The sequence below is a fragment of the Schistocerca nitens genome, chromosome 6 (assembly GCF_023898315.1).
Source record: "Schistocerca nitens isolate TAMUIC-IGC-003100 chromosome 6, iqSchNite1.1, whole genome shotgun sequence".
Taxonomy (NCBI): domain Eukaryota; kingdom Metazoa; phylum Arthropoda; class Insecta; order Orthoptera; family Acrididae; genus Schistocerca; species Schistocerca nitens.
In genome coordinates this window covers 153,147,682-153,436,039 of record NC_064619.1, presented here as the reverse complement: position 1 = coordinate 153,436,039, position 288,358 = coordinate 153,147,682, and the positions used below count along the sequence as shown (strand labels likewise).

Sequence of the window (288,358 nt, the reverse complement as noted above, 5' to 3'; positions counted from 1 at the left end):
TTTTATTCATTTGGGTGGAAATCTCTTGTTAACTAAGTTTTCAACAAGATAACGCGTTACTTCTCTCAGGAGATGACATCACGTCATGGGTGCTAATCATCAACAATCTAGTGCTTATTTCAGCAGGTGCTTCAATCATATTATGTCAAGGGTGTGTTTGTTTGAACAAACAAATGAATATCTTTCACTTCCTAAACGCATGTTGGGGCACTGTACCCAAATGGTAGCAGTGTCGATTTCCATGCTCCCTTGTACCATCTTTACTTCATCAATAAATTACTTTGTAAGAAGTAGGGTGAACAACAATGAAACCTGCATTCATCTGGGTGAACTCTTAAATGTGCAACATGTACATGGGGTGCTAACTACTATTCTTCATTTACTTGGGTGAAACTTAATAACTTAATTACTTCTATTGTACCACAAAATCTGCCTCGCTTACTGCTCTACAGCAAGAAGGTAGCGCACTTCTCAACTTCAGGGGCGCATTCAACTCTTCTCTATTGGGTATTTTATATAACTTGGGTGCTTCACTCTCTTCTAAACATACCAGTCTGGCTCTGGGCACGAACATGGCGCATAATAGGATTCCGGAATCGCTAACTCATAAAATCGTGTATCACGACTGAAGGGGAATCTTATCTAATGGGAGTGTAGCTGTAGAGCAAAATATCTAAAATACAGAGCTGTGGTGGGCCTTTACGTACTGGAGTCATAAATATAAAATACAAGTGCATATTATGCAACACCAATGGCATACATTATAAAAATGCATGCATGAAATAACATATATGATATAGCAAGGGCGTTGTGCACAGCAAAATGACTATGAAATGCTTAAACCTAACATAAAACCATAAGGGGACAAAAACACAAGTTACTGGGTATCAATTACTAATAAGCTAACAACTGGCAACTCATAGTTGGTCGGACATCGCTCAACACTTCTAATCATACAGAACACACATAACACTGAGCCTCTGATATGTATCTGGGTGAGGAAGAAGAGGTTAGGTCTCTTATTGTTGGAGATGCATGTATGGTAAGCGGTTTTAGGGTGCTGCCAAAACTGAGTGGTAAAACAATTTATCAAACCCGGTACATGGTGAAGCAGGTAGCGTTATAAAACTAGTGAGAGACACAGGTGGATGTGCTGCAATGGAGGCAGGTTTCAAGTTAACGCTGAGGTTGTGGAGCAGCGGCACAGTGAGTGTAGCACTGAGATAGCGGAACACGTAAGTGTTGTTTGTTGACACTATAATGAATGAAAACATTAACCTCATACGAGAATGTACTCCTTACACATTCTGTCAAGCTTTTGAATCAGTTTATGTTGTATAATTCTTCACAAATTTAGATTCAGCATCATTCTGAATTTTATATTATTATTATTATTTTGTGCCAGCTGCAATTTACCTTCTTTTATTTTTTTATTCACAAGATAAATAAATTAAATTGTAGCTACTTTGGAATAAAAGATGTCTCTTTCCAAATTTATAAACCTCAACATATAGAATTTATTAATTCTGATAACTGATGATTTTGACATAGACTGGTATCCTCTTTAACAAAAGAAATTAAATTTTGTAATGAAGTTAAACATATTACATTTTCTATTTGATAGATTAACGTACTGTACGCTTAAGATTGCAGTCACATCTTAGTTCTTCACATGTTCTGATTCTTATTAGCAGCTGAGCAGAAATGAAAATGTATTTCATTACTATATTTCATTTTTTACAGGTTGAAGTACCATGCAATATGCCACTTAATACATTTATTTTAGTTGATGGCACTAGCAGTGAAGTAAAAGCATTTCCATTGTTGCATGAGACTGATACAAGATCTGAACTCTACAAACTATCTGCTGATGAACCAACTAGCCAGCAGTTACCACATAATCTTATGGCTTATATAAGATGCCAGTGCTCAGATTTCCTTGTGCCTTTTTTCCCTTTGCCATATGCAAATGATTCATTTCATCCAGAAGCTTCAAATGGAGAAAATTTTCAGGAAGATATTCCTGCTATAACATACAGAATCATAGATTTCATCAAACTACAAGCTGGATTGCAAGAAACTTCAGGCATTCGAAGAAAGAAGCAGAGGTAAAGCACACAATTCATTGCTCATAATGTACTGTACTTTAGAGTTATTGGTACTTTTTAAAAAATTAGAGACATAGTTTATAAATGTGCTGCTAAAAGTGATATAACCTCTTAAAAAACATGACCAAGTGAAACTCAGCTAAAACCAACACAGAACTGTTAAACTTGGACAGCAGTGTTACCATGTGAAACTGAATGTTCCTCTATCAAAATCTGAACAAAAGAGAAAAGTCATAGAAAACAGGTCACTCAAAAAGATGGAAAAATAAGCCATAACTTTGATCGAATTTCTTTGTGGAGAGTAATTATTTTTAGTGTCAGTGTCTGGTGCCTAGTGAGGGCATCTAAATACCACCACATCTCAGTTTTCAGTTCTTGTTTTCATGTCTTTTAGTTCACGTTCTTAATAGTACAGCTTTGCACTGGGAATAATGTTTCTCATGACTACATTCTCTTTTAATCTTTTAATATTTTCTTGCCACTTCAGAGTAGAGTACAAGCTTCATATTTCTACAGTAATCTCCACCATTTTTATCAGGAACAACTGACTGCCACAACTGTTTCTTTGTTGGCATCACATAATGAATAATCAGCCTACAGTTGGTTGACATATGTCATCTTGCTGCAGGAGGCTGTTTCAGTGTCAGTGATGATTACTGCACTCATTGGAACATAAAATGCTCATTGAATTTGTATGTGGTCTCTTTGTTTAGAGAGCCCACTTCCATACTCTATTCACATTATAGCTGTTGCCCCAGTTGTACCTTCTCACATTTACTCTCTCTCTGTGTTCTGTAGCTGCTGATTTTTCTATATCACATATTTCTATGTGCTCTCAGTGTTCAGCATAACATTCAGAAACTATACAGAATGACTGAGTGATATAATTTCTTCTGCACATACAGAATGACTGATTGATATAATTTCTTCTGCACTGACAAAGGTTGTTACAAATTCCAGGGACCCTGAGGCCAAGTCTGTTTTCATTTGGAACAGTATCTCTCTTATTTTCATGGGCTATCTGTGGCTCTCGATGTAGAGAGCACACTTCCATGCATTATTCAGATTATAGCAGTTGTCCCAGTTGTAATTATTTTTGTACCTTCTGATGATCACTTGCTCCCTGTGCTCAGCAGCTGCTGATTTTTCTGTATCTTAACTTTCTGTGTGCTCTCAGTGTTCAGCATAACATTCAGAAACTGTACAGAATGATTGATTGATATAATTTCTTGTGCACTGACAAAGGTTATTACAAATACCAGGGACCCTAAGGCCAAGACTGTCTTTCATTTGGCACAACATCTCTCTTATTTTCATGGGTGGAAAATGGTGTTATGCCATGGTTAGGTAGTTTGCACATCATAGACTTGAGTGCCATTACTTAAATTTGTCTGCCTTTGTACAGTGCAGAAGTACATGTGCCTGTGCCTGCTTAGAAGCTTGCACTTTTGCTTGTTTGGAAGAATCTCTATTGTTTATAGTTAATATTTTCAGTGGTGTAGCTTTGCTCCACCTGCAGAAACTAAATCATTTAGTTCGACCTCTTGTTACAATTGTATCCCTGTTGGCATCAGTTCATCCCTAGTGCTTCAGTTCTCACTTTTCTATTATTAGATAACTGTATTTGGTAAAAGATGGATGGGGGACAGTGCTATAATGCTTACTGTGTGTTTATGCAGGAGAAATTGGGCACTGTCTGGAACAGCTATAAAAGCTGCATTGGTTATGGTCGTGAATCTACAAACAGAAAACACATGTCAGTACTGGCTGCATGGCTGCCCCCTTGTACCTTAGCAACTGATACAATTTTTGCCCATTGATGATGATGTATCTGAGCCAACAAGTCATGCCTCTACTGTTGGTCTAATTGATGTTCTTCTGAAAAAACCAAACAAGTGCAAGAAGAGTGTGTGCTGCTGATCATTGGGAGCTCCAGTATTAAGTGTTTAATAGACTTTCCAGGAAACAGCTTGCAGCCAAGGAAGTCAAGTTAGTTTGACTTCTCACTCAGTAATGTTGATATCATTCACATAGTACCAAAAACATTCCAGGACATTTTTATTTTTATTTCTATTGCTGTTGATCAAGTCACTGCCCATCAACAAATTAGTGACATCATTGTTAATTTGTACTGTTTTATTTCCAGTAAGTTCATTTCACTTATTTTTGATCTTATTACACTTGAACTTCAGACGTATTTTCCTATTTAGATCTTCTATTAGCTGTAGACATTTATCTGCACTAGAGGCAAACAGTAGAGTGTCTTTAGCAAAATGCAGGTGAGTCAGATAGGTTCTGTTAGCACATATTCTTTCTTCCATATTCTGTTTTGCAGCTTAAGGATCTGAAAATTTCCTTGGTGGCTGCTCAGAATAGTTTTGATGATAAAGCATTTCCTTGCATGATTGCCATCTCTTAATTTTTTGTTATGCTGATGAAGTTTAATGGAAACTGTAGCACTGACATAGGTATACTTCTGTAAACTAACATAGTTGGATCAGTGCCTGTTTCCTCTAGTAGTAGTAGCAGTAGTAGTAGCAGCAGTAATTTTATACATACATGAATCACTTGTACAGTCATATTGGACTTATTGTGCATTACAGTCTTAAGAACAAGAAACATAATTCACATAAACCCCAGCACTCCTATAAAGGTATTTTTATACTTGCAGCTCCACTTTTTATGGAACACGTTGTCAGTCATGGCCTTACAGTAAGAAGCATAAGAAGCAACATGTTGGTTTGAAACTTCCTGGTAGTTTTAAACTATTTGCTGAACCAGGGCTCAAACCTAGGACCTTTGCATTTCATGGGCAAGTACTAACAAATTGAGCTATCCAAGAATGACTCACAATCCTCACTCTCAACTCTAGTTCTGTCACTTTTGATCTTCACAGAAGTTTTCCTGGATACTTTGTATGGTTAGCACTTCTCGGAGAAGAGAGTTGTCAGAAGAAGGAAGTTGGAAGGTAGAAGAAATGAAGCTGTGAAGTTGGGTGTGGATTGTACTTACATTCGTCAGGTGATGAGCACTTACCCACAGAAGGCACATTCAAGTCTCAGCCCAACACACATTTTTAATCTGTCAGGAATTTCAAATCAGTGCACACACTGCATTGAGTGAAACTTCATTTAGATTCCTACATTTTTAATTAATTTGTGGAAACCACAAAAAACCTATAACAGAATGGTAGGATGGAGAAAACAGCCTCCCTCCTCTTAAATATAAGGTCAGTCTGATTAAAACATTGCAACTTCATTTGATTTATCCCTAACATACAGCACTGTTTTATTTGGCCAGGAAGAGGATAATCTATTGGTATTATCCATTGCATAGTTTTGGTGTGAAGTTTCCCAAAAACAAAGAAATAGTAGTGTGAAATGACAAAAGTATTTTATTGTTATTTTCTTGTATTGCATTTTTTTTTCTCCAAACCCTGCTCCATGTTCCCTAAGATATCATTCAATGTATGTAATCCATCACTGTATTCAGTGTATTGCTGAACATGTACTTTTCAACTGCCTTTTTAAATAAGTTTGTTTTAGTATTTTCTTTAATGTCTTTATGCAGTTCATTGCATAATTTTTTTCCTTGGTAGAAATACTGTTTTCAATTTGACATTCATTCTTTCTTTGGAAATGTAAATGAGTCTAGATATTGGTCCATGGGCGTATACAGATATGTTTGTGCTGTAATTATCAAAGTTATTTTTATGTGCATTTTTGATTAGGTAATATACTCAGATGGTGTGATAAGTATTTCCATTGTTTGAGCAGATCTTAACAGTATGCTGGATTGCTATTTTTGGTTAAATTTCTTATGACCATTTGCTATAGTTTAAAGATTGTGTTCATTATTTGTTTCCAAGGGAAAAAAATCCATTGCAAAAAACTGAGTGAATTTATGGATCGTATGTAACTAAAATGCAGTTGCTGTAACACACTGTAGACAGGACTATAAGGTCATAACATAATGATGTCATTCTGTTTGCATGACCCTTATTGTAAACTTGTTTAAGGGTTTCATATCATTTTCGGCATGGAATTCAGTTGTTTTTCAGTGACTGTAGTGCTATCATTGACAAAGAGAAATTTTTCCCCATGAGCTGTTTGTGGGCCATTTAGAGGAATCCTTTTTAGCTATCCAGAATCCCAAACTTCTCACTTGGCTCAGATCCATTTACGGTATCTTTTTGATCTGAACTGAGGATGAGGATTCCCCATCCACATTTCTACATAACCTCAAAGCTTTCTCACCCATTTGCTTCACTTTCTCCTCCTCAGCCCAACAAGCCACCTTCCTCAAGATTGACCTCCACATCATGGATGGCTCCATGAGCATCCCTGTCCTCATCAAACCTACCAGGTGCCAACAGTACCATCATTTTGATAGCTGCCACCCATTCCATACCAAGAAGTTTCTTCCATACAGGCTAGCCACCCATAGTTGTTGCATCTGTAGTGATGAGCAGCCCTCTCCAAATATGCCAAGAGTCTCACTGAGGCCTTTGCAGACTAAAGTTACCCTCCCAACCTTGTTCAGAAACACATTTCCCATGCTTTGTTTACCAGTCATCTACCACCTCCCACATACCCACTGTCTGGCCACAAAGGAGCACTCCTTCTCATGATTCACTACTACCAGGGCTGAAGCAACTGAATCACATTCTCTGCCAAGATAATAACTACCTCTTGTCATTCCCTGAAATGATGAATATCTGAATATCTTAAGCACTATCCTCTCCACCCCTCCCACTTTGGTATTGCATTGCCTACCGAGCCTAAGCAATATCCTTGTCAATCTCTACTCCTACCCTGCTCCTCACCAATTATCCCATGACTCACATCCCTGTAAAAGACCTATATCAAACAATGGAAAATCTACACTATAATAATGACAATACTATGAAAAGGATAGATCACTGCTCACAATATAGAGGAGATGATGTGCTTATCTGTGACTCAATATCTCCTCTAATATTAACTAGCAATCTGTCCTTTCATAAACGACCTATATGCATGACCTGTCCCACACATCCTCCCCCTACCATATACTCTAGCCCTGTCAGACATTTCCTACCCCACAAAAGGTAGGGCCACCTGTGAAAGCAGCTGTGTAGTATATTAAGTTAGCTGTAACCACTGGACAGCTTCTATGTGGGCATGACCACTAATAAGTTGTCTGTCTACAAGGATGGCCACTGTCAAACTGTGACTGAGTGACAGCTGGACCATCCAGTTGCTGAGTGGACTGCACAACATGGTAGGCTTGACTTCAACCACTGCTTCACTGACCAGGTGAATACATATTGGTATATTGGAATACATATTATCTATATCAAATTAGAGGAGGGTGGCTGTGTCTGGAAGTTGTATGTCTTTTATGTGCTGAGTCAATTGTGTGGTGTTTCTTATAGTCCTGTTTTCTTGTAATTTGTAGTTTTTGATAAGATCTTGCAAGTGGGTAAGAGGGAGCAGTTCTATAATTCAAAATAGCTCTGATGGGAAGATCTTTATTTTGTAGCTTCCCTCTCTGGACTTATTTCATCCTTCTATTTCTCTTTTCTTCTTTCCATCTCATCTTCTAATCTTACCCTATTATTTCTCATTCTTTGTCTGACCAGTCAGCAACTTCATCTTCACACTGATTCGTTTTATACTGTTGTCATATGTTTCTGTTTGATGTGACTACTCACATTTGACAAGAATGAAAGAATAAAATGAAAAAAATGGTGTAATGTTAATAAGATTGACTATTTCTTAAAAATCCACAGCTTCATTACTATAGATTATTATTATTCTTTCATGTCTCAGATGTTATGTCTGGTTAAAAATGGAAAATGACGCGGACCTTGATCAAGCGTGACTTCCTTTTAACTGTACGGTATATGTTACATTGCATTTAGGAACTTTCGGGTAGTTGAACATGTATCATAATTACAGATTTCTGTAGTTGTATATATATGTTGGGATGTAGCTGTATTGCATTGATGTACTGGTGGATATTGTGTGGTATGCCTCCTGTAGTTGATAGTATAATTGGTATGATGTCAACTTTATCCTGATGCCACGTGTCTTTGACTTCCTCATCCAGTTGGATGTATTTTTCAATTTTTTCTCCTGTTTTCTTCTGTATATTTGTTGTATTGGGTATAGATATTTCGATTAGTTGTGTTAATTTCTTCTTTTGATTGGTGAGTATGATGTCAGGTTTGTTATGTGGTGTTGTTTTATCTGTTATAATGGTTCTGTTCCAGTATAATTTGTATTCATCATTCTCCAGTACATTTAGTGGTGCAAATGTGTATGTGGGAACGTGTTGTTTTATCAGTTTATGTTGTATAGCAAGTTGTTGATGTATTATTTTTGCTACATTGTCATGTCTTCTGGGGTATTCTGTATTTGCTAGTATCGTACATCCGCTTGTGATGTGATCTACTGTTTCTATTTGTTGTTTGCAAAGTCTGCATTTATCTGTTGTGGTATTAGGATCTTCAATAATATGCTTGCTGTAATATCTGGTGTTTATTGTTTGATTCTATATTGCAATCATGAATCCTTCCGTCTCACTGTATACAGGGTTATTACATATGACTGAAGCGATTTCACAGCTCTACAATAACTTTATTATTTGAGATATTTTCACAATGCTTTGCGCACACATACAAAAACTCAAAAAGTTTTTTTAGGCATTCACAAATGTTCGATACGTGCCCCTTTAGTGATTCGGCAGACATCAAGCCGATAATCAAGTTCATCCCACACTCGGCGCAGCATGTCCCCATCAATGAGTTCGAAAGCATCGTTAATGCGAGCTCGCAGTTCTGGCACGTTTCTTGGTAGAGGAGGTTTAAACACTGAATCTTTCACATAACCCCACAGAAAGAAATCGCATGGGGTTACGTCGGGAGAGCGTGGAGGCCATGACATGAATTGCTGATCTTGATCTCCACCACGACCGATCCATCGGTTTTCCAATCTCCTGTTTAAGAAATGCCGAACATCATGATGGAAGTGCGGTGGAGCACCATACTGTTGAAAGATGAAGTCGGCGCTGTCAGTCTCCAGTTGTGGCATGAGCCAATTTTCCAGCATGTCCAGATACACGTGTCCTGTAACGTTTTTTTCGCAGAAGAAAAAGGGGCCGTACACTTTAAACCGTGAGATTGCACAAAACACGTTAACTTTTGGTGAATTGCGAATTTGCTGCATGAATGCGTGAGGATTCTCTACCGCCCAGATTCGCACATTGTGTCTGTTCACTTCACCATTAAGAAAAAATGTTGCTTCATCACTGAAAACTAGTTTCGCACTGAACGCATCCTCTTCCATGAGCTGTTGCAACCATGCCGAAAATTCAAAGCGTTTGACTTTGTCATCGGGTATCAGGGCTTGTAGCAATTGTAAACGGTAAGGCTTCTGCTTTAGCCTTTTCCGTAAGATTTTCCAAACTGTCGGCTGTGGTACGTTTAGCTCCCTGCTTGCTTTATTCGTCGACTTCCGCGGGCTACGCGTGAAACTTGCCCGCACGCGTTCAACCGTTTCTTCGCTCACTGCAGGCTGACCCATTGATTTCCCCTTACAGAGGCATCCAGAGGCTTTAAACTGCGCATATCATCACTGAATGGAATTAGCAGTTGGTGGATTTTTGTTGAACTTCGTCCTGAAGTGTCGTTGCACTGTTATGACTCACTGATGTGAGTTCATTTCAAGCACGACATACGCTTTCTCGGCTCCTGTCGCCATTTTGTCTCACTGCGCTCTCGAACACTCTGGCGGCAGAAACCTGAAGTGCGGCTTCAGCCGAACAAAACTTTATGAGTTTTTCTACGTATCTGTAGTGTGTCGTGACCATATGTCAATGAATGGAGCTACAGTGAATTTATGAAATCGCTTCAATCATTTGTAATAGCCCTGTATATTGCCTTTTCTTAGCCATGTGTTGGATGCGTCTTGATCGATGTGTGGCTGTGTTAGATGATATGAGTGCTTGCCATGTAGTGTTTTATTTTCTCAATTTACTTTCTTCATATCTGTTGATATTATGTGATCTAAAGGGTTGTAGAAGTGGTTATGATATTGCAATGGTGTAGCCGATGTATTTATATGAGTGATTGATTTGTGTATTTTTCTAGTTTCTGCTCGTTCTATAAAGAATTTTCTTAAATTGTCTACCTGCCCGTAATGTAGGTTTTTTATGTCGATAAATCCCCTTCCTCTTTCCTTTCTGCTTAATGTGAATCTTTCTGTTGCTGAATGTATGTGATGTAGTCTGTATTTGTGCCATTGTGATCGTGTAAGTGTATTGAGTGCTTCTAGGTCTGTGTTACTCCATTTCACTACTCCAAATGAGTAGGTCAATATTGGTATAGCATAGGTACTTATAGCTTTTGTCTTGTTTCTTGCTGTCAATTCTGTTTTCAGTATTTTTGTTAGTCTTTGTCTATATTTTTCTTTTAGTTCTTCTTTAATATTTGTATTATCTATTCCTATTTTTTGTCTGTATCCTAGATATTTATAGGCATCTGTTTTTTCCATCGCTCCTATGCAGTCGCTGTGGTTATCCAAAATGTAATTTTCTTGTTTAGTGTGTTTTCCCTTGACTATGCTATTTTTCTTACATTTGTCTGTTCCAAATCTGTTTATATCATTGCTGAATACTTCTGTTATCTTTAGTAATTGTTTGAGTTGTTGAGTTGTTCCTGCCAGTAGTTTTAGATCATCCATGTATAGCAAATGTGTGATTTTGTGTTGGTATGTTCCAGTAATATTGTATCCATAATTTGTATTATTTAGCACATTGGATAGTGGGTTCAGATCAAGGCAGAACCAAAAAGGGCTTAATGAGTCTCCTTGGTATATTCCATGCTTAATCTGTATTGGCTATGATGTGATATTATTTGCATTTGTTTGGATATTAAGTGTGGTTTTCCAATTTTTCATTACTACGTTTAGGAACTGTATCAATTTAGGATCTGCATTGTATATTTCCAATATTTGTAGTAACCATGAGTGGGGTACACTATCAAAAGCTTTTTGGTAATCAATGTATGCGTAGTGTAGCGACCTTTGTTTAGTTGTAGCTTGATATGTCACGTTTGCATTTATTATCAGTTGCTCTTTACATCCTCTTGCTCCTTTGCAACAGCCTCTTTGTTCTTCATTTATAATTTTGTTCTGTGTTGTATGTGTCATTAATTTCTGTGTAATGACTGAAGTTAATATTTTGTATATTGTTGGTAGGCATGTTATGGGGCGATGTTTTGCTGGGTTTGCTGCGTCTGCTTGATCTTTAGGTTTCAGATAAGTTATTCCATGTGTGAGTGTATCAGGGAATGTGTATGGGTCTGCAATGTAACTGTTAAATAATTTAGTTAGATGTGAATGTGTTGAGGTGAACCTCTTTAGCCAGAAATTTGCTATTTTATCTTTTCCAGGGGCTTTCCAATTGTGCGTAGAATTAATTGCTTGGGTGACTTCATGTTGCAAAATTATCACTTCAGGCATCTGTGGTACCATCTTGTATGTGTCTGTTTCTGCTTGTATCCACCATGCATGCCTGTTACGTTGTACCGGGTTTGACCATATGTTGCTCCAGAAGTGTTCCATGTCTGTTATGTTTGGTGGGTTGTCTATTTTAACGTGTGTGTTATCTATTGTCTGGTAAAATTTCTTTGGGTTTGTGTTGAATGTTTGGTTTTGTTTCCTTCTATTTTCACTTTTTTTGTATCTTCTAAGTCGTTTGGCCAATGCTTGTAATTTCTGCTTCGTTTCATCTAATTGCTCTATCGCTTCTTGTTGTGAGATTTTACCTAACCTTTTTCGTTTTTTGTCTGACATTTCATTTCTTATAAATTGTGTTGGCTGTCCGATGTCTTTTCTCAGTTTTGCTATTCTGATCTGTAGCCTGTGTTGCCATGCTGGTTTTGTGGGTTTCTTCTGGGTGTTGGTTGGTTCTGATCTCTGCCTAGTGTGTATATTTAGTGTAGTGAGTGCTCCTATATAAACCAGTAGTTGTAACTCTTCCATAGTTGTATTTTCATTTATTTTGTTGTGTATGATTGTGTTGATAGTTGTTATTGTTGTTTCAACTTGTGGGTTATTTGGTGGTCTATGCAAGAATGGTCTAATGTCTGTATTTGTGTCTTTGTATTCTATATATGTCAGCTGAAATTTTTCTTCTATATCTAACATGTGTGTCACTTCGTGTTCTATTTGTGCTTGTTCTGGTGGCTGTCTTAAGATTTCGTTTTCCTCTGATTGTTTAATTGATGCGTGTTGTTCTTTGTTTGTTTGCTCTGGGATGTTTGAGTCCATTACTGTATTTTCTTCTTCTTCTGATTGCACATTATTTTGTTCCAGTATTTGTTGTGCTTGTTGTTTGATGTTTTCTAATTGTGACTGGGGTATCCTGTTATTTTTGACTATTACACGGATCTGATCAGCTAGTCGTCGTTCTGTTAAAAATTTTAATTCTGGGTATCTGGTAGTAAATGTTGTGTATACTTGTGATCTGTATCCAGTTGTGTTGGTTCCTAAGTTTGTTGCTTGGTTATAACAGAACATGAGGTGTCTGTTCAGTTCATCTGACCATCTCATCCTCTGTCTTTGTTTTCCTTCTAGAGTGGCTGCAGGAAGCATATCCTGCAAAACACCTCTATTTGGATTCAAATCATTTTCCATTTGGCTAGCAGTGTTGTTACCATTGTGGACGGGCATAGGATTCAAGCGTCGTCCCCGACCATGACAGCGCTTGTCCGAGGCTTCATTAGTTCTGTCCTGAACCAACTAATCACACTAAAAGGGGGGTTAGCCCTATTAGTGGTTTGTTCTTTTCGTCATCTTTTACGACTGGCAGAACATACCACAGGCCTATTCTTTTCCCGTGCCTTATTATTATTATTATTATTAATAGCTGGGGACCTGGCTTCAGTCATGGTTTTGATGTTAGATTGTGTGGTAGTTGGATTAAAAGGATAAGCTTTAATGCATAAGAGGTAGAAAAAAAATTATTCAAAACATGTTCTATCTATTTACAATATTTGTTAAAGTATAAGAGTTAAAAAAATTATTGAAAACATAATGTAACTATTCACAATACTTGTTTATAAATAACAATTTTCGTTTTGTTATGTGGGGTATATATGTACAATTTTTTGGAATTTCCTCCTCAAGAGCAACTCACATATAGCTGACTGTGCGAGAAGGAGGAGTCTTTGAGGCTGATGCTGCAATATTTCAAAGTTTATCATTGCTCTTTTTAATTATAAAATTGTAGGCTAATTTGATGGGAAAATGCATTCTTTTAAACTGAAATGACAGTTCAGTAGAGATCAGTGGTATTCTGGGGATAAATAGCATGTGTCCTTTGCTCTTTCCAGTCACAAGTTCGGTTTAGATGATGTTATTCAAAAAGGTTTTTGATGACCATCCTTGTTCATTACATAGTTTTGACATTGTGCATTTGTCCCAGATGATAATTTTAGCTTTCTTCAGAAGTTCACCCCATCCAGATGCTCTTGAGATTTTACACACTGGAAATTGTTCTTCAGCTATATTGATTGGTAATTGTATGATGGAATGGGCAGCTCATCATTCTTCCATAAGTGTGGCTGCAGTACCGGATGATGCCAGTGCAAGTGTAATGTGTTGTTTAGCATGTATTTCTGCCAGCAATAGATTTATTAAAAACGTTCTCTCAGTGCTGCCTGATGTGTCCAAGTAAATAATTCTGCCAGTGTTGTTGTCAGTTCAGTCTATGATAACATTGTAAATTTCCTTTTGATTGTCATTGAGGAGTGGTTTGTTGTGAGCAATGTATTGAAGTAGTTCATTGTTGTAGCTTTTTTTCCTTTGTAATTTCAAAATTTAACACACTGATAGCATCCTTTCATGGTGCTTGCATCCTATGTCATACTAAGGTCTGGTTTTTTATTGTTAAACATTTATCTTCTAAGCTTATAAGTGTTTCATTGAAGATGTTGTTGTTGAATCTGATGGGCAGTGCAGGATGAGCTTGTCAGATTAGGTACAATATGTCATCACTCATACTCTCTTTGAAGGAGTCCAGTACCTGTTTAAGATTTGACGGTTTACATGTTGTTAGAATTACGGTGAATAAGTCTCTCATTTTTTCAGCTGAGCTGTGAGTGAACCTTCTTGTAGTATTAATTCCCAGTAGTAGTAGTTTTCCAGTAGTCCTAAGTGTTGGCATGCTTCTCTGTGTCTCTGTTATAGGTAAACATCAACAGTTTTGAAATCAGCGAAACTTGTTGGTTCCTATATTTCTTGTATTTGTGCATGTGTCTCAGACTTCCTGTGCATGATGCGGGTAAGATTACTAATGGTCACATGTCATCAGTGTTTCTGTGTAGTCGTTCACTTCTTCAATTGCACAGTTATGTCACAATTTCAATGGTGACTATGTGTATCTGAGGTGCATTAACTGTTGTTTGTGTTCTCCAGGTGGGCTGTACATATTGGACTACTTTTCATCTCAATCCAATGATATTTGTGCATCATTGATAAATTTCTGTTTCTTCATTTCCGATGAAACATACTTGCAGAAATTTATAGTCTTTGCTGATTAGTGATAATAATCATCCCATGTTGTGACAGATTTGTCCTTGGATGGAAAAAATGTAATGGATTTCATCTCTGTTAGTGTTGATCCAAGCAACTACAAAAGAAGTCATTTGAAAGCAAGAGTTGTACATTTTTATATTTTGAAGAAAGTATTTTGATTCTGGAGTTTACCTGGTCATGTAACGTAAAAATTCCTGTGGAGGTGCTTCCAGTTGTGATAACCAAATTTTTCCATTCATGCAGTTGAATCCTGGTGTTTTCTACAAAAATTTTTGTGTTGCAAAATTGGCAGATATTATCCATCTTCCCAAGTGTTCCTGACTATTCTTGAACATTCCAGAACATCCTGGTGTAACGTTCTCCTCGGATCATTAACACTTAACTTAAATTTCGTTTGCCTGGGATTCACTGATGATTGAAAACAAAAGTTTCAAGCTTCACAAAATTGATTGTCAATCAGACTACTCACTCCACACATTAGTAAAACAATGACTGTCTCACTTTCTTGCAATATCACTGTGTTGCTTTATATAGAATTTTAACAATAAATTTCAAAATAACCCATTATTAATATTGTACAATTTTGATGTTACAATTAAAATTTACAAAACGTAAAGAAACTGATGTTACAGCCAAATAAGGTATAAAATACAGTATCAAATGACAAATCAAATACATGCTATACAGGGTATAACTACAATAATTGGCCAATCACTACTGTAGGAAGGTCAAATTTACTACACAGTTTACATTTTCAAATTATTCCTCAAATAATGTCACTCAATAGTCATATTACATACAGAAAACTTATATTATAGAGAATGGATAGAATTTTTAGTAAAAGATAAATTCATTACAGGATTATAGATGAGTAAAAGATGAAGCATCCGAAAACGAAAAGAAGGAAATAGAATGCTACATAGCTCAGAGACCTAGTACTCGCCTCGCACTTGACACAAAGATGTGGTGTTCTCCTGAGGACATTTACATCATCTTATTATTTGACACTTACTCCAAATGGTTTGATAAAAAATGGTTCGTGAGGTTTTAGATTAAGTCTACATTCATAGTTTTTCACTTTCCCAGGTTTCTCACTAAATGCATCTTTGTACTCCCACAACAAACTACCTAATTGATCTGTCTGTTCTTTCTCTAGACTCCCAGCTTCCTTTAGTTTGGTGGCCACTAATTCAGCATACTTGTCTTTGCTGCATTCTTCATCTTCATACAACAAATCATCCTCAATCTCTCTCAAGTCCAAGTCATTTATACCATTTTTGCCTGCACAATTTCTCTGACTTGTCTGTATTTTACTTAGAGCAACAGCTGACGATTTCTTGATGTCATGTTCCTATTTTACACACTGTCTATTTTCCCTGGAACTGATCTCACAGTAAGCCTGCTGATTGATTATACCTTCTCAGTTGGAATGCAATTCTTCACAAATAATCTTGATGACCCTTTTTATTCTGTCATTGTCACTATAACCCTTGTAAGTATCCCATAAACTTTCCAGCATCACATCTAAATCATAATGGCTGCCCACATGTTCCTTATCTGATGATACCTTCCCAGTTTCTGTTGGACCGATCTAGTTCTCATATTGTTCACAAATACTACTGACATCATCTTCTTCACCATTAATTAAATCTTCTTTTATCTCCATATACAACATGCCGTCTAATTCTTCCTCCCATTCATCATTACTACTGACACTTTCATTATCAATTACTGCACATGACGTGCTATCATCTACAATACTAGACACTTCTACAAAATGGTTCAAATGGTTCTGAGCACGATGTGACTTAACATCTTAGGTCATCAGTCCCCTAGAACTTAGAACTACTTAAACCTAACTAACCTAAGGACATCACACACATCCATGCCCGAGGCAGGATTTGAACCTGCGACCGTAGCAGTCGCATGGTTCCGGACTGAGCGCCTAGAACCGCGAGACCACCGCAGCCAGCACACTTCTACAACATCTTTACAATGATCATCAGAATTGTTGACAAGTACACTAGTACAAGTATCATCCCTTAAGTGCTTAACTGGGATAGATTCTTCCTCCATTAATTTACTTAATCCAACTCAACAAGATTATTATCAGAACCAACATTTTCTTTGCAAACTTCCTTCCCACACTGATTATATAGAACTGAGATGGTTTCCTCCTCTAACAGAACCTCTTCAACATTCTTACAGATGATACTACTTCTATCTTCAACACTTCCATTCATACTTTTCCAGAATTTACTGTCAAACTGTAATTTGCTAATCTGATGTACTCTTCTTACATTAGTTCTGTCATTTCCACTCCAGTATCTTTGATTACTCGGTCTTATATCTCTACTTTCAATGTCTCTAGGCCAGTGGTGTTTAACCTGATTTTGGTACTTATTTCTTGCCCCAAACTGACAGGCTCCCAATGAGGTGTCTGTCAGTTTAAATTGCCTCGTCTTGATAGGTGATTATCTAATTGTCTGTTACTATTCTCCCAAGGTCTCTCCCTATTGTCATCTCCTCTGTTTCCGTTCCCATTCCTATGGTTGATCCATCTATTATCACTTCTATTGTAACTACTAAAATTATTCTAATTTTCATTATCACTCCTGCCTTGATTCCTGCTCTTGATTCCACCCCCCAGATGGTTTATTGCTAAATCTCTCATTATTTAACCTCTCATTTCTCTCAAAAGCTGTATCCAACTTATCTACATATCTCAAGAACTAATCTACAGATAATAGAGAAGGAAAGTTGCTACTCACCATATAGTGGAGATGCTGAGTCGCGATAGGCACAATAAAAAGATTCACACAATTCAAGCTTTCGGCCATTAAGGCCTTTGTCAGCAGTAGACACACATACACACATGCACACGCATATACACACACTCCCATAAACACAACTTGCACACACGTCTGCAGTCTCAGAGAGCTGAGAACACACTGGTCTCAGCTTTATATGATTACATACATAAAATGTACAAATAAAGCCTCAAATTCTGGAAATTGAAAAGTTGTGTGATGTAAACTATTGGAGGGTTAATTAGAAATATAATTACAAAGAATATTAATTACTGAGGAGGACATAAAAATGGACAACAAATGAAAATACATCACTTGGTAATAACTTTTAACTATTTCTCAAGATAATGAGGTTTTCTGTGTTAACTCATGCAATTATGGTAACTAGAGGCATTAGTTATTTATGCCAACATTTCCACAGCCTTGTAACATTTGTTGCTATATATTTATTACTTCAGTTTCTCAATTAGATATTTGATTTAGCATTTGTACATAAGTTTGTTAATGGCAATAATCTATTGACAATTACAACAATATGCGTCCTTCCAGAATATTCTATATGTTTTCACAAAAACATTCAGTGTTTTAGCAAATTGGATAGGTTGGTACCTCTAAAGATACACATATGAGGGGTGTTTGAAAAGTCCGTGCAAAAATAAAAACTACTTACGTGTTGGGGGTAAACCTTTTTAATTTTTCAACATAGTTTCCTTTTAGACTTATACACTTTGTACAGTGCTGTTCTAATTTGTTGATCCCTTCCAAATAATAGGAATTGTCCAAGTCTGCAAAATAGCTATTAGTAGCTGCAGTCACCTCCTTGTTTTAATAAAATCTTTGTCCCAACAGCCAGTTCTTCAAATTGGGGAACAAATAGTAGTCCAAGCGAGCCAAGTCTGGCAAATAGGGGGGGATGTGAAACGAGTTGGAGCCCTATTTCCGATAATTTTGCGACCACAACTGCTGAGGTGTGTGCCGGTGCATTGTCATGATGGAAAAGGACTTTTTTGCGGTCTAATTACCGGCGTTTTTTTTGCACCTGGTTTTCAAATGGTCCAATAACAATGAATAATATGTACCTGTAGTTTTACTCTTTTCCAGATAGTCAATGAGGATTATCCCTTCCGAATCCCAAAAGGTAGTCACCATAACCTTTCTGGCCGAAGGAATGGTCTTCACCTTTTTTGGTGCTGATTCTCCCTTGGTAAACCATTGTTTAGATTGTTGTTTGGTCTCAGGAGTATAGTAGTGTATCCATGTTTCATCCAAAGTGACAAATGATGCTTAAAGTCCTGAAGATTCTTCCTGAACAGCTGCAAACCATCCTTGAAACACTTCATACGATTCCTTTTTTGGTCAAGCATGAGCAATCACAGAACCCATCTTGTGGATAGCTTTCACTTGTCCAAATGTTTATGCAAAATATTATGTACCCATTCATTTGAGATGCCCAACAGCACTAGCAATCTCATGCACCTTAACTCTTCTGTCATTCATCACCATATCATGGATTTTATCAATGATTTCTGAAGTCATAAGCTCCACAGGGTGTCCAGAACATTCAGCATCTCTTGTGCCCATATGGCCACTCTGAAAATTTTGAAACCACTTATAAACTGTTCTACTCGAAGGTGCAGAGTCACCGTAATGTTTATCAAGCTTCTGTTTAGTCTCCTGAGGCATTTTGCCTTTCATAAAGTAATGTTTAATCACCACATTAAATTATTTTTCATCTATTTTTTGACAATCACTCGACTTCCTTGATTCACACAAATGCCAAACACAAAGAAAGAGACCAATATGGCTGAAACTTGGTGTGCATTCTTTCCAAAGATGCCACTAACTAAACATGCCCTCGATACACACCGGTGGTGCCATCTCTTGGACTTTGCACCGACTTTTCAAACACCCCACATACAAGGTCTTAGGAAGCACGGTATCGTCTGATAACTACTCGGAAGCATATAAAAAAAAGGTGGTATCAGACACTTCATAGAGGGCTATCACAGCATATAACTCCCTTAATTGTACCGCAATATGTTTCTGAGTTTTAGTAGCATGCACATTGTACACTTACTTTTATAATATATATTGATTATTATTCATCGTCAGCAATTTCTGTCACTTAATGATGTGGCCTCTTTGCGTTGGCATTTAACAAAGCATCCCAGTAAGATCTTCCATTTCTTCTGATCCTGAGCTTCCCATTGCCAATTGAATCCCACTGTCTTCCTACATCTCTGTCCCATATGTCTGGTGGTCTACCTCCCGGTCTTTTTTTGGTAAATTGAGCTCCAGTCTAGGACTTGCTTATACCATCTACCATCTTTTGATTATTATTATTATTATTATTATTATTATTCTTTATTTTCTCAGACGTTATGTCTGGTCAAAAATGGAAAGTGACATGGACCTTGATCAAGCGTGACTTCCTTTTAACTGTATGGTATATGTTACATTGCATTTAGGAATTTTCGGGTAATTGAACATGTATCAATAATTACAGATTTCTGTAGTTGTATATATAAGTTTGGATGTAGCTGTATTGCATTGATGTACTGGTGCATATTGTGTGGTATGACTCCTGTAGTTGATAGTATAATTGGTATAATGTCAACTTTATCCTGATGCCACATGTCCTTGACTTCCTCAGCCAGTTGGATGTATTTTTCAATTTTTTTTCTCCTGTTTTCTTCTGTATATTTGTTGTATTGGGTATGGATATTTCGATTAGTTGTGTTAATTTCTTCTTTTGATTGGTGAGTATGATGTCAGGTTTGTTATGTGGTGTTTTATCTGTTATAATGGTTCTGTTCCAGTATAATTTGTATTCATCATTCTCCAGTACATTTAGTGGTGCAAATGTGTATGTGGGAACGTGTTGTTTTATCAGTTTATGTTGTATAGCAAGTTGTTGATGTATTATTTTTGCTACATTGTCATGTCTTCTGGGGTATTCTGTATTTTCTAATATTGTACATCCACTTGTGATGTCATCTACTGTTTCTATTTGTTGTTTGCAAAGTCTGCATTTATCTGTTGTGGTATTGGGATCTTTAATAATATGCTTGCTGTAATATCTGGTGTTTATTGTTTGATCCTGCATTGCAATCACGAATCCTTCCGTCTGTATATATTGCCTTTTCTTAGCCATGTGTTGGATGCGTCTTGATCGATGTGTGGCTGTGTTAGATGATACGGGTGCTTGCCACGTAGTGTTTTCTTTTTCCAATTTACTTTCTTCGTATCTGTTGATGTTATGTGATCTAAAGGGTTGTAGAAGTGGTTATGAAATTGCAGTGGTGTAGCCGATGTATTTATATGAGTGATTGCTTTGTGTATTTTGCTAGCTTCTGCTCGTTCTATAAAGAATTTTCTTAGATTGTCAACCTGTCCATAATGTAAGTTTTTTATGTCGATTAATCCCCTTCCTCCTTCCTTTCTGCTTAATGTGAATCTTTCTGTTGCTGAATGTATGTGATGTATTCTATATTTGTGGCATTGTGATCGTGTAAGTGTATTGAGTGCTTCTAGGTCTGTGTTACTCCATTTCACTACTCAAAATGAGTAGGTCAATAATGGTATAGCATAGGTACTTATAGCTTTTGTCTTGTTTCTTGCTGTCAATTCTGTTTTCAGTATTTTTGTTAGTCTTTGTCTATATTTTTCTTTTAGTTCTTCTTTAATATTTGTATTATCTGTTCCTATTTTTTGTCTGTATCCTAGATATTTATAGGCATCTGTTTTTTCCATCGCTTCTATGCAGTCGCTTTGGTTATCCAATATGTAATCTTCCTGTTTAGTGTATTTTCCCTTGACTATGCTATTTTTCTTACATTTGTCTGTTCCAAAAGCCATATTTATATCACTGCTGAATACTTCTGTTATCTTTAGTAATTGGTTGAGTTGTTACTGCCAGTAGTTTTAGATCATCCATGTATAGCAAATGTGTGATTTTGTGTTGGTATGTTCCAGTAATATTGTATCCATAATTTGTATTATTTAGCATGTTGGATAGTGGGTTCAGAGCAAGGCAAAACCAGAAAGGACTTAATGAATCTCCTTGGTATATTCCACGCTTAATCTGTATTGACTGTGATGTGATATTATTTGAATTTGTTTGGATATTAAGTGTGGTTTTCCAATTTTTCATTACTATGTTTAGGAACTGTATCAATTTAGGATCTACTTTGTATATTTCCAATATTTGTAGTAACCATGAGTGGGGTACACTATCAAAAGCTTTTTGGTAATCAATGTATGCATAGTGTAGCGACGTTCGTTTGGTTTTAGCTTGATATGTCACCTCTGCATCTATTATCAGTTGCTCTTTACATCCTCTTGTTCCTTTGCAACAGACTTTTTGTTCTTCATTTATAATTTTGTTCTGTGTCGTATGTGTCATTAATTTCTGTGTAATGACTGAAGTTACTATTTTGTATATTGTTGGTAGGCATGTTATGGGGCGATGTTTTGCTGGGTTTGCTGCGTCTGCTTGATCTTTAGGTTTCAGATAAGTTATTCCATGTGTGAGTGTATCAGGGAATGTGTATGGGTCTGCAATGTAACTGTTAAATAATTTAGTTAGATGTGAATGTGTTGAGGTGAACCTCTTTAGCCAGAAATTTGCTATTTTATCTTTTCCAGGGGCTTTCCAATTGTGCGTAGAATTAATTGCTTGGGTGACTTCATGTTGCAAAATTATCACTTCAGGCATCTGTGGTACCATCTTGTATGTGTCTGTTTCTGCTTGTATCCACCATGCATGCCTGTTACGTTGTACCGGGTTTGACCATATGTTGCTCCAGAAGTGTTGCATGTCTGTTATGTTTGGTGGATTGTCTATTTTAATGTGTGTGTTATCTATTGTCTGGTAAAATTTCTTTGGGTTTGTGTTGAATGTTTGGTTTTGTTTCCATCTATTTTCACTTTTTTTGTATCTTCTAAGTCGTTTGGCCAATGCTTGTAATTTCTGCTTCATTTCATCTAATTGCTCTATCGCTTCTTGTTGTGAGATTTTACTTAACCTTTTTCGTTTTTTGTCTGACATTTCATTTCTTATAAATTGTGTTGGCTGTCCGATGTCTTTTCTCAGTTTTGCTATTCTGATCTGTAGCCTGTGTTGCCATGCTGGTTTTGTGGGTTTCTTCTGGGTGTTGGTTGGTTCTGATCTCTGCCTAGTGTGTATATTTAGTGTAGTGAGTGCTCCTATATAAACCAGTAGTTGTAACTCTTCCATAGTTGTATTTTCATTTATTTTGTTGTGTATGATTATGTTGATAGTTGTTATTGTTGTTTCGACTTGTGGGTTATTTGGTGGTCTATGCAAGAATGGTCTAATGTCTATATTTGTGTCTTTGTATTCTATATATGTCAGCTGAAATTTTTCTTCTATATCTAACATGTGTGTCACTTCATGTTCTATTTGTGCTTGTTCTGGTGGCTGTCTTAAGATTTCGTTTTCCTCTGATTGTTTAATTGATGCGTGTTGTTCTTTGTTTGTTTGCTCTGGGATGTTTGAGTCCATTACTGTATTTTCTTCTTCTTCTGATTGCACATTATTTTGTTCCAGTATTTGTTGTGCTTGTTGTTTGATGTTTTCTAATTCTGACTGGGGTATCCTGTTATTTTTGACTATTACATGGATCTGATCAGCTAGTCGTCGTTCTGTTAAAAATTTTAATTCTGGGTATCTGGTAGTAAATGTTGTGTATACTTGTGATCTGTATCCAGTTGTGTTGGTTCCTAAGTTTGTTGCTTGGTTATAACAGAACATGAGGTGTCTGTTCAATTCATCTGACCATCTCATCCTCTGTCTTTGTTTTCCTTCTAGAGTGGCTGCAGGAAGCATATCCTGCAAAACACCTCTATTTGGATTTAAATCATTTTCCGTGTGGCTAACAATGTTGTTACCATTGTGGACGAGCATAGGGTTCAAGCGTCGTCCCCGACCATGACAGCACTTGTCCGAGGCTTCATTAGTTCTGTCCTGAACCAACTAATCACACTAAAAGGGGGGTTAGCCCTATTAGTGGTTTGTTCTTTTCGTCGCCTTTTACGACTGGCAGAACATACTGGAGGCCTATTCTTGATTATTATTATTATTATTATTATTATTATTGTTTCCTTTCTCAGACATTATTATTATTATTATTATTATTATTATTAAACTATATTGCTTCACCCTCTAAGAAGGACATGGAACCATTACTTAGCACTGGCTTTCTTGTTATTCTCATCTGCCCAAAACTTCCTAATCCTTTCACTTTGGAGCCCTCTACTTTCTTGTATCCATGCATTTTTACATTTCAATAGCCTTCCTGTTGGGTACCTGGGTATAACATTATGTGTATTGATTTTCTGCCTGTATGTAGTCCACATAGTTGCCAGTGGGTCAATACCTGTCTCTGTGAGATCACTTTGGGTGTCTACTAGCCAGCATTTTTTTGGATTGTTGGGTTCCACTGACAGTGTGGAAGATCTTCTTGGTAGAGCAAAATTTGTCCATTTGTGCTACGTGCCCTTAGAATTTCATGTCTTTTCCATGCAAGCGAGATGAATTGCTCAATCAGTGAATACAGTGCTGCTGAGCTTTTGCACATCCAAATACCATCGTGAATTCTGGGTCTAAATATTATGTCTCAGTATGTGTCATTCTATCTTCTCAATGTCTTTGACATTTGTAGTTATCGATGACATCTCCATTGCATAAAGTGTTTCTGTAAGAATGACAGTGTGATAGTGACAAAGTTTGGGTTTGGTGGACAATGGTTTCTTGTTGTACATATTCCAGGTAATTGTGTAGGCTTTATGCAGTTTTTCTGCACGTATTTTGTTAGGTACTCTTTCATTGCTAGTGTTTTCAATAATTTAACCTAGATACTTTAAGTGTTTAACTTCTGTGATGATACTATATGAGGTTCCAAGTGAAGCCAGGTTTGAGTGCTTGGAGTCTATGTGTTGTATTTTTCCGTAAAAGATTTAGAGTCTGGTCATGATGGTGATCTCACAAAGCTTCTCGGTGGGGTGAGTAGCTGTGTCAGGAATGTGTGTAACATTGCTAGGTCATCAGCAAAAGCAAGGCACTTAATGTATATTCATTTATTTTTCGTTCCCAAACGTATTTCAGGCTCTTCTTTCTCCTAAGTTTTGATGATCTTATCAAGTACTGGGTTGAGTAGGAGTGAGAGCAGTCTATCACCCTGTCTTACTCCAGTTGTAATTTGAAAAGTTTCAGAGATTTTGCCCATGAGTTTTACTTTAGAGAATATGTCTGTCAAAGTGTGTTCAGTTTACATAGTTGTTTTACTATCTACACTATATTCATGAAGTATATTAAACAGATTGATGTAGTCAATCAAGTCATAGGATTTTTTGAAATCTTTGAAAGTGTCAACTGTGTAGTTTGACAGTCAGTGTTACAGTATCATCTTAAGGTTCCAGATCTGTTCCATACATGACTGGTTGGTGGATATTTGCCTGGTATTCACCTATCAAAATTTCTATTTGTTGCTCAAGTCTAGTAAATAGGACATGTGGGAAACTGTGTAAGTAATTAGTGTAAGTGAAATACCTTGATAATTGTTTGGGTCCACCTCATCCCCCTTGTTGTGTAGTGGGTGGATCAAAACATTTTTCTAGTCTGCTAGTACAATGCTGTTTTCCTGTACATTGACAATGATGACTTGTAGTCTGTCATTCAAGAGTTCACCTCCAATCTTGAGCATTTCTGTGATTATACCATCTTTCCTTGGCACTTTATTGTTTTTGAGGTGATGTTTCACATTTCCTCGTGTGTAGGTGGAACAGTTTTGATTTGGTGCAGTTAAAGGAAATTTGGATCCATCTGCAGGTGATTCACAGTTGCTTCAGCACAAACTTTTTCACATGCTCATTGTCCTGGTACCTCTTCCCGCACAATGCCTCCTTCAGTGCACCAAACAAATGGAAATCACTAGGTGTTAAATCAGGACTGTAAGGGGGATGAGGCAGTACTTCCCAGGCCATTTTGTCAATGTTTTCATAGATTAGATGAGCAATATGAGGACGTGTGTTGTCTTGCTGGAGAATCACACCTCCCCTCTGAGATCCATGATGTCTCTCTCATGGCTGGCTTCATCTTGTTTAAAAGCATATCCAAGTAGTATTTGCTGTTCATTGTACACTGTTCTTCAAGATAATCACAAAAACTGGAGCTTCAGCATCCCAAAACATGGTCAACATGACTTTTCATGCTGATGCTTGGGTTCTGAATTTTTTCTTTACAGGCATGTGGTGTGCTTCCACTCCATGCTTTGTCTTTTTGATTCTGGCTCATAATAGTGAACCCAAGTTTCATCACAAGTTAAAATTTTGTTGAGGAAGTGCTCACCTCCTCTTCCATAACTTCCCTTTACCTCTGTGCACTTCCCATATTGTCAATAACTGATTATTTTTGTTATGAATATAATAGAGGGAAACATTCCACACGGGAAAAATATATCTAAAAACAAAGATGATGTGACTTACCATATGAAAGAACTGGCAGGTCGATAGATACACAAACAAACACATACATACACACAAAATTCAAGCTTTCGCAAACAATGGTTGCTTCGTCAGGAAAGAGGGAAGGAGAGGGAAAGATGAAAGGATGTGGGTTTTAAGGGAGAGGGTAAGGAGTCATTCCAATCTCGGGAGCAGAAAGACTTACCTTAGGGGGAAAAAAGGGCAGGTATACACTTGCACACACACACATATCCATCCGCACATACACAGACACAAGCCTGCTTGTGTCTGTGTATGTACTGGTACTGGCAGAAGTAAAGCTGTGAGTACCGGGCGTGAGTCGTGCTTCGGTAGCTCAGTTGGTAGAGCACTTGCCCGTGAAAGGCAAACGTCCCGAGTTCGAGTCTCGGTCGGGCACACAGTTTTAATCTGCCAGTAAGTTTCATATCAGCGCACACTCCACTGCAGAGTGAAAATCTCATTCTGGAAACATCCCCCAGGCTGTGGCTAAGCCATGTCTCCGCAATATCCTTTCTTTCAGGAGTGCTAGTTCTGCAAGGTTCGCAGGAGAGCTTCTGTAAAGTTTGGAAGGTAGGAGACGAGGTACTGGCAGAAGTAAAGCTGTGAGTACCGGGCGTGAGTCGTGCTTCGGTAGCTCAGTTGGTAGAGCACTTGCCCGCGAAATGCAAAGGTCCCGAGTTCGAGTCTCGGTTGGGCACACAGTTTTAATCTGCCAGGAAGTTTCATATCAGCGCACACTCCGCTGCAGAGTGAAAATCTCATTCTGTATTCTGTAATAGATTTTCAAAATGCATTTTTATTGTGTATTTTAAATCACGTGGAAACTTTTTTAAAGGATTTCATCTTGCTTTCAGCTTTAAAAACTTTGTAGAAGCTGTAGACCCATATTGACTTACTTACTTGACTTAATTACTTTGGCCCCTATGGGGGCATAGGGCATCCAGGAGAACTCGCCATCCATCTTTGTCTTTGGCTATTTGCCTCAATTCTGCCCAGGTCTTGCCAACTCTTTTTGCTTACCCTTCAACTGTCCTCTTCCATGTGCCCCTTGGTCTCTTCCTTGTTCCCTGGGGATTCCATTCCAATTCTTTTTTCTCCATGGCTCCATCTGGTTTTCTCAAGGTGTGCCCCAACCAACCCCACTTTCTCTCTCGTATCTGGTCTTCTATAGGTATCTGATTTGTTATTTTCCTGAGCTCCTCATTACATATTTTTTTCTGGCCACCAGATATTCATGATGTGTCCAAGACATCTATTTATGAAGCTTTGTAACTGGAATGTTATCTTTTTATCCAGTTTCCAGCTTTCACTGGCATACCGAAGGACAGCCTTCACATTTGTATTAAAAACACAGATTTTTGTTTTGTACATGATATTTCTATTTTTCCACATTGGATACAATTGTATGGAGGCAGTATTTGCCTTTTTAATGTGGTTTTTCACGTCATCTCCAGCTCCACCATCTTCCGTCACTATACCACCCAGATACAGGAATGAGTTGACAGTCTCCACCCGCTGCTCACCTATTAACAGCGGCATCTCCATGTTCCCTGAATTTACTCTCATTTCCTTTCTTTTGCCTGTATTTATCTTGAGGCCAGCAGTCTCTGCTTCTTCTTTCAGCAAGTTTAATTTAGCTTGCATATCAGTCAGCCTTTGAGCTAATAAAACTATGTCACCTGCAAAATCCAAATCCTCCAGACGTTCTTGGATCCCCCACTGGATTCCTCGTCTCCTGCCTGCTGTGACTCTTCTCATGACAGAGTCTAGAACAAGTAGAAAAAGTGTTAGTGATAAAATGCAACCCTGCCAGACCCCAGTTGTTACTTTTATGGGCTCTGTCATATTTCCCTTGTGGAGTACGCAACATCTGTAGCCATCATATAGATCTTTTATGATGTTTAAGCTCTGCTGTGGTATGCCATACTTCCGCAACACCTGCCAGAACACTTTGTGTTTCACGGAATCGAAGGCCTTTTGAAAATCAATGAATGCCAGGTACATGGTTGCTTGGAATTCTTTGCTTTGCTCTAAAATGATCCTAAGAGTGTTAACAAGATCAACACAACTGTGTTGTGCCCTAAAACCGGCCTGTTCTTTATGCAGTTGCTTTTCAAGGGATTCTTTAATTCTGTTTAAAATAATTCTGGTGAGGACCTTACTGGGCACTGACAACAATGTAATATCATGCCAGTTGTTACAGTCTGACAAATTTCCCTTTTTTGGGAGCTTTACCACCAAACCATTTTTCCACTCCTTTGGAGATTTCTCTTCAAGCCAAATATGCTTCGGCAAAGGATGTAGCATTTTAACGGTACTTTCAATATTGGCTTTTAAGAGCACCAGTGCTAAGTTGTCTAGGCCTGGAGCCTTTGCATTTTTTAGTATTTTCAAGGCAATGCTAATTTTGTCCATTGTGGGCACTGCAAATTTATATCTTGATCTTCTTTGGCTTCCTCTGGAAAATCTCTTACCTGTTCCTCTTGGCTGTCTTCACAATTTAACAGTTCCTTGAAGTGCTCCTCCCATCTCTGTAGCTGTGCCTGTTGAGTTGCAAGCATCACCCCATCCTTGTTCTTAACTGGTCCTTCATGCCTGAAGTTCTTCATTGACAACCGTTTGGTAATATTGTAGACCTCTTTCATATTTCCCTTTTTTGCTGCCTCTTCTGCTAATTTTGCTCGCTCATCTATCCATTTCCTTTTATCTCGACATAGCCATATTTTCACTTTTTTGTTCGCCTCTGCGTATTCTTTATGCACTCCGCTCTTCTGCGCTCTTGTCTTACAAAAATTTAACTTAAGTTTTAGTTCTTTCCTGTGCTGATTTCATTCCATGTAGCATAGGAGATCCATTCCTTCCTTTGATGTGCCTTAAATCCTAAGATTTTTTCTCCCACATCTAAATAACTGTCTTTGATTTTTTGCCAACATGTTTCAATTCCCTCTTCCATAAAGTTTTCTTCAGAGAGGACCAGGAATCTGTTTTGTAGTTCAAGGGCAAATGTTTCTTTGATCTGTTGGTCTTTTAACCTTGCCACATCTATTTTCTTGCACATGTGATTGAGCTTGGTTCTATTTGCCACTATATTCAGTCTGAATTCCGCCAAAACTAGGTGGTGGTCACTTCCAACGTCTGCTCCTCTTCTATTTCTGACATCTAACAGAGAGTGTCAGAACTTGTGGCTTATGACTATGTGGTCTATTTGATTTTCAGTAATGTGGTCTGGAGAAACCCATGTTATGGCAGTTACGATGTGGAAACAGTGTGTCTCCAATGACTAGATCATGTTCAGCGCACGTGTCTATCAACAGTTCACCATTTACATTTCTGATCCCCACGCCATGCACGCCCATGATATGTTCAAGCCCTTCATTTTCTGAACCAACTTTTGCGTTCAAGTCACCCATTAAAATTTTTATGTGCTTAGAATTTGTTTGTCTAAGGACTCCGTTAAGCTCTGTATAAAATGCATCTTTTAATTCTCCTTTAGCTATTTCAGTAGGTGCGTAGCATTGAATTACAGTGACATATCGCACGTTTGTTTTAAAGTGTTCGGTTATTATCCGTTCTGAGACTGGTTTCCACTCCAGTAAGGTCTTCTTGCTGCTTTTAGATAGTAAGAGCCCTACACCATTCCTATGCATAGCGTCCTCACCTGTCTGACATGCATACAGCAACACTCCACCATTTTGTGTTTGGAATTCCCCAGATTCTGGCCACCTTATTTCACTTAGTCCTAATATATCTAGTCGATAGTTCTCCATCTCTTTTTCGACCTGTCTTAGCCTCCCTGCCTCTCTCAACGTCCTAACATTCCAAAAACCAATACGGGTTTTCCTTTTCAGGCCAAATGTAGACCCATATTACAAGAAAACAATCCGGCAACTTGTTGAAAAATTTTACTCCCACATAGCACATATCTTTGTAACACAAACTTGCATTAGCAGGGATTAAATCTAAGTTTCCTGTCATTCCAGGCTGCTTTGCTTCTTTCTCTTCATAGCATGTTATAGTGTCATTACATTGATTTAAAGACTTTCTCAATATCTATAAAACCCAAAACAGCAGTTATTCATACCCTTTGCCCCATTCTATAATTTTGTTAGTGGCTCATTGATTGCACTGCATCTGCAGCTAATGCCAGTTTGCTACTGAAATCCAAGATTTTCTGATATGCAATAGGCAATAATTTTAATGTATATCATGTAAATCACTGTGTGAAGCCTAATAAATTTATTTTTTCCCCTCCTTTCAATTGAGGTTGAATAATTCAGCATTGATTCAATCTGGGAATCATCTTCCTCCAAAGCTGTTTTACAAACAATTTAGCAATTTCCTCTCTATTGCTTTGCCGTTTCTGTTGAAACATGATTATTTCCTATCACATTTATTTTTCTTACATCTCAACTAACTGTATACATCACTTCTGGCACTTCATCCAGAACTCCATTGTTATCTGAGTTTCTGTTTCATCTCATTAACATTATAAACAATTAAAGAAAGCTTCAGTTTTCTCTTCACTTTTAGTTACTAGAAAATGGTATAGTCAGTTTTTTACATGCTTGTAAGTGGTTGGTAACAGTTTATTTATTGCCTGTGTTTAGTAGTGCTTTTTCAGTTCTCTTTTGTGTATTTATCTTGCTAGTATGAATATAGTTTTATCTGGCTTTAAAGCATAGTTTCATATAATAAGTATCACAGCTATACAACTAAACTAAATTAGTTGCTAGTGATAGCCTGTAGTATTTCAGTCCCATAACTGAGTGTGGACAAGGGCCCACTAGCATTAACTGAGATCGCTGATGTAGCACTTGCCAACACCTCTGCCCAAGTTGGTTCAGCCTCACCTGAGGGTGAATGGCAAACAATGATGGGCATGTGATTCTCTTTGCAGAAGATGGAAGTGGTCATTTGGTGCTCCAGTGTTAGGCAAGTGATGGAGCCCATCAAAGACTGGCATAACTAGGAGGAAGGCCAGTGTCTGTTCAGTATGTTTGCCAAGGAGTTTTATAGAAGTTGCGAAGAAGATTCTGCTGGTTGCTAGTGGGGCATCTTGACTCAGCTGGCTCAGCTGGCACAGCTGGCTGTAAATTCTGGCACATTTTGGCATGAGTGGCATCTGGTACTTGAGTTCAGAGGCCATTCATAGTTCCTACAGATGACTGGCTGAACTGGTGAAGACAGTTAGCTTCACATGCAGGGTGGAAGCTGTACTAGCATTTTGCAATGTTCATCCCAGAACAAGCAACAGGGCTTAAACTGGAGGTTCAAATGATTATATGATCATTTTGGATACAGACTGTTTGACATTCACTACAGGTGGAGAGTAATATGACTTCCCTTAACATACAGCCATACGCAAAACATAGTCAATTGTTATGAGAGGTTCAGAGGTTGGGACAGTGAGTATTTCATGAACATATTACTTTTTTTAGTGAGTCTAAATGCCTACACAGGCCCAAAAAAAGAAAAAAAATTCTTAGTTTTGAGAGGATAGAGGATTATTCATTAAAATGTTGACATATGAGGTGTTTTCAAATAGTAAATACTGTTATATCATAAAAAATATATTATTGTTGTGATCTTTGGTCTGAACCCTGGTTTGATGCAGCACTCCATGGTAAGCTATCCTGTTCAAGTTTCTTCATCTCTGCAAGACCTACTGTAACTTACAACTATTTGAACTTGTTTACATCCTCCATCCCATTACAGATAGGCCCTCTCATAATGGGGTCTGAGTGAACTGCCCTTCCTTTCTAATCTTCCCCAACACATCCCTCTCTCTTCCCTGAGGAAGGATCTAACAGTTCCAAAAGCTAGGATTATGTCATCACTTTTACTTTTGAATGTATGACTCTCCATCCAAGATGACATGTTGCTTTCTCGCTACCAAAAAATCCTCAATCCAGCCACAAATTTCACTTGATACCCCATATGATCATACTTTTGACAATATCTGTGGCTATAGGTGTGGTACTGAGTCAAATGCTTTTTGGAAATCAAGAAATACAGCACCTACCTGATTACCTTGAACCAAAGCTTTCATTATGTCATGTGAGAAAAGTGCAAGTTAGGCTTCACGCAATCAATGTTTATGAAATCCAAGCTGGTTGGCATTGAGGAGTCATTCTGTTCAAAATACCTCTTTGAGCTCAGAATACATTCCAAGATTCTACAACAAATTGAGTCAAGGATACTGGATGGTAATTTTGTGGATCACTTCTACTAGCGTTCTAGTAGACGGATGTGATATATGGCTTTTTCCAAGAACAGGCCACAGTTTTTTGTTTGAAGGATCTGTGGTAGATTATAGTTAGAAGATGGGACAACTCAGCCACAAATTCAGTAGAGAATATGAAGATTCCTTCGGGCCCTGGAGCTTTGTTCAGTTTTAACCATTTCAACTGTTTCTCAACACCACCGACACTAATACTTATTTCATTCATGTTTTCAATGATACAAGGACTAAATTAGGGCAATTCTCCTGGGTTTTCCTTTGTAAAGGAACATTTGAAAATGGAGTTAAGCATTTCAGCTTTTGCTTTGCTGCCCTCAATTTCAGTTCCTATCTCATTCACTAGGGACTGGACACTAACTTTGGTATCACAAATAGCCATTACATATGACCTTAATTTCTTTGGATTTTGTGAAATATCATTTGACAATATTCTGCTATGGTAGTCGTTGAGGGCCTCATGCATTGCTCTCTTGACTGCCAAATGCGTTTCATTTGTCATCTCTCTATCTCTAGCCCTATGTTTCATTTTACACCTATTGTGCAGTAATCTCTGTTTCTTTAGAAGTTTCTTTACACTGACTGTATTCCATGGAGGTTCCCTCCCATTATGAACTGTTCTATTGGGTACATATCTATGCAATGTGTGGTCAACTATTCTTTTAAACTTGAGCTGGAGTTCCTCTACATGCCCCTGCACTGTGCTGAAGCTTCAAGTGCCTACTGATTTTTTATCTGGTTTACTGAACATGCAGGGTGTTTCAGAAGTGATGGTCAATAATCCACACATGGAGGCTAAAAGTAGCTAAAAACTCCAATGAACATGAGTCCACAAATCAGTGATTGTCAAAATACATAACATTTTCTGTTGCGGTTCATCAGTGCCTAGGAACACATGGAATCTCTAAATGTTAAAGCAGGTGTTCAAAATATTGTCCATGCATCTGAATGCAACACTGAACTCATCTCTGAAATGAGTTGTGATTCCTCTAAGGCAGTCCTAGGGAATTCTGTAAATGCTGAACGGCTGCTTCAATCCACAAGCATAATTCCTCAAGGGAGCTGACCTCGGTAGCATAGACCATGTTTTTGACATGATCCCACACCCAGAAATCCATGGGATTTAAATCTAGAGTCTGTGGAGGCCATATCACATGACCTCTCCTCTACCTATTCAATGTTGGCTATACATCTGAGTTAGAAGCTAGTGCACTCGTAAATGAAAATGTGCTGGAGCACCATCATGCATGAACCACATGTTCAAGTGGGACATCATCATGTACATCTGGAAGTACAGTCCACAGAAACCGCATTTACTATCGTCCAGTTAGTTTCTGTGATAGGAAATGTGGTCCAGCTATGTAGTCTCTGAGGGTCCTGCACAGATATTCAATGAATAACATTGCTGATGTCGTGATATGTGTGTGGCATTAGAATTGACATTGACCCAAATGTGACGGTTATGGTAGTTACAAATACTGTCATCGGTAAATCCAGCCTCACCCGTGTACAAAATACTGCTTTCAAACAGGGGATTCAGGGTACACTGTTGTTGCACCCATTGCCAGAAATTCTCTCTGGGAGGGAAGTCTGCATTGTTGACTGCTACTTGGATTCTGTGAATAATCACTTGTCATTATTCTGCTATAGTAGTCCTTGAGGGCCTCACACATTGCTCTCTTCATATCCAAATGCGTTTTATTCATCATCTCTCTGTCTCTAGCCCTATGCTTCATTTTACACCTATTATGCAGTACTTGTTGTTGTTGTTGTGGTCTTCAGTCCTAAGACTGGTTTGATGCAGCTCTCCATGCTACTCTATCCTGTGCAAGCTTCTTCATCTCCCAGTACCTACTGCAACCTACATCCTTCTGAGTCTGCTTAGTGTATTGATCTCTTGGTCTCCCTCTACGATTTTTACCCTCCACGCTGCCCTCCAATGCTAAATTTGTGATCCCTTGATGCCTCAAAACATGTCCTACCAACCGATCCCTTCTTCTAGTCAAGTTGTGCCACAAACTCCTCTTCTCCCCAATCCTATTCAATACCTCCTCATTAGTTACGTGATCTACCCACCTTATCTTCAGCATTCTTCTGTAGCACCACATTTCGAAAGCTTCTATTCTCTTCTTGTCCAAACTGGTTATCGTCCATGTTTCACTTCCATACATGGCTACACTCCATACAAATACTTTCAGAAACGACTTCCTGACACTTAAATCTATACTCGATGTTAACAAATTTCTCTTCTTCAGAAACGATTTCCTTGCCATTGCCAGTCTACATTTTATATCCTCTCTACTTCGACCATCATCAGTTATTTTACTCCCTAAATAGCAAAACTCCTTTACTACTTTAAGTGTCTCATTTCCTAATCTAATCCCCTCAGCATCACCCAATTTAATTTGACTACATTCCATTATTCTCGTTTTGCTTTTGTTGATGTTCATCTTATATCCTCCTTTCAAGACACTGTCCATTCCGTTCAACTGCTCTTCCAAGTCCTTTGCTGTCTCTGACAGAATTACAATGTCATCGGCGAACCTCAAAGTTTTTACTTCTTCTCCATGAATTTTAATACCTACTCCGAATTTTTCTTTTATTTCCTTTACTGCTTGCTCAATATACAGATTGAATAACATCGGGCAGAGGCTACAACCGTGTCTCACTCCTTTCCCAACCACTGCTTCCCTTTCATGCCCCTCGACTCTTATAACTGCCATTTGGTTTCTGTACAAATTGTAAATAGCCTTTCGCTCCTTGTATTTTACCCCTGCCACCTTCAGAATTTGAAAGAGAGTATTCCAGTTAACATTGTCAAAAGCTTTCTCTAAGTCTACAAATGCTAGAAATGTAGGTTTGCCTTTTCTTAATCTTTCTTCTAAGATAAGTCGTAAGGTTAGTATTGCCTCACGTGTTCCAACATTTCTACGGAATCCAAACTGATTTTCCCTGAGGTCTGCTTCTACCAGTTTTTCCATTCTTCTGTAAAGAATTCGCGTTAGTATTTTGCAGTTGTGACTTATTAAACTGATAGTTCGGTAATTTTCACATCTGTCAACACCTGCTTTCTTTGGGATTGGAATTATTATATTCTTCTTGAAGTCTGTGGGTATTTCGCCTGTCTCATACATCTTGCTCACCAGATGGTAGAGTTTTGTCATGACTGGTTCTCCCAAGGCCATCAGTAGTTCTAATGAAATGTTGTCTACTCCTGGGGCCTTGTTTCGACTCAGGTCTTTCAGTGCTCTGTCAAACTCATCACGCAGTATCTTATCTCCCATTTCATCTTCATCTACATCCTCTTCCATTTCCATAATATTGTCCTCAAGTACATCGCCCTTGTATAAACCCTCTATATACTGCTTCCACCTTTCTGCCTTCCCTTCTTTGCTTAGAACTGGGTTGCCATCTGAGCTCTTGATGATATTCATACAAGTGGTTCTCTTTTCTCCAAAGGTCTCTTTAATTTTCCTGTAGGCAGTATCTATCTTACCCCTAGTGAGACAAGCCTCTACATCCTTACATTTGTCCTCTAGCCATCCCTGCTTAGCCATTTTGCACTTCCTGTTGATCTCATTTTTGAGACGTTTGTATTCCTTTTTGCCTGCTTCATTTACTGCATTTTTATATTTTCTCCTTTCATCAATTAAATTCAATATTTCTTCTGTTACCCAAGGATTTCTATTAGCCCTCGTCTTTTTACCTACTTGATCCTCTGCTGCCTTCACTACTTCATCCCTCAGAGCTACCCATTCTTCTTCTACTGTATTTCTTTCCCCCATTCCTGTCAATTGTTCCCTTATGCTCTCCCTGAAACTCTCTACAACTTCTGGTTCTTTCAGTTTATCCAGGTCCCATCTCCTTAAATTCCCACCTTTTTGCAGTTTCTTCGTTTCAATCTGCAGTTCATAACCAATAGATTGTAGTCAGAATCCACATCTGCCCCTGGAAATGCCTTACAATTTAAAACCTGGTTCCTAAATCTCTGTCTTACCATTATATAATCTATCTGATACCTTTTAGTATCTCCAGGATTCTTCCAGGTATACAACCTTCTTTTATGATTCTTGAACCAAGTGTTAATGCAGTATTTACTGATGTAAAATCCACCACTCACTGGTATGACTCAGGTCATATTCTTGGATAGCAATCCTCCTTGCTGAAGTACTCAGACATTCATGTACAATGCATAACAACCTTTCCCCAACACTTGGTGTTATGGATCTGGGTCAACCTTCTCACACACAGTGTGCAAATCTCCTAGTTTCTCTAAGGTACTGATATAACCAGCAAAATGTATGCCTGTCAGGCTGCCTGCAGAGAGGAAAAGCTTCTTCATACAATAATGCAACTTCAAGGACACTGCCATTCCCTTTGCCACACATTAAGTTCTTGTCACCATGGTCTCTGCTGGTGTAACCTCTGCCCAAGGTGCATTAATGTTCATAACTGATTGAGAGGTCAGTATGGCACAGCACATGGAGAGGGAAAGAGAAGTAGCTACGCATGTGTAAACAAACAGATAGCCAATCCCAAACCTTGAAATGCCAACGTAAATATTGTGGTGCCCAGAGATACCACAATATTTACTCAAATTAATATGATACTTCAGCAACAGTTGATTTGTAGATCCACGTTTATTGGAGCTGCTTAGATACTTTTGCCTGTACTTTCCAAGTGTGAATTATTGACCATGACTTCCAAAACGCGCTGTATATATCTTTCTGCTTGATTTTGCTGTCCTTTGTACTTTGGTAACATTGTTGCCACAACCGTGTTATGATCACTGATACCAGTTTTGATGTGGACATCCTCAAAGAGGTTAGGTCTATTTGTTGCTGTTAGATCCAATACATTTCCATCTTGAATGGGGTTCATAACTATCTGTTCTAGGTAGTTTTCAGAGAAGGCATACAATAACGTTTCACAGGATGTCTTATGTCATGAAATGAGATCCATTGTCTCTGAAATTTTGCCCACCACACCTAGAATAGCTTTTTGTCACCCTCCTAATCTCTGCAATATTTTTGTCAGACCCTATGCTACTTCTGCACCCATCTCCCTACCCTTTGGCTCCTACCTCTGTGATCATCCCCACTGCAAGACTTGCTCATGCACCCTCCTACCAACACCTATACCAGCCCTGTAACTGGAAAAACATATAATATCAAAGGGAGAACCATCTATGAAATGACATGTGTCATGACTGCCACCAAATTATCAATTAGGATGAACGGCCATAGGCAAAAGGTGTATCCCAGCAACCCGCAGTATCCTATTGCAGAGCATGCTCTACAACATGACAATCACAAACATGGTGCCCATTTCACCACACACGCCATCTGGGTTCTTCCCCCAGATACCAGTTTCTCAGAACTCAGCAGGTGGGAACTAGCACTGCAACATATCCTTGGTTCTCGCCACCGGCATTAATTTACACTAATTTCTTCTCTCTCAGCATTTCTTCACAGTAACTACTCTTCTCTTCACACTGTTTTAGGTTTCTACATCTTTCATTGTCTTACTTGTCTATTTTTCAGCGTCCCCCTCCCACCTGTATTATGTACAATGCACTTAGGTTTTCACTCTTATTAACTAATGCACCATGTTTAAGCAATAATCTCTGTCTTGTGTATTACCCTTTCTTGCATCCGTAAGCTCTCAGGTTTTCAAATCGCATCCAATATAGTCCCAACAGTCAGTCTTTCCTTCTCATCCTGTGCAATAAGTCTCCCCTGACCCACAGTTTTGGGCGACTTTCCCAAAATCTACCTCTTTTCCTAGACCTCTTTAGTCCTTGTCCTTCTCCCTTCTTCCTTCCCCTTCAGCCCTTCTGCCTGAAGAAGGAGCCACTGGCTCCAAAAGCTTGACTAGTTATAACCTTTTATCTGTGTGTTCAACGAGCAGATTTTTTTTACCTATCCTATTAAATTTTTTTAGGAAAAATTGACCGTTTTCATTGTTATAATTTATTGCTAGACACTCAGATCCTTTTTACATGTTTTCCAGTCTAAATTCTTAGCTTCATTTCAATCCATTAACTTAACAGAATCCATTTTTGCTCTGTCTTAATTTTTATTATATTTTAGTTTTTAGCATTATGATTGTAAATTCTGAATTATGCTATTTGGGTTTTTACAATGTTCAGATTCAGCTCATTCAGCTGGAATCACGTTGCTTGGCTACTGAGTGTTTTATAACTTGGTCATGAAACTTTTTCTATGAAGGTTTTCATTCATAGAGATTTATTAGCTTTATATAAAACCAGCATATGTTAACATCAAATGAAAACAGAATTAGTCCTACTACATAATTTTTGGAGAAACTTTGTTATTTATTGTCTCCTCTGTTGACACAGCCACCATATTGACTGTCGCAGTTTCATCCAATTCATTAGTATGCCTACCACTCTAGAGTATGTATTTGCATTATCCACTTTTCTAAAGTACTGTTCTACAACAGGTAGATTCCTGTATTTCTCAGCTGTAACTGATCTTAAAACTGTGCTTAATTTTTGCAGGAAACACCGTTCCATACATTCAAAACAGGCATCAGAGGGCAGCACAGCGACATTGTTGATACTGCTCTCTGAGCTGTTCAATGAAGTTGAAGAAGAATATTCCACAAAAGACTGTCCATGTAAAAGAAAAAGATTAGTATGATAAAGAAAACTTCAGACAAGTAGTCTTTACTGATTTTTCCATTTGTGGTTTATTAACAAATTAAAAGAACAACAGAAATTAAAATTGTGCATGTTTTAACTTTTCTGTACATCAAACACAGCTTTATTTTGCCCAGCAGAAGTTCTGTTGGGTGAACTGAAATTGAAGTTTTTACTAAAAACTGTCTTTGTAACTGACTTAACTAATATTTTAAGTAACATATGGAGTGAGCATGATATGTCAAACTTAAATTATTTGCAAATGAGCTGTGAAACAGTAGTACATCTGTTCAGCTATCATTTTGACATTTGTCAGTTTGACATTTGTTGTGTTTAATACTCCTTTAAAGTCCTTTGTAGATTAATTACATATTTTTTATACTTATTCAGCATGACACACAAGAGCAAGGCAATATGAACAACTCTGCTGAATAAATGTAATTATTCATTTAACAACATCTACCTTAATAGCTGGATAATATTAAAGGGTCATTTATGAATGTTAAGAGGGCCTGCAAATCCATTGCCAAACCTTGTTTGGCTTCAGTGAAACTTTATTGATGCCACACAGATGGTCATTCTGACCAACAGCTTTATGTAGTTAAGACTCAATTGATGAAAATGACATTAGTGCCATAAAATTTGTCTTGGAAAAATTTCTTCTATTCTTTGTACAGAATCCTTTACCAAAGTCAAACTGAGAGGAATTAAACAAGCTATACTGTGGAAAATAACTAATTGCATTTCTGTAGTCTCAAAAGCTTTTGAAAAGACTGCGAGGAAGGAAATTTTATCATCTCCATTTTCATAGATGGTTATCACTACTGCATATTTAATTTGTATTGAGTATTGGTGAATTAATAAGAGAAGTCGTGGATGTCACATCAAGTTAGCATGAGATTTTAATATTGTACTAGCAACACCATCATAGAACTTTCTATAATTCTTCTTTGGAATAGTAGTTTCAAAAACTATGTCAGCTAGTGGTAGCGACGGCTCTACAAGAGTAAATTTAGGCCATCTGTATGGTTGCTTATTAGCAGGTGTAATGTTTGTTGCCACCATGGGTAATCATTGAATGTGACGGCCAACAGTTTCAAAGTTTCATCATTTCTTCAACAACTTTTACCTGGAAAGTCAATTTCATTTTTAAATTTTCTTTTGTGCTATTAGTTTATATAGGATTAATGGTCGTAAGTAATGGCATAATAAGAGAATTGAAGCAAGGAAAATATACAATATGTAGATGATATTTTATAAAATTAATGAAGTTCTGTCTTTATTTTAGTTTTAAGTGTCATAATGAGAACAGTTTTGTTTCTGCACTAACAAGATTCCTTCAGCAAATTGTAAGGTGAATGGAAAATGAAAGAAGTGTCAGAATATATGAAAAATCATATTTAGGATCCAAAGTAATCAGGTAATGTGTGCAGTCAGCAGCAATTTGTGTGGCAGCAGTAGTAAAGATTAGATTCAGTTTTTGTTCCATATACCCAAAAAATGAGATGATTCTCATGGGTGTGGAACATGTCAGAAAGTATAACATAAAACATTGGAATATAATACTTACTACCCTGATCATTTGTCAGGAGATTGTCAAAATACACTGTAGTAAACTGGAACAGCTAATATTTATAGAATTAACACACTATCAAAATGAATCATTGTCATCCACTATTAATAAATTTATCATACACAAAATATCTAATCTTGACTGTTGTGACCAAGTGCTGTCAAAACTGAAATCTAACAGACATTTTTAACTTAAGCTGGCGTAACAGTCTCTGTTCAGATAGTCATCTATAGAGTAGGAGGAGTTGTCTATCAAAAAGTCTTTCAAACTCTGTTTAAACCGGCCTTTATCTGAAACCAAGTTTTTAATGGTTGCTGGCAATTTATTGAAAATGTGTGTTACTGAATATTGAACCCCTTTATGGACCCAGGTAAGTAATTTTAGGTTTTTACGTAGATTGTTCTCATTCCCAGTATTGATACTATGTATTGAACTATTTGTTGGAAACAGAGATATATTACTTGCACCAAATTTCATTAAGGAATAAATATACTGAGAAGCAGGGGTTAGCATACAAAGTTCTTTGAACAGGTTTGTACATGATGTTATTGAATTTATGCCACAAATGGTTCTTATTACATGCTCTTGCACCCTAAAAACTTTTGCTTGGTTTGATGAGTTAACCCAGAATTTGATCCCATATGATGTAGTAGAATGAAAGTAAGCAAAGTACGCAAGTTTTTTTTTATATCTATACCTCCTACATCCAACACCATTCTCACTGCAAATACAGATTTGTTTAAGCACTTCAGCAATTCTGTGGTATACCCTTCCCAACTGAATTTATTATTGAATTGATATACTGGAATACTTGGATTTTAAGGATTTTATGATGGATGCTACTTCTGTGGGAAACATGAGTGTCATTTCCTGGTATCAGATACACCATTGCACTGTTGCCGAATGTGATAACCTCAAGCTGTCAGTAACAGAAATGAAGTACTTGTTTAAGAGGTTTGCTACATGACGTGCATTTGTTACCAAAGTCTCATTTATTTTTAGAGCTATCTGTTCCTCTTCCTTTTTGGCCCCACTTGTCTCTGTCTTCACTATATCCCATACGGTTTTTATTTTGTTGCCTGATGTTATTATCTTTTTCTCATAATAAAGCTGCTTCAATTTCTGGATTACTTGCTTCAATATTTTGCGGTATTCTTTGTAATGCATTACAATTCTGACATCAGAGCTGTTCCTAGATAGATACAGTCTCCTTTTTGTCCCACATGATGTCTTTGTATCTTGTGTAAGCCACATGTTTACTTTTTGACTTCTGTGTGATTTGAATTACCTTTAGGGGAAAACAATTTTCAAAAGAGGAAGTAACTTTATTAATGAATGCATTGTATTTTCCATTTGAGTCAGAAGTATTGTAAACATCTATCCAGTTCATGTCTCTGAGCAATTTCCCGAATTTCTCAGTTTTTGACTTATTATTAGTCATGCAGGACTTGTTAAAGACCTTCTCTCCTTCTTCCGGGACCGATGACCGTTACAGTCTGGTCCCTTTAATCCCACAAACCAACCTTCTTCCGGTCCCTACAGTGGAAACACTTTCATCAACAACCCTACCAATCAGACTCAACTAATGAACAATGCTGAATCCTGCCTAACTCAGTACACTGCTCCATCAAACTGTGATTCACCCCCACTGTCCCCAAATCACCCCCTGTTAACATTCCAGAATTTCTTAACCTTGAACCTTGCCCCACCATCATTCCCAAAGTCCCTCAACATGCAAACTAACCTTACATCTGCAGAAAGAAACACAATCCACCATCCAAAAACTGATCCCAACTTTATAATCCTACTTACAGACAAAGGCTCCACCACTGTTGTTTTGAACTTCAAGGATTATCTGACAGAAGGACTTTGCCAGCTGTCAAATACATCCACCTACAAACATTGCCACAGTGACCCCATTCCAGAAATCCAGCAGTATCTCCAGTCACTCTTCAAATCCTTAGACCCGTCCTAGAACCTCTCCGCAGAGTCCATCTCTCTACTCACCCATACCATTCCCCGCACTCCTACCTTCTACAAGTTTCCTAAAGTCCATAAATCCTACCACCCAGGACACCCCAATGTGACCAGTTACTGGTCCCCCACTGAGAGAATTTCCGCTCTTGTAGACCAACACCTTCAGCCTATTACCAAGAACTTTCACTCCTATATAAAAGATACCAACCATTTCCTCCACTGACTCTCCACAGTTCCTGTCAGTTTACCACACAGTGCCCTGCTCATCACTATTGGTGCCACCTCCCATTACACTAAAACCCCTAATGCCCATGGCCTTACCATTATTGAACACTGTGGTGTTTCTTTATGTATTGGTTTTTATACATTATGAAAAGTTGAAGTTAATGTTATTGTGTCTGCTTCACAATTGAAAAATAATTTGCGTCAGTGACTCAGTTGTGGGCCTCTTGCAGTTAATTTGCCCGACATGGTGTTTTTATATTAAAAGATACCACCAACAAACAAAATTCCAGATATATGACTGTATTTGTTGTTAAAACTGATTTTTGTAAATTATTTTTACTTTGGTGAAAATGCAAGGCTAAGCAGCTTCTCGCAATTTCGTTAAGTGGGGCTCAAAATAATTTACTGAACTCAGGTTACTCAAATATGATTCAATATTGGAAATATTGATTAATTTTATTGTTGCAGAGGAAGAACCTCTAATCAAGAGAAATCTTCTACATTTACATTTATTTTTATTTGTCAGGATTAGTAAATATTAAGATATTTATTGCGACTCTGGGCCATTATTTAGAGCAACAGCACTGACAGCATCAGTGTTTCCTTATAAAATTTGCATAAAGACAATTTTGCCGCTTCATGAATATAGGAGCTGGTACATATAAGATTTTACTACACTTAAGTAATATTTGATTATACTTGTAAATTATATATTGCAGCAATCAGTTGTCATACTTAAATTTTATTGTGCAAATCTAGATTTTGGATAGAAGCTAGCCATTCTCAATGCTAAGAATACAGTAAGTATATAGTCAGATGATGTCATAAAAAGTTACAAGTAATAACTCATACCCTTGACACTTCATCACAGACAGGAGCACCTGCGATAGTGTACTCATACCACTATTATTTTATTTTAAAAATTCCACTGTCAAAAGATGAACAGAATTAGGAAATGGCAACAATAAGGCACATTGCAAAAGTAAATAACTATCCACATGACTTTGTAGGTACTATATGTAAGAACATAGCTAATAAATACAAAAATAGGATGATGCTTTACAATAATAATAAGGCTTCTAAAGAACATATTGTTTTTACCGTACTACAGAAAAATCAGCACTAGGATTGCAACTATGCTTATAAAGTACAATATGATAGTGTCTTTTGGCACCAAAAATAACTTAGGGTGTATTTTGCAACACTCTGTAGGCATAAAAAACATGTTTCATGGTTCTGGAGTTTATGAAATTGATTGCCCAGACTGTAGGGCCTGTTACGTTGGCCAAACATGAAGGAGGCTGGAAATCAGGTTTGGGGAACACGTGACATTGGGAAGAAAAGATACCATGGAGAAATCGAGTATGTCTGCACATTTACTTACAACAAAACACAATGTGCTGACTTTGACATCCAATGTGAGGCTGCTGCATAAGTTTGAGAAGGGCAGGTTCCTCGACCTCTGAGAAGAGCTCGAGATCTTCTGCCATCACAAAAATACCGACACAACGTGCTTAATGATCAGGTTGTTACGAAAAATGCACATTTCTGGGAATTGTTCGAAGATTTGTTGCTGGGACACAGTGTAGGGTTTGACCCAGGAGGAACGAGGTAACACCTGCTGTCTTGCCAATATGTAGCAGCCATTTGCATAGTACTGTACGAGTATGATGATTATAATTCTGAACCAACAGAACTACTTCCATGATACGTTAGAACAGATGCATATACAGTATTATTTACAGTAATTCAGCATATTCGTTGATTTGCATTTACAAGGAAAATCGGTTTTAAGGGATAATGAGGTTAGTACCCTCTATATCTATAGCAGAATAGCCAAATTGCACCAATCATGCATCTGACAGACATTTGGTGCCATCTATGAACTATTTAGTAAATATGACGAACAATATACTTATTATGTTTTAATAAAGGGAGATGATACACTACTGGCCATTAAAATTGCTACACCACGAAGATGACATGTAACAGACGCGAAATTTAACCGACGGGAAGAAGATGCAGTAATATGCAAATGATTAGCCTTTCAGAGCATTCACGCAACTTTGGCGCTGGTGGCAACACCTACAACGTGCTGACATGAGAAAAGTTTCCAACCGATTTCTCATACACAAACGGCAGTTGACCGGCGTTGCCTGGTGAAACATTGTTATGATGACTCATGTAAGGAGGAGGAATGCGTACCATCATGTTTCTGACTTTGATAAAGATCAGATTGTAGCCTATCACGATTGTGGTTTATCGTATCGCGACATTGCTGCTCACGTTGGACAAGATCCACTGACTGTTAGCAGAATATGGAATCAGTGGGTTCAGGAGGGTAAAACGGAACGCCGTGCTGGACCACAGCGGCCTCAAATTGCTAGCAGTCAAGATGACAGGCATCTTATCCGCATCGCTGCAATGGATCACGCAGCCATGTCTCGATCCCTGAGTAAACAGATGGGGACGTTTGCAAGACAACAACCATCTGCACAAACAGTTCGAAGATGTTTGCAGCAGCATGGACTATCAGCTCGGAGACCATGGCTGCAGTTACCCTTGACACTTCATCACAGACAGGAGCACCCGCGATAGTGTACTCAATGACGAATCTGGGTGCACGAATGGCAAAACGTCATTTTTTCGGATGAATCCTGGTTCTGTTTACAGCATCATGATGGTCACATCTGTGTTTGGCGACATCGCAGTGAACGCACACTGGAAGCATGTATTCGTCATCACCATACTGGCGTATCACACGGCGTGATGGTATGGGGTGCCATTGGTTACACGTCTCAGTCACCTCTTGTTCGCATTGACGGAACTTTGAACAGTGGACCTTACATTTCAGATGTGTTACGACCCGTGGCTCTACCCTTCATTCGATCCCTGCAAAACCCCACATTTCAGCAGGATAATGCACGACTGCATGTTGCAGGTCCTGTACAGACCTTTCTGGATACAGAAAATGTTCGACTGCTGCCCTGGCCAGAACATTCTCCAGGTCTCTCACCAACTGAAAACGTCTGGTCAATGGTGGACGAGCAACTGGCTCGTCACAATATGCCAGTCACTACTCTCGATAAACTGTGGTATCGTGTCGAAGCTGCATGGGCAACTGTACCTGTACACGTCATCCAAGCTCTGTTTGACTCAATGCCCAGGTGTATCAAAGCCGTTATTACGGCCAGAGGTGGTGGTTCTGGGTACTGATTTCTCATGATCTATGTACCCAAATTGCATGAAAATGTAATCACATGTCAGTTCTAGTATAATATATTTGCCCAATGAATATCCATTTATCATCTGCATTTCTTCTTGGTGCAGCAATTTTAATGGCCAGTAGTGTATATAAAGATAAAAATATTATTAAAGCCATATTAACTAATAGGTTGTATACAGCATGTGTCTTCTTGTGTCTTACAAATTTTTTAAAAAATTTTAAACAGTTTTACCCATCTGACATAATTTAGATGTCTTAATAATAACAACAGACTCACAAGGAGTGAACACGGAAATTTTATTACTTGCCGGCAAATATGAAATAAGTCAAACTACAATGTAAAGAATTTTACTTATGTTTCATTTTATGTAATTCTGATGCAAATATGAAGTGCTTTACTTCCCTTGAATTTTATATATGTAGTTCATGTAGATGGCATCATGTAACCAACCGATGTGTTCTCCATACAGCCTGCCTTCTGCAAACAGTAGTATTCAATAAACTGTGGGTGAAGCCTGATCAACAGGAAATTACATCCACTGAGCATAAACGATAGTGGTATGGTATATACAAACCATAGAGTTAAGCCATTACTTGTAACTTTTTATGACATCATCTGACTATGTACTACTTGTATTCTTAGCATTCTAGATCTGCATAGTAAAATTTAAAAGGATGACTGATTGCTGCAGTCTATAATTTACAAGTCAATATAACAGTCGCTGAGAGCAACCACTTTCTGAATGGAAGGTGACCTGATGAATACTTGATTATATTTAAGATTAATGTAACAGAAAACTTACACATTTTCATGCCCTGTCAAAAAATGTAATTACATTCACAGATTATATCAGTTGATTACAGAGTCTTTGTTATTTTTCTGAGATACTATTTATGTTTCGTTACAATGTCAGTTTTTGAATGTTTGCAAAGTTATTCAATATTATTGTTATTCAATATTATTTTTATCAAGTTATGTGGCGTATCGCCACAACACTACCTTTCCCAATGCCCAACAGATTCCTAACCAACAACCTTCTTCCTAGTTGCCAAGACCAATTGTATCCTCGCTCACAATTACTTATCCTCTGAAGCCATTACCTACAAACAAATCTGAGGTATGGCTATGGCCAACCGCATGGCACCATTCTAGGCCAATCTATTCATGGGCCATCTAGAGGAATCCTTCCTATACACCCAGAATCCTAAACCCCTTACCTGGTTTACATTCACTGATGACATCTTTGCGATGTGGGATGAGGGTGAGGACACCCTTTTCACATTTCTCCAGAACACAATAACTTCTCCCCCATTTCTTTCACCTGGTCCTACTCATCCCAACAGGCCAACTTCCTAGATGTTGACCTCCACCTCAAAGATGGTTACATCAGTACCTCCATCCATATCAAACATACTGAACACCAACAATACCTCCACTTGAACAGCTGCCACCCATTCCATACCGAGAAGTCACTTCCATACAGCCTAGCCAACCTTGGCCATCGCATCTGCAGTGACAAGCAGTCTCTCTCGAAATATACTAAGGTCTCAATGAAGCCTTCACAGACCATAATTATCCTCCCAACCTTCTACAAAAACAAATCTCCCGTGCCTTATCTTTCCAGTCTCCCACCACCTCCCGAACTCCCACCATCCGACCACAGAGGAACATTCCCCTTGTAACTCAGTACCACCCAGAACTGGAGCAACTGAATTACATTCTCCATCAGGGCTTCGACTACCTCTCATTGTGCCCCGAAATGAGAAATGTCCTGTGCACTTTCTTCCCACCCCTCCCACAGTGATATTCCACTTGCCACCAAATCTACACAATATACTCGTCCATCCCTACACAACCCCTACTTCCAATTCCTTACCTCATGGCTCACATGTCTGTAATAAACCTATATGCAAGACCTGTCCCATACATCCTCCTACCACCACCTACTGCAGTCCAATCATAAACATCACCTATGCCATGAAAGACAGGGCTACCTTTGAAATCAATCATGTGATCTACAAACTAAGCTGCAACCTGCTGTGCTACATTCTGTGTGGGCATGACAACTGACAAACTGTGGCCAAGAAACAAGTGGTCCACCCGGTTACTGAGCACACTGGCAAATGTGACATCCTTCATTTCAATGACTGCTTCACAGCCTGTGCCATATGGATCCTTCCCACCAGCAGCAGCTTTTCTGAACTGCCCAGATGGAAACTTTCGATGAAGTATATCCTACATTCCTGTAACCCTCCTGTCCTCAGTCTTTTAGTCATTATCCTTGTCCATCCAGTCTCCCTGTTCCCATTATTTTGTGACAGTCTTTTTGTGACTATTTGTGACTCAGTATCTCTGCACATAGCAGACCACAGATTGAGGAAAGTGGTGTGGGAAAATCATTGATGGCAATTATGAAAAAGAATGGTCAAGTACTGATCCCTGTGGTACCTCTGTGTCTATTGTTTTCATTAGAGAATGTCTATTTCTCACGGAAACATAGTTTTTTTTGGCTCAAGTATGAAGCAATTATTTATACAGGTGTAGTTTGTACTCCATTAAAATTCAAGTTTTTCAAGCAATATTTTGAAAGGGATACAATCAAAGACTTTACGTAGGTCACATGAAACCAGTGAGGCTTTATCCCTATTTTCAAAAGCAGTGGATATCTGGTTTACAATGTCAAGAACTCCTGAAGTATTTCTTTCCTCATCTGTATACAAGCTGTTTGTTCGAAAGGTCTTTTTTTTTTTTTCTTCTCAAAATAATCATTTACTTGATTGTATCTCAGAGTTTTAAATATCTTGGAAATTATAGAAACTATTGACACTGATTGATAATTTTGGGGGATATTTTTGTCTCCTCTTTAAAAATTGGTATAACCATTGAAGTTTTTAATGATGAAGGGAAAATTCTGAACAGAAGAAATTTGTTAAAAATGAATTATTCACAGATAAAATGAATAGTTTTCTTGATAATCGAATTGAATAGCTAGTAATTATTCATAGTTTTAAAGTTGGAAAACTATTTTACAGCTTTTATTACATAAATAGCTGTGATTTTCCACTGAAAAGATTGTTTCACTGGCAGCTGCGTGTACTTCCTATTGTGGTTAGGGGAGTGTTCTCATGTGATAATCAGCCAAGCTACTTTGCACTTGTTTGGTGCAGTCTCTATAAACCCTTTAAACACTCATTTTTCCTCATTAAGGAGCTCAGTATTATAAAAAAAATTATACTTCACATACTTCCTACAACGCGTATCAGCCTACTGAGTGTCACACTCAGTTTTTTTACACATATTTCACAATAATATTTGTTCCCTAATGTTTTCAAGCTGTTTAGTATACCAGTTTATTAACTTTGTTTTAGGCTTACATTTAAACATATTTTTTCTTAGTGGTGAACAAGTGTATCACAGTTCAATATATTTGCTAAATAATCTGTCAAACACAGTTTCAACAATAGTTTGTCCAATCTGAGTTTCATACAGAAAGTCCCATTTTATATAACTTAGTCTATTGGCAACTAAGTTAACAAATTCATCTTTCTGACCTCTCATTCATGGTCAGAGAAACATCCACCTGCATGACTAACAGTAAAAATCTCACTAGAGAAGTTAATAATATTATCTAAGCAGGCTTCTCTATAAATGGCACTTTTATTTGTATGGAATAACTTAAGATATTGAAAAATATTCTTGATACTCGTTTGTTAGAGTTTGACATTTGTATATTGATGTCACCACACAAAACACTCAAAATTTTTCAAGAATACATCTACCACTCCATTCAGAGATCTATAGACACTTAAAACTTTCATATTCTTGTCTATCAGCTTTATGCAGCTTAACTCACATTCTACTTCAGAACAAAACTGGCTAAAATCAACTTTTGTGAATTTCAGACTATCTTTGAGAAAAATTACAATTCCATTTTTTTTCTCCCTTTTGAACACATAATGTTGGCCACAACAAACCCTTGGGAACAAAAATATCTATTTCAGATTCAGTTAACCAGAGCTTTGGTAAATAATCAGCATCCACTTTTTCCTTCCACAGTAGTGTTCCTAATGCTACACAATCTGAATTGTAGCATCGAGTTATTTATGTCTGTCAATACTTGGGCTTATTGAGCCTGATATTTCTTTCTTTGGAGAAAAGGGGCATTTCTTATAAAGATAATGACACTGATCATTTTAGGCTGATTGATGTAACTTACATGTGAACTGGATCTCATCTCATTCTTCCCCAATACCCTAAAAATCCTCATCCTGTATTGTGGCTCTTCTTAGTCTCAGTTACATTCTTGGTTGCTTACTTCTGTTGTTCCAGCGATAATTTTTCTATATTAGTTCTGGGTCTGAGGAACATTTTCTGAATACTGTTTGGTGTTCATTCTTCTATGGACCTTTTTGAGTTTAGACTGCTTTCTGCTGATGATTTTAGAAGACTCACTTGCTCTTTGATAGATGCATTTTGTGTACACTCTTTCTTTGATTGATGGCTGTCAGTGGTGAAGTGCCCTCTTTATAATATTAGCATTAATTGCTTGTTGCAGCTTGTAAAAGTTGCTTCAGTTATAAATCTAAAAAAAAAAACACTACGTATGCAGTGTTTAAAAACAAGGAGAAGGTTGTAGACATGGATTTAGAGGTTGATGGAACAAGGCTGGAAGAAGTAGAATGTGCTAGATTCTTAGGTATTCTTGTGGATAATGAACTGAAATTGGAAAAAAAACATTAATAATGTCTGTAAGAAACTGAGCTCTGTCATATTCTTAATGATGTAACGATCACAGTATTCAGACAAGAACCTTCTGTGTACAGTGTATCATGGACTTTTTGAACCACACTTACGGTTTGGAGTGATTGTGTGGAGAAACTCAAACAAATGAGAAAATGAATGTTCACATAACAAAATAAAGCAATTAGGACCATTTTAAGAAGAAAGACCTCTGAAATGTGCAGAAACTGTTTCAAGAAGTTAGGTATCTTAACTTTTTCATCATTGTATGTATGAGGACTGGATTACAAATGCTAGTGTACACACTCACAATACAAGAAGGAAGAATTAAGTACGGAGCATACCCCACCAACTGGCAGTACTAGAAAAAGGACCCCAGTACTCTGGTATCAGACTACTAAGAAGTCTGTCTAAAAACCTGCAAGATAGTGTAGTTGACAATGACTTTCCAAAGAAACTTAAAGACTATCTCATTGAAAAAGAGTTTTACAGTGTTGCAGAATACTTATGCCATTAAATTTGTATATACATTATCAATTATGTAAAAATGTAAGCTAAAGGGGTAGAAAAGTAAGTGATAATGAATGTTACTACTTTGACATGTCTTATATTACACGTACATTTACTGTACACAATGTAATCTTACAGGATAAAATTCAGTTCAACAATTCATTTCAGTTCAGTAATTATGGTCCTTGCTTTCAACCATGTTTTCATCTCACTTCATTTTCTTGCTATTCCATTAGCAACTGGCAATTACTTACTTGCTGCTTTGTTTTTGCCTGTGGTGTTTAGTTGCCCTACAGGCAGGGACTATTTTGGTTGCCATGAGCTATTTTCATAGGCAGTTGAAGTGCAGTTCATGCTTTGTATGGAATCTTCATCCTAAACTGCTTATGTCTACAATTTGTACTTTTAAGGAAGTCTTACACATTTTTTATTTGCAGGTCTGTGCTGCACATTTCAGTGTTAACACATGACCATGGTTGTAGAATGTTTATGATTATCACATTTGTTTTAGGTTTTTGAGATGCATGTATATAGCTGTGACAAGCATACATGATTGGCATGACTGGTTTCTGTACGTCATTTTAACCCCCTATCAACACAATAACACTGTTCAAATTTAAACTGCTTGCTTCTGAGGAATAGTGTTTTATTCGTCTCATAACATACAATTTCTAATCATATGATTAGTGTACAGGAGACATCAAAAAATGGATAACACAACTTAGGCCTAATTGGTACAAAGAATTTTAACATTAATATAAACTTTTATTTTTATTTCCTCCCTTTTGTGAAGGACAGCTACATTTACACACAAGACTATATGTAAATTTATCCTCCTCAAATGCTCAGTTCATCCTTCAACTCCTCAACAGTGTAATAGCAGCATTTGACAAGTATATCATACAGCTTCGTTTTCAGTGTCTCTAGGTTCATACTCAGAACATTCTTTCCTTTTAGCTTGTTATGAATTTTCATTGCCATATACTGAGGAGACTGCGCATATAGGTCCAAGCGATGAGTGGGAAGCATAAAATTGTCTTTGTTTCTCATGTTATACGTGTGATTGAAACAGTTTTTCTCGAATAACTTTAAATTGCTGTGTAGAAAGATGATAATATCATAGAGGTATAACTTGTTTTTCAAATATTGGGCGACATGATATGTCCTTGGATGGGCAGTACACGTTTCTTATTATTCTTTTCTGTAACTTTAGTATGCGCAATATATTGCTTGAATTTCCCCAAAAAATAATACCATACCTTACAACTGATTGAAAGTAGCTGTGGTATGCAATTTTCCTTGTATTCATGTCTGTTGCATCAGCTAATATTTGCATAGCAAATGCAAAGCTACATAATTTGTTTAACAGGTAGTCAACATGTTTATTCCAATTTAAATTTTTATCTAGGTTTAACCCTAAAAACTTCACAGAATCCTCTTCTTCCATATCCTGATTTTTATGAGTTATTTTAATTTCTTGGGGCTTTGACTGTTTTGTTCTAAATTGGACCATGTGGGTTTTGGGGATGTTCAGTCTTAATCCATTCATTCAGTTGGAACCATGTTTCTAGTTTGTTCGTTGTGTTTATTATGTAGAGAGGGATGTTTTCTGGCTCCTGGTTTTCAATTAATACAAAAAATGGTTCAAATGGCTCTGAGCACTATGGGACTGAACTTCTAAGGTCATCAGTCCCCTAGAACTTAGAACTACTTAAACCTAACTAACCTAAGGACATCACACACATCCATGCCCGAGGCAGGATTCGAACCAGCGTCCATAGCGGTCGCGCGGCTCCAGACTGTAGCGCCTAGAACCGCTCAGTCACTTCAGCCAGCCCAGTTAATACAGATGTGTCATCTGCAAATAAATACGATGGAGCATTTATATTGTTCAGTAAATCATTAACATATAACAAAAACAAAATAGGTCCTACAATCGAGCCTTGAGGACACTGTGGGTTACTGTATTCCATTTTCAATAGTAATTTGCTGCATTTGATGAGACAATCACTCTTTGTTTCCTATTTGATAAGCATGAAGTAAGCCAATTTAGAACATTACCCTTGATCCCATACTTGTCAAGCTTATAGATGAGCAGTGCACGATTTACAGAGTCAAAGGCTTTTGTGAGATCACAAAAGATTCCTGCAACTTTATTAGGTTGTCTAATGACGTGCTGATCTTGTCGATAAACTTGTTAATTGCATCAGTAGTACTTTTGCCACACTGGAAACCAAATTGATTTTCCGTAATAATATATTTCTCCATAAAATTTCGAAACTGCATAGCAGCAGCATTTTAAAAGATTTTTGGTAAGACTGGAAGGAAGATAGGGTGATAATTCCCCATATCCTTTCTTGACCCTTTTTTGGGTAACAGTTTTACTTCTGTGTACTTCAGCACCTCTGAGAAGCTTCCTTGTTCAAAGGATTGGTTTATTATTTTAGATAGTGGGTATCCTATTATTTTACACACAAATTTTAAGACTTTTGCTGGTATTCCATCCCAACCTGCAGAACTTTTGTTGTATAGTTTTATTTAAGTTTTTCTGCAGCTATTGTTGAAACTGTTTTGAACTGTGTGAGGCATTCAGAATTATGATTTAGTCCAAAGGGACATACATTGTTCTCATAATCTGCAACATTAACCTCTGGTTTCACTACATTAATGAAGAACTCATTGACGCATTCTGAAATTTTAGCTGGATTTACAGTGATCTCATCTTCAAGTTTAATTATACTACTTCCATGTCTAGAGGCTTTGACACCTAATTTGTGTTTTACAACTGACCACACTGCCTTTGATTTATTCTCATGTTTTAAGATTAATTTATTATTTGTCATTTGCTTTGCTGCTTTGACAACTTTCTTAAATGTACTTTTGTATCATTTAACATATTCAATAAATTCAATTTTTTAAAATGCCTTAGTTCCTTATGTAGCTACCTTTTCTTAGCACTAGAGAGTTTTATACCTTTAGTGATCCATTTTCATTTTGTCATTTTATTTTAATAAGTTTTTTGTGGAAACATTTCATTGAAACACTTAGAATACCCCTTAGAAATGCTTGAAAATTAGCTGTGCATGAAATATTTGTATCAAAGTGCCATTCTGTCTCCTTCAGCTTATCGTGGAATAGAGTCAAAGTTTCTTGATTGAAGATCCTTTTTACATAAGCTTTTTTACATGGGACTTCTCTACCTGCTCCGGGTAGCTCAGTGAATAATGCTGAATGATCAGAAATTCCTAGATCTAGACCAAATTTATATCCATCTTCAAGTACATCATTCGTTAAAATATTGTCAAGGCATGTAGCTGAGTGATGGTTCAAATGGTTCTGAGCACCATGGGACTTAACATCTGTGGTCATCAGTCTCCTAGAACTTAGAACTACTTAAACCCAACTAACCTAAGGACATCACACACATCCATGCCCGAGGCAGGATTCGAACCTGCGACCGTAGCAGTTGCGCGGTTCCGGACTGCGCGCCTAGAACTGCTAGACCACCGCGGCCGGCAGCTGACTGAGCATTTTCTCTTGTAGATTCAGAAAAATTTAATTTGAAGCCATATTTTTTAACTAAGTCTGTAAATTCTGATACCTCACATGCGTCATTCAACACACTGAGGTTGAAATCAGCAGCAACTACAATTTTTCACCTCTTTTCTTTACTGAGGTTTTCTAACAAAGTCTGAAATTTACGTAGGAAATGCTCAGTTGTCACCTTCCCTGGGATTCTATAAATTAATGTTAAATGTTGTTATAAGCCCTTTAACTCAACACAGCAACCCCCAAAAATACACTCTTCATTAAAACAATTGAAGTCACATCTTACATGGTAATCTAAATCAGAATGAACGAGTATGCATGAACCTCCTCATGACATTTTTATCCTACAATAGCTGGTAGCTACCTTGAAGTTTTCAATTTTATTGAAGATTTTTATGGTATCACTACTAACCCAGTGTTCATTTAAACAAATTACTTTAACATTTAGAAATTCAGATAAACTTTTAGCTCATCTAACTTAGAGCTGTCACATTAGTATTCAGCACTTAAACCATTTATATTACAATGCATTATATAGTTACTACCAAGATCATCAATTTTATTTTTTAAAGACCTAATATTTAATAATGAGCCATCCTCGCAAAAGGGTAGGTCTGGATTCTTCTGTAGCAGCCCATCAGCTTGCTCACTTGGCTTGTACATTTCTTTTGTCACTTTGATACTGTGTACTTACATCCATAGTTACATTCCTGATGGCACTGGATCTGGATGGTGCTAAAGTGATTTCCCTGGTGCCAGCCATTTAAAAAAAAAAAAATCACTGTTCTTCTCTGGAGCTTTCCTTGTTCTGAAAGGCACACGTACAGCAGCTTGTTTGTCTTCCAGTATTTTTGTAGCTTGCAAAATTTGTGCTTCCATTTCTTTTTGGCTTGAACCATTTCGTAATCTGAGTTTGTTTCCCAGCTTGAATGTTATACTTTCTGGCCTATTGGTTTTAATCATTTCGTGATTTGACACTGATTGATGGCTACATTCTTCGCTGCATGAAAAGAACGCTTTGTTATTTACGATCGATTTCTACTTGTCCTGAGTACTTCATTGCACCGCAAAATAAGAGTAAAAAATTTTTTCGTAAGTACCTCCTTTCCTAATGCATTCAAATGAAGACCGTGAAATGTACGGAGCCTTCGCGCCAAACTGTTTATGTCAATAACGTCTGCATTTACGAAGTGGGTACATATTTCACTGAAACTTGTTGGCGGCATTAAGTTCACTGTTTACACACGAGCACCTCGGTAAATCGTGACGATGCGGGATATTTACGAGTACATTCGTGTGAAATAAATTATTGGGGCATTTTCTCAATTTTGTGCTGGCCTTGAACGACTCATTTCTGTACACGTCATTTGATCCTCCCAGCAATACAACAAAGTCATCCTCACAGACACTAGTTACTTCACGTAATTTTGTAACGTTTTTCAGTTCACTTAATGGATCCCCAGGCTACACGAAACCGTTTGCCCTGTAATTGTATTTTTCCGTTAGCCCTGCGGCTATTCCACGGCCGTAGCTATCGCCTAACACACATATTTTTCCGTATTTTACAATGTTAGCAGTCTGAAGTTCATCGAGCAACGGTTTGTTTTCTTTTTGTGGTTCATTTCGTAACTTTTCGACTACGGCTGGAGTGTTCATTGAATCTTCAGTAGTGAATACTCCCACAAGGTCGTTATACGTTCTAGTTTGACAGTTTTTTTTTGCATTAAAGTTTCACTGTTTATACACATTGAAGTTTCACCGTTGGTTTGAGAATGTACTTTCCGAGTGCAGTTTTCTCCCGTCATTGTTTGCCACTTGTTTGCAGAGGTAGAGTGTTCTTGCTTCTTCAGCGACTCACGTTTTTCCGCATGAAGTTTCTTCATGTCCAGCTTTAAAGCACCGATTATAATTTGTAAACTAGATATTCGTTCGTTTAGCTTCGAGATCTCGTCGTTACAATTTACACACGTATTCTTTTAACTAACGAAATTTACCTTTTTTCGCGGAGATACACAAATTACTTTTACACTCGCCGCCATCTTCGTCATCTTCAATATTTCAGCTGGTGTGGCACCAGGTTTAATAAAGCTGAAGGCGTTTACACTAGAGTTTCTTCTAATGGTTTGGTTATACCATTGTGGCGGAACCGGTTTATAGTATTTCGTGACTCAGGTAGATCAAAAAATATATAAAACCAATTACCTATTGTCAGCGTAACAATTCGTTTGATCTCAAAAATGATTATCCCGGCTAATATTTGTCACTCTGCTAAAGAAATCTCCACTTGACGTTGTGTAGAAATGTTGTCTATCACGTTTTACACAACTGTTACTTAATATGGAAGCACCTTTCTCTAGGAAACGGAACATTTAGTCACAAAAAACTACCCGCACGCAACACTGACTTATGACTCCTGTTAAAATATTTCATGTAAAGCGTCCGAAATAATTAGGCTTCATACATCACCAAGTAAGAAATTGATGTTATGAAAAGTGCTGTGAGCACTATTTTTAAAGGCTTAATATGACCACCGGTTAACATTTATTTCCATTCATTTATATCTAACAACATTTATGTTTGTTAAAATTCTCGATTCAAAACTGCCGCGGAGATATTTTTGCTAAGATGGCGGCGGACAGACGATAGTCAATTTGTCTATTGTTGTCTATTTTATATCAAGGAAATATATTTAGATAAAACTCTTTAAGCCTTTTATCTCTATTCTTTAACATTTAAAATCATTTTCAATGATAAATACCGTCATTTTTTATGCCAGCTACTAGTGAACTCTGCTGTGAGTTACTATCGCTAACGGCTGCGCTCCTTATTGCGGAGCTGAAAATTAACACTTAAAAACATTAATTAGATTGGATTACTATTGAAATAAATACAAATCCACATCTAGACAATAGCTACCCTATTTTTCAAACAACAACAACAACAACATATAGTTACAGGTTTTTTCTTTACAGACCTCGCACATCTCTCGTCCGAACAGTTCTTCGGTTAGCACAGGAAGAACAAGTGAACCACAATTGTCACAGATAACAAAAAAGATTATAACTGTCGTTTTCTATTAATGTAGTTCTCTATAATAGTTTTAATTCACCCAGAAAATAAATTACAGAAATAATGAAATAATTATAGACATTTTTACACGATACTGTATTTATACGTAGTATCGATAATATTTGTTGAAGTTTGTACACTTAGTTCATTACTTCATTTCAACATCTTGTGGCTAGAACATAGTGTCGTGGATATTACACGATGTCCAAGACTGTCACCCAGAATAGTCACTGCCCCCCCCCCCCTTCATTCCCGAATTTACTGGTATTTAATGCCATTCTTTTCATTTTCGAGTTTGTTTTGTCACTATAAACATTTAGTTTATTTGATCGCAGGCTGATACAGTTGACTATATGAATGTTTCCTGTTTTATTCTTTGCTTATAGTTATTTTTCTCATCTTTGTATTCTTTTTCAATGGTCATGTTTCGAGTGTTTACATACGGAAAACTCATCAGTGAGCACAAAGAACGAGTTATTAACTCTCTGAAAACTGAAGTACACAATTTAAAATCGGAAACAGCACCAATGAAACTACTAAATAGTGAGCTGATGTGACATGAAAAAAGAAATTATGAAAAATGTGAAAATGAAAAACAATCTCAAAAGCTGTAACAGATTTGTAAACGAACGTAACAGTGAAAACTCACGAATGGACTACACCCAGTTTACAGAATCTTCTAGCTGAGATATATGTGTAGAAGATGAAAGTGAAACTCAAAAAACCTCCTTCCAATGCAGAAATAATGTGGTAAGCAAACTTAGCGGTGAAAACTTGCAAAATGATGATATCCAGTTTACTGAATCATTAAGTCCCACGGTTTGTGATGGTCATATTGAAACTGAAAAATCTATCAAAAGCAGGAAGGTGTTTTAAGCAATCTTACATCTACATTTATACTCCGCAAGCCACCAAACGGCGTGTGGCGGATGGCACTTTACGTGCCACTGTCACTACCTCCCTTTCCTGTTCCAGTCGCGTATGGTTCGCGGGAAGAACGACTGCCGGAAAGCCTCCGTGCGCGCTCGAATCTCTCTAATTTTACATTCGTGATCTCCTCGGGAGGTATAAGTAGGGGGGAAGCAATAGATTCGATACCTCATCCAGAAACGCATCCTCTCGAAACCTGGACAGCAAGCTACACCGCGATGCAGAGCGCCTCTTTTAGAGAGTGCCACTTGACTTTGCTAAACATCTCCGTTATGCTATCACGCTTTCCAAATAACCCTGTGACGAAACGCGCCTTAACAGTGAAATGATACCCATTTTTCTGAACCTTTAATAGCCACTGTTTGTGAAGAAGTGCAAAGTGAAAACACATATCCAAGAAACAAATATCACTGGAACAACGTCACATACAGATTAAAAAAAAAATAAAAAAAAAAAGAATTAGTCATCACAGTACTCAAAAGTAAAATCAAGAAGACTTTCTTATTATAGGTGACTGGCTACTAAAAAGTAGTTTATGTGCCAAATTTAAGACTGTACGTTCGCCTTGGTATCAAGATCCATCAATTAAATAATCTCTTTATCAATCTGTAATAATCTAGGAGCAATATTTATTGATCCAAATAAGTTTTTAAGCACAAATGTCTGTGGAAACATAGTACTCAAACAGGTTATGCTTCAATACGTTCACTAAGATGATTATAACATATGCAACATTATGAATAATAAGGGACACTAATAAGCAGAAGAGGGGATGATCATGCACAAATGTACCTGAAGAAAGCAATATTTCTTTCCTACATTATAATGTAGAGGGATTAGGTAATAAGATAGTGGTCAAAACAATCTTACAGATATTACCCGCCACATACTAGTTGTCAGTGAACACCAAAAATCTCCAGATAAGTGACTTGTTTAAATTCCAAAATTATTCATTAACTGATTTTTACCGTCTTTCTAACCATAAAGGTGGAGGAGTGGCTATCTACCTGAAAACAAATAACTTAGTAGAATCTTATGAAGATATCACTTGGGTAAAAAGATTATTCCCCTGATTTGCACTGTAAAATTGTAGCAATTAAGTTAAAATTTCCATTTGGTGATCTATACAATGCTAAGATAAAGTTTACAACAGACAAGAATTTTGAGTTATTTCTTAATTCCTTTGATACAGTATTATGTAAATTAATGTCCTAGCAAGAACATATAAATGTTGTATCATTAGGGGATATTAATGTCAACATGTCACAAGATTCCCAAGAAAGCAAACACTTCGAAGACTGTATCCATTTTTATGGTGCAAAAGATCTGTTGGGAGGCATACCCACTAGAATGAGTCCAACTAGTATAAGCTCTATAGACCATGTTATTACTAATTGTGAAAATATTGCCACAGCTGCTGTTGTAAATGGTCACATCTCTGACCATCTAAGCCAACTACTACAAACAATATGAGTACCAGTTTCGCAAGCAAGTCAAAAGATTGAAGGCTGAAAAGATTAACTCGAAGATACAAAACTCAGTTTGTATCTCCAATATGCGCTGGTCAATAGTAAATGAAATAAGAGACAAAACAAAACTAAAAGGTAACATAAGCATACAGATATCTAATAACAATATTGATGTCACCAATCCTCAAAAGATGAGTAAAATTTTTAATTACTATTTCATAGATATCTTCGAATCTGACTTTGGTACCACAGATAAAGTACCTGTTGAAAGTCTTGCCGAGGACAATTCTGAACCACATCAACTCCATGAACTTTATATCAAGGATATTTTGTAGCTCATCAGAGAATGTAAAATCAAAAAAATCCGTTGGCTGGGATGAAATTTCACATCTCTGACCATCTAGGCCAAATATTAGTGCTAAAGGGAGATCCTTGTCTAGCATATCCTTTGGTGCAACTAATAGTCTCTTAAAATGAGGTGTGTTCCCTGACAAATTAGCCATTGTTAAACCTCTCTACAAGAAAGGTGATAACTAGTAGAAAATTACAGACCACTCACTTTAACTTCCATTTTTATCAAGTTAATTGAAAAAATAATTCTGAAATACATGTTAGAGCATTACAATAGGCACAACATCCTGGGAGATTTCCAGCATGGTTTCAGAAGTGGTCATAGCACCATGACTGCAGCACTTCAGTTTATGCCGAAAGCTCTTGACAAAATTGAAGGAATGCAAGTAGTTTAAGTTTTCTTAGTCTTATCAGAGGGTTTTGATAGGGTTTATCATAAGGTAGTTTGGTCAAAACTGGCCAGAGATAGCATAAGTGGAAAACTATTGCACCTCATCATATTTAAAAAACAGAAGACAGTGTACCTCAAGCTCACACAATAATGGAGAAATATTAAAAAGTTATACATCAAGTATCAGGAACATTAAATTTGGTGTGCCTCAGGGACCAATAATTGGCCCCTTTCTTTTTATATGTTAAGTTAATGACTTCCCAAAAATAGTAAAAAGTGATGCCTTCATCACAATGTATGCAGATGACACTTCAGGCCTTTGTTGGGGAAATGATGTTCTTAATCTTGGCATAGGCGTAAAAAAATTTGTAGATATTGCAAAGGAAAAGTTTGAAAATAACAATCCAAAGATCAACCTACAAAACACAAATATAATCCCCGTCAATGCTGGTGATTTGCATAGTTTTATTGGGTTTATTGATTCTCAAGATAGTAATATTTAAGGGAAAACTGCAGTGACTAAATTCCTAGGTATATGCATATATAGCATACTACTATGGACAAAAACTGGCAATGTATGTGCAAGGCTATCATCTAGCCTATGTGTTTTAAGAAGACTAGCTCCATACACCAATATCCAAACAATGAGGATGATTTATTTTAGTTTAATACATCCATTTCTAGCATATGGCCTTTCATTGTGCTGCGGGGCTTCCGAAACTCATGTAGACCGACTATTTGAACTCTAGAAAAGAGCCTTGAGAGTATTACGCAAAAAAGATGCTAGAACATCATGTAAGGGATTGTTTATAGATTTTGAAATTCAGACTATCTATTCTATGTACATGTTTTAAACAATAGTATAACTGTAGAAGATAACAGACATGTTGTAATGCAGAAATTCATGATCGCAATACTAAACAAGTACAAAATTTCCATATGATAAACAGAAGACCGAAGAAAAAAAAAAAAACCAGCAAACAGTCCATATACTAATGTAGCAAATACTTCAACGCACTGCCAAATAAACTGAAGGTAGTAACTGGAAAGACATTCAAAAAAGTCTAAAATTGTGGCTCATTGAGCAGTGTTGCTATAGCCTACTGTAGAAACTAAAATCTGAAGTATTATTATGTCAAATAATTTGGACTACATTCTTAAGTTCCTATTATAAAGTAAATTTAGATTGTATACTGTTTTATTGTACTACCAGTTGCTATACATGTAATTACATGTTTCACGCAAATAAATTACAAAATTCCTCCTTTATCCACATACATATCCAGAATGTTGCACTTCTCACTGGTGCCACATAATCCAAATTAGGCCTCATTCTTTCATGTATGTGAAAAGTCTCGTCAGTGCTTTGACTCTTTATTTGTACATTTTAATAGTTGTTCTTGTTCACTTACTTATTAGCCTTCATTTATACTCCTATGTAGTGAACCTATGACATCACCCTTAAAATCAACACTTATTTTCAGGTCAGTGATTTCATCAATTAACTGATGATTTAGGTTATGCAGTCTTTCTTCACAGGCTTTTTGTCTAATTGAGAGTCACATTTTGTGCATACCTGTGTTTTCTGTTTTTGTTCAGTATCCACACAACTAAATGTGTCACTTTGCACTTAAAACACAAAATTCTTTCCTTCAACATTTTCCACATGAACAAATGTTTTCTTTCAGAACACACAAGTAATTGTGGCAATAACTTCAGCAAGAAATGAAATACGAGTTGTTATTTTCAAATATTGACTTTCATTACACGAAGTGTTACAGTTGATCTACCATTTGTGGACTGCAGTTTCTTGTACTCAATTCTATGTTGTATGTGCACAGACAGAATTGTAACAGTTCTTTTATTAAGGTGGTTATTCAACAGTATGTTAGTTTTATGGCAGCACAGGGTGTCATTAGCCCAGTAAAGGGCCCTACACAAGCACCAACAGCTTTCTCTCAGCTGTTTTTGTGCCTTGTTACCTCTAAAACAACCGAGGCAAAAATCCCATGTTTTAGTGTAAAACTATACAGGATCTTATAGAAAGTAAACTCAGCAAACTTATGATAAACAAATCACAAACAAGAGGGTAGTAGTGTAATTGCTGAGTTCAGTGTTTGACAAGTGAAACTTTCAGCATTATCTCACAGTAATGTGGCAGGCTTGCCAACTGTTGGTATATAACTGTTCACTATTTATTCAATAATAAGACCTGCTGCAATAGACTTTGTAACATAATTTGTGAAAATGTCATAGTGCTACCACATACTTAACTACTCCTTTAGCCAATGGTGAAGATCTGCAATGTCAACTGCAATAACTTCGAGTGGTTTTCTTGGTATTTAGGGTGTAATGTATCACAGCATTTATTTATGGGCTTTGCCTTTTGACACAAAAGGCATGTTTTTACAAGTGCTGTATGTCTTCTCATGTTTGGAAAATATCAATAAGCTGCTGTTATTGAGAAACTTAGATGTGCCATAGTGATCCCATGCACTGTATGTGTACCAGATAAGGCATACTCACATGCAACTGGAATACAAATGGCTAGTATGTGAGGTTAAGTATCCTGTCTATAAATAGAACAACATCCTTTAATTTGTAATGTTATTTTAGCTTATCGGTAAGATATAGGGTAATGTAAGGACCTCAACTTTATTTTTGTAAAAATAAAGACCAATGTGCCAAGTGCAGATACAATAATGTGGAAGATGATAAACTCAATGCCTGATAATCACAATAAACCTCAAGTTCTTTCCATAAATATAATATTTAAAATTTTAAAATGCGCATCTTACTGCTTGAGTTTCCAACTCTGGTTGATGAGGTGCATTCACACTCCAAAACTTTACAACTTACAAAACCAAAAAAACAAGTATCTATTTCCATATTCTTCACTTGCTTGAAATAAACGGGCTCCTACACCACAAAATGATGCATCAGTCACCAAGCAAAAATCTTTGGACATGTCTGGATGGTATAGAACATTCAAGTTAATTAAATCATCTTTTGTAACATCAAAGTCTTGCTTGCAGGTGCTGGTCCACTCCCACATGGCATTTGTCTTCAATAGATGCAATAGAAGAGTACTATTCAAAATCTGATTTGACAAAAGTCAAAACAATTAATTTAACCTGAAAAATGCTTTAAGCTATTTTGTACTGTGATAAGGGAAATCCATAACTGCATCACTTTTGTCATGTCTGATATGATACCTGAAAGATGAAATTATGTTCCAAAGAAACTTAGTTTTGTCACTCACAAATTTCAATTTTTTTCAGGGTTACAGTCAGCCCTGCTTCATAAAATTTCTGTAAATTATTCCAGCAAATTGACTTGTTCTTCCCAGGTACACATGGCTATAAATATAACATCAATATGTAATTTTACACTTTACTAGTTCAGACCCTGATGCAGTGTCTAAGGCTGTTATGAACATGCCTGGATTCCCAGACCAAATGTTAGTACATAACACTGGTAACTTCTTCATTTGAATGTAAAGGCAGTATACTTTCTATATTTCTTACTGAGACTTACCTGCCAATAGGAACATCTTAAATTTAGTGAGATATTTAACTCCATGGACCTCCTGTAATTTTTTTATCCAAGTTTTCAGGTCAGTTTCTTACAGGAAAACTACAGTAAGATGATGTGGAAGGTTCAATAGTTTTCCTTCCCAGCATTTGTTTTATCTCTTTGGTGACTGCTACCATCTTGGCCCAAAGGATGGAAGCCGTGTTGTAAAATAGAGCTTGTGAGGACAAACTTCCATTTCATACTGGTACATGTTAATACCAGGCTTGTTTGCAAATACATGTATATACTTCAGAAAAACATCTATTAATTCTGTTTGTTGCAGTGTAGTAACAATGAACTCCACGGTGGTGCCTTTCACCAGATTTTCAGTACTTCTACCTGACCACTGGGTGAGAGTGCTACTGATGTACAGTGTGTCTGTCTTAATTAGTCTTACCCTTGAAGTCTGGCATTATTTACCATGATCTTATTTTGTTTTTATTAAATCTATTACAACATTTTGGCTACACATGTTTGAAAAACATTTACCTGATAAGAAATTAATTATTGCATCCTCCTCTCATAGAAATTCAATGCCAAGAATGTTGTTTGGTCTTATTTTGCTTTAGAGCACAGGAAACAACTGGGGTCATAAGTGCCCAAGTCAAAACTATAGACCATGAAGACAGAGGAGTTAAAAAATGACTAGACATCAGCCCCAATTGACATAATAGATGCAGTTAAAACCAGGCACTTTAAGAAAGGGCTAAAAGAAACACCATACAGAAATAGAGGTCCAAAACTAAAAATTAAATGGCCTTCGCCATATTGCTTTGGCAGATAAAAAGTAAAATGCAGTTGACAGCCCATGCATTATTTGCTAAAATGGCTGATAACTCCAACAGCAAATCCAAACACGAATGTAAACAGTTAAAAGTGGGCATTCCATCATCAGGAAGTGGTGGAGAGTTAAAACTTGGGCACAGTATGTACAAGGTGGGTGGGTGAGCGAGTGCGGGGTGCGGCATAGTGCCACTTATCAAATGATTATGGCTAAAATGCAGTGCCCACTATGCAACCTAATTAATATCTTCTCCCAGTGGGAGGGCTGAGAGGAGACCATCCAAGCTGCTGGGAGAGGCTTAATAAGCTGGAGCTTTTTTCCGTGAAGGGATCACCATTGGTGATGCCAAAGGAACACCACCTTGTGACAGACAGCAACACAGATATCATCTGAGGAATATAGGAACTCGTGGGCTGAGGTACAAGGACTGCAGCCTTGGCAGCAGCATCAGCAGCCTTGTTTCCTGGCAGATCGACATGACCAGGAACCCACAGAAACATCACAATGTCTCCACCAAGAGTGAGCAGGTGACAGTTTTCCTGGACCCACTGCACTAAGGGATGGGTGCTTTACAGTGCTCAGACTTTGAAGGGCACTGAGTGAGTGAGCAGAGGACACAAGTGAAAAGGCTGTGTCACAGGATGTACTCTGTGGCCTGATACAGGGTGAAGATCTCACTAAATACTGAGCAGTGTGCCAGAAGCCAATATCGAAAGACATGGGTGCCAATGATGAAGGCACACCTGACCCCATGGCCAGTCAGAGCCATCAGTGTATATAAAGGTACTATCACAAAGTTCCATGTGTAAGTCAAGAAACTGAAGGCAATAGACAGAGGCTGGAGTAATGTCCTTAGGAAGCGAATGAAGGCCAAGGTGAACATGGGCTGCTTCATTAAGCCAAGGTGGTGAAGGATTCACACTCACAGGGAAATTTGCAGGTAGTGTGAAGTTAAGCTGCTGTACCAAGTGCCGAAAGCAAATTCCAGGAGGCAACAGAGGTGAGGGATGCATCCCATACTGGTGATCAAAGGAATCATAAAAGGAGGAATAGAATGGGTGGCCATGCATGGCACACAAACAGCTTGCATACCTGCTGAGGAGAAAGTCACAGCGGTAAGGCAGTGGTAGTTCAGCAGCTTCAGCATACGGACTCTTAACCAGGCTAGTGTAAAAGGCGCCAGTGGCCGAACAGATGCCATGGTGGTGGATGGTGTTGAGACAGCGTAAGAAGGATGGATGTGCAGACACAAACAAGGCACCCATAGTAGAGTTCCAAACGGACAAGGGATTGGTACAGACAGAGGAGGGTGGTTCGATCGGCACCACAGGAAGTAACATTGAGGACATGTAGGACATCGAGGAACTGCATATAGCGGTCTGCCAGGTAAGACACATGACAGGACCAAGAGTGTTTCCTATCTAGCATAGGCCACAGGAATTTTGTAGTTTCAATGAATGGAAAGGCAACAGGCCCAAGGTGTAAAGATGGTGGGGGAAACCATTTGTGCCACCAGTAATTCATGCAGACTGTTTTGTCAGTGGAAAAACAAAAGCCATTGTCAATGTTCCAGGAGTAAAGACAATCAAGAGATCGCTGAAGATGCTGCTCAGTGAGACAGGTCTCTGGAGAACCGCAATAGATGGCAAAATAGTCAACAAAAAGTGAGCCAGTGACACCCGGCAGGAGATAGGCCATTATAGGGTTAATGGCAATAGCAAAGAGGGCAACACTCAGCACGGAAACCTGAGGCATACTATTTTCCTGGATAAAGGTGTCTGACAAGGCACGCACCTTGAAAACCTGGTCTTTTAAAAATTAGCTAAGGAAACAGGGTAGGCGGACCTGGAAGCCCTATATGTAAAGAGTACGGAGGACACCAGTTCTCCAATAGGTGTCTTAGGCCTTCTCCAAATCGAGAAACATGGCCACAGTCTGGGATTTCTGCAGAAAACCATTCATGATATGGGTGGACAAAGTAATAAGATGGTCAACTACAGAGCACTGGACTCTGAATTCACACTGTGCATTAGTCAGTAAACTGCGAGACTCAAGCCATCATACCAACCAGGCATGACTCATACGTTCCATCACCTTACAAAAGCAGCTGGTAAGAAAGATGGGCTGGTAGCTAGAGGGAAGGTTTCTGTCCTTACCGGGCTGAAGGTATGGGTATGATGGTGACTTCACACCAGCATTCAGGGAATGTGCCCTCTGCCCAGATGTGGTTATACGTGTTTAGCAGAAAGTGCTTGCCTGCAAGAGAAAGGTGCTGCAACATCTGAATGTGGATGGCATCTGGTCCTGGGGTGGAGGATCGGGATGAACTCTGAGCCTGATATAGCTCCCTCATAGTAAAGGCAGCATTGTAGCACTCACAATTTGGAGAAGATAAGGGTATCGCCTGAGCCGCCTCTGCTCATTTCCGGTGGAGGAAGGCAGGGTAATAGTGGGAAGAGCTCTAAACTTCCACAAAATGGTGGCGCTAGGTGTTGGAGGTGGCAATAGGGTTCGTGATGACATTGTCTGCTACTGTATCTCGGTCCCAGAGAGCCGTTTGAGGTTGGCCCACACAACAGAGGAACTGTGAAAAAAACTAGTCAATGAAAACCAGCTAGCTCTTTTGCTATCCCGAAGAACACGATGACACTTTGCACACATCTGTTTATAATAAATGCACTTGGCCATCATAGGGTGGCAGTTAAAAACGTGGAGAGCCCATCTCCATTTGCGAATTGCATCACGCCATGCCTCAGTCCACCAAGGGACTGGGACACAACATGGTAAAGAGGAAGTGTGAGGAATGGAATGTTTTGCAGCAGTAAGGAAAATGTTGGTAAGATATTCCACTTTGTCACCACAACTGGGGAAATTTTGTTCTTCGAAGGTTGCTATGGAGGGGAAAAACTGCCAGTCAGCCTTAGTAAGGTGTCATTTGGGTGTGTACATGGATGGGGTAGGAGTCAGCAAACGGAAAGCACATGGGAAATGGTTGCTCCAGTAGGTGTCAGAAAGAATGGACCACTCAAGATGACGGGCAAGCTGTGAATTGCAGAATGGTAGGTCCAAATGGGAATAGCTGTGTGAGGGGTCTGAAAGGAAAGTGGATGCTCCAGTGTCAATACAGAAGAGGTTAAGTTGGTTAAGAAGGTCAGCCAAGAGGGCACCTCTCTGACAGGTCTTGGGAGATGCTACCTTGACACTGAGTGATTTCACAATCTCTAAGCTGAACTGGATGTCGTATGCCTGCGTGACCATGTCCTTCATGGAGCGAGAGGTAACTAGGACAGAACTATAGGTGCCAGATGGAGGAATGCAGGGCTTTTGACTAGCCAGTAACTTGCAAGCAACTTGGTAAGACATTTTCCTTTACCCAGATCCCTCTGACAGCCCACTTATCAAGATACATGGGGCAATTCCAAGTGGTGGTGGCATGGCCACCATTGTTGTTGATACAGCATGGAAAAGGAGGAAGACAATTGCCCTCGGGCACATCCCTACCACAGGTTACACATTTGGCTGGGTGTTTGCAAGACCTGCTAGTGTGGTTGAAATGATGACACTGGTAGCAGAGCATCAGGTTCAGAATGTATGGCCGGACTGTGATAATTTCATAGCCTACATTGATCTTTTACACAAGCACCACTCTATCAAAGGTGAGAAATAGACTGTGGGTGGGCACTAAGGAGGAATCTACCTTAGTCATTACACAATGGACAGCAATGACTCTTTGATCAGAGAGATAATGATTTTGGCCTCCGTTAGACCATCGAGCAGCCTGGTGTAAATTACACCATGTGAAGAATTCAAAGTTATATGGGCCTTGAACAGGGTAGCCGCAGAGAAGCGAGGCAACAAGCAGTTTTTGTGCTTGAGAATGAGAAGTGATCTCCAAAAGCAAAGTATCATTCTGTAAACGAGAGCAGGATTTCACAGGGCTGGTAATTGCATCAACATCTTTCTCAATAATACATGGATTTACTGTGGCAAAGGACTGACCATCTTCAGTATATAAGACCATGAGGAACTGCGGTGCAGCAGGAAGGGTCTTTGAATCATTAGCCTCATTACATTTATGTTTCGTAGACATTGAGAGGAAAGATAGTTGACTCATTGTGATAAAGTCCCCACGATTGCCAGCATCTTCAATGGTGTGCTCCTTCCAACTGGGGGCCTCCCTTCACAAGGGGGCACACCCGCCTTAGGTGATTGTTCACACCTCAGGTCACACCTCCTGAACACCACCTGAACACCTAACACAGGGACCAATTGGCAGTTTGGGAAAGTTACAGCTCAGGCAATCATCCCTCCCTGAAGAGGAACCTCAAATGCCAAAGCGGAGGACAAGAGAATATACTAGAGGAGGAGGGAAACAGAAAAAGGAAACAGGGGTAAAAAACAAAGGTGAGACTGATCTTATTTCAGCAACGGACAATGCAGAACATTCCCAATAACACCCCAGACCTGTTTCCCAAGGGAGGGGCAAAGAATAACAAGAGGACAGACATGCAGCACGGAAGGGAAAAAATTCTGCAAAGGCTGGGGCCCCATGGTAGCCAAGCATGAACCCACCGAAGAGTGGCAAGCCCGCTGGGGAAATGGCAAGAATGTGTTCTACTATCAGTCCATTTGTGTAACTTAGCATCCAGCACAGAAAGGGTTTCTGATCATTTTCAGGTGCATCAACTGATTTGTCCAGATCAAGTGGCAGTTTAGACCAATACACTAAGAACATCCCAATTAGATATGAACTCACTACAGTACCTAGTTTTATTTAGGTATTTTTCAAAGTTCTTACAGAGTCTACTTTGTCTGTTACTAAAGGGTCTCAGGTTAAAGCCTTTCTGGAGTCTTTCCTGGATGCACCAAGACCACTACTTAGCTAAACACACTACCTTGTTGCTTGTAATCTTGACAATTCTCTGTTATTTCTGTGGCTTAAAGGAAGGCTTCACCCTGTATTAAACCTATGATTAAGTGAATTCTTCGTTGGTCAGCCTATGACCTCACTAGTACACCCTTTAAAAAAATTTATGAAAACAATGCATTGGCGACTTTTCTTATCTGGAGTAAAAACTTTGAACTGTGTTTTTGACAGACTTTCATGCAACTGGACACATGACAATTGAGGTGGTGTCCTCATCCCAAATGGTGCAGTGCTGGGTGACATGCCTGTACTATTGTTCCCCTGTGACAATACCTCGTTAACCATCTGTTGAACACAACATAGCTTCCGAACAGACTCCAACTTTTAATTGTGTGTCAGAAAATATTCCCATTGTGTTGGGGTAGACCTTGTTATGCACCTTTCAATGCAGTGACTGTTACATTTTATTTTGAGTAAATTCACCTATTGTTTGCCAAAATAAATCTCTTCCATTACACAATTTCTTAGTAGTCATGTTCAAAGTCACGGCTGGAAGGAGAGAATCTTGGTGATGGTGGACAATGAGAATATTAAGTATAATGTGACAAAATGTTTTGCATTTAATAAAAAGGAAAAAATGATGAGACTGTGTCAAGAAATTTAGAGTATAAGATTTGACTTGTGTAGAATGCATGTCTGCAAATAATGATGTGCCGATGGCATCTAATTCGACATGTCACCCAACCAGTCACTTCCTAATACTTAAAAACGAAAACAGAAAAGTTCTAGATTTATCAGTATTAACAGGACCAATATTGAATTACTATAAAATAAACCACATGAATGCATATGAATACCACACCACCACTACCACCACCATTATCATTATTATCAATAGCATAAATAACAAGAAAATGTGTACTTACATGAAAGTAGACAGAAGAAGAAACATGATATCCAGGAGGCCGTGTGTGTGTGTGTGTGTGTGTGTGTGTGTGTGTGTGTGTGTGTGTGTGTGTCTGGTATATTTTAAATTGAATAACAAAAATCATAGCAGTGATGGCTATGGAGTAATACATATGCTACATACAATTTTATCTTTGAAGCATAAAAACACATTAATTTATTACAAAACTAATATCAACAATTTGCCTACATTTGAATTGACTTAGATCTGACATAATGCACTCTCAGCTACAAACAACACTATTTTTACCACAACTGACACTTGGTGTGTATTGACAACATTGCAAAGGTGCTGTTGATGGTCAAATACAACAGCACAACCTGCAGGCTTGGCTAGCACCTGTGTTTATGTTCAAGTATGTATTTCTCGTAGTGTTTCCATATTTTTGTCCAAACCCGTATGTACAGATAAGTGACAAAATGTTTTATGTTTGTACTTGGTCTAATTTATATGTAATCAAATCTACATGCTAACACTATCCAGCACACATCTGCCTTAAAAAACTTCCACATATGGTATCATATCTTGTTAACTACTACATGGCATTTTAAACTTTGTACATTTGTGTTGGATTAAAAGTGTAGAAAATTTCAAAGAAATCCACAAGTAGTAAAGTGAAGTGGGATCCAAAATGTACCTGAGAACTGTCATCACAATATAGGTCCACCTTTAAACACATTTCCAACAGTCTTTGTCTTGTGTTTGATAGAACACACTAAGACAATTGTTCTGACATAGGATTTACAGTAATTCTGGTCAACATTGATTATATAGGTCAAGAAAAGTACTGCTTACCTTAGGCCTTTGCCAAATTATATGGCTTTCTGCCTATTCTAGAACACACTTCATGTTTTCTGCAGGTAAGGAACTACTGGAACAAATCTCCAGAAATAATCCATTTCGAATGAGATTTATTCTAAACTTTTAACTGAAAGTTAATGAAGGAGCTGTGTTTGGCATGGAATTATGTCTTGTTTGTCCTGATTCTTTGTCCTTCAAGCATGGTTACCATAACTATCTAGTTTTATTGTATTGTATTGTATTGTATTGTATTTCGTATTGTATTGTACCTGTACTTCCAGGCAACAAGGAATTTAATTGATGTTCCTATCCTGAATTGTCCCAGGGAAATTTATTGACCATATAAGATTAAAAATATGGTAAAGTACTGTTTCTTTTTTGGAGGGAATTCATCAGCTACAACAGTGATAGAAAAATACTCAGATGAACTTTTATTCATAAAGGGGAGTGGGTGGGAATTCAAATATCAATCAAGCTTTCGATTTTTTCCTTCAACTGGGTCACTAATATGGATTACCATTAGCCTATCCCCTACACCCAAGACTACTTATAACAAACAGCATAGTATGAAGTCACTGATTATATGCCACTATATTCTATCAACAGAAAATTCTTCTTTGTATTTGGCCTCCTACAGACACTAGGAGTTTTTATACAACAGATGGTAAAATTCAGAAGATTAACTTTTGTTATAAATTTTAAATGAACATAGTAGCAAGATAATTATTAATACAAATGAGGAACCTCATCAGTACAACAATTTTTATTTGACCATCACATATAACTGGTATTTTTTATATAAATAAAGTTACTAATCATATGAAAATAGACATCACTGAACTCTCTTTATATACATTAGGAAACAAGGCATTCCATTAGTAACAGTCTTATCACATTGTTATACAATGTTATTTAGTACTAGTAATGACAGTATCCTATAGAGTTGTAAATTACTCTCCAAACTGTGTCTTGTGTAAATGGTACCTACACAGTAGGCAAGAAACTGGAGGATATTCACATAATATCTCATTATACATGACCATAAGCTTCTAATAATGCCTCACCATGATGAGTGATTACATAATCATGGTAATACATCATAATACATAATGGCTGCCCAAGTATTAGTGATGCCCAAACAATTATGTTACTCCACCTTGGACCAAATGTCTTTTCAACACTGCGACTGAGCATTGACAGTGGTACCTGAAAGAGAAAATAAGAGGATGAAGAAGAAATTATATATTAAGCTATAATAAGAACATGAACTAAAATTAGCCCATATTATCATTCCTTCTTATTGCTTGCTTTTACATCATTAATCTTTGTACTTCCTTAAGACTTTTGTACTCAATAGCAGGAACTAGCATTGTTTTTAAGAACCTTGACTTTTGTGCACTTGTCTGACCTTCATTATGCTTTAAGTTATCAATTTTCAAGCATTATTTTAGTTGCAACTACCATAAACTGGTCTGGTGCTTCTGTTCTACACAGTTGTATGTTTAAAAGGTAGGGGATGGGGGTGGGGGGAGGGGATGGGGGTGGGGGGAGGGGATGGGGGTGGGGGGAGGGGATGGGGGTGGGGGGAGGGGATGGGGGTGGGGGGAGGGGATGGGGGTGGGGGAGGGGGGGAGGGGGCGCGAGGGACCAAACTGCGAGGTTATCGGTCCTTTGTTCCCAGTAAAAAAATTACACAACGGGAAGAAGAAAAGAAAGGAGACATACAGCACAATAACAAGAGAAAGGAAGAACCAGAAGAATGAAAAAAGGACAACCAACACTATTATGGACAAAAAACAGGAAAAGAAAACCATACAGAGAAGCAAGAAACAGTAGAAGAGGTAAAAACAAGAGAACAGATGACCGTGGCTGTTAAACCAAGAGAATAAAAAGGAAAAGCCAGTCACTCTGCTACACATTAAAATATCCACCATAGAAGTATTACAGTGGAGAACACAAAGACAAAGGACATGCTGTGAAACTTATATAGAATGATAAAACCCATTGTCACACATAAAACTTAAAACTAAACTAGCTGATGAGGCATTGTCAGATAAAATTAATGGCAACCAGTCCGGTAACTGAAGAGTCTGTCGCAAGGTAGCCAAAGAAGGACAGCTCACCAAGATATGGGCCACTGTAAGCTGGGTGCCACATTGACGCTGAGGTGGGTCATCATGGCAAAGGATGTAGGTGTGTGTCACCCAAGCGTGGCCAGTGCAGAGCCAGCAGAGAACCACGGAGTCCCTGTGACATGCCTACATGGAGGACTGCCACACATTCATACTCTCCTTAATGGCAAGCAGTTTGTTGTGCATGCTGAGGTTATGCCATTTTGTCTCCCAGAGCAGCAAAACTTTGTGGCATAATACTGAATGCAGGTCAGTTGCAGAGAAGCTGATCTCCATAAGCAGTTTCCACATAGGCTGTTTGGCCAGCCTGTTGGAAAGTTCATTGCCTGGGATTCCAATGTGACCTGGGGTCCAGACCAACACCACTGAACGACTAGACTGTTTCAGGGCATAGATGGACTCCTGGATGGTCTCTATCAAAGGATGACGAGGGTAGCACTGGTTGAGAGCTTGTAGGCTGCTCAAGGAGTCAGTACATAGAAGAAATGCCTCCACAGGGCATGAATGGATGTACTCAAGAGCATGAGATGTAGCCACCAGCTCAGCAATAAAAACACTGTAGCCATCACTCAAGGAATGCTGTTCAATATGTAATCCATGGACATACATGAAGCAGACATGTGCATCAGCCATCAAGCTGTCGGTGTAAACCACTTTCTGGCCTCAGTACTTGTCAAGTATCGAGAGGAAGTGGCAGCAGAGAGCCATGGGGTTAACTGAGTCTTTAGGACCATGTGAAAGGTCCAGGATAAGCTGCAGCCTAGGTGTGCACCATGGACGTGTACATGAATGGACCTCAAGTACAGGTGGTAAAGGCAAAGATTCCAGTTCATAAAGAAGGGATCGGACACGAACTGCAATTGGAATCCCTGACCTGGGTCGCCGATGTGGGAGACGGACTGCCGTGGGTGGGAAAAAGAGACAGTGATTCAGATGTGCAGGAGAATTATGAACATGTGCTATGTAACTGGTCAGTAGTTGTGCACGCCCAACCTGCAATGGAGGCACTCCGGCTTCCACAAGGACGCTGGTCACCAGACTCATCCTAAAAGCTCCTGTCGCTAGGTGAACGCCACAGTGGTGCACTGGGTTGAGTAAACACAATGCTGAGGGCGCCACCAAACCATAAACCAGACTCCCATAGTCAAGGTAGGATTTAACAAGGTCTCTGTAGAACTATAGCAGCGTAGAGGGATCTGCACCCCAGTTGGTGTTGCTCAGGCAGCTGAGGGTATTGACGTGCTGCCAGCACTTCCACTTACGCTGATGAAGGCAAGGAAATCAAGTCAATCGGGCATCGAAAACCAGTCCTAAGAATCGATATGTCTCCACTACGGTGAGTGGATTGTCATTAGGGTAAAGTTCTGGTTCCGGATGAACGGTACATTCCCGACAAAAGTGCGTAACACACGATTTTGCAGCTGAAAACTGGAAACTGTGGGTTAGAGCCCATGAATGCGCCTTATGGATGGCTCCCTATAGGCACTGCTCGGCAACACTAGTACTGGTGGAGCCGTATGACATGCAGAAGTCGTCTGCATACAGAGAAGGTGAGACAGATGGCCCTGCAGCTGCTGCTAGACTATTAATGGCCACTAAAAAGAGGCAGACACTCAATACAGAGCCTTGCGGGACTCCATTCTCCTGGAAATGGTGAGGGGGAGGGGGAGGGGGGGGGGCTATGGGAGGCACCAACTTTGACACTGATTGTAGGAAGCAACAGGAAATTCTGGATGAAAGTCAGGAGCAGGCCTCTGAGACGCCACTCATACAATGTGGCAAGGATATGTTGTCGCCAGGTCATGTCATGTCATATGCTTTTCGTAAATAAAAAAAAGACAGCAACCATGTGTTGGAATCTAAAAGCCTGTTTGGATGGCAGACTAGGAACACAAGTTTATCAGTGATAGAGTGACCCTGTTGGAAGCTGCCCTGACATGGAGTCTGTAGGCAACGTGACTCCAGGACCCAACCCAACCGCTGACACACCATACATTCCAGCAGTGTACAAAGAAGATTGGTGAGTAATAACAAATGAAAAGCACCAGTTTGCTTTTGTTCTACAATATTATTTTTATTGCAATAAAAATAAACTGGTGCTTTTCATTTATTATTATAATGATGTTCTACCAAGAACTGACGGAAGATTCTGTTAATAAGATTGGTGAGGCTGATGAGCCAATAGCTATCCTCATCAAGAAGTTTTTACCAGGTTTGAGCATTGGAAGGATGGTGCTCTCCTGCCATTGCGATGAAAAGAAGCCATCGCAACAGAGCCGGTTGAAGATGACAAGGAGATGTTGTATTCAGATGAGAGATGTTTCATCATCTGACTATGGATCTGATCTGGTCCAGGAGCTGTGTTGGGGCAATGTGAAAGGACACTGAGGGGTTCACATTCCGTAAATGGGGTCTATAGGATTCACTGTGGCATGTAGAAAATGAGATAACTTTCTCTTCCAGCTGCTGTTTTAGAGTTCAAAAGGCTGGGGGGTAATTCTCCAACACAGAGGCTCAAGCATAGTGCTTAGCAAAGAGCTCAGCAGTCACGTTTGTGTCAGTACATAACTCGCCATTTATGGTAACACCAGGGACAGCTGTTGGGGCCTAGTACTTGAAAAGAGGTTTGATCTTTGCCCAGACTTAGGAAGGTGATGTGTGGCACCCAATGGTGGAGACGTATCTCTCCAAATACTACTCCTGTTTGATAAGGTAGCGAACACGGGCACGGAGCCATTTAAAGGCTATGAGGTGCTCCAGTGAAGGATGCTGCTTATGCCGCTGTGGAATTTGCCAACGCTCCTTAATTGTTTCAGCAACTTCCGGCGACCACCAAGGTACTGCCTTACACCTTGCGCACTCTAAAGAGCGAGGGCTCATGTTTTCTGCCACAGAAACAATTGTTTTAGTCACCTGCACAACCATCACATCAAGGTTCCCATATGGGGGAGATTCACTGGTGACTGCAGAGGTGAAAGTTTCCCAGTCTGCCTTGTTTAAAGCCCATCTGGGCAGGCATTCATGTGCCTTACACTGGGGCAGTGACAGGAAGATGGGGAACTGGTCACTACCACACAGGTTGTCATGTGCTCCCCAGTGGATAGATGGGAGAAGTCCTGGGCTGCAAATTGATAAATCAATGGCCGAGTAACTACCTCAAGCCACACTGAAATGTGTGGCAACCCCAGTATTTAAGAGGCAGGGCAGAGTTTGAACTGAGGCAGTAAAGTTTCGACATCTCTGCCTCGCCCAGTAAGCATGGTGCCACCCGATAAGGGGTTATGGGCATTAAAATCTCCCAAAAGTAGGGAAGGTTTAGGGAGTTTATCGATCAGTGCTGTTAATACACTCAGAGATACTACATCATCTGGAGGAAGATATACATTGCAGACAGTTATTTCCCGTGTCATCCTTATTCTGACAGCCACAGCTTCAAGAGGTGTTTGAAGGGGCACAGGTTCACTACAGACCGAGTTTAGGACATAAACACAAACTTCACTTGACACTCAATTCCAGTAGTTACGTTTCCTGTAGTGTCCCTTATAGCCACGGAGGGCAGGGGTCTGCACTGCTGGGAACCAGGCATGCAGAAAGCAGGTGTAAAGCTTAGCAGTTGCCATAGCCCAGCCAGGCAGTGGAAAAAACAGCTGCAATTCCATTGCAGGATGACCTTGTGAGACTGGGAAGGCATTGAACACTCAATGAGGCAGTTTATGCCTCAGGGTCACCTGCTGCCACCGACGTTTTGCCTGAGCAGTCTATATCCACTTTGTGTGAGGGTCCGGTGAAATCTAGGTCCTCAGCAAATGCCAAAATCTCCACCTCATCCACAGACAGAGAGCTAGTAGGTAGTGGAGGTGGTGTGGGTGCCACCGCAATTCCCCTGGTCTTGGGGACCATCTTTTTAGATTTTTCTCACTGTCCCTTGGATTTCCCTGGCTGGGAGGACTTCACTGATACAGTTTCCAGGAATGAGGATGAGTGTGAAGCCCTGCGACCAGCTGCTTTTGGGTTCTTCAGCCACTGGTGTGTGTCATCTTTCCTACTAGCAGAAACCTGGGAAGGGAGTGACCCAAGGGACCCCTTTCAACCAAGAGCAGCCACAGGAGTTTTATGCTTCTCCAGCTTAGAAGTGGGGACGAACATCCCAGATGGTTGGGGGCATGTTGCTCCTCAAGTAGGTGGTGCAGGAGCAACAGGTAGGGAAGTGCTCCCACCATCAAGGGGGCAGGTGTAGTCTTCTGAGTCAGAGATGACTGGGGTTGGTGGAGCTGATGGGGCTAGAACTGTTGTAGCAGTGGCATAAGATGTTGTCATGCAGACAGGATGTAGGTGTTCGAATTTCCTATTGGCCTCAGTGTAGGTCAATTGGTCCAGGGTCTTTTACTCCATGATCTTCCTTCCTTTCTTTCTTTCTTTCTTTCTGGAGAATCCTGCAGTCTGGCAAGCAAGGTGAATGGTGCCCTCCACAGTTGACACAGATGGGAGGCATGGCACATGGAAAATTGGGATGTGATGGGTATCCGTAATCTCTACATGTGATGCTGGAAGTACAGCGGGAAGACATATGACCAAATTTCCAACATTTAAATCACTGCATTTGGGAAGGGATATAGGGTTTTACATCATGTTTGTAGACCATCACCTTGTCCTTCTAGGGTAATGTATTACCTCAAATGCAAAGATGAAGGCAGTGGTGGCAACCTCATTATCCCTCAGACCCCAATGGACACACTGACCAATATTTACACCTCACCATTCTAAATAGGCATGCAGCTGAGCATTGGACTGCAAAAGAAAGTCCCTGTGAAATATGATACCCTGGACCAAATTTAAGCTCTTATGGGGTGTGATGGTTACAGAAACATCCCCAGCTTGTCACAAGTGAGTAATGCCTGTGACTGGGCAGAGGATGCTGTTTTGATCAAGACTGACCCTGATCTCATTTTGGGCAAGCCTTCCACTTCCCCAAACTTGTCCTCTGAATGCTCAACAAAAAACTGAACCTTCATTGGCATAAAAGACTCCCCATCAGCTGTCTAAGATACAAGGTACCAGAGTGAATAAGAGCCACCACCATCCTTAGTCTGACATTCCTCCTATGGTGTGGCCATGGAGGGGAACAATTTGGGGTTGTACTTCTGTGCATTGAACTGAGCCTGTGAATGCTTAGAGACTAATGGTGTTTGACTATCAGCAAGAGACGATGTACTACGCTTCATCGCGTGTCATCCACCCTGATGCCATCCACTCCAACCAGGGGCCTTCCCCACAGGCGCCACCCAGTTGCAGGATGGCCATTGCCAGGAGTCCAGATGCCCCAGGGGGACGGGCATCTGCCCCTTGGCATACGTGGGGAGTTAATGTCGCAGGTATCGGCAGAGCAATCCCTGTGGGGTCAGGGGGGCTACAACCAAAAGGGTACATGGTGGCCCCACTGTGCAGGATATCAGGTGCAACCAAGTAAACAAGTCCATTATCATCTTCAGTGTAGAAAATGATACTGCACAGTTGATGGAAAAATATGCACCCAGGAGGGCGATGTTGCCCAGCAGTTGGAGAATGAGCAGAAGTGCAGATCCACGTCGATGAAGGCTGCGATAGGACTTGGCGCATGATGGACACGATGCACCATGTAAGGTGCCCTTACCCAATTGGCTCGCTCTTTAGGAAAATTTTGAAAAATGGAGGTCCAACTCTACAGGGGACCATCACAAAGGCCAGAATGTGAGACTCTCCTTTTAGTCACCTCTTATGACAGGCAGGAATACCTTGGGCCTATTCTAACCCCCAGACCCGTTGGGGGTTCCAAACAGTCCTTTATTTGTTAGTTGTAAGAAATTTAATGATTTGCCTAAAACATAGAATAACAAAAAGAAAATGTCATTTGTGAGAGGTTTTTTGAAAGAGGATTCTTATGGATGGGCAGTTCAGGTAACTGATAGTTGTAATTTGTGGCAGGGCTTTGAGAAAGAATTTTGAATATTGGTCCAAAGAGTGAGTTTTGCAGAGGAGAGAGATTTGACTCTAAGAAGGGTACTGTGAAAGGTTCCTGTCAGCTTTGGATAAACAAACTGAAATATTTGGGCAAAGAGGTAGGTACTGAATCAATAATTATGGGTTTAAGAACTAAGTTGTCTCAGAAAGTTAGAGAATTGCTTGTACCTGCCTCTAGTGGTAATATTAGTGATTTCTTGAATTATGTTGATAGAGTGGAGAGGGTGAAACCCTCAGTGGAAGATCATAGGAGAAATTTTGATGACAATGATCAGCCGGGGAGAGAATTTTAGGTCAATATGATGCACAGCACTAATTACAGCAGGAATTCAAGGAATGGTTGGGTGGAGGATAGCCAGTATGGGCACAAAAATGTTAGGAGAAATTTAAGTAAAAGAAATGGAGGAGATGATTTTAATTCTGAACCAAACCATTTACACTAGATAATGCTCCAGTTTTGGCTCGCAGTAGAACAGTTAGTGATGAAGAGCCACTTGTATATAAATGTGCTGTAATCAAAGGTAAGGGCAATGTAAATGAGAGTAGTAAGATTAGCAGAATTACTAATTCTAGTGAGAGGTTGAATGATGGCGTGGGTAGCAGTGTTTATCCAATAAAATGAGAGGAGGAATTTACTGTAATGTGCACTGAACTAGAAGTAAAACCTACCAGCACATAGGGGGTTCAACATTCTGTGTTGAATTCATTATGTGGCAATAATGCTTACTCCAGCTATCCGTCTTTTATATGTTTCCTGAGGTAGTAAAACTCTATCTTATCAGTAATTTATAAATGAATCAGAATTATTCTATCCTTGACTTTCATGTAATTTTGTACAGTAGGATGCTTTATTATAGGAATATTTTAGAAAACGTTTCTCCAATATTATTTATGTATATTATGTTGTGTTAGGTATAAGAAATGGAATCTTAAGAGGATGGAAGAAAATAACAGACAGTGATACCATGGTTGAAGAATTTCTGTCGGACAATGAGAAAAGGTAAACTGAAAATGAAAGGTGTCAGCATATGTGGATGATAATTACCATTGAAGTAATCAGCTCATGTGTGAAATTAGTATAATTTGGTGAAATTAGTTTAATTTTGTGCAGCAGCAGAGACAATGTGCAGTACAAACTATAATACTAGAGCTTAGTATTAATTGTGGTCAGTGCAGTCAATATATTGAGATAACTATCTACCCATAGAAGCGTGTCATGGTACAGCCTTTTCTAATATTAAGGAATTACAACTTTAAACCTAGTTGCCTGGAGTAATGTGTGTGGAAAGAATAAGCAAGATTTGTATGTACACCCTTCTGGCTAGAATATCAAGCAATTTGATGGGATACAGTGAAATAATAGTTTTTCTGAGGGATAATTTTGTCTGATGGGAAATGAGAGTTAGGTTTGCCTTAGCATAAAGACCTGTTACTGTGGAGTGTATTTCAGAAGAGTCAATTTTGCATTAGATAAGCAGAGCAGGTATTTAGTTATTGAATAATGAAACAATAATGAAATAATAAACTAATGAATGAAGTTCGCTTCTTAATGGTTAGGGAGCCTGTCTCTACAGTAGGAATATTTTTTGAGAGTGCACTCCACTAGTTAACGAGTTACGAAATTTAAGTAAAATAATGGAGCTGAGAGGCATGCTTGAGTAATAAAGGTAACTCGATACAAATGGATGTGATGTAACTATCTTGATGATCTATTTTTGAACTAGGCTACATTGGGTACTGAGTATATTGTGCAATTCATGACACTGCAGCTGGGAATGAGAAGGTAACAGAAATAGAAATATTGTAGTGATCTCCAAGACACAATGCTGCATCATTGGGTCTATAGGTTATCTGAAATACTTAAATATGTTTGTATTTTGAGGAATTACAAGCTGAAAGTGGTAATGCTGGGATGAAGAAAAGTAATTTTCCTGATTAACTGATAACTGTGGTGCTAAACTGATGCGAATATTTTGACAGGTCAGTTATTTGGTAACAGTTTGTGATTTTGTGAGGACTTAGTCTTCTGATTGAAGAGTAGTGCTCAGCATGGGACAATGATTTGGTATAACTTCCATACCTTTAATTTTGATTTCAGTAGCAATTAAGTTATATGATGGCGACTATTTTTTTCATAATGTAATGATTAGTAAATCTATGCTACTGCACATCTTGAATTTTTGCTATTTTTCAAATGGGAAAGAAACAAAATTCTTTCACGTTTAACTAGTTTCAGACAGTTATGACTTAGAGTAATGTTTTGTAGTGTAATGTGCACTCAATTTTAAATTTTTACTAGTCATTTCCTTTTGTACTATAGTCAATTTTAGTGCTAATTATTGTAATGTTATGATAACTATGTAATGTACCTGTTTATGATTAATGATTATCATCTGCCATTAGTAAAACATTTTTTTAGACTTACTTATAAGTAAAAGTAGGTGTACTAAAGTAGGGTACTTTGATTTTTTCATGTACTGTGGCAAAGGAGAACAACCTTCAAGGGAACTGGTAGCAATGCATTTACTTACTGCCACTTGGACCTGTTGATGGTGTGGTCAACTTTGTTAGAAAATAAGTAAAAGCTCATTAAAAGAGTGGAAGTGCTTGTGAAAAACACTAAACATTGAGCAAGTGAAATTTTCTGTCTATTGCAACTCACGAGGATTTGTTATTTTAAGCAAGATAGGAATTTTATCAAATGATATGTATCTTTAATGTATTCTTCACTTACCCAAAAAGGACATCACTTATGATGAAGAGGCAAAATTTTGTTGAAAGCATTAACTTGTGGATATTTTATGTAAATCTACAATACACTGCATGTAATTATTTTGGGATTTTCACATGGCCAGTTCACGTAAGTTAGAATTTGAAAAAGAAAACTATGTATTGTAGTTTTGTTAAGATCTCTTATGTAATATTTTAGTGTGTGTGGATTTTAAACCCAATTTCTGGGGTCACTTGTGGTCATTGACTTGTCCAGTTAGCTATTTGCAATATCTATCTGGTCAATCCAATGAGGGGGTGATGTGACGAAGCAAGTAGGAGTATTTTTACTTCCTCCCCCCCTCCCCCCCCCCCCTCTTTTTGCTATCTGCCTCCTTAAACTCGTTTTTTTCACTTTTGAATAATTGTCATTAACATACATGAATATAATCTGGATTTCCATAAAAGAGAAAGGTTGGCCCTCAGTTTTAAATAACTTAACACCAGATCTGATTTTGTGCTTAGTTTTATGTATGTAATTGATTTATTTATTTCTACTATTACTAGATAGTATCTTTCATTATAGGGCAAAAAACGATAATTTTTTGTAACAAATTATATTGTTGATGTATAAACAAATATGAAGTCTGTACTAATTGTAAACATTTGGAAAAAAATTAATAGTTTTCTTGAAGGATCTATTTGGCTCTATTCGAAAAAATGTCAGCAAAGCCAGCCCTTAATTCCAAAGTAATTAACAGTTTTGTCAAAAGTATTGTTTGCGTAACTATGTATGTTAATTTCGTAATTTAAACAAGTAATTCGGCGTAACTCTTCTTGTGGAAGAAACTGTTAAAAAGAACAAAGATTTCAATGTATTCAGTTAATTTAAGGAGTTAAGTTTTAATTGTAATTTCTGAAAATTAAATTTTGAACAATGTGTAGTTCCAGAACCTATTATTGTGGTGATATGTAAGGGCCCGATTTTTGGTCACGAGACCGTCAGTCGACGGCCATGTTTCAGACGAGGAACCTGTGTTGGTTAGAATGACAACAATGCATCAACTTAACAGTGAAGTAAGTGTTACACAAATAGACTGTGTTAAAGCAATGACAGTGTCTGTTCCATATGTATCTGATTATTCCGAAAGAACTGTGAATTACATGGTTATGTTTTTACTATTAATGAGGCTTATGGGTAGTTAGAACAATAGTACACAGCCATAACTGTGTATTATTGGGAGGTTGTGAAAAGTGAAAGTAAAAGACTGAAACACAATTGTGCATTGTCGGCTACATCATTTACAGTAGACAGTACTGTACACCCAACACCTATTTTTTCAGCCAGTGCATCAACAGAAGACAACAAATGAAGAAATGAAGTAATCCAACTGCTAAAATTTCAAGATGCAAGGTAGAACTTGAGCGACTGTGACATAGGGAGGAGCCAAAGAATACTTTCTGCAGCAGTACTGCCACATGCTGTACAGGTCATCAGTTTGTGTCCCACTTTTTGCAGTAGTTTATGATTTGACATGTCTGTTTTCTGGAAGGTTGAGACACACTTTCACAATATTTTAATTCACTATAACATTATATGTATGCACAAACAAAAGCACTCACTACCGAGGCGCACACACACACACAGTGTATACTTTGTATACATTACATAAACGTGCTTCTGTTGATGTTCCTGCTCTCTTAATTGGCACCTTATTGAATTTTTATCTGACTATAAAACAGAATGCTCAATCTTGAAAATTCACCAGTTATGATTCCTTTGAATTATCTTTTTTTGGTAACTTCTCACCTGAAGTCTTTTTCACATACTGTGGTATAATATGACAAGTTTCTTACCTGCCCCATCATTCCCATGAAAGCCCAAGTCTTGAATGTTCGTAATGGTACACTCACTAAGTACTCATGGAAGAAAGCACTTACAAAGAATACCATCACGCTTGCTACTGTCCTTCCATAACCCATCTCAACCAGTGGTAAATACAAGTGCCTGTAAAACAAAATTAACAACAACAACAACAACAAACACACAAAATAAATCATTTTACAGTCCTTTAATCTTTACTTTGTTATATAAGACAGTATCTTAAGTAAAGCTTTAAGTGAGCAAGTTAACAGCAGTCTTGTACTTTTGTACTATGTTCAGAAAATCTTACAAAATCCTTGCTTTTGTCTTTTGTCCATGGACCTCAACCTTCGCTTATCATACCAGCACTGTGAAGCTGTGAAAAGCATCTAATTTTCACATTACTGTGTAATAACAAAGCTTACCTTACAGCCCAGCGATGCACAGGCATGTTCCATGTTCTCCAGAATATATCTATGTTATTTGCATTCCACCAATCACAGTAAAAATTTCTGTCAGCGAAGTGCAGGAGTTCACCCACCAAATTTAAGAATGAATGAAATAATAAATAAAAGCCGATCAGCCACAGTAAATGGTTTGGTATCTGAAAAGATTGAGAGAAAAAAAATAAAGGTAAGTTATGAAATATTTCAGTCATGGTATATAAAAGCATCAATATGAGCAAAATTACTTACAGCAAGTTTTAGGAGACGTTCAGTTGCCTTTGCTACATCCATATTCTGTAAAGATATTGAGACTTAAATAGACCACAAACACACAACAAAATTAAAGTTTTGTTGCTCTATTTCTCAAATTTTTTGTACATGGGGGGAGCAGGATTTCTAATATACTCACTGAAAATGGTATGAGTGAATTTTTGACAGATGGTATGATCCACTGCTGACACAATGACATCATTACTTGGAAACCAACTAGAACTTCCAATATCCTCTTCAACAAAAACCTGGAACAAGCAATGTGAAGTTTTGCTCATTTTTCAGTGTCCTCCTAGATTATTAGACTACAGAAATTGTCACTTGTATTCACAAATCTCTAACAAAAACCTTAGGAAACGAAAAGGAGAACTCACGCCCACGTGCACCACTTTCATGCAGGAAATTATGAAGTGGGTCAACCATTCACAAATTGTTCATCAATATTGGAGACAATGAGTCCTGAAGTCTATACTTAGCATGGAGAACCAAAAGGAGAGGGCATTTTACCAAGGTATGAGCCAATATCTTTAAGGCTGCACAATCACAATGTGGACGTGGCTCATTACACACAACTGGATTAACCTGGTATGACTGATGCAGAGATGACTTAAGACTGTGGATTCCTTCGAGCAGAAGGAAGAGTGTCATGACACAGTCTCCCTGATTGTGCAAAGTATGTTAAATAGTGCAGTAGCCCACCAGATGACATTCCATTTCTGAGTGAGCAGAAATCTCATGTTCACCTGCAAACCTTCAGATAGGATCAGCAAAGCTGACAGGGAGCAAGTAACTGCTCTGCTAGACAAACTTTGGCTGGTTTGTTCTCCAGGACACCCACATTACATGGGACCCAGAGAAAAGAACTGTAGGCAGCACAAAGGAAGGTCAGCAAGGTGGTCATGAATAGTAGAGACCACAGTGCGGCAAGAACAGCAACACTCAATAGCCCAGAGACTGCTCATTGGGACAGTATGATTTAGAATATGATCAACGGAAGGAAGTTAAATAAAACACAGGGCTGTGCTAAAAGCTGTCACCTCTGCTGTAAATATAGTACATGATCCCAGCAGTGAATGGCAGCCCATACTATTAGAAAATTTAGAAGTGTATCCTGTCTGATCCATAGTTGTAGAGCTGTCAGTAAAAGATACTATAGCACCCTGGAACTGTTTAAGAATTGGATGTAATAGATGCCAAAGTAGTCTGCATGACACTTTAGCTTTAGGGTCTTGGAAGATATCAGTCCCAATCCACAGTCTGGACACCATAAAAGAGGGAGTGTATGAGAAAGCAGAGTGCATGAGAAAACATCTTAGCAGATGGAAGCAAGGCAAATTACAACTGGTAATCCCACCAAAGTGCAGTTATCATCACAATGACACCCCTCATATGAAAAGGGAAAGGGATACATGAGCTGATCAGGGAGTTGTTGAATGGCAATTGCATAGGAGACCAAGAATTGGTACTGTCCAATTTTAACAGAGAAGATCCGCAATTTGCAACGGGGCTATCTACGAGACCAGTCCAGAAGGTACCAATGGCCACATGCATGCCACAATTGTGGACCAAGTCTAACAGTTTCAGAGCTGAAAGAGCTACTGAATCAACCCTGGCAACTATAGGCCAGCTGGGACAAAAGAGGAGCCCAGTAAATACAGGTAACAGTAGCATTATCTGCACCTCGAGATTATGCACAAGGAAGCTTAGAGTGTTAATACAGCTAGCCTTCAGGTGATAAATATGTGGAGACCCTGTCAGCTTTTTATCAGAAAGGAGCCCCAAGAAATGGGACTGTGCTACAACATCCAGGTACTGGATACTAAAGTAGAGTTCTGGATCAGGATATACCTTGGTGTGATGGCAGAAATATATGACCCTTGCATCTGTAAGATAATTGGAAATCATGGGAAAGAGCCCATGCAGATGCCTGCCTAATACAATTTGAGCAACGGCTACAGAGTGGGATCTGTACCAAATGGAAAAAAATTTACGACATACAAGACATGTCATCAGTGGCCCAGCAGCGGTCACTGGCCCACTGATTGTGATGAGTGATTCTCAACACACAGCCCTGTGGGACACCCTTTTCTTGGACCTGTGGGAAGCTGAACAAAGTGCAGGTTGGCTGATTGGTTTAAAAGCGGGGGAGGGGGAGGGGGGGGGGGCAGGGACCAAACTGCTAGGTCATCAGTCCCTTGTTCTGAATAAAACAATACCACAAGGGTGAGAATAAAACAAATGAGACTTACAACACAAAACTGAAAGAAAGGAAAAAACCACAAGAACAATGGAAGGGCAACAAACACTTAAAGGGACAAAAGGGGACAAGAAAACCACAGAGACACAAACAGATAGAAGAAATTAAAATGAGAAAGCAGATTACCATGACTGGCTGACCACAAGAATAGAAAGGAGAAGCTAGCCACAAGCAGCACATTAAAACCTCCTTCCTAGAAGTACTAGGGTGAAGGACACATGTTAAAACTTACATAGAAGTATAAAACCCACTCTCACAGTTAAAACTAAATCAGCCTATGAGGTGTTGTCGGATAAAATTAGCAGCATCAAGTGGGGTAACCGAAGATTTTGTCGCAGGGCAGTCAAAGTAGGACAGTGCATCAGAATATAGGCCACTGTCAACTGGGCACTGCACCGACACAGATAAGTCTTCACAGTGCAGGAGGTAGCCATGGGCTGCCCAAGCATGGTCAATGTGGAGCATATGGAGAACCACAGAGTCCCTGTGAAACGCTTACATGGAAGACTTCCACACATTCATAGTCTCCTTAATGATAAGCAGTTCATTGTATGTACTGTTATGCCATTCCATCTCCCAAGGTTGAAAAACCTTGTGGCATAATATTGAACATATGTCAGTTTCAGACATGCTCATCTCCAGAAGCAGTTTTTGTGTCACCTGTTTGGCCAGCCTGTCAGCTAGTTCATTTCCTGGGATTCCAACATGTCCTGGGGTCCAGACAAACACCACTGAATGATTGGACCATTCCAGGGCATAGATGGACTCCTGGATGGTCACTACCAAAGGATGGTGAAGTAGCACTGGCAATATCTTGTAGGCAGCTCAAGGAGTCAGTGCACAGAAGAAATGACTCACCTGGGCATGAGCAGATGTGCTCTAGGCATGAGAAATGGCCACCAGCTCTGGGGTGGAAACACTGCAGCCATCTGGCAAGTAGGGATGTTCAATATTTCCTCCACAATCATACATGAAGCCTACGTGACCATCAGCCATAAAGCTGTCAGTGTACACTACTTCATGCCCTGATACATGTTGAGGACCGAGAGAAAATAAGAACGAAGAGCTGCAGGGTTAACTGAGTCCTGAGGGCCATGTGAAAGGTCCAGGCAAAGCTCCAGCCTCTGTTTACACCATGGAGGTGTGTGTGTATGTGTATGGACCTAGAGGAGAGGCTGTAAAGGAAAGGACTCCAGTTCAGATAGAAGGGACAGGATGCGAACTGCAGTCATGAGCTCTGACCTGGGTTGCTGATGCGTGAGATGAACCACTATGGTTGAGAAAAGGAGACTGTAATTAAGATGCTCAGGAGAGCTACAAATGTGTGCACTGTAACTGACCAGCAGTTGTGCACGTCTGATCTCCAACGGAGGGACTACAGCCTCCATCAGTACACTGTTCACTGGACTCAACCTAAAAGCTCTCGTCACTAGTTTAACTCCGCAGTGGTGCACTGGGTCGAGTAAATGCAACACTGAGGGTGCCGCTGAACCATAAATCACACTCCCATAGTCAAGGCTGGATTGAACAAGGGCTCTGTAGAGCTGCAGCAGCATGGAGTGATATGCACCCCAGTTTTTGGTGTTGCTCAGGCAGCAGAGGGCATTGAGGTGCTGCCAACACTTCCGCTTAAGCTGACAAAGGTGAGGAAGTCAAGTCAATCAGGCATAGAAAACGAGTCCCAAGAATCGTTATGTCTCCACTACAGTTAGTGGATCATCATTAAAATAAAGTTCTGGTTCCGGATGAATGGTACGAGCTGACAGAAGTGCATGACATGACTTTGAGGCTGAAAACTGGAAGCCGTGGGCTAGAGCCCATTCACTGTGCCTTGAGGATGGCTCCCAGTAGGCACCACTAAGCAATACCAGTACTGCAGGAGCAGTACAAAACACTTAAATCATCTGCATATGGAGAAGGTGCTGTGGCCACTAAAAATAGAGACACACTCAATGCAGAGCCCTGTGGGACCCCTTTCCCCTGGATTGGATGGCACTATGGGAGGCACCAACTTTGACAATGAAAGTATGGAGAGACAGGAAATTTTGGATAAAAAATTGGGAGCGGGGCCCGGGAGACCCACTCATAAAACATGGCAGGTATATGATGTTGCCAGGTCGTGTCTAAGCTTTTCGTGAATCAAAAGAGACAGCAACCAGGTGTTGGGATCCGGAAAAGTCTGTTCAGATGGCAGACTTAAGGGACACAAGATTATCAGTGGTAGAGCGACCCTGGTGGAAACATCCCTGGCATGCAGCCAGCAGGCCATGTAACTCCAGGACCCAACCCAACCGCTGACACACCACACATTCTAGCAGCTTACAAAGAACATTGGTGAGGCTGATGGGCCAATAGCTACCCACATCAAGCTGGTTTTTACCAAGTTTGAGCACTGGAATGATGGTGCTCTCCCACCATTGTGATGGAAAGATGCCGTTGCACCAGGTCCAGTTGAAGATGACAAGGAGATGTTCCTTGTAGTCAGGCAACAGATGTTTAATCATCTGACTGTGTATCCGATCTGGTCCAGGAGCTGTGTTGGGGCAAAGTGCAAGGGTGCTGAGGAGCTCTCACTCTGCAAATGGGGCGTTATAAGGCTCACTGTGATGTGTAGTGAACTAGAGGACCTTCCCTTCCATCCACCATTTGAGGTTGCGAATGAATGGGGGCTAATTTGGTGACACCGATGCTCTGGCATAATGCTTGGAAATCTCATTTGCATTGATAGGTAACGCAAATTGATGTTAATGCCAGGGACACCTGTTGGGGTCTGGTACCGAAAAACAGGTCTGATCTTCATCCAGACTTGGGGAGGTGATTAATGGCACCTAATGGTTGAGATATCTCTCCAAACAGTCCTGTTTCCATCTTTTTGTAAGCTGGAAAACACGGGCATTGAGCCATTTCAAATCTATTAGGTGCTTCAGGGAAGGGTGCCACATATGTAGCTGTAGAGACCATCTACGGTCTTTAATTGCCTGAACAATTTCCAGCAAACACCAAGGCACCTCAATGAACACAGGATCGCGTTTACCACCACAGAAACAATCTTTTGAGTGACCTGCTCAACCACCACATTGATGGTACCATGTGGGCGAGATTCAGTGGTGACAGTAGAGGTGAAAGCTCCTCATTATCTTGTTTAAAGCCCATCTGGGCAGGCGTCCATGGGCATGTTGCTGGGGGAGTGACAGGAAGATGGGGAAGTGGTTACTACCACGTAAGGCACTGTGGGCTCTCCAGTGGACAGATGGGAGAAGCCCTGAGCTGCAAAGTGATAAATCAATGGCCGATAAACTACCATGAGCCACAATGAAATGTATTGGGGCCCAGTATTTACAAGGCAGAGGTTGAGCTGAGACAGTAAAGTTTCAACATCTCTACCTTGGCCAGTATGCATGGTGCCACCCCAAAAGGGGTTATAGGTGTTAAAATATCCCAAAAGTAGGAAAGGTTTAGTGAGTTGTTGAATCGGTGCAGCCAAGACCAGGGGTGAGACACCATCTGGAGGAAGATAAATGTTGCAGGCAGTTATTTCCTGCATTGTCCTTATCCTGGCAGCAACAGTTCAAGAGGAGTTTGAAGGGATACAGGTTCACTACATACCAAGTTCAGGACAGATGCAAACTCCGCCTGACACACTATTATATTCACTATGGTTCTTGTAATATCCCCTATAGCTGTGGAGGACAGGGGTCTGCATTGTTGGGAACCATGTTTCCTGGAGGGTAATGCAGGAAGCAGGTGTAAAGTTTAACAGTTGCCATAGCTCAGACAGGTGATTGAAAACACCGCAGCAATTACACTGGAGGTCAATGTTATCTTAAGGCAGGGAAGGCATGAAACACTCAATGAGGCAGTTCACACCCAAGGGTCACTTGCTGCCACTGACAGTTCCTGAGCAGTCTATATCCATTGTGTTTGAGGGTTTGGCAAGGTCTAGGTCCTCAGCGGATGCCAGAATCTCCACCTCATCCTCAGACACAGATGCAGACACAGACGTTGTAGGTTATGGTGGTGTGGGTGGTGCCACAATTTCCTTGTTCAGGGTGGGGGGGGGGGGAGGGGGTCTTTTTGGATTTCTCTAGCTGCTCTTTTGATTTCTCTGGCTGGGAAGGCTTCTTTGATTCTGTCTCCAGGACTGAGGAGGTTCATGAAGCCCTATGACCAGTTACCTGTGGTTTGCCACTGGTATGAACCTGGGAAGGGAGTGACCCAAGGCACCCCTTCCTAGTGGGAGCAGCCACAGCTGTCTCACACTTCTCCAGCTTAGAAGTATGGACTGATGTCCCCAATAGTTGGGTGAGGGGGGTGTTACTCCCAAAGTAGGTGGTGCAGGAGCAACAGGGGTAGAAGTGCCCCACACCATCAAGAGGGCAGGTGGAGTCTTACGGCACTGGGAGCCAATTGTAAGTAGTGGAACAGATGGGGCTGGAACAGTAGTTATAGCGGCAGTATAAGATTACGTCATGCACACGGGATGGAGCCTTTCAAATTTCCTCTTAACCTCTATGTAGGTCAGTCAGTCCAGGATCTTTAATTCCATAATTTTCCTTTCTTTTTGTAGAATCCTGCAGTATGTTGAGCAAGGCAAATGGTGCTTTCTGCTGTTGACACAGATAGGAGGTGGGGCACATTGAGTATTGGGATGTGAAGGACGTCCACAATCCCAATAGGTGATGCTCTAAGTACAGCAGGAAGACATATGCCTGAACTTTCAGCACTTAAAGCACCACATCAGGGGAGGGATACATGGCTTTACATCATGGCGGTAGACCATCACCTTGACCACCTTGGGTGATGTGTCACCCTCGAAGGCGAAGATGAAGGCACCGGTGGCAACATGATTATCCCTCCGACCCCAGTGGACATGCCAGACGAAATGAACTCCTCACTGTTCTAAATTGGCGTGCAGCTCATCAGACTGCAAAAGAAAGTCCCTGTAAAATATGATACCCTAGACCATATTTAAGCTCTTGTGGGTGTGATGGTATCAGAAACAACCCCAGCTTGTCAAAGGTGAGTAGTGCCTGTGACTGGGCAGAGAATGCTGTTTTGATCAAGACTGACTCAGATCACATTTTGGATGATCCCTCCACCTCCCAAAACTTGTCCTCTAAATACTCAACAAAAACTGTGGCTTCATTGACATGAAGGATTCCCATCAGCTCTCTAACATAAAAGGTACCGGAGTGAATAAACTTCGCTGCCATCCTTAGCCTGGCGTTCCTCCCATGGTGTGGTCAGGGAGGGGATCGATTTGGGATCACATTTCTGCACATTAAATTGCACACTTGAACACTTAGAGACTGTTGGTGGTTGACCACCAGCAGGAGATGACATACTACGCTTCATGGCGTGTCATCCGCCCTCATGCCGCCCACTCTGACCGGGGTCCCTCCCCACGGGTGTCACCCAGCCTCAGCAAGGGCCACCTGGCAGGATGACCCTTAACATAGACAAATGTAATGTATTGCAAATACATAGAAAGAAGGATCCTTTATTGTATGATTATATGATAGCGGAACAAACAATGGCAGCAGTTACTTCTGTAAAATACCTGGGAGTATGCATATGGAACGATTTGAAATGGAATGATCTTGTAAAATTAATTGGTAAGGCAGGTGCCAGGTTGAGATTCATTGGGCGAGTCCTTAGAAAATTTAGTCCATCAACAAATGAGGTGGCTTACAAAACACTTGTTCGACCTATACTTGAGTATTGCTCATCAGTGTGGGATCCGTACCAGGTCGGGTGGGGGTGGAGGAGATAGAGAAGATCCAAAGAAGAGCAGCACATTTCGTCACAGGGTTATTTGGTAAGCGTGATAGCATTACAGAGATGTTTAGCAAACTCTAGTGGCAGATTCTGCAAGAGAAGCGCTCTGCATCGCGGTGTAGCTTGCTGGCCAGGTTTCGAGAGGGTGCGTTTCTGGATGAGGTATCTAATATATTGCTTCCCCCTACTTATACCTCCTGAGGAGATCACGAATGTAAAATTAGAGAGTGATTCGAGCATGCGCAGAGGCTTTCCAGGAGTCTTTCTTCCCACGAACCATACGCGACTGGAACAGGAAAGGGAGGTAATGACAGTGGCACGTAAAGCGTCCTCCACCACACACCATTGGGTGGCTTGTCGAGTATAAATGTAGATGTAGATGTCCATTGCCAGGAGTCCCAATGCCCCAGGGAGACTGTCATTTACTCCTTGGCATACGTGGGGTGTTAACAGTGCAGACATCAGCAGAGTGATCCCTGTGTAATCGTCAGGGGGCTACAGCCAACAGGGTACTTGGCAGCCCCACCACAATGGACTGGTTACCGTGCTGAATATCAGATGCAAACAATCAAACAAGTCGATTACCATCATTGGTGCAGAAAATGATACTGCACGACGGATGGAGGAAAAAACACCCAGGAGGGTGACCTCACCCAGCAGCTGGATAATGAGCAGAAGCGCAGGTCCACATCGACAAATTATGGGGTGGGGGGTGGGGACAAAGTGCAAACTAACCTGGAACAACTGGTGGGATAAAAACTGATGAATAAAAAAAAATCTGTAGTCAGCTCAGAAGCCCGAATTATGGAGGGTAACTATAATGTGATAAAGCAGTACCTTTCACCTTATGCAGATCAAAAAGAGACTGCAGTAAGGTACTTGACTTTAGAGTGAGCCTGTCAGATTGCTGCTTCAAACCTAAGCAGACCGGTGGTTGTGGATCATCCATCTCAGGAACCACACTGATGGAGGCATGAAAAACCTCGAGAGTTCAGAAACTAGCAGAATCTGTTGGCAACCATCCTTTCAAGCAGGTTACAGAGTACAATCGTCAGGCTAATCAGATGGTAAGTGTCAACAGATATAGGCCTCTGGCCTGGATTAAGGATTACGACTACTATGCCATCTTGCCATTTTGAGGCAAAGGCACCTTGCAGCCAAATACAGTTGCAGATCCTAAGGACATGTTGCCTTTGGGGAACGTTCAGGTGTCTGATCATCTGACTGAATTTAATAAGGACCTGGGGCTGTGTTGTGTGATTAGGCAAGAACCTGAAGTAGTAGTGAATCAGTCGAGTTCTTCATAGGATTCAGTTTGGTGGGCAGTGAAACATAAGAGGATCTCTTCAACTTGTCATTCTGCAATAGAAAGGTAGTAGGATAGGAAGAGGACACCGATGCTGTTGCAAAGTAGGTTACCTGGCGTTCTGCAAGAACTGTTGAATTGATACAAGACGCAGAACAGCTTCTGATCATAGACCATGGTGCTTAGCCCTTCCAGCATTCCTTCTTACTGTGTGATTACATAATGAGCCTTAGCACACAGTAGCTTAAAAGTGATAAGATGGGTTTGCAAAGGATGATGATAGAATAATTGTAGGGCTCGACAGGTAGCACTGAAGTGGATACGAGAACCATCATTGGGGAAGCACATATCATGATCTGTGAGAAGCTGATCAATGAGAAGCCCTATTAGGTGAAGTCATGCACATTTAAGACCCTCTTTAGGAAAAAATGGGGGAAGGGGGGGGGGGGAACATGTTTGATTGATGATGTCAATTCAACATACATAAGTCACCTGCAGGTAAGCAAACATTGCAAATGTTAATCACTGAGGTCATTGGCACCCACACTGCTATTGCCGCCAATGAAATTTGAAGGGGAAGCCATTTACTGATGACATCTGTACAAATCAATGTACAAACCCCTCCAGATACCCTCTTGAGACCAACACAGTTCTGACAGGGGGCACAGTAAGCATGGAGCATTGGAGAGTGGTCATCAGTGAATTGTGTTTCTTGAAGAGCAATGCAAACCACTGAAGAAGAGGAAATAAAGTGTTATAGTTCTGGCAGGTTAAAGTAGTACCCATTTTATTTACACTGAATGATCACATGACTAGTGGCCAGATCAGTCATGAATGGGTCAGGAGGACTGATCACACTACAAGATCACTGCCTGTCACCAATGAGAATGAGACCACATCTACAAACATCTGTTCAGAACCCAACTGCGTGAAACAGTTTGACACTCACAGGGGCAGCAGAGAAGGCTTGTCCCAGTTGTTATTACAGTTATTTTCCCACATAACCTCTGATGGGCAAGGTTTGTTCAAAGGGCTCTCTGCATTGAGCATTGGGACAGAACAAGATTGGTTGGTTGGTTGGTTGGTTGGTTGGTTGGTTGGTTTAGGGAGTAAAGGGACCAGACTGTAGTGTCATCAGTCCCTTTTTCCACATTCAAACAGGTCTCAGGTTAAAAGCATTCCCAGAAGGAGTCGGGAAAAGTAAAAAGCATTAAACTAGCTTTGAACCACACTGAAAGACAAAACGAAAGTTGCTAACAAAAAGGGGAATATTTACACGAAAAGGAAACAGTAGTGGAAAGCATTAAAATAATATAGCAGATGGCCTGGGCTGGCTGGCTGCAAAAATAAAAAGGATGAGCCAGCCACTCTGCAGTGCACTGAAACCTCCAACCTAAATGACAAGGCTAGAGGCACACAGACAGAGGGGAAAAAAAAAATCAACACCAATGTGAACAAGAAGCAAAGAAAGAGTGAGGAAGAGTTAAAATGGAGGGAGGGTGGAGGCCTGGGAAAGAAGGCCTGATGTCCACCCTTAGATTGAGTTATAAAAACCCCACCCTCACGAATGAAACTTGCAATATCAACCATTGAGGCATTTTCTCACAACACCATTGGCAATGTGGTGGGAAGGTTAAAAGTCCACTGCAGAGTAGAGCCATGTGGAAACCACAGCAACACCATGAAGGGTCCTCACGACGGAGGAGGTGCCATGAGTTAACCAAAGATGGCCGATGCAGAGCCAACGAAGGACAACAGAGTGGCTGTGAGTGGTTCGCATGGATGACAGCCACACATTTGTTGTCTCCTTGATAACACGTAGTTTATTTAGTGTACTGAGTAAGCACCATTAAGTATCCCAGATTGTGAAAACTTTACGGTGAAGGAGCGATGAGAGATCAGTCTCTGGCAGGCCAATATCCAGAGTTGGTTAGCTGATAGCCCGTTGGCCAGCCTGTCATTAAGGCATTGCCTGGGATCCCGACATGCCCTGGGGTCCAAATGAAGGACACTGAATGTCCACTGTATCTGAGGACATGAAGTGACTCCTAGATAGTCATTACCAAAGGACAGTGAGGGAAGCACTGGTCGAGGGCTTGTAGGCTGATTAAGGAGTCACTACAGATGACAAAGGACTGACCTGTGCAGGAGCAGATAGGCTCAAGAGTACTAGAGATTATTTCCAACTCTGCAGTGAAAACACTGCAGCCATCCTGAAAGGAGCACTGTTCAGTATGGCCAAAGTGAGCATAAGCGAAGCCAATGTGACCATCGAGCCATTGGTGCAGACTATTTCTGAGCCCTCGAACTGGCTGAGAATAGATAAAAATTACTGGCAGTGGGCCTCAGGTGGAACTGAGCTTTCCGAGTCTTGCAATTCATCCAGATGAAGCTTTAGTCAAGGCATGGACCATGGAAAAATACGTGAATGGACCCTCTGGAATGCTCATTGAGGGAAACTGTCAAGTGCAATTAGAAGTGACTGGACATGGACTGCAATTAGAATCACTGATCTGGGCCAGCATTGTGGGGGATGGATCACCATGTTAGAGAAGGAGATGGTAATTTAGATGGTGAGGGGAACTATGACGTGGGCAGCTGCTGTCGCCTAATCCGCAATGGAGGAACGCCAGCTTCTATGAGGAGGCTGTACACTGGGCTGGTTTGGAGAGCTCCTGTCCTAAGTCAGAAGTCACAGTGGTGTGTAGGGTCCAGCAATTTCATCACTGAGGGTGATGCTGAACCATAAATCAGGCTCCAATAGTCGATAAGGGGCTGCACAAGGGCTTTTTACAGCTGCAGCATTCTAGGGCAATCAGCATCCCGGTTGGTGTGGCTCAGGCATTGAATAATATTAACACGCTGCCAGCACTTTTCCTTATGCTGGCAAAGATAGGGAAGCCAAGTTAAGCAGGAGTCAAAGAACAGTCCCAAAAAGCAGTAAGTCTCCAATACATTATATAGTTGGTCATCGAAGTAAAGTTCCGGATGGGCATAGACAGTACGACAATGACATAAGTGCATGATTTAAGTCTTGGCAGGTGAAAATTGATAGCCATGATTGAGGGCACCATGACTGCACTTTTTATGTGGCTTTCTGCAGTCGATGTTCAGCCACACCAATAGATGAGAAGCAGAAGAAAATACAAAAATCATCAGCATATAGGAGGGGAGATACGGAGAATCTCACTGCTAGTGCAAACCATAAATGGCAATTAAAAAGAGGGGGATACTCAGGACAGAGCCCTGTGGGTTCCCATTTGCCTGGATATGGGACAGACTCTGGGAAGCACTGACCCAAACTCAAAGTGCCGAGTGACAGGAAGTTCCGTATAAAAATTGGATGTGGATCCCAGAGGCCCCACTCATGCAGAGTATCAAGGATGTGGTGTAGCCAAGTTGCATTGTATGCTTTCATCAGGTCAAAAAACATGGCAATACGGTGTTGTCACCAGGAAAAGGCCAATTGGATGGTAGACTCCACGTGGATCAAGTTGTCAGTGGTGGATTGCCCTTGGCAGAAACTGACCCGGGACAGAGCCAGATGCCCCCTAGACTGAAGGAGCCGACACAACCGCTGGGTGACAACATGTTTGAGCAGCCCGCACAGAATGTTGATGAGGCTGATAGGCTGGTAGCTACCCACATCTGGCTCATTTTTACCAGGCTTTAGCACTGGAACAATGATACTTACCGCCACTAACAGAAATTCACCAGTGTTCCAGATGCAGTTCAAGACAGCAAGTTGGCAGTGCTGGTAATCTGCTAACAGATGTTTAATCATTAGGAAATGGATGTGGTCTGGTTCAGGGGACATGTCAGGACAGTCGGTAAGGGCACTAAACTACTCCCATTCTCTGAATGGAGCATTATATGGCTCAGGGTGGCATGTAGCAAACAATAGATGATGTGTTCCACCCACTGTTTGAGAAGATGAAAGGCACAGCTGTAATTCTCAGCCACAGAGGTGTGAGCATAGTGCTCAGCCAGACTCTCTACGATTATGACTGAATTGGCGGATACAATTCTAAGTGTGGAAATTCCAGGGACACCTGCAGGGGTCCAATAACTGAAGGTATCTGAGCTTGGTCCAAACCTGGTAAGGAAAGGTTCATGTTCCAGTGTTGGAGATTTATCTTACCCAACATTCCTGCTACCATCATTTGATGAGTTGGTGGACCCAGGGACAGAGCTGTTTGAAGGAAGTGAGGTGCACCAGGGTTGAGTGATGCTTATGTCATTGGAGAGCCCACCTATGGCATCTAATGGCCACAGTGAATTCTAAATGCCATTAAGGCATTTACTTTCACCAGGGGCAACCTGAGGAACAAGGGGTTGCTGATTCAGCTGCGGCAACAACGGTAGTGGTGATCGTCTGGATCACCTCATCGATGGGTCCATGCAACAGAGATTCAACAGGGGTAACAGAGGTGAAAGCATCCCAGTTAGCCTTGGGAAGAGCCCATCTGGGCATGCATCCAGGTGAGGAACATTGGGTGGAAAGTGATCACTACCTCACAAGTTGTCATGATCTCTACAGTGGATAGACAGGAGAAGGCCAAGACTGCAAATAGAGATAACAATGGCCAAGCATGTGCTGTGTGTCACACTGCAATGAGTGGTGGTACCTGTATTGAGGAGGCAAAGGTTGGGTTGAGTTGAGTTAGTATATCCTTGACATCTTTCCCACGGCCAGTAATCTTCGTTCAGCTCCACAACAGGTTATGGGCATTAAAGTCACCCATAAGCAGAAAAGGGGAGGGGAGTTGGAAAATTAGTGCAGCCAATATGTGGTGCAGCATTTCAATATTTGGAGGAAAGTAGATTTTACAGATGGTAATTTTTTGTGTTGCCCTCACCCTGACAGCTACAGCTTGTGAAGGGATTTGAAGAGGCACAAGTTCGCTACAGACAGAGTTAAGGATATAGATACAGACCCCACTTGACAGTCTGTCACAGGCAGTACAGTTTTTGCAGTACAACCAATAGTCACAAAGAGTGGGGGTCCACACTGCAGGAAACCAGGTTTCCTGAAGGGCAACACAAAAAGCAGGTGTAACACTTGAAAGTTGTCATAACTCAGCCAGGTGGGAGAAACAACAACCACAGTCCCACTGGAGGGTGATGCTGTCTGTCGTCTGGAAGGGGATGAAGGGATCAAGGAGGCAGATTATGTCTCAGTGTCACCTGCCACCACCAGTTGAGTATTTGTCTCCATTTCCATTGTGGCTGAGAAGTCAGCAAGAGTCAGGTCCTCAAGGGATGCTAAAATCCCAACTCATCCTCTGATCCAGACCTGATAGGGATTGTGCGATGGATCACCCGCTTTTTTTTTCCTTCCTTCATCCGTCTCCTCCGTGTCTATGTACTGCATTGCTTTACTGGTTGAAAAATTGTAGGGTGGAAGTCAAACATGGACTGCTTTAAATGATGTAGCTGACAGGTCCACATTTCTGTCTCTCAGATTTTAGTTTCACTATTCACAATCCCACAATAATACAGTTTTATGGCCAGTGCACTATTGTATAACTTTTGATAAGCCTCATTAATAGTTTGCAGGCAAACATCCACACACTGCTAAAGTAGTTTACTAATGAACATCTACGAGCAGTAAAAACCTAACCACACAGTTCACAAGTGTTACGGAATATTGCAGTACATATTGAACAGACACTCATTGTTTTAACACATGGCCTAATTGTGTTACACTTATTTCACAGTTAATTTGATGCATTGTTGTTCTAATGAACACAAGTTCTTGTCTGAGAAACTGCCACGGACTGACCGTCTCAGGACCAAAAAACAGGCCCTTATATATCCTCACAATAATAGGTGCGAATAAGTTCGAAGTTAAATTCACAGAAATTACAATTAAATCTTAACTCATTAAACTAACTGAATACATAGAAAAATTTGTTCCTTTTAACAGTTTCTTCTACTACAAGGGTTAGGCTGAATTATTTGTTTCAATGATGAAATTAACAAATATTACATAATACTTTTGACAAAACTTAATTACTTTGGAATTAAGGGCTGGCTTCTTAACATGTTTTTGAATAGAGTCAAATAAACACTTAAAGAATGCTATTGTTTTGTCTCCCAAATGTTTATAATTAGCACAGAATTTATATTTGTTTATAAGTCAAAAATAGAATTTAAGTTAAGAAACAATACTGATTTCACCCTATAATAAAAGATACTAACTAGGAATACTCAAAATAGATTAGAAAATCAGTTACATACACAAAATAAGCACAAAATTAGATCTGGTGTTATCTTCTTTAAAAGTGGGGGCCAGTCTCTCTCTTTTATGGAAATGCAGATTATACTCAAGTATGTTAATAGTAATTAGTCAAAAATGAAAAAACGAATTTAAGGAGGCAGATGGCAAAACAAGAGGGGAAGTAAAACTATCCCAGCTTGCTTTATCACAAGTGGTGGTATGGGGACCACTGGAGTTTCCTGTTTCTTAGCAGACTATTACTTCACCTGCTTGCTCTCTCACTTCTCTTTAGGGGCAGGCTGGGAGGACTTCTCTGAAGTGGCTTCAGGTATGGAGGAAGACCATGAAGCCTTTCATCCAGCAGCTTGTAGCTCCTTCAGCCACTGGTGAGTGTCCACCATGTCATTGGTGGAGACATTCGAAGAAATAGTGCCCAAGGACCCCTTCCATGCAATAGGAGCCAGGGGAGGCTGTTGATTCTCCAGCTGGGGGAGGGGTGGGGGGTTATTGCTCCCAATTTAGGTGCTTTGGTGACAATATGCCAACAAGTACTAAGGGGACGGATGTATTCAGGCTGCCCTGAGGGCCCACTGTATGAGGCAAAGATGCAAGTGAGGGTGACGTCAATGTAGCTGCAGCATACGGAGTTGTCGAGCCAATGGGATGCAACTTTTCGTATTTCAGTTTAGCCTTGCAGTAAAACAGCCTGTCTAGGGTCTTTTACACTTTAATTTTCCACTTCTTTTGGAGTACGATGGTGTCCGGTGAGCAGGGGGGAGTGGTGCTCTCCACAGTTGCTCTCCACATGTGGCACATAGGGTATTCAGATGCAGTTTATATCTGCAATCTCTACATGTGGCATGGAAGTGCACCGGGAAGACATGTGCTCTAATTTCCAGCATTTAAAGCACCACATGGGGGGAGGGGCAATTGGTTTGATGTCACAGACGTATACCATCACCTTGACCTTTTCAGGTAATGAGTCACTCTTAAATGCCAAGATGAAGGCACTGGTGGCAACCCTATTATTTTTAGGCCCCTTATAGACATGCTGGTCAAAGTGAAGGCCAAATCATTCTAAATTGGCACATAGCACATTGTCAGACTGCAGCAGGAGGTCACGATCAAAAATAATTCCCTGCACCATGTTGAGGCTGTTATGGGGATTGACTGAAATAGGAATATCACCCAGCTTGTCACAGGCAAGTAATGCCTAGGTCTGGGCTGGGGATGCCCTCTGAATAAGGACCGACCTATTGTGCATTTTGGACAATGCTGTCACTTATCCAAACAGATCCTCCAGATGTTCAACAAAAAATAGGCTTCATATCCAGAAAGGAGTCCCCATCAGTTCTGCTGCACACTAAATAACAAGACGAATACAACTTCTTTCCATAGCTCTGCTTTCCTCCTATGGGGTAGCTAGGGAAGGGGGGACAACTTGGGGTCATATGTCACAGCGATGAATTCTACCTTCCCTGTCTTAGAGACATCTGGGACCATTCGGTCCCCAGAAAAAGATGACTGTACAGTTCATTGCATGTCATCTACCCTGATGGCTCTTCCCACAGGCACCACCCACCCACAGCAAAGGCCACCTGGCACAATAGCCATTGCTGGGAGTCCCAATGCCCCAGGATGTTGGGCAACTACTCCTTGGCATATGTGGGGGGAGGTTGCAGCTCAGGCATCAGTAGTGTGATCCCTGTGTTGTCAGGCAGCTACAACCAAGATGGTACCTTACAGCCCTCCATGATGGACTGGCTACTGTACTGGATATTGGGTGCAGAGAAATCCAATGTTGTCATGGGAGCAAAAGAAGGTAGTGGCCAACAGAAGAGGACAATGTACCCTGGAAGGTGTCCTCACCCATATAGCTGCACTGTGGGCGAAGTGGCAGAGCCACAACAATAAGAGGTGCAGAAGATCAAAAATGGCTCTGAGCACTATGGGACTTAACTTCTGAGGTCATCAGTCCCCTATAACTTAGAACTATGTAAACCTAACTAACCTAAGGACATCACACACATCCATGCCTGAGGCAGGATTCGAACCTGTGACCGCAACGGTCACGCGGTTCCAGACTGTAGTGCCTAGAACCGCTCGGCCACCCCGGCTGGCTGCAGAAGATCAAATCGCACTATGGATATCTCGTGCATCATATAAGGTGTCCTTCCCCAAATGGCCTGTACTTTGGAAAAATTAGGAAAGATGGAGGTCAAACATGGAAAGCGAACCACAACTTAGTAAGGTTGGAGAGTCCTTTTAGTTATCACCTATGACAGGCAGGAATACTTCAGGCCTGTTACAATCCCCAGGCCTGCAGGGGGTGGAGGGGGGGGGGGGTGGAGCTCAAGAGTGGATGGCCCTGGATCTCCATAGGCTGTGATTCTTTCAGCCATTGTCTGGCACCAGGCCTCTGGTCCACGGGTTGCCAGGGAGAGGGATCCTGAGGGGTCATTGGTTGACACTGAATGTGAATGCTTCTGTGGCTGGGTGTGGGAAGCGGTCCCTGAAGAACATACTACATTAACCATTGGAGGGGGAGGGAGGGGGCAGCAGTCAGAGGTACAGCTTGGTGTAAGTAGAGGTGGGTGTGGGTTGGGGGGACTGATTGTTGTGATGTAATTGACTGTCATATCCACAGCCTGTAGGCATTCATATTTCTTGCAGCCTCAGTATATGAAACACACTCAATAGATTTGTATTCATGGATGACCTGTTCTTTCTTTAAACCTGGGCAAACTGGTGATTGTGAGGGGTGGTGATCCACACAGTTGACATGCAAAAGGTCAATGTTCACAAGGACTAGTTTGGTGGAGTGATCGTCCACAGCTGCCGCATTTTGATTCTACTGTGAAGCAGGGTGATGTGTGCCGAAAGCATGAACATTTGAGGCACCTCGTATGATGGGGGACATGGTTTCACATCATACCTGTACACCATGACCTTAACTTTCTCTCTGAGGACATTCCCTTCACAGATTAAGATAAATGCACCTGTATCTGCACGATTATCCTTGGTCCCTTTTTGTACACATCTGATAAAGTTTATTCATCACCACTGAAGATTAGTCCAGAGCTCCTCTCTTTGGAACTCAAGATCTCTGTGGAAGATGTTCCCTTGGATGATGTTCAAAGTTGTGTGTGGAGGGCAATGGTCACAGGTATGTCACAGATAATCACTTATCTGAAGAATTGTAGATTGGGCTACGGAGGAATAACAAACCATTTCGTATTTTTCCTAGAAACTCAACTGACCCAAATTTGTTTTCAAAAGGAAATAAGGGTTTCATTGCAGTATAAGGATCCCCATCAGTCCAAGTTCATGCCTAGTATTGGGTAAAATTGTGACTAAGCAAGCTGGGATAATTTTACTTCCCCCTCTTGTTTTGCCATCTACCTACTTAACTTCATTTTTTTTTTTAATTTTAACTAATTACCATTGACATTCATGAATATAATCTGCATTTCCATAAAAGAGAAAGGTTGGCACTCAGTTTTAAAGAAAATAACACCAAATTTAATTTTGTGCTTAGTTTTATGTATGTAATTGATTTTGTAATTTATTTTGACTATTCCTCGTTAGTATCTTTTGTTACGGGGTGAAATCAGTAATTGTTTCTTAACTTAAATTCTATTGTCAACGAATAAGCAAATATAAATTCTGTACTAGTTATAAACATTTGGAGGAACAACTAATAGTATTCTTGAAGTATTTATTTGTCTATATTCTAAAACATGTTAGGAAAGCCAGACCTTAATTAATTCAAAAGTAATAAACAGTTTTCTCAAAAGCATTGTTTATGTAACTATATTTGTTAATTTCATGATTTAAACAAATAATTCAGCTTAACCCTTATAGTGGAAGAAACTGTTAAACACAGAATTTTTTGATGTATTCAGTTAATCTAATGAGTTAAGTTTAAATTGTAATTTCTGTAAATTAAACTTTGAACAGTGTGTAGTTTCAGCACCAATTATTATGATTATATGTAGGGGCCCAATTTTTGGTCATGAGACACTCATTCCACAGCCAAGTTTCAGATGAGGAACCAGTGTTGGTTAGAATGACAACAATGCGTCAACTTAGCAGTTAAATAATTGTTACACCAATAGGCCATATGTTAAAGCAATGACAGTGTTTGTTCCATATGTACCTGATTATTCTGAAAGAACTGAATTATGTGATTATGTTTTTGCTGCTCATAGGTGTTCAACAGTAAACTATTGTAGCAGTATGTGGAGGTTCACTTGGAAACTATTGGTTGGTTGGTTTGATGTTTAAAAGGACCAAACTACATGGTCATTGGTTCCTTGTTCCATCAAACAAAGTCCATGGGATAAAACGGAAAACATACAGGACAAACCATATGGGTTCAAGATGGACAAAAAACACGAAATTGAACACACTAGAGAAAACAGATGACAAGGAAAGCACAGAGACAAGAAACAGACAGAAGAGCTTAAAACAGTAGAGTAGATGTCTGGGGCTGGCTGATCACAAGGATAAAAAAGGATGAGCCAGCCACTCTGCAACACATTAAAACCTCTAACCTGAAAGTACTAGGGTAGAAAGGACAGGGAGACAAAGGACAGGAATGAAAACTTAAATGGAAGAATAAAAACCAGCGTCATGTAGAAAATTTAAAACCAAGTTAGCCATGGAGGTGTCGCCTCCTAAAATCGAAGGAAGGGAGTCAGGGAGATTAAAATTCACTCTTAGAGTGGCAAGATGTGCACAGTCCACCAGAAGGTGGGCCACTGTCAAACGTGAACTGCAGCAACAACATGGTGAGGACTCACGCCGGAGAAGATAGCCATGCATCAGCCAAGTGAGGCCAATGTGAAGGTGGCAGAGGACCACAGAGCCCTGCGAGAAGCCCACAGAGAAGACATCCAATTATTTGTGCTCTCCTTGATGGAGCAGAGGTTATTGGGTGTAGCCAAGCCACACAATTCAGCATCTCAAATACGAAGAACTTTGTGGCATAGCACCGATCGGAAGTCAGGTTCGGGTATTCCAATCTCCAGAAGCAGCTTACGAGTGGCCTGTTTGGCCAGTCTGTCAACGAGCTCATTTCCTGGGATTCCAACATGTCCCAAGGTCCATACAAAGACTACTGATTGATCAGATCTTTCGAGGGCACAAACTGACTCCTGGATAAAAGCTACGAGAGGGTGGTGTCTGTAGCACTGATCAATGGCCTGTAACCCACTCAGCGAATCACTGCATAATATGTAATATGTAGGACACGCCAGGGCAGAAACAAATATGTTGAAGGGCACGAGAGATGGCCACCAGCTCGGCAGCGAAGACACTGTAGCCATCTGGCACAGAGCGCTGTTCGATATGGGCCGAGTGAGCATAGGCAAAGCCTATGCGACATTCATCCAGTGAGCTGTCAGTATATATGACTTCAGAACCCTGGGACTCATCAAGGATTGAGTAGAAGCGACTGCTGAGTGCCTGAGGAGGAACAGAGTCGTTATGAAAACGCGATACGTCCAGCCGTAGTTTCGGCCGAAGAATACACCATGGAGGTATGTGTGTTTGGACCCACATGGGATGCTGCAAAGGAGAGGACTCTAGTTCCAACAGTAGGGAATGGATACACACAGCGATCATGATCCCTGACTGAAGTCTGCCATTCTGGGAGATGAACCACAGTGTTTGGGAACAAAAGACTAATTCGGATGCTGAGGAGAGCTATGGACATGCGCTGCATAGTGGGCGAACAGTTGGCAGCACCTGATGTGCAATGGAGGGACTCCAGCCTCCACTAGTAGACTGGCCACTGGACTCGTTCGAAAAGCGCCCATTGCTAGACAGACCCCACAGTGGTGCACAGGATCAAGCAGCTTCAGTGCTGAGGGCACTGACGAGCCATACACTACACTCCCATAGTCAAGTCGTGATTGAACTAGGGCTGTGTAGAGCTGCAACAATGTAGAGCGATCTGTCCCCCAAGTGGTGTTGCTCAGGCAGCAGAGGGCGTTAAGATGCTGCCAGCACTGCCGCTTAAGCTGTCGAATGTTGGGGAGCCATGTTCGTCGGGCGTCGAAAACCAGTCCTAAAAAGCGATACGTTTCGACTACCCATAGTAGATGGCCATCAAGAAAAAGGGCAGGGTCGCCAACAGAAGTGAAAAATGCAGGTCTTGTTGGCAGAGAAGTGAAACCCATGGTCAAGAGCCCATGAGTGCGCTTTCTGAATGGCTCCCTGTAGTCGGCATTCAGCAACACCAATGGTTGAGGAACTGAAATAAAGGGAGAAATTGTCAGCGTACAAGGAGGGAGACACTGATGGCCCCACAGCTGCTGCTAGGCCAATCATAGCGACCAAAAACAGGGGAACACTCAATACAGAGCCCTGCAGGACCCCATTCTCTTGGATATGGGAGGAGCTAAAGAAGCCTCCTACTTGAACACAGAAGGTATGTAGGGAGAGAAAGTTCCATATAAAAATCGCCACGGATGCCCCACTCGTGCAGTATGGCAAGGATGTGGTGGTGCCAGGTCGTGTCGTAGGCCTTCTGTAAACCAAAAAACACAGCGAACAGATGTTGGTGCCTGGAAAATGCCATGCAGACAGCAGACTCAAGGCACACCAAATTATCTGTCGTTGAGCAGCCTTGGTGGAAACCACCCTGGGAGGGAGCCAGAAGGCCCCAAGACTTCAGGAGCCAACACAACCTCCAGCTCACCATTCGTTCAAATAGTTTGCAGACCATGTTGGTGAGGCTAATGGGGCAGTAGCTATCGACATCCAGTGGGTTCTTGCCAAGTTTCAAAACAGGGATTACGATGCTTTCCCACCATTGCAACAGAAACTCACCCGCAAACCAGATAAGGTTGTAAGAGTCTAGGAAGCATCACTGGCAGTCCACTGAGAGGTTTTTGAGCATCTGACAGTGGATGCAATCGGGCCCGGGAGCCATATCAGGACAAGCCGCTAGAGCACTTTGGAATTCCCACTCACTGAATGGAACATTGTATGATTCAGGGTGGCATGTGTGAAATGAAAGGTTCTGACGTTCCAACCGCTCTTTCAGGGAGCAGAAGGCCAGCGGGTAATTTGCAGAAGCGGAATTCTGAGCAAAATGCTCCACTACGTGGTTTGCAAGTGTGGCTGAGTCAGTACAGACCACTCCATTCAGAAAAGGCACAGGTACACTGACGGGGGTCCGATACCCATAAATTTGCCTGATCTTGGCCTAAACCTGCAATGGAGAGGTACAGAGGCCAATGGTGGAGACATACCTTTCCCTGCACTCCTGCTTGCATCGGCGAATGAGATGGCGGGCTAACGCACGGAGCCGTTTAAACGTTATGAGGTGTTCCAATGAGGGATGCTGCTTGTGACATTGGAGGGCCCGCCTGCAATCTTTAATCACCTCCGCGATCGCTGGCGACCAACAAGGCACAGTCCGCCACCGAGGGGACCCAGAAGAACAGGGAATGGCAGATTCTGTGGCAGTAACGATGCTGGTGGTGACCGAGTGAACCACCACATCAATGGCGTCATCGGAAAGAGGCTCAGTAGTGGCAATGGAGGTGAACAAGTCCCAGTCAGCCTTATTCACAGCCCGTCTACAGGGGTTACCAGAAGAGTGACGCTGTGGCAGTGACAAAAAGATCGGCAAATGGTCACTACCACACAAGACGTCGTGCACACTGCATTGGACAGATGGTAATATGCTAGGGCTGCAGATCGAAAGGTTGATGGCTGAGTACATGCCATGTGCCACAATGAAATGTGTGAAGGTATCATCATTTAAAAGGGAAAGGTTGAGTTGTGCCAACACTTGCTCAACAATGCTGCCTCAGCCATTTGCCACTGATCCACCCCACAGAGGATTATGGGCATTTAAGTCACCCAGTAACAGAAAAGGTGGCAGCAATTGGGCTATCAGCACAGCCAGGACATGCTGCAGGACATCACCATCTGGGGGAAGATGGAGACTGCAGACAGTAACAGCCTGAGGCGTCCACACCCAAACAGCGACTGCCTCTAAAGGTGTTTGTAGAGGGACACTCTCGCTGTAAAGGGTGTGAAGGACGTAGATGCAGACGCCACCAGATACCCTCTCATAAGCTGCCTGGTTCCTATAATAATAACCCCAATAGCCATGGAGGGCAGGGTTTTGCATCACTGGAAACCAAGTTTCCTGAAGAGCAATGCAGCGGAAAGGGTGAAGGCTGAGAAGGTGTTGGAGCTCAGCAAGATGGTGGAAGAAACCGGTAGAGTTCCACTGGAGGATGACATTGTCCATGACTGAGAAAGGCGTGAAGAGACTGAGGAGACAGATTATGCCGCTATGTCACCTGCCACCACCAATTGAGTACCCGTGCGAGCGACATCCATTGCACCCAAGGGACCGGCAAGATCTAGGTCCTCAGTGGATGCCATAATCTCTACCTCGTCCTCAGATGCTGAGCTTGTAGGGAGTGGTGGGAATGGTGTCACCCCAAGGGCTGGATTCTCAGGTGCCTTCTTCTTTGTCTGTTTTTCTTGCTGTGCCTTCAGTGGTTCTGGCTGGGAGGGCTTCACTGGGTCAGTCTCAGGGATGGACTAGGACCGTGAGGCCCTACGAGCAGCTACCTGTGGTTGCTTCAGCCACTCAGCCACTGGCGGGTGTCCTTTTCCACAGGTCAGAACCTGGAAGGGAGGGGCCCAAGGGACCCCTTCCTGGCGAGAGTAGCTGCAGAAGTCTTACGCTTCTCCGGCTGGGAAGTGGGAACTGATGATGGAGTTTGACGGATCAGAGAGCCAGCTGTACACGACGACATGGGAGACGGGAGAACCGTTGTCACAGTGGTGGCATAGGTGGAAGTCATTGGCACAGGATGTAGCCTCTCATATTTCTGCTTAGCCTTAGTGTAGGTCAGGCAGTCCAGGGTCTTATATTCCATTATCTTTCATTCTTTCTGGAAAATCTTACAGTCCAGCAAGCAAGGGGAATGGTGTTCCCCGCAGTTAACACAGATGGGAGGTGGGGCACACGGAGTATTGGGATGCGAAGGATGTCCACAATCTCGACACATGATGCTGGAAGTACATGGGGATGACATATGCCCAAACTTCCAGCATTTAAAACACCGCATCAGGTGAGGGATATATGGCTTCACATCACAGCGGTAAACCATCACCTTGACCTTTTCAGGTAAGGCGTCACCCTCACAGGCCAAGATGAAGGCACTGGCGGCTACCTGATTATCCCTCAGACCCCGATGGATGTGCCGGATGAAGTGAACACCTTGTTATTCTAGGATGGTGTGCAGTTCATTGTCTGACTGCAAAAGAAGATCCCTGTGGAATATAATACCCTGGACCATGTTTAAACTCTTATGGGGCATGATGGTAACTGAAACATCCCCAATTTGTCACAAGTGATTAACCTCTGTGACTGGGCAGAGGATGCTGTTTTGATCAAAACCGACCCAGAGCGCATTTTGGACAAGCCCTGCACCTCCTCAAACTTGTCCTCTAAATGCTCCACAAAAAACCGAGGCTTCATTGACATAAATCATTCGCCATCAACTTGAGTACAGATGAGGTACCGGGGTGAATGAACTTCACTACCTTCTTTAGCCATGCGTTCCTCCCATGGAGTGGCCAGGGAGGGAAATGATCTCAGGTTGTATTTCTTGCCATTGAGGTTAGACCTCGATCGCTTAGAGACTGCTGGTGGAGGCCCACCAGCGTGAGATGATGTACCACACTTCATTGTGGGTCATCCACCCTGATGCCACCCACTCTGACCAGGGGCTCTCCCCACGGGTGCCACCCAGCCACAGCAAATATAACCTGGCAGGATGGCCTTTGCCGGGAGCCCCGATGCCCCATGGAGATAAGCATCTACTCCTTGGCATACATGGGGAGGTAGCAGCTCAGGCATCAGCAGTGCAATCCCTGTGTAGTCAGGGGGCCACCACCATAAGGGTACATGATGACCCCACCGTAACGGGCTGGCTACCATGCTGGATGTCTGATGTCTAATATCCATTTATATTGTGAGGGTGAAGATGGAAGTGCACAGTGGAGGGAATGTATGCTACCCATAACACACTGCAGCTGATTTGGCCGGAAGCTCGGTGTAAGTCCAACTCCATGACAATATCGAGTGTGCCAGATCTTAGGGCAAGATGGATTTATGATACAACACATAAGGCGTCCTTCCACAGATGGTACACACTAACAGAAAATTTTGAAGAGAGCAGTCAAACCCCTTAGGGGACCATCACATTAAGGCCGAAACATTGGAGACTCCTTTTCATCACCTCTTACGACAGGCAGGAATACCGAGGGCCTATTCTTACCCCCGGACCCGCATGGGGATGGAAACTATTAATAAGGCTTATTGAAAGTTAAACAATAGTGCACTGGCCACATTAAATGTGGATATGGGGGGTTTTGAAAAGTGAAATTAAAGTACTGTGAAATGCAACTGAGCATTTGTTGGCTACATCGTTTAAAGTAGTCCATGTTTGACTTCCACACCCCATTTTTCAGCCAGTATGTCAACCCCGAGGACAACAAACGAAGAAAGTAAAGCAGGTGGAACCACTACAAAATTTTTCACACCCAGACATTTCTTGTTTCTCTTTTCTCTCTACATTATAATGATCTTTCCCAACTGAAGAGATTGCGGTGGCCTTTCAGCCACCAGCAGAAGAAAGATTAATTCACTTTATGTGCAAATCTTTCACCATGGTACTGCACTCACAAAATGAGGGCTCTCCCCACAGGCACCACCCAGCCACACTAATAGTTACCTGGCCAGCAAGCCATTTCTCAGAAATTCCTTTGGCTTGCGTGTGTGTGGAGTTTCCAGCTTGGGCACCAACAGTGCAAGCCCTGTGTAGTAGTTGGGGGCTACCACCACACAAGTACCTTATGACAAGTACCTTATGACCATGCTGCTTATGACCATGCTGCCTGCCACCACTCTGCCCTCCACCCTCCACAATGGAATGGCTAATGTGCTCAGTTTTGGGCACAGTACCTTTACAAGAGAAGAAGGGTGCAAAGAATGAAAGGACCAAAAACGAGGAATCTACGCTACACTGGGTGACCTTTTCTGCACAATCTGTATATCTGTAAAATTAGGAAAAGAGTATTAAGTCAAACCCAACAAGGGGGCCCTATAGTTAAGATTAAAAAGTTGTAGGATGACAGAAAGAAAACAAGTGTCCAAGATAATGCACAGATCCAAGCACAATCAGCACCAGGGAGACCTTCCCATGGAAGGGGTGAAAGGAAAAAAAAAGTAGAGACTTGCAGCTTGGAAAGGGAAGTAGCTTTCCAAGGGCTGGAGCTCTGGTGTGTGAGGGGAGTCCCACAACTACAAAGAGATGGCTGGGGGGAGGGGGGGGGGGGCTCATTGCAAAGTAAAAGAAGAGTCAACCTAGTATGGCCAATATGAAGATTGCAGAGTCCCACTGGGAGAGGCAGAGGGAAGAATGCCCCATGGTAGAGGTCTCCTTGATTGTAAAAAGTTTATTAGAGAGTGGAGTAGCCTGTAAGAGCTGGCCCACAATTGAGCAAAAAAAAAAGAGATTTGATGTAAAGCCTCAAATTTGCCCCTGGAGGGGTCATGGAGAGTGGGTGGTGGGACACCTACACGTTCATTCCAATGTGAACAAAACACTGATTTTCGATTTGATGACAATTAGCTCTAGCTGCACCTGCTCTTCATATTACAAAAAAGCCCAATCCTAAGTGGAATAGAAATTGTGATTGTACAAGTATGACATCATATTACACCTGGTAGTGCATGGGTCATTACCACCCCACCAAAATGTAAGAGACTAACATTAGAAAGTGCTCTCTTTTATGAAGATATTCATCAATGCTGTGAGTATTTAAACTTTTTTTTCAGACTGTCTGAGTGAAGTAGGTTATGGAAGTTTAATTAGGATTTTGAGAAGTGCTAGACAATGTGAATTTTATTTTACAGTCTTGTGTCAAGCCTCACTCAACAAGATTTTTTGTAGCTCTCAATGCTCCATTCACATATCTGACTGTTCTAGTCATCAATGCTGCATAGCACTGATATCCAGGGAAGCCTGTGTAACTGTAGCAGTTCTGTTGGGGGGGGGGGGGGTTACCTTCAAGTTAGTAAGTGTGAAATGGCTAGTACTTCGCATGCAGTCCTTTCTGAGGAAGGATTGTAGAGTTTTTAAAGGAATGTCTAAGAAAATGGGCAGTGACAATGATTAAAATGTCAATGATTTTGGTGACAGTGATTCATTTGTAAACAATTCAAGTGATGGAAATAGTCCACCCTAAAGAGTTAAAAAAAAACTTCACACAATGGGAAAGTTTTGTATTGTAATGTTTATGTAACTATATTTGAATGAAATTACACTTTGTTTTATTGTAGATCTTAATTGTTGATCAGCTGCCTCATTTTTCCATGAAGAGATTTGTGCAATTCTCTTTTCTGAACTCACTGCTCAGGCAGCAGTGACTTAAATAGGAGCATACAGAGATGCCAGAGTCTACATTACACAGTGCAAATGGTTAATATCATAGGAAATTTTGACTTAAGTGAAATTAAATAAGGGAAACCATATCACTGGAAGTAAATCTAGATGCATTATATATAGTTTTCAGTTCACTAAACTGAAAATAAAAAAGTAACTTATGTTAACTGAACAGATCTGAATCTCCTCCATTCTGATCATGAAATTTTACTTTTTGCCTCTGGTGTCAGTAAACAGGAACAGATTAAAGAACTTGGAAAGGGCAAGTGTGAAAATATACTTTAAAAGGATAATGTGTGGCCATAACATGAAAAGCGCAAGTTAACAATGAACAGTTACAATCATTTGATCATTTTTGTATTTGGGGTTAACTAATGATAGTGACTGAATGGACATACAACAAAATGATCAAAGCAAATGCTCTGCAGATGTTTTGGTGAACTAAATAAATTTCTTGAAAGTAAATTGTGGTTTGTCTGGAAAGGATAGTAAACTATCAGTTTACCAGTCATCAGTTTGTGGTGGTCGGACACAAACTTCTAATACAAAACCATTGAAAGGCAGAGTTATTCAGTGAACAATGAAGACTTACTTCTTAATTTATTTATTCATGTTGAGAATTCTTAGAAGAGACTAGAATGACCTAATGAATCAATCATCAAACTGAAATGGAAGACATGATTATGACAAATCAAAGTTACATGGAGTTGTATACGGGTGACTGAAAGAGAAATACTAAGGATGTTGTTTGTTTGATTTCAGTAGTAAGAAGATTGAGATGACAGAAGGAATGCAGATGACATTAGGAAATATGTAAAAGGATTCTGGAGAAACATAGCTAAAGAACATAAAGAGAAAAGTTTAGAAGAGATCTTTTCAGCAGAGGATGCTTAACAGCTGAAGATTATGCATTTAATTGTAGGGTCCCCTTAAATGTGCCAGGTGTGCACTACATATCAGAAGCAGCTACTCTGATAGCCCACTGTGTGGGGGGTAAACAAGAGCTTTTTAGATTAGGCAGCTCTCCTAATCCAGATAATGACAGCAGTAGGAAACCAAGAGGTATCAGCATAGATCAAAAGAGATGCCTCTCATAGGTGAGTGTATTAAAATCCTAATACGAGATGGATAAGGATGCTTCGCAACTTTAAACTAAAGAATAAAATAAACAACAGGTTTTAATTAAAAAAACTAAAATATGAAATGAACACAATAAGAGAGCACCCCAGAGAGCACCCCAGAGAGCACCCCAGAGAGCACCCCAGAGAGCACCCCAGAGAGCACCCCAGAGAGCACCCCAGAGAGCACCCCAGAGAGCACCCCAGAGAGCACCCCAGAGAGCACCCCAGAGAGCACCCCAGAGAGCACCCCAGAGAGCACCCCAGAGAGCACCCCAGAGAGCACCCCAGAGAGCACCCCAGAGAGCACCCCAGAGAGCACCCCAGAGAGCACCCCAGAGAGCACCCCAGAGAGCACCCCAGAGAGCACCCCAGAGAGCACCCCAGAGAGCACCCCAGAGAGCACCCCAGAGAGCACCCCAGAGAGCACCCCAGAGAGCACCCCAGAGAGCACCCCAGAGAGCACCCCAGAGAGCACCCCAGAGAGCACCCCAGAGAGCACCCCAGAGAGCACCCCAGAGAGCACCCCAGAGAGCACCCCAGAGAGCACCCCAGAGAGCACCCCAGAGAGCACCCCAGAGAGCACCCCAGAGAGCACCCCAGAGAGCACCCCAGAGAGCACCCCAGAGAGCACCCCAGAGAGCACCCCAGAGAGCACCCCAGAGAGCACCCCAGAGAGCACCCCAGAGAGCACCCCAGAGAGCACCCCAGAGAGCACCCCAGAGAGCACCCCAGAGAGCACCCCAGAGAGCACCCCAGAGAGCACCCCAGAGAGCACCCCAGAGAGCACCCCAGAGAGCACCCCAGAGAGCACCCCAGAGAGCACCCCAGAGAGCACCCCAGAGAGCACCCCAGAGAGCACCCCAGAGAGCACCCCAGAGAGCACCCCAGAGAGCACCCCAGAGAGCACCCCAGAGAGCACCCCAGAGAGCACCCCAGAGAGCACCCCAGAGAGCACCCCAGAGAGCACCCCAGAGAGCACCCCAGAGAGCACCCCAGAGAGCACCCCAGAGAGCACCCCAGAGAGCACCCCAGAGAGCACCCCAGAGAGCACCCCAGAGAGCACCCCAGAGAGCACCCCAGAGAGCACCCCAGAGAGCACCCCAGAGAGCACCCCAGAGAGCACCCCAGAGAGCACCCCAGAGAGCACCCCAGAGAGCACCCCAGAGAGCACCCCAGAGAGCACCCCAGAGAGCACCCCAGAGAGCACCCCAGAGAGCACCCCAGAGAGCACCCCAGAGAGCACCCCAGAGAGCACCCCAGAGAGCACCCCAGAGAGCACCCCAGAGAGCACCCCAGAGAGCACCCCAGAGAGCACCCCAGAGAGCACCCCAGAGAGCACCCCAGAGAGCACCCCAGAGAGCACCCCAGAGAGCACCCCAGAGAGCACCCCAGAGAGCACCCCAGAGAGCACCCCAGAGAGCACCCCAGAGAGCACCCCAGAGAGCACCCCAGAGAGCACCCCAGAGAGCACCCCAGAGAGCACCCCAGAGAGCACCCCAGAGAGCACCCCAGAGAGCACCCCAGAGAGCACCCCAGAGAGCACCCCAGAGAGCACCCCAGAGAGCACCCCAGAGAGCACCCCAGAGAGCACCCCAGAGAGCACCCCAGAGAGCACCCCAGAGAGCACCCCAGAGAGCACCCCAGAGAGCACCCCAGAGAGCACCCCAGAGAGCACCCCAGAGAGCACCCCAGAGAGCACCCCAGAGAGCACCCCAGAGAGCACCCCAGAGAGCACCCCAGAGAGCACCCCAGAGAGCACCCCAGAGAGCACCCCAGAGAGCACCCCAGAGAGCACCCCAGAGAGCACCCCAGAGAGCACCCCAGAGAGCACCCCAGAGAGCACCCCAGAGAGCACCCCAGAGAGCACCCCAGAGAGCACCCCAGAGAGCACCCCAGAGAGCACCCCAGAGAGCACCCCAGAGAGCACCCCAGAGAGCACCCCAGAGAGCACCCCAGAGAGCACCCCAGAGAGCACCCCAGAGAGCACCCCAGAGAGCACCCCAGAGAGCACCCCAGAGAGCACCCCAGAGAGCACCCCAGAGAGCACCCCAAAGAGCACCCCAGAGAGCACCCCAGAGAGCACCCCAGAGAGCACCCCAGAGAGCACCCCAGAGAGCACCCCAGAGAGCACCCCAGAGAGCTAAGACACTAAGAAGAATCGCTTCTCGGCTTTTGGCAAGATCAATGTGTAGCAGTGCCATGCAAGAATATAGCAGTCTCTATAACATAACCAACTAAAAAGTACCAAAGCATTCACAACAAAGTGCCAGAGTTTGAAGCACTCAACAAATGGAGTGAAGCTCACATAATACTAGGTACAGAAATCTGGTTTAAACCTGAAATTGATAGTGAGATTTTTGAGGAAAATTTAAATGTATATTGAAAGGATAGGCAAATGGGAAACAGAGGTGGTGTATTTGTTGCAGTAGACAAGAAACTCAAATCTACAAAGGTAGGAATTGAAGTTGCAAGTGAGATTGTTTGAGCAAGACTCAATATCACGTGTGGACATAAAATGATAATTCGATCCTATCTCACACCAGACTCATCTCCTGATGTAACAGAAAACCTTAGTTAACCTGCACATAGGTTCCCCAATCACACTGTAATCATCAGTGGATACTTAAATTATCCAACAGTTAGTTGGAAAAATTACAGGGCAACAAATAGACCTGACCTCTTTTAGGATGTCCACATCAAAACTGGTACCAGTGACCATGACATGGTTGTGGCAGCAATGATTACCAAAGTAAAAGGACAACTAAAACAACAGAAATATATATGTTCAGTAAAGCAGATAAAAGAATGAATGGTATCATATGCCAATGAGGAACTTTAAACGTTCAGCACAGAGCAGGAACATGTAGAGGAACTATGGCTAAAATTTAGAAGAATAACTGATCATGCACTGGAAAGATGTACCCAGTAGAACAGTTCATAATGAGAGGGATCCTCCATTGTATACAGCCACTGTAAAGAAACTTCTAAAAGAAACAGACTACTGCATAATAGGTGTAAACAAAGCATAAGACTATAGACAGACAGATGCTGAATGAAATGTGATTAGCTGTGAAGAGAGCAATATGTGATGTCTCCAATGACTACCACATCAGAATATTGTGAAATGGTACTTCACAAAATCCAAATAAATTTTGGTTGTACATAAAGGCTGTTGGTGGCACCAAAGTATGTGTACAGTGCCTAACAAATGAGACAGGAACTGAAACAGAGTAGCAAAGCAAAAACTGAAATGCTTAAACCCATTTTCAAATATTCCTTTGCTAAGGAAAATTCATGAGAACTGACTCAGTTTAACCTTCATACCATTTAAAACATGAATGAAGTAAGTTAAGTATTAGTGTCAGAGGTGTTGAGAAGCAGCTGAAATCATTGAAATTGTACAAAGCTCCATGAACAGCTGGAATCCCTGTCAGATTCTATACTGAATTTCCAGATGAGTTTGCCCATCTTTTAACTATAATCTAGCACAGATCCCTTGAGCAAAGAACAGTGCACAGGTCTTGGAGGAAAAAGCACAGGTCACACCTGTCTGCAAGCAGGTGGTAGAAGCAATTCATAAGAAAAAGTCATGTGGAACCCAACTCGCACTTTTCTCATGTGACATACTGAAAGCTTTGTATCAAAGCATTCAGGTAAATGTTTTATTTCTTGATGTCTCTGAAGCATTTGACTCAATACCAGACCTAAACTTATTGTTGAAAGCATGATCATACAAGGGTACCAAGTGAACTTTGTGACGTGATTGTGGACTTTTGGTAGCGAAGACACAACATGTTATCTCTGATGGAGAGTCATTGTCAGATGTAGAACTAACTCTTGGCATGCTCCAGTGAAGTGTGTTGGGATCCTTGCTGTTCATGTTTAATATTGATGACCTTGCAAACAATATTAATAGTAACCTCAGAGTTTTTGCAGATGTTGCAGTTATCTATAATGACATACTATCTGAAAGAAACTGCATTAATATTCTGTCAGATCTTGATAAGATTTGAAAGTGGTGCAGAGAATGGCAACTTGCTTTAAATGTTCCCGAAATGTGAGAATTTTGCACTTCACAAAATCAAAAAACATACTATCCTATGACTTAAGTAGGAATGAGTCACTGTTGGAATCTGCCAACTTGTACCAATACCCAGGGGCAACACTTTGTAGGAATGTTAATTGGAATGATTATGTAAGGGCAGTTGTGGGTAAAGCAGGTGGTAGACTTTAGTTCATTGGTAGAATACTGGGGAAGTGCAATTGGTCTACAAAGGAGATTGCTTAGAAATCACTCATGTGAATGGTTCTAGAATACTGCTGAAGCATGTGGGACACATACCAAATAGAACTAAAAGGAGATGTTTGATGTATACAGAGACTCGCACAAATGGTCACAGGTTTGTTTAATCTGGGGGAGATTGTCAACAGAGATACTTAAGGAACTGAACTGGAAGACTCTTTAGGGTAGAAGTAAACTATCCCAAGAAGGTCTACTCAGAGTTTCATGAACTGGCTTTAAATTATGACTCTAGGAATACACTGCAACACCCTATGTATTGCTCACAAAGGGATTGTGATGATAACATTATAAAAATTTTTGCATACACAGATGCATTCAAACAATCATTCTTCTCACTCCAAATGTGAACGGAACAGGAAGAAGAAACCCTAATAACTGGTACAATCTGATGCACCCCCTGCCATGCACCTACAGTGGTACACAGAATATGCATGTAGATGCAGATAATACTAATTGTGCTCATGAGTATTGCTGAAGTGAGTGAAAGTAGCCTGACACCAAACACTCAAGCCAACCATTCACTTAAGAACTACACCAACCAGAGCAATTTAACTTACGCTTATCTCTGAAGTATCCTAAAATTGCGCTTTAAAATTTTGCTAGCTTGATGTTTAATTGAACATTTACATCAGGTAGTATGGATTAAACCTTAGATTATGTAACTGAAGGCCATTTGTCACAAAATAATCACAGATTTTCCTACTGTGAAAAGTGAGATATCTATTGACTTTCATTTTAACAATTTGTTTACTTTAGTTCAGTTAAAAATAATAATGTACCTTTTCCGTATCCTTGTTGTTCTTGGGAAATTAAGTTCATAGCATAGAGTAGGTGCTAATATGTAGTAATACAAATCTTTTATATTTAAATTTTCAGGATACTGAACTAGATCAGGATGAGGACTTTTGTCTTTGAAGTGAATGGTTCCATTTTTCACACCAAGCGATTCTGTAAAGATACCATTTGTTAATATTAAATATTTCCCACTGCTATTCAGTATTTTACAAGAGGCAAGCACAGTGCTACAGTAATTCAAGTTGTGAAAAAAGCTGTTTACCAAAGTTCTGGAGGGACAGAGACTGCCTTCTGAGAGTGTTTCTTTGATTTGCTCTGCTACTGCGGCACCACAAGTTCACTTGTACATATGACCACAGCTTCAAAAACAATATAGAATATAGCATACAGACAGCTGTTGCACCAACTGTGAAAAAAAGTTATTTTTATAGTAACAGTATATTCAATCACAGTATGTAGGAAACAATTTATTGTGTTGGTCAATTGTCAAGTAAAATTATAACTTTAATCCCTTAAGAAAATCATTTGGGCTACAATAGTGTACTTCCAATATGTGATCGAAAGTATCTGAACACCTCCAAAACCATACACTTTTCATATTAGGTGCATTTTGCTGCCACCTAATGCCAAGTACTCCATATCAGCGACCTCAGTAGTCATTAGACATAGTGAAAGCAGAATGGGGTGCTCCGCAGAACTCACGGACTTTGAATGTGGTCAGGTGGTTGGGTGTCACGTGAGATTTCCACACTCCTAAACATCACTAGGTCCACTGTTTCCAACATGATAGTGGAGTGGAAATGTGAAGGGACGCATAGAGCACAAAAGCATACAGGCTGACCTCGTCTGTTGACTGACAGAGACCGCTAACAGTTGAAGAGGGTCGTAATGTGTAATAAGCAGACAGCTATCCAGACCATCACACAGGAATTCCAAACTGTATCAGGATCCACTGCAAGTACTATGACAGTTAGGCGGAAGGTCAGAAAACTTTGATTTCATGGCTGCTCATAAGCCACACATCATGCTGGTAAATGCCAAACGGCACCTCGCTTGGTGTAAGAAGCATTGAACAGTGAGAAAACTGTGTGGAGTGATGAATCACGGTACACAATGTGGCGATCTGATGGCAGGGTGTGGGTACGGCAAATGCCCGGTGAATGTCACCTGCCAGCATGAGTAGTGCCAACAGTAAAATTCAGAGGCAGAAGTATTATGATGTGCTCAAGTTTTTCATGCAGGGGGGGCTTAACCCCTTGTTTTGCATTACACTATCACAGCACAGGCCTATATTGATGTTTTAGGCACCTTCTTACTTCCCATTGTTGAAGAGCATTTCAGGGATGGCAATTGCATCTTTCAACACAATGGAGCACCTGTTCATAATGCACAGCCTAAGGTGGAATGGTTACATGGCAATAATGTCCCTGTAATGGACTGGCCTGCACAGAGTCCTGACCTGAATCCTACAGAACACCTCCGGGATGTTTTGGAACACTGACTTTGTGCCAGGCCCCACCGACCAACATCGATACCTCTCCCGAGTGCAACACTCCATGAAGAACAGGCTGCCATTCCCAAAGAAACAGTCCAACACATGACTGAACATATGCCTGTGAGAGTGGAAGCTGTCATCAAGGATAAGGGTGGGCCAACACCATATTGAATTCCAGTATTACCGATAGAGGGTGCCACGAACTTTTAAGTAATTTTCAGCCAGGTGTCTGGATACTTTTGACCACGTAGTGTATATATTAAGTCTTAACAAAGAAGTAAAATAACATGAAAGACTTACCTAAGCTAAATGCTCCTGATTTAACATTGATTGTTACCATAGGAATCAGCACCAACACCACAAGGTTGACCACATGTATGAACATCCCAAAAGCGTTTGGAATAATTTCCTTCAAAAAAAAATAAATTACAATAATTATTTACTGCAGATTACATCAGTTATATTTTTATGCCTTCTAAATTTATAGAGTAGTACCTTAATGCTTTAAGTATTACTTAGTTCTGGATTGTGAACATGAGCATCTGAAAAATCAGCAATTGTCCCTAATGGTGAACAAGGGAAAATCCAACATTTATGGACAGAGTATTTTCTTTTTAGTGATGTCAGCTGTTTTTAAACTTAACAGTAGGTCAGTTTGTAACCAATTAGCATTTTTAATTAGTTTTCCTCAATAAGATGCACCATCCCAGAAATGAGCCTCACAAATAACCTACAAAACTGATTCTGTTTTTCTCTTCCATGGTACACGCAACTAACAGTACCTTCTACTTAGGCAATAAATGGAACTCATCATACCCATTCTGTATTGCAAAAAAAAAAAAGTGAGTAATATTCAGTACAGAAAACTGAATGTCAACTAATTTGCAAAGTCTCAAAGTCTAACATGATAACAAAACATAATAATTCACAAAGTTTGTATTTTTTCAGTGTTGCAGTGAGGTTCTCAAAGGCAGATGCAACAGCAGCTAAAATAATGGAGTCTGCAAGATGTACATGTCACCCACCAGATCAAGACATCAGACAGTATCATTAACAGTCATCAGGCCTGAATGAAGTGACTGTTGTTAAGGAATCACTAATTTGTCCAAAAGTTTCTGTAACTTGCTAAAAAATTAGTCACCATCTGAAGTACTTCAGAATAGCAAAGAAAATTAACAATGGAGATATAAAATACAGGTCCATAACATCCATCATCTAAAAGTTAAGTCAGTTAAAAAAAAGAAAAAAATTCTAATTTAATGAAACCTTCACAATGAGCAACAGCTTGATTAACAAAGTGACATTTGTATGCAACCAACAAATACCGAGTTCATATTCCTTTCACTTTATGAGCATTTTTAGATTACTGTCATATGCATGTATGAAGTATCTTTTATGGTGCAGCACAGTGCATAGAGTTTTTGAAACTTTGCAGCGTTAAGGCAGTTATTTGAACTGGAACTCAAACTGAGACCTTTGTGTTTTGTGAGAAATATTCTTGCTGACTAAGCTATCTAGCCACCCAGCATTACCCTATCTTTAGCATCAAGTCAATTAGTACACTTATCATTCATTCCTAAATCTACTGAAGCTCTCCTGTATACATTACTCATTTAAGGAGGAAGAATTTTAAATAAAACACCTATCCATCCAAACACATTAACCTTCACTATCTGATCAGAAGTATTTGGACAGCAATTGGCAAACAATGTGGGGTGTGTCCACCCTACCCCTGTATGACAACTTGAATTCTACTGGGGAATGTCAGTCATGTGTCCAGGTCTGGAGGAATGGCAGCAATTTCTTACTCATGATCCAAAACCAGAGAAGGTAGTGTTGTTTGACACTGGGATCAATACCACAGTTGGTATTCAAAGACACCCCAAAAGAGTGTTCCACTGGATACAGGTCAAGACTCTGGGCTGGCCAGATCATTTCAGTAATGTTGTTGTCCACAAACCACTGCCTTACAGATGCTGCTTTATGATAGGGTGCATTGTCATCCTGATACAATCTCTCATGTCCTAGCTGTCTCCTAACTGTTTTCTTACTGTACATAGTACACAGTGATGTAAAATATGTTCATATTCTTTAGCATTTAGCATTCTTTTAAGAGCAATAAGAATACCACACACTAACCATGAAGAAAACACACATACTGTAACATTATCTTGCCCGTACTTCACTGTTGGCACTATTTATGTAGGCAGGTAATGTTCTCCAGACAGCCAACAAACCTAGGCCCTTCCATCACACTGCCAGAACACATACTATTATTTATCATTAGAATTCACTTATTTACAGCCATCCACTGTCCAGCAGCATCACTCCTTACAAACCCAAAGAGTCACTGGCTTTTTTTTGTTTTTTTTTTTTTTTTTTTTTTTTGCAACTTTTTACAATCACCCTCAGCTATGCTATGTGACCTGTCTGCAAGTACAGCTCAAGAGAGCAACAATGTGATATCAATTTGGAAAAAGATATGCCTTCCACAGTTTCAGAAGGAAGATCAGGGTAGCCTCAACCCATGGGCTAGGGAAGAGTGTATCCTTATTTGCTTATGGCAACTATCACAAAAGCATTTCAAATGCAATTATGTTACTGGTTTCAGGCAGCCAGTGATCATCACTAGACTATTTAAAAGCCCATGCTGCAACCAGTGACATAAGGTTACCACTGCACTTTCATAAATATACATAATGTTTTTGTGGTTGTTATAAAGAAATGGAAGAAGATAATTGTTCAGTTCCATTTTAAATAGAAAGACAACTTTTATGTCTCAGTGATGTGTTATAAGATGGTGAAATGGTAACAGTGGATTTTAAAAAATTGCTGTGCCCACCATCGATGGGCTACAGTAGAAAATGATTTCCTTGAATTCAAATACTGCAAGCTTTCTGGACACAAGAACTTGGTATGTTTGTTAAGTACTATGGGCACTTCTCTAAATTTGTGGATGTATTGATATTTTTATGTATTTGGTATTATATTGTGAACCAAGCAGATGGTCAGACAGTAAGATTTTGATTGGATAAATAACAGGGTTACACAACCAAAGGAAATCTAAACACAGTCCTGAGCTGGAAGATTAAAAGAATGAATGGCAATGAGACCCACCTGTCAGGTGAGAGGTTGTCTGTTGCGAATTAGTTTGGAGATTGTGAGAGCCATGGTTCTGGATGATCAAACTTTTGCACTAAAATTGTGCTTTGGAAGTTGACAAATAGTACAATTTGCAATTTATATCACAGTCGAAGTTTGTCATCCACAATGGATATACTGAAAATAGTACAATGCCTACAGTTAAGAAGTGGCCAAACAAAGTACAAGCCTGTGTAAATTCAGTACCACTGGAACAACATTGTTACCAAACAAGTGTTATGATAAAAAGATAGTGTGTCAGTAGCACCAACTAAATGCCACTACAAACAGGCACTGGCTTGTAAGCAGTCAATGTCTAATGAAGTGTTAGTATGAACAGCAAGTAACTGTACTATGAATATCCTATTGAAAACTGCTTACATTTTCTAAGGTATCAATCTCAAATTATCCAATGTCCAGTGTGAAATTACACCTTACTGTAAAACAAGAAAATACCACACTAAAAGGGTGAATTTTCTAGTGTGATAAAATATCAGAACTTAGCTAAACATGAAGAGGAGCCATCTTAAGATGATTAAAGAGCTCCACTTCAGTACATACCATATTGTGAAGCACTATTGCTCCAATAAATAAACTGCGCAGTTTAACTTAACACCACATGAATAAGGAAAAAATGAGTGTTACCAATACCTGACACTTCTTAAGATCCATAGCTTTGTGACTCTTCCACTTTTGCACCATAAGAGGAAAAGATATGCAAAGGAAACAAAAATTAGTTTTGTTGACTTCGAGCTAATCCGAGATTATGGAATTCAAACAAAATAAGAAAGTATGAGATATAAAACTTATTATGAAATGTTTAAGCCATTCCAAACTCTAGACCAGGAGAAATTTAAGTTATGAGAAAGGATTCAACATCTGTAATTCACTGATAACCTATCTTAATTCCAGATCACAAATGGCTAAGTGCTATTCGTAATTTATAGACTAACGAGGGAAGCTCAAAATGAAATAATAGATTGCAAATTTCTCTGAAGAAATAAAAGGAAAGATGAACAAAGCATTTATTAACTTTATTAGTACTGCCTGCATATTTTTGTGGCTTATCCTTCGTGATACTTATTTACTGATATTGCCCGGCAGCCAGCAATATTTATTTTCATATAGTCAATCTCTTTAGATTCAGCGCGCGCGTGCGCCCACACACACACACACACACACACACACACACACACACACACACAAAATCACAGCAAAACTTGCATTTCTTTTAAATGTGTGTGCTAGCCCGGCTCCATTTGTTGTTTCTTAACCCATAGTAACTAGAAGCCCATCTACTGTTATATTTATAAATATTTTTGCTGCAAAGTTACACTAAAAATGCAATCAAAATTGCAGAATATACTTACAACAGAAAGTGACTTCTCTACCAAAAGGCAGACAACAACAGGTACAACAGAATCTAAACAGAAGAAACATAAATGACTAATTACATCAACAAAGCATCACTTAATTAAGTGTAACTCTTAAATTTAATATTGGGAAATTTTTATTAAAATAGGAAGCTTAACATAATTATCTTACTAGTCACTAGGGTGAACATTTACTTTTTGCTATTATATATGCATAACAACAGAAGTCAGTTCCAAACTAACTGAAAAATAAGGTGGAGTAGGAAGAAGATTTATTTACTCAGTTGGAATGTTTTTAGTAAGTGATCAACAAATGTAAAAGAGGAAATTAAAATCTCTAAAAATAAAAATCTTAATTTGAAGTATGTCTTATCAGCCTGTTTAGAAAATTAAGTTTGAAAACTTTATTTAGTCTACGTTGAATCATCTTAAGCTTCCGATGTGTTGACAATGGAAATTTTACAGTAAGTATCTCTTTCAGTTTTGATTTATGATAGTTAAGCAAGCCACTGAAGTGGCATGGCAGAGGGGTACATCCCACTGCACCACCTATTAAAGCTTTCTCCCATTCCATTTACATATGAATCACAGGAAGAATTATTGTTTAAATGTATGTGTGTGTGTGTGTGTGTGTGTGTGTGTGTGTGTGTGTGTGTGTGTGTGCGCGCGCGCTTTAAATACTCAGTCTTGACTTTACATTCCCTATGAGAGCAATATGTAGGGAAATCTTAATATATTTTTAGAATCATCACCTGAAGTTGGTTCTAGAAGCAAGTTTTCACAGGATAGTTTGCACCTATCTTTAAGCATCTTCCAGTTCATTTCTTTCGGTATATTTGTGGCACTTGCATGCACACAGGTTGAACAAACCTGTGACCATTCATGTTGCCCTCATTTGTTTCCATTCAATATCCCCTGTTAATCCTACTTGACGTAGGTCTCTCACATTTGAGTGTTGTTCTAGGATGGGTTGTATGACTATTCTGTGTGCAGTCTCCTTTATAGACTGATTGCATTTTCATAGTATTCTGCCAAAATGAACCACAGTTTGCCACCTGCTTTCCCTATGGCTAATCCTATGTGATCATTTTATATCCCTACAAATCTCTACACCCGGGTATTTGTACAATTTTCATGATTCCAACTGTGAATGACTGCTATTATAATTGTAGGATGCTTTTTCCATATTCATTTTGTGAAATGCACAATTTTACATTTCTAAACATTTCAAGCAGTTGCCAATTTTTGTACCACTTATAAATCTTATGAAGATTTGACTGAATCCTTACATATCTTCCATCAAACAGTACTTAATTATAAATAACAGCATCTTCTGTGAGAAGTCTGATGTTGCTATTAATATTTTTGCAAGGTTATTAGTACACTACATGGATAGCAAGAGTGCCAATAGAGTTCCCTGGGGTATATACACAGTTACTTTTAGATCTCTCAATAGTTCTCCATCCAAGATGACACACTGCATACTCCCTATGAAAAAAAATCCTCAGTCCAGTCACAAATTTTACTTGATACCCTTATGATTCTTTTGATAATTAGTATTAATGTGATGTCAAGTCAAATGTTTTTTTGGAAATCAATGAATACTGCAACTGCTTGACTGTCTTGATCCATGGATTTCAGTGTCTCATGTGTGAGGAAAGTGCAAGTTGGGATTCACATGATCCCTGTTTTTGGAATCCATGCTTGTTGGCATGGAGGGGGTCATTCTGTTCAAGATATTCCATTGCATTTGAGGTAAGCATATGTTCCAAGTTTCTACAGCAATTGGTTGTTGAGGATGCTGGATGGCAGTTTTGCAAGTAAATCATTCCTCTATTCTTTTAGAGAGGTGTGACCTGTGCTTTCTTCCAACTAATGGGCACAGTTTTTGTCTAGGGGATCTATCACAAATTATAGTTAACAGAGTGGCTGATTCAGTTGCAAATTTCCACTTTTTTTGAATGCCACTGAAACTAATATCTGTTTCATTCTTCTTTTCAGCAGTGCAAAGAAAAACTGGGGCAGTACTTCTTGGTTTTCCTGTGTGAAAGGACATTTGAAAATGGAATAAAACTTTCCTGCTTTTGCTTTGCTACCCTCAATTTTAGTTCCTGGCTTGTCCATGAGTGACTGGACACCACTTTGATCAGTAACCAGTATGTTGGGCAGTATCTGCAAATGTCTAAATGGAGAAAGTGTAAGGAAATGAGTTACACCCATTGCATGGGCATACTCCACCTTGAGCTAGGTTGAAGTCTAGTAAGAGCTTTTTATAGTTGACACTAAATACATCATCCAAGAAAGCTAGAGAAAGACTGGGCAGGTAAAAGATGTCATCTTCAAGCAGAGGTAAAGACAGCACACTGCTTGCCATGTGGACTACTTGGACTGCAACACATTGAGACTGCGGCAACATTATGCAGAATGAGTGCTCACAGAAGAGATTTGCAGAATGACTGATGCAAACCCCACCATGTCATGATTTGGACACACAAATCCAGCTTTGTGGCTTCCACTGGTGGAGACCATTTTTTTATAGTCTGTAGTTTCGGCAGATGCTACCGAGTTTGCACTAGCAGTAAGGCAAGTAGATCACCAATGCACTACGGAAGTGCAAGATATAATTACCACACGACCAGAGGCTAATTTCTATTACTGGCTTAAAGCAGAATTGATTTGGTGAGTTTCAGCATTGCAGGAAGAGTGAATCTGTAAATTCCTCACTTGGGAAGATATTGGAAATAAGGCATTCACAATATTTGTGGCACATAAGAAGCAAAGTATTCAATTGAATCTCTTTATTCGTCCATTAACAATATACATTGTATGGATGTAGTCCACTACAATATAATTTCTTATATTTAATTTGTTACAAAAACTTGGATAATAAATATAAATATTTCATATCAGTATACATAAATAATATTACTTTTCCATATTCAGATATACTTCAATGTTATAAAAACTATGTGTTTGTAAAAATTGTTTAAGATCTACCTTGAATTTATGAAATTCTTTAATTTTCTTTACTGTAAAAGCAATGCATTAAAAGAGTATTTTGGGTTGGTAGTTTACACTTTTTCGGTTAAGTGCTCCTTTGTGGATGTGTGTGTGAAAAATTCTCTCTGTTCCATGTTTAATGGTTATGAGCCAATTATTTAATATTGATAATTCCTGGTGTGTTTTCAGAAAGCAGACACATTCATAGATGTATAAGCTAGGAGGAGTCATTTTAAATTCTTTAGATATTTCCCTGCATGATACACTACAGGGAACCCCTTTCATTATTCTAATAGACCTTTTTTTTGACGTTTGAAATCTTGTTTTGCCTTACCTGTATTTCCCCAAAAGATCACACCATATCTAAGCAAACTGTTCATATAAGCATAATAGGCACACAGCAATGATTCAGTGTTGCAACATTCCCAAAGCATTCTTAGCACATAGCATCATTTGCCTAGTTCTTTACTCAAAACTTCTAGACGCTTTTCCCATCTTAAGTGCTCATCCACCCATATACCTAGGAATTTTGTGTATGGAGCTTGTGCAATAACAGTTTCCTGACTCAGCTTTTACTCTTCTTCTAGTTTTACTTTCAATACTGCTGAAATTCATCAATACTGTTTTATCCTTATTTATGATCAAAGCATTATCACTAAACCATTTTCCTGTCCATTTACTGTTCTAGAGACACACTGCTGTAGATTATCCTCAGTGTATCCTTTTATAAAAATGCTAGTGTTGTCAGCAAACATCACCATTTCTGAAACTGTCAGATGCTTTGGCAAATCGTTTATATACACCAAGAACAACAGAGGGCGTAACACAGAACCCTGGGGCACTCCGTAGCTAGGTTTTCGAAGTCTAAAAGTTACTCTTTACCTTAATGACATATGTTTACTTTCTGTTGTCTATCAGATAGACAAGACTTTAACTCTTTGAAGGCAAGTCCCCAGACCCCATAAAATTCTAATTTCGCAAGCAGTAAGACATGGCTGATTACATCAAACATTTTAGATAAATCTAAAAATATCCCACAGCTTCGTTCTTGTCCAAGGCATTTAGGACCATTTTCATGAATTGTAAGAGTGCCATTTCTGTGGATCTGTTCTTTCTAAACCCATTTTGAGCATTAGTCAGTATTTTATTTTTATTCAGAAAGTCAGCTAACCTTTCATACATTACTCTTTCAATTAGACATGGGAACCATTCTGGACAGCTTATTATGCACAATATGGAGCAGTCATTTGTCACATCCCATTAAAGAAATTATAGCATCGCAGTCTGACATATCTTTGGATGTAATAGTGGAGTTGGCAGATAAGATCCAAGATGCTATGACACTGGCTACTGTCAGCACAATCACTGCGCAGTGCGCTTGTGTGATGCAAAGTGTTTCAAGTGTAGATTACGATGCCTTGGCAGCCAAGCTAGATTTATTGATGAAGCAGTTCAGTGAACGTAACTCTACAATCTGAGCAATGACAGAAGCCTGAATCGATACTGCCAACACTTGCACAGCAGGTCACTGATGACCTTTTCAACAACCAAACCTGAGCAGCAAGATATCTGCTGGTATCACCAGAAATTTGGTGAGCAAGTGCACACATGCATAACCCCCCACAGTTACCCAAAAGGCAATGGCGTTCAGAATAGGTGCCTCCTCTGATTTCCAGTCAGTGTCTGAGTGTTTGTTAGAGATCAGTGGTCAGAAATATTTAATAGACTCTAGATCCAATTTGTCCATTTAACTATGGACTATGTTGCACAGAAAGCAACCACCAACATTATTCTCCCTGAATGCAGAATACAATTCTGTCGTGACAATGTACAGTGCTCTGTGTTTGTGACTAGACCTGGATTTATGACTAGCCTAACCTAACATCAGAACAGACTACCTCACTCATTATAATCTACTGCTGGACATGAAATACTCACGTCTACATGACAACACCACCACAGGCTTGAAAGTGTCAGGATTTTGATAAAATGCAGCTGTTGATACTGCCAAAGTAATACAGATAGTGGACGGTGAGTAAGTGGAGCTGCTGAAAGGATTTCCAGCTCTGATACAACCATGTGGAGCTCCTAAGCTAGTAAGGCATGACACTGTCCACTACATGGAGACAACTGATGGTCCCTCATGTCTCGCAGGCCACAAAATTTGGCTTCAGATCTTAAAATTGTGAAAGCAGAATTCGACAGTATGATTCGTGAAGGTGTAATGTGGCCTTCCAACAGCTGCTGGTCCTTGTCACTACATTTGGTCCCAAAAAAAGGATTGTGCATGGTGACCTTGTGGTAACTACAGAGCCCTGAATGCCTGAACAATACAAGACAGATACCCAGTACCATTGTTACTGGAAGATAACTAAATGTTGAGTGGTGCACTTATTTTTAGCATCCTGGACTGTGCAAAAGCATACTCACAGATCTCTGTAGCCGACTGATACATTCCCAAGACAGCAATAATCATTCCGTTTGGCCTATTAGAGAGCAGATTTATTACATTTGGACTTTGAAATGCTGCTCAAACCTGGCAATGCTTCATTGACTCATTGCTAAAACGCACAACTTTTGCTACTGTTTAACCTGGATGATATTTTAGTTTTTGGTCATTGGCAAAGCAAAGTCAGCAGCAATTAACAGAAGTGTTTCAGCAGTTGGAACACTATGGCACTGTCCTGAACTCTGCCAAATTTGTCTTTGGCCAGCCCCAACTGGATTTATTGGGGCACAAGATAACAGCAGCAGGACCTCTACCACTGCCTTATAAGTGAAAGCCATCTTACAGGTTTCATGCCCAAATACAACTGAGGAATTGCATTGACTTAAATTTTTATCGCCATCATGTGCCACACACTGTAGAGTTACAGAAACCATTAACTGCAGTGCTCACCAGCCCAAAGAACCCACCTATAACATTGACTGATAGTATTTTTGTGGCATTTCATGTGGTCAAAAAGAGCATTGAAGATGCCGCACTACTGATGCACCCTGAGCCTGCTGCACCTTTGACACTAGTGGTAGACACTAGCCAGATGGCAATCAGTGCAATGTTGGAACAACAAAGTAGTGACAAACGCAACCACTCATTTTTCTGAAACAACCTATCAACTTCACAAAAGCTGTGGAGCACTTATGACAGAGAACTTCTGGCCATATATGAGTTTGTTGTCAGTAACCATAATGCCTTAATAAATGAGAATATACTAAGTGATTCAGACATCTGTACCCTAAAAATTGTAGGCTCATCTATGGAATATTTCCATTGTCAGTAAAGAGATTGGTGTGTGCTTTACTTCATCTTTGTACACACAGAGTTTCTGGCAATGAAGATATGACACCACCACCACCACCACCACCACCACCACCACCACCACCACCACCACCACCACCACCACATAAGCTATAATTTTTCTTCTTGAATGTGACAGTTCACTTTTTCAGCACACCATGCACATTGTTTACGTATTAAACTTGGAAATTTGAGCTCTAAGTACAAAATGGAAACAGAATGAGGAAAGTTAGTACATAAAATGAAATGTCATCTGGATAGGGACTCCCATCATGTAGACAGGTCACCTGGTGCAAGACTTTTTAGTTGACACCATTGAGGCAACTTGTGTGTTGTTGAGGATGATACAATATATAATCATGACAACACAACACCCAGTCTCCGTGCATAGAAAATTCCCGACCCAGCCGGGAATCCAACTCTGTGTCCTTGCAAGGCATTCTGCAACACTGACCACTTAGTTATCAAGGTGGACAGATAGTAGATGAAGCTGTATGTGGGCCTTCTTACTAAAATTTCACAATGCATAAGACTGACATTAATATTTGCTTTCCTCTACTGTTCATTAATATTGCTTCCTAACTGATTTGTTTCTTTGGTCACCAAGTGCGTTTTTTCTTTTTACCAGGAATCATGAAATTATTCATGAAAGATGATTATTATAATTATAACAACTTACACATCAAGAGCACAACAGATGGATGTTCTGCTGTCCCCTCTTGTTGTCCGCTAAGGAATATTATCCACTGTCTCGGGTCAACGCGTATTCCATATCTGAAGAGAGAAAGAGAAGAACAAGAAACTTTTCATACATGATGTTTATGTTCCATATAATACAACCACTTATTCTGATGCTTAATGAAAGTGAGCAAAATATAAAAAAATGTAATGCACATTGCCTTTAAAGTGAAGTTCCAGCAATCCTATGGAAGTAAAGGGTGCATAAAATGTAGACCTTTTTTTCTGATAATTTAGTTCATAGTTATCAGAATCAACATAAAACCAACACAAACAACAGTATACAAGCCAATGTTACAAGCAGAAAATGAAGATGTAGATAAAGTATATAATGTTATTGAACAGGCAATTCAGTATGTGAAGGAAGATGAAAATTTAATACTCACAAATGACTGTAATGCAGTAGTAGGATAAGAACTAGTAAAGAGAATTACAAGAGAATTTAGACTGCAGTAAGAATGAAAGAAGATAAGAGTAATTGAATTCTGCAATAAACTTTAGCTATTAATAGCAAATACATTATTCATAAATCAGAAAGGAGTTGGTATAGTTGGAAAATAGCCAGTAACATGGTATAATTCCAACAGGATTACATCAAGGTTGGATGGAGTCTGAATTGAAATATTGAATTGTGGGGTATACCCAGGGGCAGATACATACTCAAATCACAATTTAATAGTGATGAAGAGAGGCTGGAGTATAAGAGAACTGTCTGCAAGAACCAATGTGGAAAGAAGTGGTGTGCTGAAATACCAAGAGATAATGATAGGCATTTGGAGTTCTCCAAGGCTATAGATACTGCAATAATGACCAATACAGTTCAGTGGAAGAGGAATGGACATATCTAAAAAAGGCCAATCACAAAAGCTGGACAAACATAGGAACTAGGCAAGCACCTGCTACGAAACTTTTGGCAATACTTAAACTGATTAGTGAAAGAAGGAAACACAAATATTCAGGGAAAGACAAGGATACAGCAATATAAATAAAACTAGAATGGAGTAAATGTGTAGTGCAAGGAAGTGAAGATAGAATGGCTGTTAGGGAAACGTGAAGAAATTAAAAAAAAAAAAAAAAGGTCATATGAAGGTGTTAGCATGAGAAAAGTGAACACATTCAGTGAAATCAAAAGCATGGGGGACAATATTAAGTATGGAGTGGGAATTCCACTAGAAGAGAAAGCAGATATCTGGAAAGATTACATTGAGGGCCTCTACAAGGATGAGGAATGATGATGTGATGAAAGAAGAAATGGGAGTTGATATGCAAGACATAGGGACACAAGTATTGACGTCAGAATTCAACACAGATTAGGAAGACTTGGGATCAAATGAAGCAGACGTGATAGATAATATTCCTTTGGAATTTCTAAAATCAATGAGGGAAATGCCAACCAAACTAGTTTGGCTCTAAGAAAAGTAAAAGCACACAAGAGGCAGTTCTGACTCTGCAGTTCATACTGGAAGCAAGATTTAAGAAAAATCAACACACTTTCAGAAGATTTTTTAATGTAAAAAATTTATTTAGAATAATAAAATGGTGCAATATGTTCAGTATTCCAAAGGAAGTAGATGTAAACTGTAGATGGTAATGGGTATCTAAAATACTTAGAAGAACCAAAGTGGAATGGTATGACTAAGACCAAGAACACAGTGCTTGGATTAAAAAGGGCCCTCCTGCTAAATCTATACACAGGAAAAGCAATGATGGAAATAAAAGAAAGGTGCAGGAGAGATTAAAATTCTGGGTGAAAAAATGTCAATGGTAAGATTCACTGATGACACTGCTATCCTAAATTGGAGTGAAGAAGAATTACAGAATCAACTGGATTGAATGAACAATCTAAATGAGATGTAGCAGAAATGAGAATAGCAATAAACTTATCAAAATTACTTCAAATACTCATTAAAAAAAAAATGTAATTTGAGACGTAAAAATTCTACTCACTAAGTGGCAGCAAGAGAATCAGTCTTCCTTTCTCATCCCATCTGGTAAGTCTCCACTGACCTGGGATTCTAGGTAACTTTCCCAAGCTCTCCCCATTTCCAAAACCTCACCAGCCCCTTTTCTTTGCCCCTTTTCCTTCCCCTTCAACTCTTCTGGAGTGGAGTGGAGTCATTATGGATGAGTACATGCTCAAAAAAAATGGTGAAGACAGCAGTTGTCTTATCTAATGGGTTAATCTGGAATTTTAAATTATTTAAGGTAATGATGATAGCAAGAGGACAGTTTAAACCTCCAACTGTAGTGATTCTCTGATTGTTCTCTATAAAATTGCAGACCAATTTTATTTGATAGTTAAATTAATTTTAAGGATGGTATTAGAGCTATGTAACAAGAAAATGAAAAACTAAATTTAGGAAAGATTTTTATTTGACATTTAATGTAGGTAATGTGGGGAGGGGGGGTGGGGGGGCGAGGGATTAAATTAAGGAGATGGGACATTAACAGATTGAAAGAACCAGAATTTGTCGAGAATATAATTTAACTGGACAGATAGGTTGTTGAAATTTTCAAAGGGAAAGGAATACAGTAAAAGACAATGGATAGCTTAGAAAGAAAAAATAGTGAATGCAGCAGAGGATCAGATAGGTAAAAAGACAAGGGTTGATAGAAATTCTTGGATAACACAGGAGATATTGCATTTATTTCATGAAAGCATTAAATGAAGCAGGTTAAAGGAATACAAGAATCTTAAAAAAAAAATTGTGACAGGAAGTGCAGAATGGCTATAAGGCATATCTGAAGGACTTGGAAGCATGTTTCATTAAGGGAAAAAGAGAGAGATACCACCTACAGGAAAATTGAAGATATTTCTGAGAAAAGAGAAGAGCTCAGATGGAAAACCAGTGCTAAGCAAAGAAGAGAAAGCTGAAATGTGGAAGGAGTACTAGAGGTGTACAAGGGAGCTGAACTTGCAGGCAATATTATAAAAACAGAAGAGAATGTAGATGAAGGTGAAATGGAAGATACGATGCTGTGAGAAGAATTTGACAGAGCACTGAAAGACCCAGAAGTAAACTATGTCCTGACTAGTAAACTGTAAGAGTCTGAGTGTGCACGCACCAGTTACCTCTGAAAATGGACATTATCCTAAAGCTTAGCATGTTTTCCATTTTTTTCCATGTCTATTAATCACTGAGCAATTCAACTGTGTGAAGTGGTTGCTTTTATTTCTTCCATTAATTACGTTCCAGTATTCTCTTTTCAAATTTCCATGAAACAATTCGCTTCTTAAAACCATCAGCTTAGTCAGTGGGTAACTTACTTTATTAGATTCTCCAGAAGCAATCTCATTCCACCAATAGCAAGCAGCAGGAACGCCCAGTTAACAAATCCGACAAAGTTGTCAAATCCTGATGACCATGAAAATAGTGAATCCCTGGGTCTATGACATCTGAAACAAAGTTATATTAGATTAGATGAGAGTAATTGATAGAATAAGGGTAAAAAGGATACTGTGCAGCTCCAAGGAATGACTGATTTGTTTACCCTCTCATTCGTTATATTTAGTAAGTTGTATGACCACTCAACTAAAATTACAATTTCATACAAAAGGCACTATATTAAATATAAAGTAATTATATCTTCAAATTGCCCAAAATAGACAATTTAAATTTATCAGTAACAGTGCCTTTGTATTTATCAGGAACTTCTCATATGTTATCTAAAGTTCAAAAACTATTTTATGGTAGTTGTTTTTGTAATAACCAAGTCAAAACTTAAAACATTTGCTATGTGTGTGATAGTTTGTTTGCAATCCATATTTAAATGCAGGTACCATATGTCTGAAGTTATCCAGGTGGAAAGAGTGTGGCCACTGTTGTGAAAATGCCTTTTTAAACTATAATTATAAAGCTACATCTACACCTACATAATACTCTGTGAGCAACCACAAGATGATGGTGGTGGAGTGCATCTTTGAACACTACTAGTCATTTGCTTTCCTGTCCCATTCTCAAAGATAGCAAGGGAATAACCACTGTCCATAATCCTCCATACGAGCCCTAATTTCTCTTATCTTTGTAATCATTATATGACATATGTTGGTGGCAGTAAAATCATCCTACAGTCAGCTGCAAACCCTAGTCCTCTGAATTTTCTGAATAATGTGTCACAAAAAGTGTGTGGTCTTCCCTCCAGAGATTCCCATTTGAGTTCACAAAGCATCTCTGTAATATATGTATTATGAGTGACCTTACTAGTAACAAATCTAGCAGCCCACCTCTGAACTGCTTTGATGTCTTTCTTTACTCTGACCCAGAGGGTATCCCAATCACTCTACCAGTACTGAAAAATGGGTCACACTAGCATTCTACACACAGTCTCTTTTACAGCTGAACCAAATTTTCCTAAAAGTCTCCTAACCAATCAAAGTCTACCATTCATCCCCATCATTGTCATCACAGGCTTGTTCCATTCCATATTGCTTTCCAGCATTACATCTAGATATTTAACCAATATGGCTGTGTCAAGCAGCCAACTACTTCCACTGGACATTACTAAATTATTTTTCCGTATCTGCATTAAATTCTATTTTTCTTCATTTAGAGCAAGCTTTCACTCATCACATCAATTAGACGTTTTGTTTAAGTCTTCTCTTATTCCACTACAGTCAGTTATGATACCTTCCCATACACAACAGCATAATCATCCAATAGCTGTGGATTGCTGCCCACCCTGTCCATCAGATCACTTATGTGCACAGATAAGAGCAACCTCATCTCTCTTCCCTGGGGCACTACAACAATACCCTTGTCTCTGATGAATGATTGCTGTTGAGGGTAACATATTGGATTGTAGGATATAATTTCCAACTGATGTTGAGAGTGAGCCGATATGAAACTTCCTACCAGATTAAAACTGTGTTCCAGACCAAGACTAAATCGAGACCTTTGTCTTTCGCAGGCATGCGCTCTACTGACAGTTACCCAAGCACAACTCATGATCGGTTGTCACTGCTTTACATCCACCAGTACATAGTCTGTCTTCCAAACTTCACAGAAGCCCTCCTGAACAACTTTTGAGCCTAGCACTCCAGTAGTACATTTAGCAACACTTGACAGAACTGAATTTACTAAATTTTATATTGCAGACAGACAGACAGACAGAAACATGCACCCTACAAAAGCCCAATGAAAGCACCAGAATCAACTGTCATCTTTTGAACCCCACTGCATATGACAGACAAAATGGACACACTGATTTTCCATTACTGCAAGAACTTTTTGCCTGCCCACAATGTATTTAAATTTCAATTGAAAATTTCACCACGGACAACATGTGGCGTTCTGTGGACAATAATGGTGACTGTAATATCGCATGGTAGATCACCATAACATTGCTCTATTTGCGATATAGTCAAAACATACATGCATTAATAATTTATTCATTTGCGAGTTCAGTGTTACATGTCTATTATCCAGTAACAGAAAGCTAAAGTAACAAACCAAGCCTTAGGGACCTTATATTGTTTTAGAAAATGAGCTAACTAATCTCTACTGCATCTATATCAATTCTCAGCAAATCACCATGAGGTGTGTGGCGAAGGATACATCCCATTGTATCAGTTATTAGTGTTTCTTCCCATTCCATTCATGTGTGGACCACAGGAAGACTGATGTGTGACCATTCACGCTGCCTTTGTCTGCAGACGTTCAATTATCCCCTGTTAGACCAATATGTATGGATACCTCACACTTGAACAATATTTCAGAACTGGTTGCGCAACTGATATTTAAGCAAACTGGTTTGTAGACACATTGCACTTTCCCAGTATTCTACCAATAAATGGACATCTACCACCTGCTTTACCCACAACTGAGCCTATGTAATCATTCTGCCTCATTTCCATAGAAAGAGGTACACACCCTGGTATTCATACAAGTTGGCCAATTTAAACAGTGAATCTTTGATATTACAGTCACAGGACACTACATTTTATTTTATTTTATTTTATTTTATTTTATTTTTTTTTTTCATTTGAGAAAATGCACAGTTTTACATTTCTGAATATTTCAAGCAAGTTGCCAATCTTTGCACCACTTCAAAATCTTACCCAGCTCTGACTATGTTTATGCAGCTTCTTTCGTACAGTACTTCATCACAGATCAGGTAACTGATCTGTCTTCAAACCATCTGAGATTACTATTAATATTTTCTGCAAGATCATTTATATACAACATGAACAGCTAGGGGCCCAGAATTCTTCCATAGGGCACACCTGAAGTTACTTTCACATCTGATGACTTTCCATCCACAATAACATGCTGTGTCATCCCTACTGAAAAGTCCCCAATCCAGTTACAAATTTCATTTTATAGACCATATGATCATGCTTTTCACAACAAATGTAGGTGTGGCACTTTGTCAAATGCTTTTCAGAAATCAAGGAATACTGCATCTACCTGACTGCCTTGATCCAAAGTTTTCAGTATGTCACATGAGAAATGTGCGAGTCGGGTTTCACATGATCCATGTTTTTGCAATCCATTCTGGTTGGCATTGAGGAGATCAATCTGTTCATGATACCTCATTATGTTTGAGTTCAGAATATATTCTAAGATTCTACAACACATCAGTGTCAAGGATACTGGATAGTAGTTTCATGGATCACTTCTAATACACTTCTTGTAGATGGGTGTGACCTGTGCTTTTTTTCCAAGAAATGGAAATGGGTTTTTGTTCAAGGGATCTACAATACATTGTAGTTAGAAGAAGGCTTACTCAACCACAAATCTGGTACAAAATCTGCTGAGGAGTCCATTAGGACCTAGAGCTTTGTTCAGTTTTAACAATTTCAGCTGTTTCTCAACACCTCTGGCAATAATACTTATTTTGTTCATCTTTTCAGTGATGTGAGGATTAAATGGGGCCTGTTCTCCAGGGTTTTTCTTTGTAAAGGAACATTTGAAAATGGAGTTAAGCATTTCATCTCGTTTTGCATCTCAAGGTCACGAGCTTCGCGTGTATATAAGTAGTTACAGTCAAAGCCGACGTCAGTCGGCGAGCAGCTGCGCGTGCAACTGCATGTTCTGCGATGCCTCGCTACAGCAGAAGATATCGACGTGCTCGTCAAACTGTGTACAAGGCCATAGAAGATCTGGAAGTAAGAGTTGGTAACAAAGGATCACAAGTTATTTTGCAAGGTCCATCAGTGTTTTGTGGATGTACTATTAATTTTACACTTACGCAATTAGACGCAGCTCAAGCTGGTAATGGTTGGATTACAGTTGCTGTTGTTCGTTTTGATGGTAATAAAGTGAAGAATGTTACTGGTTTGGAAGCATTCAATGCAAGAGATGTAATATCTTATCGTACTTTCCATGTTGGAGAAGTGTATAATAGAGATTTGGGATTGTCATACTTTGTATCTAACCAGTCATTTTATTTAAGAACAAGAAATCATCGTAAAATAAGTGAACAAGAGAGTGTTTGTATATGGATGAAAGGTGCAGGAAGATGTGCTAAAGTCCAAGTGACTGGAGATGTTACACATTATTATAGAAATTGAAATTTAAATAAATAATATTTTTGTAATTACTAATCTTTTTTATTTCAAAACCATATTTCACATTTATTCTGATCTGTTGATACATTGAACATGGAGGTACGCTCCACTAAACGGGGGCCATAGAGTTGGAACAATGTGATGCAATATACTCCGAGTGGTGACGCATAGCGAGGCATCTGGCGCTTGGCGCTGTGCCCAAGCGGATTCGCAATTTCAGTTTCTGTCTCATTTGCTACAAACTTGACACTAACATAAGTCTCTTTATCACATGACATATGTGAACTGTCATGAGGTCCTGTAGTGGGCAGGTGTTGTGGCAACAGTAATACACCTTCTCACCTGTATCTGCATCCATACTCTGCAAATTACTGAAATCCATGGCAGAGGGTACTTCCTACGGTATCATTAACCTCCCTCCTGTTCCATTCGCATATGGAGTGTGGAAGGAATGACTACTATAACATCTTTATGCAGCCATAATTCAACTAATTATGTCTTTGCAGCCTGATTGGGTGTGACCTAGTAGTACTCATTGTATGTTTAAAACCTGGTAGATGGATAAAAATGAGGCGATTTTCAGAAGAATGAGCACTGAAAAAGAATATGTGATAAAACTGAAAAGAAGCATGGACAGGACAATAAACCATGTTTTAAGACATCAGGGGATAACTTCTATGGTACTAGAGGCAGTTACAGGCTAAAAACTGTAAGTGAAGACAGATATGGGAAAAAAATTTAACTGAGAAATTTGTGTATAAATTATACCACAATAAGAAGAGTTTGGCACAGGAGAGGAAATCATTTGGAGCTGCATCAAACTGATCAGGATAATGACAATTTTTTTTTAAGTTCTTGCCACTTCAACCACATTGTTTGATCTTTCACCAAAAGATGCTAACACTGACACTCACAAAGATTGTGCCACATCGATGAAGTCAGCTAGAAACCCAACAGCCTTAAATTAAACAGCTTTCAAGATATCACAAGCAGTTACCCAAAGCAATGTCTGTGTTAAGACATTGGAGACTGACACATCAAAGGGAAGGAGTGTGTCACTGTATATGGATTCAACCAAGTTGTGAAGGAACAGACAAAATTTTTGTTCTGTGGCACGGTGTAAGTAGACCACCACAGTATAGAAGTGCTTCAGAAAGAGACATCATCTCTGCACACTGATAAGAGCTTTCTATGTATAAAACTTCTTGAAACCAATTCTGTAGGCAATACTGAGTTATATACTGGTGACAAAACAGTGAAGGAAGATTATCCATGCCTTCTGTGTATGGTGAAGTCTAAACAGAAATATTTAGTAGAAAGAACAATCAAACTTCATGGACATCTGGATTGATATCAGTACTTTCATCACTAGTCAGAATGTTTCTGCAAGCAAGTTTCTTAATATGGTCCATTGTTCACAGAACTTATGTCTCATGGCAGATTGCAATAGAAGAAATGGGCTTCATCAATGAATTATAGGAATTTAAGTAGGGTCATACTGAGTGAGAAATTATACTATACACTGTTGTGATCAATTTGACACTCGCTGACTTTGACATATGTCAATCTTTACTCACTAATGTTTTGTGGGCATGGGCAGATGAGGCTCTACAGTACCATCAAATTAGCTCGCTTTGGTCCATGGTCCACCAGTAAAAATTCCAGAAAAAAAAAAAAAAAACTGGTTGGTTGATGATTTAGGGACCAGACAGTGAAGTCAGTCTTTCAGTCAAGTGGATGGAGTTAGTAATGTCCACCAGAAATTTAATTTAATTATGAAAGTATCTAGGAGCAGTAAACTTTAGGCACTGAAAGCAATATTGATGCCAAAGCTGAGAAGGAATTCACGAAGAAGTAGAAGTACATGGATCAAGCCAATTCATGGGTCAAAGCGGACAAATAGTCTTCCAGGGCACATCAGTGGTGAGAGAAAACCTCACCCATACCTGAATCCTTCCAATTCAATTACGAATGTTGTTTTCTTTTAGGGCACAAAAAGTGACTGTGGTCATACACTCATCAGAACCACAGAACATGAAGCAAAAAATGAGTTAAAAGTGACTATACATTAAGCCCAATTGATGGAATGAAAGATCACTATAAATGGTGACTTTGAGAAAGGTCCATAAAATAAACCATAGGGACAATGGAGGTCCTGAACTAAAACTTAAATGCCCTTCACCAAATTGCTACAATGGATATTTGACAGCCCCCATGTCATTCACCTAAACTGCCGATAACTCAGATGGCAAACATAAATGAGAACATAAGTGGTTAAGAAAGGGCATTCTATCAAGAAATGACAAACCACCAAAGGTTGAAGTCAATGAGAAAGTGTTGGGGGAGCACCACTTAACAAATGGCGACAGCTAGAAAGACAGTGCCCAAGACACAACCTAGATAAAATGATCTCATGGCGAGGGGGCTGAGTGGAGGTTTAATTCCCAAGAGCTTCCTGGCAGATTAACACTGTGTGCCAGACAGACTCCAACTCGGGACCTTTGCCTTTGGTGAGCAAGTGCTCTACCATCTGACCTACCCAAGCACAACTCACAACCTGCTCTCACAGCTTCAATTCTGCCAATACCTCATCTCCTACCTTCCGAACTTCACAGAAGCTCTTCTGCAAACATTGCAGCACTCCTGGAAGAAAGAAAGCTGTGAGGATGGGTTGAGAGTCTTGCTTGGGTAGCTCAGATGGTAGAGCAGTTGCCCACAAAAGGCAAAGGTCCCAAGTGTGTCTCAATCTGGCACACAGTTTTAATCTGCTAGGAAGTTTCACTGCTTTCAGCAGTTATGAACCAATGGGGAGGGGTTTGTGGAGAGTGGAAGGTGTATGTGGTGACAGCACATTCTGAAGTTCATTTCTAAAAGATTTTGCTTGAAGTCATCCAAACCCACTGTGCCCAGCATCCCTCCCTCAGTCTTTCATCCAAAGTCTATTTACACTCTTGTTATAAGGCCTACTAAAATAACTGAAGCCAGCAATTCCAAACACAAATCTTAAAACACCCACATATCAAATGACTGAAAATGCAAAATTAAAAAAGAAAAAACAAGCAATGTCAGAATTCAGTCTTCTGTAGTGATGCATTTTATTTTATTTTGAAACAATGTACAACTACTAGTTTTCAAATTCTGCACTGACTTTGTGTAGCTGTGTGTGTTCAGCTGCCAAGCTAGCAGTCCCTAGATTCAGGAGGCAAGGTGGTTTGACTCCATCCACTGGCAACCTCAAAAATTATTTTCTGTGGTTTTTCCATTTTCAATTTAGGCAAATACTGGGGTTGGTCCCTTACCATAGGCCACCTTTCTTTCCTGGCACATTCCAGTTCCCTTAAAGATACAGCCTCTCTAATTAAATGAAAATAGTTGCATTTAAGGCAAGCCAAGCATCTCTTCACAGATCTTGGCACTAAAAGCCATTGTTGTTGTGGTCTTCAGTCCTGACACCAGTTTCATGCAGCTCTCAATGCTAATCGATCCTGTGCAAGCTCCATCCCCCAGTACCTACTGCAACCTACATCCTTCTGAATCTGCTTAGTGTATTCATCTCTTGGTCTCCCTCTACGATTTTTACCCTCCACACTGCCCTCCAATGCTAAATTTGTGATCCCTTGATGCCTCAAAACATGTCCTACCAACCGATCCCTTCTTCTAGTCAAGTTGTGCCACAAACTTCTCTTCTCCCCAATCCTATTCAATACCACCTCATTAGTTACGTGATCTACCCACCTAATCTTCAACATTCTTCTGTAGCACCACATTTCGAAAGCTTCTATTCTCTTCTTGTCCAAACTATTTATTGTCCATGTTTCACTTCCATACATGGCTACACTCCATACAAATACTTTCAGAAACGACTTCCTGACAAATCAAAACTCGATGTTAACAAATTTCTCTTCTTCAGAAACGGTTTCCTTGCCATTGCCAGTCTACATTTTATATCCTCTCTACTTCGACCATCATCAGTTATTTTCTTCCCCAAATAGCAAAATTCCTTTACTACTTTAAATGTCTCATTTCCTAATCTAATCCCCTGAGCATCGCCCAACTTAATTCGACTACATTCCATTATCCTAGTTTTGCTTTTGTTGATGTTCATGTTATATCCTTCTTTCAAGACATTGTCCATTCCGTTCAACTGCTCTTCCAAATCCTTTGCTGTTTCTGACAGAATTACGTCATCAGCGAACCTCAAAATTTTTATTTCTTCTCCATGGATTTTAATACCTACTCCAATTTTTTCTTTTGTTTCCTTTACTGCTTGCTCCATTTACAGATTGAATAACATTGGGGAGAGGCTACAATCCTGTCTCACTCCTTTTCCAACCACTGCTTCCCTTTCATGCCCCTCGACTCTTATAACTGCCATCTGGTTTCTGTACAAATTGTAAATAGCCTTTCGCTCCCTGTATTTTACCCCTGCCACCTTTAGAATTTGATTGATTGGTTGGTTGGTTTGGGGGATTAAAGGGACCAGACTGCGACGGTCATCGGTCCCTTTTTCCAAAAAAAAAAAAAAAAAAAAAAGCCCAAAGAGAACAAAAGCGAACAACAGGGAAGACGTCAGATGACACGGGACAAGAAAGACTCCGACAGAGATCAGACAAAACGAAATAAAATCACACAGATTGTGACGGTGGTAGGCCGACCACAGGAACAAAAAAAAGGAAAAGCCAACCACCGAGAACACATTAAAAACGCAGTTGAAAACCGTAGGCGAAGGCCAGAATCAACACAAAACAATAAAATAAAACAAAACAAACACTCATATTAAATGATTAAAAAACCCCTGCCCGAATAAAACGTAAAACTAAGTCAGCCATAGCCGAGTCATCTGTTAAAAGGGCAGGGAGCGTGTCAGGCAGTGTGAACAACTGCCTGAGCACAGCTAAAAGTGGACAGTCCAATAAAATGTGGACCGCTGTCAAAACGGAGCCGCAGCAACATAAAGGTGGGTCCTCATGTCACAATAGGTGGCCGTGCGTCATCCATGTGTGCCCAATGCGCAGCCGGCAGAGGACAACAGACTCCTTGCGAGAGACCCGCAAGGAGGAGCGCCACACACCGGTAGCCCCCTTGATGGCCCGAAGTTTGTTGCGTGAAGGCAGTGTGCGCCATTCAGTGTCCCAAAGGTCCAGAATTTTGCGGCGTAGGAATGCTCGCAAATCTGTCTCCGGGAGGCCAATGTCCAGAAATGGTGTACTAGTTGCCTCTTTCGCCAGCTGGTCAACATCCTCATTGCCGGGGATCCCAACATCGCCTGGGGTCCACACAAAGACTGCAGAGCGGCCGCAACGGGCAAGAGTATGCAGGGACTCATGGATAGCCACCACCAGACGGGAACGAGGAAAACACTGGTTGAGAGCTCGTAAACTGCTCAGGGAATCGCTACAGATAACGAAGGACTCACCTGAGCAGAAGCGTATATACTCTAGGGCTCGAAAGATGACGACCAGCTCAGCAGTGTAAACGCTGCAGCCAGCCGGCAAGGAACATTGTTTGGAATGGTCCCCTAGAGTTAGCGCATACCCGACACGACCAGCAACCATCGAACCGTCAGTGTAAACAATGCCAGAGCCCTGACACGTGGCCAGGATGGAATAAAAGCGGCGGCGGAAGGCCTCTGGAGGGACTGAGTCCTTCGAGCCCTGTGCCAAGTCGAGCCGAAGGCAAGGGCGAGGAACACACCATGGGGGAGTACGCAAAGTGCCCGGAAAGGAGGTGGAACAGTGAAAACCCTAAGCCCGGAGAGAAGCTCTTTTTACGCGGACCGCGATCGTACAACCAGACCGAGGCCGACGTTCCGGCAGATGGACGACTGATTGCGGGAACAGGAGACGATAGTTTGGATGCCCGGGCAAGCTAAAAACATGGGCAGCATAAGCGGCCAGCAAACGTTGGCGCCGTAACCGCAGGGGAGGGACACCTGCCTCCACTAGTACGCTGTCCACATGGCTGGTGCAGAAGGCACCAGTGGCAAGTCGTATCCCGCTCTGTAGTATTGGGTCCAGTAACCGCAACACAGATGGGGAAGCGGAGCCATAAGCCAGGCTCCCATATTCCAGACGGGACTGGATTAACGCCTGGTAGAGCCGTAACAAGGTAGATCGGTCGGCGCCCCAGCTGGTGTGGCTCTAGTATCGCAGAGCATTGAGATGCCGCCAACACGCCTGTTTAAGCTGCCGAATATGAGGCAGCCAAGTCAACTGGGCATCAGAAAGTACACCCAAAAACCTGTGGGTCTCCACCACAGCAAGAAGTTCGCCATCAAGATAAAGCCGCGGCGCAGGATGGACCGTTCGGCGCCGGCAGAAATGCATAACGCGGGTCTTGGCAGCCGAAAACTGAAAACCACGCGCTACAGCCCAAGACTGCGCCTTGAGGATAGCGCCCTGTAGCTGCACGCGGAAGGTACGATACGACAGAAAATTGCGGATAAAGATCGGCAGAGGGCCCCGAAGACCCCATCCATGAAGCGTAGAAAGGATGTGATGGCGCCATGTCTTATCGTACGCCTTCTGCATGTCGAAAAAGGCGACCAGGTGCTGACGGCGGGCAAAGGCAGTACGGATGGCCGACTCCAGGCTCACCAGATTGTCGGCGGCGGAGCGGCCTTTACGGAACCCACCCTGAGATGGAGCCAGAAGGCCCCGTGACTCCAGTACCCAGGTCAACCGCCGGCTCGCCATCCGTTCAAGCAACTTGCAAATAACGTTGGTGAGGCTAATGGGACGGTAGCTGTCCACCTCCAAAGGGTTCTTCCCAGGTTTCAGAATGGGGATAACAATACTTTCCCACCATTGCAACGGAAACTCACCCTCGACCCAAATGCGGTTGTAAAGGTCGAGGAGCAGTCGCTGGCAGTCCACTGAAAGGTGTTTCAGCAGCTGACAGTGGATGCCATCTGGCCCAGGAGCGGTATCAGGGCAAGTGGCTAGGGCACTGCGAAACTCCCACTCACTGAATGGAGCATTGTAAGATTCTGGATGGTGGGTGCGAAACGAAAGGCTCTGACGTTCCATCCGCTCTTTAATGGAGCGGAAGGCCAGGGGGTAATTCGCAGAAGCGGAACTCATAGCAAAATGATCTGCCAAGCAATTTGCAGTGACGCCGGAGTCAGTACAAACTGCTCCATTCAGTGAGAGCGCAGGGACACTGACAGGGGTCTGATAGCCGTAGACGCGACGAATCTTGGCCCAGACCTGCGATGGAGTGACATGGAGGCCAATGGTGGACACATACCGCTCCCAGCACTCCTGCTTGCTTTGGCGGATAAGGCGGCGGGCCCGCGCACGCAGCCGTTTGAAGGTGATGTGTTCAACGCAGGGATGTCGCTTGTGACGCTGGAGCGCCCGCCGGCGATCTTTAATCGCTGCAGCGATCTCAGGCGACCACCAAGGCACAGTCCGCCGCCGAGGGGACCCAGAGGAACGGGGAATGGCAGATTCGGCGGCAGTAACGATGCCGGTGGTGACCGATTGAACCACCACATCAATGTCATCATTAGAGAGAGGCTAAATAGCGGCAGTGGAGGAGAACAAGTCCCAGTCAGCCTTATTCATAGCCCATCTGCTAGGGCGCCCAGAAGAGTGACGCTGTGGTAGTGACAGAAAGATCGGAAAGTGGTCACTACCACACAGGTCGTCATGCACTCGCCATTGGACAGACGGTAAGAGGCTAGGGCTACAGATGGAAATGTCAATGGCGGAGTACGTGCCATGAGCCACGCTAAAGTGTGTGGAGGAACCATCATTTAAAAGCGAAAGATCGAGCTGTGCTAATAAATGCTCAATGGTGGCACCTCGACCTGTCGCGGGTCATCCGCCCTGATGCCACCTACTCCGACCAAGGGCCCTCCCCACGGGCGCCACCCAGTCGCAGCAATAGCCACCTCGCTGGATGGCCATTGCCGGGAGTCCTGATGCCCCCGGGAGATGGGCATCTACTCCTTGGCATACCTGGGGAGTTAACGGCGCAGGCATCAGTAGAGCAATCTCTGTGTTGTCAGGGGACACAACTAACAGGGTACATGGCGGCCCCACCACAACGGACTGGCTACCGTGCTGGATCTTAGGTGCAAAACTGCCCAAAGTCGTCGTCGCAGATAAAAGCAACATTGCAGAGTGCAGCGTGGTAATCGCACCCATGGACGTATCCTCGCCCAAGAGATGGAAAACGAGCGGGACACCATTGCAACGACGAAAAAGCCGGGTAAAGGTCTCAATGCACGACGGATACAGTGCACCATGTAAGGTGCCCTTCCCCAATTGGCTCGTTCTTCGGAATAATTTAGAAAGATGGAGGTTAAACCTGAGAGGGGACCATCACATAAGGCCGAAACATTTGAGACTCCTTTTAGTCGCCTCATACGACAGGCAGGAATACCGCGGGCCTATTCTAACCCCCGAACCCGCACGGGGCTTAGAATTTGAAAGAGAGTATTCCAGTTAACATTGTCAAAAGCTTTCTCTAAGTCTACAAATGCTAGAAACGTAGGTTTGTCTTTCCTTAATCTTTCTTCTAAGATAAGTCGTAAGGTCAGTATTGCCTCATGTGTTCCAATATTTCTACGGAATTCAAATTGATGTTCCCCGAGTTCGGCTTCTACCAGTTTTTCTATTCGTCTGTAAATAATTCGCGTTAGTATTTTGCAGCTGTGACTTAGTAAACTGATAGTTTGGTAATTTTCACATCTGTCAACACCTGCTTTATTTGGGATTGGAATTATTATATTCTTCTTGAAGTCTGAGGGTATTTCGCCTGTCTCATACATCTTGCTCACCAGATGGTAGAGTTTTGTCAGGACTGGCTCTCCCAAGGCTGTCAGTAGTTCTAATGGAATGTTGTCTACTCCCGGGGCCTTGTTTAGACTCAGGTCTTTCAGTGCTCTGTCAAACTCTTCACGCAGTATCGTATCTCCCATTTCATCTTCATCTACATCCTCTTCCATTTCCATAATATTGTCCTCAAATACATCGCCCTTGTATAGACCCTCTATATACTCCTTCCACCTTTCTCCTTTCCCTCTTTGCTTAGAACTGGGTTTCCATCTGAGCTCTCTATGTTCATACAAGTGGCTCTCTTTTCTCCACAGGTCTTTTTAATTTTCCTGTTGGCTGTATCTATCTTACCCCTAGTGAGATAAGCCTCTACATCCTTACATTTGTCCTCTATCCATCCCTGCTTAGCCATTTTGCACTTCCTGTTGATCTCATTTTTGGGACGTTTGTATTCCTTTTTGCCTGCTTCATTCATTGCATTTTTTATATTTTCTCCTTTCATCAATTAAATTCAATATTTCTTCTGTTACCCAAGGATTTCTACTAGCCGTCGTCTTTTTACCTACTTTATCCTCTGCTGCCTTCACTACTTCATCCCTCAGAGCTACCCATTCTTCTTCTACTGTATCTTTCCCCCATTCCTGTCAATTGTTCCCTTATGCTCTCCCTGAAACTCTGTACAACCTCTGGTTTAGTCACTTTATCCAGGTCCCATCTCCTTAAATTCCCAACTTTTTGCAATTTCTTCAGTTTTAATCTACAGTTCATAACCAATAGATTGTGGTCAGAGTCCACATCTGCCCCTGGAAATGTCTTACAATTTAAAACCTGGTTCCTAAATCAACTAAAAGCCATATGATAAATAAATAATAACCTAAATTCTCATTTAGGCTCATGTACGAGGGACGTTCAGAAAGTAACCTCCGGTTGATTTAAAAAAAAATACACCAAGTTAAATAAAAATATTTTAATATATACATCTTACAACTACATCTTTGCACTATTTTTCTACATAGTCTCCATAGCGATTGAGGCACTTATCGTATCTCTTCACAAGCTTTGAAATTCCTTCTGCATAAAAATCACCCGCTTGTGCCTGGAGCCAGCCTGTGACCGCATCTTTGAGCTCTTCGTCGTCATCAAACCGCTGTGACCCGAGCCATTTCTTCAAATGCATGAAGAGGTGATAATCACTTGGCGCCAGGTCTGGGCTGTAAGGTGGATGGTTGATAACGTCCCACTTGAAGGACTCAAGAAGGGCCGTTGTTCTGCGAGCAGAGTGAGGACGGGCGTTATCGTGCAAAAAAACCATACCGGAAGTCAGCATACCACGGCGTTTGTTCTGTATAGCCCGTGGTAACTTTTTTATTGTTTCACAGTACACGTCTTGATTAATGGTCGTACCACGTTCCATGAATTCAACCAACAACACCCCTTTGGCATCCCAAAACACCGTTGCCATCAGTTTTCTGGCAGAAAAATCTTGCGAGGCTTTTCTTGGTTTGGTAGGCGAATTTGAATGTGCCCACATCTTTGATTGTTCTTTTGTCTCAGGGTTCACGTACTTAATCCAGGTTTCGTCACCGGTCACGATTCTGTTTAACAATGGTTCTCCTTCGTCCTCATAACGTGACAGAAAGTCTAATGCAGAGGCCATTCTTTGAGTTTTGTGGTGGTCGGTAAGAATTTTGGGCACCCATCGTGCACAGAACTTACGGTAACCCAATCTTGCTGTCACTATCTCGTACAAGAGAGTCTTAGAAATCTGTGGAAAACCAGTAGACAACTCCGACATTGAGAAACGTCGATTTTCACGAACTTTTGCATCAACTGTCTGAACGAGTTCGTCAGTCATCAATGATGGTCTACCACTCCTCTCTTCATCATGAACGTTTTCTCGTCCACTTTTAAATAAACGTACCCATTCACGGACAACTCCTTCACTCATAACTCTTGGTCCATACACTGCACAAAGCTCACGATGAATAGCTGCTGCAGAATATCCTTTGGCTGTAAAAAACCTTATGACAGCACGCACTTCACATTTGGCGGGGTTTTCTATTGCAGCACACATTTCAAACTGCCACAAAAACTAAACTAGCGCAGGTACGACGTTCACTCGACCACGGCTTGATGCCGACTGACCTGTTGAGTGCGTGAACGCACAGATGGCGTCGCTACTCCCCCCACAACCCGCACTGTGACCAATCGGAGGTTACTTTCTGAACCGCCCTCGTATTTCTCTGCCAGGACATTCCTTAATCCGTAAAATGAGCTTGACATTGCACAAAGTGATACATGCATACTTAAATGTCAAAATCTCTGAAGTGTGAGGAGGAATAATTCCAAATCATTTGTACTTTTGCCACCAAAAATTATTGTAGCTTCTCAGCTGAACAGTGCTCTCTTTATTCCAAAACCATTGTCAGTAATAAACCCAGTGTCACAAAATATGCTCATACATTCTCCATCGCTTCCTCAGCTCAAATCCAGACTGAAAGAAGAAGAGTGTAAAATGACCTTGGAGGGTGAAGGGAGAGTGGAGCATAACAGCTTTTTAGTGGTTTGCTGAAATACAATACTCCTAAGTAATGAGACTACTCCACTAGAGTTTTCATGAAGATCATTTTTGGATAAAATGATTTATTGTCCTCTACGGAAATTCAGAATTAATGAAAAAGTTGAGTCTTTTTAAGATCCTCAAACAAATTGGATCCTCCCCCTCCACCCTCCCCTTGATAAAATCCTGGTCATGTCCTTAGTAGGGGTGATTTAAAGACTGGTATTTTTTCCTTGTATAAATCAAAGCACAGCTTCTAGCAAAAATGTTTCTCAGTACATTAAACTACGTTACATTTTCTACAAAAAAGGTCATTCATTTTGGCTTTAACAGTTTCCACGTTCACAGGTCAGTAAAAATTAACATTACCCTTAAATGAAGTGGGTTAAAATAAATATTCAATGCATGTGTCACATATAAGTTCAGTAGAACTGTATTACTGGGTAAACTGTGTTCCAGGGGTGCAACAGAGTGGAGGGGAGGAGGCATGTGTGGGGTAGAAGGGTGAGGGCAGTTAGGTCACCGAACTGTTTTCATGCACCTCCCTCTTTCATAGCTCTTCAGAATAAAGATTAACCAGAAAATTAGTCTACCTACTCAGCTATGTCACAAGAAGCAACTACAGGCTGTTTCATGATCTTCTATCAACCATCCACATTGTGTCTTAATCACTGGTGACATGATGTGCAGAAATGCCCAACGGTGTTTATTTGCCACAGAATGCATTAACACTACATAGAATGCAAAGATGAGTTACTAATAATACCAATGCAAGTACTGCACACCATTCTACATTGCCAGAAGGGGAGTTTGTTCTTTGTCATCCTTTATGACAGTTCTAGTGTCTTCCGGAAAACAGCATTTCTGTCCAATTTCCTTATGAGAATAGAACAAGCAACTTCACTGAGCACATCTTTATATGTAGTAGTGCTATTTTCACCCTAATCAAGAAGTGTAATTTGTAAGTTCTGCTGTTGCTTTAAAGCACAAAACAACTAAGGCCATAAGCAGCCATGTCATCTTAAAACAATTATTATCAAAGGAATTTGAAGTCAATAATACGCAGAGCCTAATCAGCTGTAGTACAGGGACAGCTAAAAACTTGTGGATGTTATGGGTCTTAGATCAGTAATAACACACTTTAGCTATCGAATGAACATTTATTTAAGCACAGAACAGGGAGAATACAACACGGCTGTACAAACTTAGTGCCTTCAGTACACATAGATAAAGTGAATCAAAGATCCTCGGTCCAACGATATGGCACTTTATGCCAGTGGTGCCACAAACTAAACTAACACTTCCCCTTTGAGGAGGTTGCTCAAACAGTTGAAAATTCAGTTTCCTTGACCATATTACGACAAATAAAAAGCAGATCATCCTCAGCTCACCCTGTTACATGCTAAAGTATCTTAATTCTGATGGAAAACATACTTTAAGTAGTAAATGGTTATAAAATCAGCATTGTGTCAGAAAATGGTGCACTGCAGTAAGCACAGTGGTGCTGGTTCTCCACTTAAGTGGTGGTGACAAACAACGATGCCCAATATTCAGCTAGCTAAAAATTTCTCCTCACGATGAGAGGGGGAGGTGTTTAATTGCCCAGAGTTTGCCCCCATATAGAAAAGACTAGTGGTCATGCCAGAGTGAGAATGTTCCTACAAGCAGCAACACAGGCATCTGTAGAGACAGAATAACTAAAATGCCTAGGTAGTGTGGTTGTAGCCTTGGCAACAGTAGCAGAAAATTCATTTCCCAACACTCCAACGTCACATGGGACCCACATAAACATCATGTTTGATCCATCATCAGTGAGTGAGTTGATACATTCTTGGATACATTATACTAAGGGGTGGTATGTGAATAGCGTATAGAAGCTCTGGAGCGCAGTAAGTAAATCTGAACTTAATACACAACAGAAGTGTGTCATCAGATGTACTGGGTGGCCTGATAGAGGGTGGAGAGCCCTGCAAAAAAAAAAAAAAAAAAAAAAAAAAAAAAAAAAAAAAAAAAAAAAAAAAAAAAAAGAAAAAATCTGGCACTTTACTAGAAGCCAGTATCTAAAATGTATGTTGCCAATGAAAAAGGTGCATCTGGCATCACAGTTGGTTTTACAGCCATCAGTGTAGAAGGTGCTATCTCCAAGCTGCTTGCAAAGTTCAAGGAACTTACAGCGATAGGTTGAGTCTAGAGTAGTGTCCTTGGGAAGCAAACTAAGACCAAGATGAATGTGGACATCTGCATGAAGCCAAGGCATTTCAAGGCTCTCACCCCTCGATGATATGGCAGGTAACTTAAGGTTATGCTTCTGAAGCAGTATACAAAAGCAGACTCTGGAAGACAACGAAAAAGTTGCACTTACCCCATAATGGTTATCAAGGGAGTTATCAAAAAAGGACACATAAGATGGATGGTTGGGCATAGAGGACAGATGACATGTGTATCTGCTGAGGAGATGATGATGCTGGTATTACAGTGGAACTTCGGAAGCATCTGCATGAACACTTCACTGGGCTAGTCTAGAACGCTCCTGTGGCCAAATGTATGCCTTGATGGTGGATTGTGTTCAGATGGCACATAAAATAGATGATTGTGCAGCTGAGTATAGGAGAAACACACAGTCCATTTTTATTAGATAAGGGATCAGTATAACCAGAGGATGATTTTCTGATCTGCTCCCCATGAAGTATCATTTAAAACACATTTGATATTTAGAGTTCAGGTACAGCATGCTGCCAGATAAGGTATGTGGGAGAACCAACAGTTTCCTATTGTGTGTGAGCCCCAAGAATTTCGTGGTTTTGACAAATAGAAGAGCAACAGGACCGAGATGTAAGGACAGTGGAAGAAACTCCTTATGCCACAAGTAGTTCAGCCAGACAGTTTTTACAACTGAAAAGTTAAAACCTTTGTCAATTCTCCATGAATAAAGATGGTCGAGACATCACTGAAGTCATCACTCAACTAAATACGTCGATTGACAGCTGCAGCAGATCACAAAGTCATCCACAAAAAGAGAGCCCGAGATGCCTGTCAGGGAACAGTCCGTGACAGGGGTAATTGCTATGGGAAACACGGCTACACTCAACAAAGCCCTGAGGCACTCCATTCGCCTGAATAAAAGTATTCAACAAAGCTGAACACTTTGAAAACCTGTGTTTTTAAAAGCTCCTGAATGTCCTTCCTCCAGCAGATACCTTAAGCCTAAAAAAAAAAAAAAAAAAAAAAAAAAAAAAAAAAAAAACTGCAGTTTAGTATTTGCACAGAAAATTGTTCATTATATGGGTTGACAGGGTGACTAGATGATCAACAGCAGAGTGGTGCTTATGAAATCCACATTGTGGATTTGTTAGCAAATTTTGAGACAAGTTACCATACCAGTTGCCCATTGATCATGCAATCCATCACCTTGCAGACACTGTTGGCGAGAGAAACTGGACAGTAGCTGGTTGGAAGATGTTTGTCCTTACCAGTCTTAGGTATGGGGATTACAGTCGTTTCACACTGATAATTTGTAAGTGTGGTGCTGTCATTGACCTATGTAATGTTGGTGTTAAAGGGCTGGATTGATGAATGTGGTACCTTACAACCAAATCATTGACATCATACTGTAAAATCATGTAATTGTGTTGTATTCAATTGGTGAATTAATGATGACCAAAAAGTGATTGCATTTCTTTCACTATTCACTGTGTTACTGGTATACTGCTCGAAAATATTTTTCATTCAGGAATTGAAAGCTAATATGTCTGATGGATTGACACTGATCACATTCAAGTGAAAACCAGTAATCTCATGTAATGTGTTGGTTCACTTAGTTACAATAGCTCTAGTTCTGTAATACCTAGGTGACACACTTCTGGTGTAGGACAGTGCAATTTAAGCCTCTGGCACTTCATATATTAGGAGAGCTGAGGCTGAGGTGAAGCACCTGGTACCCTTCATGCTGTTCAAAGTATTCCAGACAGTGATAGTGATAGTGAAGATAATTAAATCAACATTGTCAGATACATATTGACATGTTACACTTTGGACAAGCTCTTCAGTGTGGTAGACAGACGATAGCTCCAACTCTTTAGCTCTTTTACATAACTACTTACTTAACAACTTCAAGGAATTCTCATTCAGACTTAAAATTACTCCACTCTGTGAATATAATCTCAGTGAAGTAATTCTGTCTACTCATGTAAGAGGATAGTAAATGCTAGGGAGTTATAGTCAGTCTGGACTGAAAAGTGAGCACTGCTCGTCGTGGGGAAAGCCTCTTGCCTCTCTTGGAAGAACAGTGCAGTTACTGTACAGGAGGACTAAGCATCACTTTCTCTTCTATATGCAGTGATTTACACAGATTTGGTCCATAAGCATTTCTAATGTCAGTGTTATTAGTAACTCATCTGTGTTCCATGTAGTGTTAGCATGCCTCATGGAAAATTATCACCTCCAGCCAAGCCTGCACAGTGCATCAAAATCCATAAGGTGTGCTGTGGGGTGAAACACATTGTAGTTGTTTCCTGTTAAGTAGTTTGGTAGATAGAGTGGGGAATCAGCTGCTTGATCTTCAATCTGTAGACCTATGACATAAGTCCACGACCACAATCTGTCAACCTACCTTCCCTCACACTTCTAACCATGGCCCTTCCCCCCTCCTCCTCTCCACCATGTTACACTTTTGGAACATAAGTTAACCATTATATAGATCTACTGCACTTCACTGGTAATCCACGGTGTTTGATCTTGCAGCCTTTCTTGTCTCTTTACTTCGGGAAATGCTACATTAAAATGGTATTTAATTGTTGAAATAAATGCATCATATTTTTCCATTTACACTCTTGGCCTGTAGGGTTCCATTACACTTACAAGATCGGCCGTTTCGTTACGTAAACGGCCATGACATGTCCACGGAAAGTCATCGCTGACGAATTTTTGATTAACTTTCGGGCACTTTTCGTGTAACCAGTAGTTGCATTTGATACAGAGAATACCCGTCATCACACATGTTTCACATTCTCTACACGAAGAACTGTTCATTTTTTGCCTTTTTAACGAGAGAGAAGCATCACTATACTTTTCTATCGGCGCCATCTTATGTCACAGCTCAAAGGCTGTTGGGAAATCAACTGGTTATAAATCTAAAAAAAAAAAAAAAAACTATGTATGCTGTGTTTAAAAACAAGGAGAAGGCTGTAGACATGGATTTAGAGGTTGATGGAACAAGGCTGGAAGAAGTAGAATCTGCTAGATTCTTAGGTAATCTTGTGGATAATTAACTGAAATGGAAAAAACAATGTCTGTAAGAAACTTAACTGTCATATTCTTAATGATGCAGCTATCACAGTATTCAGACAAAAACCTTTTGTGTGCATCATGGACTTTTCGAACCATACTTACAGTATGGAGTGACTGTGTTGGGAAACGGAAACAAGAGACAAAACGAGTGTTCACATTTAAAAAAAAAAAAAAACACAGTTAGGACCATTTTAAGAAGAAAGACCACAAATGTGCAGAAACTGTTTCAAGAAGTTAGGTATCTTAACTTTTTCATCGTTGTGTGTATACACACACAATAATGTACATCATAAAAGGTAGTGATGACTGGATTACAAACGCTAGTGCCCACACTCACAGTACAAGGAAGAATGACGTACGGAGCATACCCCACCGACTGGCAATGCTAGAAAAAGGACCCCAATACTCTGATATCAGACTACTAAGAAGTCTTCCTAAAAACCTGCAAGATAGTGTACTTGACAAGATAGAGTACTTAACAATGACTTTCCAAAGAAACTTAAAGATGTATCTCATTGAAAAAGTTTTACAGTGCTGCAGAATATTAATGCCATTAAATTTTCATATATTGTTATTCATTATCAATTATGTAAAAATGTAAGCTTAAGGGGTAGAAAAATAAGTTATAATGAATATTACTACTTTGACATGTCTTATATTACACGTATATGTACTGTACACAATGTAATCTTACAGGATCAAATAAAATTCAATTCAATTCAACAAGTGAAACACACATTGAGTATTTATTTTTAAATCACTTCATTGAAGATAATATTTCAATTATCTGCAGTTCTTCCAACCCCTACAAAATTGAAACTGTTAGTGCTAGAGGAAAAATGAATAGGCCTTTATATGTAGGAAATTTAATGCAGTTTAATTTTGCACTGGGAAACAATTTCGCAAAAGCAGCGGTTTTTGAGCTATCAAACAACAACATTGGAAGTGACCTTTAAATCATCCCTTATGTCAATGCTAATACTTCACCTGTAAAAAATTTTAGTATGCTGTTCATGGCATTCCCTTTTATCACTGTGCAAAAATTTAACTATGCGAATTTCCCCTACCACCCCCTATCCCCCATCTATCTTCTCTGGTCTTCATTGACTGTTTTAAGAACTCCACTGACAAGCATAAGCTGACTGTATAAGTGGCAGCTGTTAAGGGTAGCCATTTCCAACAGCAAGGGGGTGGCCATGAACACACGACCTAGCTGTAGTCAAACTGAAAGGTATTTTAATTTTCAATCATGTGACGAGAAAGTGTTACGCACTGTCGATAGTAAACAAGGCACTCTATCGTTTTAAATTATGGATATACCGATAGCATAAACATAACAAATAATATAAAGTCAGTGTATAAAAATACACTGATTTGCCCATGTCGCCCAAAAATCGCTTTTATAAACTGAAGTATCTCCCAGAAAGGGATGTTGCATTTCCTTATAAACTTTGCTCAAAATTATATCATTAGTTGGCCAAATGGCAAAATATTTCCCAATCCGGTCACCTGGGCAGTACTCAGTTATGAAAACTGAGTTGCATTATGGAACGATGGGGTTTGTGGAGAAGGGAAGGGGTATATGATGACAGCACATTCAGTAGTTCTTTCGTTTCTAACAGTTTTTTTTTTATTTTTACAACGAGCTGCTTGAATTTGTCCGAACTAACTGCACCCTGCACCCCACCCCCATGCCCTTTCGTCCCTAATCGATTTACAGTCTTACTACTATAATAAATGAATCGTTTTCAGATGTTACATGAATATATTTAAACTATAATGTTTTAAGTTACAGAAACAATTCTATAAAAGGTAATGTTTTCGTTATTTTTGTAACAGTACTTATCTTTATTTGGGGAATAACTATGTATTTCTCGGCAGTCAGTATTTAATTTTGACGTGTTTTGCGTAAGATTTTGACAATATTTGCAGTTCGGCGATATTTGCAATGGAAGGCAGCTAGCGAACGTCATTTTGTACTATGTATATGTGCATAAAGATGGCTCGCTTGTGGAACGGCGATATATCATGTCTTCCAGCTTTACTGCAGGAAGGATCTACTGTGAAATGTTATTCGTACTATCCTTGGAACAGTGAGTCCAACCGTCGCAACTCTAAAGTATTTAAAAATAAACATCACATAAACGATAACGTATGTTTTACATCACAGACGACGATGTTTATCATCGAAGACTGTGTAACCATATTACTATCGATAAATGAGAGGCTACTGGCATTTTCTGTGACCTGTCAGAAGCCTCTGACTGTGTGAACCACAGCATTCTCGTATGTAAATTAGAATATTATGGTGTCACCAGCAATGCTGCGAAATGGTTTGAGTCTTATCTAACAGGAAACAAAGGGTATCGTTGCGAAATACCTGTGCAGTATGTAGTCAGACTTCATCTGACTGGGAATTAATTACATGTAGTGTTGCTCAAGGTTCCATCTTGGGTCCATTGCTGTTCGTGTGTACATTAATGACCATCTGTTACATTGCCAGATGCTAATTTTGTTTTGTTTGCAAATGATAGAAACATTTCAGTAAGTAGCAAGTCAAGTACAGATTTAGAAATGGCCGCTAATCAAATTTTCACTGACATTAATAAGTGGTTTAAAGCTAATTCACTGTCATTAAACTTTGAGAAGACCCACTACATGCAGTTCAAAACCTGTAAGATATTTCCTTCCAGCATGTGTAACATATGAAGACATGCAGATCGAAGAGGTTGACAGTGTTAAATTTCTGGAATTACAACTCGATAAGAATTTTGGTTGGGAAGGGCATACCACAGACCTGCTTAAGCGCCTAAACAAGTCTGTATTTGCCGTGAGAATGATGTGATATGTAGAATATAAAAGAACTTCCATACTTCGCTTACTTTCATTCTATTATGTCATATGGGATCATATTCTGGGGCAACATATCAAACCAGGCCAGTTTTTAGGGTGCAAAAGCATGCGATAAGAATCATTTGTGGTGTAAATTCAAGAACTTCATGCAGATACTTGTCAAGGAACTTTGTATTCTAACCACTGCTTCTCAGCATATTTTTCCTTAATGAAATTTGTTACAAGTAATACATCTCTATTTCCAACCAATAGCTCAATGCATAGTATCAATACTAGGAATAATAACAATCTACATAAAGACCTACAATCACTTACCTTGGCCCAAAAAGGTTTCCAATATTTAGGATCACACATTTTCAATAAATGCCAGCAACCATTAAAAACTTGGTTTCAGATAAAGCACAGTTTAAACAGAGTTTGAAAGAGTTTTGATATTCATCTATGGAGGAGGAGATGCCTATCTTAACACAAACTGTTAAGCCAGCTTAAGTGAAAATGTATGTTAGATTTCAGTTTTGACAGCGCTTTGTCCCAACAGTCAACATTAGGCATTCTGTGTATGATTAATTTATAGTACATAACAATGTTTCATTCTGACAGCATGTTAATTCTGTAAATATTAGCTGTTCCAGTTTACTGCACTGTATTCACCTACTTCGAAAATCTCGTGACAAATGAAGGAGGTAGTAAGTGTTATATTCCAATGTTTTATGTTATACTTAAATGTTCCACGTGCACGAAAATTTGCATTTTTTGGGTCTTTAGAACGAAAACTGAATCTAATCTAATCCAATAGATTACATATCTAGTGGAAATCAGTGGGTGAATCGATGTCAAGATTCCCTAAGTGTAGCTCATAGTATTCATATTTTAGAAATTTAGTTGCTACGGTTTCAAGTTGACACTAACTAATCATATAAAAATAAGTTCTTGATCATTAAAGGAAATTGAATTTTCATGAAATGAAAGAAACTGAAGTGACTTGCTTGGGATGTTTTGATGTGCTGAAAGAATTCTGGCTTCGTTTCAGGTAAGTCGGGAGTAGTTACATATTGTTGGAATATATGTATTACGCTTAGTTTTTCTGTTCTTTGTTTTGTTGCCATTTTATGAAGACCTCCCGAAAGAAAGTTATATGTACATAAAGTAAAAATAAATGTTTTCAGAATAAATACAACATGATCGTTTTCAAGGACGTCTTTAACAAATCTGAACCCCCTTTGATAATATCCTGGTTGCGTCCTTGAACCAGGCACGGAGCTAGAGATTAAATGACTGGCGTCGTAGCTGCCGCGACGTCTCCATCTGTGGCTGGCAGGAAATGCTCGTCCGGGCAGCTGTTCTCGACAAGCACGACAACCCGTCTTCTGACGTAGCTGTCTATCTGCAGGAACTGGGTTCCCTCGGCTTGGTGCCAGCTGATCGCTTATTTTTAGCGCCAGACTTCTTAAACGCGGAAACCCTTCATGTGCTTCGGCATGCAGAGCTGCATTTCCCAAAACAAATGCAGGCAGCACCAAACTGCGTTTCCTAACTCCCTCAGCTGGAATACAAATAGCTAACTTCCGACAGCAATAACAACTAAATCGGACAATTTAGGTGAATTCCATCACTATCACATTCAATTAACTGATAAAATTTGAGGTATGTACTATCACAACCCGACTGCAGAAAGAATTTCAGTCTTTCTGTAGCACTGTTCCAGTGTGCCTCAAATTATTGTACATGCAACTACACTGAAGCATTTCTTAAGCTCCTACAAAGAAGGAGATACAAGGCCAGCTTCAAACTAAAGTGAATCTACTTCCATCGAGTTTGTTTAGATATTGATTGATACGTTTCTGAGATGTGGCCAGCAGCCAATGTAGAAAACTTGTGAAATCTGATAAGTACCAAGACAGTGTGAGGACATCTCTCCCTGGCAAAATGGCTTTCGAAAGCGACTAGATTGTTTACAGAGTTACAACGCTTTAGAAGTTGGGTGAGAAATATCAGAAGCGAATAATCGAGAAGAGCCGGCCGGAGTGGCCGTGCGGTTCTAGGCGCTACAGTCTGGAACCGAGCGACCGCTACGGTCGCAGGTTCGAATCCTGCCTCGGGCATGTATGTGTGTGATGTCCTTAGGTTAGTTAGGTTTAATTAGTTCTAAGTTCTAGGCAACTTATGACTCTCAGAAATTAAGTCGCATAGTGCTCAGAGCCATTTGAACCATTTTAATCGAGAAGAACTAAAATAACACAAAGAAAGCCAGCTGTTTTATTTGCAGCTGAATGTAAGCAGTCGCTAAAAATAATCAGTAACCTGAGTAGTTGGTATGCAATGGAATAGTCACTGTGGAGAAGGAAATTTCTGTGTTGCTGCATCTACACCTACACTCTGCAAACCACCATAAGGTGCATGGCAGAGGGTACGCCCCATTGCATCAGTTATTAGGGTTTCTTCCTGTTCCATTCACGTATGGAGCGCGGGAAGAATGATTGTTTGAATGCCTCTGTGCGTACAGTAATTATTCTAATCTTATACTCGCGATCCCTATGTGAACGATATATATGGGGGTTGTAATACATTCCAAGAGTAATCATTTAAACCCGGTTCTTGAAACCTGGTTAACAGACTTTCTCGAGGTGGGTATAAAGAATCTTTAAAAGTCTGCCAGTTCTCTTCCTTCAGTATCTGACTCTTCCACGGATTAAACAAACCTGTGAGCATTCGTGCTGCCCATTTCCGTATACCTTCAATATCCGCTGTTAGTCCCATCCGGTACGGATCCCACACACTTCAGCAATATTCCAGAACTCGTAGCACGAGTTATTTGCAAGCAATCTTCCTTTTAGTTCGATTGTGCTTCCCAGGATTCTACCAATAAACATAGGTGTATCACCTGCTTTACCCACGACTGAACCTGTGTGATCATTTCATTTCATAACCCTACGAATTGTTACAGCCAGGTATGAGTTGGCCTATTCGAAAAATGATTCATTGATATTATAGTCATAGGATACTTTATTTTTCCTTTTGTGAAGTGCACAATTTTACATTTCTGGACATTTATAGCAAGTTGCCAGTCTCTGCACCATGTTGAAATCTTATTAAGAGCTAACTGAATATTTATGCAATTTCTTTCAGCTAGCAGAATGAGATTTTCACTCTGCAGCGGAGTGTACGCTGATATGAAACTTCTTGACAGATTAAAATTGTGTGCCGGACCGAGACTCGAATTCCCGAGTTAGAGTCTCGCTCCGGCACACAGTTTTTAATCTGTCAGCAAGTTTTTTCAGATAGTTCTTCGTTATACAAGGTGTACAACTTTGTTTCCAACGTTTTTTCCAAACATTTGAAGCTTTAATGGTTGGTTGGTTGGTTGTTTGTTTGAGGTTTAAGGGACCAAACAGCGAGGTCATCAGTCCCTTGTTTCAAATATACTCCATTCTGCTAACGGGACATCTCAGAAAAGTCAGAACAATAAAACGGAAAAAGGGAAAAAACGTAAAGGGCAGTCACGTTGTCATTGGTAAAAACAAATGAGGGAAGTCGGCAAGAGAACGAACCCAACACTATGCTGAAGCAGCATAGGCAAGACCACCTGTGACTTAAAAGGTACAACTGCTATAATGCAGAAAATACGTATGGGAATAAAAAGACTAACCAAGCCTTAAAAAAGGGTAAAAAGAGTAAAAGGGGAAGAAAAGAGGATTCCGGTCAGGGAGGTGAATCAGGAATCTCTAAACACTGCCTACAGTGGGAGACACCCAAACACTCACCGCCCTGCCCCAACACCAGAGAGATTAAAAACCTTAAAACTGAGAATAAAAACCACTCTCCCGGAGGAAACCGAGAACCAGAGAGACCATCCGGGAATCGTCAGCCAACATCAAAGGTAAAGTGTGGGGGAGTCTGTACTTAGTACGCAGAGCCAAAAGAAGGGGGCATTCAACCAAAATGTGGGCCACTGACTGGAAGGCTCCACAACCACATAGCGGGGGTGGCTCATCACGCAAAAGAAAACCATGGGTCAGCCTGGTATGACCAATGCGGAGACGACACAGTGTGGTCGAGTCCTTTCGGGAGAGGCGAAAGGAAGAACGCCATGGGCCTGGTGTCACCTTAATTGCACGAAGTTTATTAGACAGTGGAGTAGCCTCCCAAGAATTGGCCCATGACTGCGCGAAGTGGGATTTGATGTGAAGCCGTAAATCCGCTGCAGGAGGGGTTACAGGAAACGGGGGGTAAGTAACTGCTCCCCCAGCCAAACGATCAGCGAGCTCATTTCCCGGGATACCCACATGGCCAGGGACCCATAGGAAGTCAATGGAACAAGCAGCACGGTGAATATCAGCGAGATGGTCATGGATGGCAGAGACCAAGGGATGGCGCGAAAAACACCGGTCAATAGCAAGAAGGCCACTCATCGAGTCCGTACATAACAAAACGCGGTTGTGTTGGGATTGTTTAATAAAGGTAAGGGCCCGGGAAATTGCCATCAATTCCGCAGTAAACACCCCACATGTAGGTGGCAGCAGATGATTTTCCGTTCCAACAGAGGACGTGAAGGCATACCCAACATGATCAGCAGATTTAGAGCCATCAGTGTAAAAAACAACAGCATCCCGAAACTCCCATAAAATTTTGCGGAAAAAGGAACGAAACACCACCGGGGGGATGGAATCTTTCGGACCGCGGCGGAGATCCATCCGAATTCGAGGCCGAGGAACTAACCAAGGAGGGGTGGAGGGGAGGGAGCGAGGAAGACAGGACAAAGAAGGAAGTTGAAAATCACGGTAAAGAGACGCAAGGCGCAGCCCAACCGGTAAACCCGCCCGAGGGCGGGAGTCGGGTGGGCGACGTCCATGGTCTGGGAACAGGATAGAATAGGAAGGATGAGAGGGAGAAGAACGGATAGTGAGGGCATAAGACACCAGAAGCTGGGACCGCCGAACAGAAAGGGGTGGGATCCCAGCTTCAACCAGGAGACTATCAACAGGGCTAGTAGGGAAGGCACCGGTGGCCAAACGGATACCACGATGGTGGACTGGATCCAGCACGTGCAGTGTGGAAGGAGCAGCTGAACCATAAACTTGACAACCATAGTCCAAACGAGACAGAACTAGAGCACGATAAAGACGGAGGAGGAGAGAACGGTCCGCACCCCAAGAGGAGTGGGCAAGGAAGCGAAGGACATTGAGTTTACGGAAACATCCTACCTTCAGGAGTCTGATATGGGGCAACCAAGTGAGCTTGTTGTCGAAAAGAAGACCCAGGAAACGAAACTGTGAAACCACAGGCAATCGTTGTGCAGCGAGATAGAGCTCTGGATCAGGGTGGACCGTAGTACGGCGACAGAAGTGGACCACCTGCGATTTTAAAGGAGAGAATTGAAACCCGTGTGAGAGGGTCCATGCAGAGGCACGCCGTATAGCCACCTGAAGCTGCCGTTCTGCAGATGCCATCGAGGAGGAACTAACCCAAATGCAGAAATCATCCACATACAGGGCAGGGGTGACCAAGGGACCGACAGAGGCCACAAGTCCATTGATAGCAATGAGGAAAAGAAGGACACTCAAGACAGAACCCTGTGGGATGCCCGTCTCCTGGGTCCGCGGAGAACTAAAAGCAGTACCAACTCTAACTCTGAATGACCGATGGATCAGGAACTGGCGGATAAAATTCGGGAGTGGGCCCCGAAGACCCCACTGATGAAGGGTTAGTAAGATGTGATAGCGCCAGGCCGTGTCATAGGCCTTGCGAAGGTCAAAAAACACTGCAACCAAATGGCGGCGCTGGGAAAAAGCCTGCCGAACTGCGGATTCCAAGCGAAGTAAATGATCGATTGGAGATCGTCCCTCTCGAAAGCCACACTGGTAAGGGGACAATAGATCCCGAGATTCGAGGACCCAAGTGAGCCGACGGGCTACCATCCGTTCAAGTAACTTACAAACAACATTGGTCAAACTAATTGGCCGATAGCTGTCAACAGATAGGGGGTTCTTACCAGGCTTAAGGACAGGAACCACAATGCTATCCCTCCACTGAGAAGGGAAGTCACCCTGGAGCCAGATACGGTTCAACACCCGAAGAAGATGTTGCCGTTGTGGAGCACTAAGATGTTGAAGCAGTTGGTTATGAATGGAATCTGGGCCAGGGGCCGTATCATGAGAAGAAGATAGAGCAGAAAGAAATTCCCATTCAGTAAAAGGTTCGTTATAAGATTCTGACTCACAAGTGGTGAAACATAAGGTGAGAGCTTCAGCCTGCTGTTTGTGATGAAGGAAAGCAGCGGGATAGGAGGCTGACGCCGATGCCACTGCAAAATGGGTCGCAAGATGTTCGGCGATAACTAATGGGTCCGTACAAATGCCATCTGGGAGGTGAAGGCCTGGTAGGGTGGACTGCCGATGGCAACCTTGGAGAGAACGAAGTGTAGCCCATACCCGTGACAGAGGGACAGTGGAACCAAGGGAAGAAACGAATCGTTCCCAACATATCCGCTTGCTCTGTTTGATTAAATAACGGGCTTTAGCGCGAAGGCGTTTAAAAGTAGTAAGGCTGGCTACGGATGGGTGCCTCTTGAAGTGTTGCAAAGCTCGACGGCGATCACGGATGGCAATGGCAATGGCCGGACTCCACCACGGGACGTGCCGGTGACGAAATAGTCCAGATGAGCGCGGGACAGCAACGTTAGCAGCGCGAACAATCGCGTCAGACACGTCACATAGGACGTCATCAATACAACCCGACAAAGAGGGAGAAAACTCGACCTGTGCAGTGTATAGAGGCCAATCGGCGCGGTGGAAAGACCAACGAGGTAACCTGTCCATCGGGGAGCGCGAAGGGAGCGTGAGAATCAACGGGAAATGGTCACTATCACAAAGGTCGTCGTGTGGCGACCAGTGTAATGAAGGGAGGAGAGAGGGAGAAGAAAGAGAAAGATCAATGGCAGAAAAGGTACCATGACCAGCACTGAAATGAGTAGGGGAGCCATCATTAAGAAGGCACAGGTCGTGGTCTGCAATAAATTGGTCTATAAGAAGACCTCGTCTAGATGGAAAGGCACTGCCCCACAAAGGATGATGAGCATTAAAATCCCCAAGGAGGAGGAAGGGAGGAGGAAGTTGCTGAAGAAGGGTGGTTAAGGCAGCAGGTGTAAGAGCCCTGTCAGGAGGGAGATAAAGATTGCAAACGGTGACTGCAGAGTCTAAGTGGACCCTAACAGCAACCGCTTCCAATGTAGTTTGGAGAGGAATCCACGTGCAAGCAATGTCGGTACGGACCAACGTACAAACGCCACCAGAAGCCCGCAAGGGTCCGACCCGATTGCGACAGAAAACACGGAACCCACGGAGGGTCGGTGAGTGAGCATCAGTAAAATGTGATTCCTGGAGAACCACACAAGCTGCAGAGTAGGACGAAAGAAGGGATTTCAATTCCGGAAGGTGTCGATAGTAGCCATTACAATTCCATTGGAGAACCACAGAACGATGGTTTAAATGAGGGCTGAACACGCTAAATCCAGTCATACTGCCGGGTCCCCACCCGTCACAGACAAGGAGGGGGCGACATCCATAAACGACAGGTCAGAATCCAGTTGTGAAGTCGGGGAAGGGACCTCCGGTGACACCAGAGGCTCTTTGTCCCGGGACTTATGTTTCTTCTTCTTTTCAGGCTGAGATCGAGGAGGGCTGTGTGGCATAAAGGAGCCACCTGCAGCAAGATCAGGAACAGAAAGAGACCGGGCGACCTGGGGGCCGACAGACCGCGGCTCTCGCGGTCGCCGCGCGGCAGCAGACCTTTGACCTGGAGGGTGCCGGGAAGGGGCATCCCGGGAGAGGCGCCCTTGACCGGCAGACGCCGAAGGAGTGGGACACTTCTCCGGCTGGGGAGGGGGAGCAGCACCCAGAGGAGAAGGTGTGGGAGCCGCAGGGGAGGGGGGGAGGAGTGGGGTCCGGGATGGGGGTAAGGAAGGGGGGGGAAGGGGGGAAGATGTAACCAAGGCGTAACTTGATGTCATAGACACAGGGTGCAGTCGTGCATATTTCTTACGGGCCTCTGTGTAGCTTAAACGATCGAGGGACTTATACTCTTGGATCTTTTTTTCTTTCTTATAAACTGGGCAATCTGGTGAACGTGGAGAATGACTACCACGACAATTTACACATACAGGAGGGGGAACACAGGGACTCCCCTCATGGAGTGGACGTCCACAGTCACCACAGAGAGGGTCCTGGGAACAGCGAGAAGACATGTGGCCAAAACGCAAGCACTTAAAACACCGCATAGGAGGTGGGATGTACGGCTTCACATCACAGCGATAGACCATAATCTTAACTTTCTCAGGAAGGGTATCCCCTTCAAAGGCCAGGATAAAGGCACCAGTATCAATACGGTTATCTTTAGGACCCTTCTGAACACGCCGAACAAAGTGAACACCCCGCCGTGCGAGATTGTCCCGAAGTTCCTCATCAGTTTGAAGGATGAGGTCCCTGTGGAAAATCACACCTTGGACCATATTTAGAGACTGGTGAGGGGTAATAGACACAGGAATTGTGCCAAGATGGGTACAGGCACGAAGGGCCGCAGATTGGGCAGCTGAAGTAGTTTTAATCAGCAATGAACCCGACCGCATCTTGCTCAGGGAGTCCACTTCGCCAAACTTGTCTTCAATGTGTTCCACAAAGAATAAAGGCTTGACACTGGTGAAAGTATCTCCATCAGTCCTGGTGCAAACTAGATAACGGGGGAAAGGTTTTGCCCCTAGACGACGGGCCTGACCCTCTTCCCAGGGGGTAGCCATGGAAGGGAAGGCCGAAGGGGCAAGAGAAGCAGCACTTGAGGAATCAGTACCACGCAGAGAGACGGCCGCAGAACGGCCAGAGTTTTGGACCCTTATGCGTTTCATCTGCATAGCGTCCGCCCTGATACCACCCACTCCGATCAGGGGCTCTCCTCACGGGCGCCACCCAGCCACAGCAAGGGCCGTCTGGCACGGCGGCCATTGCCGGGAGTTCCGATGCTCCAGGATGACGAGCAACCACTCCAAGGCATGCATGAGGAGGTCACAGCTCAGGTATCAGAAGTGTGATCCCTGTGTGTTCAGGGGGCTCAACCAAAAGGGTACATAGCGACCCCACCACACGGGCTGGCTACCGTGCTGGCTATGCACCCTAGCATCAGACCACGACGTGAAAGAAAAGGTGGAATGTACTAGGAGGGCGCACGTCGGAGACACTAGGTAAGGTGCTCTTCCCCAAATGGCTCACACTACGGAAGAGAAATTTTGGAATGGAGGTCAAACCCCAGAGGGGGACCAAGGAATGCCAAAAAGAGGAGATAAGGACGCAACAAAGCCAGAGAGTAAAACCAACAGAACCAGGAGGATAGCGGGGCCAACATAAGCAAGGACACCAATAGTGGGAGAGGAGAGGGCGAGGGGAAAGGAGCATGGAGGGGAAAGGAGGGGAAGGAAAAGGAAATGCAGCCCGGGAGAGAAAGAAGGCTGCAATGGCTCGGGGCCCCGTGCTCGCCACGCACGTATCCACAAAAGAGATGTGGACCCCCTGGGGGGTTGAAGCTTTAATGCCACAAATAGACTAAACATGTATCATTCAAAGTATTTTCCATCGCTGGCCACTACTTTCTCCCATCTTCCGCGCAGTGTACGAATCAAGCGTTGAAAAAGTTTTTCATCTTTTGAAGCGGTCCACGAATCGATCCAATTTGTGACTTCTTCATGAGATCGGAAGTGTTAGTCAGGCCATGCGCCATTGATCTAAACTGGTGATGGAGTAGTGTCTCGAGAATACGGCGGGTGGGGTAGGACTTCCCATTTTAACGTTTCCAAGTACGCTTTGACCTCTTTTTGCAACGTGGGGTCGAGCGTTGTCGTGCTGCAAAATCACTTTATCTTGCCTCTCGCTGTATTGGGGCAGTTTGTCTTAATGCTTTGCTCAGACGCATTAATTGCCTTCGTTAACGTGCACCTGTGATTGTTTCACTTGGTTTTAACACCTCATAGTACACGACCCCGAGCTGGTCCCACCAAATGCAGAACATTATCTTGGAGACGTGGATATTCGGTTCGGCCGTCGAAGTGGAAGCATGGCCAGGATATTACCATGATTTTTTTGCGTTTAGGGTTATCGTAATGAACGCATTTTTCGTCCCCGGTCACAATGCGATGCAGAAATCCCTTCCGTTTTTGCCTCTGCAGCAGCTGTTCACAAACACACAAACGGCGTTCAGCGTCTCTTGGTTTCAGCTCACACAAGACCCAAGTTACTTCTTACTGAATCATGCCCATAGCCTTTAGACGTTTTGAAATGACTTGCTGTGTCACTCCCACTAATCGTGCCAATTCTTCTCGAGTTTGACATTAGTATTCACTCAGCAATATCTCCAATTCTGCATCTTCGAGAACTTTCTCTCTTCCACCACTATGCCGGTCTACGACTTTAAAATCACCGTTCTTGAAGCGTTGAAACCACTCACGACACGTTCTTTCACTAATAGCGTCCTTACCATACGTACTTTAGAGCATTCGATGAGACTCAGCCGCTGTTTTCTTCATACTGGAACAAAACAGTAACGCCTCCCGCAAATGAGAATTAGGCTCGTAAACTGACATTTTCAATCAATAACAATTTAATGATGCAGACAAATCGACTAATGTTCGAATGAGGCTATGTTGAGCGAGGCCCTAGCTAACTGCCTGACGTCTGCGATCTGTTTCTTTCGACCACTACTTACCGTTGTCGCCACCTATCGGCAAACGGCGGAAGCAAAGTTGTACACCTTGTAGATAACTGCATCATCTGCAAAACGCCTGATTTTACAATTAATATCGTCTGCTACGTCATAAATATACAACATGAACAGCAAAGGCCCTAGCACACTTCCCTGGAACACACCCAAAGTTACTTCTACACCTGACGATGACTCTCCATCCAAGATAACACTATGTCCTCCATACCAAAAACAACTCAATCCATTCACAAATTTCACTTCCTAGCCCATATGACCGTACTTTTGACAAGCGTATGTGTCGCACTGACTCAGAAGCTTTTCTCAAACAAGGGAATACTGCACCTACCTGATTGTCTTGACCCACAGATTTCAGTGTGCCAAGCGAGGAAAGTTAGAGTTGGATTTCACATAATCAGTGTTTTCGAAATCCATGCTGTTTGGTAATGAGGACGTCATTCTTTTCAAGATGCCTTACTACGTTTGAGCTCAGAACATGTTATAAGATTCTACAACAAATCTATATCAAGGAAGTTGAACAGTAGTTTTGCGTATCACTTCTACTACCGTTATTGTAGATGGGTGTGACCTGTGCCTTTTTCCAAGTACTAGGCATGGTTTTTTGTTCGAGGGATCTACAATAGACTAAAGTTAGATGTGCTAACTCGGCTCCAAATTCCGTATAGAATCTGATGGATGCCATCAGGCCCTGGAGCTTTGTTCAGTTTTAACGATCTCAGTTGTTTCCCAACACCACTAATACTTCAGCCAACTTTTCAATGGTATTGGGACAGTTCTCCTGGGTTTACCTTTGTGAAGGGGCATTTGAAAACGGAGCTAAAATTTTTAGCTTTTCCTTTGCTACACTAACTTATGGTGCCACTAACAGCATTTACATATGGCCACAATTTCTTTGGGTTCTGTCAAAGGTCACTTGTCAATATTCTTCTGCAGTAGTCATTTAAGGCATGACGCATTGTTCTCTTGACAACCAAACTAGTTTCATTCAGCATCTCTCCATCTATAGCCATACACTTAGTTTTACAGCTATTACGCAGTAATGTTTCCTTTGAAGTTTCTTTACAGTGACTGTATACCATGAGGGTCCCCTCCCATTATGAACTATTCTATTGAGTACATGTATCTATCCAGTGCATGATCAACTATTCTTTTAAACTTGAGCTAGAGTTCCTCTACGTACTGCTGCCGTGTGCTGAAAGTTACAGGTTCCTCACTGAGGTATGACACTGATTTTATATCTAGTTTACTGGACATACATAGGTATCTTTCTGCTTGGTTTAGTTGTCCTATATACTTAGGTAATCTTTGTTGCCACAACTGCGTCATGGTCAGTGACTTAAGCTTGCCTATCCAATTTCCAGGGCACAGCTGTCTCTTGTGAATAGAATGTCCGAGTTTAACTGAGTCATGCTCTTGAGCTCTTACTATTCTACTCAGCATAAACGAAAAAGCGTCGCTCGACAGATTTCGTCTGAACTTCCAATAAATGAATTTGTAGCCATCTGCAGCCTCAGGACTGATTGAAAACGATAAAGAAGCGACTTTAACTGTTACCCACTGCAGTGGACAAGTGCACAATAGTGTCAAGGACTGATGCAAAGGAATTAGCAAAAACCGGAGATTGCATAGCTTTGAAAGCTTTTTAGCTTCACTATACGGTAGAGAGCTCTTGACTTTCAACTCCTGAAATTTTTCTTTCCTCATCATTAATCTCTCACTTTCTGCTCCACAATCGGTGATCCCAGAGCAGTTTACCCATTTCGGAGCAAGTGTACAAGTATTGCCCAGTTCTTGAACTGAGCCTCCAGAATTGCCACACGTTGGTATGGCCACATCTTTGATATCTGAAGCATCGCACTGGGTTAGGAACAAACAGGCGAACATTAAAACAGATATAGCCTGTAAGGATAGATTCAGGTAATTCTGGAGAACTAATTTATTCTGATTTGCTGATTTCTCCAATTTTCCATTGACTCTCCTCATATAGTTCTGCACTTCCATTGCGTCCATATTTTTTTCATTCTTCACACAACTCCACAGGCTCCATCTCCATTATATCGGAGCAGGTAACCACGCTTTTACAAAAAATTAACGAGTGTTATGCAACTCAGCTTGGACTGGGTAGTCACCCAAGGCCTCATAGCCCACAAGCTTGGATACTTTGTTTGAATTAGCAGTTTCAACTAGAAGTGTTCCATTACGAAGTCGTTTGACGCTTTTTTTTTTTTTTGACCCAGAAATACCTTCCTATGCCTTGTGAATATAGAAAGAGGAGATATTCTCAAAGGTTCCCCATGTTCTCTTGATTACAATGAAAGTGTTATGGCAGACTAATGCCTTATTACTATGATTATGAGACTTCTCTTTGAGAGGACTGACCAAGTGAGCTCTGATGAGTGGGAGTAGGTACTGCCTGACTGTTTTCACGTCACTACTCTCTCGAATTGTTTTAAATTGTTGCTCTTTGGTTTATTTATTTATTTTTTGATTATTGGCGTAACAACGCATATATGGAAAGAGTTACGTGAAATACTTTTAACAATGCTGTGCTTTGAATTTCTTTATCATCGTTACCTTTTTGCAAAATAAAATGTATCTATGGAAGTCTTATTGTTCTGTATCTGGCCTACAATTTAAAGAACGATTTTTATTAACTGCAACTCATGCTAAGGATCAATATAACTTCCCTACTTCATAGTTATTAAAAGTTGAAATTACTTTTAATGAACACTGATGTTACAGTTCGTATGATCGTTCAAAAACACAAGTTCGCAGTGGATTTTATTTCTTGGTGAAATACTATTTCACCCCACGACTAGCCCAAGAACATGAGACTCTCATAAAAAAAATTACGTTATCACTATAAAATTTGCCAGATCAGAACGGAGCACAGCAAGATTACTATCAGATTTTGAAGGTACATTAAATTATTTGCACTGTAAATTATATCCTATCAGCAGCCCGCGTCAACCTGCAACACATCATAAAATCTGCTGATCTTCACTGCCAGCCTGGGAGCTAAAAGAAATAATATTATTTTACTATTATTTCACCGCTTCCTTGCGGTATGCTCGACTATATTGTAAGTCGTTTAAATACGCCGCGGCAGCGGCTCTTCGTTCTCCACGCAGCTCAGCACCACAGATAATATTTATATAACTGAAAAATGTCTCAACAGGATGGGATAATAGGCAAACAAGCTTTAACAATTAATAATACAAGTTTTCATTTAAACAACTCTATTAAAACATTTAAATATCTCATTGATTACAGACCTGTGTGAATTCACACGTAATGGCGTACATTTCCCAGTCTCGACAAAAGAATGCTACATTCGCGTTCTCCACGACAACAACAGGAGATCTTACTCTCACAACTTCCAAATTAATAAGACAAAGAATTTAATTTACATCACGCATTATATACTAGTTCCTTTTGTAATCTCTGTTCAACATTTATCTTCTGTGGCGGTTTTATTACTCGCCGACGCAGACGTTCTCAAAAATAAATAATAAAAAAAATACATAATTTTACACAATGACACAATATGATACATCTAATTTTCTAATTACTACATAATATGTTGTTTTTGTTTCTTACTAGACGTTACACTGTACATCCGTCCCGTCAGTAGTAGTTTGATAAGATCGTTCCATAGCGATCCCACGAGACACTAGGAAAACAACCGTCGACCCAGGTAGAGCCCTGCATGCCTCAGCAAGCCTTATAGAACTGGGGGGGGGGGGGGGGGGGGGGTGCCCCGAGTTTGCCCGCTAGTGACAGTTTTACCTCAACAGCCATTCACCTCATCAGCATGTAGCACACCTTGAGGTTGAGGGTTCTTTTGTAGAGTTGTGTACCAACTTCCCCACGGTCCAGGCGGTGTTTTGGTTTTGTTTTGCTTTAGGGCGCAAGAAACATCTGGGGTCTTACGCACCCAAGTCAAAACTATACAACACGAAGAGAGGAGTTAAAAACTACCACACATCAGTCCCAATTGCCCTAAGAGAAGGCTGCTATAGAGGGCACGTGGAGAAACGACTAAAAGACACAGCATACTGAAACGGGGACTCTCAACCGTGGCACCAGTGGCCAAACGGATGCCACGATGGTGGATGGTGTTTAGACAGCGTAAGAGGGATGGACGTGCACACACACACAAACAAACAAAGCACTCATAGCCGAGTTTCGAACGGACAAGGGACCAATACAGACGGAGAAGAGTGGTTCCATCAGTACTGCAGGAAATACCACTGAGGACATGTAGGACATTGAGGAATCACATGCAGCGGGCTGCGAGGTAAGACACATGGGGGATCAAGAGTTTTCTGTCGAGCATGAGCCCCGGGAATTTTGTAGTTTCAACAAACGGTAGGGCAACAGGACCAAGACGTAAAGATGGTGGGAGAAAAAATTTGCGCCACCAAAAATTCATGCAGAAGGTTTTATCAGCGGAGAAACGAAAACTATTGTCAATGCTCCAGGAGTAAGGACGATTAAGAGATCGCTGAAGACGCCGCTCAGCGATACAGGTCCGTGGAGAACTGCAATAGATGGCAAAATCGTCAGCAAAATGGAGCCAGAGATGCCCAGCAGGAGACAGGGCCATTATAGGGTTAGTGGCGACAGGAAAGGGGACAACGTTCAGGACGGAACCCTGAGGCACACCGTTTTCCTGGATAAAGGTGTCGGATAATGCAGAACCCACACACGCCTTGAAATCTCAGTCTTTTAGAAATTCCTAAGGGAAACAGGGCAGGCGGAAATGGTTGGTTGGTTGGTTGGTTTGTGGGATTAAAGGGACCACACTGCAACGGTCATCGGTCCCTTTGTCCAAAAAATTAAAACCACCCAAAGAGAATAAAAACGAACAGCAGGAAAGACGTCAGACGACACGGGACAAGAAATACTCCGACAGAGATCAGACAAAACAAATTAAAATCACACAGAGTGTGACGGTGGTTGGCCGACCATAGAGAAAAAAAAAGGAAAAGCCAACCACCGAGAACACATTAAAAACTCAGTTCAAAATCGGAAGCCAAAAGCCAGAATCAACACTAAAAAACAGAAACACCCAGATTAAATGATGAAAACCCCCTGCCCGAATAAAACGGCAAACTAAGCCAGCCATAGCAGGGTCATCAGTTAAAAGGGCAGGGAGCGTTTCAGGCAGTGCGAACGTCTGCCTGAGCACAGCTAAAAGCGGACACTCCAAGACACAGATAAAATGGAGCCGCAGCGACATAGAGGTGGGTCCTCACGGCGCGGCGCAATAAGTGGCCGTGGGTCATCCGTGTGTGCCCAATGCGCAGTCGGCATAAGACGACAGACTCCTTGCGAGAGACGTGCAAGGAGTGCCACACAGTCGTCGTCTCCTTGACGGCACGGAGTTTGTTACGGGTGGTCAGACCGCGCCATTCAGCGTCCCAGAGCGAGATAACTTTGCGGCGTAAGACCGCCCTCAAATCAGTCTCCGGAAGGCCAATGTCTAGAGTGGGTTCGCTGGTGGCCTGTTTGGTCAGGCGGTCAACACGTTCATTGCCCGGGATACCGACTTGACCGGGGGTCCACACAAAGACCACAGAGCGGCCGCAACGGGCAAGAGTATGCAGGGACTCATGGATAGCCATCATCAGACGAGAACGAGGGAAACACTGGTCGAGAGCTCGTAAACCGCTCAGGGAATCGCTACAGATAACGAAGGACTCACCTGAGCAAGAGCGGATATACTCTAGGGCACGAAAGATGGCAACCAGCTCAGCAGTGTAAACGCTGCAGCCATCCTGCAAGGAACGTTGTTCGGAATGGTCCCCTAGAGTTAGCGCATACCCGACACGACCAGCAACCATCGAACCGTCAGTGTAAACAATGCCAGAGCCCTGACACGTGGCCAGGATGGAATAAAAGCGGCGGCGGAAGGCCTCTGGAGGGACTGAGTCCTTCGAGCCCTGTGCCAAGTCGAGCCGAAGGCAAGGGCGAGGAACACACCATGGGGGAGTACGCAAAGTGGCCCGGAAAGGAGGTGGAACAGTGAAAACCCTAAGCCCGGAGAGAAGCTCTTTTTACGCGGACCGCGATCGTACAACCAGACCGAGGCCGACGTTCCGGCAGATGGACGACTGATTGCGGGAACAGGAGACGATAGTTTGGATGCCCGGGCAAGCTAAAAACATGGGCAGCATAAGCGGCCAGCAAACGTTGGCGCCGTAACCGCAGGGGAGGGACACCTGCCTCCACTAGTACGCTGTCCACATGGCTGGTGCAGAAGGCACCAGTGGCAAGTCGTATCCCGCTCTGTAGTATTGGGTCCAGTAACCGCAACACAGATGGGGAAGCGGAGCCATAAGCCAGGCTCCCATATTCCAGACGGGACTGGATTAACGCCTGGTAGAGCCGTAACAAGGTAGATCGGTCGGCGCCCCAGCTGGTGTGGCTCTAGTATCGCAGAGCATTGAGATGCCGCCAACACGCCTGTTTAAGCTGCCGAATATGAGGCAGCCAAGTCAACTGGGCATCAGAAAGTACACCCAAAAACCTGTGGGTCTCCACCACAGCAAGAAGTTCGCCATCAAGATAAAGCCGCGGCGCAGGATGGACCGTTCGGCGCCGGCAGAAATGCATAACGCGGGTCTTGGCAGCCGAAAACTGAAAACCACGCGCTACAGCCCAAGACTGCGCCTTGCGGATTGCGCCCTGTAGCTGACGTTCAGCAGCTGCAATGCCAATACAGCTATAGTAAAGGCAGAAGTCGTCAGCATACAGGGAAGCAGAGACAGAATTGCCCACGGCCGCAGCGAGCCCGTTAATGGCTATTAAAAACAGGCAGACACTTAAAACAGATCCATGGGGCACACCGTTCTCCTGGACGTGGGAGGAACTATATGAGGCCGCGACTTGCACGCGGAAGGTACGATACGACAGAAAATTGCGGATAAAAATCGGCAGAGGACCCCGAAGACCCCATCCATGAAGCGTAGAAAGAATGTGATGACGCCATGTCGTATCGTACGCCTTCCGCATGTCGAAAAAGACAGCGACCAGGTGCTGACGGCGGGCAAAGGCAGTACGGATGGCCGACTCCAGGCTCACCAGATTGTCTACGGCGGAACGGCCTTTAGGGAACCCACCCTGAGACGGAGCCAGAAGGCCCCGAGACTCCAGTACCCAATTCAAGCGCCAGCTCACCATCCGTTCAAGCAACTTGCAAAGAACGTTGGTGAGGCTAATGGGACGGTAGTTGTCTACCTCCAGAGGGCACTTTCCAGGTTTCAAAACGGGGATGACAATGCTTTCCCGCCATTGCGACGGAAACTCCCCCTCGACCCAAAGACGGTTGTAAAGATCGAGGAGGCGCCGCTGGCAGTCCACTGAAAGGTGTTTCAGCATCTGACAGTGGATGCCATCTGGCCCAGGAGCGGTATCAGGGCAAGTGGCTAGGGGCTAGGGCACTGCGAAATTCCCACTCAGTGAATGGAGCATTGTAAGATTCTGGGTGGTGGGTGCAAAAGGCTCCGACGTTCCATCCGCTCTTTAATGGAGCGGAAGGCCAGTGGGTAATTGGAAGAAGCGGAACTAAGAGCAAAATGCTCTGCCAAGCTGTTGGCAATTTCGACGGAGTCTGTACAAACTGCTCCATTCAGTGAGAGCGCAGGGACGCTGACAGGGGTCCGATAGCCATAGAGGCGTCGGATCTTGGCCCAGACTTGCGATGGAGAGACGTGGAGGCCAATGGTGGACACATACCGCTCCCAGCACTCCTGCTTGCTTTGGCGGATAAGGCGGAGGGCCCGCGCACGCAGCCGTTTGAAGGTGATTGTGTTCAATGCAGGGATGTCGCTTGTGACGCTGTAGCGCCCGCCGGCGATCTTTAATCACTTCAGCGATCTCAGGCGACCACCAAGGCACAGTCCGCCACCGAGGGGGACCCAGAGGAACGGGGAATGGCAGATTCGGCGGCAGTAACGATGCCGGTGGTGACCGAATGAACCACCGCATCAATGTCAACATTAGAGAGAGGCTCAATAGCGGCAGTGGAGGAGAACAAGTCCCAGTCAGCCTTATTCATAGCCCATCTGCTAGGGCGCCCAGAAGAGTGACGCTGTGGTAGTGACAGAAAGATCGGAAAATGGTCACTACCACACAGGTCGTCATGCACACTCCATTGGACAGACGGTAAGAGGCTAGGGCTATAGATTGAAAGGTCAATGGTGGAGTAGGTGCCATGCGCCACACTGAAGTGTGTGAAGGCACCATCATTTAAAATCGAGAGATCGAGCTGCGACAATAAATGCTCAACTGTGGCGCCTCGACCTGTTGCCACTGACCCACCCCACAGACGGTTATGGGCGTTGAAGTCGCCCAATTGCAAGAAAGGTGGCGGCAATTGGGCTATCAGCGCAGCCAGGACATGCTGCGAAACATCACCATCCGGTGGAAGGTAAAGACTGCAGACGGTAACAGCCTGTGGCGTCCACACCTGAACAGCGACAGCCTGTAAAGGTGTTTGGAGAGGGACAGACTCGCTGTGCAGAGTGTGAAGGACATAGAGGCAGACGCCACCAGACACCCTTTCATATGCTGCCCTGTTCTTATAATAACCCCGATAGCCACGAAGGGTGGAGGTTCGCATTGCTGGAAACCAAATTTCCTGAAGAGCAATGCAGAAGAAAGGGTGAAGGCTGATAAGTTGGCGGAGCTCAGCTAGATGGTGGAAGAAACCGCTGCAGTTCCACTGGAGGATGGTATTGTCCATGGCGGAGAAAGGCGTGACGGGACTGGGAAGGCAGATTACGCCGCTGGGTCACTTGCTGCCTCTGATGGAGCACCCGTGCAAGTGCTATTCATTGCATCTGAGGGACCAGCGAGATCGAGGTCCTCAGCTGACGCAAGGATCTCTACCTCATCCTCAGACGCAGAGCTTTTAGGTAGCGGTGGAGTAGGTGCCACCGCAGGTGTCTGTCTTACGGGTCTTCAACGTCGTTTTCTCTCACTGTTCCTTTGGTTGCCGTTGTTGAGAGGGCTTATTGGAGTCAGTCTCCAGGACCAAAGAGGATCGCGAAGCCCGTCGACCAGCGACCTGTGGCTTCTTCAGCCACTGGTTGGTGTCTGCTGTGCCACTGGTAGGAACCTGGGAAGGGAGAGACCCCTTCCGAGCGAGAGAAGCCGAAGAGGACTTACGCTTCTCCGGCTTAGAAGTGGGGACTGGTGTCCCCAGTGGTTTAGTGGGTGCTGCTCCCGAGGTAGATGGTGTGGGAGCAACAGTGAGAGAGGGGGGCCCCCATCGTCAAGGGGGCAGGTGAGGTCCTCTGACTGAGAGTTGACTGTATGTCTTGCAGCTGAAGGAGCTGGAGCAGGAGTGACAGTGGAGGCATAAGATGACATCATGCGCACGGGATGTAGCCGTTCAAATTTCCGCTTAGCCTCAGTGTAGGTCAGTCGGTCCAGGGTCTTATATTCCATGATTTTGTGTTCTTTCTGTAAGATACTGCAGTCCGGCGAGCAAGGGGAATGAGGCTCTCCACAGTTGACACAGATGGGAGGCGGAGCACATGGAGTATCGGGATGAGATGGGCGTCCACAATCTCGACATGTGAGGCTAGAAGTACAGCGAGAGGACATGTGATCGAACTTCCAGCACTTAAAGCACCGCATCGGGGGAGGGATATAAGGTTTGACGTCACATTGGTAGATCATCACCTTGACCTTCTCTGGTAATGTATCACCTTCGAAGGCCAAGATGAAGGCACCAGTAGCAACCTGATTGTCCCTCCGACCCCAATGAACGCGCCAGACGAAATGTACACCTCGGCGCTCTAAATTGGCGCGCAGCTCGTCATCAGACTGCAAAAGTAGGTCCCGATGGAAAATAATACCCTGGACCATATTTAAAATCTTATGTGGGGTGATGGTAACGTTAACATCCCCCAACTTGTCACAAGCAAGTAACCTGCGTGACTGGGCAGAGGATCCCGTTTTTATCAAAACTGACCCAGAGCGCATTTTGGACAAGCCCTCCACCTCCCCAAACTTGTCCTCTAAATGCTCTACAAAGAACTGAGGCTTCACGGATAGAAACGAGTCACCATCAGCTCTGGTACAGACGAGATACCTGGGCGAATACACGTCACTGTCATTCACTGCCTTTCGTTCCTCCCATGGTGTGACCAGGGATGGGAAAGACTTGGGGTCAAACATTAGCTTTTAAATGAGCCCTCGAACGCTTAGAGACTGCTGGTGGCTGGCCGCCAGCGAGAGATGATGTACCACGCTTCATTGCGGGTCATCCGCCCTGATGCCACCTACTTCGACCAAGGGTCCTCCCCACGGGCGCCACCCAGCTGCAGCAATAGCCACCTGGCAGGATGGCCATTGCCGAGAGTCCTGATGCCCCAGGGAGATGGGCATCTACTCCTTGGCATACCTGGGGAGTTAACGGCGCAGACATCAGTAGAGCGATCCCTGTGTTGTCAGGGGGCTACAACTAACAGGGTACATGGCGGCCCCACCACAACGGACTGGCTACCGTGCTGGATCTTAGGTGCAGAACTGTCCAAGGTCGTCGTCGCAGTTAAAAGCAACATTGCAGAGTGCAGCGTGGTAATCGCACCCAGGGACGTATCCTCGCCCAAGAGATGGAAAACGAGCGGGACACCATTGCAACGATGTAAAAGCCGGCTAAAGGTCTCAATGCACGACGGATACAGTGCACCATGTAAGGCGCCCTTCCCCAATTGGCTCGTTCTTCGGAATAATTTAGAAAGATGGAGGTCAAACCCGAGAGGGGACCATCACATAAGGCCGAAACATTTGAGACTCCTTTTAGTCGCCTCTTACGACAGGCAGGAATACCACGGGCCTATTCTAACCCCCGAACCCGCAGGGGGGGGGGGGGGGCGGCAATGGAAGCCCCCACATATAAAGAGTACGGATGATACCAGTTCTCCAGCAGGTGTCGTACGTCTTCTCCAAATCGAAAAACACGACCACAGTATGGGATTTCAGCACAAAACCCTTCATGACATGGGTGGACAAGGTAACGAGATGGTCAACTGCAGAACGCCGTGCTTGAAATCCACACTGCGCATTCGTCAGTGAACTGCGAGACACGAGCCACCATACCAGCCAGGCATGAGTCATGCATTCCATCACCTTGCAAACGCAGCTGGTAAGAGAAATGGGGCATTAGATAGAACAAAGGTTTTTTGTCCTTACGAGGCTTAGGTATGGGTATGGGTATGACAGTGCCTTCACGCCAATGTCTGGGAAATGTATCCTCTGCCGAGTGCGGTTGTACATGTTATGCATAGAGTGCTTACCTGCTAGAGAAAGGTGCTGCAACATCTGACTGTCGACAGAGTCTGGCCCTGGGGCGGAGGATCGGGATGAACTGAGAGCATGATTTAGCTCGCTCATAATTAAAAATCAAACAACGGAAAACCCACGATAGATTGTTACATTCCCTCATAGTAAAGGCTCACGATTCAGAGAAGAGAAGGGTATCGCCCGAGCCTCCTCCGTTAATTTCCAATGAAGGAAGGCACGGAGATGGTGGAAAGAGTTCGAAATGTCCGCAAATGGTGGCCCTAGGTGTTAGAGATAGCAATAGGGCCCACGATGATATCGTCTGCTACTGTCAGGCCAGTAACTGTGGAATGGATCTTGGTCCCAGAGAGCCATCGGAGGTTGGCCCACACCACAGAGGAAGGGGAAGAACTGTTAAAAGAACTAGTGAATGAAACCCAGCTAGCTCTTTTGCTACCCTGAAGAACGCGACGACACTTTGCACACACGTGTTTATAATGAATGCAGTTTGCCATCGTAGGATGACTTAAAAACGCGGAGAGCATGTCTCCATGCGCGAATTGCATCATGGCTTGTCTTAGTCCCACAAGCGACTGGAGCACGACGTGGTAAAGAGGTAGTGTGAGGAATGGAACGTCCTACAGCAGTAAGGATAACATGGTCATCACAACTGGAGAAATCTTGTTCTTCGAAGGTCGCCAGGGAGGAGTAAAGCTGCCAGTCACCTTAGTAAGCAGCCATTTGGGTGTTCACACAGATGGGGTAGGAGTCAGCAAACGGATAGCACATGGGACATGGTCGCTCGAGTAGGTGTCAGAAAGAACGGACTGCTCAAGACGATGGGCAAGCTGGGCAGTGCAGGAGGATAGGTCCAAATGGGAAAAGGTGTGCGAGGAGTCAAAGGAAAGTGTGTGCGCCAGTGTTAGGGCAGAAGAGGTTAAGTTGGTTAATAAGGTCAGTGTAGAGGGCATCTCTGTAACAGGTCCTGGAGAACCCCAAAGGGGATGATGCGCATTAAAGTGTCCAAGAAGCAAAAATGGGGGAGGTAGCTGCCCAATAAGCTGATGGAAGACTGCCCTGGTGACATCGAATGATGGAGGGATATAAATGGTACAGAGACACAAAGTCAGGGAGGGAAGGGAAGAGCGAACCGCAACAGCTTTAAGGTGGGTAGTCAGGGAGATGGGTTGACTAAGAATGTCATCCCGTATGTGCAGCATGATGCCTCAATGAGACAGGATGCCGACCTCATGGGGAAGGCCGAACGAACAGGTAAGAAATGTGAAAGCCCAAAGCGGTGGTGAGGGCGCAATTTCGTTTCCTGAAGGCAGAGTACATGGGGACACTACAATGCTAAAAGCAGCCATAAATACTCTTTGTGGGATCAAAGGCCGAAATTGCTCCTTTGGGGGAGAGTCATGATGAAGAGATGTAGGGTGTCACTTGGGCAGCTGTCGAGTGACAGCCTTTGAAGAGTCGCTACTACAGGACACGCAAGCAGGAGGATCCTGCTCCATGGCGTCCACAGAAGCATCGGCTTGCATGTGCGGTCGGTCTGTGGAGTCCAATGCTGAAAAACGGTCCAGGCAGTGAAGCCAATGCCCCTGTTCTCTGATACAACATTACACCGCTGCGTCGCACGGAGCTTATGGTAACGGAAGATTAATGGCACTTACCCGTCCCATTTCACAAGAACGATATTTTCTGAATGCGTGCCAACTCTGTGTCAATAGATCATTCTATGCGAGATAATTCATTATGTTCCAATACGGTGTATGTTCCAAAATACTACTGGAAATCTACGTCATTGATATGGATCTGTAAGTCGGAGTATTTCGTTTTTTGTGTATTGGAGTGACCTGTGGGTCTTCCTATTCATTAGGTACGAATCTTTCGTCAAGCGAGCGCTAAACATGGTGCAATTACAGAAGCAAACTCCAAAATGAACGTAACTGTTATGCAATCACTGTTCGTTTCCGTCAAAAAGTAAGACCTGTGGCTAGCTTACTTAACCTGGACTGCAGTCCAGGCGCCATCTAGGTAGTTTCCGTGTGAGTATTCACCATCGACTCGTCAGTGAATCAGGTGACGAACAACAGTGTCTCCAGCGAATTAGAGTTCACCTCATAGCACCAGGTCCAGAGCACAGAGAAAGTTGAAAATACAGTACTCAATTTAACACCACACACCTAAGTCAGATATAAGAGGTCATTTTGCAGAAACATCTGCAACTTACACCTCTTCTATGAATGAAGTGCCTACGGAAAAAATGGGTTAGTCACATTTTGTACATTTTTTTGGGGAAAGGAAATTTAAATGTTCAAAATCAAGAGATCCAATATAACTGACGCCAAATTTAATAATTGCGGAGGGTTTACATTAGAAAAAATAGCAATTTAAATTATATGATAATGAAAATGCATGCAAAGAAAGTACTTCTTTACTGCAAAAGAACTTTTTGGTAGGCCTTCGTGGTTTTTAGCTTTGGAAGTTCCTTTTTGTTGGTCTTTGATTTTGGTTCTTTATGTGGTAGATTGGAATAGAAAGTTCATGCGTCTTGATCACATAACTTTATGTTCTTTAAGATCTGTACCTCTTCCATAAGTTAATGGCAGAAGCTCTCAAAACATACCCAAGAATTTGGAAAGCAATCTTTATTTACCTTACAAGAGGTCTTACATTACAAGGCACCAGTGCTTTCACTAAATTCGTCAGGTCCCTGCGGTCGACACTCAGGCTCTATGCCTACCTCTAGACCGCCAGAGCGTTCCAAATCTACTAATGTCTAGTCCATTGCAAGTAATCCTGTATTTGAATAGAGCTGCTCTGAGCGATCATGTCTTCAAAAAGAAAAAAAAGCAGTTCGTTTTGAAACATGGTTTTAAAAGGTTCGTCCAATCTCTAACAATTTCTTGTTTAACAGGAATGATTTTTTAAGGCCTTGATTCACTCTTGCGGTTTCAAAAATATGAATGATGTCTTTTGGAAATAGTGTAAAAGCTTTCTTTATCAACCCAAAGTTTTTACCATGTTCAATGTAAGAGCGTCCTTAGTGGAAATACTATATTGACTAATCTCTTAATGGTGTAAATGACAGTGAATATATAGGAACAATGCATAGTTCTTATTCCGTTCTGGGCAAGACACACAAAATTACAAGAACTCTTACTTTTGGATCAAGGATTACAGTCAATTAATTGAGCAAAAAGCGAATAACTACATTCGTTCTTAATGCATACGTCTTCAGTGTAACGCCTGTAATAAGCATTAGTGCAGACCCTGGGCAAGGATAGGATTTGTGGCTAGGCCGTGCACATTGCTTCGTTTTCCAACATTTTTGCTTTACCTTGTCTTCCACACTAAGCACTTCGTTTGTAATTGCCAACTTTTCTTTTTCAGAGGTATTTTGTGCAAGAACTGCATTCAGACATTATAATTCTGCTTGAAATTTGTCACATGTTGAGCAGGTATCCGTACGTGGGGACCCAACTAAGTTGATTTGCAGTTAAATATTTTCTGTTATCTTTCATACAGAACAGAAAGTTCATGATATTTTCTTTATATAACTCGTGGCATTTTTTATCGATAATTTTGAAAAAATGGTTCAAATGGCTCTGAGCACTATGGGACTTAACATCTGAGGTCATCAGTCCCCTAGAACTTAGAACTACTTAAACCTAACCTAAGGACATCACACACATCCATGCCCAAGGCAAGATTCGAACCTGCGATCGTAGCAGTCGCGCGGTTCCAGACTGTAGCGCCTAGAACCGCTCGGCCACCCCGGCCGGCGATAATTTTGAAAGGTAAATTCTGTCTTTCCCTTGCCATAGTGCCTCTTTCTTCCCTCAAATGCACTTGTTTTATAACGGCTGCCTCCTTTTCCTTGGATAATTTCCAAGGTTGATTAACATGCGGACCTCTTGTTTTTTGGAGATATTCCAGTATCCTTCCCACACGATTGCGGAGTCTGCGCTTTGTTATTTCATGCACAGCAATGAAGGTCTTTTGGCAAGCAGGAATTTCACTCATGACATCACTTCGTTTGATCCTAAGAGTGTATCGGAAAGAACAGTGTCTAGCATTGGGATCATCGTGCCTAGGCCTTGAACATGGAAATAATGTCACAGAAATTGAGATGTTTAAATAGGATGTCTGATCATTCTACAGTTGGAGTAACGAAAGATGGTGGTCGAGTTTAGGTCTGTTCTACGCATTACGTCACGCATTCTCCGACAGCCAATGACCTCTCAATAGTGTTCTCACCGCTCTGCTGTGAATGTCTCAACCAATGCGAGCAGTAAACGTAGTCTTAGCGAGTTATTCAGTGAATTTTTTCTATTTGCTGCGAGCTGTCACGGCTGATGGTGGCAGTAAACAACAAATTCTGTTCAAGCAAGCGAGAGATCTAATTTCTTCAAGCGCAGAGCACGTGTACACGCTTACCGAACCGTCGCTTGGAACCAGTAACAATGAAATCCCTGTCCGAGTTTCGAGCTGCGGTAACCGCCATCGTTCATGGATCGGACCGTAGTCACCTAACAAATCAAAATTTTCATAAGCTGTTCTCTTTCGTGGTGTTTGATTTGTTTTAAACACTCAATAACATTTGCAGTCCCTGCCTAACTCTTGAGACATTGCCTAAGGTCTCTACATACATTACTCATTCTGACGGTACCTCTTTTTAGCTGTTAAACTAAAAAGGGAAATTCATAGGTTAAAGTTACATATAGTGGGAATTAGTGAAGTTCGATGGCAGGAGTAACAAGACTTCTCAGGTGAATACAGGGTTAGAAATACAAAATCAAGTAGGGGTAATGCAAGAGTAGGTTTAATAATGAAAAAAAAAAAAATAATAGGAGAGCACATCAGCTACTACGAACAGCTTAGCGAACACATTATTGTAGCCAAGATAGACACGAAGCCCACGCCTACCACAGTAGTACTAGTTTATATGCCAACTAGATTGAACTATATGATGGGAAATACAAAATGCAGTAAATTAATCAGGCAAAAAGTAATACAAACGTCTCAAAAGTGAGATAAACAGGAAGTGCAAAATGGCTCAACAGGGATGGCTAGAGGATAAATGTAAGGATGTAGAGGCACATATCACCAGGGTTTAGATAGATACCGCCTACAGGAAAATTGAAGAGCCATTTGGACAAGAGAACCACTTTTATGAATATCAAGAGCTCAGATGGAAAACCAGTTCTAAGCAAAGAAGGGAAAGCAGAAAGGTGGAAGGAGTATATAGAGGGTCTATACAAGGGCGATGTACTTGAGGGCAATATTATAGAAATGGAAGAGGACGTAGGTGAAGAAGAAATGGGCGATATGTTACTGCGTGAAGAATTTGACAGAGCACTGAAAGACTTAAGTCGAAATAAGGCACCAGGAGTAGACAACTTCCCATTAGAACTGCTGATAGCCTTGGTAGAGCCAGCCCTGACAGAACTCCATCTGGTGAGTAAAATTTATGAGACATGTGAAACACCCTCAAACTTCAAGAAAAATATAATAATTCCAATACCAAAGAAAGCAGGTGCTGATAGGTGTCAATCACCGAGCTATTAGCTTAATAAGTTATGGCTGCAAAATACTGACACGAATTCTTTACAGACTAATGAAAAAAACTGATAGAAGCCGACTTTGGGGAAAATCAGTTTGGATTCCGTAGAAAACTGACCCTACGTCTTATCTTGGAAGATAAATTAAGGAAAGGCGAACCTACGTTTCTGGCATTTGTAGACTTAGAGAAAGCTTTTGACAATGTTGATTGGAATACTCTTTCAAATTCTGAAGGTGGCAGGGGTAAAATACAGGGATAAAAAGGCCATTTACAATTTGTACAGATATCAGATGGCAGTTATACGAGTCGAGGGACATGAGAGGGGAAACAGTGGTTGGAAAGGGTTGTAGCTAATCCCCGATGTTATTCAATATGGATATTTAACAAAGCAGTAAAGGAAACCAAATAAAAATTTTGAGTAGGAATTAAAACCCATGGAGAATAAATAAAAATTTTGAGGTTTGCCGGTGCCTGTAATTTGGCAGACAGCAAAGGACGTGGGAGAGCAGTTCAACGGAATGGACAGTGTCTTGAAAAGAGGATATAAGGTGAACATCAAGAGTAAAACGACGATAATGGAATGTAGTCGAATTAAGTCGGGTGATGCTGAGGGAATTAGATTATGAAATGAAACACTTAAAGTAGTAGATGAGTTTTGCTATTTGGTGAGCAAAATAGCTGATGATCGCTGAAGAGGATATAAAATGTAGACTGTCAATGGCAAGGAAAGCGTTTTTGAAGAAGAGAAATTTGTTAACATCGAGTATAGATTTAAGTGTCATGAAGTCGTTTCTGAAAGTATTTGTATGGAAGTGAAACGTGGATGATGAGTAGTTTATACAAGAAGAGAATAGAAGCTTTCGAAACGTGGTGCTACAGAAGAATGCTGAAGATTAGATGGTTAGATCACGTAACTAATGAGGAGGTATTGAATGGAATTGGGGAGAAGAGGAATTTGTGGCACAACTTGTGTAGAAGAAGGGATCGGTTGGTAGGACTGCTCTGAGGCAGCAAGGGATCAGCAATTTACTATTGGATGGCAGCGTGGAGGGTAAAAATCGCAGAGGGAGACCAAGAGATGAATACACTAAGCAGATTCAGAAGGATGTATGGTGCAGTAGTTACTTGGAGATTAAGCTTGCACAGGATAGAGTAGCATGGAGAGCTGCATCAAACCAGTCTCTGGACTGAATACCACAACAACTATCCCGAGAGGACCATGCTTCTGTGACACTTCAAAATTAACACTGTTACTTTAAGGAAACAGTAAAAAACTATCACGTCAGCAGTCTGAATGCAACTGACCTAACAAGTCTAATGTAAACAGTGGAAGCAAACCTTGGATTTATCCCATTCTTGCCATGACTAGGACGACTTTGAATGTTCGTTCCGTTACTAATAAAAGTGAAACTCTTTGTATCTTGCTAATTTGTCTCGTCATTTGAAATGTCTTGCAGTAACGATGGGTAATGTTATTGGCACTGAACACTTTTTGAAATATCACGCCTTACTGTGCTTTGATTCGACGGATACCAAATAATGTACACTTTACAGTTTCACAATTATATACCTATAATATTTGAGAGATGACCTAGAAGGTAGCACTGTCACTTAAATCTGTGCGTACTATTTTGTGTGTACAAATTTCCAGATGTATCCGTTTTAAGTGTCTGCAAAAAGCTATACTTAATACCAAGGGCCAAAAGAAGGGGACATTCCACCGATATATGGAATACTGTCAGTTTGGCTCCGCAATCACGTTGTAGGGGTGGCTCGTTATGCAAGAGAAAACGATGGGTGAGCCTAGTATGGCTGATGTGTAGACAGTACGAGGTGCATTCAAATTCTAAGGCCTCCGATTTTTTTTCTAATTAACTACTCACCCGAAATCTATGAAACTGGCGTTACTTCTCGACGTAATCGCCCTGCAGACGTACACATTTTTCACAACGCTGACGCCACGATTCCATGGCAGCGACGAAGGCTTCTTTAGGAGTCTGTTTTGACCACTGGAAAATCGCTGAGGCAATAGCAGCACGGCTGCTGAATTTGCGGCCACGGAGAGTGTCTTTCATTGTTGGAAAAATCCAAGTCACTAGCAGCCAGGTCAGGTGAGTAGGGAGCATGAGGAATCACTTCAAAGTTGTTATCACGAAAAAACTGTTGCGTAACGTTAGCTCGATGTGCGGGTGCGTTGTCTTGGTGAAACAGCACACGTGCAGCCCTTCCCGGACGTTTTTGTTGCAGTGCAGGAAGGAATTTGTTAAAAACATTTTCGTAGGATGCACCTGTTACCGTAGTGCCCTTTGGAACGCAATGGGTAAGGATTACGCCCTCGCTGTCCCAGAACATGGACATCATTTTTTCAGCACTGGCAGTTACCCGAAATTTTTTTGGTGGCGGTGAATCTGTGTGCTTCCATTGAGCTGACTGGCGCTTTGTTTCTGGATTGAAAAATGGCATCCACGTCTCATCCATTGTCACAACCGACGAAAGTCCCATTCATGCTGTCGTTGCACGTCAACATTGCTTGGCAACATGCCACAAGGGCAGCCATGTGGTCGTCCGTCAGCATTCGTGGCACCCACCTGGATGACACTTTTCGCATTTTCAGGTCGTCATGCAGGATTGTGTGCACAGAAATGCCAACTCTGGAGGTGATCTGTTCAACAGTCATTCGGCGATCCCCCAAAACAATTCTCTCCACATTCTCGATCATGTCGTCAGACCGGCTTATGCAAGCCCATGGTTGTTTCGGTTTGTTGTCACACGATGTTCTGCCTTCATTAAACTGTCGCACCCACGAACGCACTATCGACACATCCATTACTCCATCACTGCATGTCTCCAACTGTTGATGAATTTCAATTGGTTTCACACCACGCAAATTCAGAGAACGAATGTTGCACGCTGTTCAAGTAAGGAAAACGTCGCCATTTTAAGTATTTAAAACAGTTCTCATTCTCGCCACTGGCGGTAAAATTCCATCTGCCGTACGGTGCTGCCATCTCTGGGACGTATTGACAATGAACGTGGCCTCATTTTAAAACAATGCGCATGTTTCTATCTCTTTCCAGTCTGGAGAAAAAAATCTGAGGCCTTAGAACTTGAATGCACCTCGTATAAGACAGTGGACTACTGAGAGGAGCAGAAGGAAGAGCACTGAACTGCAGTAGTCTCCTGGGTCGTGCAGAGTTTATTACTGAGAGCAGTAGTGCACCAGATGTCACTCCACTTTTGGGCAGAGGGTGATTTGATGTGTATCCGCAAATCAGCACCTAGAATCGTTAAAGGGAATTGAGAGGGGGGGGGGGGCGCAAGTATCTGCCCCTCTAGCCAAACTGTCAGCCAGTTCATTCCCAGAGAATGATAACTGAGCAGGCAGCATGGCCAAGAGCAGAAAGAAGGTCATGGATAGGGGAGACCAACAGGTGATAGGAGTAGCATCGATATATAGCCTGTAGGCTGCTCATTAAGTCGGTATACATTAAAACACTGTATATATTAAAACACTGTGGACAAAGGCCTGAGTAACAAAATAGAGGGCCCCATTAATGGCTAACAGTTCTGCTGAGAACACACTACATGATCCCATCAATAAATCGTGTCCAATGCCAGTAGGAAACATAGAAGTGTGTCCCACCTTATCTATCGTTTTAGAACCGTCAGTGTAGAAGGTAGCACCATGAAACTCTTCAAGGGTAGAACATAAAAGACACCTGAATACCATAGAGGCGACAGAGACCTTAGGACCCTGGAATGGATCAGTGCTAATCTATGACCGAGGCACCATCTGAGGGGGGGATGCTCCAGGAAATGCATGGGGAACATTCCAATAAGTGGAGATAGACATCCCGGCAGGGGGAAGTAAGATGCATTCCAATGGGCAACCCCACCCTAAGGCGGGAATCAAGGGGGATATGCCCCTCGTTTGCGAGGATGAGAGGGTACACAGGATGAATAGGGTCAATTAGCTTCAGAGTGGAAGGAGCTGCCGAACATACATCTGACTACCGTAAGCTAGTCTGGACAAACCCAGAATTATAACGATTGAGAAGAGTAGCACAGTCTCTCACCCCCAGATGTATCAGCCAGGAAGTGGAGACCATTAAACTTCCACATGCAGGCAGTCTTCAGGTGGCGAATATGGGCAGCCATATCAGCTTTTTATCTAAAAGAAACGGGACTGTGCTACAACATCCAGGCGCTGCTCGCCTAAATAAAGTTCTGGATCGAGATGTACTGTGGGTCAATAGCAAAAATGCATAACCCCTTTTTGGAGGGGGAGAACGAAGCCATGGGAGGAGCCCCCACAGAGGCCCGTCAGGTTGCATCTTGGAGCTGGAGTTCAGCAGATGCTACTGCGTGGGAGCGGCACCAGAAGCAAAATCGTCGACACCCAACGCCGAGTAACCACAGGCTCAAAGGAGCTTGCAAGCTTATTGTTGGCTATGAGCAAAAGTGTGACACTTAATACACAACCCTGTGGGGTATCGTTCTCCTGGATCAGAGGGGGTGCTGAATGAAGTGGCAACTGCAACCTGGAAGAGCCAGTGGGATGAAAACTCGAGGATAAAGATCTAAAGGGGGCTGCAAAATCCCCAGTCACAAAGAGTAACTGAAATGTTGCGCCAAGCTGTGTCATATGGCTTATGTAGGTTAAAGAAGACCATGGCAAGGTGCCAGCAGTTAGCAAAAGCCTGTCAGATTGCTGTTTCCAATGTGAGTAAATGGTCAGTTTTAGATCGTCCTTCCCAGAAGCCACACTGATATGGGGACAAAAGACCCATAGATTTGAGTTCCCAACGTAATCTGAAGTTAACCATCCTCTCCAACAGTTTACAAAAAAAACTGGTCAGCCGAATTGGGCGGTAACTGTCTAAGAGTCATTGGGTTCTTCCCAAGCTTTAGGATGAGGATAACTAGGCTGACTCACCACTGCGAGTGGAAGACACCCATGAGCTAAATGTAGTTGAAGACCCCGAGTAGATGTTGCCTCTGTTTAACATCCAAGTGACGGGTCATCTGGTTGTGGAAGGAATCTGTGCCTGGGACTGTCATATGAAGAGGTAAGAGCCTGCAAGAATTCCCATTCAGTGAATGGTTCATTACAGAATCCGTCTTGATGGGGGTTGTAACATAGGGGAGTATCTTCTACTATTCGTTTCCGTCTGAGGAAGATAGGATAGGAAGAGGACGCCGATTCTGTTGCATAGTGTTTTGCATGGATCAACTGGATCAGTACACACAGCACCCCGTACAGCAAGACCCTGGAAGGTCGATTGTCGCTGGCAGTCCAGAAGGCTTCAGAGCTTAGACCAAACCAGTGATGAAGTGGCATACTTCATCAAGGAGGAAACGTAGTGCCCCAAGCATTCCTTTTCCCTTTGCTTAATAGGGTAGCGAGCCTTAGCATGGAATCACTTGAAAGCGATAGGGTTGGCCTCTGAAGGGTATTGTTGAAATCGTTGCAGCGCCTGTCGGCAGTTCTGGATAGTAACTGGTACATTCTTGGTCCACCACGGTACTGGTCGACGATGATGGGGACCTGTGGTTAGGGGGATAGCAGTGCCAGAGACTCTTTGCATGACTGCATCAATGCAACCCGAGAAAGAGCTGTCAAACTGCAGAGTATATATATATTGGGGGGGTCTCGTGGCAGCAGGGGAACGATAGAACCATCGGAAAGTGGTCACTCTTACTAAGGTCACAATTGGATGAACAATGTAGTGAAAGCCATGATAGCAGCGGAGGAGGTAATGAGATTGATAGCAGGAAAGATACCACGAGCGGCACAGAAGTGGATAGGGGAAAAGTTTGTAGTAAGTCTGTCAATGAGAAGACCACCTCCACTGAAGTGGCACTCCCTCACAGCGGATGGTCCGCATTGAAGTATCTGAGGAGGAGATATGGGGGGGGGGGGGGGGGGCAGGAGTTGCTACATTAAGGTAGGCAGGCCCACATAAGGAAGTAGCCTACCCGGCCGGAGGGAGGTAGACATTGCAAATGATGATTGCTAGGGTTGTTCGCACTCCTACTGCTACTGCTTCGAATTTGCTAGGAAGGGGGATCCAATCACTAATGACACCGGTGTGAGCCAAAGAGCAGACCCCTCCAGATACTATCTCAGGGCCAGCATGGCTGTGCCAGAACGCCTGATAACCACAAAACACTGGAGAATGGTCATCACAGAACTGAGTTTCTTTAAGGGCAAGACAGAACGCAAAATAAGAGGACACAAGTTGAATTTTTGGTAGGTGGCGGTGATGTCCGTTGCATTTCCACTGGATTGTCTTGCGGAAAAAAAAAAAGTCCAAGTTAGACAGAGAAGCCAATGGGAGGTCACGTCACCAGCTCAGTGGTCATCAATGAGGATGGGGTGACATCCATAAAAAGCGGGTCAGATTCTGAATGAGGAGCGAGCCAAGCCCTCTGGGATACTACTACTCCTCCTCCTCCTCCTCCTCCTCCACCGCTGCCGTCCCCCCACCCCCCCTCCTCCCTGCACTGAAGCTTACTGGCACACGGCGCACACATGTGTAGCTCATACACAGCTATGAATGTAATGGGGATTTTCAATGTTTCCGTGTACTACCATTACTACGCTTTATATTTTTCTACAGTTGATGAAATGCTAGTATGAAGCCTGCGAACATCATCTTTTTCAAATTTTGTTAATAACTGAGTTTTCAAAATACTAAAGCTTAAATCATATCTGGTGGAACGCTAAATTGCCCGAGTCTTCTTTTTAATAGTGAATTCACTAGGCAGACGATATTTCAATACGCCTCTAACGTAAGATAATGATTTTAAGATAGGTAACCTTAAGTCATAGCCTTTACATCATCTTCAAATGACCGGTTAGTACACCGTCCTTTCATGCCCATTTGTTGACAGAGAAAGAGCCCTCAATCACTTTTTGAACATGTTTTAATTTAAATAACTCAGCGCTATATCGAGAGAGACGATCCTGTAACTATGCATTCTTTTGCTAAAGGCCTTACATTTCTGTTTCCATAATTTCTTTGATGGCTTAAGGACGCATTGTCGGATTCACAGCAATGTTAGTTTACACGACGAAAGTTTCGTCTAGTAGTAATTTCTTCATTAGCTGGTAATATATTTACCCGTGAAATATTCTTTACTTGTTTACGGTAGCTTCGTTTTTGTGCACTAATATTTGTCTCATTAAGCTCATTGCTACGTCCTAAGTCAGCGCCGGAGGATGGCATATTTAAACCTGGAACAGCATCAGTTTTTAGCTTACTTTCCGAGGGAATGTTCAACAGTTCACCTTTCAAATTCCTTTCATAATTCGAACCAGTAAAATGTGCTGAGTAGGCACGAGAATTTTCAGCTGAAAACGAATCTGTACATTTAAAAGCATTTATCCAATTTCGTTTTGTCTCACTGTGTTTAGGAAATTTGTGAATTCCTAACTTAAAATCAAACAATGAAAAATCCAGGACTGACTAACAATAATATGAAATGGATTGTTTCTACTCACCATATAGCAGAGATGCTGCTGAGTCGACGATAGCCAATCTGGCTTCAGCAGCCAGAGACTGAGCGTGTTCGATTTCCGACCTGTTGTGCCTATTTGCGACTGTCTCCGCTATATGGTCAGTAGCATCTATCCTTTCCACAATATCGTTAATTCCTAACTTCCTTGACCGAGCGAGGTGGCGCAGTGGTTAGAACACTGGACTCTCATTCGGGAGGACGACGGTTCAAACCCGTGTCCGGCCATCCTGATGTAGGTTTTCCGTGATTTCCCTAAATCGCATCAGGCGAATGCCGGGATGGTTCTTGTCAAAGGCCACAGCCGACTTCCTTCCCTGTTCCAAAGGGACTGATGACCTTACTGTTTGGTCCCCTCCCCCAAACCAACCAACCAATCTTAGCTTGCTTTGTTTTCTGCAGTATTTAGTACAACTGCCGATCGCTCAGCACACCATTATTTTTCAGTTGTAAACTTACTCGAAAATATCCCGCAATATACTGATTATTACGGCGTAACTCTCAACACAATCGCCGGTTACCATTAAAATTTGACACTGCCGTAAGCAACCTTATTCTCGCTCGTGAACAAAATTACAATACATTACGGCAATAGCGGGCTCTGAGCGCTGGTTGGGTTCACTATGACGTCAGTGGCATGACTTACTGATGCGTCTACACCTCGTGATACCTACCGTGTGTTCTAGTATCCGTGGTTAGTATCATAATCCAGATGAATCGTCAAAATATAGCTTATCTGCGCGAATGATAAAAATAAAGGATAACACTTATTAATATTTAAAAGAATGGTGATAATACCCGCTTTTCGCAGATAACAGACTTGGACCCAAATTAGACAAATTAATATTTCAAATATTTTCAGAGAAGCACGTGTAAAACCTGAACTGATTTTGGTCTCCAAAATAAAGTAGGAGCCTGTAGCATCTGAACTGTAAATTTGTTGACAGTCACACATGTTCAATTAAACATATCTAAATTTGCTTTATACACTATGCGTAGTAGTGATGAGCACATACCTCGTCAGCTACTCATGAAAGAAACTTGAGTAACATAATGAACTGAGGGCAACCACTGCACACGCGATGTTCGTAAACCTGGAGAATGCTTTAGACTTAAAATAGAATAACACTTTGGAAGTTTTGTAGAAAGTAGGAGCACAATATAAATACAAAGTAATTTATGGTATTTTCATAGGGGTGGGGGCTACGAAAAACTATTCAAAACTAAGCACACGTATGGACATGAGTTTACCTAAAAATTTCTGGAACTCGAAATTGCTGTCTGTGGAAACAACATTCTAGTTAAAACACATTTGACTTGAGCATAAACAGGATAAAATTAATGACGATATTGAAATACCGGTAATATACTTAAATTTGGTATACGGAAAGGAACAGTCTAAATGAATACAGAATTGTATAATACAGCAGAAGCCAGAAAATGGATACTAGAAAAAAAAACAAATCAGCTCTCTCAAACAATTTTTAATCACACAAATATTTCTGAAGGCACACATCTGGAGCCTTTTACTGCATAGATGTATGCCTTGCCAGAAGAAAATACTACACGAAACAGGAATATTTTTAAATGGCGTTAGAGGGGTAACTAAGAAGTTGCATGGATGAAGTGCGGCAGGAAACAGCTTTGAATAGACCACAGAAATATTCTTTGAAAAACGAGTAGTAAAAGAAGTAAGTTAACGGCAAATACCTAAATGCGTACACAAGAAGATTGGGCATAGTGTAAAAAGAGAAACTCAACCCAAAAATCCGGATGGAAATGGTTTACTACTGGGAACGTCAAACTTCCTTTTCAAATTCATATTTACGATAGTTTCAAAGTGAATAATAGTGTACGAAGAATAATCACAAATTGAGAAAAAATTATTGAGGGGCTATAAACGTAAATGGTTGTTTACGTCTTTGTGTCCGACGAACCTTCGTTTCACCTCACTTGCGCACTGCATCAAACGGGACGAATAAAACAAGTAAATGGCGTGACGTAAGCGTCTGCATTGCATAACGCGCAGTTGTAATCTGCAGTAGTATTGACGCTGAAGTTAAAGACACAGGCCATAGTTCTGAAATAATAGTATGTGACGACACCTTTCTGTGAACGTTTTTACTTCATTGCAAGTGCCATACGATGGATGACACTACAAGACTCGTCACTGTAGTCTATTACTCCAAATAACGCATCCATAAGACATCAGTAAACGAACGATAAGCCACCTTCTGCACACATCAGAGCTGACAGCACGCACTTCAAACAGTAAAACAACGAACGTAACACTGCAACATCTGGCTTCTGTTTTATTTGGAAAAACTTGTGATTGTGACAAAGGTAGCGACATCATAGTTAATTAGATTAGATTAAGTTTCGTTCCCTAGACCCAACAAATGATATGATTCTCTTGGGTGTGGAACAGGTCAGAATGTACAACATAAAAACGTAAAGCATTTGAATAGAACTTACTACCCTGATCATTTGTTAGTAGATTGTCGAAATAGGTGAACTGCAACAGCTAATATTTACTGTCAGAATAAAACATTGTTATGCACTATTAATAAATTTATCATACACGAGATATCCTGACTGTTGTGACCAAGTGCTGTCAAAACTGAAATCTAAGGGATATGTCTTATTTGCGCCTACTATCTCACTTCGTGAACGTTGTTATGCCGATACTATCTGCGCATACTCTCTCGTTGCCACTAGCGCATGCTAATCCTGAGATCCGTAACGTTAGGTCCCTTTGTCAGGGCTTAACTGTATACACCTTTACTGTATTGCCTATTTTAGTCTTTGTAATTTCGCTGTCAACTCGTTTGTTCAGTAGGCTGGTGTCGTGAAAAGGACAGCTTTTCTGGTACATGGTGTGGTTTCTACAGATCTTGGAACCCGGTACATAGTGCACTTTGTCCATGGCCACAGTTGTGTATTTATACTGCCAACGTTGCAATATTACCGAACGTACTTTTTACACAAAATATTCCGCTTGACATGGAAGAGCGTCCTGTTAACACTGTATCTGTCCCCAGAATTTATGCTGACTAATTGGCAAGGCACGGATTCGGATCTCAGAAGATTGGCCTCATGCGCTTCCCCGCGGTTTTGCCATTTTTGGAACGAGAGAGATGTGTTTGCATTGAAGAAATTAGCGTTTGTATTCATGTAACGAAAGATTCGTCTGCAGTGACGACACACTAGCAGATTTTACCCGAATCTCATTGGGAGTTCCAGATTTTGTTTAGAAAAAGCCACATCCGCTTCAGATGAAGTGTCAACGTGTAATGTGCATGTCCAGAACATAATTAAGGATAAGTTTAACGTCTTTGCTGATATCTTAGACTGTCATGCATCTGTCAATTGTTGGTCGTCCCTTCGGAGGTCAGTATTTCATTTGCTGTTCCGGGCCTGTAACAGCTTACGGTCGCCCTTGGTGAATGCTGTCTTGGTTCTGCTCCTGGGCCTGTTTGAATTCCTCTTCATACATTTCCACTGCCACACAGGATGGTGCATGTGTGTCACTACCGTGTTTCATGGGCCTAATTTTCGGTCACTCCTTTTCTGAGCACGTAACTAATTACTGCTGGTTGGAAGCTTTGCATTTCCTCGTTGCTTCCACTACCGTAAATTAGTTGCTGCAGCTCTCACAGCCAAGATAGCTGCCTTCTAGCATTTACTAGGTTTTGGAATGCATATAAAAACTCATTGTCTAAAGTTCCTAAGAACGATTTAGAAGATACAGCGTAATGCATTCATTTTGACTCGCCTGAAACTAACTAATTAATCTTTGTATTAATGAAACTATGTTCGGAAGAGTTTATGAAGCAGCGTTACTTATTTGTGTGCCTAAATTTAAAATGTTTGAAGATGTTTTTCTTGTGAGTATACACGTGCTCGTCCACAAACGCCATTGAATTGTCTGACACCAATTTCTTTCAAAGTGGCCTTTGGTAACATCAAATCACGCTGCTCCATCAGAAAATGAAGAAAGTATTGTATTCCAGTTCCTAAATGTCTAACTCAGTGCCTATGCTTTTCTATTGGCAGTAGTATCTGATTAAAAATTACTTTAACCACCGGTAACTTAGTAAATACTTGTCCGTTTTGCGAAGTAAATTGAATCAGGCTTTTCAGAACGTAGAATTTATTTTACTACCATGTTATTTGGGTACATCAATTACAGTAGTTAGTCTATCGAAACCCCGAAGAAGATTCACACTTCAAGTAGAGAAAAATACATTCGAGGTGAATTCGGATTTGCACGTACTGTTAGTGTTCGCCAGAGGAAATTCTTCATATTAAATACTAAATGTAAGTCAGAATTTCGAATTCTGATGTGAGATTTCTCTTTGGATTGAGTGCGAACTTCCTAAAATAGTCCTATTTCGGAGTTAATAGAGCACTGACTATAACAAAGCACAGTTTGTGGTTTCCTATGTCCATTATAACTATTTTAACATTGTTTCTGCCCGGCTGTTTAGCAGAAACGTGATATAGTGGTTGCTGGTGACGAAATATTTGTAGAGAGACTGAATCACTGTGTACTTTTCTGTCTTGACTTTTACAAGCTTTCCTTTCACCGACCAGGCGTACTGCAGTTTATCAGTGCCTTATCGTAGTCAGCGCACCGCACGACAATCAGTAACTCTGCAGTTTGGTGCCCGCATCTCGTGGTCGTGCGGTAGCGTTCTCTTCCCACGCCCGGGTTCCCGGGTTCGATTCCCGGCGGGGTCAGAGATTTTCTCTGCCTCGTGATGGCTGGGTGTTGTGTGATGTCCTTAGGTTAGCTAGGTTTAAGTAGTTCTAAGTTCTAGGGGACTGATGACCATAGATGTTAAGTCCCATAGTGCTCAGAGCCATTTGAACCATTTTGCAGTTTGGTTGGAAGATCGGTTGGACTATGAGCCAATGAAAATTGGAAAGGAAGAAGACACACTAAGAGCAAAACATGTATAACTACAAGATAACTTCATGTAATAGCATAGCATAAGTAGAATTAAGGATGTTTGTGTAATACAAAACAGGACATAAATCAGATCTTTTTAAATTATCTAACTAGGGGAGTAGACTAGGTTATCAGTTGAGATGGATGACTTTTTTGAGGTCAACATTGCCAATGAACATTCAGCGTACAGATATCCCCTAATTCCTCTGCGTTATATTTTTTTTACAACATTCAGTGTTGGACTCCATCATTGGACATTGGTTGGAGGGTGATGGCTGATCTGCTGAAGTCTTATTTCCGTAGCTTTGTGACTCTTCTTGCCACTTGTGGCTTTAATTTTCATTAAGATTTTGGGTCCACACTTTTCCTTTTAGCTTGGGAGAAAATATTCTAGGTAGTAGACAAAGACCCTCTTTAAGAAAGAATTCGCGCACAGTGTCCAGCAGCTAGAAACACTTCGCCATTATCTTCAGATGTTTCTCGCGCGTGCTTTTTATTTATCAACAATACCAATTACTAGCTGCGAAATAGTATTACTGACATTTGCTTAAGTAAATTTACAAAATGAACCTGACTTTGCAGTAGAATGTGCTCTGTTTTTAAATTAGGGGGCAGACAAACTTTGCCGGATCAGAACTCTAAAATGGAACCCTGACTTTGTCGAATCATTTTCTTAGCACTGGAGTTCTACATCCGCTACTCATAACTCGCCCTCACAGCTTAATGTTTGTATCAACTTTCTGCCAGGAAATGTCAGAACATTGTACACATCGCTGGGCAGTGAAAGATTCATGCTGAAAACAATCCCCTAGGTGATGGCGAAGCCATTTCTTCTCAGAATTCTTTCTTCCAAGACTGTTGGCCCGGCAAGATGTGCAGCAGAAACTCTGATGCTTTTACGTATGAGGGAGAGATGTGAGGGCGGATCGTGGGACGTGCCTTTGCAGCTAAGGTAAGGGCATTGCTCAGGAAAAGACCGGTTCCGGATTTGAGTCCTGGTCCGCATACAGTTTTTATCTGCTGCAAAGTTTCAGAACTTCACAAATTGATCTTTACTCCGCCATTAGAGCCTGAGCACAAGGTGGAATAGTGGAGGGTAGAGGAAACTATTCACGTTCCCCTTACAGAAATCATCTCAGCATTCTTATCAATCGTTTTTGGGAAGCAATTAGCGATCTGAACTGCGCACAATTGCAAGCCTCGTGCGTTAGCTACAGTCCCAACTCAGTACGACAGTAGGAGACTGGACAAACTACCAAAAGTGGCCACAGAGTGGAATCCTGTGCGCAGTCCATCAGATAAAATGTTAGGAATTACTGCAAACGAAACTAATTCCTCGAAAGACTGCACTACTCAGCTTATGTAGTTCTGACAGGATAGTTATAATCTGTATTTAAAAAGAAAACACGTAGTGAAAGTCTGAATGAAATATTTAATGAATACTACAACATTAACAGCCGTAATGGAGCTCTTTTAGCTACATAAGAGACTCCAGCAAAGATTCTTTTACTGGACACCTTCTGAAACAATTAGAACTGATGTAGAGTGTATGTGGCTATTAGATTGTTAGGGACTGTATACTTCCAACTTTTATCTGACGGTCATGTCGCCCCTTTGAAGTGACTTGGATGGACAGTAACTGCCGTATGAAGACGAACACATTCCGTATAGTTTGGACGACGATCACGTCAAAGTTATTGTGATGGAACTCATGCCTCCTGTTTTGAACAGAGGAGCAAATTGGAAACAATATACGATGGAAATGGAAATGTCGTGTGGCTAGGGCCTCCCGTCGGGTAGACCGTTCGCCTGGTGCAGGTCTTTCGATTTGACGCCACTTCGGCGACCTGCGTGTCGATGGGGATGAAATGATGATGATTAGGACAACACAACACCCAGTCCCTGAGCGGAGAAAATTTCCGACCCAGCCGGGAATCGAACCCGGGCCCTTAGGATTGACTGTCACGCTGACCACTCAGCTACCGGGGCGGACACAATATACGATATTAACAAACGTGTGCTTTTGCTACACGCGGCTCTCCGTTCGGCAGATGCTAGACCCAATCGTTCAAAGCTTGTCGCATATTATCGATAACTGTCAGTGGCACAAGATTAGAAATTACTTCCAGTGCTACAACAGTTTTCCATTACACTACTGTTTTTGCATCCTGGGTACTTATATAAGACATGTTTAATGCGTTTTTATCAATTATGACTTGGAAAATAATTACAAAATGTTTAGTTTCGTTGTTTCATGTTGAACGAGCGTTGATCAGAATAAGGCTTCGTTTACTTGTTTGGGAGCCGACTATCACCGACGCCCGGTATCGCCGTTTTGTTCTCATTGCTTTTGATTATTCCTTAAACACTGAAGCTGTAAAAGAAAAAAAACCTATAAAACTGTACGAATTTATCTGTTTTAGTAAACAGTTCCATATTGTGCCTAGCACTGAAAGATTTTCTAACACAAGATCTGACTTTAAACAAGAGGGTAACAATATTATCTGATTTACAACAGTGCAGGAGATAATCATTTTAACAGTGGCGATAAATAATTTCGTCGTTTGAGTAACTTTATTTGCCAACGTGTTCTTATTTCAACTAAGTTTAAAAACGACAATAAATGGTCTTAGGACAGCATTTTTCAATTTACGAAATATGTCATTTTAACACGCCACCCGTCACTTATCTGGTTTTGGTGTGTGTTCACTCCAGGTAATTGACTAACAGATCAACAGACTGTGCAAAACTGCCGCAATGTCGGCTAACGCAAAGAAAGTAACATGGCCCTGTGACTCCTGATTGAACTGTGGTGGCAGTTTTGAGATTGATTCAGAATTGATCCCTTTTAATTAAAAAGGGGTGCACATTGATGTTATATTCAGATATTGAACACCAGATGCAAATGTTGAACATAAAATTCATTAAGAAAGTGACTTGGGATTTCAACTACTTGATTGAGAACAGATGCAGTCGATTAGCACAGATTTATTTTAACTCACAACCTTCAATCATCACATTACATGACTCTCCTAACAGGCAGTGGTAATAAATTGCGTTTGCATCGAGTAAAGCGCGATAAATCAAAAGTAATTCCTATCGACTGACCCAGGCGTAATGCGAAGTGCGAGAAGAATTCTACATTACACGGCCCATGAAACCCTCGTCGAAACTTTGCCAACGTGATCCAACAAATTAATCAGTGGCCAGAGCGAGCGCAATATCACCGAATTCGGCGTGGTGTGGCAGCGTTGTTATGCGGACGTCTGCCAACCTCGTGGTGCTGCAAGGCTGCGCTCGTCTATTCACTTCTAGCTATCTTGCTCAGTACATAGTTGAACGAAAACTTTCTATCTCCGAGCTCAATCGCTCCGTTTGCTAAGTCCTAAACTGCCGAGATGCTCACTCTCTCTCAGTCAAGCTCCCAGTCCGCTCTTCGCCTCTGTTTCCCCTCCAGTAAAATCACTTATGCCAATTGCAGTGCAAGTCGCGTTAATTATGTGTCACTTCCCAGAGCCGACCAATGCCTGCTCTGGGAAGTGAACAAATTCAGACAAAATTTCCCTTCCTCTCAACTTCTGCTATTTAGCTCCTCCCAGGCCACCATCAAGGTTAGCGTCTGCACAGACACCAAGTTTTCCGGAATTCTGACTCCCAGGAGAGTACTTCAAATTCCTTGGTCCTACGTTCCCATTGGAGGCCAGCGTATTTCATTCTGTCGCTCTTCACCTGATTTACTTCAGACTGTGGACCGTGAATTCAGCATGAAGTTGCTATAGTCACAAACACGCATATTTTGACTTCTGTTTACCGCTCCACCGTAGCTTTGCGCGGCTTTCTCGCATTTACCAACAGGGGTACAAGTTCTCCGTCTGCTTCCCGGTACACCACCATGGGATCAACCCCCCCCTCACTGTCACTCATCGTAAGGCAGCTGGGAACCAGGCCCAGTTATCACTTTCTCAAGAGTTTGAGCCGCCCTAAGCTGCCTATTGTCGCTTCCCTTGACCACTCCCCAGATCTGCGCCGTGGTCAACTCTGAATACTTCCCTGGTATAAACTAGCCTCCAGTAAATCGACGCGTTTCCACAAAGTTTTCATGGTGTGTGAATTACTTTAAAACAATCACCCGACATTAATTATTCCAATACGCCCATACTGTACCCTCTGCAAGATGTATTGTGCCTTGTCATTTTTGTTCAGCCCTACTGTTTGCTCAACGTGAGTTAGGTGATCTTAAATGACTTCATGTAAGGGGCATAGTTCTTGCCAGCTTACGCCAAGAATGGTAATTTTGTGGAAAACTTAGTTTATTCACAAATGAGAACTTAGGTATATTAGTACGACATATAAGTAACAACAATTTAATTAATAGATTTCTGAATTTCAGAATTCTCCGCAGCTTCTAGTTAAGTATTTGCTTAACGCTATAGCAACGTGGCACACAAAGTGATACACATAAAGTGAAGTTACTCTGTTTCCTCCACTTTGAGGATCATTAATTTATTAGTTGTGTTGGTATCCAACAGAATTTTCTCAGTCTTTGGCTATTTTATCTTAGATTTTTAATTTTGTGCGACAGCGTAACTTTTAGGAATAGGATTAATTTTTTTATCAATATTTTCTCTACATTTCATAACTCTTAACATCCTCGATTTGATGATTAAGGATACGAGTAATTTCAGATTATTGACTCAATAAAGTGGCATACACATATGAAGAGATGTTTGCACATGCTAATTAAATGGATAGAAGTAGTCTACCTTAAACTCGCCCCCTTCTTAAACTTCTGTGGACACATATGTAATGGATATTGTCTAGAAGCAGGTGCTCCTAGAGCCATTTGTCGTGAAACGGCTGAACGATTTCGTGGCCCAATGCGAAACTTACACGAGTTGCACCTGCAGCCCTTCAAGTGCAGGCACCCTTTTCACACCCTTAACTGTGCCCTTCCTCAAACAATTCTGCTGCCGTGTCACATCGTCCCGCTGACAACGCCAAAGGACGCATAAAAAGAAGCGCCCAGACACAGATATAGAGACTAGGCTCCAAACACTTATGGAAAGCCGCAAGAAAAGCTCTTTAGATGCAGAAACCTAGAAAAAGCTGGGATACTGGCGCATGGTGGTTCCCTGCGTGCACACAAATTGATCAAGGACGACGCCGCTGTCGCGATAATCAACTTTGAGTGTTTGGTGTACTTGATAAGATTGCCAAGCGTTAGTGTGTCTGCATCTTCGTGCAATTGTATTCCCCTATAAGAGACTGAACTGGCCTATTTTCGGGGCGTTACAAGTTAAGGCGATACCACCTTTAATATAAATGCACTGCAGTGTTCAGACTAGAGTTTCGGCCTCTACATTCTTATTTTATTTATATTTCAACCTTAAATTGTTATTTTGAAAAGTATTATTTTTTGTAAATGTTTTAGATAAAAGAAAAAATTGCAAAAGATGAAACACGAGAACTGTAAGATGTAGACCTGTTTTAAAAAAGCAGGTCACAGGTATATTATTTGGCAATAAATAAATTCTTGGCTTCATCTCAGTTTTACGCCAAGAGCTGTCAGGTTTAGTTCTTTATTATGTATCGTACCTACAACCATCAACAGTTTAAGCATTGCAAGCTTACGACTCTAAGCAAAATATCTGCGGTTTCTGCTCCCGTTAAACATGAATACGCGCTTTCCGTTTCTTCCCCTTTACACAGCGCAATTTTTCCTCGTTTCGCTAAGTACCGGGGGGGGGGGGGGGGGGGTAGAGAAGAACACGATACAGCTCGCCACCTTTAAAAATTGGCGCTATCACTATACTTCAGCTCTACGGAACTACTGTGGCGTCTATGACGTCAGTCACGCGCATACTTGAACTATCAAAACAAGCCAATCCTTGGGATAGTAAGGGTTTTGCGGAGACAACTACGCCTTCAATCTCGTTAAAACCTCAAGTCAAGCCACAATGGGCTCTTCAGCACTGATGTATACACTGAAAATTGGTAGTTTTCTAGTGTATAGCGTGTAATTCGCATTATCAGATGTATACACCGTCGATACTTCAAATAAATTATTTCTTACAGACTGACGTTCCTGAACACGGCAGTTTTTGTCATCTTTCGCTGAACAGATAGCCTAAGTTGCAGACTTAGTGTTAAAATCGTTCTTCCTGATATGCGCCAGAGCTGCTGTACTTCAACTGTCACATTCTTAATTCGGGAATAGAAATTCATTTGCGTGCGTGCGGACACTTAAGAAGTTTATCACTAAACGCGCTAATGAATAAACAATGGTAAGTGGAAATAATTACGTGTGATATAGTCTCGCATTTGCAGAAATTCATTTTCTGAATAACAGAATTCTTACGCGAAATCTTATCTTGGGAATACATGGGCCAGGTTAGGATTATGGTAAAAGAGCGTAGCTCGACAGATTGCGTAAAAGATTTTGTCGCGGACAGGATGCGCTGATGCTTTCTCAAGCCGGGAAGAAACAGTTTCCGACGCGACCTGTCAAATCGCCGGTCAAATTCCTGTCAGATAAGATTAAACCGGCCGCCACACTGTGCACCGAAGGACTTTGATCCGTGACACAACCAGTTCACAGAAAAACTCCCCGATCTGCGTGTCACTAGGCACGTGGGCCGCACTACAAAGTAGTACGGGTTTGCTGTCGGTGACTACGGCGGGTTCTGTCCCTTACTGGGAACTCTAGAGTTGCGGTGCAGATTCCGTGCCAAGGCAAGATGAATCATTTCCGACGGACAAACAACAAGAAAAGATAAGTTAAGTTACGGGTATGTTACTGTAACGGAAGTTTCTTCAAGCTGTCCGGCACAGGTGAGGCCCAACACTTGTTGGCCGAGTCAAAGCAACGGTCTTCCAAATATTGAAAGGCTTGGCTACAATTTGTCAGCCGTTTTACGTCAGAACCAGAGGATACGTCGTTCTTATGTGTTTGCAAGACCTAATTTGTGAGGGGGACGGGGGTAGAGAAAAATTGCTCAATGGCAATTTCACGTGCCGTTCACGTTTGCGAAGGATATGTACGTGCTGATACTTCCATGTTACGCTGCGATTGCGAAGGAAGGAGGCAACATTGGGTGGTCATTAACCCTAGATTACTAAATCATCGTAAAATCTGCGGCTGCATTAGGGCATAAAACAAGACATTTGATTTGGTATGTAACATACCATTGGAGATCTGTTCTTGGTAGACCATTATAAAAAATGTTGGAAAATGGCCTTTTAAGCCGAAAACCGGTTAACACAAAAGTAATACTGTAGAACAAAAGTAAACTGGTGCTTTTCACTCATCATAATCTATAAATTATGCCTTCCTTTCAAATAAAAGGTGGAGCAATGAACTTGAGTATCGTTTAGTAGCAATCTAACATGTCTTCCCCCCCCCCCCCCTTTCAGTGTTCCAGGGTTAAGGACTTCGCATTAGCTTAGTTGGGCAAACCTGGGAAAGAAATCAGTCAATCTTGTTACAGAAAGCATCTGTGCATTTGGTTTAAGTACTGAAAAACATGCGAAAGCTAGATAAACGAACGGATGGATGAAAGTACGTATAAGAATTTGAACTCTAGACACTAAGAATCCAATTGTAAAATTGTGGTTGGACATACAACAGAATCACACTAGGCTACTTGAACGGAAATGGTAATAGTAAATAGCTATTACGAGCAAGAAAAATTTAGATAGCAATATTTTCATGTAACTCAATTTTTTTTTTACCGCATAGAAATTATTTCCCAATTGTATTTGTAAGAATTCATTAAATCGGCAACATATACACCAGTAACAGTTACGCTAGCCTGTCTTTCACTGACAATATTCATTGCGCACAAGTTGCCCCCAGTGATCTGTTTTGAAACAGAACGATGGTTCGTCAGTATTGCGGCAACGAACCGTAGAAACCAGGTCACCTACTAGCAAGCGATAAGTTCAGAGGAAAGTTTTGGCCGTGAAAGAGGTATTTGGAACGCCCCCTCAGGAAGGAAGATTAGGGCTTAACGTTCGGTCAACAACGATGTGACTAAGAGACGGTACGGAACAGGACATCACAATAGTTGCAGATGTTTACAGTCAATCAGGAGAGATCCAGCACTAATTAACGGCTCTTGTAGCACGGACGTGAAATGCAATGGTACGTGGTCGGATTAGTTCATCTCCGCACGTGACTGCACTGCGTGAAAGTGTAGCTGCGGCGCAGCGTCGTCGGCGCACGCGGTCAGCAGTATTGTAAACAGCCGCTGCTAGGCTGGAGCGTAGCGTAGCGACACTTACGGCCTGTCGGGCTGCGACTTCCTGGCCTTGGCCTCCTCGTGCTGTATCTCCTCGGCCCTGGTGACGCTCTTGGTGCGCCTGTAGCGCACGCGCGTCGCTGCCTCGCCCGTCGCCGTCGCCATAGCTAGCCTAGCACTGTAGCACCCGTCGCTGCTGCTCGGCCTCACTGGTCTCCCTAGCAGGCGGCTGCCGCGGCGCCGCGCCTGTCACAGCCGTATCAACAGCGCCCCCCACCACCTGTTCTCCCGCTTCCTCCCCACCCCTCCCCCTTCAACGTCCCGCTAGCCGGCAGACAGCACACTTTTCCCCGCGAAGGCGGCCTGACGCAACGGCCACGCAACACAAACATACGTGGCCCGCCCAACGTTGCACCCGCGGGCGCTTTACGTTTTCCAGAAGCCAGCTTCTGTTCACCACGTTATCGGAAAACAGCTGAATACACTTGGTTGTTGCTGCAGGACCCTACACAGCCACCAACGGACCGGCTGTCTTACCGACAAATTGGACGTAGGCGTTTCGACAGACCGACCGACGAACTTCCCATATCGGCCACCTTCCGTTCACCACGTTATCGGAAAACCCGACAGTGCCCCATCCCCCACCACAGTCCTGCCATTCTATATGACAAATTGTACCGTGTGTAGCGCTGTCGTCCCAACCGCCCGACAGAAGTTCGTCTTTTGTCACTACGCGCGGGATGAAATGCTGTTCTAGTATACATAAGAAGATACGAGGCGGACGAACCTTTAAGAACAATTTTTGGAGAAATTTAAAGGCTGCAAATGTTTGTGGGACACGTCGTACGAGAGATATAGCAATGTAGATGCAAGAAATGAAGCACTTTTTTTTCATTTTTTGAACGAATCTCTAAAGGTTTCGTGTGGGGCAGAAGGAGAATAAAAGTCCATCGTCCTTCCGTATTTCTGTTTTTAGCTTTTATTTCCGATACTTTAATATACCTTTAAACGTAAAAACCGAAATATCAACATTTAATGGACATTAATTCATTAAGCACACTTGCTTCATTAGTATAGGTGTTAAAAAAGTCCAGTCTATACCCGCTTCATTAGTAAAGTGTTAAAAGAAGTCCAGTCTATATCCAAGCCCTCTGCTTCGAAGAGCAAAGTGTGACTTTTTTTTTTGTAGTTCTAACAATTGTTAAATGTTTCATTTCTTAATTGTCTCTTGTTTATTTATTAGATAATGTGCGCCATCACCATGTGTAGTCTTTCTTCTTCGAATTTGAAATGAGTTTCTTAAGGCTTTGTTACCTCTAAAAACAGCCAAGACAAACGCACGTTTCTGTTCCTGTGTAAAACCAACGTAAGATAAGCAAATCACAACAGGGCGACGCTGTAATAACTGAATGCAATCGGATGGGACGTAGACCGCCACAAAATTGATCGGTCGGTCGGTCGTTCGGCTGATAAGCTGGAGCGAGGTTGGGGCCTCATGCCAACCACCATGAATTCTGAAACATGAGGTGCTGTGACAGACAACTCACTTTTTTTTTATATGACATCATGTGGAAACCCAGTTCTAAGCAAAGAAGGGAAAACAGAAAAGTGGAAGGAGTATATAGAGGGTCTATACAAGGGCGATGTATTTGAGGACAATGGAAATGGAAGAGGATGTAGATGAAGATGAAATGGGAGATATGATACTGCGTGAAGAGTTTGACAGAGCACTGAAAGACCCAAGTCGAAACAAGGCCCCGGGAGTAGATAACATTCCATTAGAATTACTAACAGCCTTGGGAGAGCCAGTCCTAACAAAACTCTACCGTCTGGTGAGCATGATGTATGAGACAGGCGAAATACCCTCAGACTTCAAGAAGAATATAATAATTCCAATCCCAAAGAAAGCAGGTGTTGACAGATGTGAAAATTACCGACCTATCAGTTTAATAAGTCACGGGCTACAAAATACTAACGCGAATTCTTTACAGACGAATGGAAAAACTAGTACAAGCCGACCTCGGGGAAGATCAGTTTGGATTCCGTAGAAATATTGGAACACGTGAGGCAATACTGACCCTACGACTTATCTTGGAAGCTAGATTAAGGAAAGGCAAACCAACGTTTCTAGCATTTGTAGCCTTAGAGAAACCTTTTGACAATGTTGACTGGAATACTCACTTTCAGATTCTGAAGGTGGCAGGGGTAAAATACAGGGAACGAAAGGCTATTTACAATTTGTACAGAAACCAAATGGCAGTTATAAGAGTTGAGGGGCATGAAAGGGAAGCAGTGGTTGGGAAGGGAGTGAGACAGGGTTGTAGCCTCTCCCCGATGTTATTCAATCTGTATATTGAGCAAGCAGTGAAGGAAACAAAAGAAAAATTCGGAGTAGGTATTAAAATCCATGGAGATGAAATAAAAACCTTGAGGTTCGCCGATGACATTGTAATTCTGTCAGAGACACCAAAGGTCTTGGAAGAGCAATTGAACGGAATGGATAGCGTCTTGAAAGGAGGATATAAGATGTTCATCAACAAAAGCAAAACGAGGATAATGGAATGTAGTCGAATTAAGTCGGGTGATGCTGAGGGTATTAGATTACGAAATGAGACACTTAAAGTAGTAAAGGAGTTTTGCTATTTGGGGAGCAAAATAACTGATGATGGTCGAAGTAGAGAGGATATAAAATGTAGACTGGCAATGGCAAGGAAAGCGTTTCTGAAGAAGAGAAATTTGTTAACATCGAGTATAGATTTAAGTGTCAGGAAGTCGTTTCTGAAAGTATTTGTATGGAGTGTAGCCATGTATGGAAGTGAAACATGGACGATAAATAGTTTGGACAAGAAGAGATTAGAAGCTTTCGAAATGTGGTGCTACAGAAGAATGCTGAAGATTAGTTGGGTAGATCACATAACTAATGAGGAGGTATTGAATAGGATTGGGGAGAAGAGAAGTTTGTGGCACAACTTGACTAGAAGAAGGGATCGATTGGTAGGACATGTTCTGAGGCATCAAGGGATCACCAATTTAGCATTGGAGGGCAGCGTGGAGGGTAAAAATCGTAGAGGGAGACCAAGAGATGAATACACCAAGCAGATTCAGAAGGATGTAGGTTGCAGTAGGTACTGGGAGATGAAGAAGCTTGCACAAGATATAGTAGCATGGAGAGCTGCATCAAACCTGTCTCAGGACTGAAAACCACAACAACAACATGACATCATGAAAGCCGTACATCAAAGCAGTGGTCTTGTAGGTACAGTATTTCTTGAATTTCGAAAAGTTTTTTTATTCGGTATCACAGTAGCACGTAATAACGAAAATACGATAATACGCGGTATCAAACGAAATTTGTGACTGAAGAGAGGTTTCTTAGTAGCGGGGACGCCGATGAAGTAAATTTAGCCGTAGCCCAGGAAAGTATGATTGCGTTGTTCATTAATGAACTAGCATAAAATGTTAATAGTAACCGAAGACATATGGCAGCTAATGCAATTATTTGTAATGAGGTACTATATGAGAAAAGCTGCACTAACATTCAGTCAGGTAAGATCTCAAAGGGGTGCAAAAGTAGGGCAACTTCATTCAAATTTACAGAAAACTAAAACTGTGCACTCCACAAAACACAACACTTGCAGTATCCTACGCTTTAAATATCAGTGAGTCATAACTGGAAACTAACAGGTCATATAAATAAGTTGGGGCAACAATTTGTAGGGATATGAAATAGAACTATAACATAGGCTCAGTGGTAGATACATCAGATGGCAGACTTCGATTTATTAGTAAGATACGGGTACTGGGAAAGTGCAAACACTCTAAAAGAAGATACGTACGAAACATCGCACGACCGTGGTTAGCACACTGGACTCGCATTCGGTAGGACGACGGTTCAATCACGCGTCCCGGCCATCCTGATTTAGGTTTTCCTTGATTTCCCTAAATCGCTCCAGGCAAATGCCGGGATGGCTCCTTTGAAAGGGCACAGCCGACTTCCTTCCCCGTCCTTCCCTAATCCGATGAGACCGATGACCTCGCTGTCTGGTCTCCTCTCCACAACCACCCAACCAACCCATCGTACGACCCGTCCTCGAACATTAAATATTCTGGCGGACAAGGTGGCGCTGGCCACTGTGACCGAACGGTTCTAGGCGCTTCATTCCGGAACCGCGCTGCTGCTACGGTCGCAGGTTCGAATCCTGCCTCGAGCATGGATGTGTGTGATGTCCTTAGGTTAGTTAGGTTTAAGTAGTTGCAAGTCTAGGGGACTGATGACCTCAGATGTTAAGTCCCATAGTGCTTAGAGCCATTTGAACCATTTAAGGTGGCCAGCAATCTGCTGCTGTTTGCTAATGATACTGTGGTGAATGGGAAGGTGTTGAAGTTGATGATAAAAGATGACTTAGACGAAACATCTAGTTGGTGTGGTGGATGGAAGCTCTCTCTAAATGTAGAAAAATTAAAATCAGTGCCAGGAAAAACATATTCGTAATGTTCGGATACAACATTAGTAGTATCCTGCATGTGCCCAAGCCGTTTAAATATTAGGATGTAACGTTGCAAAGCGATATGAAATGAAACGAGCATGTGAGGATTGTGGTACAGAAGGCGACTGGTCGATTTCGGTTTATAGGGAGAGTGTGGTTCATCTGTAAAGGAGATTGCATATACAGGTGACACAGAAAAATGGGAATATTTCCACAATCCAATAAAACTAGAAGTGATGAAGGAAAGAAATTTCATAGTAACTGAAACTTAACAACTTGATGGCATTTATCATTTTTAAAAAATTACGTCATTTATAGTCGTGTAGACTTCGCTCTTGAGGTAGCCCCACAAGAAAAAATCACAAACGGATAAATTTGGCGATCTAGAGGGCCAGAGAATGTTACCGAATCGTGAGATTAGACGGTTGCCAAACAATTCTCGCAAATATGCTATTGATTGGCGTGCAGTGTGTGATATCGCTCTGTCCTGTTGAAACGAGGCTTCTTGGACGTTTGGAAAGTTGTTCAATGCAGGTGTAGGGAAACTTCGTAACATCTCCCAGTAACGATCAGCATTGACAGTTTTTGTTTTTCCCTGTTCATTTACGGAATAAATACGGTCCGATAATCCCATGTGATGAAACACCACTCCATACTGTCACTTTAATAGCGTGTAAAAGGCGCTCATGAACGTCATTCGGATTTGTCTTTGCCCAGTAACGAATCAAATGTTCAAATGTGTGTGAATTCTTAAGGGACCAAACTGCTGAGGTCATCGGTCCCTAGACTTAACACACTACTTAAACTAACTTATGCTAAGAACTACGCACACACACCCATGCCGGAGGGAGGACTCGAACCTCCGGCGGGAGCGGCCGCGCAGCCTGTGCAAGGCGCCCTAAACCGTGCGGCCACTCCGCGCGGCTGTCCAGTAACGGTAGTTCTGTTTATTCACATAACCTGTGAGATGAAAATGTGCCTCATTCACAATTTGTTTGGAAATTCATCGTCACTGTTTATTTTTGTTATCATTTGTTGACAGAATCCTAATCATAACTCGCGCACAACATCATTGTTCGCTGGAGAAGGCACACTTCTTGGTCGTCCTGTTGGTTTCTTCTTGAGGGCAGGTCCAGTCTGTTCAAAGTTATTAATCCAACATTTTATCGCGTGTTTCGACGGAACCCTATCATGACGTCCTAAATTATAAAAACATCGAAACTCCCTCGGCGCCGCTATCAAACTATTATTGTTTTTACAAAACATTTTTATGGCTAACGCACGATGTTGTCCGTTCCACTAATCCAAGGTTACTGAAATGGCGGACTGTTTACTCGGTAACTGTCACGAACCCGCAGTGCTGCCACCTTCCCATGGTTGCCATTACTCATTTCAAACAGTCCCATTGTTCTGTGTCACATTGTAGGACCCTGGTGCGACCTATTCTTGAGTACTGGTAGAGTATTTGGGACCCGCACCAGGTCTGATTAAAGGAAGACATGGAAGCAATTCAAAGGCGGACTGCTAGATTTGTCACCGATAGGTTCGAGGAACAGGCGACTATTACGGAGATGCAACTCAAATGGGAATCCCTGGAGGGGGAAGGCGATGATGCTCTTTTCAGGGAACAGTATTGAGAACATTTAGAGAACTGGGATTTAAGCTGATTACGGAATGATTTTACTGGAGCCAACATACAGTCAGCGTCAGGGCCACGAAGATATAAGATAAATCAGGGCTCATGCGGAGGCATACAGACAGTCTTTTTTCTCTCACTCTTTTTGCGTATTGAACGGAAATGACTAGTAGTAGCGGAGAGTACCCTCCGCTACACACCTTACGGTAGCTTGCCGATTATGTATGTAGATATAGATGCAGTTGTGTGATACCCATACAAAGTAATATTAAAGAGACATATTGAACGTATACAAAGGAGGGCACCACAATGGTCACAGGCTTGTTCGATCCAAGGGACAGCATCGTGAAGATGCTGATACATCTGATTAGGTGGACGCTTGAAAATATACTCCAAACTATACTGCATAGTTTCAAAAAGCAGAATTAAGCGGGGAATATAGGAATATACTACAATACCTTAGGTATCACTCCCATAGGGCGGCGCAGATAAGATTAGGCTAACTACAGCGTACACAGACACATTTAAGCAATCAGTCCTACCGCGCCTCTTACGCGAATTGACTGTGAAGAAACCCTAATAATGGGAAACGCTCTACGACATTCACTTCAGAATGGTCTGCAGCGCCTATGAGGTGTCGATCGTTGTCCACTTGCCAGCTCATGTGGTTTTCGAAGGTCAAATGAACACTGATTTCGCGAACTCCTGTCGAGTAAAACCAAAACTTTGCGTTCATTGCCGGCCGATGTGGCCGAGTGGTTCTAGGCGCTTCAGTCTGGAACCGAGCGACCGCTACGGTCGCAGGTTCGGATCCTGCCTCGGGCATGGATGTGTGTGCTGTCCTTAGGTTAGTTAGGTTTAAGTAGTTCTAAGTTCTAGGGGACTGACGACCCCAGATGTTAAGTCCCATAGTGCTCAGAGCCATTTGAACAGTTCTCATTTAGCGTTCATTTGTGTTCGTGTGATAAAGAGCCCGTATGCGAAAAAGGATTCTAGAAACCAAATCGATTTATTCGCCGATGACACCCAGTAGGCAGCAAATGAGAGAGTCCTGGTTGCTGCTGTGCTTGTTGAATTTCGAAGATTTCGATGCATTTCCATGTCATCGCCTGGTAAGAAAAATACTTGCTTTCGGAATGTCTGGACAAGTATACGATTATATCGAAAACCTTCTAGCAAACAGAACGCAGTAAATCGTAAGGAGGTGGTCCTCGTTGAACGCATGAAACGTACAAGGTCTGTTGAAAAAACTGCGGAACTTTGTCCACAATTTTTTCCTACACTTACATTTTACTTATTATGCACGGTCTCCTTCGAAATATTCTCCTCCACAATTGATACACCGCTCGCAACACCGTGTCCACTTCCGGAAGCAGTTTTGGTACGCCTCTTACTGGATGGCGCGAAGCGCCGTCTGCGAATTTTCTTTTATCTCATCTATCGTTGCAGATCTTCGTTCTTTCAATGGTGCTTTCATTTCCGGGAATAATAAGAGTCCGCAGGGGTCAGGTGTAGAGAGTACGGAAGCTGAGGCTGCACAGTGTTTTCGTTTTATGCGCAAGCCACGCAACAACAGGGATGAATGTGCGGGTGCGTTTCGTTATGCAAGAGCCATGAATTGTGTTGCCACATTTCAGGCCCTTTCTTTCTCACATTTTCTTGCAGGAGTCGCAACACGTTCCGGTAGTACCATTGATTAACAATTTGTCCCTGTGACACGAATTCATGACGAACTAATCCCTCAAAGTCAAAGAAAACTGTCAGCATGGCTTTGACATTTGACCTGACCTGACGAGCTTGTTTTGGTCTTGGAGAACCTTTCTCGACCCATTGTGAAGACTGAACCTTGGTCTTAACATCATAAACGTAGACCCACGTCTCACCACCAATTATGATTCTCTTAAGGAACATCTCGTTCTCACTTGCGCGACCCAAAAGCTCTTCACAGATTGCGAGACGAAGGTCTTTCTGGTCATGACGAACTTTGCAGCAACAGGATTTCAAGACATGATCCAACTGAAATGTTATATTCTTCTGCAATCTCTCTGACAGTCAGTCTTTCGTTGGCGTTTCTGACATGAGCGTCGTCGGTAGACGTAGATGGGCGTTCTGAACGAAGGTCATCTTTAACTTCCGTCCGGTCAGTGAACTATTTGTAACAGTGAGTATGGCTTAAGCTCTCATCACCGTAGACTTCCTGCATCGTTTGGTGTGTCTCTGTGAAGCTTTCCTTGAGTTCCACGCCAAATTTAATGCAGAAGCGTTGCTCGTTTAACTCTGCCATCTCGAAGCTCGCAAACAGTGCGACTCTACGATCCAATTAATACAACACTGAACAATAACAACAGACATAACAACAATGAAACTTCCGGCAGCTACACATTTAGCACAGGCATGTTCAGGGATGCCAGCCACATTTCGCTTCAACGCACCATTGACGCGAAACTACGAATGTTCCGGAATTTTTTGAACAGACCTCGTAAATGATTGTCCTGATTTTTTTCAAGTAAAATAAAAAGTAATGCTAAATTTGCTGATGTAGTTTAATTCTATGCACTCTTTTCTTTAATAAATCGTTCTTTACACTTTTTTCTTTAATGAATCATTGTCGTGTCTAACTGCTGCATCAGGTAAAAGGACCCTTTATAGCCGGAACATTGATCATTGGCGGGAATTCCCGAAGCACTTCTATTGGATCCGCACTAAAATATTTTTTGTAAGTTCTTTTCAGTATATTTTCTATCAGCATATATACGATGAATGAAAATATTAATGTCTAACAAATTGATGATGTGTTGAAAAATGTAACGTTCCTCGCCCAGACAATCGAGACAAAAGCTGTGCCTGGTGTTCATCGTGTCGGCGGTTTGAATTCTCGCGCCCGTCCGCTCTACGGCGAACCTGGCGCTTGCTTGCATTCGCCTCTGCGTTGTCGGCGAAGCGCCCTCTATGAGAAGCGTGCAGTGCTTGGGGCAAGCAAATAGCGGCAGTTGGCTCTGGGATTTGCTTAAAGCAAAATCTCCTGTTTGTGAGCTGCCGATGTGATGTACAGTAGTTGTAACAGAGTGTTGTTATTCTTTTGGGATTAGTGTTGGCTGGCAATAGAGAACTACGGATTTCACTTAGCTCTTTGAACTATCCGTCTAAAGCAATTGTTTTTTGTCGGTGAGAGTTTTAACGTCGTTGTAACAGTCGGTCGGTTTTCTCAAGGCTCGCCTTCTAAGGTGATATTGGGTGATGTGTACACATGCATTTGCTACACTGTGATCCGTTGCCAAAGGCTTTAGTTTAACTGTGTTTCCGAGTGTTCATTTTTGATGCAGAATCGGGATCACTAGTGCAAGGTGGCCTGATTGTATTAGCAGCAGCCAACGTTGAGAATTGCGTAAGCTGCTGGACAGTGGGCACTTATGAGGAAATACTGCTGGGTGCTACGGGTTTTGTGCAGCAAAGATCGACGACGAACAAGACTGGTGTTGTCTGAGTCTGATGCGGAGTGCTATCGCGAAGTGTGACCCCTTTAGCTGCTCCGTCGTTGTCACTTGCTGCTACTTGTCTGGTTTGCCGAACTTACGCAAAGTTGCGGTTTGTTCATTTTTTGCCTGTTTTGCTCACTGCGGTAATGGCGGGCAGCGTTGCTTTACACCCTTACATGGAAATGTGGTTACACACATCTTCGGCCGAGCGAGGTGGCGCGGTGGTTAGCACACTGGACTCGTGTTCGGGAGGACAACGGTTCAATCCCGCGTCCAACCATCCTGATTTAGGTTTTCCGTGATTTCCCTAAATCGCTCCTGGCAAATGCCGGGATGGTTCCTTTGAAAGGTGTGATGTTACAAAATAAAAGTGATGTTATTCAATGCAAAGTTGGAAATTGATATTTAGCTCACTGTTTTATCAATCACAATTGGCGTAAGAATCGTGGATTGACCATTGTCATAAAATATGGCATTATGAGATGTGAATAGTTTTTACTTGCAGTTTCGCGTGGCTTGAGGCAGTCACAACTAGCGTGCTATTGATTAAGAAATCGCATTATCATCTTTCTAATTACTTCATGGTCGTAGATACGATCATACCCGGTTGTGAAGTTATTGTTATGACAAAACAATTTCCTAAGGGACCAGAAAGTTCTTAAGGGCGCAAAAACAACTGTAACATCACACAAAAGGGAAATTCAATATTAAAGCTGATGCAAGAAGACGATAAAACAGTTTTCTTTTTATCAATGTCACACGCACATTGGACTGCTGATCTTGGTGTCTGTAATATTAGCAAAATGCATAATTAAAATGAAAATAATACTGAGGAGATAATAGGAATGAGCACTGCTAAATGATTCAGTATTGCCAGAACAAATATTTATTATAACTAAAACACATATCGTACCTTAAGCTTAGTACTACAATGACGGTAGATTTTTATGTCCGTATTATGTCCATTGAGCGCTCTTTTATATAGCCATTGTATTCTTTGAGTCGCTCGTGCGTCGTCACGGGAAGTTATAACAGTTCTTTACACTTCACTCAAACTTAGACATAACACGTTTTTATACATTTAGTGAAAATTAGATCAGACTGCCACAAATCTGCATCCGTCTTACTTGAGAAAAACAGTACAAGTCTTTTTTAGCGCTCAAGGCTTCATTTGTTCTCCAGCGAACAATAGTGAAGGATGGCATATCTATCCCTATTTTTCTGTTTATATTGCTACCCAAAGACGACGAATTACATTATTTAGAAAATTCCACCGTCGCCATGCGACGCCTCATTATACATTAATCATTATTTATAAACAAGTATTTGCCTTCTGGCTGAAAGTATTAACTACTCGTATTTGCTGTTTTAATGAAGTCAAAAATAGCGAATATCACAAAGGGTACGGCCGAATTCCTTCCCCACCCTTCCCTAATCCGATGAGACCGATGATCTCGCTGTTTGGTCCCTTTCCCAAACAACCCAACCCCAACACGTATCTCCCCAATGTGTGTTGTGTGTGCAAACGGCTGTGCAATTTCACAAAATTATTGAAGAGTTTGCGTCTTCTCACGTGGGCGATACAGTGGGAGTTTTCACTGTAATCATAACATTGGTTAAGGTGTTATATGCCATAAGGACTAAACAGATTAAACGTTAAACGTGTGTATGTGGCGTCCCGCATGATTCTAAGTAAAACCGAGGCGTTAAGGCGTGGTGTCCCAGCATGCTGGGTCACTGTTGCTCAGTGTGTATTCAAATTCTCAGGAAAAAAAAAACGCTGGTGCCTCTAAGGGCTACCTCCTTAATTTTAGAAGTAGTGCGCCACGGTAGTTTAAGTTATTGTCTTTGCCTTTCTTGGTTTAAGATAAGCAAGAATTCGTCAGCATTACTTTATCTTAAGCTGCACTCAGCCGTCAGATACCACTGCGCGATTTGTTTGGGTTGTAGTGTTTGGGCAGTAACGAGTTAAGGCGCATGATAAATCAGTGCAGTGGGTATTAGTAGTTGCGTCGTACATGTGGTTTGTAGTGGTCATGTCCAAATTGTGTGTGTCCGTCTTGTGTGGTTTACATACATTGATTCATGTGCACGGGGCCACAGTAATTAAAATCTGATTTTATTTCTAATGTTTCATTATTTGTATTATTGAGTAAAACTTATTTAAAGAATGGATATACATTAAGATAGTAATTTCAATGAGTCTGTCAGGATAGATGTTTTAAGATTTGTCCTAGTTACTGAGAGCTTAAAGGAAATGAAATTGCTTTTATTTCTTGAATGCAGTTTGTTATCCGCAGTACTTTCATAGTCCACCCATATTGTTGTTGGATTAACTGCTATTCATTGTGGTTAAAGGTTCTGGGAACATTGGAAGTGGGCCAGTCTGTTACACATTGAGATTGGTACTCATGAAGGGAGAAACCGTGGTGTCCAGCTTGTCCCCCTGAGCCGATGGTCCTACAACCGCGAGGACGGCAGCCCTGTAGCCACCCAAGAGTACCAGGTTCACCTAAGGGATGATTTTGTTAATGTTAGTCAGCTCCGTCTCATCAGTTAATTACCACAGCCCTCCACTCCCAACCGCGAAAAAATCCTGCACGAAACGTGCACCGAAAATACTCTTAAGGGTATCGCAGAACGGTTACGTTTGCTGATAGGGAATTCAATGTAGAAAGCCGCCACCAAATTAGTCAAAATTGTATGAACTGTTCCAAAGTCGTTTCCCACCAATTTGAAAAATAGTTTCGAGAAAAACGCGTTCAAAGTTTTGAGTTATATTTCGTGTAGTTACGTTAAACATTTATATGGTCAGCGATCTGTGGACCATCCACCAATTCTTCCAGATCCAAAAGAGGCCCTCCTCCATCTTCTTCGTGGCCATGGTGGTCCTGTGGGCATCTTTGGCAGCTTCTGTCTTCCATTGCTCTTCTCGCTCGATACGCTTTTCGTCCACTTTTATGCAGATGTTGTAGCAGAAGAGTCCAATCTAACGTTTGAGCACTATCATAATTTCCATAATGCCTATTAGATAGTCGTTGAAATTACACGCTGCCACATTGGTCACAATGTGGACCGTTTTTTTCCGGCTGTGAATGGTTTTCGGAGAGATTTTTTCCCAAATCACCCTGTAACTTGCTAATGGAGTTTCTAGCGAACTAAGGATGAACACAACAATAAAGCAGACATCCCAGACATTTTAAGCGTAAATCATTTTTTTGAAGTTTTAGAGGACTACCCAGTAAGGGGTAAGTATTTGTCAGAAGCGTAAGTAGCGTAAAGCATACGCTGAGAAAGTACGGTTGGACGATTCTCAAGAACGTACCCAAAGATCTGAGCTCGAGGAGCGCAGCTCATTAATTTCATGGAAAGGGGAGGCGTGAAATAAACTAGGCGCAATTTCTTAAAAATAAATCCCAAAACTACGTTCATTAATCACCAGACTTCCAAATACTTTATAATAGGTACCTACTACTTAGCGAGAGTAATTCGTCAGATATTTGTACATACAGGCTGGAGAAAAGTGTAAACAGGTGTTCAATGAGCCCACCACTTCTCTTGGCGCTTTTGGGCCCTGTTCAGCTAAATGCTGATGTCGGTTCGAAGCTGGCCTGTTGAAATAGCTTCAGTCTCATCCGAAATGTTCTGCTGCAGTTCTTGAAGATTGAGCGTTTTTATAATACACCTTATACTTGAGGGCTCCCCATACAATATAATCTCATATTGACAGATTAGCTGACCTGGTGGCCACCTAGGGCCGCGACGAAACAGGCATCTGCTAACAACTCTTCCAGGCATGAAGGTTGTGTAATGTACTCCAAGGTTCAGCCGGCTGTATGGGCGGTTGCTCCATCCTGTTGATTTTCCTTCTCCGTTATTGCTGCCATTAAACTCCAGTCGCATCCACTCGTCCGGGCCACTTTTATTTGGCCCATTCTGTATTTCGAGGAGCGTCCAGTAAGTAATGCAACACTTTTTTCTCTGCCAATTTCGGCTAAAAAATGCGCAATTTGTTGTGGGACATCATAGAATATTCCCACTTTAGCTCCTGTATTTTATGAAGTTCCGTTAGGTGACGGTGTTATAAATAGCTACAATTCAGATCATTGCAGATGTTCATAGGCTCTTGCAGAATACTTACGGAGTCGTGGCAGTGAACAAAAGCACGGTGAGTCGTTGGGCAAGGCGTCTGTCATGGTAACAAGGACGCTGCACAACCGGACATCTCTGTTGGTAGTGGGGTCCGCAAAGGTGTGTGCCAGCTAGGGTACTCTTCGTCTAACAGAAGATCATAAAGAGCACGAAGGACCATCTGTGTGTAATTGCTTGTGCGTTACGAAGCTGATCGTGATAATTATTTGTCGAACATGGGCTTGTCATTTAGAACCAGAAACAAAACGCCAATTCATGGAGGCGCGACACACCACTTCTCCTCTAAAGAAAAAGTTCCAAGTCGTACCCTCAGCCAGGAATGCCATTGTGATGGTCTTCTAGGGCTCTGAAGAAGTTATTCTGTTTGATGTCCTCCCTCATGGTGCAATGAGTGTCTGACATGTTATATTACTCAGGAAATTGAAGAAACCAAGTCAGGGTGTTTGTCATCACAAAAATGCAAGCAAACTTCATGACAACATAGGGCCACAAACAAGTCTACGTACCCGAGAGGAGCTCATAAAACTTCATTGGACTGTTCTTCCTCACCTGCCCTACAGCCTGTATTTCGCACCTTCAGACTTCCATCTGTGTGGCACATTAAGGATACACTTCCATGGGAAGCAGTACATGGATGTTGGGTAGGTTATTGATGCAGCAGGACGTTGGCTGCTACGTCGACCGTTAGAGTTGTACTGTAAGAGCATACAGGCTTTCCCAATAAGGTGGCGTAATGCCATCGCACTGAATGGATATTATGTAAAAAATAGGACTTCATAGCCAAAAAAGTGAATAATATGGTGTACTGGAATCCTGAATAAAAACTACCTGCTTTCAGAAGAAAAGTTGTTACATTATTTACTGAATGCTTCTCGTGTTATATTGTCAGGCAGGTTATGTTAAAGTACATGCGAATAGTTTTTAAATTCACATTTTAATAGTTTTTGACACTGGCCGGTAAAACGACAGTTAGCACGAAATGAACTTAAAATGCTACTGCGAGCCTTTAAATTCCCAGCAAGAGCTATTAGGCATTTTTGTTGCAAGGAAATACAGGCTAACGACGAAATAATTTCTCAACATACGGCTGTGGGTGTACCCGCTACTGTCCAGTATCCATTACATGATCTGACTTTCATGAAGCTAGTACTGAATTCACACATCAGTCTGCGCGACCTGGCAGATTGGGGACTACGGTTTGATAAGATAACATTTTATACAGGGTTTAGGTCGGGGAAGATGCCCTCCCGTGTGCTCTGATGTTTATGCCCATGACGGCTATTGTTCACTATAGTTTTTACGTTCTGAGTTTGTACGCGGAAGTCGCAGTTTAGTAGTGGAAGGTGGAGTCGTTAGCAGATTATTAGGAAAAACAAACTTGCAGCTAACCCTACACCCTGATAAATGTAACGATGTGTGAAAATTTGTGCCATGTAGGGACTCTGTATATATAAGTCGCGATCCTCAATCATATCAGTTCCTCCGATCATCCCGTCCCGGTATAGAGAACAACATATGTTGGCACTTAAGTAATAGTAGGAAACATTAGTGACGGTAAAAGTTTGAGCCAGACCTGAAAAACGTACTCAGATAGCCTAATGATTAATGTGACTTCTCGCAAAAAGCAGGTACTCAGAGTTCGAATCCCGGTGCACAAATTACTTCACTGATATCACTTGTTATTTCCTTCAGTTCATCCTAACGATTTGATATCATTGAAGTCGTTTCAGTGACATAAATATAACTTCAAGATGAAAGTAGAAGTTAAGATTAGATTTCAGTTTCCTATAGAACCGGTAATCAGCTATTGAAGTATATGGGAAACAACCACATGAATCTAGCTGTTGGGAAGACTGATTCTAGACTGAATTTTACCTTTCAATTAATTATTGAGCAAAATTTATCTATCTTTTGCAGTTCGCTGTAAATAAAGATAAAGTTCAAAATGATAGGGTCATGGCAAACAGTTATCGCCAGTATGGCAAATGATTGATACTAGTTCCATTCGTATGTCTAGATCATTTGCAAAGCTTACTAAATGAAGGATAGGGTGAAGATTCCTAGAAGAAATGCTTATTCAGCAGGATAGTCACGTAAATACTCAACGAACTCTAATGGAAATGTTACAAATAAGGCATTGTATTTTTTCGTACCACTTCTACCAACATTAGGTTTCACTTAAGAACCAAGAAAATAAAATTAGAGAAATTCAGAGTTAGGTAGAGGAGCATCCACGACGGCGAGATGTTAAACTGAAACCTTTCTTTATCGGTGTCACACTGCTGTTGGAAACTGCAACTGCATTTGCAGCTTGCTGGATACATTATGGTATTAGGCACTGACGGGAGATTTAAAAATCGAAGATGGCACTGGTGTGAAGTTTAAACAATTGCAAGATGGCGATGGAGGGAAAATTTAAAACCTGTAAATTGGTATTGATGGGAAATTTAAAAACTGCAAGATGGTGTTGAAAGGAAATTAAAAAATATGCTGAAAGCATTGACAGGAAAGTAAAATGAAACAGCCTGGGGTGAGAACACTTTTGCACATTCGATAAAATGAAACGGAAATACAGAAGCGTCCGATCCCGCCCGTCTGCTTTGACCCATGACGTCACAAATATGGCGGAAACAAAAACAAACACATACACTTTCCACAAGAAGCCTAATGACACTAACGGGACAAGCGCGGGAAATGGGGTGTTTTGGGTGGGGGGCAAACTAAATATAAACAAATTTAGACGCCTTGCGTAGCTACAACGTGTAAGTGAAGACAGCCATGCATGAATACCCACCCACCTCCCCAGGGGTCGTAACCCCTGCAACCCATAGAAGATAAAGATGCTTCAGTAGCTGATTAGTGTTTCTTGTCTTTTAAAAAAAAAATCTCACGGGATAGAACGAACAGATCAGAAAGATAAATATAATAAACTAAAACAGAAATTGGAGGAAACAGATAATTAAAATAAGTAATAAGTGTTTTTAAATTTAAAAAAAAATCTCACGAGATAGAACGAACAGATCAGAAAAGTAAATAAAATAAGATAAAACAGAACTGGAGACAGCCACACTCAAACCAAACTCCGCGCCGTCATGACGTCTCACAAGACAACACCCTTACGTCACGTGTCAAAGCCGACGCGGGGGATCGGACGCTTCTGTCGACCCAATGAAACACCTAATTTTTCTATACCGAAAATGCAACAGGTCAATCAGTACGTGCAGCCTGCCATGTTCAAACGTATTCATTTATACTACAGTATTTCTACCTGAATTGCATATTGCTTCGTCTCTCTAACTGTATTTCGAGTGTCAAATATATACAATCTCATAAAAATAAATCTGCGTCATCAGTTTTATACTCCATTAAAAATGTTTGTCAAACACTTTACTACATCATCAGCAAATTTCATTTCTCTCCATTTTATAACGCACTAATGTTTGTCAATTTTGACATCTCTCTCTGTAATGGTTACATGAATGAGGCATCAAAATTGTTACACGGGGAATGGAAGAAAAAAATACTCTAGATATCAATTTTATTATATTTATTTAACCACTTTCAAAAATAAATCATGTTTAAAGTTTTCTATTTTACATTTTCACACATACACTAAAACCACAGCGAAATTTGTCTTGCTTCACAAATCATTTGACATCTAATGCTGTCACAAAGTGGAATCATACAAATTTCTCACTATCTGCTCCCAAAATCCAAAGCGTGCTGTTCAGTATGCGAAATCCCAGGCGTTGATTATGTGGACTGTTTCCAAATATTTTGAATTTATGAAATGCAACTTTTGTGGATATCTTTCAACTGACAGATTATTCTTACACGCAACTTTCCAATCTTCAATTGAGTCATTTACTTTATTATTTTTGACAGCCATCGTAACCTCCAAGCAATAATCGATTCTTCTCAAAGTTACTGTACACTAGATAGTATTTCATTATCATGTCAGTTATCGCCAACTGCTTTCAAACCTAGCGAGAAAAATAATCACTCTACCAATTCATTCAGGCATTCCGATGAGTAAACTATTGTATGTTGGCTATTTGTTGAACAGCATCTTCTAGTTGTGAATATCATCATAATCATCATCATCATCATCATAACCATCCTTCTTTACCTCCCTCGTCATAATCATCCCCTTATTCTACTTCTACATATTCCTATCCATAATGGTCCTCTTCTTCTTTTTCTTATTTTCCTCCAATATATCCACCTTAATTCAAAAATACATTATTTTCTTTGGCGTTATTGTCTTTCACTTCCTTGTCTTGGTCTGTTTTCTCCTCTAAGAATTACTGCCACAGTCTATGCAGCAGCTAAGAAATGGAGGAGACAGAGAGTAGAAGTTTACATTTCATGAATCCCATCTTCTGCTCTAACAAAACCTGTAAGGTTTTCTGTATCCAGTATCAGGCATAGCTGCATTAGGGTCAGAATTTGAGAAAAGTATATCACATTGATATTTACATTAAGTAACAGCAAAAGACCACATAGATATTTACCGTCCTTTTACATATGACTCAATGTGCTTAATGTGGATGAGAGCAGTAAATCCAGATATTAGTTCCTATCGATACACATTTACTCAATTACTTCTTAGCTAATTAAACTTTAGAATTATATGTATGTACAAAATTTATTGCCAGTATAGTCAATTTTAATGTTTGGACAGAATCGCTGTAGCCTCATGAAAGTTTTCATATTTATTAGCAGCTTTCCTCTTTGAAGAACCAACTATAACTTTTTTATCACAATGTAGTAAGCTGTTTGTGGTGGTGTGACTCTATTTCTATTCTTTGTGTAATTTAACTTGTTGCATTCACAAGGAAAATGCAAAATAAAAACTTCACATGACAGTGGACAGGTTGTTACATTTTAACAATTTAAAAAAAAAAGTAACAAGTTGCGCTTACAACACCTTTTTACATTCTGTTACGGACAAGCATCCAACGAAACTGAAACAAATTAGCCTCAGAAGTCGCCACTGTTACAGTGAGATTGTAACAGATTGCCCCATCCTGCAGCAAAAGTGTAACTAATTACCCATTTTACAACGAAATTGTAGCAAATCGCCCTACATTTTCTGATAAAAAGTATCTGGGCGCTGATTGGTGGATATTCGCATGGCTTGAACTCGGCTGGAGACGCTTTCAACAGGCGTCTGAAAGTCTGTAAGAATGGCAACCTCAAGAGCCAGTGTTTGGCACTGTGGCCTAGAACGAAGTCGATATTCTAAATCAGTCCAGAGGTTTTGTATTGGATACAGGTTGTACTCTGGGCAGGCCAGTCCATTTCAAGAATGTTATTGTGCACAAACCATTACCTCTCAGATGCTATTTTGACAAGAAGCATTGTCACACTAATACAATCGTCGTCTCTGAACTGTTCCTATAGTACATGCAGTACACAGTGTGTTCATATCCCTGTGCATTTAGCATTTTCATAAGCACAATATCTCATTTGTTTCGCATTTCACTGTGCACACTAAACATGACGGCAGGTAACATTCTGTATGGGACATGCCATAGCACGGGTATAGCTTTTCTATTTTTTTCAAATCACTCGTTTCCAATCATCACAATAGGTTTGTTTATAAGTAATTCATCTGCTACTAGTCACGATTTTCTTTGTTATTTTTCGCACGACGCGTTTCGGAAAATGATTCCCATTTTCAAGTGGGTTTTTGTGTTTGTTTTGCCATTTCTAAGTGATGTCGATGTGTGAGAGTCTGCTTCATTTCGTTGACTTTACTGAAGTATATAGGAAAATACGTGAATTTTGGTTGGTTGTCGATCTTTTTGTGAAGCTAGTGGCGAAATTAAGAAATTTGTACTTAGTTTCCTTATGGTCCATTTCTGCAGAGTCTCACATACACTAAAACATCACACACAACTTGTTGTACACTTTTAAACATCGAAAACATTTTACATAAACAAAATAGACACACAGATGTTCCTACAAGTAGTCAACGGGGTCTTCCACAGAGTATGGTATGCTTTTTGACATGACCTTAATAGTTTGGATCATAATTTACTTATATCTATTTTACAGTTGTGACTTGTATGCTGCATGTTTGAGTGACATGAGGTTGCAGAGATTGTGGTGTCAGTCATTGTGTTTTTCCTATGAATTTTGAATTGTATGTGTTGTTGTGCCTTGCAATATTTAGGTCCAGAAAGTTGATGCTTTTATTTTGCTCATCTTCCACTGTAAATCTGAGTTTCTCATGTAGATTATTGGATGTAATTTAGAATGGCTGTGATGTCTTTGGTATCCCGTTCCAAACACACGCACAATTAAATTCAGAGGAAAAAATCAATGATTGACATCACAATCTCTGCAACCTCATGTCACCCAAATATCCATAAACAGGCAGCATACAGGTCAATTCTACATAGGGCAGCTAAAATACCATTGAACCAAGAAAACATGCAACAAGAAATACAGTGAAATAGACTGCATTTGCCAATATTTACAACGCTTCCATGGTTGACACAATTCTAGAAAAAGTGAAGAAAGACCCAAGTTCAAACTGCACCACAAAAGAAAAAGAGAAAAACAAATGTATATCTAGTATCCCATACATTAGCAATGTATCATAGAAGATTGCAAATATTTTCAAAAGTCCGAAGTAAAAATTGGGTTTTCTACATCTAATAAACTACAACAGAAACTAATACATAAATAAAGTGTAAGCATGATCCATACTCAGACTCTGGAGTATGCCACGAATGCTCCATGTTCTACCTAGCACAAACAGGCAGAAATTTCAACACCAGGTACAAAGAGCACATAAAAGCCTGCACACACAACACACTACATCAGCCATAGCAACACTTATACATAATACAGTACATCCATTTGGAAAAATAGAGCAAAATGTCAAAGTACTCCACCAACTAAATAGAGGACATAATATGGATTTGCTAGAAGAACTGTAGATACATTCACATTACAGAAAATATGAAAATATTAAACGAAAAACATGAAAGTGAATCAGTGAATTTCTTCAGATGTTTCGACAGTATACTTACATAAAAATAGTAACACATAGAAATAAGCACAATTGTAAAATAGATATAAGTAAATTATGATCCAAACTATTAAGGTAAATAACCTCTGTTAAAAAGCATATCATACTCTGTGGAAGACCTATGTTATCGCGTTGACTACTTGTAGGCACATCTGTGTGACTGTTTTGTTTACGTAAAATGTTTTCGATGTTTACAAGTGTACAAGAAGTTGTGTGTGATGTTTAGTGTGTGTGAGACTCTGCGCAAATGGACCATAAGGAAACTGTAAGTACAAATTTCTAAATTTCGTCACTAGCTACACAAAAAGATCGACAACCAACTAAAAATCGAGTGTTTTCCTGTATACTTCAGTTAAGTCAACGAAATGAAGCAGACTCTCACACATCGACATCACTTAGAAATGGCATAACACAAAAAAAAAAAAAAACACTTGAAAATGAGAATAAATTCCCGAAACGCGTCGTGAGAAAAATGAAGAAAATCGTGACTAATAGCAGGTGAGTTATTTATAAACAAATCTATTGTTTTCACAGTCGCAGGCTTATAGAACCATTTATAATGGATCAAATCAGATCCCATCGTCACCGTCAATTGATGTCACTTTTTCACCTCCCGAAGTGCTGCTTTGCACTGACAACACTGATTTCTCCTGGCCAACTCATTCTGCTGTTATTGCTTCACTCTCGACAACACAGCACTTTCCGCTTCTTTTATACTGGTGGGTTCACTTCTCACGACATCTACTGGCCACTTTCGCATTACACAGGGGTATTTAGATAATGTTGATCAGACAGTATTAGTCACAGCAAAATTGTAAGAAATTATCCTTCATATTACAGCAAAACTGTAACAAATTCTTCATGTTACAACAAAACTATAACGGACTACAGCAAAACTGTACCTAACAAATGGTTCTCTGTGTTACAGCAAAACTGTATCAAATTTCCTATATTACAGCAAAACTGGAATAAATTGCCGTCCATGTTATAGACGAACAAATTGCCCTCCACGTTGGTATCGTCTTTTCTTTACTTGCAGGCACAACCATAAGATTAACTAATGAAGCTGGGGTATGCCATGTTGCTATCATCAAATTGGTTCAAATGGCTCTGTGCACTATGAGACTTAACATCTGAGGTCATTAGTCCCCTAGACTTAGAAATACTTAAACCTAACTAACCTAAGGACATCACACACATCCATGCCCGAGGCAGGATTCGAAGCTGCGACCGTAACAGCAGCGCGGTTCCGGGCTGAAGCGTCTAGAACCGCTTGGCCACAACGGCCGGCTATCATAATCAATGGCGGCAGTTTGCGTACTGCAATGTTGTACGTTGGTAACCACGATTTGTAAATAGTGATTATATCTTATACATAAATAGCAAATTTGCTGCATGTCATAGTTTGTTTCATTTTAGAGGACATTTTCACTATGACATACTAGGAAGTAAGTTGCGACGTCACTACATCAAAGTTGTCATTGAGACTCAGCGGTACGATCAAGTGTAGTACAACACCCCAAGAATACTAGCCACTCTCTTTTCTTATGCTATAACGTAAGAAACAGAGGTATCTGAGTTGTGATACTTGTCACAAACAGTCGTAATGCACTGTTTCCTTAAAAAGAAATACACTGCTGCTTCATCTAATAAAGATTTATATATCCTGAGTGAACTGATTTTACGTGGTGCTATGAAGAAAAAAAATTTTTTTTGCATCTACCCGTGAAAGACTGCTTCGTAAGACACTTGCCCAGCAGTGGCTCTCAAGAGAGAGCTGATAAATGCGCATCTCAGGTTAAGCGCAGTAATACACTGTGACGTATACTTGCAACGGAAGACCGCCGCATCACCACGGACAGGCTTACAAGCAGTGGCACTGCCTGCTGTTTTCAAAAGTATCCCAAATGACCTGAACTTTGCATCACGTTCAAAAGTATTCAAACAATGTGAAGTGCATGCGAATTGGTATGGTGTTCAAATGTATAAAATCAGGTTGTTGGATATGTTAATAATGCTCTATTTTATTATAATCGATAAACATACTGCTTATGTCAGGGATGTAGGCTACTTACATAGCTGATGGATAGCTGATGGTTGACAAATAATGCTGGATGTTTCTATAAACTATTTTGAAATGTATTAGAAATTTCTTTAAACAGCTCACGGTTCTCGCCAATGAAATTGACTTGGATTGACGTAATATGACACCCATGCTGATTACTTTCGAAAAGCAGGCAGGCATCGGCAAGTCTGATGCTGCTGACAAAGCGTTTTTGCTTGTTGGAATAAGCAGTTGATTGTTGTGGCTTGTCTGGGAAAACTATGCACACATTTTTGTCGAGTTGTCAATATGTGACATGCTGGAAGATAGAAATAAGTCATTTGATGCTGCTTTCCTTTGTGAAAGTGTCATTGATTTATTCTGAACATCAGAATACTATAACATCTCCATTTTTCGATCTGAGGCGAGCAAGAGGACTGCTACAGACACTTCAGTAATCTAAATGATGAGTAAGTAATGGATGAGCAGTCTATAAAGCATGTTAAAATCAATGATATTCTAGAATGAGTCTGTGCAGATTCGCACTTAAGAATTAAATATGTGCTGCTGTAATAGTCAGTCGTGATAGGTTTGATTAACATAATGTAAAACAGTTATAACATCAGAATTCAATGTCTATTGCTAATTATCTTTAACATACAACTGATTCACACTCTTTACTCTGTACACTACAGCCCAGATTCAGCCTCGAGAGCATACATTTGGGTCCATAGGCTGACAAAATCAGTAATAAGTTCACCACTCAACTCATCATTCAATAATCCAATCTTCTTACAGGAGCAATGTTATATCTGATATTTGCAGAGAAATCTAAGGTATCAAGCCACTTGATACATTTATGGCACAGCTTTACAAGCTTTGTTGGAAACGTATTCGGTATATGTTGTTGTAGTCTTCAGTCCAGAGACTGGTTTTATAGATTTCTCCATGCTACTCCACCTTGTACAAGCCTCTTCATTTCCAAGCATCTACTGCACCCTACATCCTTCTGCATCTGCTTAGTGTATTCATCTCGTGGTCTTCTCCTACGATTTTTACCCTCCACGCTACCCTCCAATACTAAACTGGTGATCCCTTGACGCCTCAGAACATGTCCTTCCAACCGATCCCTTCTTCTAGACAAGTTGTCCCACAAATTCCTCTTCTCCCAATTCTCTTCAGGACCTCATCAGTTACGTGATCTACCCATCTAATCTCCAGCAGCCTTCTGTAGCACCACATTTCGAAAGCTTCAATTCTCTCGTTGTCTACACTATTTAGCGTCCACGTTTCACATATATACATGACTGTCCTCCATACAAATACTTTGAGAAAAGACTTCATGACGCTTGTATCTATACTCGATGTTAACAAATTTCTGTTCTTCAGAAACGCTTTTCTTGCCATTGCCAGTCTACATTTTATATCCTCTCTACTTCGACCATCAACATTTATTTTGCTCCCCAAATAGCAAAACTCGTCTACTACTTTGACTGTCTCATTTCCTAACCTAATTCCTTCAGCATCAACTGATTTAATTAGACTACATACCATTATCCTCGTTTTGCTTTCGTTGATGTTCATCTTATGGCCTCCTTTCAGGACACTGTCCATTCCGTTCAACTGCTCTTCCAGGTCCTTTGCTATCTCTGACAGAGTTACAATGTCATCAGCAAGCCTCAAAGTTTTTATTTCTTCTCCATGGATTTTAATACCTACTCCAAATTTTTCTTTTGTTTCCTTTACTGCTTGATTAATGTATAGACGGAATAACATCGGGAATAAGTTACAACCCTGTCTCACTCCCGTCCCAACCACTGCTTCCCTTTTATGCCCCTAGACTCTTATAACTGCCATCTGGTTTCTGTACAAGTTGTAAATAGCCTTTCCCTCAAAATTTGAAAGAGTATTATAGTCAATGTTGTCAAAAGCTTTCTCTAAGTCTACAAATACTAGAAACATAGGTTTGCCTTTCCTTAATCTATCTCCTAAGATAAGTCCTAGTGTCAGTATTGCCTCACGTGTTCCAACATTTCTACGGAATCCAAACTGATCTTCCCCAAGATCGGCTTCTACCAGATTTTCAATTCGTCTATAAAGAATTCGCGTTAGTATTTGCAGCCGTGGCTTATTAAACTGCTAGTTCGGTAATTTTCACATCTGTCAACACTTGCTTTCTTTGGGATTGGAATTATTATATTCTTCTTGAAGTCCTAGGGTTCTGTACTTGTCTCATAAATCTTGCTCACCAGGTGGTAGAGTTTTGTCATGGCTGGCTCTCCCAAGGCTATCAGTAGTTCTAATGAAATGTTGTCTACTCCCAGGGCCTTGTTTCGACTTAGGTCTTCCATTGCTTTTTCAAATTCCTCATGCAGTGCTGTATTTCCCATTTCATCTTCCCCTACGTCCTCTTCCATTTCCATAATATTGTCCTCAAGTACATCTCCCTTGTATAAACCCTCTATATACTCCTTCCACCTTTCTGCCTTCCCTTCTTTGCTTAGAACTGGGTTGCCATCTGAGCTCTTGATATTCATACAAGTGGTTCACTTCTCTCCAAAGGTCTCTTTAATTTTCCTGTAGGCAGTATCTATCTTACCCCTAGTGAGACAAGCCTCTACATCCTTACATTTGTCCTCTATCCATGCCTGCTTAGCCATTTTGCACTTAATGTCGATCTCATTTTTGAGACGTTTGTATTCCTTTTTGCCTGTTTCATTTACAGCATTTTTATATTTTCTCCTTTCATCAATTAAATTCAATATTTCTTCCGTCACCCAAGGATTTCTACTAGCCCTCGTCTTTTTACCTACTTGATCCTCTGCTGCCTTCACTACTTCATCCCTCAAAGCTACCCATTCTTCTTCTACTGTATTTCTTTACCCCATTCTTGTCATTTGTTCCCTTATGCTCTCTCTGAAACACTGTACAACCTCTGGTTTAGTCAGTTTATCCAGGTCCCATCTCCTTAAATTCCCACCTTTTTGCAGTTTCTTCAGTTTTAATCTACAGTTCGTAACCAATAGATTGTGGTCAGACTCACATGTGCCCCTGGAAATGTCTTACAATTTAAAACCTGCTTCCTAAATCTCTGTCTTAGTTGCAGTGTTTGTAAAGCGGTTGCATAATCTGAGGCGCCCCACCAAGGTTAACCAGTTTATAAATGTTGCAAGCTACACTCTCGTTTTCTCGTCTGCGTCCTGTCTCGTGTCTAAGTCTCCACTGCACTGTTCTAAACATGGAGAAGGAAATGATCCACGTGACAGATGCCGAAGACTGGGATGAAACACTGCATAATTATCTGTTCCGCAGAAACTGGTCTTCGTTGTAATTCGAAACTGAAAACGAAACAGACACACTTGAGAGTAGTTGATCTGATCCATAAGAAAACCAATAGCATTTCTTCAGTTGTGCCTATCTGTTCTCACATTCCGAGCAGCAATATTCGGCGTATTAAATGTCACTTTGTGTCAATATTGCAACTGCTAGTAAATGTTTGTGGAGATATATCAGGATACAGCGTTTCTGAACTGTTCTCGTTGTAGATTCGGGAAATCATCTTGCGAGTAGTATTTCCAACTCGGAAGAGATTGGCACAGGAGACGAAATGTTACCCTCCCTTGTTTCATTGTCCCGTATAATTAATTTATACTAAAAGCAGTTTATAATAGATGCTGTTGATTTCCTGTCTTTCTCTATAATTTTTAATTTCTTCAGTTCCATAGAGTACTAAGGAAGTTATTCTAGTACCAAGGAAGTTATTCTATGGTGTCTTAACACATGTCCTGTTATCCTGTGCTGTGTTTCCCTCACATTCCATTCCTCGCAGAGTCTGCAGATAATCTCCTCACTTCTTATGAGTCCGCTTGATTATCAGCATCCTTAAAACCACATCTCATGTGCAACGATTCTCTTCTTTTGCGATTTTAGGAATATGAAGCGAAAAACAACTATTAGTGTTGCAGCGAGTAACTAATGAACATACGGGTAATTTCAAAGTTCTTGCACATTTGTAAGCGCCGGCCAGTTCTTATAATAACTGGTCCTCGGTGTATGTAAACAGTCTTATGAGTCGCTGCCTTTTTTACCAGTAGCTGGTCTTATGGTGCAGAGCGCATTATCTCCTGGTACAGTGTACAACTGACAGTCCAACGTTCATATCCCACTGAATGGAAGCAAAATTAAATTATCATCCGACCGTTGGCCGATCAGCACAATATGTAAATCCTTGGAGTACTTTGTTCATGCATTGTTGACGGATTACCTTGAAACTTACAACATCCCTGATAAATATATGGCTTCTGAAAACGCTATAGTTCACCAACCGCATCAGTAAAAAGTGTCGATTTCAAAAATTTCACTGTCAGACGTGCAGCGATCATTTTGCTCGCGGAAAAATTCAAATGGCTTTGAGCACTATGGGACTTAACATCTGAGGTCATCAGTCCCCTAGAACTTAGAACTACTTAAACCTAACCAACCTAAGGACATCACACACATCCATGCCCGAGGCAGGATTCTAACCTGCGACCGTAGCGGTCGCTCGCTTCCAGACAGAAGCGCCTAGAACCGCTCGGCCACAATGGCCGGCTTTCTCATGGACTCATCAAGGCTTTTGATACTGTCGATTTCGAATTAACACCTATGACAATGAAACAGCTGAACTTCTCAAACAGTTTAATGCTGTGTTTCGACATCTACACTGAAAACAGATACCAGAAACTCGTCTGTGGGTTTGCGAAGTCGTCAAGGAATCATGTGCCCTTTCGACTCCTTCTGGGTTCTGTCAGTGGTTCATTGCTTTTCCTCGCTGTATATCAATGATATTTCATTTTTTGTGCTACGTTCTTATGACTACCGTGTATATGCCGACAATATGCAGTCCTTTCTGAGCGACAATCCCAAGAACATTTTTGCTGCTCCATCAGGTACTAATGACGATATTCGTTCGGTATGACGGTGTCACGATATACTCAAAATCCAAATCTTAGACTAGCTGTAAGAAGTCACAGGTCTGCCTCATGTCACATAGGTGTTGCCTGTTACATGATTTTTTTATTCGTATGGTTCAAAAAAAAATGGTTCAAATGGCTCTGAGCACTATGGGACTCAACTGTTGTGGTTATCAGTCCCCTAGAACTTAGAACTACTTAAACCTAACTAACCTAAGGACATCACACACATCCATGCCCGAGGCAGGATTCGAACCTGCGACCGTAGCAGTCGCACGGTTCCGGACTGCGCGCCTAGAACCGCGAGACCACCGGGGCCGGCTCGTATGGCTCACTTGCAGTGTGAATATACAGGTACATAACATTAGCATACGTATATAGCAAGAATACAGAAAGACAAAACTACATATAAAATTAAAACTAAATGTCAATATCTAAGTTAGTAACCCATATAAGAGCTATATCGTCAGGCTCCAATTCCTCTGATAGGAACGCAGGGGACATTCATCTCTAATGTGCTTGATTGTGTGGTTCGGAGCCACACAGTCACAAATCTCTGTAACACCCCACTTGTAAAGTGAGTCTGAACATTGACCATGCCCAGTGAGAGCTCTGTTCAGTTTGTTCCATAGTTTCTTGTCGAGTTCTGTGCCAGCAGGATGACAATTATACTTTCGGAACCACTCACGATCTTCAGAGCTTTTAAGAAATTTTCGCTGTACTTTATTATGTACTACATTTTCTGTTTTCCGTATTAAGCACCAGTGATGAAGCTTATTTTAATGCTAAATTATGAGAGGCTATCAGAGCTTCTTGGCTCTTTAGAACTCCGGAACGTTAGAACCCTTCGTTCTATGGCTGTTACCATCTTTTACTCATGACATGTTGAAAGGTGGCTACACTGAGCCACAGCGCCAGAGATCGCGCTAGAGAGCATTGTTCCGCCGCCTCCACTGGCAGTGATTATTGAGAACTCGTAGTGGGCAGTGCTTTGGGAGAACTCGTGGTAGTCAGTGCAAGCCACAACAAACAAGTAAAATAATATTTAGGAGATAGGTTGGGATCACTTCTCTGGGATTATAAAAGGAAAACACACAAAACACACTCACTCATCTTTCATCCACATTTAGTGCTACTGTGTAGTTGAATAGTGTTAACTGTGTAAATGCAATTCTGTCAAAATTTTATGTTCATCATGTGTATCAAGTGGTAGTGGCAGCAATGTATAACAGTCAATAATAGTTAGTCAACGTCATAGTCATCATGTCAAGACCAATGTTTGCCAAGCCAGATCAAAATGTACAGTTGCTGAACAACTGTCAGTGAGCCAAGATATGCAATTACTTCCTCTCTCCCAAAAAAAAGTATATACTGCTTAGTGATTCAACGAAGTGTGTGTGTAGACAATCTTCCTTCTACTTGAGTGTTCTAGTCTGCCATCTTCATCCTCCTTGTTCCATACAGACCAACAAAAAAAATATGCTCCTCACTTACTTCACCTCTTATCCACCAAAACTCCAATAATCATCAGCCTCACATAATCTCAATACTTCAATAATACCTCTTCAATACGTCGATCATCAATATCATTTACCTTACCTCTTGTCCACGAAAACTCCAATAATCATCAACTTCACATACTCTCAATACCTCAATCATACCTCTTCAATACGTCGATATATATAACCTCATTGCCAATATCATTTCACTTCCATAACAACTCTTTCCTCTAGTCAGTCTCCTTGAACAAGTGCAGACAAAATCCTAATGCAAACCTCAATTCATCATCTCATACAATCCGAAGACACAGTGTCCACACACAACCTCTGTGTAATCCATCTGACACAAATTTTCTACTCATTATAAATTATAAGATACATTTTGGTTCCTTGTCCATCATTAAATAAAAGAAATGCATACATGACCTCTAACAGACTTAGTTCGAATAACTCTCAGTAATTAAGTACGATTACGAAGTGTTAATGATCGTGATATTTCAGTGTGTACACCACTTCAAAAATTATGGCAAACAGAAGCAAACATGTGGAGTATTTCTCGTGTCAAGTGTCACTTCCTATTTCAATTGCTCACGAAGAATGCAGTGTAATAACTGTCAATGGTCTAAACCTAGTGTTGGTATGTCATGTCGTTAGTTTCCTTCCTATTAGCATAAATTTATACAGCTTCCATAAAACCTCCAGCTCATGTGACTTCTAAGCAGTTTCTTGTACCAATGTCGTTCGTAGAATTATAGCAGTTCATTTTCTTATCTTAAAATATCAGGCACTGAGCGTAAGCAATACATGCAATATCGCGACAATATACCAGTAGCGAACAGAATGTCAACAAGTGGATGCAGCACAATCCCTATAACGAGGCTCTGCCAAGCGAACAATCTATAATTAATACCACAGTGTAACCTAAACTCTATGTTCGTACACAGTATATCAGCATTTCTATATTCTAAATTAAAGAGTAGTTATGACAACAAAACAGAAGTGTGTAAATATGCAATCCATACGCACAGCAGCAAACATATATCTTACGTAATAAACAAGTCATTAGCATCATTCAGCATAAGCAAATAAATGTTCATATGTAATCTTAATAAGTAAACATGAAGGCGCAAGCAGATAAATCACAAAGTGTAACCTACATACCTAACTACAGTCAGCACAATTAATCAGGTGACAATTATAATTTAAATAAATAAGCACAGCAGGCACATAATAGAAAAATATGACATCAGTGAAAAAGCAGTGCAGCCAAGCGATGCATAATATATACAAATAACAAGCCTGTTCATTAATCAATCATCGTCAAAATCAGTTAATGTACACAAGCACGTCGCTTCACAAGTAAATTCATAGAACATGAAATTTAGCACAAAGTATGAGTCACGTAATCGCAAGCAGCAAATTACGTCTAAAGTACGTACCTAAGTGGAAATATGTTACCTGAAAAATAAACTCAATTGATAGTTACCCTTTTTAGTTTATTACTTTTTTTCGTCGAAATTACATTCTTCCTGAAATTTTCTCCATAGCAAGTCGTCTTAACGTCGGACACGCGCAGAATTTACCTGAAGGTCTTAAATATTTTACACAACCGTATCCTGAAAAATACTGAACGTTAATAACATAATTTATAAAGTCACCATAGCTTTATACAGAATTTAGTCGGAGAAATTAGACTGTGTATTTGTTTACGGCTGTCAGTGCATTCGCACTGAGCGCTCGATCAGCTGTAGGCGCGTGACGTAGGAAGTAATTGTTTGCGGTCAACGACTGCCTTGTGCGGCGCGCAGACTGACTGTTGCTTTGAGTATGTGCCGCCGCCAAAACACAGCGCGGTATCCTTGTACTCTCCGCATGTTTACATGTAGCTGTTAGTTTCTCTAAAGTATGTCATTCCACAAAAATTTTAACGTTTGATATATGATGTATTCCTTTAGAGCGCAGAGATTTAAGAGTTTCTACTTCGACAGTGTTATCATGGATAATTTTGCGAATTCTATATGGACCGTTATAAAGCAGAAAAAATTTGCGACACAAGCCTTTTCCTTTATGAGACAAACGATGAGACTTAATTAACACCTTTTGACCAACTGACAAAATTTTTAAACGACCAGGACGTTTAGCTGATTTCTCTCTTCTTGCAGCCGCAGACGCAATATTTCGTAGAGCCAGGTTGACAACTTCAGAATGCCGCAGTTTCCGTGAAGGCGGAAAAGGAACGATTTCAGAAATGCGATTTGTTGGTACTTTATTTTTTAATATCAATAGAGGCGGTAAAGAAGTTGAGTCATTAGGAAGTTCATTCAGAATGTTTTGAAAAATATGAAGATACTGATCCCAAGTTCTGTGATTCTGATGACAATAAAGACGACACAATTTATTGATTTCCTTCATCCATCTTTCTGAAGCGTTAGATTGAGGGTGAAAAAGTGAAATGAAGATTGGTTTAATTTTACGACGCCGTAGAGTACGAAGCCAAATTTTAGAGCGAAACTGTGATCCATTATCTGATATAACCTTATCAACATGACCAACTTCTTTAAGAAAATGTTTGATGAAAGCATTAGATACTGAACGAGCTGTTGCTTTGCGTAAAGGTGTAAAACACACATATTTTGATGTCAATTCCACTGCTACGAAAATGTACGCAAAACCATTAGTAGAACGAACCACTGGACCGAACAAATCGACTGCAGCCATGTCCTTTAATTTCGCTGGAATGATAGGAAACAACGGTGCTCTGTGAGAAATCGTTGGCGGCTTAGCCTTTTGACATAATTTGCATTTGGCAAGAACAGAACGAATACGTTTTCCCATATTACTGAAGTAGCAATTTTCTCGTAATTTATGAAAGCATTTTCTGGGACCAAAGTGTGCATAACTGAAATGTGTAAACGAGGTGTGGCCAAATCATCCAATCTAACAAAGCGTCTAAGAAAATTACAGACACCAAGGAAACTACGAACATCACGTTTTGTGGAAGGAACAGCATAATTACGAATAGCGTCTAGTTTTTCTGGATCAGGAAGATTACCTTCTGTAGAAATAATGTGACCGAGAAATTTCACCTGAGAACGACCAAATTCAGATTTTTCCAAGTTCACTGTCATGCCAACTCGTGCAAAAATACGTAATAATGAATCCAAAATTTTGTTATGCTCACTCCAAGAACGTTTAGCAATAAGAATATCGTCAACATATGAAGTAATATTGTCACGAAGATAAACAGGTAAAATTTCATTTAAGCTACGAATGAATGCTACTGAAGATACAGTAAGTCCAAACGGTAATTTCCGAAACTGGTAACAGTTACCAAAGGCAAAAAAGGCAGTATATTTTCTACAATCAGGGTGGAGTTCTATTTGCCAAAAACTTGCGCGCATATCAATCGTGGATAAAACTTTAATTCCATGGAAATGTTGAAGAAGTTCATCTAAATTTTGTGGACGGTCAGTTTCAGGAATAATAATATTATTTATCTGTCTGGAATCCAGAACCAAACGAATTGACCCATCCTTTTTAAGAACAACGTGTAATGGGCTGGTATAAGGGCTGACTGCTGGCTCAATAATGCCCTGATCTAACATGTATTGAAGTTCATTCTTAACCTTGTCTCTGTAAGCCAAAGGAATAGCGTACGTTTTCCCGCGAAATGGTGTGTGTTCTTTTACTTTAAATAAATATTGTAAGCCTTGTATAGTTCCTGTGTGATGACTAAACACTGTATCATGTGAAGTCAAAATATGGTGCAGCTCTTCTCTTGCAACGTCATCTGGCACTTCAGCTTTTTTAACCTTTTCATTAATTAATTCTTCGCTACTAATTATATCCTCCATCGCGTCTCTGTATCTGTTGTCATTGTCATGAATAAACACACTGTCGTCATAATGCTCAACGAAAACATCAGAAGTAAGAAACCTTAAACATTTTGTATCTGATTCAGATCTTGCTAAACACTCGAAAAATTTCAGACATTTCGGCATTCCGGCAACAGTCAAATTCACACTTCCTTCTTTAAAGTTCAAAATTGCCTTATGTGTGTTAAGAAACTCCATACCTAATATAATCTGTGTACTGAGTAATGGAACAATAATAAAATTAGCAGAAAATTCGTATCCTTGACAAATGAAATTTAGGTTGGTCTGTTGTTTAACTTCCACACCTTTTCCAGAAATCGCTCCTCGAATTGTAGTTTTAGAAATAGGTAACACAGGACAGGCAATAGTTCTTTCACATATACGAAAAACTGATTCACTAATGACGTTCAATGGGCTCCCAGAATCTAGAACTGCAGTGAACTTATTCTTACCCACACATACTTCAATAACAGGATGTAAAAATGCGTCTACATTATTCTCCTTTTCGCCTAGCAAAATGTCTCTCATATCTTCCAGGCGTACGTAGTGTAAAGTTGTAGTGTCATTACTTTCTGAACCGTCTATATTGCTGCCAGAAGCCGAAGCTGCTAGTCATTGTCGATTGTTTGCGTCACGTCTTTGATTATTCCCGACATTTCGCGGATCAATTTCTACTATTTCCACTTGTCTCTCTGAATTTCTGTCACGCGGAGGATGCCAATTAGGTCCTTCCTGTCTGTTAGATGCAAATTCTTGGTTGTGTCTGTTATTAAAATTTCTGTTTTCCTGTCTGTCTGCATAACTACTTCTTGTATAATTTCGACTGTCACTTCTGTAATTATTGTTGTATCTACTACCCTGGTTATTTCTGTAGTAAGAATTTCTATTATTGTATGGATAATTTCTGTCTTGATGATACCGATTACTGTTTCCGTATGATTGATCATTCCGGTAAGAATTACCGTTATTATAATTGTCTGTGTAATTTCTGTTAGAACGTCTGTTATTGTCATAAGGCTGGTATCTATTGTCCTGTCTGTTACGTCTGTCATTCTCAAAATTACCCATATAACGCCCGTTCCGATCACTATCCCTTTTCTCTGAAAATCTATCGCAATTACTGTTACTGAAAAAGTTACAAGAAGTCCCGTCGTCGTTGTCATACTCAAGTTCTTGTAACAAAGTCTTAAAAGTCTCAATGTCGTCTTTACATCTTCCGGCTAAAGCAATTTGTCTTATGGATTGTGGCAGCTTAGTTAAACAAATGCGAATTAATTCAGTCGGGCTATAAGGGTTGGACAAGAATTGATTCTTTCGAATCATGTCTTCAAAGTATTCTGCCGGCGTGCGGAACTCAGACTGTTTAAAATTACGCTGCATAATCAGACTGTGTTTGACTCTGTCTTGTGTGTTTTCGGACCAATATGCCGATAGAAATGCATGATAAAAATCATTCAGATTATTACAATCTCTAATGAGTGCGCGCATCCGCGTCGCCGGTTCGTTTTCTAAATATCCACACATAAATTCCAGTTTGTGACTTAGTGGCCAATTTGGTGGGAGTGCATACATAAATTGATCTAACCATGCACATGGATGTATGTCATTCTTAGAATTGCGGAAGATCTTAAATTTCCGAACAGTCAAAAAGTGTTTATAGCCAAAATTTTCGCCTCGTGGCGACAAAGACCTACCGCGTCTGTCCCAGTTTGAATGTCGATTATTGTCAAGTTCGCGCGCCTGGCGCTCTCTTGTTGCATCCCGTAAATGAAACAAATTATTTTCTTCAAACCCCTCTGGTATCTGTGATTCTAAATTTCTTTTGCCGTCTTTTCCTACGATTTCGCCTTCAATTTGTTTGACTTGCTTTTTTAATGCCTCAAATTCCCTTTTCACTCGTTCATTAAATTTTCCCTGATTTTCAACATGCTTATTTATGTTCTGGTACTCTTCGGTTTCTGCAAATGGTAATGGAGCTGTATCATCCGAATCTCTGTCCCCATGTAAACTAAGATTTGTCAATTTATCAGAAATCTCCTCAACTCTTTCCGATAAGTCACCTATTTTTTCTTTCTATTTACTTATGTCTTCCGTAAGTGTCGCGACTCGGGTTTCAGTGTTGACACATTTGGTAGTTAACTGTTCATATTGTTGTGTTAGATTATTTATTCTGTCATTTGGTACGGATTCCTCGATTCTCTCAAATATTTCTTCCTTATCGTGTACACGTTGTAAATTTAACTCTCTGAAAATTTTTGTACTATCACGCGATCTCTTTCTTCCTGTTCTCTATCTTGTTCCCTTTGTCTAATCTCCACTGCAATTAATCTATTATTGTGAGAATTCAAAATCGGTTGTACTTCTTCCCTAATTTTTTCTTTAATTCATCTTTCATATTTTTGAAACATGTCCCTATTCGTAAATCTAACCGTGTTTCCAATGTTCCCATATCAGTTTTTAATTCAGATCCCAAAGTTCGCATCTCGGTTTTAATTGTTCCTATTTCTGTTTTTAATTCAGATCCTTGTGAGTCTAACCGTGTTGCCAAAGTTCCTATCTCTGTTTTAATTGTTCCTATTTGTGATCCCAAATTTAATATTGCACCCATCAACTGCTCCATATGATCTGGTTCGAAATTCTTTTCGCCCCTAACATTTCTCGCAAAACCAGTTTCCTTCGTCATAGCTGTAAAGCTATCTGTGTTCGATACTATTTCAGAACCTTCTATCGTTAATCTCGTATTCTGTGAGTTTTCTGATTGAGAAAAATTTTGAAATGGTTCCGGACTATTTTCCCGACTTATGACATTGTTTTCCCTTTCATTATTCATCATACTGTTCTCCTGTGTTGGCGAGTTCGCCATGTCAACAATTTCGTCATTCTGACTATCCATCATTTTTGCCTTTTTCATCGATCGCGTAATCATTTACAAAATATACAAAACTCGTCACTATATGAAAATTACACACAATGACACTATATCTCCAACAATATCATTCACACGAAATGCTTCCCTCATACATGATTAACGAACAATAGAAAAATGACAATTGCCAAATCTACACATGCAATATAGACTACAATTACTAAACTACAAATTACTACAACAATACTACTGTCTACTATTTTTACAATCAGAAGAATTCCAAGGGACGATCCTAAGCAGCGGTCGCCACGTGCATGGGGGCTTAATTAAATATATAATGCAAATAATTTTAATTTTTTTTGCTTTAGTAGCTGTCTGTTCGGTTACGAAGTCTGGTAACGGTTGGCCCTGACTAGTATTATTACGCAATCTGACTGCATAGAACAACAACAAAGAATGAAATGGAAATTTTCATTAACACAATTAATTAATTAAGTCCCCAGCAACTATAAAACCTTCGAAACCAAAGCACAAGTGTAACTGTTCTGTGTGTGGAAGTATGACTCAACGTACGCATCTGGCACGGTTCTTCTTCAACAACACAAGAAATTTTAAATATCATTTATACTGAATTAATTAAAGAAAATAGAAATACCATAATTACTCAAGAAAACCAGAATTACACTCTAATACAAGAACACAAGCCAGATGCTTTGTTGACTGAACCTGTAATGACGCATTATTCAGGACATTGAAATAATGAGAAAGAAAAGAAAAGTAGTTTGTTACCTTAATTTATATTGATGAAAAGCACTCTAGACATTACAATCTCTCCACACCGACTCGCTACTATCACATCTCAACAAGAACTTTTCAGTATCACATCTCAGCAAGCACTGCCTACTAGCTCATCTCAACAAACACCCCTCACTACGACATCTCAGCACTGACTACCACGAGTTCTCCCAAAGCACTGCCCACTACGAGTTCTCAATAATCACTGCCAGTGGAGGCGGCGGAACAATGCTCTCTAGCGCGATCTCTGGCGCTGTGGCTCAGTGTAGCCACCTTTCAATGTTTACGAAATATAGCCACTTCCTTTAACGAGCATACTGGCTGCTTTGGAGCGTTGTGGAGAACCGTCCACCGGTGACAAAAGCCACTACAGTGAAGTACGAGGTGCATTCAAGTTCTAAGGCCTCCGATTTCTTTTCTAATTAACTACTCACCCAAAATCGATGAAACTGGCGTTACTTCTCGACGTAATCGCCCTGCAGACGTACACATTTTTCACAATGCTGACGCCATGATTCCATGGCAGCGGCGAAGGCTTCTTTAGGAGTCTGTTTTGACCACTGGAAAATCGCTGAGGCAATAGCAGCACGGCTGGTGAATATGCGGCCATGGAGAGTGTCTTTCATTGTTGGAAAAATCCAAAAGTCACAAGCAGCCAGGTCAGGTGAGTAGGGAGCATGAGGAATCACTTCAAAGTTGTTATCACGAAGAAAGTGTTGCGTAACGTTAGCTCGATGTGCAGGTGCATTGTCTTGGTGAAACAGCACACGCGCAGCCCTTCCCGGACGTTTTTGTTGCAGTGCAGGAAGGAATTTGTTCTTCAAAACATTTTCGTAGGATGCACCTGTTACCGTAGTGCCCTTTGGAACGCAATGGGTAAGGATTACGCCCTCGCTGTCCCAGAACATGGACACCATCATTTTTCATTACTGGCGGTTACCCAAAATTTTTTTGGTTGCGGTGAATCTGTGTGCTTTCATTGAGCTGACTGGCGCTTTGTTTCTGTATTGAAAAATGGCATCCACGTCTCATCCATTGTCACAACCGACGAAAAGAAAGTCCCATTCATGCTGTCATTGCGCATCAACATTGCTTGGCAACATGCCACACAGGCAGCCATGTGGTCGTCCGTCAGCATTCGTGGCACCCACCTGGATGACACTTTTCGCATTTTCAGGTCGTCATGCAGGATTGTGTGCACAGAACCCACAGAAATGCCAACTCTGGAGGTGATCTGTTCAACAGTCATTCGGCGATACCCCAAAACAATTCTCTCCACTTTCTCGATCATGTCATCAGACCGGCTTGTGCTAGCCCAAGGTTGTTTCGGTTTGTTGTCACACGATGTTCTGCCTTCATTAAACTGTCGCACCCACGAACGCACTTTCGACACATCCATAACTCCATCACCGCATGTCTCCTTCAACTGTCGATGAATTTCAATTTGTTTCACACCACGCAAATTCAGAAAACGAATGATTGCATGCTGTTCAAGTAAGGAAAACGTCGCCATTTTAAGTATTCTCGCCGCTGGCGGTAAAATTCCATCTGCCGTACGGTGCTGCCATCTCTGGGACGTATTGACAATGAACGCGGCCTCATTTTAAAACAATGCGCATGTTTCTATCTCTTTCCAGTCTGGAGAAAAAAAATCGGAGGCCTTAGAACTTGAATGCACCTCGTACAGTGCATGCGTCTGTCGGCTGCAAGGAACTGGCGCACTTATGGATCGACGTGGAGACATGGAAGAAATGAGTGACCGTGTTTGGATGTGCCCATGACCACATCGTAATGAATACGCCCGATTTGTTGGTCTATTAAAGCAGTGGAGTACCACTCGCTGTCATGTAACATGGCGTAATAACAGTGGCCGTAAAAATATTATTACTGACAGCAGCCGAGGACGGGAGTCACGCGTAGTCAATAAACAGCTGATGTGTAACCCGCTAGGAACTGTAGCTGTCAATGAATGCAGGCTCCATCTCAACCAGTTTCCGAGCGAATAGAACCGGTTTCCAAGAAACTGGGCCCAGGCTAATTTGCGCACAGTGAAATTTGCGCTCATAAAAGGCTGAGTAAAGCCGGACTAATTAATCGAATTCCCCTAATTGCATCTTGCGCAGCAGGTGGAGTAGCCGAGGACTCTTGAGTGATACTTCACTTCATAATACCTACTGCTGAAGAGCTTTGTAATGACAACATTTTTACAATCGGAAGTGATCATTATTTGTTTTATTTCTTGTGGGATGAAATCACTGAATTTTTATTACGTACCGACTTTCAGAAACTACGATGGAAAATATGAAGACCATATTACAAACACAAATGCGAACGTTTTTGGTTATGCTTTTCCATGGCTGTTACTGATATCGGATGAAACAGTAAGTTTACTGTTACAAGTCTGTTTATTTATATCCATAATGTGTCTCAACGATTTAAAACTGCATCATCGGGTGGATTTGCACGTGTTAATATGACATGTGTGCATCGTGTTACGACTTTGAGGTAGCCTGTGGCACTGTGAGTAATGCTTGGGGTAAGCTGTGGCAATGTAACCGCTGCGGACAGTGCTGTAGGTTATCCCAAAGTCGTAACGCAACACACACATATCGTGTTAACGCACATAAATCTACCTGATGATTTAGGTTTAAAGCTTTGAAACTCACTGTGGACGTAAACAAACAATGACTGGTAAAAGTAAACTTGTTTCATTCCAGCCGGCCGGAGTGGCCGAGCGGTTCTAGGCGCTACAGTCTGGAACCGCGCGACCTCTACGGTCGCAGGTTCGAATCCTCCCTCGGGCATGGATGTGTGTGATGTCCTTAGGTGAGTTAGGTTTAAGTAGTTCTAAGTTCTAGGGGACTGATGACCACAGAAGTTAAGTCCCATAGTGCTCAGAGCCATGTTTCATTCCACAAACACGAAAAATAAAAATTTGAATCTCTCCTAGTTGACAAAGTTTAAAGTAAATAAAAAATAAAATATGTCCATAATTAAAATGTGGTACACGTAATGTATGTCCGCCTCCGTAGTTAAGTGGACAACGCAGCTGACTGTCATGTAGAGGACACAGGCTCGATTCCCGGAACTCTCAGGGATGTTTCCTTCATGGGAAGACTGGAGCGGGGTCTGCCCGCAGCTCTTGGTCTAGTGTCTACCGTTGCTGCTTCTGGATCACGAGGTCCCGGTTCGGTTCCCGGCCGGGTTGTGGTTTTTCTCAGCCCGGGGACTGGGTGTTTGTTTTGTCCTCATCATTTAATCATCATTCGGGAAAGTGGCGAGACTAAACAGTGCAGAGATTGAGAATTTGTTCGGGCGCTGATAACCACGCAGTTGAGCGCCCCACAAATCATCATCATCATCATCATCATCATGATCATCATAATCATCATCATGGAAAGGGATGAATCAGCCTCAAGAAGCTGATAGAGGAGCTATTTGACCAGAAGTATCGGCTTCTAGTAAAGAAAACTGACAACGGCCGGGAGAGCGTTGTGCTGTCCACACGCCCGCCATAATGCATCCAGTGACACCATTGGCAGAGGATGACACGGCGGTCGGTCGGCACTGATGTGACCGTTACATATAATGTACATAAGATTACTCGTCATTCTGTTTAAAATACCAGTAATAAGTACGTAATAGTGAAATAAGCTGTGCATATAGCGGATGGAAAAAAATCGAAATACATGGTGTACATAAAGTCCGGAAAGACTTTCAATTATTTATTGCACAAAAACCAAACATTGCACAGATATCATACATATGTCTTTTTGAAGAGAAACCCTGAAAGTTTTTTTTCATGTATACTGCCACAGCGTAGTTTGGTAATTTGCCGATAGTCAGCGCTAGTCGCAAACATGGCGAGTTCAGATGTGAAGCGAGCTTTCTGTGTGCTGGAGTTCGACAGAAACAAGTGTCCTGCAGCTGCCGCATCTGGGTTACAACGCATCCACATGAATGCATTGAATTTGAGCATGATTCCCCAAAGGTAAGTGTTTTTTGTGCCTCGTCATGTCGAAAACTTTTTAGGCCATTCTTCTTCGCCTAGAGCACTGTCACTGTATATTCCTTCTTGGACATGTTGCAGCAATGCCTGATGCCTCGAATGCAATCGGACTCTCCGTTCATCTTTCAGCAGGTTGGGGCTCCACCCCATTTTCATCGTGAAGTTCTTGGGTACCTGCCGCATTGATGGATCGGCCGTGCTACAGAAGGGGACAGCTGTTTCATGAAATGGCCTCCTCGATCATCAGATCTCACACCGTGTGACTTTATTCTTGGGGACACATTAAAGATCTGGCGTATGTACTGTCTCTACCACGTGATGTAGCAGAGCTGCGGGAGAGAATGTGGGAAGCTCCAGTCGACGATGCCATGCTGGGACTGGTATGACTAGAATTCGGTTACCCTATTGACGTTTGCCGGGTCACTCATGATTCGCATATCAAATGTTTGTAAAAAAAAAAAAAATCTTTCAGGGTTTCTCTTCAAAATACAATATGTATGACATCTGTACAATGTTTAGTTCTTGTGCAATAAATAACTGAAATTGTTTCCGGACTTATGTACACCCACAGTGAGAAATGAATGCTTCAACATAAATGTAGATGCTAGCCGATCCTGCCGGTTGTGCTGTTATATTTGACCACGAACGACACCTGTGCAGTTCCCACAATTCTTTGTAATTGTCACTAGTGGTCAGAACAGTGTTCTGTGTAGGTGTAATTGCATTATATCGGAACTAAGTGAATACGAATGTGGGCAAATTGTTGGTGCTTGTATGTTTGGTGCTTACGTAACGAAGGGAACCGAAGTGGTCGGCGTCTCTAGAGACACCAAAAAGATTTATACCGCATATCAGGAAAACGAAAAACCGAAGAAATGTAATTCACTAAGACACAACGCGAACGATGTGTGTTGAGTGATCGTGGCAGACGGTTATTGAAGAGCATTCTGACGAAAAATAAAAGGGCGACAGGTGCAAAAGTCACTGCAGAACTGAATGTCGCTCTTGGGAATCCTGTCAGCGCCAAAACAAGGCGAAGGGAGCTTCAGAAGCAGGACTGGAGGGCGAACTGGAATTTCAAAACTATTTTTCATTGATACAAAAGTCCGTAACAAGGAAACGCTGTGCCGAGGACATAAAACCTGGACTATGGAGCAATGGAAGAAAGTCATTTGGTCGGATGAGTCTTGTTTCACACCCTTTCCAACTTCTGATCGAGTTTACTTCCTAAGAGCGAAACATGGCAGGAGTTCGTTTAGGATATGGGTAACCATCTCGTGGTATTCCATGGGCTCCAACCATCTCGTGGTATTCCATGGGCTCCATGGTTATTCTGCAAGGCTGCGTTACTGCCACGGATTTATGTGACCAGTTAGACTGATATGGTCCATCCCATGGTACAATGGTTCTTCCCCAGTAGTGATGCTGCGTTCCAAGACGGCAGGATTGTAAGTAGGCTGTTTAGGTTTTTATGTTGGTAACACCACGTAGCACTCTATATGAAAATCACTGACTGTGCTGTGTGAAGTCTGTGGCTGGTCTGCATTGTTGGAATATTTGCTATTGTAGTGTTGGGCAGTTGGATGTGAACAGCGCGTAGCGTTGCGCAGTTGGAGGTAGAGATGGGTCGAACTCGTTCATTCCAGTGAACTACTTCATTCATTTCACTCTTTGCCGTGAAGCGTTGAAATGAAGTAGTTCATTCGTGAAGTACGGAAGCCTGTCGAAGTTGCCCAGTTCGCCGCTCAGCCGCTGCTACGCTCGCTTCGCCTCGCTCGTACAATGAAGCTTCGTAATACTTCATAATTTTACCAACAGATGGCCGAACTATGCAGTAACGTGCACGCAACGTTTTACGCTCTTACAGCGTCTGAGTTAACTTAAATAGAGCATGGTCGAAGGGGACAAAGGAAAGATAAACAGAAAAGCCTGTCACATATAAAGAAGGTATTACATTTAATCTTGCTCGAAATTTTCTCATGAAGCGTCCAAAAAAGTCTTTATCTGACAAATGAAATATTATTTGTTGTATTCATGAACTGAAAAATGCAGTCCAATTTTATGTTCCTTTTAAAATTTAATCCAAAATAGAATGAGTATGTTTACCACTGTCACAGTCTATATACCTACGTTAAGTAATTATTCAGAAGTTTTCCTGTAGATTTTATTTTTGTTGAGAATAATAACCCTCCAGATTCAAAACGTAAACTGTCACCTGTAGTCATTGGTACGATTTCAGGTAAAATCCCTCTTTCAGTGTTATTAACAAACCTTTTATTCTCATGTTGGCTGTGCGTGCTCACACAGCCAGCCCCTTCGTTTATATCTTTAACATTCATTTGTCTGCAAGCGCTGCCAACGGTAGGCTACCCGTAGACGCGAAGTTTAACTGCACAAATAGTCACGAGTAATGTCAGCACTGCACGTAGCAGCTGACGCTGCCTTCCCCTTGCCCCTCACCTCACAAACCCCACGTAAACCTATCGTTCCCCACAAACCCCGCGCGATTCGTCGACAGGCAGCAGAGGGAGGACTGAAGTGAAGGGAGGATGAGTGACGTAGCGCCGATGTAGTGGGAGTGGGAGAGGGGAAGAGAGTGAGTGAACTAGAAAAAAGTGTGGAGTGTGCTATCAGTGAAGAGTTTGAAGTACCAGTTCATTGAAATTGAGTGGTTAGTTCACACTTCACGGAAGTGAAGCGTTCATTTGAACGACTCATTCACGAGCTCCCCATCACTAGTTGGAGGTGAGCCGCCAGCAGTGGTGGATGTGGGGAGAGAGATGGCAGAGTTCTGGGATGTTAATATGAGCGGACGATCTGGACGTGTGTCCATCAGAAAGAGTAAATTTGTAATACTGGATATCGTGAACTGACATACACAGGGTGTTACAAAAAGGTACGGCCAAACTTTCAGGAAACATTCCTCACACACAAATAAAGAAAAGATGTTATGTGGACATGTGTCCGGAAACGCTTAATTTCCATGTTAGAGCTCATTTTAGTTTCGTCAGTATGTACTGTACTTCCTCGATTCACCGCCATGATTTCATACGAGATACTCTACCTGTGCTGCTAGAACATGTGTCTTTACAAGTACGACACAACATGTGGTTCATGCACGATGGAGCTCCTGCACATTTCAGTTGAAGTGTTCGTACGCTTCTCAACAAGAGATTCGGTGACCGATGGATTGGTAGAGGCGGACCAATTCCATGGCCTCCACGCTCTCCTGACCTCAACCCTCTTGACTTTCATTTATGGGGGCATTTGAAAGCTCGTGTCTACGCAACCCCGGTACGAAATGTAGAGACTCTTCGTGCTCGTATTGTGGACGGCTGTGATACAATACGCCATTATCCAGGGCTGCGTCAGCGCATCAGGGATTCCATGCGACGGAGGGTGGATGCATGTATCCTCGCTAACGGAGGACATTTTGAACATTTCCTGTAACAAATTGTTTGAAGTCACGCTGGTACGTTCTGTTGCTGTGTGTTTCCATTCCATGATTAATGTGATTTGAAGAGAAGTAATAAAATGAGCTCTAACATGGAAAGTAAGAGTTTCCGGACACATGTCCACATAACATATTTTCTTTCTTTGTGTGTGAGGAATGTTTCCTGAAATTTTGGTCGTACCTTTTTGTAACACCCTGTATATGATGACTTTTCAACATTATTAATGTAAATACATTGTTTGTTCTCTATCAAAATATTTCATTTGCTAACTATGCCTATCAGTAGTTAGGACCTTCAGTAGTTAGAATCTTTTATTTAGCTGGCAGTATTGGCGCTCGCTGTATTGCAGTAGTTCGAGTAACGAAGATTTTTGTGAGGTAAGTGATTTATGAAAGGTATAGTTTATTGTTAGTCAGGGCCATTCTTTTGTAGGTATTATTCAGTCAGATTACGTTGCGCTAAAAAAATATTGTGTGTCAGTTTAGTGGATAAGTAAAGATAGAAACGTCTGAGTATGTTCAGTTTTGCTCAGCTGTTTGAAAATCAAATAACGTAAGAGGTTTATCAGCACAGTAATTCATTAAATATTCAAAGGGGATGTTTCAGGGTCCCTGTTTATACAGCCTTACATCGTCCAGAAGTGGTTCTGTGAGAATATAGATGAATTGTCGCGTCTCATCTGGCCACCACAGTCGACAGTTCTCAGTATTACTGACTCTTTGTGGTCTGGTATGGAGAGAAGGGTACGTACCGCTACCCACCTCTATCATCCTTATCTGAACTCGCAGCCATTTTGCAGGAAAAATGAGATTCTCTCGAAAACTATACAGGATCTGTATTCATCCATTCCGAGAGGATTGGAAGATGTTTTGAATGCCAAAGGTTTCCCTACAACGTATTGGGTACGGTAAGGTGTTATATTTTTGGTTTTTCCATATTTTTGTCCAGCCTACGCAGTTTCTCTTCCCACTTTGATGAAAACAATTTTCTTTATAATTCTGCTTATTGCCACCATTATTGCCAAGTGGAAGATACACTGACGGAAAAAAATAGCAACACCAAGAAGAAGTTGTGCGAGACAAACGAAAGCTGGTACGCGTGTTCCTACATCTGGAAGATGTCTCGTCAGATTTCGCACCAGTCCCATAACAGCGACGCTAGTAGTTCGTTATGAGACTGCAAATCACGTTTGCTTAAAATAGGCGCTGTTATGGGCGTGAACGTTATAGACACATCCACGAACGATGGCGGTTCGCACAGGTTGATACAAGAAAGGGGCCTGCAGTGTTGTCAATTCCAAGCAACAGCAGAGGTACGCGCATACACGTGCTTTGCGCCTGACCAGAGCATGTATCTCGCAAATTATGTCTCTCGCTTGGTTGTGTAGAATTTGTAGCTCACCACCGCCGCCAGCCATAATAACCTGCAACAAATGGAATACAAATTCGCTGAACAACTGCTACGATCGCGGTATAATGCTCGCATTGCATACAACATTCACAGCAGAGCCGTCTGAACACTTCTGAACTCTAATTGGCTGCCGGAGAACGCGTGACATAGATGTGTAGAACAAGTGTAAACTCGACTGCCATCGTTCGTGACTCCAACTATAGTTACCTTTGAGATTGGATTTAGTGAGTTGATGTTAGTCAAGAATGCCTATCAGGCAACAGAGGCGCCATTACCGACAGCTAACTTAGTTTGAAGGAGGTTGTGCAGTAGTAATGCACAAAGACTTGACAACAGGGGCGATTGTAGAAGTCGGTCGGGGGGGAGGGGCTAACGGGGAGGGGAGGGGGTAGGGAATATGGCTTAACAAAAAGAGAGTTGGGGTGCTCTTCCGACAAACTAGTTAAACTTGATTTTGCTTAAAGTAGTTTTTCGTAACTATTTTGGAGTTCAGGGCAAAAAATGTGTATTAATAAATAATAAGACGCCTATTTTAAGTTAAATGATACTTATTGGTTTAGGTAGTAAGCTATTTGCCGCTCTTATGCTTTTGTTAAAATGTGTTTGGGATACATTGCAACCTATATTGCTACATAATTATAAAAAAAGATTGAATCTGTTAGAGTATAACACTACTGGTCATTAAAATTGCTACAAGCGCGAAATTTAACCGACAGGAAGAAGATGCTGTGATATGCAAATGATTAGATTTTCAGAGCATTCACACAATTTTGGCGCCAGTGGCTACAACTACAACGTGCTGACATGAGGAAAGTTTCCAACCGATTTCTCATACACAAACAGCAGTTGACCGGCGTTGCCTGGTGAAACGTTGTTGTGATGCCTCATGTAAGGAGGAGAAATGCGTACCTCACATTTCCGACTTTGATAAAGGTCGGATTGCAGCCTATCGCGATTGCGGTTTATCGTATCGCGACAATGCTGCTCGCGTTGGTCGAGATCCAATGACTGTTAGCAGAATATGGAATCGGTGGGCTAAGGAGGGTAATACGGAACGCCGTGCTGGATCCCAACGGCCTCGTATCACTAGCAGTCGAGATGACAGGCATCTTATCCGCATGCCTGTAACGAATCGTGCAGTCACGTCTCGATCAAAAAAATGGTTCAAATGGCTCTGAGCACTATGGGACTCAACTTCTGAGGTCATTAGTCCCCTAGAACTTAGAACTAGTTAAACCTAACTAACCTAAGGACATCACACACATCCATGCCCGAGGCAGGATTCGAACCTGCGACCGTAGCGGTCTCGCGGTTCCAGACTGAAGCGCCTAGAACCGCACGGCCACTTCGGCCGGCACGTCTCGATCCCTGTGTCAACAGATGGGGACGTTTGCAAGACAACAACCATCTGCACGAACAGTTCGACGATGTTTGCAGCAGCATGGACTATCAGCTCGGAGACCATGGCTGCGGTTACCCTTGACGCTGCATTACAGACAGGAGCGCCTGCGATGGTGTACTCAACGACGAACCTGGGTGCACGAATGGCAAAATGTCATTTTTTCGGATGAATTCAGGTTTTGTTTAGAGCATCAAGATGGTCGCATCCATGTTAGGCGACATCGCGGTGAACGCACATTGGAAGCGTGTATTCGTCATCGCCATACTGGCGTATCACCGGGCGTGGTGGTATGGGGTGCCATTGGTTACACGTCTTGGTCACGTGTTGTTCGTATTGACGGCACTTTGAACAGTGGATGTTACATTTCAGATGTGTTACGACCCGTGGCTCTACCCTTCATTCGATCCCTGCGAAACCATACATTTCAGCAGGATAATGCAAGACCGCATGTTGCAGGTCCTGTACGGGCCTTTCTGGATACAGAAAATGTTCGACTGCTGCCCTAGCCAGCACATTGTCCAGATCTCTCACCAACTGAAAACGTCTGGTAATGGGCTCGTCACAACTCTTGATGAACTGTGGTATCGTGTTGAAGCTGCATGGGCAGCTGTACATGTACACGCCATCCAAGCTCTGTTTGACTCAATGCCCAGGCGTATCAAGGCCGTTATTACGGCCAGAGGTGGTTGTTCTGGGTACTGATTTCTTAGGATCTATGGACCCAAATTGCGTGAAAATGTAGTCACATGTCAGTTCTAGTATAATATATTTGTCCAATGTATACCCTTTTATCATTGCATTTCTTCTTGGTGTAGCAGTTTTAATGGCCAGTAGTGTATATTCGCTGATTTCTGAAGTAATTTTATCCAGTGTAATATGATACTCCATGGGGGGGGGGGGGGGGCTATAGCCCCTGTAGCCCCCCCCCCCCACCTTGCCACCGCCCCTGCTTGACAGGAATGTAGCAACTGTGCGCCATTACTGGCAGCGGAGTTCACGAGAAGATATGGATGCAAGAAGACAGGTTCCGGACGGCCACTTGGTACTACAGAAAGGGAACACGTCGTCTTCGACATATGACTGTGACACAACTGCAGCATCAATTCGAGTTGTCAGCGATGGCTGTGTGTTGGTTAGAAGGAGGCGAGGGGAGCGCCTACAACCAACCTGTCTGCGGCCTAGACACACTGAACCTGCGCGCGGAGTTATGGTCTGGGGCGCGATTCCGTATGACAGCAGGAGCACTCTCACGGTTATCTCACGCGCCCTGACTCCAAATTTGCTCGTCAGTCTGGTGATTCGACCTGTTGTACTGCCATTCATTAACAGCATTTCAGGACTGTTTTCCAACAGAATAACGCTCGTCCACATACTGCTGATAGATCCCAACGTGTTCTACCTAGTGTCGACATGTTGCTTTGGTCTGCTCTATCACTAGAATCCTTATCCAATCGAGCATGTACGATACTTAATAGGACGACAACTCCAGTGTCATCCATAACCAACGTCAACCATCCCTGTATTGACCGACAACGTGCAACAGGCGTGGAACTCCATCCCACAAACTGTCTCCACCACCTTTACGACACACTGCATTTACGTTTGAATGCTCACATTCATCATTCTAGCGCTTATAGCCGTTAATAAGGTACTAGCATTTCACGTTTCCAGCGGCTTTTCTCGCGCCTGCATTAACTAGTGGTCTTCCAACTTTAATCGCTAAAATATGTTACCTAGACAAATGTCTAGAAGTAAAAACTTTGTGGTTCGCCGATGACATTGTAATTCTGTCAGAGACAGCAAAGGACTTGGAAGAGCAGTTGAACGGAATGGACAGTGTCTTGAAAGGAGGATATAAGATGAACATCAACAAAAGCAAAACGAGGATAATGGAATGTAGTCAAATTAAATCAGGTGATGCTGAGGGAATTAGATTAGGAAATGAGACACTTAAAGTAGTAAAGGAGTTTTGCTATTTAGGGAGCAAAATAACTGATGATGGTCGAAGTAGAGAGGATATAAAATGTAGACTGGCAATGGCAAGGAAATTGTTTCTGAAGAAGAGAAATTTGTTAACATCGAGTATAGATTTAAGTGTCAGGAAGTCCTTTCTGAAAGTATTTGTATGGAGTGTAGCCATGTATGGAAGTGAAACATGGACGATAACTAGTGTGGACAAGAAGAGAATAGAAGCTTTCGAAATGTGGTGCTACAGAAGAATGCTGAAGATAAGGTGGGTAGATCACGTAACTAATGAGGAGGTATTGAATAGGATTTGGGAGAAGAGAAGTTTGTGGCACAACTTGACTAGAAGAAGGGATCGGTTAGTAGGACATGTTTTGAGGCATCAAGGGATAACAAATTTAGCATTGGAGGGCAGCGTGGAGGGTAAAAGTCGTAGAGGGAGACCAAGAGATGAATACACTAAGCAGATTCAGAAGGATGTTGGTTGCAGTAGGTACTGGGAGATGAAGAAGCTTTTACAGGATAGAGTAGCATGGCGAGCTGCTTCAAACCAGTCTCAGGACAACAGACAAATGTATTCCCGAAATTTCATTACTCGACATTAGTTAATTCTTGGTGTATATGAGTATTATGACATGGTATATTAAGTAAGATATACTTTAAAAGGACGGAGTATGCTTCGTGAAATAACTTACGTAATAACAAACAATTTTTTAAGCTGTAATGCATAACATGATTTTTCATATTAGGTAGGAATATATATCACAAAAGAAGAAAACGCAGGATTTAAAAATGGTTCAAATGGCTCTGAGCACTATGCGACTTAGCTTCTGAGGTCATCAGTCGCCTAGAACGTAGAACTAATTAAACCTAACTAACCTAAGGACATCACACACATCCATGCTCGAGGCAGGATTCGAACCTGCGACCATAGCGGTCGCTCGGTTCCAGACTGTAGCGCCTAGAACCGTACGGCCACTCCGGCCGGCGCAGGATTTAAATGTTAAAACAGAATGAGTGGAACATGCAAGTGTAAGGGGCCAAATAGTAGAAGGTTATGTCGAGAACTGCTGGCGCTCTTCTTCCGATAGCAGGATGTTTACGTTGCTGGTAACTTGTTTGACGCCATCGACGCAGCTCGGACTGGGAGATACGGCACCTTACTGCAGCAGTACGCGCTTTTCGGTGAATGAAGAGTTCCAGGATGCAGCTTGTCCGTGACTTAGTGAGCGGGCAATGTCCAGGAAAACTGAGCGTGAATTTGGCTGATTTTTGTGTGGGCAATGTTTCCACTTGACGCCTCTTTCATACGTCCAACAGAAACTGACTGGCAGCGTTTTAGTGTGGCCCGACGAGTGGCGATTTTGTCCTTTCTTTCCATATACTGCAGGGTGCCGAGTGCACCGACGACTCCGCGGAGGCTTTAAATCGCAGTGAGTGTAGAGTGCAGTTTAGGCCGGAGGTAGATCTGTGACGCTGAGGGGTTGTTTTTCGTATCACGACTTTGACCCTCTCATTTATGTTACCACGAACATTCTAGGTGAACAAGTGTTCCCTTTCATTTTACGTCTTCGTGACGAACGTGCTGTAGACACTGCTCTCTTCCAGCCAGAGGGCTACATGCACATATTCCTGGTTTGACTCAAGACACTACCGTACCTCGATTAGTCCAATAAATCACCTGATCTTAATCTCAGAGAATATGCCTAGGACAATCTGGATCACCGGGTATAACGTGGCAGTCAACATCCCGAAAATCGGCAGCTATATCGGACCTAAACATTGTTTCACCTGGATATGGTATACGTGAAAAACTTGTGGGCTCCCTTCCTCCAAATGACCATTATCAAACCTAGAAATGTAGTACCCAGGGGGTGACTTTCTTCTGTTGTCCGGCGTGCTTATCTTCGTAACTGGCAACTTCAAATGCCAGTATCTACATCTACATCTATACTCCGAAAGCCACCTGACAGTGTGTGGCGGAGGGTACCTTCAGTACCTCTATCGGTTCTCCCTTCTATTCCAGTCTCGTATTGTTCGTGGAAAGAAAGATTGTCGGTATGCCTCTGTGTGGGCTCTAATCCCTCTGATTTTATCCTCATGGTCTCTTCGCGAGATATAGGTAGGAGGGAGTAATATACTGCTTGACTCCTCGGTGAAGTTATGTTCCCGAAACTTCAGCAAAAGCCCGTACCGAGCTATTGAGCGTCTCTCTTGCAGAGTCTTCCACTGGAATCTATATATCATCTCCGTAACGCTTTCGCGATTACTAAATGATCCCGTAACGAAGCGCGTTGCTCTCCGTTGGCTCTTCTCTATCTCTTCTATCAACCCTATCTGGTCCGGATCCCACACCGGTGAACAGTAGCAAGCACTTCTTTTGTTTTCGGACTGCATTTCCTTAGGATTCTTCCAATGAATCTAAGTCTGGCATCTGCTTTACCGATGATTAATTTTATATGGTCATTCCATTTTAGATCACTCCTAATGCCTGCTCCCAGATAATTTATGGAGTAAACTGCTTCCAGCTGCTGACTTGCTATATTGTAGCTAAATGATACAGGATCTTTCTTTCTATGTATTCGCAGCACATTACGCTTGGCTACAATGAGATTCAATTGCCATTCCCTGCACCATGCGTCAATTCGTTGCAGATCCTCCAGCATTTCAGTATAATTTTCCGTTGTTACAACCTCTCGATATACTACAGCATCATCCGCAAAAAGCCTCAGTGAACTTCCGATGTTATCCACAAGGTCATTTATATATATTGTCAATAGCAACGGTCCTATGACGCTCCCCTGCCGTACACCTCAAATCACTCTTACTTCGGAAGACTTCTCTCCATTGAGAATTACATGCTGCGTTCTGCTATCTAGGAACTCTTCAATCCAATCACACAATTGGTTTGATAATCCATGTGCTCTTACTTCATTTAAACGACCTGTGGGGAACTGTATCAAATGCCTTGCGGAAGTCAAGAAACACGGCATCTACCTGGGAACCCGTGTCTATGGCCTTCTGAGTCTCGTGGACGAATAGCACAGGCTGGGTTTCACTAGTGCTCGAAGTTGACAAACGAGCAACACAAATGTTTTCAAATCATGGACGGCACGTGACACTAACAGCAAACGCAGCTAGTTGGTGCAAGGTGTAGCAGTTCAGTAGAGAAGGCCGTATCAGGTCTCTCCCACGAGTTCTAATCGCAGCTGCCTGTGACACAACACTGCATTGATTAATGGGAAGGAGGGGAGAGCGATGACCTCTTTTCCTCCGGCGCTCTGTTAAGAAACCCAGCGGCGTCCGCCCACGCGTGGGATTCAAGTCGACGCATCAGTCATTCCAACCCAGGAAGTCTCCACTCATTAGCGACGGAACTGCACTCATTAGGCCATCCATTACGGACCCGGTAACTTTTTTCCGAATTGCATGAATATTTTTGCCTTTGCAAGTAGTATTGAAGATATTTGTCTTTCATACGAAATACTACGTAATAACATTAATTTCCAAACAACTGGGTCATTCTACTTTTTCCGAAACCCCTAAAACTGAAGATCCAGTCAACGGGGAAAAGTTATTTTGGATTACAAGAAAGAATAGAGCGTTTTGTCACTGGTTTTAGTAAGCGCGTAAGCATCACAGAGATGCTTATCCAAATCCAGAGGCAAACGCTACAAGAGAGGTGTTGTGTACCACGGTGTAGTTTAAAGTTCCTAGAGCGTACTTTGCTAGAAAATGCAACCAATATATACATATTGCATTCTCAGTCATATATCGTGCAAATAGACCCATGGGGCAAAATTAGAGACATTTGAGCTCTCACCAACATTCGTAATTCTCGAGTACCATTCGTGGATGGAATAGGAAAGGAGTGGCACATTACGTACCCTCCGCCATGCACCGTACCGTAACTTGTGGAGTACAGATGTAGACGTCGAAGCTGTTGAATTCTAGGACATTACAGATAGAGAATTAGTTCAGTTGCATAAGGAAGGAGAAAAGTAGAAGTAGTGGTCTCTCCCATGATTAAGTGAAAACTAATAAATTTAAATCGTCAGCGCCAAACCAAGATCTGAATCACATTCCTTCCGAATGCAAATCCAGTACCTTGGATGATCCCACTCGGTAACTGCAAATGAAATCACCAAGATTGACGATCTGTTACAGAAGCTCGAAATTTTGCGCGGACTTCAAAGCGAGATACTTATTACAGTTTCCGCAACGAAACTTTGTCTCGAAACCTGGCAGAAAATCCAAAGAGATTCTGGTCGTATGTGAAGTATGATAGCGGCAAGAAAAAGTCAATGCCTTCTCTGCTCGGTAGTAATGGAGATACTATCGAAGACAGTGCTGCCAAGGCAGAGATACTAAACACAGCCTTCCGAAATGCCTTCACAAAAGAAGAATTCGAATGGAGAACAGCCGCCAACATGAGTAACGTAGAAGTAAATATCCTCGGAGAAGTGAAGCAACTTAAATCACTTAATAACAGCAAGTCTTCTGGTCTAGACTGTATACCAATTAGGTTCCTTTCAGACTATGCTGCTGCATTAGCTCCATACCTGACAATCATATACAACCGTTCGCTCGACGAAAGATCCGAACCCAAAGACTGGAAAGTTGCACACGTCACATTAATATTCAAGAAAGGTAGGAGTACTCACCTAAATTACAGGCCCATATCGTTAACGCCGATATGTAGCCGGATTTTGGAACATATATTGTGTTCGAACATTATGAATTACCTCGAAGAAAACGGTCTATTGACACACAGTCAACATGGGTTTAGAAAACATCGTTCCTGTGAAACACAACTAGCTCTTTATTCACATGAAGTGCTAAGTGCTATTGACGAGGGATTTCAGATCGATTCCGTATTTCTGGATTTCCGGAAGGCTTTTGACACTGTACCACACAAGCGGCTCATAGTGAAATTGCGTGCTTATGGAATATCGTCTCAGTTATGTGACTGGATCTGTGACTTCAGCCCGCATCTCGTGGTCGTGCGGTAGCGTTCTCGCTTCCCACGCCCGGGTTCCCGGGTTCGATTCCCGGCGGGGTCAGGGATTTTCTCTGCCTCGTGATGGCTGGGTGTTGTGTGCTGTCCTTAGGTTAGTTAGGTTTAAGTAGTTCTAAGTTCTAGGGGACTGATGACCGTAGATGTTAAGTCCCATAGTGCTCAGAGCCAGAGAGCCTGTGACTTCCTGTCAGAGACGTCACAGTTCGTAGTAATTGACGGAAAGTCATCGAGTAAAAAAGAAGTGATTTCTGGCGTTCCCCAAGGTAGTGTTTAGGCCCTTTGCTGTTCCTTATCTATATAAACGATTTGAGAGAAAATCCGAGCAGCCGTCTTCGGTTGTTTGCAGATGACGCTGTCGTTTATCGACTAATAAAGTCATCAGAAGATCAAAACAACTTGCAAAACGGTTTAGAAAAGATATCTGAGTGGTGCGAAAATTGGCAGTTGACCCTAAATAACGAAATGTGTGAGGTCATCCACATGAGTGCTGAAAGGAAACGCTAAACTTTGATTGCATGATAAATCAGTCAAATATAAAGGCCGTAAATTCAACTAAATACCTAGGAATTACAGTTACGAACAACTTAAATTGGAAGGAATACATAGAAAATGTTGTCAGGAAGGCTAACCAAAGACTGCGTTTTGTTGGCAGGACACTTAGAAAATGTATCAGATCAACTAAGAAGACTGCGTACACAACGCATGTCCGTCTTCTTTTAGAATAATGGTGCACGGTGTGGGATCCTTACCAAATAGGACTGACGGAGTACATCGAAGAATTTCAAAGAAGGGCATCACGTTTTGTATCATCGGGAAATAAGGGAGAGAGTGTCACTGAAATGATACAGGATTTGAGCTGGACGCAATCTTCTCACGAAATTCCAATCACCAACTTTCTCCTCCGAATGCGAAAATATTTTTTTGACACCGACCTACATAGGGAGAAACACTCACCACGATAAAATAAGGGAAATCAGAGCTCGTACGGAAAGATATAGGTGTTCTTTTTTTCCTCGGGCTATACGAGACTGGAATAATAGAGAATTGTGAAGGTGGTTCGACGAACCCTCTGCCAAGCACTTAAATGTGATTTGCAGAGTATCCATGAAGATGTAGATGTAGATGTAGATGTGGATGTAGATGTAGAGGGCTACGGCGGCGGCGGAACCTCTCCGTCGTTTCTAGATCCCCGGTTCCATAAAATACAATACAATACATCAGATGCTGCTGCTCATCAGTAGGAATGATATATAAAACATTTTTATCGATGCTATCGTCAAACGGATTGATGGTATTTTTAGTCGCTCTGATCATACTGTGAAGACTTGCATTATCTTTTCTTTATTCCGGTTTTTTTATGCAAAGAATATGATGTATCATCTTCCTGTGACAAACCCAGATTCTTCTTGACATAAGTCATTTTCTTTCTCATACTATGGTTGAGAGCGTATCTTTGACGCGCAGATATGGAGTCGGTTGTAAGGTTATTAACTGATTGTAGATGTGCGTTTTGAGTGTGCTTCTACACTCCATCTATACAATACATAACCATTTCGCAGTATTTTTATACATGCCAGTAGCCTGGCAGCGCTGCAGTAGCGGTAACAAGAAAACTGTGGGGATTTCACGACTCATTATCATGGAATTTAGTCAGCGAAAAATATTTAATTAAACAATTTTTAATTAAAAGCAGCTGTGCAGGGATATGGGGCGGCAACCGTAGCATGTTTTGTTTGTTTATACTTTACATTGTATAAAATAAACACATTATTAGGAAACTCGATGAGGGAAGATTGGTTTAAGTGGCTATCTAAGACTATCAGTTTCGCATTGGCCAATATTGCGCGCAAGTTAGCTGGGAAGTACTGCAAGAGCTACTCGGGTCTGATCACCTACCGATATTGATTAAATGTCGGAACAACCTCAAATCGGCAGTATAGGTGTTTCTGCATTTAATTGAAATAAATGAAAAGCACAATGGGCAGGACATATGGAAGTGCTGGCGGGGAATCTGAAAGACGTTAAAGAAAGTGGGCATGTGAGCGCGGACTAATCCGTCAACACCCACATTAGGACATTGGACTATTGATGACTGGAAACATGTTGCCTGATCGGACGAGTCTCGTTTCAAATTGTATCGAGTGGAGGGACGTGTACGGGTATGGAGACAACTTCATGAATCCACAGACTCTTCATGTCAGCAGGTGACTGTTCAAGCTGATGGAGCCTTTGTGATGGTATGGGACGGGTGCTGCTGGAGTGATATGATACCCCTGGTACGTCTAGTTACAGCTCCGACACGTGATACGTACGTAACATCCTGTCTGATCACCTGCATCCATTCATGTCCATTGTGTATTCCGACGGACTTGGGCAATTCCAGCAGGACAATGTGACAACCCACACATCCAGAACTGCTACAAAGTGGCTCCAGGGATACTCTTCTGAGTAATAATCATCCCGGGGAATTTTGGCCATGATCTCATATTATGACATCTTCAAGTTTAGTCCAGAATTTTTCAGTTTGTAGTTGGCGTTTTTTGTTGTCTATGTTTGTGGGTGCATGAACATTTATCAATGTGTATTTCTTGTTGGCGCACTGGATACGCATGGTCATGAGGCGATTATTTATGGAAGAGACCTCTCTAATTGAGCCTAATATATTTCTGTGCACCGCAAATGCCATGCCCAGGAGTGGCGTACCATTGGCAATTCGTTTGTCAGTCTTGCTCTTGAAGATGCGATAGTTTCCATAGTCTATTGTGTTTTCATCCGTGAATCTAGTTTCTTGTAACGCTAAGATCTTAATTTTTTGTTGGTCTAGCTCTGTTACTAAGTTGTGTAATTTTCCAGGTTGAATTAGGGTCTGAATGTTAAAGGTACCAATGTACATGGGAACCTTGGGACGAAGTTTGCTTGAGAACTCTGATCGTGATGGCCCGGGTTCCCCAGAATCCGAAAACCCAGTTGTCGTCTGTCGACGAGTGGATTGGTTACCACCTGGGGTAATTCTGTCATTACTCTCACGAATCATGATAGCTTGTAAGTTTTGGTCCAGTGTTTCCACTGGGTGTTTAGAACCAGGGATTGTCAGTTCCTGGAGCATATAATACAGCCGCAACTACTAGATGGACAGACGCTGACCTCGCTGCCGCTCGACTCGAGTACAGACGCATTGAGGATTTGGAATGTGAGATTTTTTTTCAAGGTTTTCTCTTATAGATCCGCCGTGTTCTGCGTTAACAGGGTCACCTCGTGTAGGATGTGGCTCTTCACCACGCACGGACGGTCTTGGACGTAGCTTCCTCAGAGGCAAAGGTCTTGCATATCTCCTCAGCTCATCCCTGGGGTGGTGAGGACCAGTACTGAGTCAACCCCAAGCAAAGGTGCTACCTCTACCAACCACCTTGATTTGTGTATTTATACTCGCAGCGATTGTTTTATAGATTGTCAGCAGCAGATGGGTAAAGCTATGATAGTATCCAATGGATCGCTGAATGAGATCTGCCTCGACATGTCGCCTAAGTCAGCTGTGTGTGTGTACATATACGAGACATAGGCTTAACGAAAGAAGGATTACAAGATTAAAACCTTTTATATTCCTGGTCGGAAGAGTGGTCAAGCACTTAGGATTTACATCGATCATAAACTAACAAAATGTAAAGGTGCCACTCAATAATTTTCGCGCTGTGACAGGCGGTTGTTGGGGATGAGATCCAAGGCTCTACATTTGCATATATCGCGCGCTAATAAGACCGTATATGGATTACAGATGCATCTGTTATGGTTCACCAGCACAAAACAGATTAGAGAAACTAGATAAGGGTCAGTTTAAGGCTATCAGAGACTGTATTAGAGCAACCAAATCGACTCCAACTGACGTTTTGCTAGTGGAAGTAAATGAAATGCAGTCGAAACCATGCAGGGAATACATCACTGTTAAATTCATCTTGAAAAAGTTTTCACTTCTTAAATTGCAAATTACTGACAAGGATTAGATATCTCCCTACAAAGTGCTATGTAGGTAGGTATTGAATTAAGAAGAAAGGACCACCCGTAGCAGAATTTTACTTTGATGCTTCGTCTTTCCGTGAATACTTTGCCACTTAACAAAATATAAGCTGCTTCAGCACGCCTTGGGCCGACACCTTAGTTAAGCTGAATACCAAGACGCGCCTTCCATACAGCCAAAGTTTACTGTATGAGAAAATTTTAGCTGTCAACCTAGCAGCAAGGTCTTCGTCAAGACAGATCTACACATATGGGTCTAAACAAGAAGATGGGATAGGAAGTGCATTCATAGATTGCAAGAGTAATCGAGGAGGGAAATTCAGTCTCCCAGATGTTGCGCCCCTACTCACTGGACAAGTCATTGTGGTTTTAGAGGGACTTAAATGCGCAGAGGATGGGCAAGAAGAAACAATGATAATTTCATCAGAGTCACGCTTAGCATTGATGCTGTTAAAATGGTACAACGTCAACAATACCAAAATAATCTGTCTAGTCTATCGGATTATAGAAGCAGTGCAGGAGCTTTCCCATGTTAATAAGACGATCGTCATGTTACAGGTGAAAGCGCACAGCGGAATAAAGGGAAATGAAAAACAAATACTCTTACCAACGAAGTTGTACACATCGGTTCAGTAAAGTACGATGAGGTACGATGCAACGATATTCTTCACACCATAAGGACTATAATCAGGGCCCTATGGAATGAAAATCTCAAAGAGTCTTACGAAATTAAAGGGAGACACTGTGCTGCAGCGGTGCCTACTCTCCCATCACGTCCTTGATGCTAGAATTGCAGACATTGCAGAAATATTATGCTGACAAAGTACGACTTCGCTTCAGTCACGATAGCTTCCGGTAGCATCTCTACTGTCTCATCATGGTCACCTTCTTCATGCGAATGCGGCAGTGAAGAGGATGTTATGTTTTCTTCGGCCGCCACAGAAAGTTTCAAGAAACTATTACAGCCGTTGAAAACCTCTGGCAATGCCTCGCCTACAAACAGGCTGAGAAGAAACTTTTACAAACTAACGTTGAAGTCTTAGTGTTTGTATGTAGAATAGCTGCAGACAGCGATTGCATGGACAGCAAGAGAAATGAACTGAAGTGTTAGAATGTCTGTGACTTCTACTGATAAACGAAATAGATGTTTCCGTGTTGCCTGAAATGGAAAGTTTACAGACTCCGCAGTTTCGATGTTTTGATATGAGACATGAATTTTTAATGCGAAAGTCATTCAAAAACTGACGGTTGCTTAGCGAGCATAACATACTGTGGTGATTATGAATACAACAGAACTAAAGTGGAGGTGAGCATGACATGTAGCCAAAAGACTGGACGGCCCATGACGAAGCATGTTTTTTGTTAGCTCAAAGAGATACCAAAATATCGAGACGATGACTAAATGGAAGGTAGGCAGATGACGACAAAAACCATGCTGGAACAATATATATGCTTTTAGCTTAAGATAGTGATGCTCGGAACAGGCTAGAAAGTGGCTTTATCGAGCAATCGCTGTTAATTGCTTGCTGGCCGTGGCGATATCTATTTATGATTCAATCTGAACTCGTACATCTCTTAGCTGTTCTTAGTAATTTCATTTCTGGCACTTGCAGATTCGGTACGTCAGCGATGTGACATGCTTTGTCTCCGCCGATGTCAGCCAGTCGATTGTTGGTTTAAAACAGGCATCCTCAACAGCCTCACTGGACTTGTACCTTGAGAATGATGGGTAGTTTATCCAACGCAAACTGGTTTTTGGAAGAAAATTCCCGGCTTCACACACGGTAGTTTCTCATCGGTTAAGATATTGTGGTTTCTTAGATACTTTTATTAACCCTTACTCTCCGATAGACTAATGAACACGCAACGCGGTCTTCACAGTCTTCAGTTCGGAGTATCCTAGAACTACTGGACTAGCCGTTTCCCTCGAAAAGGCTGCTTATGGGAACAGTTTTGTAGATAATTCCCAAAGGACGAAATGAGTAGTGAGTTTAATTTCACTAAGAAACAGGAAGAAAAGAGGGCCATTTCAGAATGTCTAATGGAAGACTGCACTTAATTAGCGCAGAGAGTGCAAACTGATAATTTTTTGTAGGGAAAGATTTTAGATATGTTCAGAATCATGGCGCTGACGGTGAACAACTCTTGATGTAAGAAACGGAAATTTTTTAGGATAAAAAGAGGCCTGGAGATACTAAAAGGTTTCAGATAGATTATATAATGGTAAGACAGAGATTTAGGAACCAGTTTTTAAATTGTAAGACATTTCCAGAGGCAGATGTGGTCTCTGACCACAATCTATTGGTTATGAACTGTAGATTAAAAATGAAGAAACTACAAAAAGGTGGGAATTTAAGGAGATGGAACCTGGATAAACTGACAGAACCAGAGATTGTAGAGAATTTCAGGGAGAGCATAAGGGAGCCATTGACAGGAATGGGGAAAAGAAATACAGTGGAAGAAGAATGGGTAGCTTTGAGGTATGAAATAGTGAAGGCAGCAGAGCATCAAGTAGGTAAAAAGACGAGGGCTAATAGAAATCTTTGGGCAACAGAAGAAATATTGAATTTAACTGATGAAAGGAGAAAATATAAAAATGCAATAAATGAGATCGACAGGAAGTGCAAAGTGGCTAAGCAGGAATGGTTAGAGGACAAATGTAAGGAAGTAGAGGCATATATCAATAGGGGTAAGACAGGTACTGCCTACAGGAAAATTAAAGAGACATTTGGAGAAAAGAGAATCACTTGTATGAATATCAAGAGCTCAGATGGAAACCCAGTTCCAAACAAAGAAGGTAAAGCAGAAAGGTGGAAGGAGTATATAGCCCGTCTATACAAGGGCGATGTACTTGAGGACAATGTTAGGGAAATGGAAGACGATTTAGACGAAGATGAAATGGGAGATATGACACTGCGTGAAGAGTTTGACAGAGCACTGAAAGACCTAAGTCGAAACAAGGCCCCGGGAGTAGACAACATTCCATTAGAACTACTGACAGCCTTTGGAAGGGAAAGGCCTAACAAAGCTCTACCATCTGGTGAGCAAGTTGTATGAGACAGGCGAAATACCCTCAGACTTCAAGAAGAATATTATAAATTCAATCCCAACGAAAGCAGGTGCTGACAGATGTGAAAATTACCGAACTATCAGTTTACTGAGTCACGGGCTGCAACATACGCAAATTCTTTGCAGACGAATGGAAAAACTGGTAGAAGCCGACCTCGGGGAAGATCAATTTGAATTCCGTAGAAATATTGGAACACGTGAGGCAATACTGACCCTACGACTTATCTTAGAAGATAGATTAAGGAAAGGCAAACCTTCGTTTGTAGCATTTGTAGACTTAGAGAAAGTTTTGACAATGTTTACTGGAATACTCTCTTTCAAATTCTGAAGGTGGCAGGGGTACAATACAGGGAGCGAAAGGCTATTTACAATTTGTACAGAAACCAGATGGCAGTTATAAGAGTCGAGGGGCATGAGAGGGAAGCAGTTGTTGGGAAGGGAGTGAGACAGGGTTGTAGCCTATGCCCGATGTTATTCAATCTGTATATTGAGCAAGCAGTAAAGGAAGCAAAAGAAAAATTCGGAGTAGGTATTAAAATCCATGGAGAAGAAATAAAAACTTTGAGTTTCGCCGATGACATTGTAAGTATGACAGAGACAGCAAAGGACTTGGAAGAGCAATTGAACGGAATGAACAGTGTCTTGAAAGGAGGATATAAGATGAACATCAACAAAAGAAAAACGAGGATAATGGATTGTAGTCGAACTAAGTCGGGTGATGCTGAGGTAATTAGATTACGAAATGAGACACTTAAAGTAGTAAATGAGTCTTGCTATTTGGGGAGCAAAATAACTGATGATGGTCGAAGTAGGGAGGATATAAAATGTAGACTGGCAATGGCAAGGAAAGCGTTTCAGAAGAAGAGAAATTTGTTAACATTGAGTATAGATTTAAGTGTCAAGAAGTCGTTTCTGAAAGTTTTTGTATGGAGTGTAGCCACGTATGGAAGTGAAACATGGACGATAAATAGTTTGTACAAGAAGAGATTAGAAGCTTTCGAAATGTGGTGCTACAGAAAAAAAAATGGTTCAAATGGCTCTGAGCACTATGGGACTTAACATCTATGGTCATCAGTCCCCTAGAACTTAGAACTACTTAAACCTAATTAACCTAAGGACAGCACACAACACCCAGTCATCACGGCTACAGAAGAATGCTGAAGATTAGATGGGTAGATCACATAACTAATGAGGAGGTATTGAATAGAATTGGGGAGAAGAGAAATTTGTGGCACAACTTGACTAGAAGAAGGGATCGGTTAGTAGGATATGTTCTGAGGCATCAAGGGATCACCAATTTAGTACTGGAGGGCAGCGCTGGGGGTAAAAATCGTAGAGGGAGACCAAGAGATGAATACACTACACAGATTCAGAAGGATGTAGGTTGCAGTAGGTACTGGGAGATGAAGAAGCTTGCACAGGATGGAGTAGCATAGGGAGCTGCATCAAACCAGTCTCTGGGCTGAAGACCACAACAACAACAAAAAGCGCAAGTTTAGAATGATAGTGAAGAAAAATTTTCAATTAAGAAAAACTTTATGCTGAACAAAAGTACCCGAAGGAACTATGGTATACTTTCTCGAAGAACGGATATCATTACCAAGGTTAGAGGTTGTGTTACGTGAGATTAATGTGATCTCTGATTGAGATAATTAATTTTCTGTCCGGCGTACTTATTTTTAAGCATACAAAATTTGTGTTTCCTTCGATAAGAGTGTTTCAACCCGTCAGCGACAGCATACAATGGCTACAAGGAACGAAGAGTAGATAGTGGTGGAACAAGAAATGTGGGGCCACGAGCAGGGTCTCCGGGCGTTCCGCTTTGGTCGCCGGTGTCGGGAGAGCAAGCTGATAGCGCACTGCGGTGCGTTCCCGCGCGGTCGACGTAAGCCAGCTTTGCTGCTGCGCGGGGCTTCATCAGGCCGTCGACTGTGGCATCTCGTTTGGCGCAGAACAGTATTTGGTCGCAACACTGGACACGCGCTGAAATCCCATAACGAAACCAGGTGTGGAGTAATCTTTTCAGGATTCCCCATCGTGGCATTTCAACCATTTCACAGGATAACGCAGTATCTGGCTTACAGACGAGCCTGCCACAGTGAAGGGGAACGTGCTATCTTTCTCAGGAATGCAATACTGATGATGCAAAAAAGTATGCCAATTATATTGGATGATATCTGTGAATTACTTCGAGGAGGTTGGTCGTAGTCTTGTGCTAAAAGTCTACAGCATAGAGAGACACAACTTGGTAACAAGGTTCGAATGGGACGGGAGATATCGAATCGATCAAAATTGTTGAGACATCTGCAGGTTGGGAACGCATCGTCGTGAACCTACGGCTATAAAACGACAGTCAACACCCGCGGAGACCTGGTCGCAAGAATTTCTGAGGTCGCGACAGTTGTTCGCACTATGCCGGGATTCATCGAGAGGGTGCGCCAATCATTCCTTCGACGATGCCCACTTTGCAGAGGATTGAAGGCAGAAATTTCGAGCATTTGCTGTAAAAATGTGATCTGAGGTAAAGAAAGTGTTTAAAATTCATCATCCTCGAGTGTGGAACTATAAGACTATCCACATTTCAGGACGTTAACAGGATTATAGGGGGCTGGACAAAAATACGTAAACACAGCAAGAAATGAATGCTTGAACATAAATACATCATGCGTTTCGTCACAGAGTTATAGCGTGATAGCGTTACGGAGATATTTAGCAAACTCAAGTGGCAGACTCTGCAAGAGAGGCGCTCTTCATCGCGTTGCAGCTTGCTATCCAGGTTTCGAGAGGGTACGTTTCTGGATGAGGTATCGAATATATTGCTTCCCCTACTTATACCTCCCGAGGAGATCACGAATGTAAAATTAGAGAGATTTGATGGACTGTTGTCTACTCCCGGGGCCTTGTTTCGACTTAAGTCTTTCTGTGCTCTGTCAAATTCTTCACGCAGTATCGTATCTCCCATTTCATCTTCTTCATCGCGTTGCAGCTTGCTATCCAGGTTTCGAGAGGGTACATTTCTGGATGAGGTATCGAATATATTGCTTCCCCTACTTATACCTCCCGAGGAGATCACGAATGTAAAATTAGAGAGATTCGAGCGCACACGGAGGCTTTCCGGCAGTCGTTCTTCCCGCGAACCATACGCGACTGGAACAGGAAAGGGAGGTAATGACAAAAAAAAAATGGTTCTGAGCACTATGGGACTTAACATCTGTGGTCATCAGTCCCCTAGAACTTAGAACTACTTAAACCTAACTAACCTAAGGACATCACACTGATGTCCTTAGGTTAGTTAGGTTTAAGTAGTTCTAAGTTCTAGGGGACTGATGACCACAGCTGTTAAGTCCCATAGTGCTCAGAGCCATTTGAACCATTTGACATCACACACATCCATGCCCGAGGCAGGATTCGAACCTGCGACCGTAGCAGTCGCGCGGTTCCGGACTGAAGGGCCTAGAACCGCTAGACCACCGCGGCCGGCAAGAGGTAACGACAGTGGCACGTAAAGTGCCCCCCGCCACACATCGTTGGGTGGCTTGCGGAGCATAAATGTAGATGTAGATGTAGATGCCAGTCAAGAATGCAGGTTGCTTGTAATCAGCGATCTGTATACGTCCTGGATGTAGAAGTTTGGTATCTGAGTATAGAAATGCAGCGTGTCTGCAGATTCATGCGCTTTGCATCGTCCACCATTTTGTAGTTTGGCAAATAAATTTCTATGGATCTATATATGACAAAGAATTCCAGACTGATTTCTTGTTTTGAACTTCGTCAACATGTGATGTAATAGGCTGACGTGGGAGCGGAATCGAAAACTATTTTTTTTCCTTTTTCTAGTGACATTTTGTAGGAGCCATGTTGTTGTTTGGCAAGAAACTAAATATAAGCATCTTTGGCTGACACGATCAGACAGCTCTAAGTTCAACATCCAGGTAGTATAGAGATCACTGGCTGTTGTATATGACTGATAACGACATCTGTGCAATGTCTTCAGTAGGCTACAACTATCAATCGTGGCCAGAACAGTGTTCTTTGTAGTTGTGAGTGCATATGTCGGAGCTGAGTGAATTCGCACACATGAAAACTGTTGGTGCTCGTATGGAGAGTACGGAAATACAGAAGCGTCCGATCTTCCCGTCGGCTTTGACCCATGACGTCACAAATACCGCGGAAACGACTATAAACAATTCCAATATGGCGGATATAAAAACATCGCATACGTATTGTAAACACTGAAATACACAAGTTTCACAAAAAGCGTAATGACTGTAACGGGACAAGCGTGGGAAATTAGGGGTTTTTGGGTGCGGAGAAACTAAATATACAGAAATGTAGCCACCGACCGCCATTCAAAACCACGCAAAACAACGAAATAAATCAACATCACAAAACTGACCAAATACCAAAAAACACATTCCTATCCATAATCGGACACTTCCCTTAACCTATATAGCTCAACAGAACCTACCGATCACATCCCCCAATAGAAAACTAAGAAACGAAAGCTTCCCTTACACCTACATACATCGGCACTTATGCAGTTTAGCAGGTACGGAAAAAATTTTTCATTTTTTTTCAAAATTTGATCATCATGTGTCGTTATGCGGTGGGGGGAGTGTGCAGTGCCCCCCCATCCCCCCACAGGCTTCATTAGTGTCAAATCAATATTTTCGAATCATAGGCGGCCGCTGCCGCGGCCGCATTCCAAAAAAGAACTCCCAACCTAACCTCAAGTGGGCTACGCTACAGATCAATATGTTCATCAAATTGCTTCATATTACGTATACATGTTCATTAGTGTGAAATCAATATTTTCGAATCATAGGCGGCCGCTGCCGCGGCCGCATTCCAAAAAAAAAACTCCCAACCTAACCTCAAGTGGGCTACGCTACAGATCAATATGTTCATCAAATTGCTTCATATTACGTATACATGTTCATTAGTGTCAAATCAATATTTTCGAATCATAGGCGGCCGCATTCCAAAAAAAAACTCCCAACCTAACCTCGTATTCAGGGCTACGCTACAGATCAGTGTGTAGGTCCCTTACGTCACGGGTCAAAGCCGACGCGTGAGATCGGATGTTTCCAACCTATACCCAATACACAAAACATACATAAATAACCAAAAAAAAAACGGAACTTACCTCAAAAAAGTTCCAGCTCCACAAACTAGATTGGCCACCACAATCACACACAAATGCACACACGCACGCACGCACACACACACACACACACACACACACACACACACACACACATACAAAAACACACACACACACACCAACGAAAAAATACTGAACTAAAATAGAAACCCAACCCACCCAAACGTCAACCCCCTCCCCCACAACTCCAAAATACAACACACAAACACTATACAACAAAATAAACCACCCACCCACCTACCCAGCCCACCCTAACTAACCACTTTCGGTCTATACATTTTACCCACAGCCCTTAAAAAAACCCGAAGAATGCAATAGCCCTCTGGGACACTCTTCCGCCAACAGTACTCATCTAAATGAGACTGAAGGTTGGAAGAGCGCCTCTTCCCCCTCCCAAGAACTGACTTAACCGCTCCCCACATCCCCTCAATTGTGTTAGTGCAAGCCCCAGTATCATAATTCTTAAACTCTAGACTGTGGTTCACTACTAAATGATTAAATCCCCTCTCACCCAACCCCCTATATGAAGAAAACGCATCTGAAACTACTGTGGACCCCGGCTCTACATACTCCTCAATTAACCCCACTAATTCAGGCTTCGACCTCCCCTCCACAACCCTAAAAACACATTCAGTACCCCCACCCCCCTGAACAACAGCCCCCCACACCCAAAGACCAGCCACAGACTTCCCCCTCCCATACTTCCTTTTACCAAACTGCGACTCATCCACCTCCACAAGCACCCCATGCCCACCCAACTTACCCCTGTACTTAATAAATTCGGAACACACCTCACGGCAAAAGGAATACCAGTCTAAAACAGTCCTCTCACTCACACCAGTCTCAAACGCGCAAAAACTCTGTCCGCAACTATAACAAAAATAATACGTAATAAGCACAATCTCACGCATGGCCAATCTAGACTCCTCGAACCAGGTACCACGCCTTACAGAACGCCATACGCCATCTTTCCGGCAACACCACATGTATCCGTCCCTGGTCCGAGAGTCCGGAACTTTAACCAATTTCATAGGTTCACGGCACACACCGCACTTCACGACCTCGGCAATTAAGCCAAATAGCTGAAGAAATTTAATCAGCTCTAAAGCTGTCTCCCCCATCATCGCCCTCAACCGAACACTGTTAAGGCGGTCTTTCATATCCATTCCTGGACAAAAAACCACAACCAAATACACTCAATAACAAACTCACCCGACGTACAGCAATGAGCATTAAATTAACCATTAACTCACTAATAGAAATTCCGCTTCAAATCCAACACCTGAGCAACAGAAAATTGACCCCACCACACGAAACAAACGAAACAAACGAAAACCATGAACACACCACCAGAGAGCACGACAAACAAAAACAAGACATCTACAAACACGCCACAATCGCAAATCAAACTCCGCGCCGTAATGACGTCACACACCACAACACGCTTACGTCACGGGTCAAAGCCGACGGGTAAGATCGGACGCTTCTGTTGACCCGAGAGTACTTACGTCACCAATGTAGCAGAAGTGTTGGTTGTTGCAAGAGGCACCGTATCGAAGACTTATACGGCGTACAGGGAAAGCTGAACAACGTCATTCGACACACCGTTTCTTGGACGGTAATGTGTGTTGAATAAACGTAACGGATGGTCATTACGGAGATTTGTGTCGAAAAATAAAAAGGTGTCAGTTGTCACTGCAGAATTTAACGTCGCACGCACGAACCCTGTCAGCACCAAAACAACACGAAGGGAGCTCCAGAAGCAGAGAATTACAAGCCGAGCTGTAATTCCAGAGCTACTCACCATTGATACAAGTGCCCGTAATAGGAGAACGAAGTGCCGAACCTATAAAACCTGGGCTATGGAGCGATGGAAGAAAGTCATTTGGTGGGATGAGTCTTGTTGCAAAGTGTTTCTTCAATTACCACAAACAATTGTAGTATCTTTACATGTGTCTGGACTATCATCTTGGAACGATATACTGTGTGTTAGCCACAAACTAAGAAATTGTGTGGAGTAGCTTTGCACACTCCTTGAGACCTTGTAGTAAGAAACTGTGTGGAGTAGCTTTGCACACTCCTTGAGATCTTGTAGTAAGAAATTGTGTGCAGTAGCTTCGCAAACTCCTTGAGACTTTGTAGTTCGTAAGCCTTTTTCACTACCTGCCCCACTAGTCTGTCGTTTATTATTTAATGGAGTAAAGGTTTACCGCTATAATATCTGCTCCTCGTTCACAGAAGAGCTGAAATAAAGACCTTATGTCACCATCCGTGCAAACAGGAGGCAAGCGCTGTGTGTATATCATTATCTGTTACGCAGACTGTACAAGTTCTCCCATTTCTGCAAGTTCTGCACGTATCCGTACAGATGATCCACAATGTCTGCTACAATATTAACCTTCAAAAGTGAGACGCAATTAAGGAAGAAGTTTGCGTCGATAGCTTAGCCACGACGGTAACGAACGGCCTGCACGTCAGTTCCTGTTTACGACTGTTTGCTGGGGAGAGCGGATCTGCGCTTCACTCACTCAAGAATTCTATAGTGTCTTGCTTAAAGGTGTGAATCTGTTCTGTTATTGATGGTTTACATTTCTACAAATGTCTTGCTTAAAGGTGTGAATCTGTTCTGTTATTGATGGTTTAAATTTCTACAAATGAAAGGTCTGTTTCTTCAACAAGGCCACGGTGAAATTCCCGTTGCATCTTCAAAAGAACGGGCGTGAACTATGATTTTCTTTTCAGTGGCAATACTTGAAAAAAACCTAACATTACTTCCTGCATTCCAGAACATCAGAACTATATGAAAATGTTTTTCCTTTTTCACGCTTACTTTAAAAGTTTAATTATTTCATTTGAATCATTCCTGCTATCAGAAGACACTATTCAACCGACGTGCGTATTTCGTCGATGACAATATTTTATTTCGCATGATAGGATTATTAAACTGAAGGGAACCGCCACAACAAAAAAAGAAACGCGGTTGCGCTGTTACCGCAAGAACTGGCAGCTCAAAAGAGGACAGGCCGCGCGAGATTAACCGAGCGGTCTAGGGCGCTGCAGTCATGGACTGTGGGGCTGGTCCCGGTGGAGGTTCGAGTCCTCACTCGGGCATGGGTGTGTGTGTTTCTCCTTAGGATAATTTAGTTTAAGTAGTTTGTAAGCTTAGGGACTGACGACCTTAGGAGTTAAGTCCCATACGATTTCACAACATTTGAACATTTTTGAAAAGAGGACAGTGGGAGCGATCTTTGGGTCACTGACGGACGTGAAACACGGGTGGGAATACCCTTTATCAGTTTTACAAGAAATTGTTTCCATGAAGTATAGCTGGTAAGACTATACTTCGTAAGGACAAGTAATTCTAAAGTCCCAAATAGATCTCCGAAAGTTCTGCAGTTGTCTTTCTTAATGAACCGACGTACAAGATGGGTCCTTTAATTACAGAAAGAAAGTGAAATCTGAAAAATGCCAAGGCGTTAACGCAGAGATACATTTATACCCTTATGTTTCAGTTCGTTAGAAAACCGACAAACATGTCTCACTATGGCAGTTTCTCTAGAAAGAATGAGTATATTCCATTTTTTATTTCGAAGTAGATGCGGAAGGAAAAAAAGAATGGTTAAAGTTTAACGGCGCATCTACGTCACAACCATTAGAAAAGAGCGCTAACAGCTGCAAGGACAGAAAGAGAATCGGGAATGACATTGTTAGAGCAGTCGTTTTACCTGAACTAATTAGTGAGAACTGTGAAAAACCGAATTCAAGATGACCTAGTAGGGATTCCAGCCCCCCCCCCCCCCCCCCCAACCACCACCTCCATCCCTCCAGAATGTGTCCAAGGTTCCAACGACTTCAGTGATTTTCAGGAGTACGTCAAGTTGCTTCCTACAAAGAACACCGCAACCAGGTTCCTGACCCACTCTTGTACCATCCCTGACTTCGACTCGACGGGAAGTTAAGCCGCCAGTTTCCTTCTCTGTTAACGACACCGCCACATTACGTGGTGGAAATAAGAACACCTTCCCTGTGTCACTGAACAGAGAGAGAGAGAGGGATGAGAAATCCGAAACATCGCCTCAAGCCTACAGTCATTCTTTAAAATGAAACAAAGGAAAAATACTGGTCTGAAGGAATTCCTGGAAATGTCTGAAATTTGATCAAAATATGACATCGTATTACGGAAATTACAGATAAATGAACAGCCCAAAAATTAAAACAACGTGTTTAAAAGTCAGTACTTTGAAATGCTACCTCTCACTGCCAGAATAACTTCTAACCTTCGTGGCCTAAGATCAAAGAAGTTTGCGTAGCTTATATTCAAAATTATTGTGTGTGTGTGTGTGTTTGTGTGTGGAGGGGTGGTGAGGATATTGTGCGAGCGAGACATATCCTTCAAAATGTGGACGAGCGCTGCCTTGCTGAAACACAGCTTCAGGAAGTGCATCATTTCATGCTCTAGTGGTTGTGCAGTCTGAAGTTGCTAGTATAGGCCCTGTAATACTCTATAGCACCTGAAAATGTATTTACTCGGTGCAACAGTAATATGCTCTGGAGGATAGTATTCGTCATGCTATGTGCAACCTGTGCTCTGTCAACACTGCGCCGCTCATAGGTAAGTATGATAAACTAAACTCCGCCCGAACAGGCCATGAAGGCGCATCGGTACCGACCGGCCGCCGTGTCATCCTCAGCCCACAGGCGTCACTGGATGCGGAATAGAGAGGGGTATGTGGTCAGCAAACACATGGCATACAAGCATCCCTTTATACCCAGTGGCATCTTTTCATTTAAAAGCTTAAGCATTGTGCACGATGCTCGCAGTAAACAAATCCATCAGAGTTGTAAAATACTTTATTAACCGAAGTCTTGCACAACAGAAGTCACTATGTGTCACACAGGAGCGCCATCAGCGTTTGACAGCATGCGTTCCCGGTAGCAATTTTGGCACAAGTGGAATTTTCCTAGGCCGCGACTGAAAGTTGGAGTTCTTTGCAGCCACAATTTGGGATGATATTTAACGGACCACCTACGGTACATGTTTGCCTATTACATATTATGACAGGGACATGACGTCCTGCCGCTGCTAGATTTCAGATGCACCTGATGATGGGGCTAAGACCCTGAAACCGTGGTAGTGTATAGCGGCTTCTATCGTGCAAGACTTCGGTCAATAAAGAAATGGAATGGGTGTATACCTGTCTACATCGGTGTTAATTGTGAAGTATTTTAACCATTTGTCCATTACTTCTTACAAATTTTGGCGTTAACACTCCATGACACGTACAAGGTACTTCAAAAAAGTTGCATGAATAGACGACCTGCATGTAAATGCTAACATGTATGACGAGTACGTGCAAGCGTTCGCGGATGAGACATATCAATAAGTGCTAGTAGTGTCGAACACAAGAATGTCGTGCATTTATCATTTGGGTGTTGTAGCTCGTGATTTTCTCCAAAAAGGAAAATGGAGAAACTGGTATGGAAATTTCATCTTATACAGGACACTGCTAATATATTTTTCTTTCACCCATACATATTTCATCACATAATCCGTTAAACAAAGTGTATTTGTCATTTATTTATCTGCCTTACGTTGAAAACTTTCCATGATATAAGCTACTACAACATGTCGTAATTATTGTGCTTTCTGTTTGTGTGTGTATGTGTAATTACTGCATTTTGAAACACACTGGGCTCAATATTGCGATTTTTTACCAGATTATATTTTTGATGAAACATTTATAACAGTTCCTGTTATCAGTTAATGATAACACAACAGCTGTTCACAACTTTTGTTAATGCCTCATTAAAAATCAGTATACAAGTAATCTTGTTAGAAGAAACCGAAGAGGCCTCTTTCTTTTACCAAGGAACACGTCAGTTTGTATCCAAGGAATTCTTTTATTATTTTTTTATTTGCTTACTTATTTTTTATGAGAAAGCTTACAATACATTTCGGAAAAAATCACGCTGAATTACTCGATGGTTTATGCCCCGCTATTTGCACTATACCTCACAAATCTTAAATGACAACAATGCGTATGAGACTTCCTGGCGCATTAAATCTGTCCCCCAGACCGTGCCTCGAAAGTGTTATCATCCCTTTCCTTTCGCAGGCGGTTTTAATCTTCTGTGAAGTTACAAAACATCGCACACTCACCTGCAAAGATAAATATTTATTGTGGAATGCACATATTGCCGAATTGTTTCTCTTTTTCTTGTTTTGTGTTCATTCCTTCTTCTCTTTTATCCAAAGGGCACCTGTCTTCTTTCTTGGTGGCTTGTCCTGGAACCCTCTTTGCTTAAGCATTCTCCTGACTGATGTCTTGTCTTTTAAGTCTCTTTTTGTACGTCTAAGTTCCTGCAGATCATTTACCACTTCCATCATCCATCGTGAATTCGTCTTACTCTTTTGCCAGTCCTGCTGGGACGCATCCTGTAGACATCTCCATACAAGGCTAGACGGTTCTCCCTAGCCATGTCCGTAATTTTTGCACAGTGTTTGTAGAGCACCTGCTTTGGTCCTATTTTATTTTAGTTATCTTTCTTGACTGGTCCCATTATCTTCCTCATTATCTTTCTCTTCTCGCTTTCATGATAGCCTATGAGACCCTTCTTGTGGAGTAGTAGACACTCGAGGCATATAGTGCTTTAGGGCGAATGACCTGTTGGTTTTATCGATTTTTCCCTTCTCCATGTGCAGCGTGCAAGAAGGATCACTAATGTCCGTCAGGTATTGTGCTTTTTTAAGTGATACATTTAGCCCTACCTTAGCTGCTTGCTGTCTGAGAAAATTGAGCTGATTCACTAAAGTTTCTACTGGATTAGATAGAAGTGCCAGGTAGTTAGCAAATGCCAGGCAGTCAACATTGAGACCATCGATTTTGTTCTCCAGAGAGACACCGTTTGGAAGACCCTGTCTAGCTAATTCCTTTCACAACCCTGTTATTACCAATTAAGGAGGAGAAGGTAGAGACCATCTCTCTGTCTTATTCCTGTCTTTATTTCAAAACTTCTTGAAACTGTTTCTCTCTACGTTGCCTCTTGTTTGGTGTTGTTTAAAGTGTGCTGGATGAGATTATGGGTCTTCCAGTCCTATCCTAATTTCTACAGAATCTACAAAAGAACAGGGATGTCAGTCGAGTCATACCCCTTCTTAAAACCAACAAAGACGGCATAGTTCTTACCAGTCATTTTCACTTGTTGTAGCTCTGTCTTCAGGTTGAGTATCTGTTCAGTAGAAGTGCGTCCTTTTCTGAATCCTTGCTGTTCTCCTAGTTGCGCCTCTAGCTGGGATTCGTTTCTGTTCAGTGTGACCTTGGAGAAAATCTGGTATATGACAGTGTGACGTAATTTATTCAACTAAACGTATTACATTTCTTGAAAGCTGAAATGATATAAGTTTGTTGCAATTGAGACTCGGAAAAGAAAACACTTCAGATGTGTGGTGTAACTCAGACACTTAACTTCTTCTTATTCGATGACCTGGAATTCTTCACAAGAACAGGTTTTGTATGTATGTCCATCCAGCATGCTAAGTGAATCAAGCAGAAGATACACTTTCATACGATTTATAACATTTTATACTCAGAACGACGCAGGTGGGCTATCGCGAATATCAGATCAACAGTGAGCAATTAACTCTCCAACTCACGCTTTTATATACATTTCTAATTATTTCATTATCAATAGTACAATTTTTCGATATAGCAGTTAAAAATAACTCATCAAGTTAATTTGACACACGTGCAGAAATATTGCAATCGCTAATATTCATTAAATACATACGAATCATCCGGAAAACAATTTTATCACTCGAAATTACATCAAATATGCACAATGAATAATTGTACAATAACAGAATTAATCACAGTTCCCCTACCATGTTTTCGATATACATTTGATTAGAGTTGTTGCCCTGCATTAACAGCAATTCTGTCTGATCATACAGTGTAAGCTTTCACGGCCGGTACTGACTTCGCTTAAAGCTTCCGGGCTACGTATAAAACTTCCTTTGGGGGAGATCTCACCGCTTTACCTCTGAATATGTCTCCCGCCGTCGGAGGTGAAACGTTCCGGAAAAGTTTTATACGTCGGCCACGGCATATAAGCCCGGAAGTTTCAAGTGAAATAATTCTGCCTTCCACACAGAAAGTATCTTTTGGCGATTTGTTTACACTATTGGGTTTTATTATTTCGCAAAGCCTCATAATTATTTTGAAAATTAGTAAATTTTGTTACATACGTTAATTACAAAGGCGAATAATAGCAGTTCTCATGTAATTCTAAACATTGCTTCAAGTACTTTGGCCTGCAAAACGAAAATAAGTGATGTAGTATAACACGACTTGATTTCGGATCTGAAGGCCCGCCCGTGTATCCTCGATGACTGCACGACACAAGGCTTGACGCCTCGCCTGGGTCCGTCAACATCGACATTGGACTGTTGATGAGTAGATACATGTTACGAGTCTCGATTCAGATTGTATCGAGCGGAAAGAGGTGTACGGGTATGGAGACAACATCATGAATCCACGGACCCTGCATGTCAGCAAGGGACCGTTCAAGTTGGTGTAGGCTCTGTAATGGTGTAGAGTGTGTGCAGTTGGACTGATATGGGACCCCTGACACGTCTAGATATGACTCTGATAGATGGCACGGTCGTAAGCATCCTGTCTGATCACCTGCATCCATTCATGTCAATTATTCCGACGGACTTGGTCAATTCCAACAGGACAATGCGACACCCCACACGTCCAGAATAGCCACATTGTGGCTCCAGGAACACTCTTCTGAGTTCAAACATTTCCGCTGGCCACGAAGCTCACCAGACATGAATATTATTGAGCATATCTGGGATGTCTTGCAACGTGCTGTTCAGAAGAGATCCCCATCCCTTCGTACTCTTACAGATTCATGGTGTCAACTCCCTCCATCACAACTTCAGACATTAATTGAGTCCATGTCACGTCGTGTAGCGGCACTTCTGCATGCTCGCAGGGGCCCTACACGATATTAGGCAGCTGTACCAGTTTCTTTGGCTGTTCAGTGCATATACGCCAACGGCCTTGCCTCAGTGGTAACACCGGTTCCCTTCAGATCACCGAAGTTAAGCGCTGTCAGGCTGGGCTAGCACTAGGATGGGTGACCATCCTGTCTGCCGAGTGCTGTTGGTAAGTGGGGTGCACTCAGCCCTTGAGAGGCAAACCGAGGAGCTACTTGATTGAGAAGTAGCGACTTCGGTCTCGTAAACTGACATACGGCGGTGTGCTGAGCACATGCCCCTCCATATCCGCATCCAGTGACGCCTGCGGGCTGAGGATGACACGGCGGCCGGTCGGTACCGTTGGGCCTTCCAAGGCCTGTTCGGACGGAGTGTAGTTTTTTTTAGTTTTCAGAGTATGTGCCACATTTTCGGATGTTCCTACAAATTGACCGAGTTTCATACGTTTGATACGTTGATATTTCATAATCATACACATATTGCATCACTGAGAAGGTAGAGGTTACTGGTTCACATGTTATAATTATCTTGTTAAATGGTATCCGGGCGGTGACCTGCTCTTAATGAACTGAGATTGTGGTAACGCCCTGTTCAATATGCGGTCGGCTACGTTTCAATACCCCTCCCCCTTTCCGAAGAGTATTGCACACCTGCAGGATGTGCAAGACTCTTACAAGCAAAACACGTAATACAGCGCCGTTAATGGGTACAGATTTTAAAATAGGCAACAAAATTTGTGAGCAAGCGTGTACACAAAAGCTATAATATACAAAGGATTACACAGTTACTTAGAATGAGTATCTTTGCATTACAGCAATTATGAAAATATAGATGTATCTGAAACGTCCAAAGTTTTGACCTTTCATAATTTAACTCCTCCTTCACACAGTTTCTCTTCTTTCATTGCAGTAGGTACTTTTCTCCTGTGACGTATCATATGACATTTAGTCGTGAAAAAATCATATACAGATCAGATCATTTTTGCTGACAACTAGGACATGTACATTCTCAATATTAGGAAAATGGCCCATGTCTCACCAAAAATTTGTTTCCGGATATGTCTTTATAGTATTTTTTCTTTCACCTAGTACTGACGGGTGCTATCTCCTGTAAGCACATGGGACCATTAAGACAGCGTGAATACATCTTTAACTTCCTGTCCTCATTTCCACCAAGCATGACGTTAGGTTAACACAAGAACTGTGACTCAGTTCAGCGTAAGTAGAAAATGACACGATCGTTACGAGAAAAAATGACGTTTCCAGCAACGTAAACAATGTTCTGTGCCCGTCTGATAAGGTTGGGCGTCATGGATTACACGCGACAGCTGCGGGATTGGCGAGCTTTAAGTAATGCAACATATGGAGTCTGATATTACGATCACGTGATTCAGTTTTGTTGCACAACGGTATTCACAGACTCAGTAGGCAAATGGCGCCTTTATCGTAAGATTACACATGTAAATTTCATGTTCAAGTTTCCAAGTCGACAAAATTGCGAAAAATGTGCACATCCTTATATCGAACTCCCCATGATAGTCAGACTATTATGTAAGGAGAATGTAAATTGGTTATAAATGTACATTCAGTGTAAACGTACCTGGGCCCTTCTAAAGCTAGAGGACAATGAAGAAATGCGTAATTGTATACCTTATAACCGAATATATGAATTATTACGTGTTACTTTTATTTTGCTATAAATGAAGTAACATTAAAATTCAATTTCCAACGGTGCAAGTGAATCGCGAAGGGCATTTGCATCAGTATACTGCAAAGAGAGATTCTCACTTTCGTGAAGCGGCCTTGCGGGCAGCACGTTATCTAAAACCTGTCAAAAGCGCTAACCAATGTAAATAATATCACAGATAAATCTCTGAACTCTGAGACTGTTAAGGTTGCTAACCATAGACTGGTAACAGTTCTGTCAGACACTTCTGTGGCTCCGTAGTTAGACGACGGAATACAGCGTAACGCAAGTATTCAAACAAATTGAGTAATAACTATCTTTTTTGAAAAAGATGTAAGCTTTCGCACGTTAGTTACGTAAAGAGGCTGATTTTAGAAATTTTTATTGTTAGAAAAATTGTTCAGTTGCACTCAGAAATAGAAATGGGAAATCTGTGCGCTACTGTAGCAAGTAAAAAACAAAAACATAAAGCAGGCAGCACAGATAATGATTAATTGTAATTACTTTTTTAATTTTCGAGGTAACCCTGGCAGATTACTGCAGAAAATTTGCGTTTGTTTACTCAGTTTTTCATTAGTTTTTGAACTGTGGTTCAATGTGTACTCCTTCCTATGTAGACACGTCCTTTTGAAATTATTGCCAGTGGAAGAAGCACGGGAGTCCAACGATTACAACAGACTATGCGAGATTTCTCAACTAATTTTGATACTGCTACGTAACTATTGACAGGAAAATAATACACAAATACGGAATATTTGTATCCGTCCACCCGTTTTCTTAAATAAAAGTAGAATAAAGGCTGAGGTGCCTGACTCCAAATAGAGTGTAAGCCTTTCGTTGGTCGCTGCGGGAGGAGTTGGAGGGTGGAGGGCCTTGTACCCCCGGGGAAGATCTCCAGTACTCAGTTTGATAGCAGGCTGAGTGGACCTGGGGCCATCCCTCAGGAAATGGAACAAGGAAAAATCCCTGTTCCTACCCAGGATTGAACCTGAGACCTCCAGAGCCGAAATCTACTCTCTACGCACTAACGACCACTGCCACATTTTTTAAAACAAATGTTGGAAATGAAGGAAAGACTCCTTATAAACCTTCAGCAAGTCTGGATCAATTCTGGTTAACGATAAATGAAAATAAGAGTTTTATGATGATGCCGTACTCAGTTTTACCCGTCTGAGTGAAACATGCTAGACGCAACAACTTTTGTCAATAAGTGTGGTAAGACTTATTATATTACAAGAACCTTCATGACGTTAAGATACCACTGCTTGTGTACCGCTTACAGTGCCGGGACTCTTGTGGGCCAGGAATACGACCCGTAGACCCAAGTTGCGGCGCGTTTTAGTTTCCATCAAGTGCTGCTAGAGCTATGGGGCACACCTGTAGCATATCCTCTGTACACCCTTTCAGTGCCGATAAGCTCTTCAATAGTATTAGTCGCTGGGATGAATGATACGTTCATATTGGCACCTCTGATCATTTACATAAGCGTCGATAGTATAAACAACTGCAAAATGATTCTCACGATGGACTGTTGCTTGAGACTGCTCAGCTGCTTTTCAGTATTAAGGCGAGAAGAAAATCACTCGACTTGGAACAAAGAAGTCGTTGGAAATAATAAAATTTTGTTTCTACCTAATTGGTAAATAAAGAGTTATCTAAAAAATGTAATATTGCTGCCTTGAGCTGCTGCTAAAATACTTTATTTTACATAACCATCATCAGAGTTCTATGTACCAAATAAAATAATAGATAAGTGACATTACTGGCTTAAACTGTCACGAATCTGCTAACTGATGTAAATGTTAATAATACACGCATAATGGAATGTCGCGTACTCACATAGAAGTATTCATACAATCATGCTTGTCGAAATATAAATGATTATGATAAACCCATGAATTATACACTGAAAATAAAAGCACACCATAACACAGTGATGTTGCTCATTACGAAAACCACATATCATAAAAACGCAAATGGTTCCCATTTGCACGGAGTAGCCTGTTGTCATATCGTATTATAAATTATGTCGTCAGTCTATAAAAATTCTGCTCCTTAGTGTACTCACTGAGGTCAAAACTGTAACCGGCGTTAATGCTGTGAACAGATTCATACCACGCAGAGGCGACTAAACAGCCCATCGATGATGTTTACTGGTAGAGCCAAAGATTGCACCCTCCAACCCCCCCCCCCCCCCCCCCCCCCCACGCTCATATTTAGTTTCAGTGGTAACACATATCAAACATGAAAACAGGAAGAAGGTGTACTGAAAAGTGAGGAAAGAGGCAAAACAAAAACGATAAACGTTCCAAGCTGAAGATGTGCAAGGATGAGCGAGTTTCAGCAGCCGAACCGTGCTGGTTGTTGGCCCCAGTCTTGGACTACGAAAAAGAAAATCCGTGTTCAAATCTCTCTCATGCCTCAGTTCTTTTCACAAAATTTTTAGCTGTCCGTTCGGTCACTGACATGTCTGTTTTCCTTCTGTAGTTTTGACAATTGTCGTACTATAAATTGGTTATAGAATATGACTCATGTGGTACGAATATGTTACCGTCTCAAGTAAACGTGATGAACAGCGATAGCAGGTGAGACGCTGCACAGACCTCTCACAGAAATGAAAACAACAAATAAACGGGTGTGAACAACGTTACAACAAAGCAATTCAATAGTCAAAACTTGCAAAACGGAACGCAAGTGTCATAAGATGTGGTACTTACATAGAACAAACGTAACGTAAGTCCGTCTGGAGGCCCGTTCCTTAGCCCTCGCTGTTGCAAATGGACGTTACACCGCGACACAGACACAAATATGAATACAGCGAACAGCCACGTCTATGACCAGACAGAGAGTTCATAATTTTGTGAAAGAAAAAAATGGGGCAGACAGGAGATTTGAACCTGGATCTCCTCCTTCACACTCCCAACACCGTGAACATGTAGCCACGACGGCGTGACCATGGAGGTTTGCTCTATGTTGCACGTCTTGAGCTTGGACCGTTCCCTGTTTCCATTTTGCCTCTTTCTTCACAGTTCAGTACACCTTCTTGCTTTTTTCATACCTGACGTGTGTTCAGTTTTTGACGGGTTGTCCACTGGGCCATCTTACCACTAAATCTGAGAAGGGTACGGTGGGGAGTTTCCCTTGTTAGTAATTGTCAGATTCTAGTTACTATCGATGTACGTAAATCTTGTATGACCATCTTTGGTTCTGCGAGTAAACTTTGATCGGCTGTTTAGTCGCCTCTGCGTGGTATGAATCTGTTCGTAGCTCTAAAGCCGGTTAGTGTTTCACCTGAGTGACTACATTACGATATGACAACAGGTTACTCTGTACAAATGTGAAC

At 41.6% G+C, this 288,358-nt stretch overlaps 1 protein-coding gene and 1 pseudogene across 1 annotated transcript; one reads left to right on the top strand and one right to left on the bottom strand.

Annotated features, from left to right (window-relative positions):
* Window positions 1–72,692: 72,692 nt before the first annotated feature.
* On the bottom strand, window positions 72,693–208,227 carry LOC126262361 (diacylglycerol O-acyltransferase 1). Its single transcript, XM_049958946.1, has 12 exons — window positions 208,037–208,227; window positions 135,924–136,052; window positions 132,597–132,691; window positions 125,617–125,669; window positions 121,406–121,514; window positions 119,873–120,016; window positions 119,595–119,763; window positions 85,476–85,584; window positions 85,316–85,360; window positions 85,046–85,224; window positions 84,614–84,764; window positions 72,693–73,124 (listed from the first exon to the last, which is right to left on the bottom strand). Exons 1-12 carry the CDS (start codon window positions 208,156–208,158, stop codon window positions 72,948–72,950), a joined length of 1,482 nt encoding a protein of 493 aa, XP_049814903.1. The 5' UTR covers window positions 208,159–208,227; the 3' UTR covers window positions 72,693–72,947.
* Window positions 208,228–283,383: 75,156 nt separating this feature from the next.
* Window positions 283,384–283,501, top strand: LOC126263976 (5S ribosomal RNA; annotated as a pseudogene).
* The last annotated feature ends 4,857 nt before the right edge of the window (window positions 283,502–288,358 follow it).

Excerpts from the sequence above, each read along its gene's own strand:
- LOC126262361 (XM_049958946.1), bottom strand. The coding sequence starts at position 208,158 with ATGGCGACGGCGACGGGCGAGGCAGCGACGCGCGTGCGCTACAGGCGC. Across the intron at positions 85,225-85,315 it reads AACGTCTCCTAAAACTTGCT|ATACCAAACCATTTACTGTG; the intron begins GTAAGTAATTTT and ends CAATCTTTTCAG. Across the intron at positions 84,765-85,045 it reads GTGCATCGCTGGGCTGTAAG|GCACTTGTATTTACCACTGG; the intron begins GTAAGCTTTGTT and ends TTTGTTTTACAG.